General features: G+C 48.4%; 2 protein-coding genes across 6 annotated transcripts; both read left to right on the forward strand.

Moving 5' to 3' along the window:
* Positions 1 to 2,668: 2,668 nt before the first annotated feature.
* KIAA1671 (KIAA1671 ortholog) lies at positions 2,669 to 182,521 on the forward strand. Of its 5 annotated transcripts, none has more exons than XM_054695194.1 (13): positions 2,669 to 2,708; positions 55,483 to 55,632; positions 57,681 to 59,288; positions 61,158 to 61,233; positions 64,706 to 67,489; positions 74,898 to 75,032; positions 167,273 to 167,391; positions 170,522 to 170,777; positions 173,351 to 173,519; positions 174,499 to 174,623; positions 175,804 to 175,946; positions 176,255 to 176,337; positions 177,510 to 182,521. In XM_054695194.1, the coding sequence occupies exons 3-12, from the start codon at positions 57,736 to 57,738 to the stop codon at positions 176,331 to 176,333; spliced, it is 5,439 nt and encodes a 1,812-aa protein (XP_054551169.1). In that variant the 5' UTR covers positions 2,669 to 2,708; positions 55,483 to 55,632; positions 57,681 to 57,735; the 3' UTR covers positions 176,334 to 176,337; positions 177,510 to 182,521. The 5 variants fall into 5 exon arrangements, with proteins under 5 accessions (XP_054551169.1, XP_054551171.1, XP_054551170.1 ...); XM_054695195.1 differs by lacking the exon at positions 2,669 to 2,708 and adding an exon at positions 35,180 to 35,310; XM_054695196.1 differs by lacking the exon at positions 55,483 to 55,632 and having other exon boundaries at positions 2,682 to 2,708.
* Positions 182,522 to 191,034: 8,513 nt separating this feature from the next.
* LOC119245290 (beta-crystallin B2) lies at positions 191,035 to 197,690 on the forward strand. Its single transcript, XM_037511506.2, has 5 exons — positions 191,035 to 191,088; positions 192,533 to 192,651; positions 194,671 to 194,803; positions 195,819 to 195,961; positions 197,522 to 197,690. Exons 1-5 carry the CDS (start codon positions 191,035 to 191,037, stop codon positions 197,688 to 197,690), a joined length of 618 nt encoding a protein of 205 aa, XP_037367403.1.
* Positions 197,691 to 248,550: the final 50,860 nt, after the last annotated feature.

Raw genomic sequence — 248,550 nt, forward strand, 5'->3', positions numbered from 1 at the left:
GCACAGCCTGGCCAAAGGCCTGGCATTGAGGAAAACAGTTCAAAGAACATAATGACTTTCACCCTCAAGAAGCAGCTAAATGACAGAAGAAACAAAATGGATAAATATGCATTAATGAAGAATGCATTAATGAAGAACGTGGTTTTTGCCAAGGAAGGTGTGGGTTCTAGAGCTACACTTTTCAATAAGGTAGCAGTACTCCATGTGTGGCTATTTAGATTTAAATTAATTAAAATGAATAAGGTTTGGAATTCAATTCCTTGGTCATGCTGGCTATGTTTCAATTGCTCAGAAGTCATCTGTGGCTAATTCTGGACAATGCAGATATAGAACATCTCCTGAAGAAAGTTCGACTGGACAGAACTACCAGGAGTCTAACAGACAGCTAAATCAGGACATTTCCTGGGGGAGGAGGCAGAAGATGGCAGAGGAGGGGTTCCGGGAAAATCCCTGGTTGGCACTGTCCTCTATCCTCAGGAAGAAAAACGAGGGCTGGCCATGGGAGTGGGGATGTTGGCTCTGGAAACTGTGTATAACCTGACACCCCTTTGGTCAGGGTATAATCTGTGGGTGTGTGCTGGCTGGCAGCCTCTCACCTGCAGGGAGGCCACAGGAATGCAGGAGGAAACCAGCTAAGGTGGCGCTGAAACAGGAAGTCCCGCCCCTTCTGGTTCAGGAGGACTCTGGAAGTTGTAGTTTGTGGTTTGAGGGTCACCTCAAAGCTTGACAGGGGTGGAAGAGCTGGGACTGGGCTGCACGCATTTTGGGGTGAAGAGTTGGGGGAGGTAATGGTCAAGGCTGGAGATACATCTGGATTTGAGGCTTTTGGTGGGGGGAGTGGGCAGGGCCACTGTCTTCTCCCCTCCTATGCTTAAGTTCTGGCATAGAGAGGTGCCAAGATGGAAGACTAAGTTGGCTGGGGAGCTGAGAGATGTGGACCATACAGTGAAAAAGAGCCTTCAGCCCCTCGCGTTCTGGTTAACAGAGATTTGCCCAGGAGAGACACGGCGTTCCGGGAAGGTTCGGGCGGAGAGGGAGCAGATGGTATGCTATCAGTTGTTGGGTTTTCATCCATTTAGCCCAATATTTACGAGCTTCAGATTGACTGAGTGCTGACTATGTGCCAAGCCCTGCTCTTGGAAGTGAGGAGTGAAGAAAAGAGACAGAAGCCGGTGCCTTGGGGAAGTCCAAAAGGAGAGCTGATAACAAGCAATGATTTGCCTTTGGTCATATAACACACGTGTCCTGTAAAAGCCCTGATTAAAGGGGGCTTCCAAGGGATTTCACTGGCAAGCCAGCCATTCTCTGTCTCCTATCTCTCAGACTTCCCCACTGGGGAGTGCTAGTTATATTTAAAAGCTGCTGAGTTGGGTCCTATTGATGGCTGGATTCAAGACTTCCAGATGAGAAAGGAGACTATGCCGGCGTGAGACTTGATCTGGTCTCTACCTCACTATCTGGGCTCCATCGCTGTGGGCAATTTTATGAGGGAGACTTAGGTAGCTCCCTGGTGAAGTGGGGGGTGGTGGTGACCCTAAGTTCAAAAGGATTGCTGTGCAGATGAAATGAAATAAAGGATATGGTGTGTCAGTCCTGTACAGGAGGGTGCTTTCTTCTCTCACACACATAGCAACATATAAAGATGAGTAAGAGCTCCTGGCAGTTCTGGACATAGAGCGATATTCTTCTCCTCTCCCTGCCTTACAGTAAGTGCACCTGGTTTGAGATCCTCCAGTTATTCTTGCTCTTTGCATTTCCTTAGAGGCACATGTCACAAATGCAATTCAGTTTACCTGTGCAATTATTTCTCTTGAGTCTTCAAGGTTGTCTTTCTTTTTATACAATAGCTGGGGTACAGGCCAGAGGCGCGGGAGGGCTCTTGAGTCTTTAAGCTCTACCAGAGCTTGCATCCTGCTAGCTACTTTACCGCTGTGTCCTGAATACCCAGCATACAGATGGTGTTAAGGATAGCGAAATGCATTTTCTTGTCCATGCATTCTCTTGTCTAGAGTGTCTCAATTTGTACAAAAGCCTTTATATTCGTGCTTCCCCCGCCCGGCCCCCCACCCAAGCAATAGCAACAGGCCCAAATAGAAGGTCCCTTACAGCAGGCGCCCCAGAGGGGCCAACACCCTCCTGCCAGGCCCACCGATCCCACGTGCATCCCCCAGACCGCCGCGAGGGGGCGCCAGCACTTTGTGCAGACCCCGCAAGCCTCCCGGTCTGCACACACCCCCTAGCAATTCAACAGACAAGCCTCTGCGGGCCGCCTCCGGAATTCCTGGGGGTGCGCTAGGCTCTCGGGGTGCAGACCCGGCGGCGGGTCGCTGTGGGTTGGGAGGATTCCGGCAGGAGCCTGGGGATGGCCGCGTGAACTGGGGTGACCGGGACCATGAATTGGGCGCTGCCGGATTGGGGCTCGGTGGCCCGGTACACTTCCGGGAGGAGTGTCGGGGCGCAACGGCGACCTCTGACCCGCCGGATCGTCCCCGGCCCTGCAGCCAGCCAGCGGGGCTCCCGTCCTGCCCGCCGCGCTCCGCCCCGGGCTGCTCGGCGCAAGCGCCGCCGGCCGAGGTTCCCATGGCGACGGGGGCGCGTCCGCGCCCGAGGCCCCGCCCCCAGCAGGCTAGGCTGCGCGAAGCCGGGCGCGGGCAGGTGCGGCGCGCTGCGGGCAGGTGGCGGCCCGGAGGGCAGGCGGCGGCTCCAGGGTAGGTTGCGCGGCGGTCGGGGGGGTGGGGGCCCGCCGTCAGCCCCCCAGGTCCCCGCGGGCCACCGGGGTGCGCAGGCGGCGGCGGGCGAGGGCCGGCAAGTTTCTGATCGAATGAGGCCCCTGGAGAAAAGTTGGCAAAGTTGACCCGGGAAGAGGCGGGGACCTGATGGATCTCCCCGGGCTCTGGGTCCGTGAGCAGGGGGTATCCCGATTGGGGAGCCCGGAGAGGTGTATCTTGAGAGTTAGAAGTGGATCACGCGGGATCAGCCCGCACTGGGCAGCCGGGGGATCCCGCGCCACCCCACTGAAGTCGATCCCGGGGAGTCGATCCCGGGGAGGGATCGGGCGCTGCAGGCCTGGGGTCCCACAGGATTTCCAGCCCGGGGGGACGGTGGCCTGTGATTGGAGACGGGAGCTCGTTGGTCCGTCACTCCCAAGCTGCATTGAGTCTTGGGGAGAGGACACCGAGAGGAGAACTGGTGACCAGGAGGTGGGGTAGCCGGAGATCCGGGTAGCCTAGATCCTAGATGTCTAGGATCTAGACATCCCTGCGTATGGAAACTTGGGGTGGGGGCGCCGAGGGAGGCTGAGAGATCCGGTGGGTAGCAGAGGCTGTAGAGAGCGGTTGTGCGGCAGATCCCAGCCACCGGACTACCATGTGCCCTACGGGCCCGGCCTGCTTTTCTTCCCACGCGCCTTCTCATTGAAGAGGCGCCCTGAGGGGATTAGGATCAACGCTGCCCCATCCCCCGCCAGTTCCAGGATGTCCCGTCGGGTACCCCCACCCCTCGAGCAGCCCCGCCCGGGGCTACAGGCGGGGCCCTCCGAGAGGGAAGCAGCTCATTGACCTCCCACCCGAGCTTGACCTTTACGCACCCTCCTGACACACTCGCTTCCAGCTGGGTGCGGCGCCCTGAAACCCGGCCCTGGGTTCCGTAGCGGGGCTGGGGACCTCCGCGTGCCGCTAAGCGCCTAGGCGGCCCGGGCTTCCTGCCTGGCGGGACAGAACTTTGTTTAGCCAGGAGTAGCCATTACCTTTGGAAGGAAAAGGGCTGTACCTGTTGCACAAAGAACTTTTTCTTTACAGTTTCTTTGTGACCTTGTGCCAAACACTTAACCTCTCTGAGCCTGGATCTCTCCTATGGACAAAAATGGGATTGCATGGGGGGAGGGGTGTCACACTCCTGGGTGACTGGCAGGAGTACTAGGTATTAAAGGTATGAAACAGGCAGGGCTCTGTAAATATTGGAGGGCCCTCATTCTGTGGTGCCTCCCTTCCTGTGTTCCATCCCCTGTGCTTCCCTCCTGTATTCCAGGGAAGGCTCCAGAAATCCAACTTGTCTTATCTAACTGCAGGACTAAAGAGATGTTTAACTTGAGCTTTCTTTTAAGGAGGGTGTGTGAGAAGGCTGAGAGGTGAGTGAGGAGGGGTAATTGCCCCTCTATCCCCTCTTGCTGGGAGAAGCTCTGGACTTGGGCTAATCAGTAACCAGGGCATTTGGACAAGGCTTTTCTTTTGGCCCAGCTTTCTCTTTGTTAATCTACTGAGGCTCCTGGACAAACATGTGTCCACCCGCAGACACTGTGTCTTATCCCTGGGACAGTTCCCCAGGGAATCCTGCAGACACTAGCCCTGGCCTTGGTGGCTTTAGGAGAAATCCTTGGGTGCAACTATTGGGGAGAAGTGAAGGTTTCAGTACAGTGTCTGGGCACACGTTTCATCTAAGGACAAGTCGGCTCATTCGGCGAACCAGTGTGTGTATTGAGCACCTACTATGCGGCAGATACTACAGCAATGTAGTTGTGGTCCAGCGCAACCAAGGATCTGCTCTCTTGGCATCAGTTTCTAGCAAGGGAACATCCAGCTGGTTCTGCAGTCCAGCGTGGCCGCTGTGCTCATTCTTGATGTTGGGAGTACTGCCTTCACCCCAAGTTTCTGAGATGGGAGGGACCCCACCTTGGAGGTCCTAGGGCTGACTTTTATTCAAGGCTGGTGAATGGAGCAGCCCCCTGTATGACCCTGAGTATTTCTCCCCTTAGCATTCCCAGAATACATCTCTGACCAACACCGAAAGGAGGGCCTCGAAATATATGAAATGTGTGCGCTTTCATTCACCCAGCACTTATTTCAAGACACTGTGTCAGAGAGCTAGCGGTCATAGCCTTAAGGATAAACTTATGAAAATGGGAAGTTACCTGGAAAGGGAGAACTGGGCTAAGGGGAGCAGGGGCTGATCCCTCTGGCATGGGGAGGGGCAGGGGCAGGGAGTTTGATTTCTGGGAGAGCTGCTGGTCAGGACCAGATCAACCATTCTCAGGGGGATGGACTTTATTCCAGGGTAGAGGGGCATGGTGGGAAGCTTCTGCAGAGAGTGATGGGTCTGTTGTGTGTGTTGAAGTTTGCCCTGTCCTTCCTGTGCGGAAGTGTACGGAGGTTGGATGGGAGAGGGGTGTGTGAGGTTGCAGACAGGAGAGTGAGGAGGCTGCTACAAAAATCTAGGTGAGAGATGATGGAGGAGTAGACTTAGATGGAGACATAGGCCAGTGTTATAGAGCGCCTCTCAGATGAACGTCCCTCCCTCAAGGCATAAGTGTGGTCTGGGATGGAAGCTTTCCCCAGGAGAGGGTCTTAAATACTGCGTGAGTATTTAATTCAATTCAGCAAACCTTTCTGAGCACCCACTGACTGCCGGCTGCCCCAGGAATGGCCCCTAAAACATCCCAGTCTTCAGGGACATCACACTTCTAACCCTTAAAGGGGCTGGGACTCATTATTCCCATTTCACAGACTCAGGATTCAGTGGTGTGGTGAGGACTTTTCGAACCACCAGTGGCAGAGAAGTGATTTGAACTTGCTTCCAACTTGCAACTTGTGGACGTTTCAGTCCACCAGGTTTTGTTGAGAGTCCCAAAGGGTGGTAAAATTGAGTTAAGGTACAGCAGGGGTAAACCTCGTGAAGCTTCTAGAAGGTGACAGGGATAGCAAGGAGGGAGCTAGTCAGGAAGTCTTGGGGGCAGACCCTTCTGTGGCATGTCTTGGCTGTGGCCTTGGGCATGGTACTTGATTTGAGACTCAGCTTCATTATCTGAAAGTGGGCTCATGATAGGACATTTCACTTCCTTAAAGGGTTGCTTTCGGGGTTGAGTGAAGCAGCGCAGAGAAAGTGCCAGGCATTCTGTGCTCACTAAGTGGTGGGTGTGATTGTTGTCATTATAGCCTGTCATCAGGATGTGTTTCAGGCAAGTGGTGCCTCTCCCAACCTGGGGTGTGCATGTGTGTTGTGCGTGCGATGTTCAGGGGGCCAGGACCACAAGTGACACTTGGGTGAATTTTAAAGGATGAGTAGGAGGCAAAAAGGAGGGGGACATTTCAGATAGAAGGGGCAGCACAGGGAGAAGGCATTGCCCCTTGGGAGAATTATGTGCTACTTAGTCTGCCCAGGAACGAAAGGTGTGTTGAATGACAGGCCAGGAAAATTCTCTTTATGCCCCCTGCCACTCCTTAAATGCCCAAGGCTGCAAGGAGGTTTGAGATGGAGAGGAGGGCTGGAGGATCCCTTTCCAGGAGTTCATATTGCTTCCCCCACCCACCCATCCAGTCATAGGAGTGTGAACCCAGATAAATGCCTCCCTCTCTTAGAGCCTTGGTTTCTTTGTAAAATGGGGTGATTGGAAAGAAGGGAGGTAAAGCACTGGGTACATCAACACAGTGCTGTTCATTGAACCCTTCTTTGACCAGGCTGGGTTAAACTCTGTGTCCCTGTCTTATCTTTTACAAGCCCAGGCGATGCCTACCTTGTGGGCCTTGGGCAGTTCATGAAATGCAGTTGGACAGATTCTGCCACCACCACTACTCAAACTCCTCCTTTCAAAGGAAGTTGCCGAACTGTTTAAATCAAGGGTCCATGTAGGCATTTTCCCCCTTCAATGTGATGAATATCATGAACAGCTCAAAGTATAATTCAAAAGAACTGCCCTCAGGAATTCACTCTTCAGGAATCTGGTCAGCTGGATAGGAGGGAGTGGGGCCGTGAGTGTGGAGATAATTGTGGACTTGACTTCTGGAAAGAGTTATCTCTGCTGCATTAGTTAATTGCTCAGTTAAGTAGCCTTTGAAATGTCCTGTAGCCTGGTCTCCATTATATAAGACCTGTCCCCATCGAGTGACCTTTGGGTGTTTACATCATTGAGTCAGAAGTGACACATACACACAGTGAGCATGCCTGTATATGTGTTTGCATATTGTATGTGTGCGTGTATATGTATATTGTGTTCTGGAAATAATGTGAAAAGCACCACACATCAAAGATGGCAAGATGATATTGTATCAAGTGAGAATGAGTCTCCCACCCCAGCCCTTATCATACTCTGCTGATTATCCAAGTTATTTTTAGGTCCACTCTGGAAACAGATGGAGGGCATTGATCTTTGGGCTACCACTTACTGTGTGACCATGGGCTGGTGACTTAACCTCTCTGATCTCCAGTTTCTACGTCAATAAGTGGGAATAATAATGGGTCCGACCTGAGTGCTGCTGGAAGGAGTAAATAGAAGGGTCCCATTACTTGTGGTGGCCTGAACTTTATTAAGCTCCATGAAGGCAGACATCCCAACTTGTCCTCACTGCTGTTTATGAAGCTATATGTAGACATACCCTTTTAAAATCAACAATCATAAAGAATTTCACACATAAAATTAAAGATAGATTTGGGCACATTCCAATTTCAGAACGTGTTGACTCACCCACTCTTTTAAAACGATGAGTAATGCTCCAGCACATGAAGGTACAGGAGTCATGGACCAGATGCCCCCATTGGTGGCCATTGAGTTGTTTCTGTTTTTTTTTGCTGTGACACATGACACTGTGGTAAACACATCTTCGCGGGCAAGTTGCCGTCGGACAGATTCTGAGATGAGGAGCTGCTGGTGGATTTGGCCTGCTCCTTTTCCTTCCAGAGCAGCAGCACCATTCACTCTCCTACCTGCCACCCCTTTGTATCTTTCAGAATGAGGGAACAGTGGATGACTGTCTTATCAGTGGCTATGGGACACAGCCTCTGGCGTGACAGTAGGGACGGTGCTACTTCCTTTAAGGGTACCCTGTTTTGTGGCCCTTGGATTTTAAGCCAGCCTGCTGGGGACTGTGGCTTGCAAGTGTACTTGTTTCTTTCTGGAAATACATGGTTCTTATATTAGTTTTTTCTTTATGATAATACGGTATAACAAACATCTAAACTGTAGTGATCCCTAGCAGCAAACATCTGTTTCCAGCAAGGGTCAGCAGGTGGCTGGCCTGATCTGAGCTGGGCTGGGCAGGCAGACTGGACGCCAGATTTTGGGCTGGGTTCGTGTCTCCCTGCATATTCTTCACCTTGATACCCAGGCTGATGGTCAGCAGCCAGACAGGGCATGCTGCAATGTGGTGGACAGTAGACCTCAAGAGCTCCACGGGAACCCCCACCATCTCAGTGAGTCTCCACTGGGAACCCCTGGTCCTCACATCTGCCCACATTCTGTTGGCCAGAGCCAGTCACATGACCAACCCCAAATCAAAGAGTCGGAGGAGCCCTGTACTCCTCTTCTGGAGGCTGGGAAGGAGGGAATGAGCATGTATTTTCTGAGCAATAATACAACTGCTCACATCAGGTTTCTGATGGGGCAGCATGGATGGTTGCAGGGGTGGGGGCCCTGCCAGGAGCAGGGCGTTGAGAATCTAGCAACAGGGCTCTGGGTAAGGAGGTCTGATTTGAGTTTATAACCCAGAACAGCACTTCAACTCCCTGAGCAAAGGTTTCTTTGTCTGGAAAATAGAAATGATGTGCCCTCTCGGGCAGAGCGGCTGTGAAGCTTGAGCATGGTCGGATAAGTAGCCGCTTGGCTGGGCAATGTGAAGTCTGAGGGCGAGGGGCGATTGTCTTCAGATGATGTTTCTCTGGACTTGGTTTATAACTCCCGCAGCTGTGGTTCCGTAGCCATTGGGGAGGGAGAGCACAGTGAAGCCAAGGGATGTTGTGGAGGGATTGATCTAGGTGTATCTCCCAGCTATATGCCCTATAGCGTGACCTTCAACCAACCTCTTCACCTTCTGAACCTCTGTCTTTCCAGATGCAGGGTGCTTGTGCCCTCAACAAGAAGGACTGGGTGTAATAGATGATAAACAAATGGTCATTGTGAGTGTGGAACTGAGGGTGTCCTGAGGCGGGTGGAAGGAGCAATTCTGAAGAATTGGATATTTCCAGTTTCCTTTGGAAATATTGCTGGGGATCTGGATTTGTTACAGATTAAGAAGGCCTGGGTTCAAATCCCTGTTCCATCACTTTCAAGCGTGTGACCTTGGGCAAAGCAGTTACCCTCTCCCTGCTTTAGTTTCTTCATTTGTAAAATGGCAATAATAACAGGAGGTGGATGAGCATTGACTGAGTTAATACACTGTGTCTGCTGATGAATGTACAGGTGCTAACGAGTATTGTCATCATTACCAGTAGTATTATGAGTCTATGAAGGCCCAGTGTGGTTGCTGCTGGTTCTGGGAGCCACCAGGGCCTTGGGAGAAGGCATGAAGAGAGTGGTTTTAGGATTCCTGCTTCTGAGCTAGGGTTTCCCCCTCTTCTGTAGGGTAGATTGTTAATGGGTTACTGTTCACCTGACTTTCTCTCCCCAGGACAAGCCTTTTTAGCCAGAGAGGGACAAAGGGCCTTTACTCGCTGATCAGCACTTTGGAACCTGAGGCAGGGTTCCACTTTGGAACCCTGGTCTTGAAGGGAAGTCATGGAAGCTCTGCATTTAAGGGGTGATCACACAGCCCCTGGTGTAGAAGCATGCAGCTGACTTCAGGGAGAACTTGGTTTTGGGCATCTGCCAGAGGTCAGCTGAACTAGGTGTAGAATTAGAAGTCACTCACTTGTCCCTTCATTCACTTGATAACATTAATCTTGTATCAATCACATGCCAGGTCTGTGCTGGTGACTTCGGGGAAATGGGGTTCTGCTGGATGTTAGGGGTGGGATTCTGAAGGAAGCTGAGGGATAGGTGGGGTTTGAGGGCTCAGGGGTGGGATTCCTGTGTGATCCTGGGCAGGCTGGTTCACCTCTCTGAGCACTTCCTCTTCTGTGGAGTGAGTCTCAGATGGGCCAAGGTGTGCTTGGAGGTCACCCATGCATTTGTCTGTACCTGGTGGTTTCTGCCCTGGACCCTTTGTGTTCAGAGGTTTGGGAGAACTGTTTGAGGGAGGCCACCTCTCCTCCATCTGCTAAGGACTGGCTTTTGGAAACACTAGTATCATTTATAGTAAAATAAAAATAATATGTAGGAAGTATTCATTCAGTCCTGGGCATTGTGCTTATTTTCTATACATGATTTTATTAGATTCTCATACTCCCATTTTACAGATGCGCAAACTGAGCCTCAGGAAGGGAGTCACTATCCTGGTCACTAGTAGGCAGGGGAGATGTGGCTCTGTGAACCCTGACTACAGCCCCAGTGCCCTGACTCTGTCCCTTTGCTGTCTTTCTGATGGTAAATACCAGATTTTCTAGAACTGGAAATTCCCCTTGTTTGGTCCTATTTCCAAGGTATCACTGATGTGTGACTCTGGGAAAATAACTGCCTTTCTGAGCCTCAGTTCCTCTTCTGCAGAAAGATGCTAAGACTTACCCTGTGAGGCTGTTGTGGGATCAGATAAGACCCTGCACATAGTAGGCACTTTAAAAATGGGAGCTTTTCCCCATTAAAAAAAAAAAAACAAAAAACAATTTAGGGTTTTAAAAGAATACGTGTAAGTTACCCCAAAGAATTCCTGTATGAATTTTCCTTGTTTGCAGTAGTAGCAGAAATAGAAACAATAAGTCATAAAAACTGATAAGGAGCATTGATGGACTGGCCCTCATATTCCAGTTCCTTTCACACATGGGTTTGTGCATTATTCCACCGAGTCCTTTCTTCATCTATAAAGAAAGGGGCTAGTGTCCCCATTTTACAGGTGAGGAAACTGAGTCTCTGAGTTGGCAGTGCCTTGCTGGGAGTTCCAGCTGGTGGCAGGCCGGCACCAGCCCTTATGCGTGTGAATCTCACCAGTGGGTCCTGCCTGCTTGAGGCACAGCTGTGTCTTCAAAGGCTCCAGGTCAGGGCTGTGGCTTCCAGCCAACTCAGTGTTGATATTTCTTTTCTTTTTGTTTTGCTTCCTCAGTGACAAAAGCCCTTTTTGGGGACCGTCCTGTTTACCCATGGCACGTGGTGAGACACTGGCGGGTGAAGGAAACTCAGGGCGTCCAGGGCCTCCCGGAGGAAGGGGAGGTCAGGAGGGTGTGATGGGTAGCCGAGGTCACTCTGTGAGCTCATGCTCCGCCTGCCAGGACATGAAGTCTGGGCCACGGTGATCCCTGCGCCCGATGAGCCCTACCCAGTGCCCCGGGCAGGGCAGGGAGTGACTTGGTCGGGGACCTCCCAGGGCCCTTTGGCCTGGGCAGCTGCCCAAGTCTGTCTCTCCCTTTAGTGTTAGGCCACAGCACTGGAAAACTCCTGTCTTTGTTTCTGAAACTGATTGCCTTTGTGCCAGGGACTGTGCTTGGCACATGAAGGGGGCCTCCTTCAGGGGAGAGAACAGAGAGTACATGGGAGTAGGTTCAGGGCGAGTGTCAGGAATCCTGAGGGCCAGCACTGGCTTCTTGCTGTGTGTCCTTGGATAAGCTCCTCCCCCATTCTGGGCTTTTTTTCAGTACAGGGGAATTGAATGAGTAGATAGAAGAGCCTCTTACTCCTGCTCCACCTTTTGAGGAGAATCAAAATCAGTCCTTTAGAAGGTGGGACCTGGAAAAACCGCTGTTTGCTGATCCTGTGCCAAGTGCATCGTAAGGGGAAATAGGAGTAAGCAATTCTCTCTCTGGGGGAGGTATTAGCCACACATCCTCTCTTCAATCCTCAGAATTACTCCCATTGTTGGTATTACTAACCCTCTTCACAGGTGAGGAAACTGAGGCTCCAAGAGGGAAAGCTGTCCCCAGTGCTGTTCAGCTTGAAGCAAGAGGTGGCAGATTTAGGGTTTAAACCCCTGGTCTGCTTCCTGCAAAGCCCCGGCCTCCTATAGAAACAGTGCAGCCACCTCCTTCTTCCCAGCTCCCTCTCTGCCCAAGGGTCTCCTGTCATCCTGTCCTTTCCTCTTTTGGAGAGTTGATCATTTCTGCCCACCCCCCTTTTTTTTTTAAAACTGTGCATTTACTGTATAACAGGGTCTGGGCTAATGGAGGAGAGATGGGGAGGCTGAGAGCAGGTGCTGGGGACAAGGATGTTGGCGGGAGTGTCGGGGGGGGGGGGGAAACATAGGCCCCAGGGGGTGCTGGGATGGACCTACCTTCCCCTCAGCCTTGAAGCTAAACCTTGAGGATGAGGGGAAGCCAGGGACATGTGCCTGGTTACTGTCAGCTTAAACTCTGGAGGGGAGGCCAGCACTTCCCAGTCTTGCCTTCCTCACAGCCCCTCTGCTTTCCTCCTCTTTGTTCTTTAGGAAGAGGGTTTGGGGGTGGGGGAGGCAGCAAAAAGCTTTGGAGGAATTTTTGGAATGTCCAGAATGCCAGCTGATCCAGCCCAGTGAGCCATCTTCCCTGGCTTTAGTTGGGATCAGCTGGGCTTTTGTGGGGGCTCCAGGTGTCACTTAGTACCTGTTCAGGGACCTGAGTCGTCCCCTGGAAGGTGACTCTTTGGTGGCCACCCGCAGGGAAGACCCTGCCTGGTTTGGAGCCATGTAGCCCAGGGGTCACCTCCCGCCTCTGTTTCTCACCTGCCTTGGGAGTGGCTTCCTCCCCCCTGCCTAGGTGTCCTCACCTGTGGAATGCGGGTGCTGAGGCCTGCCTTCCAGCCTGGGGGAGATCTCAGTGAGGTCACTGGGGCAACTGGAATTTGATGTCAGGTGGGTGTCTGTTAGGTTGGGTGGTGATGTGAGATAAAGTTCCCACTACGTGCATGCATGTCTCTGGAGGACTGTGGGATCCCCCTGCTTTTCCTGATTACCCTCGGTGTCCCCTCTACCTTACGAGGCGGTTACGTCCACACCTGACATGTGGTTGCAAGAGAAAACTGTTTAAGCGAATGACAAACTTTCTGTCCATTTATTGACGTAACATTGCATCATAACCTCACGTCAGTTTCCAGTGTGCTTCGTTGAGAATTGACGCCAGAAGTCACTCCTAGCTGCCCTCTTATCATTTTCCCCTTTTTCCTGACTTACCACCCTCCTTGCCTCTGATAACCGCTAATGGGTCTTATAGTTCAGAAGTTTGTTTTTGTTTTACCTAGTGCATCTGTTTGTTTTCTCCGAATAGCACACATGAGTGAAATCATCCGGTGTTTTGTCTTTACCTGCCGGGTAAAGACATACCTGTCGGTGATGCTACTTCACTAGCATAACCCCTCTAGGTCCATCCATGTTATTGCAAATGGCAGGAGTTCCTCTTTTTATTAACTGATTAGTCTTCCATTGTGTATATATCACACATCTTTATCCATTGCCCAGCCAGTGGGCACCGAGGTGATAATAGTCTTTGAACCCCACATTCTAAAGATGGCCAGAGCCGCTATTTTGGGTGTGATTCTTAGAGTGGCGATCACCCGGCACACTTTCATATCGATGGAGAGGTGTCGCAGCTTCCATACTGATGGGCAGATGTCAGCACTGCGTCTTGGGGTCCTGACTCTGTCATCTCCCAGCTCGGTGACCTTGAACACATCACTTCTCTCTGAACCCAGGTGTCCTCTGCAGACTGTGCGGATTCAGTGAGTTTATGTCTGTGAAGTGGGGAGACAAGCCTGGCACACAGCAAATCCTTCTCGCTGGCTCTGTTTTGGATGTACACATAGCGTTTCTTCTCTTGGGATACCAGCTCCTTTCTAGGAAGGCTCTAATCTACAATGGGGGGATTAGGCTGCAGAGGGGGCTGGCCCAGCAGTGCTCATATTCATTTCTGAAGTGAGGGCTGCTCAGAATGGGGGTTTGGGCCTGGTGCTTTGGCCCACACAAAGCCCTCTGGGCACATTCACAAGCCAGTTCTGATCTCTATCACTCAGAGATGCTTCCTATTCCTGCTGAGGCCTGGTCCTGGTCCAAGCTGAAGCTGCTGGACAGTCCTGGCAGGCTGGATGGCCCCAAAAGATGAACTCACCGGGGACCCTTCCTTCTCCAGCAGCAGTGGCTTCAGGGGGATGGGATCAGCCCCACCTGGGAAGGGGGTAGGGTCGGCCAGCCTTCTTTCAGAAGGTCTGAAACTAGGAGGTCACCTGGACCCCAGCAGGGACCCAGGGGGCTGGAGAGAGGAAGGGGTTACTGGAGTTGACGTTCAGAGGTGAGTTTGGGGTGGGGGACATCCCGGGCGAGTGTGCTGTCCATTACTATTTCTGTTCATCCTCTTCAGCTGCTCTGTAGGATGGCTGCTGAGCCTTGGGGGTACTCCTGAGGCCCTCCGGATTGACTGCTGTACCTCCAACATGGTAGCCTCTCCCAAAACTGGAGATGACCAGTATGGCTGGTGTTACGGAATGGGCATTAAGTTTGCACACAGAAACAGTATTTTGGGGGCGTGGGTTGTGAAGGAAGGATTTTGGCTTGTAGGCAGAGTTGGGAAGGTAACTGGCCTGTGTCCTGTAGGCTTGGACTGTGGCCTGGGTGTATCCTTTACGTGTTTCCAGAGGAACTTTTTTCGACAGTGCTTCCAAAGTGAAAGTGAACCTGGGGGAGAGATGGCTTCCAGAGCTTGTCCAGAGTGAGGTGGGGGGGTAAGGAAGGCAGCTGGAACAATTCGGGGTCTCAGTTGGGCTTTCCTTCCATCAGAGATCCAAACTCATGCTAGAGAGGGATGCTCAACTTTAAATATAACTCTTTAGGTGGCTCTTATTACAAAAATTAAAAAAAAATACAGAAGCATGCATTGTAGATTATAAATAAGAGAAAAAACAAAATAAAAATAAAATCATCCAAAATGTTACTACCCAGACAGGTATCATAGTGGATAACACTAAAATCACAAGCTTAGTGTTCACTGAGCACTCATTAAAGGCTTTACATGCTTTATCTCATTTCACCCATGCAGAAAGTAGTTCCCATGAGAGATTTGAATTCAGGGCTCTATACTCATGAATACATGGTCAGAACCACCCCAAAGATCTGGTCACCTATCAGTTTTCCTGTTTACCATCTATCTGCTTTTTCTATTCATTCTTCTATTTACCCCTCCACCCATTCATCCAACCATCCACCCATCCACCCACCCATCCATCCATCCGCCTATCCATCCACCCTTCCTTCCATCTACTCACCCACCCACCCACCCACCCACCCACCCATCTGCCCTTCCTTTCATCTATCATCCATCCATCCATCCATCCATCCATCCATCCATCCATCCATCCATCCATCCATCCTTCCACCCATTTATCTGTTCATTTAGTCCAACTATTTATTGAGCACCTACTCTGTGTCAGGCACTATTCTAGGTTTCGAGGAGACAGCAGGATTCAGTGCTTTCGTGGATCTAACATCTAGCATGGAGAGGCAGTCACACAAACCTAGTAGTAAAACAGCATTTTAGATAGTAATTAAAAGTGGTGATGAAAATAAAAGCATTGTGAAAGATGGGTGTCTGTTTTAGGTTGGGTGGTAAGAGGGATCTTTGAGGAACTGAACAATGCTGAGTCCTGAAGGAGCCAACTGCAGCAGGGACAGAGTTTTGGGCAGAGGGTCTGGCAAGTGCAAAGACGCTGAGGCAGGAGTAAGCTGGGAGTTCAGGAAGAACCAGAGGAACAGAGGGATGGAGGTGGAGGCATTCAGGAGGATTATTTCAGGCCTCTGGGGCCAGGCAGGGCAATGTTAATGGTAAGAGTGGTAGCCCTTGTGGTAGGATCTGATGTGGATATTAAAAAAGATCCTCTGGCTGCTGAGTAGAGAATGGACTTGGGGTCAGGGGCAGGAGTGGAATCCTGGAGGGCAGTGAGGAGGCTGCATTCTTGCTGGTAGGAGAGGATAGTGGAACAGGGTGGAGGACAGGCCTCCCTTTTCCCTACTCCAGGTTATCAGTGTCTGCCCCAGTTTGCAGTCATATGACTGTATATTCATTCCTCTAATGTCTGCCTCCCCTATAAAACTGTAAACTCCAGGAGAGCAGGGACTTTGTCCTGCTCACCACTGTGTCCCAAGTAAAGTGCCTGGCATATTGTAGGCGTGCTCAATAAATATTTGTTGGATGAATAACTAGTGAGTCTCCAAGAAATATTGGGTGAAAATAATGAAAGTGAATAATAGTAATGACCAAATAATAGTAGCAGCCCAGCCTGTGTTGAATGGACCATGCTAGACTCCTCTCCCTCCGGTGCCCCCTGGTCCACCTGCTAGCCACCTGCCCCTCCTTGGCTGGCCTGGACTGCAGGAGTTTGGGTAGCTCTGGGAGGCCCTGTCACCTGGCAGGTCCCCAGCAAATCCCTGTCTGATTTTCAGGTTGTGCTCACTTTCAGGAAAGGACTTATCACCCGGACTTGGGTGTGGGTGGGGCAGGCTTAGGTGAGGCCTGTAGGAGGGAAAGCTGGGCAGTGGAAGACTGAGGATCAGCTTTCAAGCCCGACTTTTCCCAGCTAGAAAAAGGCAGGCTCCAGCCCCTCCTTGTGCCACCATGTGTCTGCATGGAGATGATGGTGACAGGTGACTTGCTACTGTCTAACGAACCCCTGGGGTGTGCTAGGCACACTTGGATTAGCTCAGCAATTTCTCAATGCAACTTCACCAGGTCTGAATGCTTCTTGTTTCCATTTTCCACATGAGGACACTGAGGTGAAGTCACTAGCTCAATGTCACTGAGATGGTGGGATTTGAACCCACCTGGAGCCTGCTCTTTGAGGATCGAACACATGAATTCCATGTTTCCCAGACTCCAATCACCCTTGTAGCACCTTGAAAACTTTTCATATTGTGTGCCATCTGGATTCTCATTCAGTTAACCTTTTCATGAACTTGATTCACTTCTTTAAAAAAAAAATCAGCTTTGTGGAGATATAATCCACATACCATACAACCCATCCATTTAAAGTATACATTTCAGTGTTTCTAGGATCATTTTAGAGTATTTTTTATGATCACAAAAAGAAATTCTGTATCCATCAGCTGTCTTTCCTCCTTTGCCTCTAGTGAGCCCAGCCCAGGAAACCCCCTCAAGGACTCTCTGACTCTATACATTTGCCTGTATTGGACATTTCATAAAAATGGAGCCGCACACGATGAAGTGTTTTGTGACTGGCTTCTTTCACTAAGCGTGTTTCCAGCGTTCACCCATGTTGTAGTATCTGTCAGTGTTTCACTCCTTTTGATGACTGAATAATATTCTTTTCTATGATAGACCACATTTTGACTCATTTTCTAAAACGGAACATAAATACCACTTTAAAAGATGTTTGATGGGTTAGTTGATCTAACATGCATGGAAATACATCACTTATAATAATAAAACATCTTTATCAACCTGTTAACCATCATAGACATCCCACATGCTGGTATATTTGGGGCCTTACCTTGTAAACTTTAAACCATCCACAGGGGAGCTGTTGGGTTGTATGATTATTATATTTTGGGTGATGTTTCACATTTTGCCCCATGAATGAAGAAAACATTCTGCTGGAACAGAGGAGACATTTCAGTTTCTCCTGTTTCTGTTGCTTCTTCAAGCAGTGATCTTGCTGTTACATTCAGTTTTGACCTGTGCTGTGGCTGTCACACCGTGTGCTGCCCCATCTGCAGATCAAGTGGAAGGAGAAAAGTGGCATTTCGGTGGGTCAGCTCAGTTGGGATGTGGCAATTTCATACAGCTCAACCTCAGGGGGACCCCACCAGATGGGCAATATCGATCCCTTTTTTGAGTTGAGAAACTGAACCTCAGAGAGGGAGGTGGCCCTGGAAACAGCCACGGCAGGAGGATCTGGGATCCAAAGGCCCTGCTCATTTCATACGGCCTCCCAGCCTCTGTTGGCGATGACACAGCTGACTCACCTGTAGAGGGTGGGAGCTTTGGCTTACTAATTTATTCAGCCGTGAGGATGGGTTTCCCTGTGCCATCCGCCTGATTTAGAAGGGCTCTACCGTGTGCCTCGTGGGAAGTGGCAGGCATTGGCGAGGCAGCTGGCTGGGGGCTGAGCAAGTTTATTGAACTTTGGTCTCCAGGGCCTTAGACAGCCTGGTCCCCCCTGGCCCTGTTCTGAGCCAGCCACTGGAGCTTGGCCCTGCTGAGCCAGGACTGAGCCTGGCGACTCCCCTAAGGAGGGTCGTCATTCCCTGTTTATGGAGCAGGACAGGACGGCAGGATCCCCAGGGGCAGGCATTGGCTACAGGCCCTCCCAAGGCTGTCTGGATTTTTGTGCTTTTCTTTTGGAGGCTTTCCTTTCTAGCAGAGGGACCAAAAGAGTTGGAGAGGGTGAATGTTTCTCTTGAGGTCACTTAGCTGGGCAGGGACAAGATATCAGAATTCCTGCTTTCTAATTCCTGCTTCTTTTTACCTGACACCCCAACCCTCTCATCCCTTGCAGGGACTGTTTGTGCTGCCCCATCTAGCAGGAGTGAGCTAAAGCTGACTCCAGTGCTAAAGCTCAGGAACTGTCTGGGTGGAGCTCGAAAACCCACTGGCTGCCCGCCAGTCTTGGGCGCTCCCAAGTGATGCCTGCCCACCCACCAGACAGGTCAGGGCACGAAGTTGCTCTCAGCACCCAGGGAGGAACGGGTTTGGGCCCTTCTCTCGCAAGCTGGGGTGCACCTGCAGCTCAGCCCAAGGGCTGCTGTGTCTAGCTGGGCCTGAGTCTGCTGGACTTTGCAGGAGAAATGCCACCAGGAGGGACCTGGGCTGAGAAAAGCCAAGAGTGAAGACCTTGGGCTTCCCTTCCCCAAGGAACAGAGGCTTCCAGGGGCCCTTTCAGTCAGAAGGGGGCTAGGCTGCTGGATCCTTGGGATCCCCAATCTAGTGAGGATGACCACAGCTCCATAAAGAGGATGCCAAGTCACAACACCCCCATTTCCATTTCCTTAGCTGCTGAATGGGTGTGACAGGGGTGCCTGATTCAAGGACTGTTCAAGGACGGCATATAGTAGGTGCTCAGTAAAGGGCCATGTCATCAGAGGAGAGAAGCAGCAGAGCAGGCGGGTTCTGGCATCCAGTAAGCCTGGGTTCAAGACTTTGGCTTCACCACTTGCTACTTGTGTGACTCAAGTGCACCCCTCACTCTGTTTTTCCCTGTCTGTGTAACAGAAGTGACAGTAGACATCTACCCCCCTCCCAGGACGCTGTTGTGAGGGTTGATTGAGAGACTGCCCATGACATTCTTACCCCTTGTCAGTGGCAGCTGTGACTATGTTACTAGCAGTAATTAGGACTAGCACTACCAATGTTTCCAGAGCGTGAGCATCCATGTGTATTTGCTGGAGGACCTGGAAACCAGGGCAGGTGTACTTTGAGAAAGAGGTGGGTGATGGGTGGTGGGTGGTGGACTGGGTGGGTGATGTGACCCCTTAGAGGCTCTTGTTACCCAGGACTTATAATAGGATTTGGTCTAGTCCGGGGACTCTGTTTTCTGCTCCTGCCAAGACTGGGTGGCCTGGTGAGACCAATGGATAGATGGTAGCTGGGTCTTACCCCCAATGTCTGCCTGATGGGGGCAGGGGGCATTTCTCAGGGAAACTGTGAGTCTGGAGCAGAAAGGCCTGAGTATATTTGACACCCTTTAACCCTGTGGTTACCTGGCTTCCTTCATCCCACCCTTGGGACCCTGGGGTCTGATGTGCTGATAGTTGGGGCCATGGACTGGCTTCCCCTTAGATCATAGGTTGGTGGTGTGGGAGGGAGGAGGGGGTGCTGAAGCCCAGAGAAGGCGAGTTCTTGGCCTGTGTCACCCAGCAAGCAGAGAACTCTTGGCCCTGGGCTCCGGGCAGGGACATACCATTTACTGCCAACTTGGCCTCCATCCTCACTGGTTTTAATTTTTCCTCTTCTTCACATGCAGTGTGTAGTTTTTATTCCTTACTCATACAAGACACCTGCTACTAATCACACCCCAGGGCCAAGAATCCACCCCCCTGGACACATATTTTTTCATGTAGGTGTCCTCCAAAGCTCAGCGCTCCAGCAGGCAGTGGAGGAGGGCTGGTAATAACAACTGGCACTGTAATAATAACAGTAAACATACATAACACATCTGGTGAGCTGTGTACTCTGCGAAGCACTCTAGTTCCTTCCTTTTACCCTCCTGTGGCCCCATGAGGCAGGTGATTGATTATTTTTTTACTCATTTTACAGAGGAGGAAACTGAGGTGTGCTTAGGCAAAGCAACTTGCCCAAGGCCACCTAGGCTAGTACAGGGTAGAGCTGGGATTTGAACTCAAGTAGCTGGATCCCAAGCCTGTGCCCTGGAACCAGATTTTAAAAATCTCTGTATTTGTTGTGATGACATGCACACATACCTTTGCCATCTTAACCATTTTGAAGTGCAGAATTCAGTGGCAATAAGCCCTGCACGCTGTTAGGCAACCATCACCACCATCCATCTCCAAAATGAAAGTGCCCCTGTTACGTTCTCACTCTCCACTGCCCACTGTCTTTGGCCCCGGTAACTACTCTTCTATACCTTCTGTCTCTGTGCATCGACCCCACTCTCTTCTTCACCTTCAGGGGGCTCCTACAGTATTTGTCCCATGTACCTGGCTACGTGCACCTAACATAGAGACCCTCAGATTCATACAGACTATCACGTGGGTCAGATCGCCTTCCTTTTTAAGGTTGATAGATATCCCACTGTGCATGCACACCACCTTTCGTCTATCCATGCGTCCACCAGAGGCCTCCTGGGCTCCTCCTGTGCTTTCATTATTCTGCACAACGTAGCTGTGATCATGGGGACACGTGTCTCTTCAAGACCCTCCTTTTTTTTTTTTTTTAAAGATTTATTTATTTATACATACAAGAACTGGGCTACAGGCCAGAGTTTGGGGAAGTGAGAGGATTCACCAGAAACAGAGTGGGGAACAGAATAGGCAGATCGACTGAAATATACTGCTGAGGGGAGCAGCAGGTGAGTCAGGAGAGGTCTGCTGTGCCATGTGGGTCACCTCTCTGGCTGGGGATTGAACTCGTGCTGCAGTGGCAATGAGCTTCATAGGTTGCATCTTAACCCCTTGCACCACCAGGGAGGCCCCACAAGACCCTGCTTTAAATTCTTGGGGAGTAGGTATGCAGATCTAGAACTGTTGGATCATATGGGAACTCTGTCTTTATTTGGGGGAGGCACCATACTATTTCCCATAGCGACCGCACTATTTTATGTTCCCACCAACAGTGTCCAGGGCCCCAGTTTCTCCACATCCCACTGACACTTGTTATGTTCTGGGCTTTTGATACCAGCTGCCCTCATGGGTGTGGCTGGGTGCCTGATATTTGTGGGAGAGTTTTAGGATACATACTTGTTGGGTCCTGCTTCTGTTAGAATGACTTTTGCATCATGGTAAGTTTTCTGGATATATTTTGACCACTCCCCCTGGGATGAACTTTCTCAAGATGTACCCCAGTGACCCATGGGGACTGACCTAGGTTGGAGGCTGAAGAAATGTTAAGGAACCACTTCTCACTGACCCAGGGCATGTGTCTTTTTAGGAAGGAATGTTTAAGGCCCAATTCTTCTGTAGTGTGTTCAGGGCACCAGCACCCCTGATCCTCACTCATTGGGAGAAAAGAGGCAACAGAGTCCCTTGGACTTGACTGTCCAGTTCCCCTGGGGAACTTTTTAAAAAGTGCAGGTGCTGGATGCACCATCTAGAAGCTCAGACTCAGTGGGTCTGGGGTGGCAGCTGAGTCTCTGTATTAAAAGAAAAAGAAAATACTCCAGGGAATTCTTAGGGGCGCCTGGCCAGAGAGGTATAACCATGCAACAGGTCACTCAACTTTGGCTAAAGATGAGGAATTTATCACCGAATTACCATCGGGACCCTTGTGAGTGCACATCTTCATCTTTGCTAGAGTGACTGGGTGAATAAATGATTGAGTGCAGGTCCCCAAGCTCCATCGTTCACACCTTGTTAGTGATTTCTACCATGTAAATACACCTCCTATGTTATTGCTCACCTACTGGTTCTTTACTGTAGTTATTTAGTTTTTGAGTTTTATTGCTTTGCCTGTTTACATAGCTGCCTAACTTTGGGAGGACTTCACCCCGCCATATGTGATCAGGCCTCCCCCTCCACAAAGCTCCAGTGCCACTACCCTGCCCTCACCTCTCCCCCACCCTCCTCTCTCCCTCACCTCTCTAGTAACCACTATATTATTCAAAGACACGAAGAATTTGTTCTTCTTGTATCGCCTCACCTAATGTCTAGTCACTTGACCTAGTTACTTCACTGTCAGTATGTATTACTGACTTACTGTTGATTGAAAAAACTTGCATCTTTGAGCATAAATAGAAGCTGACCTTAAAATTACAAACAAAAAAATAAACCAACAGTGTCATTGGATTTCAGTTAAATAAGTGCTGCTGTGGGATTTGAACCTGAGGCTTGGCACATTTTGTTCAAAAGGGTGATGAGCAGGTATTGCCCAAGTGTTGGGGACGGGCAGGCACCCAACAGACACCTTCTCCTGGCTGGCCCTACTTTCCTCCCATGAGTCAGAGCTGTGTAACGTCCAGCGCTTGGCGTGTGTGCCTCCCACACTGGAAATGCAGTTACTCCAGGGCATGGGTGGGGGTCCCAGTGGGCTAGGCCTGTTTCCTCGCATGGCTGTCGCTGGAACTGCCTAGTGGGTTTTGGGGTAACCTGAGTCCACACCCCTTGCCCTGTGATGACCCTATAACCTCAGAGGAATGCAGAGGTTTTTATCTACAGGTTCGCTGAACTGAGACAGTCCCTGCCAAGGTCAGGCTCTTGGTTGGGCGTAGAGCCCAGTGGACACGGGCCTAGCAGCGGGGAGTCAGCAGGGAGAAAGAGTCTCTCCTGAAGGGCCCCAGGATGCAGTGGGACCTGCATCCTGGTTTCTTGGATGACTGGTGGGGAGTCCCGTGGTCTGGGTGTTGGCTTCTGCTTCCTGGTGTGTGACCTTGGGTGAGTCCCTTGACTCTTTGAGCTCCCCTTGGTGTACCTAAGAGGTTAGTTCATTTGTAAAGTACCATTCCTTGCTTGTGGACCAATCAGCTCTGAGCTGGTTGCTGCAGGAAACCCTCAGCAGAGATCCCTTCCTGGAGGGTGCTGGCCAGCAGGGAGGCTGACATTGCAAATGAATGGGAGAGGAGCAGGACAGAAGCCTCTGAAGAAAGTCTGGGGATATACTTTAGCAGAGGGTCACCTCTAGCTTTTATGAGTAAAGTATAATAACCACAATCATTATACTGAGGAAGATTCATTAAAGTTGAAACCTAGGAGCCTCCCTGGTGGCGCAGGGGTTAAAGTCTCAGTGCTATCAAGCTATTGCCATCCATTGTGGCCTGAATTCCACCTCCAGTCAGGGAGCTGACCCACGAGGCACAGCAGACTCCTCCTGTCTTTCCCGCTGCTCCCCTCAGCAGTGTATTTCAGTGGATCCAGCTGTTCTGCTCCCCGTTCTGTCTCTGGTGAATCCACTAACCCCCCCACCTCTGGCCTACACCCCAGTTCTTATATGAACAAATAAATAAAAATGAATCTTAAAAAAAATTGAAGTTGAGATCTGAAGGATGTGTGTGGCAGGGGGTGATGGGGTGGAGGGTGTTATTCCTGGTAGAGGGAACAGCATGTGAGAAGGCTTTCCAGTGGGAGCACAGCAGAGGTCAGTGTTACTGGAGCAGAGTATGCAGAGGGGCAGTGGAGGCTGAGGATAGAATCTGTGGGACTGGGGCACAGAGCCATGGAAAGCAGTGCATTTAATTCTAGGCATCTTTGGGGGATTCAGCAGGGGCATGATATGATTGGATTCCCTTTTGGAAAAAGGTTATTCTGACTGTAGGCTGGGGAGGAGCGTGGCAGTGACTGACAGGTGTATCTGCTTAAAAGTTAACCCACAAGCACATTTACTTCCCTTGAGTGTGGTTTTTATCTTCCCACCCCTGGCGAGTAGGTAGGACAGCACTAATATTCCCTGAGGAAATGGAAGCCCAGAGACGCTGAGCAGTTTTCCTGGGATCACACAGCTAGAGTGAAGAGGTTCGGGTCCCTTGCCAGTGACTTCAGTTTGTGAATGGTAGACACACCTCGAGGTGACTGTCCTCGCACCCAAAGGACACCTCAAGGACAGCTGGGGTTCTGGGGCCAGGGAACTGGCCCAGAAAACGAGCATCAATTTTATACCTGTTCCTGCCTATGCTGGGTCATTTCCTCAGCCACGAGGAGGTTTAGCTATGAGACAGGAATAAGAGGACTTCAGCAGCCTCATAAGGATGGAGTTAATTCCCCGCATATCTGTAAGCTGTTGTGATTCTCCCCGTTCAGAACAGAGCTCCAGAGGAGAAAAGGCAAAAAGCAGAAAACACTGATCTGCGCAGCGAAGGGCATCCTGGAGGTTTGGGATAAATCTTGGGCTAAGACCCAAGGGAAATGACAAGATAATTCCAGCCGTTCCAGAACCTCTGAGCTGATGTTTCTCTGACTTTTGGGACATATATCCTCATGGAAAATAACTTTTGTCTTCATGGGAAATAGCAACACATACCTATTCAGACACAAAACATTCCCAAATGTCAACATATCAATTTTCCCTCTGCTGGGATTTAAAATATAAATTAGGTGAAGTCTCCCAGCTACTGAGGACACTAATAGTCTCCTAAGAGACAGGCTAATTAGCTGGATCTGAATTGCCCTTCTTGCCTGCTCAGTCTCTTGTTTCTTTAGTTCCCCCTTTGTCTCAGTTCAGGGGGCCAGTGGGTGGGGATGGCTCGGGAGGGGGGATTATTCTGCAATACTCTTTCTGTTCAGTGACTTGAGAAAGCTGTGAGATGTTCCCTTGGGAGAAAGCTGGACCCATAGCTGCTCATGACTCTCCCACCTGGCTGCTGGAGTGGACTCCTTAAACAAAGTGGAGCGATGCTGTGTGTGTGTACATGCCCGAGTGTGCGTGCGCCCGAGTGTGCGTGCGCCCGTGTGCATGTGCGTGTATGTGCTGTTGGAGGGAGCAGGGTTGCTGTGCTTGGGGAGAGGAGTTAAATTTGGTTCCGGATCTGAGGCCTGGTTTCCTTCCTCTCCTGGTGAGAGGCCCTGTTGAGTGAATCATATCCTCTTCTTAGAGCTCACGGAATGTCAAGGATGGGCTGGTGATTCTGGAGGCACTCTGGCCCAGGGGAAGTCTGAAATCTACTCTCTTGTAGCTCTGAATGTCGGAAGTCTGAAATGAGTTTCACTGAACAGAAACCTGTGTCCACTCCTTCCAGAGGCTTTAGGGGAGGAAGCATTTCCTCACCTTTTCCAGCTTCCACAGGCTTCTGCATCCGAGACCCCTTCCATCTCCAAACCCAACCCCTCAGCATCTTCAAGTGCCTTTGTTGAGGTTGTGATGTGGCCTTTTTCTTTTTTGCCTTCTCCTGCAAGGATGGCTGTGATGGCACTTGGAACCCACCCTGATCATTCAGGACCATCCTCTCCTTTTCAGAGCTTTAACTTAAACTTATCAGCAAAGACCTTCTCCCCATGTATGGCATAGAGATCCTGCTTCCGGACACTAGGACCCAGATATTTTTGGAGCTGTCATTCAGTTTGTGCTCTTGGTCCTGAGCCCATAGTCTATGGAGCTTGCTAGCTCTTCTTAGAGACTTCTGCATGGTTAGACTTATTAATTCTGCTTTGCAAGTGGGGAAACTGAGGCACAGGGAAGGAAAGGGATTTTCTGAAGCCATGCTGGATTTGAGACTGACCTCCCAGTCTCTGAACCCCAACTCATGTTTGCCTTTGCTCCACTGCTCTCCTAGAGGAGAGAGAGGCTCTCTGTCCTGTAGCTCTCCATCTGTAGGTTACAGGACCCTCAAGACTCCAGCCGTGGCCCCAAGCCTGAACTTGAAGCTCCTTGTTATTTTTAGGGTGTCTCTTTTTTGGACCCCCCTCAGTGGGAAGAATTCCCATTTCTGCTTCATATGATCCTTTGCAAGGAAAGTCACTCTATGTTAGTTGTTCAAAAATGGGCTTTGGGGCAACTGAACTCATTTGAGGGTTGTGGACGGGCATGAGACTTGCAGGGGAAGTGTCGGGGCTGGTTGTACTAGGGTTTGTGCTGGGGCTTCTGGCTTGTCCAAAGTCATGCAACTAGTAACTGGCGGAGCTGGGATCTGAACTGGGTCTCTCACTCCTTCCGGATTGTGCTGGTGTTGAATTAGCAGGCTCAGTGAGCTTGTGGCTTCTGAGTGGTGGGAGGTTTGAATTGATCCTTTTTTGGAGTCCCAGGGGTTTTGATTTCTTCTCACTTCGTACTCAGTTCTTCAGCTAGTCCTCCCTGGGTCTAAATCATGCTGTCTCTTCTGTCCACCTCTACTGTCACTGAACCTGTCCTGGCCACCCCATCTCCCACCTGGGAGCCGGTAGGGGTATCCTTACCAGCATGGTCCCCACTCAGCCTCTGCAGTTTATTCTCCACTGGACGTCGGGAATGAACTTCCAGAGGATTTCAGCCCTGCTCAAGTGCTCCAGGGACTTCCCCTGGCTTGTAGGAGCCCATTACACTCCTTTCTGCAAGAGTCTCTGCCTGATGCAGCTCACACCTGCTCTTCCAAGGACCTCATCCCTTCCCCCTTTGCTCTCCCATCCTGGTTCTCCAGGCCTTTGTTCTGGAATGCTCCTCCCCTAGTTGTTTGTATGGCTGGCTCCTCCTTTTCATGTAGGTCTTAGCCCAGATGTCATCTCCTCAGAGTCCTCCTCATCCCCCTAGGCTAGAAATGCTCCCCCAACCCCTGAATCTTATCACATAACCCTGCTGTATTGCTCTCATAACCTGGTTGACTCAAAAAAAAAGCAGAGACTTGGACAGTTTGCTTTGTGGCTGTATCCCCATAGTGCCTGCACAGTAGGTGCTTAATTAAATGCTAATTTGTTGAGTGACTGGTTCTGGTAAGGTTCAGGCCCTGGTTTCCTGGATGTCCCTGGGCAGCTCCTGGGTTCATCACAGGGCTCATTCTCCTTGTTGGTGTAACTACAGAGCTTGGACTATGTGGTCTTTAAGATGGAAGATTCTGGGCTTCTAGGCCCCAGGAATTCAGGGATGGTCAGGGTTCTGGGGGGGACATGCTCGCCCAAGGCGCGTGGGAGGCAGGCTGACCGCAGGCCACAGGAAAGGGAGTGTCCCTGGGTGGGGTAGAAACTATTTGGGATGAGTTCCCGAGGCTTAGAGGCTTAGCAAGAGCTCGGAACCCCCCTTCTCGTGGCTCCCCAAGAAAACATTCACTGTTGTCTTAGCTGCAGTGTTGGTGCTGGGAGGGTGCTCAGGGTGAACGGCTACCCACAGGATACCTCTGCCAAAAGGGCTCTTGTTTATGTGAGATTTGAATAAAAAAGGGTGGTCCTCTTAAAAACACAGTTCCAGAAAACTTGCTGGGGTTTTGGGATCTGGGCAGAAGATGGCAGGGAGCTTTTCTCACCCTTTGTTAAACCTTAGAAAAAATATTTTGATAGAACATTATAAGTGCCAAAGAGCAGGAAGAAGAGATGTCATCCAGAAGCTCACCCCGTGGACAAGCCGTGAAGTTTCGCAGGAGGGCCTTTGTATTTGCAGGGGCACATTTATTTTTTTGTTGATGGATTATGCAGATTATAATTATTTTCCTCCAAACCCCAGATTTAAACAACTTTGCAGCTTCTGTTTTTTTATTTTCAGTTAACACTATGGCATGAACTGGTGTCTCCATCACCAGTGTTTGTAAGCTTCATTTGGGACAACTGCATAAAATTGCCAAAGAGAATACTGCAGTATGTTTAATCCATCTGCAGTCACTGGACTTTAGAGTATTTCGCACTTCTTGACCCATTTTTCCTGCCTCACGAGCTTCTCATACTGGGTGCCCTGTGCCCTGGCCTGCTGCCCTTTGGGTTCTTTCAAACTCTCCTGCCTCAGGGCCTTTGCACACTCCTGCTGCCCCTTTCTCTGTTGTACCTTCTTGATGTGCCTTTACTATCATGACAGTTTGAAACCTTTCCTTGGTTTCTGTTTGGGTTCTGCCTGTCTCCCAACTCCACATTGTGAGCCGCCCGAGGGTAGGGGTGTGACCGGCCTGCCATTTGTTTCTCTAACCCATGGTCCAGCACAAGATGTCTAGGAGGGTCAGTAACAAGGAGGACTGTTAGTTTCATGCCTGGTGTGTGTTTTCTTGAGTTGTGAAAATGGGACACTGGTTTCCTGTGTGTTTTAACTGTTTGAGTCGGGTGGGGGGGGTGAACACATTTTATGATTGGGGTGGGGAATAACATTTTTTTTCAGTGCCCAAAGCATGAAGCAAAGACAAAAATGACCCCATAGACACCCCATCTAGTTTCTCCATTGATATAGTGCACACACGTGGACCCACGTAATGATGGCTGTCACCATGGAGAAGCACAGACGTTGTCACTGTGAAGACAGTGAGCGCTGCTCTTTCATAAGCACATGCACCAGGCACTGTGCTAGTGCTCTTCGAAAATGGGCCACTTCCATCCTCACAGCCTCCCCCTGAGAGGTGCTGTTTTTATTCCCTTATCAGAGATGAGGAAACTAAGGTTCAGAGAGGTGTGTTAGCTTGCCCAGGGTCACACAGGCTGCAAGTGGCTGAGGTGGGATAAAAACCCCAGGATGTTTCCTGAGTTGTGCAGTAAAACTCTGCCCTACCACACACACTCACATATGCACACACTTAAACTCTCACGCCTCTCTGTATATATAACCACTCAGACCCACGGCTGCACACCCTGCTGGTGAGCCACAACACCTCCCAGGCTCCCCCCACTTCCTGGACCTCACTGTACCTGGCTGCCTCCCTCCCTTCTCCCTTCATTGCTCCCAGACACTCCGTTCCACAGCTCTCTTGCACCCTGCTCCCCACCTTCATGGGCAGAGCTGACCAGCAAATGTTTATATCTTTTTTTTTTTTAAAGATTTATTTTATCTGTGCATATAAGAACTGGGATGTAGGCCAGAGGTATGGGGGGGGGGAGGTGAGAGGATTCATCAGAGACAGAGTGGGGAGCAGAACAGGCAGATTGACTGAAATACACTGCTGAGGGGAGCAGCAGGCGAGACAGGAGAGGTCTCCTGTGCCATGTGGGTTAGCTCTCCAGCCGGGGATTGAACGCATGCTGCAGTGGCTGGCAATAGCTTGGTAATGCTGAGACTTTAACCCCTACACCACCAGGGAGGCCCTATTTATACCTTTTGTCATCCTACATGTGCTTGTCCCCAGACATTCCACAAAAGAGTGGGCGTACCCAAATACACCCACACTCATCTTGCACCCACGCAATCACCTGGAAAGATGTTCTCTGGACCCGAGCATACAGCACGACACCTGTCTGCACATACATGTGCACACATGTGCATGCTGAATTCGTGTGCCCAGCAGCAACAGCAGCAGCCTGGGGTCGTGTCCTGGGGCTGCCTCTGTCCAGGCCTCAGCGTGATCAGGCCACCGTGATGACAAGCCTGACCCAACAGACACCATCTCACTCTGGCTTTGCCCTTCCTTGTGAGGTGGCAGCAGGGTGACCCTGCATTGCAGTGGACAGCTTCAAGCCCCACACAGTGGTCACCTGAGTGCCTGGCTCCTCTGTGGGAAGGGCACACAGCTGAAGTGACAAGGCCAGGCCACCGGCCTCTTTGAACACTCCGCCACGCCCCCTTGTGGCAGGGCTGGCCTGGGCCACTCTAGACACTCAGGGCGGCTGTGGACACCAGCCCTCCGTAATTTTAGGATTGTCCCCTCTTGGTTGAGGCTTTTGGTCTCTGGAATTTGACAAGATGCGTGACTGGGAAGGAGGCAGTTAATCCCCTCAAGCCTCAGTTTCCTCTTTTCAAGAGAGAAAAATAATAACACCTGTACACACAGGGCCATCATGAGGTGTTTAGGCGATGACCCCTGTCCGGAGACTTGTTTCGCTAAGCTGGGAGTGAGAGCTGGTTTTGCTGTTGGGCTTTCTATTTCTGCTGATTTGGGGGTGGTTGAAGCCCAGGTGTGCACCCTCTACTCGTGTATGTTCTCTTCTCCTCCCATCCTTCCCCATTGTCCCATCAATGAGGGTTGTTTTTTTTTTTTTTTTTTTTGTGGGACCCTCGCCGACGTCCGGGGAATGAATCAGCACTGCAGAGGCTGTGGCAGCCTTGCAGCCCAGCGCTCAACCACTGCGCCACCAGGGGAGGCCCTCATCAGCTTTTTCTTACGTCATCGTCCTTGTCGTCGTCGTCCTCCTTGTCGTCTTCGTCGTTCTGGTGGCCCCCTCCCCTCTAGGGAGCTTCAGGATGTGATTCATGCCTGCGATGGCAGGCACCGCCCTGGGCATGGCTGGCCACACCCAAAGCTGATCTCCTGAGATCAGCTAGCAGCGGCCTGGGGGCTGGGGCTTGGACCCTGCTAGAGCCAAGAGTGGGTTCTGAGGAACTGGATTCTTTAACAATGCACGTGCTCTGGCAGGGTTTGCTGTGTGGCTTTAGGCTCTGGGCTTACAAAAGGGGGGCGCTGGGTCTCCAGTGGAGGGCCCATGCCTCCTGTGTGCTGGAAAGTCTTGACTTTGTAATCGCTGACTTGTGTCAGCATCATATGTCTCTCACTATTCTCAGTATTCCTCTTGTTCACAGCTGCATCCAGGTTCTCCGGCCATGCCTGGCACATAGTAGGTGACCCATAAAAGTGGAATAAATAGACAGGGCTAAGTGTTCTTCTATGGACCATTTTAGTAAATATCTTGGCAGCTTTTGGAAGGTAGGCAGGATTAACCCATTTGGCACATGAGGAAACTAAGGTGAAGAAAGTTAAGAAACTTGTGCAGATACATAAAGGCAGGACTCGAATTCAAGTCTGTGTTCTGTGAACTGTTCACTGCAGGCCTCTTTCCACTGCGAGGCCCACTCACTGGGTGCTGATCTCAAAGTGACTCTCTCTGCCTTCCCAGCCTTCATGCCAACAGTTCTCACCTGGATGCGCAGGATGAATGATGCTGACATGCTAGAGGCGCTCCCCCGGGAGTGGGGGACTCAGCAGTCTGCTGGCAGGTGGGTGGTAACTCCACCCTCTCCCACTCAGGAAAGCAGATCAGAATGCAAGAAGTCAGGGAGAGGGAGGTGATTCTGGCAGTGGCCCAAATGTTTTCTCTTGGGGGTGTCAGAGTACTACAAGATCTGCCCACTGGTCCCTCTCTCAGCCCATGCCACTTTCCTCCACTCCTGCCACGACTGCAGAAATATCTGTTCCTTCAATGTTTGCCTTTGCTCCACCGCTCCCTGGAATAGAAGGAGGCACCCTGTCCTGTGGCTCTCTGCCTGTAGGTCACAGGACCCCCAAGACTCTAGCCCTGACCCCAACCTTGGAACTGGGAGCACACTTGCTACTTTTAGGGTGTCTCTTTTTGAATCCCCCCTCAGTGGGAAGAATTCCCATTTCTGCTTCATATGATTCTTTGCAAGGAAATTCACTCTATCTATGTTAGTTGCTCAAAAATGGGTTTCAGGGCAACTGAATTCATTTGAGGTTTGTGGACAGGAATGAGACCTGCAGGGTAAGGGGACTGCTTTCTGACTCTAGACTTCATAGTTTTCCCTTGGCTGGTTCCCTCTGATCTTTTAGGCTGTGCACTGAAATGTCACCTCCTCCAGGTGACATTTCTGATCTTGTAGGCTGTGCACTGAAATGTCACCTCCTCCTTAATCACCTAATCCATGGGGACCAATCATGATTCACATCACAGAGCCCTTCCCTCTCACCTCCCCTATCACATACTGCCATATTTGTCCTGGCATGCTAGCTTATCCATTCCCTGCCTTTTCTACTCCCCAACTCTATAAACTGTGCAAACAGGGACCCCAGCTTCTGAATTTATCAGTATCTCACCATCACTAAACATAGGGTCTGGTGCATAGTGAATCAATAAATCTTTGGAATAAATTGGCAAAAGAGCAACTTTGAAAAATTCAGCAAGTAAGTGGTGACATTGGGAACTCACAGGTTTTGGCTGCTGATAGTCTGTGACCCACTTCATGAGGCAGTGTTCATCACCACTGTATCACGACAGGTGTTGTGAGCAGGTCCATCCCTGGTGAGTCAGTGGTTCTAGGAAAGAGGGGTGTCTTAGGTGGGGCTCCCCCAAAAGCAGAGCGAGGGTAAGTGGTTTACTTGGATGGTGGTGCACCAGTAGGGTTCTCTAAGGAGCATGTTACCTCTGGGGGCAACTGGCGTTTAACGTTGCTGGAAACTCAGGGAGACTGTGGAACGTGTCTCTCAATTGTCCCCTGAAAGTGGGGAGCTTGGGTACTTATTCACCTGCAGAAGAAAGTTGTCCACTGACCGGGAGAATTGGGGCACGGCTCCCACAGCATCTACTGTGACCATCAGGCTCCTTCCCTATGCACAGTGTGGTGAGCTCTGTTGAGGGCCTGGCGGGCTCCGGGGACAGAGGGTGACTGTGGCTCAGGCGAACTAGAGCATGAGCTCAGAGGCTGTGACTAGGGAGATGTTGCCTGTTTCTGCCTCTGCCGGAAGTCTGGGGCTGTTTGCACAGAGTTGCTTTTTTGGCATAAAAGGATCTCTGATCTCAGGGAAGTTATTTTTGGGGGTTTACCTTCTGAGAGAACTTTTATAGCAAGCTCCTGTCTCCCAAGCACCTGCTGTATCTGCTTTCCAGGCCGCTTGACTTTCCTGTCTTTTTTTCTTTTTTTTAAAGATTTATTTATTTATTTATACAAGCACTGGGTACATTCAGAAGCGTGGGAGGGTGAGAGAATTCACCAGAGCCAGAGCGGGGAACAGAACAGGCAGACTGACAAAGTACACTGCTGAGGGGAGCAGTGGGCGGCAAGAGCGGTCTGTGCACCATGTGGGACCCTAGCCTGGTGGCCGGGGATCAAACCAGCGCTGCAGAGGCTGTGGGCAGCTTCGCAGCTTCGCAACCCAGCACTCAACTGCTGCGCCACCGGGGAGGCCCTCTTTTTTTTTTTTTTTAAAGTTTTTTTTTTTTTTTTTAAATTTATACAAGAGCAGGGGTACAGGCCAGATGCACGGGAGGGACTCACCAGAGATAGAGTGGGGAACAGAACGGGCAGACGGATGAAGTACACAGCTGAGGGGAGCAGTGGGCGAGACAAGAGAGGTCTGCTCACCATGTGGGTTGCTCCGAGGCTAGCGGGGATCGAACCGGCACTGCAGAGGTTGCGGACAGCTTCACAGTGCTGCGCTCAACCGCCTACACCACCAGGGAGGCCCTTAATTTTCCTGTCTTGTTTGGGATGCTGCATGAAGACTGTCCCCCTCCTTTCTGCCTCTTTCCTGCACACGTGGATGAGCAAATGTTCTGACCCTGCAGGCTGCCGCCTAGTCCCAGTCACTCATCTCTGAATGATGACTATTAATACTGTTGTTGAGGACAGTAGTTGATGCCTGTGGTAACCAGGGATGTGCTAAGCACTTCGCTCATGTGGTCTCCTTTAATCGTCAAATAAAAGCATTCCAAAAAGCATGTAAAGCACGTATCCTTGGTTCATTTATAGATGAGGAAGCCGAGGCCCAGAGTGGTGGTGTGACTTGCCCAAGGTCGCACAGCTGGTAGAGGTTGATATGGGGTTGACAGCCTCTGGCTGACTCTGGAAGTCACCCTCTGCATGGTCACACAGAGGGACACAGACAGGGCAAGGAGATGGGTTGCGGGTGGGGGGACTCTTGGGCGCCAATCCTGTGTGCTGTCCCCCAAACACGGTGTCCTTTGAGCTCTTAACTGGTGATTACGCTGGGCAAAATTAGGGCCTGGGAGAATAGAGAGCAGGTGGTGTTTATCCAAATTTAGGAGATTGCATGGTGTTTTCTGTAACAGGTCGTGCTCTATGCCTGGGTTGGGGGTAGGGGGATTGCAGTGACTTATTGGGGAGCGGACCCCTTTCTGTCCAGGTGGCAGTTCTGAGAGCTGATGAGGGGCAGGTTGTCTCAGCGGAGGGCCCTCTGTGGACTCAGAGGGACATTTAGTGCTTCATTGCTGGTGGCTGAAAAGCAAGGATGTTAAGGGTGTTTGGGTGGATGTTTCTGTGTATCTTTTACAAGAAAAGTAGGGGGTGGGGGCCTCCCTGGTTGCGCAAGGAGTTAAGATGCAACCTATGAAGCTATCCGCAGCCACTGCAGCACGAGTTCTATCCCCGGCTGGCCAGGGAGCAATCCACATGGCGAGGCAGACCTCTCCTGTCTCACCCGCTGCTCCCCTCAGCAGTATATTTCAGTCAATATGCCTGTCCACCACTCTCTCTCTGGTGGATCCTCCCACCCCCCACGCCACTGGCCTGTACCCCAGTTCTTGTATGCATAAATAAATAAATCTTAAAAAAAAGTAGGGGGTGCTGGGAACCAAAGGGTAGACTCTCCCCCAACAGGTACACACCCGCTCTGCCTACGTCTCCCCTGGCAGCTGGGCCCCCTGAGTTCATAACTGGCATTGTTCATTTTTTTTTTTTCGATTACTGCTTTCTTTATTTATTAAGTTTATTTTCTTACATAATTATGAATTTTTAGACAGTATTTGATTTCCCCCCTCAGGTATAGTCCCCATAGTTTCCAACCACCACAGCACCCACGATTCATTTTGAGTCCCTGGTGCTCTTTCCTCCCCTGTGTGACTCCTCTCCCTGCTCCTCTGCTGTATGCCTCAGATCTATGTTCATCTTGCAAGTTCTGTCTTTCACCTGACCCTGTGTTTGGTTCCTCTATATTCCACATATGAGTGAAACCGTCCACTATTTTGGACTTCTAACTTAATTTCACTGAGCATGATCCCTTCCAGCTCCATCCATGTTGCCGCAAGTGGCATGTGTTTATCTTTTTGTATCGCTGAGCAGTATTCCATTGTGCATATGGACCACATATTCTTGATCCATTTGTCTATTTGGGGGCATTTATGTTGTTTCCCTATCTTGGCTGTTGTAAATAGTGCTGCAGTAAATATAGGAGTGCAAGATTCCTTTTGAATCAGTGATTTTGTGTCCACTGAGTACATTCCCAGGAGTGGAATTGCTGGATCATATAGTAGATCCATCTCCAAGGTTCTGAGCATCCCCCCACAGCTTTCTGTGGTGGCTGGACCAGCTTATAGTCCCGCCAGCGGTGTGAGAATGTTCCTTTATCTTCACATCCGGCATTTGTTGTTTCGAGTTTTTTTTAAAAAGGGCCCTTCTCACAGCTGTGAGGTGGTATCTCGTTTTGGTTTTGAATTGCATTTCCCTAATGATAAGTTATGTAGAACAATTTTTCATATGTCTGTTGGCCATTTGCATTTCTTCTTTGGAGAAGTGTCTTTTTATCTCTTTCTGTCCTTCATTTTAGACTCCCATTCCAGAGGCTGTGCCTCCACCAGGAGCCAGGCAAATTGTCCTGGCGTGGGTAGAGCCCAGAGAAGCCGAGCTTGCGACGCGCGTTCTGTAAGAGTGACTGGTGCAGGCTCGTTGGAGTGGCAGGTGAGGGTAGCAAGAGGGGCAGGGGAAGGGATGTGGTCTCAGCAGAATTTAGCTCCAGTCTCATACTGTGGGGGGGTGGGGCGGTGAGGATTGGTGATGGGGGAGGGGGTCATTCGGGGTGGAGGAAAGGCCTATGGAGCCACAGAGCTCATGTCCTCATCCAGCCCAGCTTAAGTCATGGGTAAGCAGATTTTTGTGTCCCACATAGGTCAGTCATTGGTTATGGATGACCTGGTTGGGGTGCAGCTACCAGGACAGCCTTGAGCCAGCGTGTTAGAGGACAGCCATGCTGGAGAAGGGTCTACCTGTGAGAGTTAGAAGGTGACCCTCAAAGCAAGTGGGATGAAGGATGCAGCACCAGAAAAGGGGGCCTGCTGGGGGGAGGGGGTGATGGTGGTACAGCAGCATTTGCCCCTAATTGACTGTGACTTGAGGCAAGCCACTCATCCTCTCTGGGCCCCATTTTCACCTTCTGTCCACTGAAGGAATTGCATAGAATACCTATTGGCCTCATCCCATTCTTATCCTCCATTAAATGATTCATTTTCTGCATTCAACCATTCATATTCAAACATTCATTTGTCCTGGCAGATGTTTGTGTGTTCCTATTTATGTGTCTTTTTAGGTTCTAGTGATAAAACAGGGAACAAGACAGAGGGGATCTCAGCCCTCAGGGAGCAAAGCAGGAGAGTAAACAGGCTTACAGTAGGGTTCATGTGACAAAGAAGCAGAGAGTTGTGGGACCCAAAACCTGCCTGGAATGGGGCAGGGGTCTGGGAAGGTGTCCTGGAGGAAGAGGCATATAATCTGGGACCTGTTGCTGCATTGGTGCACACAGATCCTGACATTAATCAGGAAAAAGAGAAGCCAACTAGTAATTCCCTGCTGGTTTCTCTACCCATCCATGGGTGGGATTCTTCTAGACCCTGACTCTCTTCTTGTCAAAGCAAGCTGAGCTCTCTAGAACGAGCAAGTTAGGAACTAGTGGGGTGGGGCAAGAGATGAGGTCCTGGGGGTGGGAAGGCAGATCATGCAGGGCCATTCTGAGAGGTGTGGCTTTATTTCATGAGCACCTGGAGGCCACTGGAAGTTTTGGGTTTTAGGCATAAAACTTACATATTGTAAATTATACAAATTTCAAATGTAAACTGGATGGATAGTTTTGTATGACCATGTGATCACCATTCCATATCAAGATACAGAGTTTTTCTAGGCCCCCAAAGGGCTTCCTTGGACCTCCCCTAGTTAAAAACCCCAAAGGTTATTGCTGTATCACCTCGAGGTGATAGGTGGTTTTGCCTGCTTCCTGAACTTTGGATAAGTACAATTTTATCGCTTTGGGTCCTGCTTATTTTGTTCCCCACACATCTGTGATTATTCCCATGCTTTTTTGCATGCCATGATAACTTGGTTTTGCCCACTGCTGTATTCTATTCCAGCATATGTTATGCTCCAAGTTATTAATTTCATCAACTATTGATGCACAGTTTATTGATTTCCAGGTTTGGGCTATTATGAATGGAGCTGCCAGGAACACTCCTGAGTGTGTTTTTCATGGACCCCAGCACTCATATATTGGGTAATTTGACAGGTCGTGGATTGGGTGTTGGTCCACTTTAGTAGGTTTTGTCGAGGATTTTCCCAAGGTGTATATGCTGATTTAAAACCAGTTCTGTAACAGGGTGGTCCCCAGGAAAGGGGGAGGTTCCCTGCCCCACCCAAGGGAGGGTGGAGCTGAGCAGGAAGAGGAGAAGCTGCAGAAGAGACTGAGGAAGGAAGCAGGATGGAGCCAGGAGACCTGGAGGAGGCGCATGGAGCCTAGAGACACGTGAAAAAACTGCGCTTGTCTTTTGGTCATGGACTAGGTGACACAGATGTGGGTGAGACCCGTGGGGAGGTGACAATGGCAGCTTTTATCTTGATGTTGATTTTGCTCTTTTCCTTTCGGGCTTGTCCAGTTGTTTGTGACCCTTTTCTGTGGGTCCCCACTGGAAGATGCTTTAGACTTGTAGCAGGCTTTGGGGCCTTGTTTTGGGCCAATCCCATTTGGATGGACTTTTACCCACGAGGGGACGGGTAACTCTGGATGCTTCATTTAGAAACTAGACTCTTTGCCTTACCTGTATTGTTTCCTAGTTTTATTAAAGTTCCTTCCCATTAAAGTCTCCGATGTTTTGTGTTGATGCGGCGGATGGCAGAACCCATTTAGAATAGGCAGGTGTGCAGGGTTTGGGCTGCCCCTCTCCCTGTCCTATCACAGATTTGCTCCCTGTCCTATAACAGTTCCACTTCCACCTCCGTAGGGGCACTTGCTAGTGTCAGTCTCTGTAATTTTGGCCATTATGACTGCAGTATCTCGTTGTGATTTTAATTTGTGCTTTGTCAGTGACCAATGATCTTTTCTTTTGCTTATTGATCATTGAAGACTTTTCCCCCTCTCTCAGTGTGAAGTGTCCATTCAAATCCTTTGCCCTTAACAAACCAGGTTGTCTTTTCCTTATTAATTTAGAGTCCTTTGTGAAGTCTTTGTGTGTGTGTACATATGTGCATACATATATGTGTATATTTTATATAACATTACAAATTACAACTTATAATATAGATAAAATATTATGTATTATATAATTTATATAATATTTTATCCCAATTTATGTCTTGTTTTTTAATTCTCTTCATAGTGTCTTCTGATGAACAGAAGTTTTACTTACCCCATGTTTTCTTCTAGAAGTTTCATTGTTTAAATCTGACTGAAAGGTTTCTGTGTAGCAGATGGAATGTTTAATTAGGCCCTTTGGAAAGATCTTATCTGTTTTAGTGTGGAGGCTGGTGGGGTCCTGACCGCAGAGAGAGTGGTGGTCTGGCCTGGGGTGGAGGCTTGCTAAGGATCGGGTGGAGAGAAGTGGGAGGTGGAGAGTGATGTAAAACACAGAACACAGATTGAATAGGATTAGATGCAGAGTGTGATCTCTTAAAGTCCTTTAGGACACCTTCTGTTTAAAAAAGTGCTAACTCATGAGTCTCTAAAGAGGCTTCCCTGCCTCTCCAACCTTTCTCCTAAGCTGGGCAGGGCCAGTGGCTTATAATTTTCAGATGATGCCTGCTGTGTGGTCCTGTGGGCAGTTAACACAGGATTCCTATATCTGGAAGAACCTGAATTTATAGAACCCTTATTGATTTTTTTTTAAAGATTTATTTATTTATTTATCTATCTATCTATCTATTTATTTATTTATTTATACATACAAGCACTGGGAACAGTCAGAAGCGCAGGAGGGTGAGAGAATTCACCAGAGCCAGAGTGGGGAACACAGCAGGCAGAAGGACCGAAGTACACTGTTGAGGGGAGCAGCAGGTGGCAGGAGAGGTCTGTGCGCCATGTGGGACCCTCCTCCAGTGGCCGGGGAGCAGCCGGGGATCGAACCAGCGCTGCAGAGATTGTGGACAGCTTCGCAACCCAGCGCTCAACCGCTGCGCCACCGGGGGTGGGGGGGGCAATTACAGAACCCTTATACTAAAGCAACCTCTGTATCATATAAATAAGTATTTATGTGTATATGTTATATAAAAATATACTATATATAAATATGTAACATATACTATGTGATAATGTAATATCTATATAATATGATTGATATAGAGTAGTACATACATATATATATTTCTATATATATTTATATGTATATGTATATATACACACACAAATCTCAATTGCATCATTACAGGACCCCCAAGATTGCTTGTGCCCCACTTCTGGGTTGGTGAAATCACTCTGCTCTCTGGTACAGACACATCCAGGACATCCTTTTACTGTAATGTCCTAAAAAGCAAGCAGGGCGTCTCATTTCTGGACTCAGCATTTGTCATGGGGGTGCTGTGGTTTAATGATGCAGGAAGGAAATCGGTTTGGAGTTTTCCCCTAACACCGAGGGAGTGCCTGGCAATTTGGTTGTCACCATTTGGTTGTCTCTGTGACCTGAGGCATGGTAACCATTGGCTACCATGGCAGGGACAGAGAAGCTGAGCACCTCAGGGGCTTTTGGCTGGGCTCTCCCAGCAGGGGCCTGAGGCACGGATGTGAACTGTGCCTTGGGGAGGTGACCTCCGGAAGCACTACTGTCCTGTGCAGGTCAGATGGGACAGGCAAGGAGGCAATAGTGTGCTATCAAGTCAGTGAGATGGAGCACCAGAGTTTGCCCCCAGAGAGGGAGGGAGCTGGGCACTGATACTCCAGGTCCTCTCCAGTTTTGGTGAGGGCTGTGCCTGTGCTTTTGCTTATGCAGTGTTCTGGAATCTGGGGCTTCTGCTGCCGGGACCCAGGCCTTCAGCCAGAGACTTTCAGGCCTCTCCTGCATGGAGGGGTGAGTGCTGAGGGCAGAGCACCCAAGGGGTCAGCTGTACACACCTTGAGAAACGCTAGGAGGTGTGAGGCCCATCTCTTAAGTTCGTGCTGTCATTTAATTAGTATTTCATAAACTTTACCTTTTTTTCTATTACAAGCACATTAAACTTTATCAGAAAGCAGCACAGCAAAGGAATCAAGAGGATGGGTTTTGTGATCTTAGCCTCTCTGAGCCTGCTCCCTTATCTGTAAGATGGGAGAATGGTACCTGCTTTAGCGGTGGCTGGGAAACATGAACTTTTGTCCGTCAAGTGTCTCCCACAGAAACTGTTACTCATGCTGTTAATAGAAACTGCCTTTGTTGTAATTATTGCATGAAAATTATAAATAATTGCTCAGGAATGAGAAGACTGGAATCACCTGTAGTCTCACCTGCCTGCATTTAAGAGTTAACCTCTGTGAACCTGTCATATATTCTTCTGGCACTTTCTCTAAGCTTCGCTTTATTCATATTCATATTTATGTACCCATCCCTGTGATCTGTAGAAAGCAATCAGTGGAAACTTAATGGTCCATGTGGTACCAAAAGGCTTTACATTCCAATTTTTAGTTATGTGTTTAGCTAAGTAATACTGTCTTAATATTCAAAAGGAACATTAGCAAAGTGTGGAGGCCTCTGTCCCATCTTTGTCCTCCATATCCACCCATTTCCCTGCCCTCCTTCCCCCTAAAGGATGAATTTAAAACTTATTTTTAGGGCCTCCCCAGTGGTACAGTGGTTGAGCGCTGGGTTGCGAAGCTGCCCGCAGCCTCTGAGGCGCCAGTTTCATCCCCGGCTGCTCCCCGGCCACCGGAGGAGGGTCCCACATAGCGCGCAGACCTCCATGGCGCGCAGACCTCTCCTGCTGCCCGCTGCTCCCCTCAGCAGTGTGCTTCGGTCCCTCTGCCTGCTCTGCTCCCCGCTCTGGCTCTGGTGAATTCTCTCACCCTCCCGCGCTTCTGACTGTACCCAGTGCTTGTATAAATAAATAAATAAATCTTTTTAAAAAACCAACTTATTTTTAGTTGTATTTCCCCCCTGAAACTCTTTGTACCTGCCTCTATCTAAAAGTGTCAAAGGTTTGCTCGTGCTCAGTATAACTCATCCTGCAGGGAATCCTAGGGGAATTCCGCATAGGTGGCCAGCGTGGCCTCAACACTGACCCATGTTACTGTGATAAGGTTCGGTGTAGTTCTGACTCTGCAGGTAGAGATTCACTCTGTCCTGGATGCCAGTTAGTAAAGGCGATGGGCTTGGTAACTGGGCTGGGGTCAGTGGCTGATCACCAGAACACGTGGCACTCCTCAGCCTCTACCACAGATACTCTGTGCCCTCGTGAGTCCCTTCATCCCCTGGAGCCTCCATGAAGCAAAACCTTTCATTAACAAGGCCTCTCTTCTACCCACTTCATTTCACTACCTGGCATCCTGCCTTAAAGACAGAGAGACAAAGAGGTCAAAACAAACTGTTCTCAGTGATGATGCTACAGGTCATGACCCCTTACAACCAGGGAGTAATTTGTGCAGATACCTAAAGCTGTGCCTGGGGTGGGGGCGGTCAGCCCTGTGGTCTAGGCCCTCTCCACCCCCTCCCCAGGCTGCGCTGAGAAGGCTGAGGACAAAGTTATAAGATCCTGGGGTGGATCCTGGGAAGTACCACTTTGCCTCTTCCCGCCCTCGTGACTTCCTCTCCCCAAGCCTCAGTTTCCACATCTGTGTATTGGGATTGTGCAGATAGAACTTTCTGGACTGTCCAGTAAGTTACTGCTCCTCAGGAGCCTGTTGAACACTTAAAACAGGACTAGAGCAGTTGAAGCACTGAATTGAAATTTTTTTTTTAAAGATTTATTTTATTTATTTGTGCATACAAGAACTGGGGTGTTGACCAGAGGTGCAGGGGGTAAGAGGATTCATCAGAGAGAGCGGGGAACAGAAGAGGCAGGTGTACTGAAATACACTGCTGAGGGGAGCAGCAGGCGAGACAGGAGAGGTCTGTTGTACCATGTGGTTCAGCTCCCTGGCTGTGGATCAAACTCATGCCGCAGTGGCTAGTGATAGCTTGATAACACTGAGACTTTAACCGGTGCCACAAGGGAGGCCCTGAATTGAAATTTTTGCTTAGCTTTTATTGACATTTACATTCTAGTAACCACAATGGAAAATGCAATACCAGGATCTGCCTTGCAGGATTTGATGCTGTTAAAGACCCCAATGAGCAGGAATGGAGGGTGTGGGGGTGCAATGCGAGAGGAAGGCCTTTGGTGGCACCAGGGATCAACTCAAAGAACCTCATAGAGGCCTGAGCATTGGGATTATTGAGATAATCATTCAGTTCCATGCCCCCCTCCTCCAAACAATCTCTCTTCCTTTCTTCTCAGCCAGGTTCAGCTCTGTATGAGTTTCCTTATTGCTGTTTTAAGAAGTTCACAATTCAGAGGCTTCAATAATACAAATGTGTTGCCCTTACAGTTTTGGTCAGCACAGGTGCATTCCTTCTGGAGGGCGAGGGGAGACTCCTTTTCCTTCCTTTTCCTGCTCACAGAGGCCGCTCCATCCCTTGGCTTGTGGCCCTTCTTCACTGTTTCTTTCCCATTTCTTTCCCAAAATGTTTCACATTTCCTCTTGGACTCAGTTTTATAAGCACCCTTGTGATGACATTGGGCCCGTCTGGACAATTCAGGCTACTCTCTCCATCTGAAGAGCCTTCATTTTATTTCATCTGCAAAGTCTCTTTTGCCAGTGAGCTAATGGATTCACAGATTTTGGGGGTTAGGACCTGGACATCTTTGGGGTACATTATTCCATCCACTAGACTCTCTCTCGCTGATGGACCTCAGTTTCATCACACCGTCTGCATCCCCCACTAAGCTGTGCTTCAAGAATAAGTGTGTTCTGCCCTCAAACCTGCTTTGATGACCCTAGGTCAGGCCATAGGGGTGAATAACAAAATGTAAAGAGCTTATACTCCAGAGTCAAGACACCTTGATTGAATTTACTAAGTGATAACTTTAGCAAATCACTTCGCATTTGAGAACGTGGCTTACCTGCCTTTTAATTGAGGATAATAATAGTATCAGCCCCAGGACCTCTTTGGAGGGATTAACAGAAATTACACACACAGAGGCCTGGGCACAGTACTCAGCACATGGGTAGCACCCAATAACACAGCAATACAAGGATTAACAGGGTGGGGTGTGAAGTTCAAATCTTGATTTCACCCCTTGACAAATTGCTGAATCTCCCAAGTTTTGTAGTCTTCATTCAGCAAGTGGACCTCATCATGTGACCTGCCTCAGGGTGGATTAAATGAAGAAATTCATCTATTATGCAGTCTGGCACAGAAATCAGCACTCAGTTAGTGTCAATGATTTGAGGATGGTGCTTATTAACCCAGCACTTAGTGGGTCGAAGGGTGAAGCCATTGAACAGACTTAGAGAGTCCATTGGCTTCTCCTTCGGGCAGTTGGACCAGGTATATTTTCTCAGCTACACAGAAGCCCAAGTTTAATGCCAGGAGCAGGGCTTACCTATTGTGCCCTGAGGCTGGTAGTGCCAGGCCCTGACAGATTTATGGGGGTGTTGGGAAGCTGGGCTAGGAGGAGGAGTCAGCTCTTTGCCTGAAGGGTGTGGGAGGCACAGTTATCCTGGGAAAACCGAGAGAGGACATGTCCATCACTGCTGGCTTCTTGCCATGGAAGGCATGTGAAGTGGACTGGCTGGTGGGAGGTGGTGTGGGATGGGCCTGTCCCAACCCTTGGGGCACAGGTTGAATGTGGACCATTCTTTCAGGCTTTTCTGTCGCCCTGGTTTCCTGGTTTGGGGGGATGTTTGGTGTATACATTCTTTGGTATTTCCACTTGTCAGTCAAGGCTTACAGAGCTGACAGGCTGGTACTGGATCTTAGCCCAGGCTTGCAAACAGTGTTCACCTAGCCACTTGGTCTTCTTTCCACACTACCCAGCTGTGAAACTGGGGTACAACTTGAAAATGGGTAAGGGTAGACTTGTGAATCACTTTCCCAAATTCCTTCTACAGAGAACTATTCTTTTTGGTCTTAAAGAATTCAGAGATCTTCTCTCCACTCTTGCTTCTCCCCCCCCCACATCCTACCGACCCACACACCATTCCATTAGGCTTCATGTTCTGTTTATTTGCTCACTCATTTATCATGCATTTGCAGAAACCTACTATGTGCTAAGATCAGTGTTTTACATGCACTATTTTTAATCCTCAGAATCCTTTGAGGAAGGTGTCATTGAATTTAATTTACCCATGAATTCAGAGATCTTCTCACTCTTATTCCTCCCTCCCATATCTCACCAGCTTTCAGAGGTGAGGTGACTTGTCAAAAGCACTGTGTTTGCTACATTTACTTAAAAGCCTAATCCACTTAATCATTTTGTACCAAATTCCCTGTGTCTGTTAGGGATGCTTTTACCTGCATGTCATAGAAACCTTCCCTAACAATGGCTTAATCAGTACATTATAGTTATTATATCACAAAACCAAAAAATCCAGAAGAGAGTGATTCAGAGTTAATACAGTGGATTAGCTATATCATGAAGTTCTCCTCTGGTCTCCTCAACAACTATTCTTACAGTATCTTAATTATTCTTAAAGTATCACTTTTGATCTCATGGTCCCAAGAGGGCTGCTTGGCTCCAGGCATCACATCTTTGTTCCAAGCAGGGAGAGGGGAGAGGAATGCCATGAGCTGCGTATGTTTGCTTTATCAACAAGCCAAAGTCTCCCTTGCTCTTCCAGCCTTGACCCCTTGTGTCTCTTTGGTCAGGGCTGGATCACCTGGCTGCTCCTGCAAGCTAAGGAGGCCGGGAAAGCTAATCTCTGGTTTGTTAACCTTGAGAAGGGAAACAGCCTCTTCCATTGCCAGGAGGGATCCAGACTCACCTCTCTCCGAGCTGTTCTAATTGCCCTTGCAACCCTCATAGTCAAGTCTGTGATGATCCTGCTGTGAAAATGAGTCAGTAAAGTTCCCAATAAGGGTAAGGCCTGCCAGGTGCCTTGGTTTATTGCTCATTAGACTTTTTTATCGGATCTGCCTCAGAGGAGGGGTCGAGAACCCTGACCTCCGAAGCTTTGAATGAAGTCAGCGTGGGACGAGTTTCCCTTCATTGTGAAGGTCTATTCTGCCTATAGCAAACACTTTAAAAAAGGGTGCACACCCTTTGAACCAGCCACTTTATGGCAAAATTTACCTTCAGGAAATAACTGCTTGTGGTGTTGTTCATTGCAGTGTTTGAATGGTCCATGGTTGGAAATGATCAAAAGATCCAGTGTTGGGGGCTGGGCCATGTAATTATAAGATAGACTATGGACTGTGGACCTGCTAAGGATGTGGCATTTTCCTCTTTTAAAAACCCAAGAGCTCTCACTGAGCCTGACACTTAGCCCTTTGCTTCAGGGGCTCCATGTGATAACTACAGAAAATTTAAAAAAATACAATTGATTAGCAGTTATTTCTAATCATCCTAAATGCCACCATCCAGAGCCAACAGCCAGAGGAACCTTCTGATGGGCACCAACCTGGGATGCCCAAAGGGAATTTTTGTCAAAATAAAATGGAATCAGACTTGTGCATGTCATTTAGGAACTTTTTTGTCTGTAGTTTCATTCCAAAATAGGTCATGGTCATTCACCGCAACCACTGCTCAACTTCCCAAGGGCTAAGTCTCAGCCTCAGTGAGAGCTCTTGGGTTTTTAAAAGAGGAAATGTCACATCCTTAGGACTGAGTTGTCTACAGATTAGAGCAGGTGTCTGTCAACTCTCTCTGTAACAGGCCAGATAGCTAAACAGAGGACTTTAAAGCTGAGCGACTTCTCAGCTCTGTCTTCCTGCCTTGAAAGAAGCCACAGATAATCTGTAAACAAGTGGGCATGACTGTGCCCCAGTAAAACTTTATTTACAAAGCCAGGCAGTGGGCAGGATGTGGCCTGCAGACAGTAGTTTGCCCATCCCCTATCCAGAGAAGAACAAAACAAGCATCTTGATTAATGGTTACAGTGAGTGGTTTAGCCAGTCCAGAAATAGCACAAATAGCAGGAAGGAACCGGCTAATGAAAATTGAAAAGGCGGATGTTTAAGCAGAGGGGTAAAGATAAGTGGTACATTCTTTCTCCAGATCAGCGGTGGCACCTAGAAGGGATGTTGGGGTGAAGCAGTGTGGATGGTGCTTTGGAATGTCTGTAGCATGCAAATCAGCACACTCAAGTTTCTGTAGAGTCTTCAAGGAAGGAAGCCAGTTCATCATTATTGAACCCAGCACCCCCCAACCTCATAATAAACCAGAGCCTTTCAGTGAGTGTGAACGTGCCCTAATCACCTCTGTTGGAACAGGAACTTTTGAGGAAAAAAACCCCTCCAACTGTTCTTCTGGATTCTAGACTCTGAATGTCACATGGGCTGAACTCAAAATTGACACAGAAGGCAAGACTCTACTCAGTAAGGCAATTCTTACAGAAATAGGGCAACTTGGTAGGAAACTTAGCTCTCACTACTTCTACCAACAGGGGAGTAAGACTTTTATATAGTCCCACAGCAATCCTTTACAGAGGGCCAGGTATTTGTAAGGAATCGTGGGGACGAGGACGTGTGTCTCAGCATCAGGAACCCACGGGGATGGGCCAAGCACAGAGAAAAGGGGTAACGCAGACCTGATGAGACTTGGAATTGAATCAAACTGGGAATTGCGGACACATTAAAATCACAGGAAGTTTAGTGACTGCTTGTTCAATCTCTTATTTCATTGGTGGGGAAACTGAGGCCCAGAGTGTGGCAGGAACTTGCCTGACTTCTCATTGCAAGTAAGTGGAGGGACTGGGACCAAAACTAGGGTGAGGGATGTACTGTGTGATTCTGGTTTTAAGAACTATCCAGAAATGGCAGCTCTGTGGACACAGGAAGCAGAGTGGTGGTGGCCAGAGGCTGGGGGAGGGGAGGGTGAGAAATATGACTTGATGGGTGTGGCATTTCTTTTGGGTTAATGTAAATGTTTTGGAACTAGGTAGCAGTGATCTTTGCACAAGATTGTGAATTTACTAAATGCCACTGTGTTGTACGCTTTGAAATGGCTGAGATGGTGAGTTTTATGTTATGTGATGTCTACTACTTTTTTTTTTTAAGATTTATTTATTTATGTATACAAGAGCTGGGGCACAGGCCAGAGGCAGGGGTGGAGGTGGGGGGTGAGAGGACCCACCAGAGACAGAGCAGGGAACAGAACAGGCAGACTGACTGAAATACACTGCTGAGGGGAGCAGCGGGCAAGCCAGGAGAGGTCTGCTGCGCCATGAGGGCTGCTCCCTGGCTGGGGATCGAACCCTTGTGCTGCAGTGGCTGTGGACAGCTTCGTAGTCCGCGCCTTAACTCCTTGAGCTGCCAGGGAGGCCCTCTACTACGTTTAAAACAAAAATTAGGGTGATGAAATGATGTGCCCCCCAGACCTGGACACTTTTGAGTGAAAAGGGTCTGTCCCAGGTAAACAGAGATGCATGGTTGCCTTGACCAGAACTACCAGTTCTGATTCCCAGACCAGTGTTTTGTGCTCTCCAATGGGACTCTGACTTAAGTGTACACAAGTTTTGTTTTCAGGGTTTTCACCAGGACCGCCTCACTTTGCCCCAAGAAAGGAAAACAATAGGTTTACACTGGAGGACCTTTGCCCCTTGGCGCGTGTTGTTTCCTCTGCTGGCACTGTATTCTTCCTCTGCTTGCTGACTCCTACCAGTCTAACCTCTTCCAGGAGGCATCCCTGTCTACTCCACCTATGGGCTGTACAGTTGCCCTTTCTGCTCCCAACAGATTGCCCCGGATTTCATCCTCCCCACTAGATTGTCACTCCTTGCGCTCAGGAATGGGGTCTTCTTTGATTGCCACTATATTCCGTGTGTGTGTGTGTGTGTGTGTGTGTGTGTTACGTAACATAAAATTTACTCTCAGCTATTTTTCAGCATATAGTTCAGTGTGAAGTGCATTTACATTGTTATCCAGCTGTAAGGGCAGGAATGGGCACGGAGCAGGTTTTCTGATCCAGCAGACCGGGTGAAGGAGGAGGAGTCCTGGAGCCCTCAGTGGCTTTTGCAGGCTTATTATTGGGATTTACCAGGTACGCGGCAGGCAGGAGTCCTGGGGGGCCGAGAGACTGGAAGGCCTCCCTGCTCCCAGCAAGTCTTCACTCTTTCTGGGCTCCCTGACGTTCTCTGGTGGTCTCCCTTCTCTGCTTCTGCTGGCGTCCCCGTGATGCCGCCCTTAAAAGCCCAGTCTTAGCCCAGGTGAATCCCGTCTACATTTGCGCACACCCCACTCCAGGTGCCCGCCATCAGGCATGCATTCAGGACCACAGGGTTCCCTCATCCATCCAAATGGCGGGAGGGCAGAAAAGCCTGATACTTTTTACCTCACTCTACACCAGCCGTCACCACCATTCATCTGCGGAACTTTTCATCATCTCAGACTGAAACTCTATCCTCATTAAACAACGACCCCCACCCCCCCCCACTCTGGCAATACCCATTTCTACTGCTGTCTCAACCAGTAGGACCATTCTAGGACCTCACATAACTGGGGTCATGCAGTGCTTGTCTTTTTGTCACAGGCTTCCTGCACTTAGCGTAACGTCCTCGTGGTAAATGTATGCACGTTGTGGCAATTGTCAGGACCTCTTGTCTTTTTCAGGCTTAATAATACTCTGTTGCATTTACAGATAGACCAAGCTTTGTTTATCTACTCCTCCGCAGACAGTCACTTGACTTGTTTCACTTCTTGGCTATTGTGGATAATGTTGCTTTGAACATGGGCATGCAAGGACATGCTGGACTCCCTGCTTTCAGTTCATTTGTGTCTATACCCAAAAGTGGGTTGCTGGGTCGTGTGCTGAAGCTTTGTTTAACTTCTGAGGAGCCGCCATGCTTGCCTGCTGCAGCTGCACCATTTCACATTCCCACCAGTGTGCACAAGGGTTCCAGTTTCTCCACATCCTCACCAACACTTTTTGGTTTTTACTTATGTGGTAATAGCCACCCTGGTGAGGGCGAAGGCCATAAACCACAGTTGTAGTTAAGTCCATGTGGGCTTTCAAAGAAATGTGACAGGAAGGAAGGTGGTGTCAGCATTATCCAGCCTCCACCGCCAGGGCCTCGACACTCCCAGCTTCGCTTTCTTCATCCATAAGATAGGGGTCCTAATAGGACCTGCTTGTTGGGATGGTCAGGAGGGCAAATGGATAATCCTTCGCACAAGGCCTGGCACATGATGTGCTTAACAAATAAGTTATTTTTACTCTTAGAGCTTTTGGAAGCTCTGAAAATAGGCAGAAGTGAGCCTTAACACCTCTGTGTTCTCAATTGATGGGGAGAACACTGCTCCGAGGGAAACCTCTGCTACTGAAGCTTAAAAAGAAGTCTATTTGCACAAACAACATTAGTTGAAAGAAAAAAGGAATTTTAAAATAAAAAGAAATTGAAAATGTTGCCAACAATTCTTCCCCAAGTCCCAAAGAATTTTTTTCTTTCTCCTTTGTCCCTTTTTTCTCCCAGACCTTGGCCACTAGTGTAAACAATCTCTGCTATTGTCAGAACCTTGAATTCAAAAAGGTTTCCTGTCGGTCTCCTCCCCCCCAACAGGGTTATCATAAGTTCTTTCCATCTCACTGCATGGACCCCCTCGAGCCCGCCTCTCAAGAGCTGCAGAAGATCTCCTTGCCTGCAGCTGACATTCTTGCACCATTCATGGCGAGTGGGGATTACTTCTAGGTTTTGCTCTTGCAGCCACGCCAACCATCTTTTCTGACCACCAATTTGTGGATGTGGATTTTCGTACTGTTTGCGGGCTTCAGGCAGGCTGGGAATTGGCATCTGCCCTGCCTACCTCGTGACTCTTGTGATATTTCAAATGGCTTATAAATTCTGGGTTTTTTTTCAAATAAATGCTGTCACCCTAAATCCAGGTATATGATGGCTATGCTTGGATATGCAGATGACACTGCAGGGACATCTTTGTGGATGTGGCTTCTTTTTAAAAATTCCTTCCATAAGTTGGAAGTGAGATGATTAAGTCAAAAATAAACGGATGTTTTGGGGGTGAGATGTATTGGGGGGAAATGCTTGATTTGTAGTCAGAACATTTCAACCCTCGTTCTACCCTTAACTGGAGTGCGACCTGAGCTGAGTCATCCTCCTCTGGAGAATGGGAAGTCCATGGCCGTAGAGAATGCTGAGAGAAGGCAGAAGGAGACAGAGTATGTGTCTGACTCTTCACAGAGTCTCAAAAAATGTTAATTGAATGAATACTGCCAAATTGCTTTCTAAATTACATTGTCCTGGGAACGGATGAGCATATCAATTTTCCCGCTCCCACACCTGCATTGCATGTTAATATTTTCTTTTCTCAGGGATGCTTTCCCATCAAGTATTTTCTGCACACTGTCAAAGTTGTGAGACACTGGGGATATAGCTGTGAACTGGACCCAGGATCTTCCTGGCCAGGAGTTCATAGTCTAATAGAGAAAACAGAGGCAGGTGCCACATGTACCATCAGTGTTGGACTGATGGTACCGGAGAGCACATAGGATGTTCCTGAACCTTGGAGCATCAGGGAAGGCTTCCTGGAAGAGGTGATGGCATTAGAGCTAAGAATTGAGGGGTGAGTAGAGATCAGCCAGACAGTGAGGAAATGACAATGTGGAGATAATGAATATTAGGAACAGCGTAGTGTTTCTTGTGTTGAAGCATGTATGTTAATGTGTGTGAGAGAGACAGACAGATGGGAGCTGCCAGACAGTAGACTGAAACTAGAGAGATGAAGCTGGGCCTCAGCTGAGTTTGATCTTCATCCAGAGGGCAGTGGGGAGGCATAGATGAACAGAGGGGTACATGATGACACATATCAGAGACTCACTCTGGCTGCAGCTAGGAGGAGGCTTCAAACGAGGCAGGAATGTCATCAAGGGGGTGGATTTTATTTGTTTCATTTAGCTATATTGCCCTTTATTTTTTAAAAATTTATTTATTAATATATATTTTACATTACTGTTTATTTTTGTATGAAATTTACTTTCTCCTCTCAGTTTTAGTCTCCGTATAATTCCTGGCACCAGTTCATTCCTGCGCCATTGCCATAGTCCCTTGTGCTCTTCCCTTCCCTGTTCTTTTTTTTTTTAAAGAGTTATGTATTTATGCATACAAGAGCTGGGGTACAGGCCAGAGGTGTGGGGGGTGGGGGTGAGAGGACTCAACAGAGACAGAGTGGGGAACAGAACAGGCAGACTGACCGAAGTACACTGCTGAGGGGAGCAGCGGGCGAGACAGGAGAGGTCTGCTGCACCATGTGGGTAGCTCCCTGGCCAGGGATCGAACTCATGCTGCAGAGGCTGCGGATATCTTCATAGGTTGTGTCTTAACCCCTTGCGCCACCAGGGAGGCCCTCTTCTCTGTTTTGATCCCTCTCCTCCCACTCCCCTGCAGAATGTCTGATTTATAGTTGCCTGTTAGTTTTGGTTTTTTATTTATTATATTTTCCTGATCCCTCATTTGTTTCAAGGGGGTGGATTTTAAATGTCCTTTCTCAGCAAAATCTTCCCTGACCACCCCATTTCAAGCCCTTTCCTTTATTATAGTCATTTAGCTAGACTTCTAAGGATTTTACTTGTATATGTTGTTTATTGTCTCACTCCCTCTTCTTGCTCATCAGCTCCATGGGAACAGGGCTTTCTAGATGTTTTGTTCATTGTGCTGTCCCCAGTGTCTGTCCCAGAGCCTGGTACATTGGTACAGAGCCTGGTCAGTTGCGTATTAGAATGAATGAATGAACAAATGAATGAACGAGTGAATGAACGAGGAAGGGTGTAGGGTAAGGTAAAATAGTATCAGGCTTTTCTGCCCTCCTGCCATTAGGATTGATGATGGATCTGAGGACCTGAATGCATGCCTGATGGCGGACACCTGGAGTAGGGTGTGGGCATATGTAAGAGGGTACACCTGGGCTGAGAGATTTGGCTTATAAGGGTGGCGTCACGGGGATGCCACCGGAGTAGAGAAAGAACAGCAGAGAGAATGGAACAGACAAGAGTGAAAGGAGTAAAGAGGCAGAGGCCATGAGAGAACGCCAGAGAGCCCAAAAGAGTGAAGATTTGCTGGGGGCTGGGAGACTTGCCAGCCTCCCGGACACCCCTCCTCCCCCGCTCCCGGAACCCCTGCCTGCCATGTACCTGGTAAATCCCAATAAAAGCCTGCAAAGCCACCAAGGACTCCAGGACTCTCCTTCACCCATCTGCTGGATCATAGAAAACCTGCCCTGTTCCCTTCCTGCCTCTACAGAGGGCCACAGCCTTGGGGCAGAGGAAAGAGGAGGCAGCGCTCCATTGCCATTAGACACTGGGCTCTTTCCATCTGGGGACTGTGGGTGGATGTACTGCAGCGTTACTTACCCCTCCTCTTCTGCGAGGACACCGGCGTGCACTTGGCCTTGGCACGAGGCACCACACAGGATGAATTTGCAGATTTGGGAGCCCAGGTCACATTCCCTGGTAGCTGAAAGGTGTTGGGACTGGCTCACCCTCCTCACCAGATGGTGGCGTTCCAGGGAAGCAGCACCCAGAGACTGCCTAGTAAATGACTGGTGAGCTCCCAGATAGGGTTTAAGGGTGTAATTATGAAAGATCAGCAACAGCTGTTAGAATGAATCAACGCCTCTGAATCCGAGAGAAGAGCTGCCAAACTGTTGGGTTTTGAATGGAAGTGCTTCTCTTCTGTCGGGGTCTCTGGGATTCCCCTGGAGACGGTGGACGGCTGTGCCTACCCTGAGCACCGAGCACCGAGCCTGGCTTGTGGAAAGAAGTTTCTCAGGATGGACAAATGTATGCTCTAGAATGACTCCTGTCTAATTTCAGCTACTGTTGCTCTGGAAAGTGACTCCATTCTCAGGAAAATGGTTTCCTCTGCGTAAAATTGCAGGATATGGGAATTCAGACTTTGCAAATCAATTCCGGGAGATAAAGCTTGCAGTCTTGGCATGTTCAGCAGCAGCAGCAGAGACTTGTCCAAGCCTACCCCCACGGTGAGGTCAGACTGAAAGCCTGTGTTTCTTGGCCCAATGTAGGGGTCTACTCTGACCTCCAGGAGAGCCTTACTCTGTGGCTGTCCTCCCTGGCCCCTCATGACGATTAACATATGTAAAACCAGAGGTGGCTCACTCTCTTGTTGCTTTCTTTTTCTTTACCTGGGCTTGTACCATTGTGCCACTACATTAAAGAGGGACTGAATGAAATGTTGCCATTTACAGCAAAATGGAAGGAGTTGGAGGGAATGATGCGTAGGAAAGCAAGTCAGAATGACAAAGACAAATACTGGACGTTTACATAGCAGACATTTGACAGAGCAAAATACTTACAAAACCCAGGGGAAGCTAATAAATATCGTGAGGCTCTGAGATTCAGAGGGAAGCGAGAGGAGAAAGGGTCAAATGGGTGTAAGGGATGGTGGGAGAGAAATAAGACACAGGTGGAGTAATAAATGAGGGCTATTGACAAATTCAACTTGAAGCATTATACCTGGGCAGGGACAAATAATGTTCTTAATCAAATAATAGCAATTATAATAAACATGTATGAGTTACAAAAAAGAGTGAGCGAGGCCACCTCAAGAATAAATAACAGCTGGCCTCTGTGAGTGGGCTTCCGAAATCTTTTGGAAGAGACTAGCATCTCTTAAATTAAGCATAACATATGTGATGCATTTAAAGTAGGTTTTAATGCATATATTTCAATCAGTTTTTTTTTTTTGTATTTTACAACAGGTTAAATGAAAACCTGAGACTCGTGGGTTTCTAGGTTTGGAAAGACTTAAAAAAATGTATTTCGATGTCCACCACAGTAATTTACAAACAACCTCCCACCTCCCCACCCCCGTCCACTTTGTTCCTTGATTTATTAATTAATTCATTGATTCGTTTGTGCAACCATATTTACATACCAGGCATGCGCCAGGCATTTCCAATGAAAACTTGAGAAGAAGCCCAAAATAGGAGATTGCTGAGAACAGAGACACTACTCTGGTTTCAAGGGGTTGGACGAGGAATCTTCTTTCTCATCTTTCCCCTTTTCCTTACCTGCAGTATGACCAAAGTGGGCAGCCATTTGGGTACCTTTGATCCTAATTCAGCAACGTGTGCTCTTGGTGACTCTCTTACCAGGAAAAGCTGGATAGAGAAGCATTCATTCCATGTTTGGGAATGTTTAACCGGATAGGTCCGGTTAAATGGTCACAACAGGTATCCAACGGTGGCCTGTCTTAGGAAGAGAAGCTCCTGGATGGGGCAGGGAGGAGGCGCCCCCCCCCCCTCCACCAACCCCTCCGGCCCCATGGCAAAACCAGTGGGCCTCTTGATGGGACAGGTAGCCTGAGCAGCCAGCTGAGTGCTTCACAGCTCATTGGTTCTGGCATCTGGGGGAGGTGACTTATTATGACTGCTCCAAAACTTGCCAGAGCCAGAGTAACTCATCTTATGCCCTGGTGCTTGGTGTCATGAAAACCCATGACGCCTGTGCTGACTCAGAATCTTAGAAGAGTGGGGAGCAAGACCGGGAGAATATTTCTTCATTCATTAATTTTTTCAATCAATAATCATTTATTTATACATTCAACAGTTATGTTCTGGGTGTTATTAGATGTCAGGGCTCTGTGCTAGCGATTGGGGATTCAGGATGTCCTTGGGGGGCTTGTCATTCAATGGGAAATACTGGTGTGAAATGAAGGCTCAGGGCCTCCCCAATGGTGCAGTGGGTTGAGCACAGTGCTGTGAAGCTGTCCACGGCCTTTGCGGTGTGGGATCAATTCCCGGCCAGCCAGGGAGATTCCCACATGGTGCAGCAGACCTCTCCTGTCTCACCCACTGCTCCCCTCAGCAGTGTGTTTTGGTCCTTCTGCCTGTTCTGCTCTCTGCTGTCTCTGGTGAATTCTCTCACCTTCCCGCACCTCTGGCCTGTACCCTGGTGCTTGTATGAATAAATAAATCTTAAAAAAAAAAAAAAGAAATGAAGGTTCAGACACTATTAAATGTACTGTGTAACAGTGACTGGGTCCTGCCAAGTAGCCATGGTGATCCACGAACTTATAAGAAGATTGCATTGGGTTGGGAGGTTGGGGGCAGAGGTGTCTGAGCCATGGTCTGAGTACAGGCCTATGTCTTTGGGGGCAAGAAGTGTATCCCAGAGAGAAGGTACAACATGTGCAAAGGTCCTGAGGTGGCCTGTGAGAGTCTCCAGGAGATGCAATGTCTAAATACTGCTGAACAGGACAACCAGAAGCAGCCTCCAAAGTAGCCAGCACCTTGAGTGCTCAGGAATCACCTCTAAATTCAGGGATTTATTCAGAACCATCACTCCCAATTTTAGCCTATTAATTCTATTCCTGTGCTTCCACATCTCCCTTTATATACTGTGACATTTATACCCAGTGTTTGTGTGTGCGTGTGTTTCTTACAGAAGACTGAGTTCCCTGAATAACGGGGATATTTTTTGTTCATCTTGGTGCATCTAGTAGGTGCTCAATAAACATGTCCCAGAGGGATGGGGGACATTTTCATTGAGCACTTGCTGTGGACTCAGCACTCTTTGTACACATGTGTCTATAGAGAAAGCTACAATATTGAAAATCCAAAGGGAGCATGAGTTTTACAAGCTGGAGATGCCAGCGGATGCAGTTGGCGCTCCAAAGCTTTTGCGCCGTCTGTGCACATATTGCCGGAACTCCAGAACTGAGGCTGTCGTCCTGTGTCTCCCCAGACCTGCCGAAACTCAGCCTGCTGGGAGAGCCTCTCCTCCTCCGCCTGCTTCTGCCATGTAGTGTTCAGACAGCCCCGTTCTCCATGAGCTGTGACCCCACTGGCTTTCTCCAGCCGACACACACTCCCTGAGCCGGGTCTGCCACCTTGGGTGAGTAGGGCGGGTGCTGGACCCAAGCACAGGGGGGCTGGAGTGTCCGGGGTGGAGGGTGCCTGTGCATTCTACCAGTGAATTTCCTCTCTGCCACTTGAATCCTGTTGTTGTCCTGTGTCTCCCTCTGGGGTCTGTATGGCTCTCAGAGGGTTTCAAGAGGTAATGGGGGCTGACCCTAAAGGTGAACAGTCCTGATTTGGGGGAGGACCCCAGGGAACCTTAGAACTCAGCTCAGGGTCTCTGCAGGTGAAATTCTCCCTCCTGTTCTCCGAATCCTTCGTTTCTCCAAATCTGTCTCTCCCTTATGCCTCGAACTGTGTCTAGACAGGGTTCTCCGCCTTGGAGAGAAGGAATCTGTTAACACCATTGGGCTTGTAAGGAAGAGAAAATATCAAAATCTGCCGTTCTTTCCTGGAGGCTGCAGAGTGAGTCACAGCCGGGGGCAGCAATGTGAGGCCCCAGGAAGGGAAGCGGAGACTAGCGTTGAACTAAAATACCTTCTGCTTTTAGTCCACCTAGATGGGGGCAGGCAGGGGGCAGTTTTGCAGTTCTCAGAAAGAGAACACTGGTGGGGAAGCAGGGTGAGCAAGGGGGGACCGAATCAAGAATAGTGACTTGTCTGGTACTTTTTACGACCAGAAAGGAGTAAGACATAATTCTTTAAAGGGCAGCGCTGAAGGGAGCAAGAACTTGTCAAATTTCTGCTGTGTGATTATAGGCAAGTTGGGTGACCTCTCTGAGCCCTTCAGCTCCATGAAGGATATAAGGATAATCCTCATCTCTCAGGGTTTTTGGAGGGTTAGTAAGAGAGGAAGTTCTAGCCTTGAGAGAGTAGAGCTTGTAACTAAATAAACAAGAGGACTCATGCCTGAATCTCTGTAAAGTGGGGTTTGATAATCGTTGTGCCCAACTCCTAGGCTTGTAAGGAGGGTGTGATTTATAAAACATGCCAAGCACTTGTCATACCTTGCTGCCATACTCATGGTAAACCTGTACTGTTAATTGCTACTCTTCTTTTTTTTTTTTTTCTTTTAAGATTTATTTATTTATTTATACGAGCACTGGGTACAGTCAGAAGCGTGGGAGGGTGAGAAAATTCACCGGAGCCAGAGCGGGGAGCAGGACAGGCAGACTGATGAAGTACACTGCTGAGGGGAGCAGCAGGCGGCAGGAGAGGTCTGCGTGCCATGTGGGACCCTCAATGGCGGCTGGGGATCGAACCAGCACTGCAGAGGCTATGGGCAGCTTCGCAGCCCAGCGCTCAACCGCTGTGCCACCAGGGAGGCCCATAATTGCTACTCTTCTTATTGAGACTCTGAAGGCAGCCAACATGTAATAGGTGTCCAAGAGTAAAGGAACTAAAGGCAAAAAGTGTATGCAGGTGGAGTGAAAAATGAGGGTAGCGTTCGTTTTTTAAGGCATATGGAAATGTGAGGGAGGGGAAATGTAAGGGACAGTCTGATGGAGTTGGGGGCTGAAGTTTGGGTTCCAGGGCCACTAATCAAATCTGGGACCTCAGGGACTCTGGCTTTATGTGTCTGTGTGATCTGGGACTGGCCATTTGCCCTCTCAGTGCTTGGCACTCAGCCGAGGGCTGTGACCAGAATTCAATGGGCTGCTGATGTGTGCAGGCTGTAAAATGGGGAAATACTTAGGATTACAGGGCTTATGCTGGGGGGTGTGTGGTAAGACCTGGGTTCGAATCCCAACTTGAGTCCTTTATTCTCAGAGTGCCTTTTACTTGGCCTCTCTGAGCTGGCTTCCTGATATGTACAGCAGAGATAATCATTTTGAACTCTAAGTGCTGGCCTGGAGATTTGCTGAGTTGGCCTAGTCCTAGGGAATGTTGGCTCCCTTTCCCGACCCCATTGAGCTGGAACGAACTTCAGAGCTGGTGATTTAGTCCACTCCCCTGGCCCGGAGCTCAGAAGAGACTGGCCCAGGCTTGCCCGGTGAAGTCAGCAGAGAGCTGCTGTCCAGAACCCAGGCCTCCAGCCTGCTTTAACAGAGACACTGACCAAATTTTATGTTTACTCTTTTTTCAGTGGTTGCTTGTCCATTTCGGGTGTTCTTCATCTCCATGGAGCCACCACCGTAACCATGGTGACGCGGGTCGAGGTCGGCTCCCTAACTTCTCTGACAGGAGTGCCAGGCCTCGGTGAGATCACCAAGGAGGAGACCCTAAAACGTACCTATTTCCTCCAAACCAGCGACACCTCTGGGGCTTCCTCAGGGCCACTCTTGGAAGGAAAAAGCCTCTTCAGGAGCCCAGCCTGCTTACTCCCTCTGCCAAGACTCGCCCCAAAACCCTTCTCCAGGGAGAAGGACTTGGGCCTGAAATCCCCTGTTGCATCCTCGGGGCCTGGCCAGCTCAGGCCATCTTCTTCCTGTGGGTTCTCTGAGGATAAGGTGACCAAGTCTCTGGGTGAGAAGATGCCCATCTTGGTGGAACAGGAGTCAGGGAGTGGGGAGGGCCTGAGAAGAAGCTCATCACTCTTCAACAAGGCTGAGTTTCAGAGGCCCAGTCCAAACACCATGATTGTTTTTGAAACCACCAAGGTTGGCCTCACTTTGGGGAAGGGGACTCGGGAGGCCAGTGTAGGCAAGTCTAAGGAGCCCCCCTCAGGCTCCCGGCCTGAGGTGGCTGCCAAGCCCGCCCTGCCTGCCCGAAAGCCGGGAGGGATCCTCCCCCGACCAGCTTCTCTATCTCAGGACATAAGGCCAGCTGCTACCCAGGAGGAGATAGGCTCAAAAGAGGCTCTCTCAAAGTCCAGCAGTATGGAGGACACAGGGGGCCCTGCTCTGGAACCCAAGCCTCACCTGAAGATAAGGCCCAGGTCGGCCATTTTCACCGAATCCATTCAGCCTCAGAAGTCAGGCTCAGGAGGAACAGCCACAGTAGGGAAAATACCCCCTACTCCTCCTGAGAAGACCTGGGTGAGGAAGCCCAGGCCTCTGTCTATGGATATTACGGCCCGGTTTGAGAACAGAGGGGAGGCCTTGCTGAAAAAGGGAGCTCATGAAGCCACAGTGATTTCCACTGCCCACCATCGGAGGTTGGAGAGGTCTGACCCGGAGCTCAAAGTGGACAGGGAGTGTTTTGTCAAAGCAGAGGCTACCCTTCAGGACCTGGATTCAGGCCTCCTGGAGGTGGCCAAGAAGAACCGAGAACCAAACGAGAAGATGCTTTTTAAGCAGGCAGAGATGGGCAGCCTCAGAACTGCCGGGGACTCAGCTTGGGTCACCCCCACAGAGGACCAGAATCTTGGGAAAGAGAAAGCCAAACTGGACAAGGACCTGGAGAAGGTACCCAAGTTCCCCTCATCCAGGCCAGAAAAGGGGCAAGAATTCACTGAAGTCAAGAGCAGAGCGACCGACAGGGAGATCCTGGCTGGGAGAGAGCAGACCTCCCAGAGCAGCATTAGGAAGCACATCAGCCAGCATGAGGAGGAGCGTGGGGTGGTCTTGGCAGTGGTGTCTGAACCTCCACCGGCCACTCCTGAGTCCCCATGGGCCAAGCCAGAGGCAGAGAAAGCAGGTATGAGTGTCCAGGAGCGGATCAAGGGCTGGACTGCTGAGAGCTCCGAGGCAAGGCCAGTGACCAGGAGGAAGACATTCCGGGAACGCCCACAGTCGGCAGACGTGACCAAACTGTAAGTGGGGATGTCCCATGGGCTTTTCCCAGCCTCCAAGGGGCTTTAAACTACCCACCAGAAACCCTGGGGGTGCCAGACTCCATGTTGGTCACCTCACTACCCACTGTAACATTTCCCCATGGTCCAGAGAGCAAGCGGCCTTATCTTCCATTTCCCTGATGAGGCAGCAGAAGTGTGGAGAGAGGATGCAACTCCCCTCCAGGTACAGTGGGGCCGGCAGCTTGATATCTTTGTCCCCTGTCATCAGTGCACTTGGCGGGGAGGCATTGTGCCCACTTCACAGATGTGCCAGGAAAGGTGATGGGCGTGAGGAAGTCAGGAGCCCCGTGTAAATCCAGCACGGCCTGCCTCTAGAGCTAAGCTTTCCTTTCCTATAGCCTGAGGCTGCTTAGGTTGCACCCTCTGTGAGTGACCCTCAAATTAAAATGAGATGTGTCAAGTGGCATGTCACCTCCCCTCTTGTCTCCGTCTCTCCTCAAAATGGAAATGATTCTAAGGTCTTCCTTAAAGGATTACAGCAGAGACTCAGAGAGCGTATTGTGGGAAATCCTCAGCTCGTAACTCCAAATGAAGTTGTTAGTCCTCTTGGTTAATTGTGATCTTCTAAGCTAGCCAGGCCTCTCACATCTCTTGCTGCTATTATGGGAAGATACCCCTGGGTGTGTCTGCTACCTGCTTGATGGCATGCATGCCACTAACATACTTTGTCAGGGTGGGGGCTTCTAGGGGGCGGGACCACTGGGCATGCACTCCCCCAGCCCTGGGAACCAGGGCAGCTATTCCGGGCCAGAGTTAGCCCATGGGCTCAGCATTTAGAATCACCTGGGAAAAATACCGATGCCACCCCCACCCTCTCCCTCTGCATCTAATTCGTGTCTGGGGTGGGGCTCATATCTCGGTTTTTAAAAGCTTCTCCATGATTCTCATGTGCAGCCAGGCCTGAGAATTCCTGAACTCAGATAACAGAGAAAGCGACGCCCCACACTTCCTCTCCCTCTACCCCTGCAGCGCCTCTGAAGGGTCATTAGACCATTTCCAGCCAATAGACAGGGAAACTGAGGTCCAGATTTAGAAACAACTGGTCCACAGTATCAGTTCTCCCCTGGAATGCTGGGTGGGGGGTCAAGTATAAGTGATTTGCTGTCTCCTCCCTGTTCCCTGTAGCTTGTATCCCTGAACTAATCTTTTGGCATCTACAGAAAATTCTTCAGAGATGGGAAAACTACCCTATTCCTCTCTTCCCCTTTACAAGTGGGGAAACTGAGGCTTAGGGATGATGACCTGCCCACTGAGGAGGCGGAGGCAGACTCACGCCCTCACGCATTCCCTGACGGCCCACTGCCCCCTGAGTCCCGCAGCTCATCTGTGGCACGGCTTCTGTTGTGCCCACAGTTGGTAACAACAACCATTAATTATCCCTCCCGGGGCATCTTCACTCTTCCTTAAACGCCCTCATATAGTTATTAGGACCTATGGGTCGCCTCTTATCTGCCCTACAAAAGACAAGGGGGAGGTGTTAATTATCCCCATTTTATAGATGAAGAAACAGAAGCAGAGGTGAGGTCAGAAGCCAGACCCAAGCTCCCGCAGTGGGAGGCAGTAGTGCTGGGACTAACACCCAGGCCTCTTCTCCCGAGCCGGGGCTCCTGCTACCCCGCTGATGCTGTGTCTCAGGTAGGCTGTCCCCCCTGGGCCCTGCTAGCTTTGGCCACTGGAAAGGAAATATTCTTTCTCAAAGGAATCAGGCAGTGAGTGTCACTTTGATTATCTCAGTGCTGACTTCACCCTGGGCTCCTGAGCTCATTTCAGAGTGTGGGCTGGAGGGAGTCCCGGCTTCTGTACTAGTAACTTGGGTCTCTGTACCAGGTTTTCAAGTTCAGCATCCAGCCATGAAGTCAAATATGAGAAGTGTCCTGAGCTCAGTGGTGAACCCAGAGAAAAGGTAAGGAGCAGCTGGCATATCTTGCATCCCAATGGCTGGGTATTTATACTGCAGAGAGAGATTTCAGAAACCCCAGGAAAAATCAAAAACCCCTTGTGAACAATGAGACATTTTCCCACTGCGTTTTGGGACTTTTAAAGTCCTTCCTGGCAGGTAGGTTGTCATTTTCCCCTTCCTCCTTGTTAAATCTTGTTTAAAAAATGGAATCATCAGGTATTTATTTTTTTCCATTTAAATAGGAGAGAGGATGTGGCTTTTCTATTTAAGAATGGCTGCTTTATTAAGAGCGTAAAATCTAGGTTAAAATTTTTTTTTTAAATTTTTGTGTAGAAGAGTTGGGGTGTAGGCCAGAGGTACAGGGGGTGAGAGGATTCACCAGAGACAGAGTGAGAGCAGAACAGGCAGATTGACTGAAATATACTGCTGAGGGGAGCAGCGGGCAAGACAGGAGCTCAGGATTCCTGGCTGGGAATTGAATTTAGGCTGTAGCCATGATAGCCACCAGGGAGGCCCTAGGTTAAAAATTGTCAATAGAAGTCCATCAATTTCCCTCATTTTGGCCCCTGCTCCCGTCCCCACCCTGACTTGTTACCTAGCCCAGAAGAAGGAGAGGAATTACCAGCAATTAAATTGCTTAAAAAGCATTTTTATTTAGTCTGCTTAATAAGAAAAAGCTCATAAAATAATTGGTAGGGGTAACTGGCTTGTGGTTGATGCTTCCCACAGAGTTTTAATTTACTTTTAAACAGCTGTCTTGAGGTATAACTTATATACAGTTAGCCACACATATTTCAAGTGTACCAGCAGGTGAGTTTTGAGATATGTGCACACCTGGGAAATGGTCAACACAGTCAGGATACTGAAATCTTCAGCACACACATGACTCTGTGTAATCCCCCAGGAAACCCCTCATCTGCTGGCTGTTCCATTTCTAAAAAAGTGTTCTTTTTGGAGGCTGGCTTCTTTCACTCAGAATAATTATTTTGGGATTCATCATGTTGTAGTATCATTTTTTTTTTTTTTTTTTTTTTTTTTTTGCTGAGTAGTACCCCATGGTAGAGGTAGACCAGCTTGTTCACCCCTTCACCCTTTGATGGACATTTGGTTGTTTCCAGTTTCAGGGTCATTGCAAATGAAGCTGTCCAGAATAGTTGTGGGTGAGGCTCCGTAGGACATCTGTTTTCTTTTCTCTTGGGTAAATGTTTAGGAGTGGAATGACTCCATTGTGTGGTAGGTGTACATTTTGCTTTTAAAGAAATTTGCACAGAGTTTTAAACACCAGAACTCGGTTCCTGGCCCATTTGTAGACGTCCTGTTGAGGGATTTGTACATCCCAACAAGGGGAGGCGATTTGGAATGATTTTCCACCGGTCTTGGGATTGACAGCTTGCTTTGTATTTTTATCCTTGGATCTTCTGAGTCATTTATTTCAAAATGATCGAGACAGTCCATTTTAAGTAAAGCCCTTTATAGTCATATTAAAATGTCATAGTGACAAGAACAAAAAGACAAAAGGACAGTGTGAAGCAAGTGGGGTAAAATGTTTATTCTCATTGACTCTAGGAGATTGGTTGAAGCAAATTTATTATTATCTCTGTGAGTCTATAGATGTTTGAAAACTTTCAAATTGTGAAGAATTAGTAAAAAAATTCTGGCTTTAAATACAAGATTTCCTCTCTATAAATACATCTTTTGTGGTAAGTTTGAGAAAGTTGTGGTGAAATACATATAAAACATACCATTGTCACTATTTTTTTACAGTGAAAAATTTAAATCTACATTTTAAATTTAGAATAAAAATTGTGTATTTCTACTGTTATACACACGTGTATGTATATATACATACAAGCAATAATGCAAGGACAAAGGATAATGTAATAAGTCAAGGAGAAAGTTCTAGAAAGTTCTTTAAGGATACACATCTCATTTTGACAGTAGTTGTTATTCCAGAAGGGGACTGGTATTTGAATGTAGAAAGAAAAAAAAACGAGTTTTGTCTGCATTGTTTAGATTCCTTTACAATGAGAATGGATTCATATCATGATTCATGTCATAAAATATAAACAAAACTTGAAAATCTGATTTTAAAATTCTTCAATAATGTTCTATTTTCTAGAGTAGGGGTTAGCAAACTATGGCCCTGCCTGCATTATAACATTTCAAGGTGTACAATTAGTGACATTAAAGTGTATTCTCAATGTTATACAACTGTTATCGCTATTCAGTTCCAGAACTTTTCATACTCCCAAATGGAAACCCCTTAATCAGTCCTCTCTGCCACCTCTGGTCTCTGGCAAACCATGAATGTGCATTCTGTCTCCATCACCTTGTCAGTTCTGGACATTCAATCTAAATGGTATTCTAAAGTACATATTCTTTTGTGTCTGGCTCCTTTTACTTTGCATAGTATGTTCAGGGTTCACCCATGTTGTAGCATGCATCACATCATTCTTTTTTATGCCTGAGTAATATTCCATTATGTATATAGGCTACATTCCATTATGTATATAGGTTTATCCATTCATCTGTTGATGGGCATTTGAGTGGTTTCCACCTTTTGACTTTTGTGAATAATGTTGCTTCAGACATGGGTATACAGTGTTTGTTTGAACACCTGTTTTCAATTCTTTGGGGTATATCCCAGGAATGGAATTGGTAGATTATGGTAATCCTATGCTTAACCTGTTGAAAGTAGACTTATTCCAACAGGAAAAAAAAAAGAAAAGAAATGTAAAGGTTACTAAGTAATACATGCATGTTATAAAATGGAAAAGAACGTCCTACTTCTTTTATTCACTGCTGTTCCACAGTCTACTTTTCCCCACATTGGACACAGCATTTGTACATTTTCATATGTGAGGACATCAGGACCCCTGATGTAACAGAACCTCCTAGAACATAGCCCCACCTGCATCTCCTCATTCTTTGACATCTCCCTTGGTGTCTCTTAACTCTGAAGAGCCACTAGAGATCAGGGGCAATAATAACTGGGCTAAGGACAGACAGCATGAAAATGTAAGCTTCTCAAAAACTCAAAAGCCAAAACACCATCGATTGTCTCTAGGGGACAAGATTCAGGACCCCTGCCCCCTTCTGTGGATCCAAAGGCTCCTGTAGTTTCCATCCTTTGCATGTATCAGCATTTACTTAGCCCGTTTTTGTGTTCTTTTACTTCCACAAACAGTGCTGTTCAAACATTCTTGTTCCACTTGTGTACATGGGCCATAAAAGAACCCTGAGAGGAAACTGACTGGATTAAAAGGAAATGACATGCATAAGCAGTGCCCAAACATCACACCCACTGATGCTTTCTCACCGCAGAATTCTGGAGTGCTCGTTTCCCCACCCTGCTCAGTCTTTACAGTTTTAGGGTATTTTGCTGCAGTGATTTTAAAAGCGGCCCTTTCAATCATCTCGCTTCCTTTCCATTTCATGTCCTTTGACTTTCTTTGTTGTTGTTTTTGTTTCCCAGCAAAAGGAAGGGCATGGATTAGATGGAGCCCCCTCCCCAGCACGACCCTGGAAGCCTGTGCCGCTCCGGGAGAAGCCCAGGCAGACGGAGTGGAAAGACAGTTGTACCCGTGTCAGGGGTAACAGTGGGGATGACAGCGCCATGGGTGCCCCAAATCCTTATGACATCACTGCAGGGGACAATGGAGGCTTCAAGACCGTGCGGGCCACCATGTTTGAGCATCTCGTGGAGAGACACACTGTGACCACCCCTCCAGGCAACGTGGCTGCTGCCCGCCTGTCCGAGGCCAGACCCAGGCCCGAGTGGGGCTCCTGGCTGGGGAAGGATGCACCAGAAAAGACAGACTTCAAGAGAGAAAGCTCCAGGGGATTTGAAAATCCTGACCCTGAAAAATGGGCACGGACGATGCTGTCGAATGGTGAGCCCAAACAGTATCACACGCCCCTCGGGGAGAAGTACCCTTCGGGTGAAAGATACAGTCACAGCCAGTTCCTCAAGCGCTCGGAGAACCCAGCACCCTCCCAGAGGGTCGAGCCCAAGTTTGACACCCTGCAGGCGGTGGGTGAGGGCACGCTCAGCAGCGAGGCCACTTCGGCGCTGGATGCAAAGGCCCCGGCAGCCGGGAGCTGCAGGTCCCGGCCCTCGCTGAAGGGGAAGCAGCTGTCCCTGGACAGCATTGCCATTGACCCAGAGTGCAGGCTGGAGGGGCCCGTGCAGAGGGCCAGTTCCTTGTGGGAAGCTCAAGGGACACATGAAGTCAGCCCAAAGCCTGACTTCCGAGAGCCGAAGGACACGTTTGGGAGCAGCTGTCAGTCCTCCAAATGGACAGGTGGGCTGACTGTGAACTGGCATAAAGCCCCCATGGTGATCAGTGAAGAGAAAGGCAGGGGGCAGAGCCCCGAGGTGGCCAGGGAGCCCTCAGGGAAGCCCTGCAGCAGGGAGGCCATCTTGGCGAAGGCTGTCCAGGCTACCACCAGGGAGGCTCCACAAGAAGCTCACCAAGGGGTCGTTGGAGCAGGCGAAAGGGGTGGCCCCCCAGGATACCCTCTGGATCCTCCTTCCAGGCCTAAGGATGTGGCCTCTGACTTCCGAGCACGGCCACATCCAGACATGCGGGGGCAGACATCGGCCCTGGCTGTGGCTGCCTGCAAGGGTGAAGACAGGCCGGCCCCAGTACCCCTGCCAGAGACCAGGATGCGCAAGGCCAACTCCTCAGACCAGAGAATGGATAGGTGGCGGCGGCGGACTTTACCCCACGATGTGAAGTTTGATGAGTTTAACATCCTGGAGGCACAACACTCTCCGAAGGTGGAGAAGAGAGGAATAGATTATTTGATGCATTCCGACACTGGCGCCTTAAGAAAACCTCAACTGTCCCACAATGGGGTTCCGACCCAGGAGGGGAGCCCAGGTGTTTTACAAGACCCGACTCTTCCGACTGTGAAGCCAGGGTCTTCTGTGGAACCCAAGGCAACATTTTTTGCTGTGACATATCAGATTCCAGATACTCAAAAATCAAAGAGCATTGTTAAGCCAGGGCCCCAAAACGTAACAGAACCTCCTAGAAACATAGCCCCACCTCCATCTCCTCATTCTTTGACATCTCCCTTGGTGTCTCTTAACCATGAAGAGCCACTAGAGATCAGGGGCAGTAAAAACTGGGCTAAGGACAGACAGCATGAAAACGGAAGCTTCTCAAAAACTCAAAAGCCAAAACACCATCGATTGTCTCTAGGGGACAAGATTCTGGATCCTTCTAGTGAAAAAATCAGTGCTGATGCCTTATGGCGTCCCCGGGGACAGGAAGATGGTGCTGGTTTTCAGAACTATTGGAAGGACAGTGGGAGCAAGATGTCCCCCAACAATACTCCCCAAATGACTCCAGCTTTCAAAAGTCGTCAGAGATCCAGCGATCTTGTCAGGAGGAGGACTGAGGTGGTGAGTGAGACATTCCCAAGCAAAAACAAACATGGCTTCAGGTCCAGTGTCCTGGACCTGGATGCCCTGATGGAGGAGTACAGGAAGCAGCCCACGAGAGACCCCGAGGAGGCTCAGGAGGGGCCAGCCACAGACCCTCGCCATTCTTGTCCAGACAGGCAGGGCCAGCAAGGCGGAATGGAGCAGCCAAGGAGGAACCTGAGGGAGGTCTCGGAGGCTGAGGGTCACAGGAAACAAGACAGTTTTGCTGAAACAAACCAAGGTTCTTCTCCAACTCAGACATGCTCCCTGCGGACCACCATGAACACCAAATGCAACGCTCCCCTGTGGTCTCTGCCACCCTCAGCTTCTTCTGAAAAATATCCAGTGGCCTCTTCTGGCTCCGAGGGGCCCAGGAAAAAAGTCTTAGGAGTTGCTGAGGATGAACAAGAGGCCTTTGCTAGTAAACACGGTGGTGGGAAGTGTCTGAATTACCCAGCTGAGTCACAGCCCCCTGCCCGGGAAGATCCAGGCAGTGGGACCAGTATTTCACTCATGTCCTCCCCCACTGACCAGAAGAAAGGCACCCCAAGGAAACGCATCGGGAAGGAAGAGGAAGGAAGTGTAGCTCATTGGAGTGACCACCCACATGGCCATGGAAGGTCCCTGCTGGATGTCAAGAGGACTTACTCAGACAAGGGAGCCCCTTCCAAAATCCGAGAACAACTGTCCATCCTACAGGAAGCCAGAGAGAGGAGGCGAGAGCAACCCAAAGGGAGGCACAGCCTCTCCATGGAGAGTTCAAGGGATAAAGAGATCAAAATTGAACACTGTCCGAGAGCGTCTGGGATTCAAGATAGTCAAAAGGTGAGTTTGAAGGCAGTTTTGCCAAACATTAGTTAAGTCTGTAGGCCAAGGTCTCTAACTCAGAACCTATGCAGGTCAGATGGTATATAAATGGATCGAGTCCAGCTTAGTGTGTGACTCTACGGAGTGGTGGGGATTGTGGCAGAGAGTTCATGCCTTATCCCAAAGAGCAATTGCTGCTCAATCTCAGCTGATTCTTGGCAAGTGAGATTGGTGGTCCTGAGATGGCAGATCTGACTGATGAAGAGATGCTGAAAAATCCAGATTTTTGCCTGTAATTCCATTGTAATATGAGGACAATTTATAAAATAATGATGTTAAGCCCAAAGAAAACATATTTGTGGGAAACCTTTGTGAGACCTCTGGCCTAGAGTGATGATAGGTATCATTTGTTGAGCACCCACTGTGTTCCATTAGATCATATCAAGTTCATTATTGTATCCCCAGTATGCAGCAGCAGGAATGACATCCTCTGAACATTCAGGAAATATTTATTGCATGAGTGAATGAGCAAGCTAGGTCATCTTCATGAATTTCCATGGAAGGAGGCCCATGCAAGTGGTAGATTTTAGGAAGTGATCCCCAGAACTGGTAAGGGACTGGAGCAATGAGGCTGGAAGGGAAGCAGCAGTGATCCAGGTGGGTTGCTGAAACTTAGACTCACTGGACATTGCTGGGAAGCAGCATAGCTCACCTCTGAGCTGTTCTGTCCAAGGAACAAGAAACTAGGAGTATTTATTTTCCAGTTTCCCTCTGTCTTTGCCCGAGTCTGTTTCTGGGGTTAGCTACATTCAGACTCTTTTGTCCTGGCTGGCATCATGCTCAGCTGTGAGGGGAAACCCTCATGCTGCAGGACGCCACTGCCATACGTATGTAATTGAGTATTGGGCAGGGATACCACATCTGGGCTGGTGTGATCATCTCTTACAGGTGGAAAAAATTGAGCTCCAGAAAGGTTAAGTAACTTGTCCCAGTCACACAGCACCAAGTGACAAAACTTGTGTTTGAACCCAGGTCTGGCCTCATACTCAGGCTTCCAAATGAGGAACCATAAAGGTGAGGAAGAAATCTGAAAACTGGAGCTTGCCCTAGGGGAGATTTTGATCTTTGTGGGGACAGAGGAAACAAGCATCTACTAGGAAATGACAGGATACAGAGTGAGGTGCTGGGGGAGAAGCCCACTGGGGTATCCTAGAGGAGGTGCTGGCTTGAACCCACCCTTGAGGAGTGGATATGCGTTTGGATGCCTGATGAAGGGTGATGAGGGTGTTCTTGGCGGGAGCACCACATGTGCAACATTTTGGAGATGGAGAAAAAACATGATGTGCTCTGGGGGCATCGTGGAGACTGACTCACCATGGGATGTTGCAGCAATTAAGCAGCAGGATAATAACAATAGATTAGGAAGTGAAGGCTCACCTACATTTAAGGGTGAGTAATGGTGGAGTTGGGCCTTGAACCTACATCTCTTCTAAGAGTCCCAAGATCTCTGACTACCAGGTTCAGATTTGCGTTTGGGGTTACCAGTTACCATCTGTGTATAAAGCGGTGGCATCTCCCTGTGCCTCAGTTTCCTCGGAGTTAATAAACACCACTATAGGCTGAGTGGAGGTGAAGGGCTCAGCTTGGGCTGGCACCCAGTGCAGGGCCAGCAGCGGGTCCTACAGAGCTATTCCCAGAGGGATTTCACCATCCCCCTCCCCCAGGCTGTTATTGTGGGAAGGGAGGAGGGAGGGAGAGGGAAGAGGCCACAGAAAGGTGACACTTCATCCGCCTGCCAGAGCCTTGTTCAGGGGCCCCCTAGCAGCAGGACTTTGGGGCCTTGTAGAGCGGCCCCTGCTCAGCCTTGGACGCCTGCCCAGGGCAGGGGCCCCAGGAGTGCTGGTTGTCAGGGGATCTGTTTTCTCACCAAGGGATTGGGAAGCCTTGGATCAGCTCTCTGTTTCTCTTCTTTCCTGAACCAAAGATCTTCAGTTCTTAATAAGAGAGATGAATAAATGAAAGCAGTATAGAAGTACAAAATGTTGGTTGTTGAAAACCTTACAGGAGTGCATAAAAAAGTGTCCCTCTAGACCCCCCTTTTCCTTTCCTGTCCCCCAGATGCAGCCCTGGTTACAGTTTTTGATGTCTTTTGGAATTTTCCTCCACTACCCAGTTGCTCAATAATCATATATGCATGTGTATGTAAAAGGAAATATGACAATTATAAATGCATAATATAGTGATATAATATAGATGAGTATATCCTTTATTATTATTATATATTATATTAAATCTACACTGTAAGGAAAATATGACAATTTTAAATACACACATAATGGATGTCATTGAATATATTTATTATAATATATGCTAAATATCATGTATTGTTATATTAATATAAATATATTTATAATTGTCTATGTTCCTTATCACAAAAATAGTGAATGTCTGTTTAACATATTATAGAAACATGTGGTTTAGAAAGAAAATTTCCCCAAAATGATGAGTTTGGGGCACAGATTCCAGGCTGATGTATGGCCCTCAAGCCTGGGCAGTTTTGCGCCAAGGAGACGTTTCTGGTGGTGACACCTGCTTTTTTTTTTTTTAACTTGATGGCAAAATTCTGTGCATGCATCATCACCTTGTTTTTAGTGACTGCAAAGTATTTTCTTTTATCACTGAGCCCAGGCCTTTTAAAAAAAATTATTATATTTTTTTAAACCATCAGACACTTTATTGCTATTATTTATTTGTTTATTTTTTTGAGTAGAAGACCTGGGGTGTAGGCCAGAGGTGCAGGGGGTGAGAGGATTCACCAGAGACAGAGTGGGGAGTAGAACAGGTAGGTTTACAGAAATACACTGTTGAGGGGAGCAGCAGGCGTGACAGGAGAGGTCTGCTGTGTCCTGTGTGGGTCAATTCCCTGGCTGGGGGATGCAACTCAGGCCATAGTGGTGATAGCACTGAGAATTAATTCCCTGGGAGGCTCCCTGAGCCCAGGCTTTTTAAATCCAGACTCTTGCTCGTGGACAACTGGGTGGTTGGTTTTTGCCTTGGAAACGGGGTGTCCATAAGCATCTTGGTGTACCTCTTTGCTCCCTTGGGTGAGGAATTCTCCACTCAGCCAGTCTGAGTGGCCCCCCCTACCCTGCCTCTCCTCAGTCCCACACCCTCCTCCCCTCCATGTCTCTCCCCCTCTCATTTTCACTTCACAAACATTTATCAAAACTTCATCCCAGACTCAATTATAGTATTTCACTTAATTATTTGTTTTAGTTTCAAAAATAAAAGTATAGAGTCAAACTTGCCGCATGCGTCCTCCTATTCCTCCCCAGGCAGTCATCACCTATTTTCTTATCTGTCCACATTCTTTCAGAATTTGCTTCTGAAAATACAAGCAAGTATGAATCCACACTCTTATTTTTGCCTCCCTTTTCCACAAGAGAGCGCTCTCTACAGAGGGGTGAAACTTGGGTCCCCTAAGGGAGCGACCTGGAGAATTCTAAAAGGTAGCAGGGCAGGGGGCTTCTGCCCCAGACCAATTTGGGTGGAATCTGTTAGTTTTAAAAGCTCCCCAGGGGGTTCTCTGCCAAGGTCTTAGCTGACCCCACTTATCTGCTGCCCACCCTCTTTATACAATGAACCCTCAAGGGTTTTGGGATTTAGCCCACAAAGAGCACCTCATTCTTTTGATGGTTGCCTAACAGAAGTGGGTGATATTTCTGATCTTTGCTATTTTTAAGGTATGGATGCCTGCCATTTTGCACCTGTGCAGGCATGTCTGTGGTTCAGCCTGGCCATTGCCTAAGGGTGAGTGCGGTTGTCACCTGCAGGACCATGCCAGCGTGCCCCTCAGCTGGGCTGCGCCTGTTTAGATCCTCCCTGGCAACACAGGGCTCTCACCCCTCAGCCTGTGTCCAGGGTGTCCTCTGCTGCTGGAGCTCCTGCCCCTCACCAAAACCTCACTCATCTCGTGCTGGCCATTTGTAGTTCCTTCCTCTGACCTGCTTCCTTATGTCCCGCCCTCCCTTTGGAATGTCAGTCCTTTTCTCAGTGAGTCCTTGGAGTCCTTTATTAGGAAGATGAACACTTTGTACCCTTACAGTTTGACTTTTCCCTGGAAACAACACTGGACTGCAAATTGGACAGGTCTGGGACCGGCCTGTTTGTGACTCTCTAGCTGTGCGACTCCAGGCACCTTGCCAGGCCTGTCTGAGCCTCTTTTCCTCTTCTGGAAGGAGAACCTGCCAGCTTCATGGACTTGTTGGAGAATTTTCACGAGATACCATATGGTCCAGTTCCTGGCCCAGAGCCTATATAGGAGGTTGGGGGAAACCAGAAGTTCCTCGAGATAACCTCCCTCCCTCCACTCACTCACTACAGTGGCTTGAGGTACTAACCTCAGGACAGGGCCGGTTCTAGGCTTAAGGTTCCAGTCCAGCCTCCTGTGTCAGGCTGTGCCATCCAACATGGCAGCCACCAGCCCTGAGTAGTCATTAAAATTTAACTCAGTTAAAATGAAACAAGATTGAAAGCCAATTCCTTAGTCTCACAGCCCAGATACAGAGCAGCCCCATGAGGGTGTGGCAGTGGACGGCACTGGTGTCGGGGACAGCAGACCTCAAGTGCGTGAGTGGGATCCTTCCGGGTGGACCAAGTCCAGGGAGATAGAAAAGGGGGTGACAGAGTTTGCTCTAAGGGGGTGGTCAGGGAAGGTCTCATGGGAAGGGATGGAAGGGATCTGGCCAGGATGATGAGATCTGTGGGGAGGAGGAAGAAGGGGCAGCTGAAGATGCCCAAGCATGGGGATGAGCTGGTCCTAGGGGTGCTGGAGGGACCCCAGTGAGCTCAGGGGGCTGACCAGAGCTGAGCTGGAGAGGTGAGCAGAGGTGACCACAAGGGAGCTACTTCTAGTCTTTGGGACCCCTGCCCTGCTGGACTGATGGGGTGAGACTGGAGGCGGGGAGCCCAGCAATGGTCCCCAGACAGGAGGTGACAGGGCTTACCGAAGGTGGTAACAGTGGAGGAGTTCAGAGCACTTTCCACAGTTTTTTTTTAACAGCTCTATTGAGATATAATCCCATACATATAATATCCCATACACTGGATCCATTTAAAGTGCACAGTTTAAGGGCTTTTAGTTTTTTTAAGGGCTTTTAGTTCTTTTTTAGTTCTTTTTCAACCACCATCACACTCCTCTTAGAATACCACTCTCCCCTAACAACCCTGTACTTGTTATCAGTCACTTTCCATATCCCAGTACCCTCCAGTCCTGGGCAACCATTAATCTACTTTTTTTGCTATAGATTTACTTATGGGGGACATTTTATATAAATGAAATCACACTTTGTGTGGTCCTTTGTGGCTGGCTTCTCCTACTTAGCCTAATGTTTTAAAGGTTCATTTGTTTTGTAATATACACCAGTACACTGCATTCCTCTCTATGGCTGAATAGTATTCCATTATCTGAATAGACCACACTTTATTTACCTATTTGTTGATGGGCATTTGGCTTGCTTCCATTTTTTGGCTTTTTTGAAGAATGCTACTCTGTGTACAAAGTTTTGTGAGGTTCTATACTCACATTTCTTTGCTCTCTACCTAGGAGTGGCCTTGCTGGGTCATATTGTTACACTAGTTTTCACCTTTGAGATTGTCAGACTAGTTTTCAAAGCAACTGTACTATTTTATAGTTCCACTCGTGGAGTATGAGGATTTAATCTCTGCGCATTCTAGCCAACACTTGTTATCATCTGTCTTTGATTATAGCCGTCCAAGTGGGTGTGTAGTGCTCGCTCATTGTGGTTTTGACTTGCATTTCCTGTTCAGCATCTTTTCATGTACTTATTGGCCATCTGTATACCCTCTTCAGAGGAATCCCTGCTTAGATCCTTTGTCCATTGTTTAATTGGGTTATTTGCCTTTTTATTATTGAGTTGTAATTATTCTTTGCATATTCTGCACTGAAATGCTTATCAGCTATATGATTGCCTGGGTTGTAGAAATTTTACTCCAGTCTGTGGTTTTCCTTTTCACCTTGTTAGTGGTGCCATTTGAAACACAAAACAGTCTTCCTTTTAATCAAATCCAATTTATTTTTCTTCTATGGCTGTTGTTTTTGGTACCATATTTATGAAACCCTTGCCTAATCCAAGGTCATGAAGAGAGATACATATGTTTTCTTCTAAGAGTTTGCGAGTTTTAGCTCTCACCTTTAGGTCCTTGATCTAGTTTGAGTTAATTTTGGCATGCAATGTGACTTTTGCAGCAGGTTTTGAAGGGAGGGCCTTAGCTTTGTTGATGGGATGGAGAGAAGCAGAATGAAGGCTGCCCAAGGGTATTGGCCTGCAGCGGTGGGTGACAGGCAAGACTGCCCGGTGGGGGAGAGCAATTTTGGAGGGCAGGAATTGAGAGGCTTGTTATGGGCATGCGGAATCTGAGATGAGCATGAGCTGTGAGTAGAGATGTTGAGCAGGCTGTGGGATTCTCAGGTCTGGAGTTCTGGTGTGATGAGACAGAATGGGAATCATCTGTGTGCAGATGGGGTTTATGTACACCCTGGGGTGTTTGAGAGACCCTTGAGGAAATGATGTAGCAGGAGAAGAGAAGGTTCTGTGACTGGCCTAGGACACACCGGCCTTCAGACATCACTCTGACATGTGGGGAGACTGAGAAGGAACAGTCAGCAAGGTAGGAGGAGAACCAGAGGGTCTCATACGTCATAAAAAAAAGAGGCTCCAAGGCAAGGGGTTAGGAATCCAGTTTTGCTCTTCACTGACGCTGTGTGTTTTTAAGCAGATGCCTTCCCTCTCTGAGCCTTCCTTTCTTTGTCTGTGTCAGGAGAATTTAAGGCATCTAAAATCCTAATTCTGGAGTTCTGAATTTACTGGATTGTAAAAGTACCCCCTCTATATAACTGCAAGGGGGAAAAAGACGGGATTCAGACTAGTGTATTGTACGGTCCATCATGGGCCATTTCTCTGTGTACCTGTGCATATGTGCATGTGGGTTGGAATGTCTGTGAGGTTACCAAAACTTACTGGTGGCAGTAACGAGGTTGGCTAATATTTATGGAGGGTTCCCCACTTGCCAGGCATGGGCTACTAGGGTAAGCAAGCCAGAAACCAGGGTCTCTTGCACAGTGCTCCCCTCTGCCCCCTGGTGGCGGCACTGATCCACACACTTTCTGTGTGCTCTTGCTGGGTTCTCTAGAAGCTGAGTAATGTTATAGTGATCTTTTCAAACCTGGCGCGGTTCACGCACTCACCTGACGTCCCGCAGTAATTAAGTTGCTGAGTTTGGTCTGAGTGCAGACATGCTACCCCCACACATCACCAGGATTTCTGTCTCTGTCGGTGGTGTGACAGAGTCTTCCCAGCAATGAGAACACCCCAGTAACGTCTCTTTCTTGTATCCTGTGCCTCAGGTGCTGCCACAGGGCCTGGAGAAGGAGGACACCCTCCAGCACAGCGAGCAGCCACTCAAGCAGGTGTCCACTGGGACCTTGGCCCCTCAGAGAAGCCACAGCTTCTCCAAGGACAAGAGGAACGGACTCTTGGTGGTGAGTGAGATGGGCATGGCTGGAGTGGAAATCGCTGGGCACCGCTGGGAATTTGGCCGTGGAAGAGTCAGGTGGACTGAGAGGCCTGAGGGGTCACAGATGGGCATCTGAGTTGCGCGATTGGACCAGCTGTGGTTCTCAGCGTGAAGGGTGTCTGGTTTGGTGGCTCTGCAGGGAAAGCCTTTCTTCCAGCGGTTTCCAGCCAAGTGCAGGTCACTGCCAGGCGTGGAGCAGTGAAGTGAGTGTCCCACCTTTGAATCCCTGCAGCCTCTTTGAGCAGCTCACTTAATTTTTCTGCATTTTTGTTTCTTCACCTGGAAATCAGGATCACGATTCCTGTTTCTTTTGCACTTTTGTGGGGGATGAAGTCAGACTGTGTGTGGGGTCCTCCCTGTGTCGGGACACTAGGTGGCCTTGGTGAGGAGCTGGTTCCCCAGTGCCGTCGCTTGTGTTCAGGCCCTGGCTCTGCATGCAGATAGGTATCTGACCTCAGTTTCCTCATCTGTAAAATAAGGATAATAACAGTATCCACTTCCCAGGGCTGATGTAGGCCTCGGATAAGAAAATGCGGGAAGTGTTTAGCATGGTCCCAACAAACACTCTAATAAGTGCTATCGTTGTCCTCATCATCATTATCTTGTTTGTGAGTCTCCATTTGACTGCACTCAGTGCATCTTCCTTGGGGTGGTGCTTCCTCTCTCTCAGCCTGAAAGGAAGTGGGGGTGATACGGTAGGACCCTGGGGGAGCTGCCTCCTCCCTAGTCTTGGTGTCACCGGGCCATTCTGGGGCTTTACCATGTTCAATTTTCTATGATAATTTTTTTGGGGGATTTAAGTTCCATGATACATGGAGATCTGCTAAGTTTTGTACTTGCTCGTAAAGTCCTTTCTGGACACCAGAAGGGGCATTTAAGAGGTTTTTCTTTCATGAGGCAACACCAGTTCTACCCACAAGGTCCTTTTTGGTTGCTTCTTTGTGCTTTCCGTGATATCTCTGCCTGGGGTCACATCTTGGAGAAATGGAATCTTCCAGCAATTACATCCTAAGTTCGTTCCTAATTACACCCTACAGCTTTATGGCCTGGGCAAGACCCTTCAGTTCCCTTAACTGTAGTTTCCTCTTATGTGAAATGGGGTGAAAATGCCCCTGGCAGGCTTGGGCCTGATTGTAGGTTGGTGGGGGTGGGGGAAGGTGAGAGAGCCAGGGGAGAACTCAGACCTCAGGGAGATGTCTCTGAGCAGACCTGGAAAGTTTTCCCAAGTGTTCAGATGTCAGCCACAGACCTGCACACATTTGAAACCTGCCTGATCTTCCTGTTAAATGTTCCCTTCCACCTATTTCTTTCTTTCCCTTTTCTCTGTTCCCTCTCAGGTGGCGCTGACTCAGCTTATCTGATTGTACTTGAACTTTTGTGTATGTGTGTGAAGGCAAAGGTTATGGAGAGAAGAGCATTTAAAACTCCCCTTTTTATAGGCTCTGCTTGCCAGCATCCTCCCTGCTCATCCGGCTCCTCCATTCCATTTTCTGTCATTGAGGATCCTTTCTCCCTGGAGCCTTTGGTGACTTGCCCAGGCTCCCTCTTTCTGCTCCAGTGCTGCCTCCTTGATTTCCTCTCCTCCAGAGGCAGATAGAGGCTTGGCACTTATGCTGACCTTGAACCCAAGAGGCTGGAGCCTTTGACCTCATTTCCTGGCTTTCACGACTCATACCTGCAATTCTAGGGAGTGACCACCAGGGAGTGGTGGTGCTCAGCTCACTTCCTGATGGTGCCAAAACCTGCTGGTGGGGAGACCTTAGGGCTGGACTCTGGAGGCTGGATTCAGATTCAAGAAGTGGATTCAGATTCAAGCTCTGCCACTGTGTGGCCTTAGGCAGGTGACTTCATGGGCCTCATTGAAACTCAGTTTGTAGTTCCTAAAACGAGGATGATGCTATCTGAGCTCAGGAGTGTATTTGTGAGCAGTACAGGAGATAACTCAGCACTCAGAAGAGGAACTTCCCAATGAATGCCTTGGCTGTGGTGGTAGTTTTCATTCCCTCTCCCTTCCCTTCCTTCTTTATCCCTCCTTCTGTTCTGCCTGTCTTTGCCTCCTCCTCCTCTTATTCCCTCTTCTGCTCCTCTCCCTTATTTCTCACCTAGCTCAGCTTTCTTATAAATGGGGAAACAGACCCAGAGAGAAGGATCCTGATTTAGCAAGGGTGATCCTACAGGTGAGGACTGACTTCTGGGCTCTGACATAATATCAAGGCCCTTATATGGACCCTCAAGGTCTGCTCATCCTGGGATCATCCTGCCTCATCACCAATATTCCGCTGGCAACCCCCTCATAGCTTCTGGAGGTCCCTGAACCTGCTAGCTATGCCTCCTACTTCTGGAAGTTGGTTGTATCTGCATTTTGTACTTGATTGAGGTTTTGAGGGGACTCATTCATCTGTGTTGCCTGCCATTATTTTTTTTTAAGATTTATTTATTATTTATACAAGCACTGGGGTACAGGCCAGAGGTGCGGGAGGGTGAGAGAATTCACCTGAGACCGAGCAGGGAGCAGAACAGACAGAAGGACTGAAAGCACTGCTGAGGGGAGCAGTGGGCAAGACAGGAGAGGTCTGCTGTGCCATGTGGAATCTCCCTGGCCGGCTGGGAATCAAACTGGCACTGCAGAGGCTGTGGACAGCTTCACAGCGCTGCGCTCAACCCGCTGCGCCACCAGGGAGGCCGCCTGCCATTATTTCTGTCACTGTTTTGATGAACAAGTTTGGTTTCCTACTTAGGTTCAGGTTCATTTCCATTTTATGAGCCTGTGTCTCAGGCCTTGTCAATCTCCACTCCACCCCTATTTTAGGGGGTGAAATATCATTCTTGGCAGAGGAGAAAACAGGCTCAGAGAAGTCAAGTCACCTGCCCAAGGCCACAGTTAGTAAGTGTTGGAGCGACAATGTGTACCACTTCCAGCTTTGAACCTGGGCCCTTTCTACCACAGAATGTGCTTTTGCCTTGTTATCAGCCCCTTCCAGCCCCTTGGGCCTGCGGTGCTTGGAGCACTAGCTTATGAGGCAACAACACACTAGATTCCTGGGGCTGCAAATGTGATATATTTGTCCAGCCCTGGTTTGGTCGCCAGCTGTTCTGCCCCTACAGCCTTCAGAAGGGTACCTGGGACCTACCAGGACTGATGCCCCACTGATGCACACAGCCTATCTGGGCTGAACCAGGCTGGTCAGATCCTGGGCTCAGCCCAGTCTGGCCCGGCCTGACCACTTGATAGAGGCCATGAACAAATGAGTTTACCACTTGGGGCCTCTCACATTCTCCTCTTAGTAAATCTTAGTAATAATGGTGCCTAACATTAGTAGTGCTGACTGTGTGATGTAGGTACTAAGTTACCACCATTTTATAGATGGGGAAACTGAGGCTCTCCAGGGTCGGATCCTGGATCTAAACCCCATACCATCTGCTGAACTTCCAGGTCACCCAACTTTGTTACGGTGGGAGGAGGGGGCTGAAAAGAGATGATGTTATAAAGTACTTAGCTCCGTATCTGGAGCTAAGAGCAACTGCCTGAAAGTTTCCGCGCAGGTGAGGGAACTGAGGCAGAGCTGGGACAGAATCCTCCCTTTCTGATTCTTCTCTAGTGCTCACTGCTCCTGCCTTCCTTCCTGTTTTTTTCAGAGGTAATCTTAGGCTTGGGTCCTTATGGCAAATCGAGCCCTAGTCTGGCCTCCTCTCTCCCCGTCCATGGGTGGACGCACCCTCTTTTCCTCATAGTGAGCCTTTGGTCTGCACTGGTGCAGGCACCATAAACACTGTGACTCATGTGGACCATGACTCGGGTCGCAGTGTGCCCAGAGGCCCCTGCCGTGGCTGTGCAGGTACAGGCTCACCAGCTGTGCCCTGTGGTGGACAGGCGGGGCCTTCTGAGAATGTTCTCTCAAATCCCCAAGCCCCTTGGCCAGGATTTGCTGGCTCATTTGGTTGACTCCCTTGTGGACCTACAGTGTGCCAGACCCCCAACTCAGGGGCCCCTGAAGATTCTCACTCAGCCCTGCTTCTCCTGGGGTTCACCATGCAGGGGGGCCTGAAGATGGCCTGGGAGGGGCAGTAAGGAAGAAGGAGCAGAGGGAGGGTACGGAGACTATTTGGGTGACCATTAGTGAATAGCTCATGTTAGCTGAGGAATGTTTGGGGGATCAGTCTTTCTTTTGCAAGTATTTAGCTGCACGACCTCGGTGCTGTGTCAGGACTGGCTGTGGTTATGAAGGAGATGTGGGTAAATAGCAGGTAGGTAGACAATGGCTGCTGTTCACTGAGCACATTGCTACGAGCCTGCCCGGTGTCCTGTGCTTTCCCTGCTGCCCCTCTTCTGCCCAGAGCAAGGGGGACATGTCTTTCTTTGGGGAGATCTCACAGAGAAAGCCCTTGTTTTGCATCTTGATGGATGAAGAGGTGTTTGCTAGATGGGTATGTCTGGCAAGTAATCGTTGGCCCCAGCTGGAGGGAACAGCTTGGGCAAAGGTTCAGGGCGTGAAAACTGTTCTGTTAAGGAGTCCAGAGTCCAGGGGATGACCTGGGGTCTCTTTAAACTTTACCTTGACGCATCCTTCCTGGACACCTCCCTGCGTGGTTTTATGCTGCCGTCAGACTTTCCCTATGACCCTCGCTAAGGAAACAGTGGTCCTTGCGTCTGAGGAATGGCGCCACCTCCTGGCTGCTGCTTTTGTGGGAGTCTCTACCAGACCAGGGCAATCACTGAGCAATAGAAAGCATTGGAACCCATGAGTTTTTTGTAATGACTGGAGAATGGGAGATCAAAACATTTGGACCAAACCAATGACAAATCCTGGAAATCTGTGAATTATAATACGGGGAGGTGGGGGAGGGAAGCGAAGTAGAGAGGAAGCACAGTGGATGATGTTGGGGCCTGAGGGTGCCTTCATGGGGAGGGGTCGTTGTGGGGACAGGCATCTGAGAAGGTGCCAGCCTACGCCTCTGAATCCCATAGAGCGCTGCCAATATTTTAAAAAATTGGGAATTCTACTGACAAACTGGTACTTCTGAAATAAGAGGGACCTCGTGAAGTGTCCCTGCCATGGACACATTTTGGATCCTAGCTAGAGATTCTCTTCAAATTTCAGTCGGCTGACTGGGAATTCAAGTGAGAAGGGAAAATTCGAAATGAAAGATCCTATGTGAACTGCTAGAAATAACTTGTCAAGGGTGGTGCTTCAAAAACAATGACTAGAGACGTTATACTTTCGATTTCCTGGGCTGTGACTCTCCTGTCCATAATGTGTTGCCTGAATTCCCATGTGTGACGTGGGGCCTCTGCTCATATCGCGTTGGGTTGAACGTGTATCAGGAATGTGGCTCACTGACTTATTTGCCTCACACAGCAAGATGGAATTTGCCAAGTGGAAGGGAATCAGATGAGGGGGAATGGTGTGTGCACAGAGGCATGAGAGAATGTGGGGTTTTCCAGAAACACAAAGTAATCCCTGAAGTTCAGACCTGAGTTATACCTCATCACAGGGGCAGCTTGGAGTGCCCTCTAGTGGACACAGAGGAGAGGGTCTCTGGAAGCAAGGAGACTGGGTAGGCAGGAGGTTGTTCAGCCATAGTCTAGGCAAAACCGAAGGAACAAATTATTGTGATTAAATATACATAACATAAAAGATAGTGTATTAAGCATATTATCCATAGTAATTGAGTACATTCCCAATATTGTGCAATCACAGCCACTGTTCATCTCCTGAACTTTTTCATCTCCCAAACAAAATCTGTTCCATTAACCACTAACTCCCCAGTGTGCCCTCCCACCAGCCCTGGTAACAACTCCAGTCTACTTTCTATCTCTGTGAATTTGCCTTTTCTGTATAGTTCATATGAATGGAATCATACAGTAAGGGGCCTTTTGTGTCTGGCTTATTCACTTAACACATCATAGTTTGTGTCAGTATTTCAGTCCTTTTTAGGGCTGAGTAATATTCCATTGTATGTATATACCACACTTTGTTTATCCGTTCATCTGTTGGTGGGTCCTTAGGTTGTTCTACCATTTGATTACGTATGGCAGCTCATGCTGCTAGGAGCCATGGTATTGATGTCCCTGAGATGAGTTATTTGGGGTATATACTGAGGAGAAGAATTGCTAAAAAACATATGGTAATTCTATATTGAACTTTCTGAAGACCCATCAAACTTTTTACCACAATGGTTTCACCATTTTACATCCTCCCCAGCAATACACAAAGGTTGTGACCTCTCAATACCCTCATTTGAATGAGGTTTTATTTTTTATTTTATTTTTCAGTGATAGTCGCCCTAATAGGTGTGAAATGGTGTCTCACTGTGCTTCCAGCTGGCTTTTCTCTAATGACTCATAATCTTCAGTATCTTTTTCATGTGCTTGTTGGCCAGTTGCATGTCTTTGCCCAGTTTTGAATCAGGTTGGTTGTTATCTTGTTATGGAGTTGTGAGAGACCTCTTTGTCTGTGTACCTGCCTATCTATCTATCTATCTATCTATCTATCTATCTATCTATCTACTTTTTAGATATTCACCTCATATTTGCCCATTCTATATGTTTTCTTTTCATTATCTTGATTGTGTTCTTTGATGCCCAAAGTTTTTCAGTTTTGGTGAAATCTAGTTCATCTCTCAGTTCTTTCTTTTGTTGCCTGCAAAACAAATTTTTGAAATGAGGTGTAATAGTCATAAAGAATAAATATATATATATATTTTTTGCATAGAAGAACTGGGATGTAGGCCAGAGGTGCAGTAGGTGAGAGGATTCACCAGAGACAAGAGTGGAGAGCAGAAGAGGCAGATCTACTGAAATACACTGCTGAGGGGAGCAGCAGGTGAGACAGGAGAGGTCTGTTGTACCATGGGGGTTAGCTCTCTGGCCAGGAATCAGTCTCAGGCCTTAGCTGTGATAGTGCTGAAACTTAACTCCTAGGCCTTCAGGGAGGCCCCCATAAAGAAAATATTTTTAATTGAAGTATAATATGCATCTTCAGCCAGAAGCCCTGGGTTTGAATCTCAAATCTGCTACTCCATCTGTGAGTGGATTAATATTTCTTTGCCTCAGTTTTCCCATCTGTAAATGAGAACAAAAAGAGAACTTGCTCATTAGGAATGTGGTGAGGTTAGAAGGACTGATGTATATAAGGCTCTGTGAACACCTGTCGTTTTTTGTTTGCTGTTATTACCAAGACTATATATTGTATATTGTGTCTATGGACACTATGCTAAGCACGGTGCAAACATTATCTTTGAATCTTCCCAAAGCCCAGGAGATGGGTATTTATTGTCCCCACTTGTAAATAAGGCCTGGGCACTAATCAGGCTTGTCCAGTGTATTTCCTGGGACTTTGCCCTAAGTGACCTCATGCCATCCTGATATGCCAGAAGATGCCCATTTTAGAGATGTTGAACTTGAGGCTCGGAGACAGGTAATCACTGGCCCCAGGACACAGAGAAAAGAAACTGTACTACCTGGATTGAATCCTAGCCTGTGGACTCATCCTTTGTGCTGGGGAGGCGTAGTAGTGTCCTTTGGGTCAGGATCTCCCCATTTTAAAGAACGTCTGCACCCTGATGGGCTGGATTCTGTTTCTTTGGGGTTCTCGGGATCTGTGGATCCCAGGACCAAGGCTGTGTAGGGTCCCCAGCTGGGTGCTGACCTGCCCGTAGGAAGTGGGTGAATGTTGGGAACACCTGCTTCCCTGGAAAAGCCTCCCTACTGGACTGGCGACCCGTGCCCCTTTGTGGAGATCTTCAGGATGGTGGGTGCTGGGGTCCTTCCCAACTGGGAGGAGGAGATCCGGGAGCAAGTTAACCTTTTCCCGGTGATGGATTGCCCATCCAGTCCCAGTGCATTCCCACCATTTCACAGGTGAGGAAATGGAGGCTCCAAGGAGTGACGTCACATGCCCAGCACGGGCTGCCAGGCATCCTTCCTGGAGAAGGAATGAAGGTTGCTGACCTGCGCCCCCACATACAGATGCCATGAGGCCTCTCAATACCTTCCTTGAGTTCACACACCTGGGAAACTCCCAGGACAGGTTCCAGGCAAGAGGGGGAGCAGAGGTGGCTGTAGTGGTGCCTGCTCTTGTCAGATAGTCAGAGAAGCCCTGTCTGCTCTTTCATTCTTGAGAGGCACAGTGCTCCTTGCTCCTGGGTATTCGAACAAGTACTGCTCTCACAGGGCAGTAGAGAAAATACGTTCACCTGGGTTAACCCAGTGCTTCTCAGGTTGGCGCCGCTTCTACTCTCCCTTCTTTTTGAGGTATATTTATACTCAGTCAAATGCGCCAGCCCTGCCTGCCCCGCTCCATGCATTTCTCTCTGTGTACACACCTGTACCTGTGCACACCTGTACCTGTATGCACCTGTATCTATGCACACCTGTACTAGTCACTTCACAACAAAATGCATAGCATCTCCAGCCCTCAGAATGAGCCCCTGAGTCCCTTCCAGTCACCCCCTGCTCACCCCCTGGGATGGTTTTGCTTGTTTGTGACCACCATAAAGTGGAATCAGAACACTCTTTTACGTCTGGCTCCCGCTGAATGAAATGCCTTGAAATGCCATGTAACACTAGTGTGTGTCTCTCCCCTGCAGTGGATATTCTGTGACATGAATATATTGCATTGTGACCGGAACTTTGTTACCGCTTGCAATGGGAATGCGATGAGGGACACGGCAGTGGTGGAGCAGGTTTGCAAGGCAAGGCTCTGCTACTTGAGCAGAAGTTCTTGTGACATTTATTGAAAGCATGCAGGCTGGTGACAGCTGATCATGCGACAATGGTTGGTATGAGGAGTAAGGTCCGGGGGGCAAGGAGCCCAGAGTTTTACGAGGAACAGAGAAAGGGACGTTGTGACCACATGCCAAGAAACGTTTGTGTCAGCACAGTGTATGTGTTGATGTTATCACAGGCAGGGTTATCCCGAGACCACCATGGAGATAGTCAGGCAATCAGGGCAACGGTGGCCTAGGCGTCCCCGGGCCTGCCTTGGGATGCGGGCTCTACTCCGTAGGTAGTCAAGGAATGCGCTGCTGTGATTTGCAGATAGCAAATAGGTCACAGTTGCCCATGAAAGGTCAGCTCATAGGAACCCACAACGTCGCACTGCCTCGGCCTGTTCAGTGGCGCTAGACATTGGGGTTGTGGCCTGTCTGGGCTGTCACAACTCCTGGCCCTGTTCCTATGCTTGGATGTTATTCCTCAGACGTTGGCACTGTCGAGTCAGGGATGGAGTTGCTGGGTAAAAGGCCTCACGTATTTAATGTAAGAGGATTGTGTGACATGAGAGAAAGACTAGAGAAATCTGAATGGCACCTTTTTGTTATAATTGATGAACTAATGGTTACACGTTCTCATTAGCTGAAGTTCACAGTGTATTCAGATTTCCTTGATCTCTCTGTCACGTCACACAGTATGTAAGCTTCAGATTGACTTCTTTCCTTGTCAGTATGGAGAGACGCTTCCTCCCTGTCTTTGCACGCCTCACAGCTCATTCTTCTTAGCCCTGAATCACATTCCGTGTCTGAGTGGACCACAGTCTGCTTATCCTTACACCTACTGAAGGACGTCTCGGTGGCTTCCAAGTTTTGGCAGTTTTGAAGGTACGCATCCCTGCACAGGTTTTTATGTGGACCTAAGTTTTTAGCTCCTTTGGGTAAATACCAAGAAGTGCGATTGCTGAATCTTAGGTTAACAGCATGTTTAGTTTTACACACTTAAAAACATCTTATCATTGGTGTTTAGTATATTCGCAAAGTTAGGTGTCCATCAAGCATTCATATTTAGAATCATATTTTATCATCCCTCAAAGGCACCAAGCACCCTCAGCTCTCAAACCCCACTCCCTACCTTGGTACCATTTCTCGACCCCCAGGCTGTGCCTGGACTTGAGCTCTGTTCATTTCTCACTGTGATTCTACGCAGTAGGAACGATTCTTGCTCCCCATTTTCCAAATAATAAAGCTGAGACTACTAGGGGCAAAGTGCTTGACCATATCACTCAGCTCTGAGGTGGTGGAGCAGGGATTTGAACCCACGCCAAGCTGTGCTTTCATCCTGGAACTCCACTCTTTCGCCTTGAGAATTTTTCATAATCATGAACTATGGACTAATATTTAGTGAACTGTTTTTTTTTAAATTTGCCTCACTTGTGCACAGCACAGCTGTGTTGAGTATAATAGTCAGTGGGCTGGCTTCCGAGCCCCACAGCCCCAGGCTGATGCTGTCCTGTTTTTTGTCTCTCTGAGTTTGCCTATTCCAGGTATCTCCTAAAAATGGAATCCTGCAGCATCTGTCCTTTTGCACCTGGTTCCTTCACCTTGCTTAGCAAAACGTCCTCAGTGTTCACCCCTGCTGTAGCAAGTGTCACTACTTCATTCCTTTTCATGGCTGAGTAGTTTTCCCTCTGCACGCCTCAGTCCATCAATGGACATCTGGTTGTGTCTTCTTTTTTTTTTTTAAGATTTATTTTATTTATACAAGAACTGGGGTACAGGCCAGATGTGCGGGAGGGTGAAAGGATTCACCAGAGACAGAGCAGGGAACAGAACAGGCAGACTGATAAAATGCACTGCTGAGGGGAGCAGCAGGTGAGACAGGAGAGGTCTGCCGCGCCATGTGGGTTGCTTCGAGGCCGGCGGGTATCGAACCGGCACTGCAGAGGCTGTGGACAGCTTCACAGCGTTGTGCTCAACCGCCAGAGCCACCAGGGAGGCTCTGTGTCTTCTTTTTGACTCTCACGAACATGCTCATCATATAATCCCATTTATAATCCCATTGCACTGGCTTAATTTCTTTCTAGTTCTAACTTCTCTCTGTATCTACTGTTTCCTGGCTTCTCCTCTCCAAACAAGAATTACAGGCTTGCGGGGCTCTGGGCTCCTTGCTGTCTATGCAGAGTTGAGACTCAATCAGGGTTTGTGGAATGAATGAGGGGTGAGTCAACAGCTGAGTAGGGGAGACAGACATGTGCACAACTAACCCGATGAAGGGGTGAGTGATTGGTTTCCCTTATGTGGTTGTGGGGAGCCAGAATGGCTCAAGGTACCACTGAAACCATATCTCAGTGGGTGAGTAGAGCAGACCAGGTAAGGAAGGGCAGCCCTGGCAGACAGCCCAGGCCAAGCAGCGGCCCAGAGGCTTGCCAGCTTGTGTCGCAGAGGTGGTTTATTGTCCTTGCCACATGGAAGGGAACCAAGCCCTAAGCTCTCGGGGTAGCTCCTCATCACTGAGCAGAGAGGAGAGGAGGGATTGGAGAGAAAATGGGGAATTTAGTTGGGGGGCGGGCAGGCAGAGTCCGAGGACCAAGCCCCCCTCCATCCACCTGGACTGTCCCCTGACTGGTGACTCCTCACTTCCTGGCCTCAGGAAGATGCGCTGGGTTCTCCCAGATTTTCAGGCCCTTTCCCTCCAGATTCTGCATCAGGATCTGCAGCTGGAACAAGGCCCAAAAGCCAAGGAGGTTTAGTAACAAATGGGGAAGAAGCAGAGGGACTGCTGCTTCCTAACCCTCTCCTGCCCAAGAGCGGCTGCACCATCCAGTGTTTCAAGCAGAACTGAGGATCTTCATCTTAGGTGAAATCTCACCATTCTGACTTGTTATATGCAAAAAAAGAAAAAAATTACATTTAGTGGTTCAGGCCACAGACAGTACACAGGCTTTGGCAGTCTCATCTCTGCACATGGTCTCCCTGAATCCCCGCCACTACTCACGGCGGAGCAGGCTTGGGGCAGTCAGTGGCTTGCCTAGGCTCTTACAGTGAGCAGGTACCACAGGTGGGCCTCAGTCCACGGCTGTCGGAATCTTTTGGTAACTTCCACATTCTGGTGGCATCAGAGATGACCCAAGTGTCTCCTGCATTTCTAACTGCAGTCTTTGTTTCCATCCTCTGTCCTCAGCCCTTCTATCCTTCCAAATTAAAGAAGGCACCCGTCATGCAGTGTCCAGCAGTAGCCACCAGAGGGCAGGATGGAGGGACCTATTTTCAACATTTTCTCTTAGTTTTTAACTCCTGGATCAGGGCCTTCACTTTATTTATTTATTTATTTATTTATTTATTTATTTATTTATTTATTTATTTATTTATTTTTATTTATTTTTTGTGTAGAAGAGCTAGGGTACAGGCCAGAGGTGCAAGGGGTGAGAGGATTCACCAGAGACAGAGTGGGGAGCAGAACAGGCAGACTGACGAAATACACTGCTGAGGGGAGCAGCAGGCGAGACAGGAGAGGTCTGCCGTGCCATGTGGGTAGCTCCCTGGCCGGGGGTGGAACTCAGGCCGTAGTAGTGATTGTGCTGAGACTTAGCCCGTAGGCCACCAAGGAGGGCCCTGGGGCCTTCAGTCTAAACCTGAAAACGTCATGTTTTCCATGGCCATTTGGATTTCCTTCCAACTCTTGCCCCAGACTGTGGTTCATGTGTCACTCAGCTCTGCTCCCCACCTACCCACACGTTCCTCTCCTTTCTCTAAGCCTGACTCCAGAGCTGTGGTGGGACATTCTTCTGTAACCTGCCCCACTGTCTCACCGATGGTGTTTCTCTTCTGAACAAATGACCTTTTGGGGCAAAAAATTCTGGTTTTATTTCTAAAGCATACCGTGGGGTATGTGTGTGCCTGGCGGATGGGTGGTCCCTAATGAAAGCCCTATGGATATAGAAGTGGCATTTCTGACTTAAGCAGATGCGTTTCCAGAGATAGGACTCTTCTTCTTGAATGCAGGGTCTCTTAGTAGAGGAACTTTTGCCATATTTTAAGCCTTAATTCCAATGTCACCTCCTCCAGGAAGCCATCCAGGTTGTACTGTTTCCCATGAACTCCAGGCCCAGTAGCCTGCACAGGCCCTGGGCTCCCCGTGGGCAAGAGTCGTACCTCCCTCAGCTCACACCACCTGTCTGCCCCTCTTCCTCCAGGCTCTCTAGGTTAGTGGGGAGAGCTCTCCAGCCGGGGCCCAGGGCTGCTGACCATGGGGGTACCCACCTCAGGCCTTTTTCCTCTTTGCTCAGCCCTTTGTAAAGCTGACACCACCTCCTCCTCCCGGCCTCTCTTCCCTCCCCCTGCACTCCTCTCACTTCTCTTTCCTTCTCTATTCCTCTGCCTTCTTTCCTCCCTCGTCTCTCTCCTTCTCTTCCAGTGATTGCGGGAGACTTTGCACACTATAAAATCAATTCCGTCTAAGCATACAATTTAATAATTTTAAGCATACAATTTTAATAATTATTAAAAATAATTTAATAATTTTACTGATGTAAAATTTACCTTAGTAAATTTTCCAGCCATCACCACTCTCTAATTCTAGACACTTTCATCACCCCACAGAGAAACCCCTTAGCACCCATTCCCCGTTCCCTCCCCAGCCCCTGGCAGCCCTGCTCTCTGTGCCTATAGTTTTGCCCTTTTCTGGATGGTTCCTCTCCACAGAATCCTACAGCACATGGTGTTCAGAGTCAGGTTCTTCCCCTGAACGCGCCTTGTGGTGCTGCCATGTGGTGGTGCCTCGGGCGCCGATCCTTTGTGTGGGCTGGCTTCTTCTTGTCCTTGGGCCTCTTCCCTGCTCGCCTACCCTGCCTGTCCCCCCCCCTCCCCTCCTCAATGGTGGGGAGAAGCCACTGGGGCCTGAGGGCCGTGCCAGGCCAGGCCCACACCAGGAATGGAAGGCTTTCTGCTTGTTTGCTCAGTTGTGTGCTTAGGTGACTTCAGTGTACTGATAACAGCGCTGAGGGGTGCCTCTGCCCTGGGATGGGCTCAGAGGCACTTGTTCAGGGGAGCTCTCCCCCGCCTCTGCCATGGCTGACCCTAGCTTGGCCTCCTCCCAGCTGCTGCCGGCCAGGGCGCCAGGGTGTGCAGCCAAACTGGGGGTGTCACCGGCACTCATGGCCTAGGTGTTCTGAGCACTCACCAAGCTGTGGACTCTGCATGCTCTGCCCCTATTATCTCATCTCCTCCCCCTCAGTGGCCCTGTCTACAGTCAGGCGCTGTCACTGTCCCTATTTTACCCGAGGGAGCTAGGGCAAGGGAGGTCAAATACCAGTCCATTTTCGCACAGGTAGCTGGTGCTGGAATGAGGATCTGCACGGGCTGTCAGCCTCCAGGGCGATGTCCAAAACTGCAAAGCTCCTTGATATCCCCAAAGAGGGAGCCCTGGGGGTTTCCTGGAGATGTACTGTGGCATTGGGCCTGTTGGTGGGATTTCCCCAGGGAAAGGGCATGCTTGGCGGGGGGCCCTGCTTGAGCAAAGGCGGGAGGCCGGGGGTCCTCGCATGGTTGAGGAGCGGGTTTCCCAGGACAGTTCAGGGAGGCCCCTGTGGTGAAAGGCACCAGAGTGGGGTGCTTAGCACAGGCGCCTCCTGATGAGTGATGGCGCATGGGGTGGAGCAGGACCCGCGTGTCCTTGGGTAGGTCACTGCTGCCCCTGCTGGCCCAGCTCCTGGTGCAGGGAACGTGCGACCACCAGGTGGGCCGCCTGAGTTCCTAGGGGGTCGTAGATTCAGATGCTTCCCGGGGCTGGGGCTGTCCAGCCTGGGCTGCGGGTCATGGGAGGAACGTGGAGCAGCCCGTCCCCGGCAGCACCATGCAGTTCCTGCCGTGTCCCCATGCAGAGATGCAGGCCCGAGGGCCAGGCATGCAGCTCTGTGCCAGAGCCCCCAAGTCTGCATTGCTCCATGTGCTTCTGATGACACTTCCATGTTGACAGCTAATTCAAATAAAACAAAATAGTGCACCTACCTTCCGCATCCCCCAGATAAAACTGCAGAGCCCACACAAAATCACATGGTGGGGGTGGGGGAGGCTGCTCGGTTTTGATCTGTTTTCCTTGGAGAACGCGGATGTCAACTGTCACAGCCTGATGTCTCGTCACAGACAGGAGGTTTCTGCTGAGAGCTAAGCGCTGGAGTCAGGTGACAGGGCTGGAGGCCTGTTCTGTCCTCGGGGGGAATGAGCGCCATAAGGGGGCAGGGCCCGAGGACCTGCTGGGCCACATTGGGAGCCAGGCTGGGGGTGGGGGGACCTGGCCTGTGAGAGGGATTGGATGAGGAATCACGGAGGTGCTAGGGGCCGGGGTGATGGGGGGCTGTCTTTAGTGGGGGCTGGAGGGTGCAAGTTAGAGGCTTCAGCGTGAATGGGAGTGAAGCAGGGGAAGAGGAAGGGTGAGTGGAAGAGTCCAGGAACGCTGTAGGCCCTGCCACACTCTGTGCGGCGTAAGACAAAGCAGAGGAACCAAATAAGGGATTGGGAAAAAATAATTATAATAAATTAAGAGTCAGAATCAACAGGCAACGATAAATCAGAGACATTCTGCAGAAGAGGAGGAGGGAGAAGGATCAAACCAGGGAAGGGAGGAACACAAGGGACTATGGGGATGGTGCACGGGTGAACTGGTGGTGGGAATTTCACGGGGACAACACCTGAGAGGAGAAAGCATACATTGTACAAAAATGAAGAATGACGTAAAATATATATATATATATATATATAAAAATATATATATATATACATACATACACATATATAAAAAGACAATAGGTACTTGTTTTCTGACAGTCGGAAAGCTGGTGGTCTGAGATCAGGGTGTCAGCAGGACATGATCCCTCCAGAGGCTGTAGGGAGGGGATTCCTTACCTCTTCCAGCTCCTGGTGGCTCCTGGCTCCTTGGGATGTGGCCATATCACTTCATTCTCTGCCTCAAGGGGCCTTCTCTGTGCTTGGTCTTCACTCACTGAGTTTACAGCCCACCCCAGTAATCCCGGGTGATCTCATCCCAAGGTCACCAGCCTAATGACATCTGCAAAGACCTTTTTTAAATAAGGTCACATTTATAGGTTCTAGGTAGACATACTGCTGGAGACCAGCTCCAGCTAGAAGTCGTGTCAGGGGTCTCAGAGAGGAGAGGACGGCGTCGGCCAAGTTTTCTCTCGGAGGGCTGAGGGGAAGTGGAGCGAGGTAAAAGTGAGGTAGACACAGACATCCTCTCTGGTGCAAGTATTTCCTACTGAGGGTCTCAGCAGGTCTTTATTTATACCTTGAGGTGAGCAGTGAGATTATATCAGCATAAGCATCAAAGCAGAACAGAGACAATCATTACATATTTTCTCGTGAATATACAAAGACCCTTTTGATCTCATACTACGAAAGGACACTTCTTTAATCTGATTAAGAAAAACAGCAGGGACAATGACTCTCCTAGGTGCAACTCTTTTTCTAGCAATACTCAATTGTCTAAGGCAGTACAATGTTCAGTAACAATCAATCATCCTGTCAAGCCTTCCTAAATTTGGGGTGGACATGAAAGCCCATTGTGATGCTCTACTACTAAAATCAACCCATTCTCTAGCACTCAATTAACTTGGTTAATATATATTAATTACTTTAAAGTGGTCTAAAACAACTCATCAAATCTATGTAAGTTCTACTGAAGTCTAACTCTTAACTAGAAATTCCTAACCTCCACACACCCTGCGAACTGCTGGCCTTTCGCATGTACCAGGAGATGTATTGTTGCCGCAAACAGGTACCCCCCAGGTTAGGCCATGGTTTCCAAGCATAGCTGGTTCAGGGCAGCTTGTTCTCCATAGTTCTCAGGGCCGAAACATATCTTTCCTAACTATACCTTTAACAATTTTTACTTCTTTTGTGATAGTTCATGCATAAGAACAATAAGCCAATTGTCACCTGGATCCGAATTAGGTTTTCACAAGCCAATTAATAATTAACTTACTTCAGCATTAACCAAGAACAAAGAGGAGAGCTAGCAGGCCTTGCCATGGAGATTCCCTAGTTCAGATCTTCTTTGGGAAGTGCAAGAACTCCCCTCTTCTGGGAAGTACAACTTTCCCTCTTTCGGGGAGCACAGGAACTCCCCTCTTCTCAGGAGTCTCCCCCAATGCCCGGACCATGTCAAGAGACAGCATGGGAGGCGCAGCCTGCTGCAACATACCTTTTGGGGGACCACCATTCAGCCTCCTGTGGTGAGGAGGAATGCTTCCCTCCCAGGAATGGCATGAGCAAATGTCCCGTGGGCACCTGACTCACTGAGTGGGGGTGGGGCTGGTATGGGGTCAAGTGGTGGAAGGTGGGCAGGGTCTTGGGGGGAGGGGGCAGCTTGGATTTTCTCCCATGAGCAATGGGGGCGGGCAGTGAAGACCTCAGGATGCATGGGGGAGTACCTTTGTCACATTTGTGCTGCAGGTGATCCCCCCGGCCAGGTGGGGGGGGGCCCCTTGGGGTAGGTCAGGATCACTTCTGGCCTGGAATGGGACTGACGTGAGCGCAGCTGCTCCTGGGGACAGTGGCTATCTCTGGGCGGGGAGAGCTGGGTTTGGGGGGGCTCTGGCTTGGTGCCTGCCCACCCCACCCATCTGGTTTTGGGTTGACTTTGTCTCCATCTTGGACTTGCTCGGTCTCATTTATTTTTCATTTTTCTTTTATTCTTACCACCCTACCCTGTCTCCATCTGTCTGTCTCCCTCTACCCCTTCCCTGCGCTCCGCTCTGTCCCCAGTGGCGCTCTCTTCTCTCCGGCCCTCACTGCCTCTCGGGTCTCCAAGATGTCGCCGGTCTCCCTTGGGATGACCTTGGCTCTCTATCAGCAGTTAGGTTTGCCACCTCTGTGCTCTCAATGACCATACTCCCCTCTCCTCCCTTCGCCCCTCCTCCTCTTCTTTTCCTCCCCTTCTCTCCTGTCTCTTTCTTCCTTTCTCCCTCCCTTGTTTCCTCTCCCTCAGTATTTCTTGTCAGGACCTGACCCTCCCCACCTGGCACTTTGCTTTGCTTTTCCTTCCTGCCCCCACTCCACCTGTCGTCTGTCTGCTGAACCCCCTCCTCTGGTCTCTGTTGTCTACTCACCCCCTCCTGGTATCTTTCTCTCCTAGCTCTTGTCAGGCCCGTGGGAGGTGACCCTCCGCCCCCATTGTGGCAGCAGATGGTTACCAAGTATGCCAGTCAACAGGGACCACCTTTCCTGCTGCTCTGTTAGCCCCTCTCTGGCTCTGTTAGCCCCTCACTCCCAGATGTTACTGTCATTCTGCTAGTCTGCACACCCCCCACCACTCCCCCTCACAACACATCTATAGAGCCAGTCGGCAGGCTTCATTCAGTCCTTCAGTCATGCCGTCAGTCAGGAGCAGGCCCCAGCCCTGAGGTGGCCCTTTGTCAGTCACAACCCAGCCCTCTGGCTGAACCACCAGCTGGGACCACCATCACTGCGCTGTCAGCCTGTCCGCCGCCAGCAGGACCCGGTGTTCAGCTGTACTGTCAGTCAGTCACACAGCAGGACAGGTGTGCTAGTTGAAGGTAGCAAGTTAATCAAGGAGCATGACTCCACCTTCCGGCTGCATCAGTCAGTGAGCTGGACCTGGCCTTCCAGATACACTGTTGGCCAGTCAGTGTCACTCTCCCTGGCTGCACCTTTGGCTGTTCCAGCAACTGTGCCCTCAGAAGGGGACCAGCCCTCTGTTGACCATCAGTCGGGCAGTGGCGGCGGCTGGAACCCATTGCCGGATGTGAGGCACTGAGATCAAGGAAGCCACAGGCCTTCATTTGAAGAGCTTTGAAGTTTACTGTGGTTTCTTCAAGCTGACGAGCCAGCTCTCCCCTGTTGATGGAGTGGGTTTCCTGTCTGCTGCCCTGTGGGTTCTGGGTTGTGACTGGATGGTGTCTGTCTCTCTGTCTACTCATCAGGAACATTCACTGTTTACCTGTGTCTGGTTCTACCTGGACTGATGGGGAGGTGGTTTGAGCATGGTCTTGAGCAAGGAACTCTGGGGTTGCCCCACTGCTTAACCACTCACTGCAGGCAGCCCCCTTTGCCTCTCTGAGCCTCAGTTTCCTTATTTGCCCCGTGAGATGACTCCCTTCCCTTGGAAGCCCATTGGGAACTAAACTAGATGTTTTGGTGTCATTTTACTGAGTGATATTATCATTTTGGTATCATCACTGAATCCACGAAACTCTGAATGCACCATTCCATTTTACAGAAAAGGTAACTGAGGATGGAATGACTTGCGAAGGTCATGCTCTTGTGAAGCAAGGTCACCTTTGGGTCAGCCTCACATAAGTTAGGATTTCCACTTAATCGCTGAAAATTCATGTCCCCCACGCTGGCAGATGGTGACTCTGGGAGCCATCTCTCCCTTCCTCATTACTCCTCTCGCAACGGGCCCTCCCCTACCCCCTGAAACCTGGACTTGTGGGCTCCAGCTTTGACTTGGTTTCCGACTTGCTGTGTGACCCTGACCATGTCCCTCAATGTCTCTGGGCTTGTTTTCCTTTCTGTGAGATGGACAACCAGGCCCTCTTCTAGGGCTACTCAGAAACATAGGTGAGTCAGAAGGCACTTGGCTGAAATCAGAGAGGCTGTGTGCAGCAGTGGGACCCCAAGTAGATTTATTTCATTTCCAAGTAAGGAGACAGGGGCTTGCTTCTCCATGTGTGGTTTGGAAAGATGAAACATACCCTCTTGTGCTCACGTATTCACACTCACACACACACATTTTTTCAACATTTGCACACCCTCATATACAAGCACAAGCACAACTTTGGGTAAAACACACACACACACACACACACACACACACTCGCCCCTTCCTGTTCTGCCCTGCTGTTGAGAACCCCATGCCCAGAGCACGCCGGGAGGGAGGACCCCAACAACTCATCTGGGTTTGGGAGGAGCCACCCCTGGCCCCACCCAGCTGGACCAGCCTCCAGAGATGCTGCAAGCAGGGCTGGCGGTGGGACCAGAGCAGTGGCTTCCCCGCCCCAGAGGCGGCCCAGGCCGTGAGCTGGGCTGTCTGGCCTCCTGGCTGCGAGCCACTCTCTGAATGATTCATGCTGTCTTGAAGTCGACTCCGGGTGACAAGCTGAGCGGGAAGAGCTGCCCCCTCCAGAGGAAAACTGGAAGTGTGGACTGTGCTTGCAGCATAACCCGGGGCACCAGAAATGGAATATTACTATTGCCCCAGCCTGGTGAAGCTCTTACAGTACCTCTGGGTGAGTGCAGCCGCCGACCTGTCTTCCCCCCCTTGTCTGCTTCACGCCCAGTTTGCTCGTTGGCTCTGTCTGGCTAGCGGCATCTGTTTTCTTTAAGTAATGCTGGCTGTTTCAACAAGGGGGTGTGTTGGGGAAAGAGACCGGGTTTGGTTTGGGACACAAGCAGCTGGAGGAGAAGCAGGAAGCCCTGAGCCACGGTGGAGACTGGGGGTTCCCCAGAGCCCTCAAAAACCGCCTCTGTTCCTCTCCTCGGAGAAACGAGAAAAACAAGGGCAGACTAGTGAATTTTCAGAAAGCGACATTTCTTTGATTGAAACGACTATTCTTTCTTCTGAAACTAGATCCCTCTTGCCTTTGTGTCTGTGGGGAAATATCTTGTCTTTCATGAGATGAAAAGAGTAGATTTTGGTTTTCTTCACAGTGCACTTATAAAGCAAAAGTAGAAAGTTGAAATCCTCACATTGCATTCATTCCTCTATGTAAGAGGAAAAACCAAAGTTTTTCCTGGTGAAATGCCAACGTCTGGAAAACCATGCCTAGAGATGTATACAGTGCTTTTCAAGTCTTGTTTTGATGCTGAGACACACCTGCTGTGTGTGTCTGGGTAACTTGATTCCCTGTCCTGAGCCTCAGTTTCCTTGTCTGTGACTGTGGGTGTAGATGATGGTGGGTTTTGTGCCATCCATCAGGGCTCTGTGAATGGAAGGACTTAGAGGGGAACCACCACAGGTGAACCTTGAGTTTTCTAGAAAATTCCTTGTTGAGTTGAGAATGCCCTGAAGGGAAAGACTTGGGAATTGTTTTTCCCCCTGCTGAATGTTTGCAAATACTTTAGATGCCTTCTAACCCCAGGGAATTTTCCTGTGCTCCTAAAAATATGTTAGGAAATGTTCTCCTGCAGCTGGCTTTTCCCGCCGCCTGCCCTCCCTCTGAGCCCCTGAGCAGTTCAAAGTCTAAGACCACCTGGTCCACACCTTTTCAACTTGGGCCTTTGGACACCATCATATTATACACACAAGGCTGCTTGTACTGATTGCTTTTATCTTCACATTTGTTTTTTAGTTCTAAAAATAATACGCGAACATGGTAGAAAGCTTAGAGAGTCCTGAAGATGACGTGGAAGAAGATAAGTAACTCATGGTCATTGGTGCTTACGAGCTCTGCCATCTAAAGGGCCTGATGATCTTGGCACATCAGACTCTGGGTTTGGAGACAGGGATGCTGCGAGCCTGTGACTTAGAGTAAGAAACATCTACTTGGTCTTTGCCCCTCTGTTCCTGCCACAGAGCTCCTAAAATGCTTGGAATTTCCTAAATGATAATAGTGTCTTGACATTGATAACAGAGAACCCCTCTCAGCCATACCCTGGTTCAAGTGAATGAGGTGATTTTTTTCAAAGGCCCCAAGGAGGGGTGCTGCTTGCCAGGGGGACCCGGCCTGGAACTAAGGGTTGGAAGTTGAACTGATTGTTGGTGACCAGGGATATGATCAATTGTGCATATGTAGTGAGGCCTCCATGAAAACTTTAAAAGATGGGAGTTCAGGGAGCTTGTGCTGGTGAAGACGTGGAGGTACTAGGGGAATGGTGGTTGGGAGACTGGGGAAGTTCCCCGCCTTTCCCAGGTGCCTTAATCTCTGCGTCACTTCCCTCCCTGTTCTCTCCTTTTATAATAAGCAAGATGTTTCTCTCAGTCCCATCAGCTGTGAGGCTTTCTAGCAAATTAGTTTCTCCTAAGGAGGGAGTTGTGGGAACTTCTGGTTTATATCATCAGTCAGGATCACAGGTGGCAAACGGGGCCCATGATTGGCATCTGAAGTGTGTGTGGTTGTGGGTGGGAGGCAGTCCTGTGGGTCTGAGCCCTCAGCCTGTGGAATCTGGGGCTTCCCCAGGTAAAGAGTGTCCGAATTCAGCTGGTGTAGGAGAATTATGTTGCAGAAAAGCACACACATTGGCGTGGGTGTCAGAATTGAGATTCACAGGTGACTAAGCTACAGTCCACCATCCCCAGGAACTTGAGGCTCAGCGTGGGCACCGGGCACATCAACACAGTTACCATCATATGTTCATTCAACACATATTTACCAGCAGCAGTTTCGAGCTGAGCTCAGACACTCGGATTGCAGGGGCAAGAAGACAGACACAGCCTCCTGACCTCATGGACCTTGCAGCCTGGTGGTGACATGGCCTCTGCCCAAGGAATTGGAGCAAGGTCCATGTGTGTGTGAGGACAGGGTGATATACAGACCATGGGGCACATGGCCTCATCTGGGATGGGGCATCCAGGAGAGCCTCCCGAGGACGCTGAGCCCTGTGTAGAAGCTAGCAGGTGATGCCCAGGTAGGGCTGGGGAAAAGTGCATCAGGCAGAGGAACAGCACTCGGAAAGGTCGGCGGCAGGTGTGAGAAAGGCCAGTGAACAGGCCCATGGCAGGTTCTGGGAAACGGCATGAGCTCAGCCTGACCGATGGCTGGTGGGAGGATGGGGGAGGCTCTCAGCCTCACAGGAGCAGTCTTGGGGCTACACAGAAAAACACGTCCTCATCTCACTTTGCCCTAACTCTTAATAAGACCTTGGACAAATGTCTGCTCTTGGTGCCTCAGTTTCCCCATCTGGATCATGAAGAGGTGGGGTTGAGGTGATTTAGGAGGTATGCTGTGATGCTGAGAGAGATTCTACTCTGTCACCTGCCCCCTGTGGGTGACCAGGCCCTAGAGAATCGAGGAGCTATGGGGTCTCGCTGCTGGCTTTTCAATTTACCCATAATTTCTAGGGCCTTCTGAGCCACTGCAGACATGGTGGTAGGATTAGCTCTGTCTGGAATGGTTAGCTAAAAAATCTTGAGCTCCCAAGAATGCCTGAGATGTGGAAAATCCATAGCCTTTGGGCCTAGCTGCTGCTGGGTGCACACGTCTTTCCTCTGTCCACTGACAACATGAACATTTCCTCATCTCATTTAAAAACACTTGGTAAAACTCTGTTTAACGGCAACTGAGTATCATCTACCTGTCATCGACCTTGATTTATTAGCTCTTCTCCTGCCATTGGACACTTGGGCTCTCACTGTAGGTGCAACGTAGTGATCCCTGTTCTCAGCCTTAAATCTTACTTGCCTTTCAGGTTATTTCCTAAATCAGCTTCTTAGAAGGGGGCCACGCGTGGGCTGCAGCCGGTGTCTACAAAGTTGTCATTAGTTATAATGGGATATTGGTGGCTTCCTGTTGTTGGCTGAGTCTGGGGGGAGAAACTTCCCCTCACATCTCCCCCCACTCACTGCCATCAGGTGTCGCTGGCCCAGCATCAGCTGGGAAGTGGGGGAGGGAGATCAAGTTTCTGTTTCAAATCATTAGTAATTGTAGCTGGTGGCTATGCCTGCCATAGCTGTTTTGAGTCACTTAATCTCTTTTGTTGCTGGGGTAACCTGACTAGACAGTGGCCTTGCTGGGGCATTGGCATCAAGCTGGTCTCTTTCACTTGTCAGTTACAGCATGTGATGGCCTCCCTCACCACCACCATTTCCACCAAGCACTTGCAGCATCCAGGCCTGTGTGAAATGCCTCTCATGGGTGTCTCATTATATCATCATAAGAATCCTCTGACTAGATCTCATTATTATCCTAACTCACAACTAGGGAAACTGAGGCCCAGAGAGGTTAAGCTGCCATTCGAGGTCTCCCTGCTAGGAAGTGTCAGAGCCTAGATTTGACCCTGGTCTTCCTCTATGTCATTTTATGTACTCTGTGGAGTCTGATCTTCTGGTTTCTCACTTGGGGAAACTGAGGCCCAGAGGCTGGAGGTGACCTGCCAGCTTATGGAAAGCTTTTTATTCATCTCAAGCTTTGCTCCAGCTGGCTGGTGAGCCTGGAGGCTGACTCCTACCTGGGCTCCTTCCTCCCTTCATGTCACCACAGCGAGGGCGTCGCTGGGTGTAACTTCTGCCTTCTCCAGGAAGGTGCTCTCTGACATGGAGACTGAGACCAAGGAGGTCGCTTGTGCTGGTGGCTGGGGTCCCACGACCTCCTTCTCGGATGCCTCCTCACCAGGATCTATGGGTCTGCGGGTTCCATGGCTCAGTCTCCGTGGAATGATGGGAAAGCCAATTTGTTTTTCCTTGTGGTTGAGTTTCATCTCATGTTTGACTTTATGCCCCCCCCATTTTATCTGTGGAAAAATGTCTAAATGTGGTTGGTTTGGCTGTTCTTCCCTCAGAAAGAGAGCTACTTGTTTATTTCGCTTTATCCCACACTCAGCCTGTCGTCACCTCCAGGAATAATACTAACAGCCGCGAGACAACAGCACGCATTGTTCTCTCTCCCTCCAGCACTTCCACACGTGGCATCAAGAGCAGTTCTCACAATAACCCCAAGAGGGGGGGATTATTACTTTACAGAAGAGAAAACAGAATCTCAGAGTTTGAGTCCCCACCTGATATGACCCCCTGTGTGGAGTGGCTGTGGGCTTTCGTGTGGTGCCTGGGCCCAGCCGCACCAGCCAGTGATTACTGTTGCCAGTTTGAGGTTGACTAGCTCTTGATTCAAGTCTTGTGGCTTCAGTTTATGCTAATGGTCTGGTTTAGCCTTTGACTGGTCTGTGGCTGAACTAGAAGAACTGGATGTTTCTGTACTGCTTGAGTTGGGCCTGAGGTTTGGGGATAGGACAACTTGTATCTGGAGAGGTTTGCGTCTGATGAGGGACGTGGGCATCTAGAGCAGAGAGCAGGGCCTGGGGTCAGGCTGTCCCGGTTTCTGATTCCCACCTAGCTGCTTACCAGTGGAGTGTGGGGTCTCAGGCAGTACTCTTCACCACCCTGAAAGTCAGTTTTGCCATCTGTAGAATGGAAATAATGAGAGCACCTCCCTCATGGAAGGTCCCGAGTTTCAATGAAACAAAGCAGAGTTGGCCGATAGTAGGTACTGAAAAAGTGTCAGCAGCTGATCCCATGGCTGGACACTGAGTGTGTCCTCAATTCAGTCCAGTTAGCCACATGTGCCAGGCCCTCTTTGAGAACTTGGGATACACCAGAAGGTATAGATATCTGCCTCGGGGACTAGTATTCCAGCGAGGGGGTTCAGGCAGCAGACAATGGGCGTGTTACCTAAGATCACGATGTGGAGTGTCAGAAGGTGGGGCTGTGGGGAGAAGGGAGTAAGTAGATAAGAAGGCTAAGAGGATTTGGAAGGGCTGGACTACATGGCCTTCCTGAGAAGACAGCATTTGAACAGACTTTGAAAGAGGAGAGGGAATAGGGAAGAGGGAGTCACCAGTGCAAAGGCCCTGAGGCCTGAGTGTGCACAGGGCACTTTATAGAACAGGAAGAAGGCCAGGGTGGCTGGAGCAGTGAGTGAGGGGAGATGACTGGGCCTGGGTTTGCAGGGCCTCATGCACAGGGCCACTCAAAAAGCTTTGCCTCGTACTAGAAGGTGACAGCTATAAATGACTGTCACACTCTGACTTGGTTGGTTGCATGGAGCTGCCTCCCACTCCCATCGGGAAAACTGCTGGAGGATTAAGTCCTGTGGGACACATGGGGATTCGGCTTTGGAATTGTTGGGTTTGACATATCTATCAATGCCAGTGTCATTGCACATGCCCCATCCTTTCCCAAGCCTCTTCCCTGATCACCTGCCCTCCCAGGTCTCAAGGTTTTGTTGGATGCTTGGGAGGGGATCTTAAAGGCCCTCTCACGAAGGTTAAATCACCAAGCTCATGTTGTGAGATTCTCTAGCTCCTTAGACATTTCCCAGCATTTCTGAACTGCAGAAAGAGGCATTTATAGCCTTTTAAGCTCAGACAGCTCTGCTGTGTTCCACTGTAGGGTTTATGAATATTCAGTTGGACCAAGGCCAGCACCCTTGGCACCTGGCTCGTTGTGACAACTCCCCACACTTTCCCATCTGTTATGATCCCCCTACCCCAGCAGGACCATCTCCCCCCCTGTTAGTTTGCCTGATCCTTGATGTAAAATGAAAAGAGAGACATGTGATGCTGGTGGCTCCCAGGCCTGGACCCACTGGCTGATCCTCGGTGGGCCTCAGCCACTGGCTGTGCCATCAGAACTTTGTGCCGAGGGGTGACATGACCCTGCTCTTGGAGGAGGTCTTCTAGGCTAGCAGCCCTGGCTTGTCCCAAAGGAGCCACTGCTGGATTTCAGACATTCCAGGGCTCAGAGCAGCTAGAATGCCATTCCTGTGACTACCTAAAGGAATGGTAAATGCAGAGTAGACGCTCTGGAGGGGTGGGCATTTGGGCAAAACTGCCGGGAGCCAGGAGTCCAGGGTGTAATTGCTGTGTGATCCTGTGACAACTGCTTGCCCTCTCTGGGTCTCACTTTCTTTATTGATATAATAAAGGACTGGACTGGATTCTCCCTAAGGTTTTTTCCTTGTGCACTATCTCCCAGTTCTAGGAAATCAGTAACAAACAGAACTTTGGAGTAAGACAGACCTGGATTCAAATCTACCATTCCCTGCCTTGGGACCTTGAAAGAGTGACTTCCTGTCTTAGCCACTTTTCTCATCTGGGTTTGAGAAATCCCCCTTTCTCAAATGGGGACTTATGTCAGCCTCTTGTTGTGGGACTAGTAGGTAGAGCCCCTGGCACATAGCTTACCCTCCTTCCAAGGGTATTGTTTGAACCACCCAGTAGATGTTGCCCCCTTCCCAGGCAGAATGAGTTCCAAATCTGGTCACTAGAGGGCGCTCCTGCCCTGACAAATCAGCGCTAGGGCTGCCTTTTTTAATAAGAGCGCTGGGCACATTTAGGCCCCTGAGGCTGGGTAACTCCATCCAGGCAGGTGCGCTCACCCCCAATTTACAGATCAGGACACATGGGAGAGACTTGACTTGACTAAGGTCGTACAGCGGGGAGGCGTCAGAACTGGGTTTCCGGGGACAGGGCTTTTTATACACTGGAGCTCAGGTGTCTACCCCTTATGTCTCTGTAGCCTGAGTTCTAAGGTCCACAAAGGCTGAGGAGTCATGGAAAAGCCCTCAACATTAGCCTTGGTGGGATCGCCTGGCCTCAGGTCGTTTCCGCTCCAGCATCAGGATAGTTTGTGGTGTGTCAGTGATGGATGGGAAGAGTTTTCTCAATCCTAAATCCTAGCATGTTGGTGCTTGGAGAGCAGCTCCACCTGTCTTTTGGTGTGGTTTTTTTTTTTTTTTTTTTTTTTGTTTTAGTAGCAAATCTGGCTTCAGACCATTGGGAATGAAGGGATCAAGGGCTTGATGCCGGCCATTGCCTGTTCGTTCTGCCACCGCTTTTGTCACTGGGGGGTAAAGGGATTTTTCAGAGCTGGAAAGGGATCTGGATTTGCGAGTTTTCAGATGTGATGGACACATGGTTTTGTGTTGGAGGAACTGATGAATAGGAGGCAGCCTGGACTACTAACTGAGAATCACTGACTTGGGAGCCAGGATGCTGGGATCTGATCCTGGCTGTGTGACCTTGTGCCATGCTCTGGCCCTCTCTGGACCTGCCACTTCCTTTCTGACATGCAGGCCTTCGCTGTTCTCAGAGCTGGCTTGTGCTCACCCCTGTTGAGGGCCTGCTCTGGGCTGGGCCCTGGGCTGCCTCTCAGAGCCTGAGTAGGACAAGAGGGAAGGGCATTCAGGGGGTACATGTGGGGAGACCTGGTAGTTCCTGAGGAGGGGGAGATTTGAGGACCCCAAAGGGCACAATGCAGCTCTTGCCTCAAGGGTGAAGTAATGCATGCATGAGAGAGTTGTCAGGGAATTTGGTCTAAATTATTAGTTTAAAAAAACTTTGCCTTTTTTTTTTTTTTTTTTTAAGGAAACCTGATGTGTATAAAAATTGAGGTGGGGAGGGCAGCTGCTTGCAGATGTGATCTATGTAATGGTATATTACTATTTTGTATTAAACATACTTATGTAAAAAGTAAAAGCATATTCACATTACATAATGTTTCATAGTTACATTGGATTGCGGGAGGGGGAGTCATGATGTTTCCGACAACCTAATACTATCAATGTAATATAGCATAATTGTATGTAATATAGTAATATACTATAATATAAATATAATTTAGTAATAGGAGACCCTTGCTTGCCATTCCAGTGAGCCAGTGCAGATATAAGCCACCACAGACTAGGGTGGGGGGAAGGCCTTAAACAACAGAAATGTATTTTCTCACAGTCTTGGGGCTGGAAACCCAAGATCAAGGTCTCTGCCAGGTTGGTTCTCCTTGCTCTGTGGCTTGCCTTCTTCTCACGTGACCTTGTCTCTGTGCACAGAATCTGTGTATGTCTAAATCTCCTCTTCCTGTAATTGAAGGACAGCAGTCAGGATGGATCAGCACCCATTCTAACAGTCTCATTTTAACTTTATCACCTCTTTTAAGACTGTATATCTAAGCACAGTCACATTCTGAGGCCCAGTGGAAGTACAGTTCAGCCAAGCAAAGCCCTTTCCGTTACTTCATTTTATCCTCACAACAGCCCTGGGAGGAAGATGCTGCCACCCCTATGTTACAGGGGAAGAAACCGATGCTCAGAGAGGTTAGGCCACTTGCAGAAGATCACGCAGCGGGTCAGTGGTGGAGCTGAGCCTTCATCCCACCTGTCTTGTCTTGGAGCTCTGGCTATGTTAGTTTATGTTTATGATTTGACTTTAATCCCAGGGATACCTTTTTTCACCTTTCACATTCTTTTGAATTTTCTATTTCCTCATTGCTTCTCTGTACTCTGCCCTGCCCTTGTTTTTGGTGTGATTGAAAAAGACCCAGAGGGGGAAGGAAGGACCTTGCCAGACCCCAGTGCTGCCCCAGCATGCCTGGGCTCGACCCAGCCTGTTGGCCAGTTTCCCAAGGGTGTGTTGTGGGGGGCACCTGCTCCCAGCTCTGCCCCTGACCTCCCATGTTTGCCGAGAGCAGCCTGGGCCCAGTGAAAGCCTCCTTTGTCCTCTGGTTCATCCCTCCCGGAGGCATGACCTAAGTCCCATCTTGGGAACAAAGTGATGACCTGCCACCTGAGTCCAGGTCAGCCCTTTAGCCCACGGTCTCCCAGGCTAATGAGGAAGGGGGGTGGCTTGGTTACGGGGACCAAGTGTCCTATTACTGAGGGAAGATTCTGGGGCTCCTGTGTACATAGAACTTTGCAGTTGATCATGTTGTTCCATGGTTTCCAAATCAGTGGATCCTCCCAGGTCCTAGAGGGGGTACAGGGTGGGACGTAGAGAGGACATAGCCTGTGGGCTAGGTATCTGTTGTCACAGTGAACCAGCCTCTGTTTATCATGCTTGTTTTATTAGGTGGGTCAGGAAATGAGGCAGGGCTCGGTGGGGACAACTGTGGTGCAGTATTTGGGATCTCAGCTGGGAGCCCTGAACAGCTGGGGCTGGACTCATCCCATCGCTTCTTCACCTGCCTGTCTGGAGCCTAACGTGTTTATGAGTTGACTTCAGGGGCAGCTTCCCTGGGACTGTTGACCAGGCTCCTAATTGTGGCCACTGCCAGAGCCTGGGCTTCCTCCTGACATGGCGGCTCAGGGCGAGTGTCAAGGCCAACAAGGCAGATGCTTTATTATTCATGACGGCAGCAGCCTTGAAGTCACGCCGTGCTCTCTCTGCTATTCTCTGCCAGTTGACGCCATCACAAGCCCCCCAGCTTCAAGGGTTGGGGTGTGTTTGTGAACGAATTTGTAACCACTTTTCAAAATAGTACTAGGACTAAAGTAAACATCCCAGGTAATGTTTTTGGAGCACTGACTATGTGCCGCAGGCCAAGTGCTTCATGTGAATGAGCCTGTGTAACCCACCCCCCGACACCAGAGGTGGTGGATGCCAAGCTGTTGTTTCCTTGTCAGCCTTCGGCCCGAGAGGGTAGCAGGATGGAGGGAAGTGCACAGGGCTGCCAGCAGTGTGGTGTTGATCATGCCACTGTCGGAAGCTGTGGGATGTTATTTTTTTTCTTCCTCCACTAAACTTAGAATATTCCTTGAGTTCTTGAAAATTCTCACTTAGACGTCTGATTCATCTCCTCCTCACTCACCGGTTCTTCCCTTTGGTGTTTATTTCGAGCAGCTTCTCTCTCCCTGTGTGCTGTGTCCCCTCCACCACAGCCTTTTCTACAATGCAGCTGTACGGGAAGGGCGTGTTGCAAACTTCCAACTGCCTTGTCTACCTTGGAACTTTTAAGAAACCATCTGTGGGGACTTGTGGTCTGATGGGGCAACCAGGTCACCATGTACTCCTGCAGGTGCTGGTTCTTCGAGTCATCTGCCTCCCCAGGTCTGACACACGATAGCTGCCCAATCTGCTTTTGGTGAGCTGAACCATAAATGACGATGAATGCCAGCTCTTCACAAATATATCCTCCCTTATGCACACCTGTAGGCACACAGTAGACACCCAGTAAGTGTTGACTTCACTGAATGCATGAATACTGAATGGATGGGCGAGACTGAGCTCAGCAACCATGCTTTATGTCTGTGTCTCTGTCAAATGATAAAGTGCTTGTCACCCATTTATTCCATCAGTGAATGTTACACTGAATGAATGAATGAGCCACTAAAGTGAACTCTTCACCAGATGTATCTTATTTCACGTTTCTATCCATAGTGCTTAACCGAGGGCCATGCACACAGCAAGTGCTCAATAATTGTTTATAGAACTGAATGAAAGAAAGAATGAATAGAAAGAATGACCTCTTCATCAGGTACCTTATCTTGTTCATCTATGTCTCTAGCTTTTAGCACAGTCTTACACACAGTAGGGGCTCATTAAATGTTAAATGAATTGGGTGACTAAGTGAACAAAAGTGACACTTCTTGAGGGTAGAGACATGTCTTATTTGTTTCCCTAGAACAGGGCTTGGCATGCAGTAGGTGCTCAATAAATGCATGTTGAGCTGAATATGTGAATGAGTGACTCCAAAAGAAACTTTTGGAGGGTAGGACCCATATGTTGTTCATTTCTTTGCTCAGGGCCGGGGATACAGCAGGTGTTTAGCGAGTGCTTCCTGTGCTGACCTTTGTAGGAGTGTCCATCCCTGAGAAGGGGTTGGGGTGGGAAGGTGGACTGGCTGGACCTCACCCGTCTCGGTCTCCCGCCTGCCTGGCCCCGCTGCAGACTTTTCCTGTTGTTCCTGTCTGCACAGGTGGACAGGAAATCCCCAAGGGCCCGCCTGAGAGCCGCTTCCCATATTTGCTTCATACTGGACCTGCCTTGAGTGGGACCAAGGCGCCACGCTGAGCCCCAGCGCCATCTGGCCATGGAACAGTACCCCCCAGGGACCCTTCTTCCTGACCATATTAGCGGTTCTATTTTAGAATCGACTGCACAGCTTGTGCCAGGCAAGTGAGGCCTGGGAGAATTTTCTTCTCTGAGCCGCCCCTAAAGTCACCTCGTTCTGATGCTGGCCAGGCCTGTTAACCCTTTGACAGCTGAGTAGCAGGCCCAGAGCAGAGCCAAGACTTTGGGGTCTGAGGGAGGAGGAGGGTTCAAATCTACCTGTGATTCACATCCACAAAAAAACAACAAAACTGCTTACTTCTGCCTTAGAGTCTCTCATTTACAAAATGGCTGTAGTAATAAGCCTTTGTTTTGGGGGCTCCTGTTGTTTCAAACTCTTTACACTAAGGCTGTCTACCCCCAGAGATATGATTTCAGGAAATTCCCAGACTGTTTAAAGCACTGTATGTTCCCATCAGTTTTGGAAGGCAAGGTTTGGGTCCACATTCCCCAGAAGCAGAACCCGAGGCTGGGATTCCCATGCACACGATTTCAGGATGGACAGGCCGCCTGAGGCCTGGAACACCTCTGGATGGCGACTAGCATCATGGAAGGAGCCTGCCTTGGAGCCGCAGGGTGGCCCTCCCACCACTGGCCAGCGCCTGTGTAGAGAAGAGGCTGTGAGCTGTGGCAGGCAGCACCCCAGCACCCGCGAACCTGAGCAGGGCCAGCAGTAACAACTGCATCCAGCCAGGCTCGTGGACTCGATTCAGTGAGATGCTGGGTGTACCTAGCATGTAGTTAATGCTCAATAATTCCTAATTTGGTAAAAATGGAAAGCTCTTAAGACAAATGGGCTGTCTCATGTGAATATATATGCCGGTTCCTTTAGGGGCCAGTGTATGAGCCCCCGAGGCCTTGAGGCTCTGTGGGGGGGAGGGTGCAGACGTGTGCCCCATGTTCCCTGCCCCCACTGGCAGACATTAATGTGTGGTCCTTAGTCTCCACGTACCAGAAGGAAGATGGGTCAGTTTAGGGGGAGAAATTTAGCACGAATGATGTCCAAACATTTAACATAAGCAGTTTATGTTTTTAATCGCAAAAGTGATCCAGAGACGTGGTAAATATTTCCAACCACGCACAGCAGTAGTCTAAGGAAAAATAGTCTCCCTGGCCCCTCCAGCTCACAGCCTCGTCCCCAGAACTAGTGACTGTGTCACGCATGACCTTTCAGGAATATTCTCTGCACATGTGGCGGTGCATATATTTGTACCCTCCTAGATAGATACACATTTTTAAAAACACATGCCAGGCCTTGCTATACGTAGTGTTCTTATGCCCGGATTATTCTTTCCCCATGAGCACATCAGGTCTGTGTCATCCTTTCTGATGGGGTTTACTGAGCCCGTCCCCATTAAAGGGACGTGTAGGTCACCCAGGTTCTTCTGTGCCTGCAAAACAAGCTGCAGAGACATCTCCGGCAGGCCTCTTGGTGCCCTCCTATATTGCTTCTGTGGGAGAAATGCCTAGCTGTGGCCTTGCTGCATCCTGTGAAGGTTGACTAGGGTTTTTCCCGGTGGGCTGGGGTGGGGGGCAAGAGGGTGAGGGAGCAGTGTTTTGGACACCTGAGCCTGGCCCACAACCTGAAACATCCCCAGCACTCCAACCCCAGTTGGGTTTCCAGGTAACTGGGAGGGTAAGTTAGCTCAGGGCTTGGCTAAATCTAGTTCCCTCATCTTCCAGTCTTTCCCCCACATTTGTTTTGAAAGTTGAAATCTCAGATGCCTCCCAGACTCCTTTAGCCTTTTAGGATGTGGCCTCCCTTTGGGAAAATCTCACAGAGAGGTTTCCAGAGGTCTATTTAGGAGAGTCAGCTGGGGGCTGGTTCCTACTTTCTCTGTAAGGCAAAAAGAATTCTGAATGCTTGCTGTATGCCAGACATGGTGCCAGGCAATTCCCTGTCATCTCTTTGGATTTCTATAGTTCCTTCATCAGATAGTATTGTCATCACTATTTTATCACAAGCTCAAAGGGGTGTGGTCATGTTACAGGGCAACCCTGCTCTAAAATGAGTTGCCTGACTCTGGGTCCTCACCCGTGTGCTTAAAAGGGACTTACACTGCAGGCACACACAAAAAGGTAACAAAAGGTTTATTTACAAGGGAAAGGGAAATGAGGAAATGTATAACTCAGGGAGAAAAGAGGAAGATAAATTCTTAAATGTGCCCTACCCATTCTGCCGACCTAGAATCCCAAAAGACCTGCCAAGACCAAACTTGCCTGGCCAAGAGCAGGAGCCAAGGGAGCCCCAACCCCCCTAACATGTATGGTTTTTATTTACAAACAGAGAAAATGGCTGCTTAACTCCACCCTTAGGTCCTCGCAACTTCCCTTTGGGGATCATAGGATTTGTAGTTCCCGGTGTCTTGATGGAGTCAGGGTGTCATCCACAAAGCCTGTATGGAATTAGCTCAGGACATTCTTTCCCCCTAATAGTCACATAGCCAGTGAATGGGGGGTCTACATGATCCCACCTTTTCTCTTCTCCCTGATCCTCCTTGCTGGAAATGTTCTTCCAATGGATGTCTATCCTTTGGGCCGCAGACTCCAGAAGGACGGGATCGGCCTCCGTCTCCTTCACTGCAATATCCCCGGAGTCCAGCACAGGGCCTGATTAACAGGTAGGTAGTCAATGAATGTTTGTGGAATGACTAAGTGAACTAGTGAAGGTTAGACAAGTATTAGTCTGTTCCATTATAAATAAAGATGCTATTTGCTTGTAATGGTATTCATTATGATGATTATTGGTTTTAGCTTTTAGAATTGGACTTGCATTTTTAAAAATAAGACCTCTTTTTTCTTTGCAAATAAGTTTATCTCATAGGAATCTGATATTTTGCATTTTATATAAGCCCAGTGAAAATGTCTATTCTGTAGACTGTCACCAGAGAAAAGAATTTCAATATTTCCTTTAGAAATCTTTGCATGAAAAGTTAAAGTGAGATGGAACCTTACTGGAAGATTTCAGTTGCCATGGCTACTGGGTAATCCAGTAACTCCTGTTCTTACATATGGTCTCTGCTAGACCTTCAACCATCGGATCTTACAGAATTCTGGCTTCTGAGTGTGTTTTATGAGTCCCTGCTGGCTTTACCCAGAAAGGCTTTGGGGGCTGTCTCCTGGGCCAGTGGCCTTAGGGTTTGCCTTCATCAGCATCCTGAGTGTTGGGGTTGCCACCTCCATTCTGGATATGAGCAAGCTGAGCCCTGTGGAGTCTGAATTATGTAGTTATTTCCTCCTTCATCTGTTTGTTCACTCAACAAGCATTTGTGGAGCCCTTCTCTATCAGGCACTGGTCTGGGCACCGAGCATCAGTGTGGAATGACTGGTAGCTCCTGCCCTGGTGGAGCACAAGTCCTGGGGGGAGGAGACCATCTATGAATAATTAATACACATACATGCGTGAAGACAGCAGATTGAATGGTGTGACCAAAAGGCCTCTAAGAGGAGGTGGCATTTGAGCAGCGGCCTGGAAATAGCCCTCCATGCAGGGATCGTGGGGAAGGTGTTTCAGGCAGCGGCAACCATGGGCGCTGAGGTCCCGAGGTGGGAATGATTTAGAGGGGGTGATACCGCTGACAAGGTCAGCATGACCAACCTAGTAGTGAGCCAGGGAGGGGAGCAGGTGGGGCCTCAGGGGCCAGGCAGAGCCTTTTGAGTTTATCCTGGTACCTGGGGGGAGACAAGGGAGGTGCTTTTGGTGGAGGCTAATGTAATGGGGTGGAGGGCTGTAAGGCTCATCCTGGCAGGTGTGTGTGGAGGGTTGGACTGGAAGAGAAGGGGAAAGACCAGAGGCAATGGGGGCTTGGATCCAGTGCTGAGGCAGGATGGGAGTGGTGAAGGGATCTAATTTGGGCAATAGTTTCGAGTTCCATCGAATGGGAATGAGGTGGCGGGTGGAGGAGCAGAGGAACTAAGGAAGATCGCAGTCTCCTGGCCAGGAGAAGGGAGTGGGTCATGGTGCTTCTGCAGCAGCGAGGGATGGCACTCTTGAGATGCTACCAGGTTTCCAAGAGGGGAGGGAGGTGGGATGGAAAGAAGTTCCCCTTTGACTTGAGGGCTATGTTGAAGCTGTTTTTCCTGATGGAACTGGCCCAGCAGAGGGGGAGACATGGGCGCCACAGGGGACAGAGGGACAATCAGATGCAGGGATGATATCTCGAGTGAGGGAGAGACATTCATTGGGACCCAAGAGAGGTGCTGGCAGGTGGAGAGTCAGGGTGGGCTTCCAGATGGCGGGGGCAAGGATGCACGATCATTCTCTGATTGCCTTGATTTCTCTGAGTGAAGCAAGAGGTGTGGTCACCAGCTGAGTGTGACGAGGGAAGGAGAGGGGTCTTGCATGAGTGGGGGGAGGGAATTAACTAAGTTTTGGGAGCAAACAGTTTGCAGGTTTATGTCCAGTCATTCACAGAGCACTTATTACGTGCTAAGTGATCCCCGGACGCTTAAAAGCCAGAATTCTGTCTCACTTAATCCTCACAAAAGTCCTCCAAAGAGGTCAGGAGACAGAGCTAAGAGAGGTGAAGCAAATTGCCTGAAGTCCCAGTGCTCACTGGCAGGCAGGTCAGACTTGGAGACAGGAAGTAGGGCTGTGCTTTACAGCCTGAGAACCAAATTTGAGGCCTAGAACTCGTGGTGCCGTTGGTAGGACCTCAGTGCTAGGAGAGACGGGGTGACACCCTTCATGTGCTCAGCCCACAGGAGGGCATCGTGATGGCCACCCGCTCCCCGACCAGTCTCCACTTACTTGGTTTCTCTTCGCGACACTCACAGCCAGCATGTCAGTACTGCATGCCCTTCTCAGTTGAAGAATCCCTCCTCAAAGGGGCTTCTTTAAGTCCATTTAGAAATAAGAACACTTGTGCAGGGAGGGTGGGGAACTCTAGTTGTTACAGTTATTATTATACTCAGAAAATAAAATACTCCCTGCCACTCTGCCCCTCCCCTTCCCCCACTGTCCACACGCCCTGTAAGTCACAAGTCCCGGGGACACTGGTTTCCAGGCACCTCACTGACCCTCAGCAGTTATTGAGGTGGGTCAGCCTGAGGACCCTGTGTGGGCTTTTGCATCTGAGCATGAGAGGTGAGTGCAGCCCCCTTGTTTCCACCTGGATCCTGTGAAGGAACAAGCTGTCAACTCAGGCCTCTTGGAGAAAGGAGTTGTTGTGCCAAAAGAATAGGATATTTCCGGTTGTCCCAGGGAGACCAGGGATGGAGTAGGCTAAAAGGGAGCAGGAACGTCCCCTGTTCAAGCATGCACACAGCGAGGATTTTCTCCAGAATTCTGAATTTTCACTGGGACCGGTGCTCGCCCCTGCAGACCCTCAGGGTGGTTTTGTGGAGTCAATGAGTGGCTCAGACCAGAAGGGCTCTCGCAGGTCTCCAGAGGCACCGCCTTGCTGTGGGCAGGGGAGAGAGGCCCAGCAGTGCCTGGGTCTGGTCACACAGCAGGTTAGAAGTGGAACTGGGCCAGCCAGGGCTCCCGACCCCGCCCAGAGGTGGGAGGTGGCCAGAACATACCTCAGTGGCAGTTCATGGCAGCAAAGGTTGATGCAACTTAATCCCCTTGAGCCTCCCCCAGTGACCTCTCCAGGCCACCTCTCCTTTTGCAGAAGAAGGGAAAATTGAGGCTCAGGGCAGTGTAGTTAGCAAACACGTCATGTTTCTTGAGAAAGGCCATTGTGCAAAGGACACTTGAGAAGATCCTTGACTGGTGACGTGTCCTGCATTCTACGGATGACTGTGTTGTGATGACATGGTCTATGTAGGGCACGTCTGGAACGACTTGTGATCCAGCCCTTCCTTCAGATCCTCGCTAGCACTGAGTCTGCACCTGGCCCAGTCGACCCCCTCCTTCATTCAGCAGCTTTTTATGGAGGGCTTTCAGGGCTGGAAGTTGTGTGGTGGTGAGACGGGGTGGATTTGCCTGGTCCTGTGTGCAGTTTCTGGAGCCTCTGACAAAGACTCACTGCAGAACAAGTGTGTGAAAGGACATCAGCTGCAAACTAGGCAGACCCAGGCTCCAGACTTAGCTCTGCTACCTCCTAGCTGCGTGGCCACGGGCATAACACTGGTCACCTCTGACACTCAGTCCCCCCTGTAAAATGACAGAGATACTGCCCACCTCATAGAAGTTGTCTTAGCGATTCTGTGAGAAAGGATGTGTGGTTCTTACAAAAGATGGAGCTCCAGTGGTCCAGTCTCTACAGTGAATCACGTGCCAGCACCCATGAGCAAACAATAAAAACATAAACTTACTCTAATGTTTCTTCGTGTTTTAAGAGAACCTTAAGCAACATTCTAAGTGATAAGCCACAGTCACACAGATGACCTGTAAGTCTCCTGAAACTCACCCCTGCACGGCCAGTCTGTTTTCTCTCCTTTTGTCTGCACCCTGGCCCTTCGTGATTTAGTTCAATCTGTGCTTTGGTTAGTCTTTAGCTTCTCCCCCTTGTCACTGGGCCTGTTGTTTTCTGGCCAGAATAGAAGTTTCCTTTGAAGGTGCAGTGTCTGAGGAAGGAAGGCTTTGCCAGGCCTGCTGGCAATGAAGCTCTCCCTGGGATCAGATGGAGACGGAGCATTTGAAACCGTGGAGACAGACTTGTTCCCTGCCTGTTGCAGATGGTAGTAGGGAGTTCTTCCTGTTCTTTCTGGGATGAGCAAGAAAGTTGTCTAGAGCTTCTGGGGGAATTCCCGTATGTCCCCTGGGTCTCATCAGACGAGAAGAGACCATCTGTGGTAGGGTGTTTGGTGAAGCGGGCGCCCCACACAACTCTGGTAACTTGGAATTCCAAAGAGTACTTATGCGTGCTCGGCACAGCCCACACGGGTCCTTAAGGCTGCGGTGGCCGGCAAGGGCACTTGTCTGTGAGCCAGCTCTGAGGCTGCCTCTGGGTACCCTGGTGACCAAGTGAGAAATGTTTCAGGGGCTAAGTTTCCCTTGACCTCAGCTACACTGTGGAGCTGGCAGAGCTGGTCTTAGCCCTCACTCAAGACACACAAGTCTGGTGGGGCCTCTGGCTTCACAGACAGGCCTTTTTTCCCTGCTTTCCTGCTGGTCCCATGTGGCAAGACTTACCCAGCCTAGGTCCCTTACTCCCAGACTACTGCTTATTATAAAAGCCATCACCTTTATTTTTTGATAGCTTTATTGAGCCTACAATAAGTTGTACATATTAAAACAATTCCATTTGATGAGTTTTGACATATATATTCCCATGGACCCATCACCACAATTAAAATAATATATCCAGCACCCCCAAAAGTTTCCTCGTATTCCGCCACAATCCAGCCCTGTCCTCAAGCAACCTCCCTCTGATTTGCTCTCTGTCACCATATATTAGTTTGCATTTTCTATGTTTTTATAAAAATGGAATCTCCCATGCTGCATAGTTATTGTGCCATTTTCCCCCTCTACCCCCTGCCGGGGTTGTGTGTATTGGCAGCTCACTCCCTTTATTGCTGAGTGCTGTTCCACTGCAGGGTGGGTCAGTTTGTGTGTCACTCACCTGTTAGTAGACATTTGGGCTGATTCCATTCTTGGCGCTTATAAACAGCAGCTATGAATGGTCATGCACGAGCCTCTGTAGGGCCATACACTTTCATTTCTTCCGGGTTAAAAACGCCAAGAAATAAAATGGCTGGGTCATATGGCAGGCATGTGGAAAACTCTTTTTTTTTTTTAAAGATTTGTTTATTTACGCATAGAAGAACTGGGGTATAGGACAGAGGTGCAGGGGGCGGGGGTGGTGGTGAGAGGATTCTCTGTGTTAAACTTTTTAAGAAACTGCCAAACTTTTCTAAAGTGGTCATACTACTATTTTGCAGTTCATCCCCTAAGTTTTAGTTGCTTCAGATTCTTACCAACAGTTGCTATACCGCTGTCATTTCATCAGGAAGAGCTTTTCAAAATGCTGAAAGTAACAGAAGATCCCTTAAAGATGGATCAAACAATAAGGACTTGTATTATTTCATGCAATTAACTTGGTGGAGGGACAGGGGAGCATGTAATGCAGGGTCTGGATGGCCTGTGAGCTAAGAACGAGTTTTACATTTTTAAAAGGTTGTGCAAAAATCCAAAAAAAGCAAAAAAGAAAAATGTGATGGGGGCCACATATATCCCATAAAACATTACGAAAAGTGGGCCTCCCCAGTGGCGTAGTGGTTGAGCGCTGGGTTGCGAAGCTGCCCGAAGCCTCTGTGGCGCCGGTTCGATCCCTAGCTGCTCCCCGGCCACCGGAGGAGGGTCCCGCATGGCTCGCAGACCTCTCCTGCCGCCTGCTGCTCCCCTCAGCAGTGTAGTTCGGTCCTTCTGCCTGCTCTGCTCCCCGCTCTGGCTCTGGTGAATTCTCTCACCCTCCTGCGCTTCTGACTGTACCCAGTGCTTATATAAATAAATAAATAAATAAATCTTTAAAAAAAATTACTAAAAGTTTGTCAAGTTCTAGATGAGTAGGTCAACCCAGGTTCTTTGCTTCTTCCTATTCGCTCCTCATGGTCCCAAGATGGCTGCCACAGTTCCAGCCATCAGGGAGATTGGTTATCATCCAGCCAAGGAAGAGGAGGTGCATTGATGAGAGATGTCTCTGTGTGGTCTACCTAGAAGACTTCCCCCATGTCCCACTGGCTGGAATCTTTACCCACTGTTACTGTAAGACAGTGTGGGAAATGAGCAGCCAGCATTTTCATGGCTTAGCTAGGAAGGAAGAATGCTGTTCATAGTAATTTTCCTGTGCTAGTCCTTTGTTAGTTCCCTGGTCTCCAGTTGTGTTGAGTTTGAGTTGGGTAAAGAATAACCTGTGAGTCTCAGCCTCAGTTTCTCTATCTGAAATTTAGGGAGAGTGATAGCCCTTTAAAGGGATAATGGGTTCCACAGTTTGAATGAATATGCATGGAAAGTGCCTAATGTGCCTAAGCACATAGTAGTTGCTTAATACATTTCCTCTCCCTGCCTCCTCAACTGTAATGTTGAGCCACCTGTGTGCTAGGCCTAGGGATGGGCTCAGGAAACACAGGATGGAGTTGACAGCCCCTCCCTTCACCGCATCTGCAGTTGGTGAGTGGAGGGAAGCTGGCCCTTATAGTACTGCACAGAGAATATGTGATGGAGGAAGCCTAGAAGCTGGAGCCTGGAAGAGGCACTGAACTAAGTGGGGAAGGCTTCCTGGAGGTGGGGACGTCATCACGAATTCTTAGTAGATTGGTAGGCATTGGCCAGGCAAAGGGGACAGGTGGATATGGGGTATAACACAAATAGAACAGTGCATCTCTCCCCTCCCTTCCTCTCCCTCTTTTCCTTTCTTCACTTCACGTGTGTGTCCTTCACTCAACACTACTGAGTGCCTCCAGTGTGGTAGGCACAGAGGCAGGAGCAGAGAGTAAGGCACCCAGGGGTTCTGCTTTCATGAGCCTTCCTTAGGGAGAGGAATAGATAAGGGATCAGGAAAATACCAAGTCATGGTAAGTGCTGAGAGTGCCGTGATGGGGAGGGACTGGCAGCTCCTTTGTATCAGGTGGTCTCCTTAGCTTCTAGGAGTTGAGACTAGAAGCAGGAAGCATGACGGTATTGGGGGGAGTTGCAGGCAGTTCGGGGTTGCTGCACAATCATGCAGTAGGAACAGCTGGGAGGAGGCAGCCTGGGGTCTTCCCTTGATAGCCTTGGCGAGGAGGGCTCTTGGCAGGCTTGGGTCCAGGCTAGCCCAAGGGCCAGGGCTCCGAGGCTGCTACAACGTGCCTTGTGCCCACGAGGTAGGATGTTGTGAGGGCCTACAGGGCAGCACACCTTTGTCAGAGTGCTAAGGCTGCCTGGCTGCCCTGTCCCTGCCCTCCCCGCCTGGCACAGCGTGGCTCCTGGAACAGAGTGGGCGGCACAGAGGAGGAGCTCTCCGTGTGTAGAGAAGCAAGGCACAGGAGGATGGACCTCCAGCTGGGTCGGGAGAAAGCCACTCCTGTGCGGAGGTGGGGGAAGCAGGATGTTACTCATAGAGGCTTTGAGATGAGAGGAGGGTGGCCGAGTGCTGAGGGCTGGTGAGTTGAGTGACTGAGTGATGGGGGCGGGCATGGGAGGTCAGTCATAGCCTTTCAGATGCCCACTGTCCTCTTGACCACTGAGCCACAGCTGCCAAAAGGATGGTTTGGCTTATAAACCTCTGAGCTAGACTTTGTACCAAGTTGCTTCAGCCTTTGCCCTCTGCCTTAGCTTCTTCAATGGGGGATTGTGCTGTTCTCATGCATTGTCAGAACACATCATGTAACCACTTGGTAAGGAGGGGACCATTTTTATTCCATTTTGAAAGTCCAGGAAGGGGGTGCTCGCACAGGGAGGGTGACTAACAGCACAGACTGTGGGCTCAGCCAGACCTGGGTGTGAGCTGGGGCTGTGCACACCACAGCCATGTGACTTCATCACTTATCCCTGTCCCTGGTCTGTACCATGGTGGTCATAACTTTCCAGGGTGATACAGGTCAAGGAGTTGATGGTGCACATAGTAGGCTCTCAGCAGATGAGAACTACTCTGATTCTTACATTTATGCATAAAATCCAAATAAAACCACACTGGGACCAGGAATTGGTTCCCCAGCACTGGCACAATAATGGCACATAGTAGGTACTCAACCAAATGCTGCTTGAAGTCAGAAGGGAGGGAATGATCAAGGGGAGAACTGCTCATTCTTCCAGTCTTTTCCAATCTTTATAAGGATCCTTAAAATGTTGGGGTGCTGGTTAGGCAGCTATTCTGGCAAGTACAGCAAAATCACTGCTCAGAATATACTTTTTAGGGGACATCATGTATCCCTCATCCCAGTTCTAATTTGTTGTTCCCCAAGAACATCTTGCTCATTTTTTGCAAATCGATCCAAAAATGAGAAAATTCAGCTGCTGTGATGGGAAGAAATGTGTTGACCAATCCCAGGCCTTGCAACCAGATAGAGACCCCAGTGGGCTGCTTCTCTTCCTGGGAGAGACTGGGAGCATCCTGGGCCCTGACTGCCCAGAGCCAGTGGGCAGCTCAGTGGGAGGAATGAGAGAGGCCCTTGGCCTGTCCTACTTCCAGGCTAGAGGAGCCGGAGCACCCAACTTACTCAGCTCGTTGAAGAGGGGCTGTAATTACAGATTGGCCTGGCCATGGCCCCCAGTGGAAAGTGCAGCTTCCCGGAGCTCCAGGTGGGGCCTGCCAAAGAAGGGTGATGCACTGTGGTCTGTTTCTAGAAAGATTTCCTTTCCAGATGGTATATTTTCCTCGCCTCCTAACATTAATTAAGGGCATCTTGGGTCATTAAAAATGACTATTTCAATAAGAATGTGATAAATGAACATAAGGAAATAGTCTTGGGCTTGGGTTTATAAATAATCTGTATTGACTTGTAAGATCAGTCATTTCTATTTTCTATTTTGTATTGTTGTTTTTTTTTTTTTTCTTCCACATCAGAATTCCTTTCCCTGTTGCCTTGGAAACTAGCCTAGTGAGAGGGATGTTGGGAGCTGGGTGACTCAGGTTCAAGACTCAGTGATTCTTTTATTTCACCAGGCAGGCACATCGAATGTCTGCTGAGCTCCGTGTGCTGAGAATCAAGGGTGAACTGGACATATTCCTGCTACCCCCATGGGCTCAGAGTCTAGTGGGGAGACTGATGGGTAAATCAAGTTACAGCCCAGCACACTATCATACAGTGAGGACGGCATGGCAGGGTAGGGCCCAGAGGGGCCACCCAGGCACATGAAGAATCAGGGGAGACATTTTGGAGGAGGGAGTACCTAGAGGTTTATAGGGTAATAGATGCCAATCACGTGAGGAAGGGGTGGAATGGTGTCCCAGACAGAGGGAACAGCATGTGCTAAGAGCTGAGCAAGGGGCAGCACGGCACATGCCAGAACAGTAATGTGTTCAGTTAGGCTGGGGAAATAGGTTAGAAATGAGATCAGAGACTCTGCCAAAATCTAGAACTCCTATAGGAACGCAGAGGGCACCTGCCACAGACTTTCTGTTAAGCTTGGTACACAATTCACTGGGCTGGGTTCTTCAGAGAAATTAGAAGGTTGGTCTAGGGCTGTCTCGGCTGCTGGTTCTGGTTCTGACCATCTAAGATGCTGTGATTTGTCTGAACAATGAGATGATATTAGTTATAATGATTGTCATCCCTCATGGCAGTCATTTATTGAGTGTTTACTGTGTGCCAAGTGAGAACTATCTGTCATTTCTTTGCCATGACCTTTTAAAGTGGGAGGACTCTATGATCTCCTTTTTACAGTGAGAAAACTGTGACTCAGGATGAAGGATGGAGACCTTGGAGGGAGACCCTGAGCTATTGGCCAGCTCTCCGCAATTATTGTTTACCAAATAGAGGGAGAGAAAACGAGTTTTAGCTGGATCTGGGAGTCGGCTCTTCCCACACGTGGTCCCAGAAACCAGATGGCAACAAAGGAATTATTGATTTACAACTAGGAAAGTCCTTCTGCAGGTGCTACCTGACCCTGGAAGGTGTGGGGACCATCCAGAGTGTGTAGAATAATCACTGTCCTCATGCATAAGGCTTGAGGCAGAGTGTGCCATTTTAAGGAGTCTTACAGGTGTGGGTAGACTGGGCCTTCTGGAAGGGGTAGGACTTTGGAATGAGACAGGTCAGGGTTGACATCCTAGAGCCCTACTTGTCAGCTCAGTGACCTTGAATGAGTTCTTCAGCTCCTTAAACAGTACTGGTGCCCGCAAAATGGAGACAATTAATACAAAGATCCACCTCTCTAGGGTTGTTGGAGGGCTATTTGAGATGAGATGTGTACCAGTTTTTGGCACAAAGTAAAGCCTCAATTAATGGTTGTTCTTTCCACTTTAACACCTTTCTCATTCACAGAATATTTGTATATTCTACCCAGAATGCACACTAGTGGAATGTGTGATCTTTTGGTAAGCAGTCTTTTGGTGAAGACTGAAGTTGCTGAATGTGGTCTTGGGATGGGGTGAGGTTCATTAGAGATGGGAGCATAAGAGATGTCAGCCTTTGGTAGAGATACATAGCACATGCAGAAACCCAGAGGCAAGACTGAATATGGTATGCCCTCTGGTCTTTGCATATGCTGCTTCCATTTTCAACTTTCTTAGGTTACTCCTATTCGTCCTTCAAAGCCCTACACAGGTATCCCTCTCCTAATTGTATATCCTCAATAAACATCATCTTCCCTTTGTTCTCCTTTACTCAGCTTCCTACTTTCTTGGTTGGGTTTTCCTTTCCCCTTCTTGTGTTCCCATAGCATCGTGTTCACTTGTGCATCATAACCTTTGACACTTGTATCGCAATTCTTTTTTTTTTTCTCTGACTTTTCCTTCCACTGGGTCAGGGATTCTTTAGAATGTGCCTGTCTGTATCAGAGTTTCAGGAGAAAGTAGAATAGCCTCAGGTTTGAGGTGGTGGTCTGTTGGGGCACCTTTCCCTTTAATTGCTGAGAATCAGAGAACTACTCTGAGCAGTTCAGGAACTACAGGTTCCCTCAGGGCCAGCACAGAGCTCACACAAAATTTGGTGAATGAATGAATAATGATTGACGTTCTGATTTTTTCTGTACCTGCCCACACTTGGTCTTGGACCCTGCCTCGCATAGTGGATAAAATTCACATTTCCTGACTCTCAGTGGCTTTGCCAGCACTTTCTGGATTAATTATGTAAGGATATGGCTTCCTTTCCTTTTTGATGCCCAGCAACATCCCAAGAGTTTCCTGGAGAGAACAGAAGAGTTTGCAGAAAAAGTCCTCTGGGGGCAATGTGCTTGCATTGCCCCAGTTTTCAGGGAGCGACTCTTTTTATAGTTGCACGTTCAGACCACAGTGTACTAACGGGAGCCAGGCGGAGCCAGCAAGCATTCTGGCTTCTCAATTCACTTCTGCACCCCTTTTCCTTTTTGTAGAAGGAGGCAGAAAAGGGTGCTCCTGCTGGAACTTGTTTTTCCTCTACTTTACTGATTTAACCTGGGCCACGATACCCTCTACCCTTTTCAAAGGTGCAGGGCAGGGGGTAGCACACTTAATAACTGTGTGCTCTTGGGCTGGCCACCCTCTTGTGTTCTTGGACTGTCCATTCTCAGTTTCCCATCTGTTAAATGAGGGTAATGATCGTAGACCAAACCTCATTACATTATTGGGAGAAGCAGAGGATGTAATATAATACCTGGCACGTAACAGGTGGTACCAATAGCATCCATGAAAATGATAAGTTTGATGAGACTCAGAGAGGTTTAGTAACTTACTCAGGACCACACAGCTGAGAAGAGATAGAGCCAGGTCTCCAAACCCTTAACCATCATATTGTATTGATTTAGCAAATCAATGACTGAGATCAAGATGAGGTGACTGAGGCATGCTCCTAAGGGTACAAAGTTAATGGGGCATCAATAAAAGTGACCAAGTAAATAATACTTTTATGTAATATTTCTTAAAAATATAACTTAATGCAAAAATCCATGATGAAGAAACCATCAACATTATAAACAAAGATATATAAGTATTACTGATATTTTCTTTTGCCTCTGATATCACTATCGATCAGTATAGCACCAGTCAAGTTCTTATTTTTTGTTGGACAATCAAGTTCTTACTAATTGTTGACATATATGTGATACATATATGATGTAAAATATGGCTGTGATGAACCTCCTGTTTGTATAGCTCATTCTCATTTTCAAAGACAGATTGCTGCATGTGGCTTATCATAAACTGCAGGGTCCAAAGGCAGGTGCACCCTCCACCCCCAACCTTTACAAACATTCACAAAAATTGTACAGGGAGCACACATATACCCACCAGCCAGATTCTGTAATAGCTAACATTTTGTTATATTTGTTTGATAAAAAATACCCTTCCATTCCTTAGTTCATCTTTTTTTGCCCCCTGCATTTCATGGTTACAGGTTCCAGTACACTTTAATATGCATGTCATTACTGGTAGGTCATTATTTTTAAGACTTTTGATCTCTGGCATTAAATTCTTTTCAGGAAGTATACATGATTCCCATTTGCCTGGAGAGACATGTCTCTTTTGCCACAACTTAGGCATCATTGGGTATTATCATTTTAGAAGTGTTTTACTTACTACTTTCTCTTTTTTCATCTAAGATTCACAGATTTCCCGTCCATGTCCAGATGGTCTTTTAAAAAACTGCATTTCTTTCCAAATCTTCAGGTATTTCTGTTGTGGCTTGCCTGGGCCCAGGTGGGGAGGACTCAGTGCTTTCTCAAGTCTGCCCCTACCCTTGGATGCCAGAAGCCCTGGGACCCTGAGGGGTGAATGGGGTAATAGGTGGGGCCAGACACACGGATGGAGGTGACTTCTGGGGCCCCCATGCAGGTTTCCTCATCTGCATGATGGGGTAATGCTTCCTAATGCATGGAACCTACAGTTGTGACCCCTCCCCAAAGGGGTTCAGTCACTTGTCAAGCTCAGGTATCAAGACCATTTGGTTTTAGGAAGCAGATTTATTTGAGTCAAGTAAGGTGAGCCCTGGGGAATATTCCAGAAAGCAGTGCCCCACCCAGTGGGAGAGGGGCGAGAGCTGGAGAAAGCTGGTCCTTAGTGGTGTGGTGGCATGATCTGGAGGATCCAGGGTGGTCTTTACCCACTAGCTCCATCATGCTTGGTCATATGTCACGTGATCAAAGAATGGCAGCCAGTCTCCTCCCAGTGGCAATTTTAGTGTAATAATGAAGGTCTGGGCCATAGGGAATTTGTCTTGGATCTGGAACTGGTTGGCTTTGGTTCCAGGTGGGGTGCATTTGTAGCAAATTCCTGGAACACAAACATTTGTAGAGAATCTTTACTAGTCTTGGGATCTTTGACTTTTAATCTGCTTGTTTCCTGCTTACACTATAAAAGCCCTTTGTCACCATTTTCATTTGGCTTCAGTCCTTGGTTTCCTCATGGGCCAGGCACTGCCCTGTCTCTGGGCATTTGCATCTCTTGTGACCTCTGTGAGAGGGAAATTTGGGAGCAGCTTTTCTGGGTGTCCCTGGCCTAGGATCTCGCTGAGGCTGCAGTCAAAGATGACCAGGGCTGCAGTCATCTGAGGGTTTAACAGGGGATCCAGGAGCCCCTTCTAAAGTGGCTCCCTCACATGCCTGCCAGGTTAGTGTTGATGGGCCTCAGATTATCTCCACAGGGCTGCTTGAGCATCCTCCAGATACGGCTCCCCAACAGTGACCTACAAAATAAAGGTGCAAGATAGAGGCTCTGATGCCTTTTCTGACCTAGCTTTGCAAGTTCTTCACTGTCCTACCACTTCTGCCTTATTCCCTTGGCCACATAACATCAACCCCTACTCTTTATGGAGGAACCTCATCAGGGTGTGAACATCAAGGGCAAGGCTCACTGGTGGTCGTCTTAGAGGCTGCCTTATCATATTGGATGACCTTGGTAAACAACTTCACCTCCGGGCCTCAATCTCCTCCTCTGTCAAATGGGTTCATCCCGTGATTCATGAGTTAATCCCTGTGAAAGCTTAGAATAGTGCTGGGCATTCAATTATAGCTGCCAATAAATTGCTGCCACCGTTGTAGTGTCCTGCTGACTTGTGAGCCCTCAAAGCTAGATCCCGTCCTCCGTTTCTGTCCCCAGTGCCTGGCCTGGTGGGCACTCTGCGAATGCTTAAGTGAACGAGCACAAGAATGAATGAGTGACCAGCACAGGACTGAGAATCCAGAACAGAAAGAGATCTGTGTCAGCTGTGATGTCAGAGACCTTCGTGAAACTCGTTCTCAAGTGAAGCCCTTTGATCAGTGTCTAGGGAGCAAATATTTGTTCCAGACTGAGGTGACGTGTGTGGTGGAAAGCACAAGGGACACAGTCAGACCAATCTGGGTTTCAGTCGTGGACTTGGCGTTCGAACAATAAATATTTACTGAGTTCCAAGCAATGGTGTTAGATCCTGAACAATCTTGGTCCATGCCCTGCTCGCACTGGGGCTGTGTGACCCTGGGCAAGTGAATCTGTCTCGGAGCCTGCAGTTCCTCATCTGTAAAATGGGAGCATGGATTCCCTGGGGAGGAGAGCTCTCTGTCAACCATTGTGCCCCCCCCTCCAGTATCCAGTTGCTGCTAACCCTTCCCAACAGCAGGGGAGAGCACCCCCTCCCAGCTGATACTCCTGTGTTCTGCCTTCTCACCTCCCTCCTCCAGCAACAACTCCAGCTCCACACAAGGGTTAAAACCCAGGAGCTCATGTGACCCAGTGTAAACCGTGAATCATTCCCATTGCTCCCTCTGCCGAGCCTGCCTGCCCAGGCTGGGGCAGATGCTGTGCCCTGGGGTTGCCATGGCAACCTTGCCTGTGACTGAAATACAGCCCAGCCCAGTTCCTTCCTTGGGAGACCTGGGGGTTGTTTCACCTGGCTCCATGTCGCCTTCCAAGGACAGGAGAGGGAGAGAGGGGACTGCTAGAAAGACCAGACGAGACAGAAGCTAGTGGAAGTCGAGACACGGCCAGGGAGAAGAAGTGAGTGGAAATTGAGACCGCGGGAGGAGAGAGGCCGAGAACCTGATTGAGAAACAGACCACCAGAGGGAGACAGACTGACAGCCGGCCAGAGGTCCCTAGACGCTGCCTGTCACCCCAGAGGCAGCAGCAGTTTCCCCGAACTGTCCTAACCGCTCCGGGCCACCAGCCCCGGGCCCCCCACCCCCACCCCCCATCCGTGCACACACACGCGCCCACGCGCACGTGCCCGTGTGCACCGCGGGCGGCCAGGGCACTGGGCGGGGAGGCTGCAGGCACGTGAAGTCACGCCAGCCCCGCGGGACGGTGAGCGAGTTGGGACTTGGGGGAAAAAATGGGGGCAGACGTCAGCTCCCTGGGCGCCCGCCTCCCCGAGGCCCCTCCTGCATTCCTGGGCAGCGAAGCCCCTCGCTAAGCCCGGGGCTGATGTCATCCTGGGCTGCGCAGCAGCCGGGGGACGGGGCCCTGCCGGCTGCCTCCGGAAATGAGCTAGCAGCCTGCCGGCGGCCAGGTCTGGACGCTCGGGGCGCGGGCTGCCAACCTGCATGGGTCAGGTGAGCGGCGCCCGGCTGTGGGCAGCGGAGCCGGGGGCCGCGCCGGGGGGCCGCCTGCCCACCGGGGCCTTGCAGCGTGCGCCCTGGCGGCGCGCGCCCGGGTGGGGCCGCTCACCTGAGGGAAAGTGAGGACGAGGGTGCGGGCCGCCGCCTCTCGGGCCACCACCTCTTCCTCCCCCAGCTCTCGGGACCGGCACGCCCAGGAGCAAGTGCAGCCGGGGCGGCCGCCCTGATTCCCAAAGCTCCTGGGCGCAGCCAGCGGCCTGTGCACGCCGGGCATGTTTACAACTCCGGTGGGGGGACACCCGGCCTGACCCTGGACTGGCTCCTCTGCGGAGCGGGACCCGCCGAGGCAGAGGCTGCTGGCTCAGCGATGCTCATTTACTCCTGATTTGGCTGAAGAAGGCTGCTGGGTTTTCTCTTCAAGCCAGCCCGGGGCTGCCATGAGCAGAAAGTGCTAGAGGGCAGGGCAGAGGACCCTGGCTTGCCCCTGCTCGGCTCCCTCTGCTGCCCCCTCTCCTGCCGGCCCCATGGATTACCTGGGAGACAAACTTACAGTGGCCCAAACCCACATGACCCAGTGGATGGGCACCGTGAGGAGGTCCTTCCAGGACGCCCTCCATTTGGTGACCACCACGGTGGGCCACGAGCGGACCAGCGGGGAGCCCGCCGGCCGGACCCCCTTCAAGCGCACCTCGTCTTTCCGGCACCTGGCTTCCCGCAGCCGGGAATCTTTCCGCCGCTTCTCTGTTCGCAGCCAACAGAGATTTTCTTCCCTGAGGAAAAGGCAGACGGATTCGGAACCACCAGATATCGTAAGCTGAATTTGTTTTTTTTTTTTTATTAAATATTAAAACAGTTAAAAGCTCCTCCCCTCCAGTGCTCCAGGGGCGGGGAGGTGGGGGGACCCTTAGATGCAGCCAGGGAAGTTGCCTCTTCTAGAATAATTATCCATCGGCTCAATGGCTTCCTGTTCCCCGTGCCTGGGGAAGAGGCCTGTGGCAGGAATCCCCGGACAGTGGAGTTGCTCTCTCTCCCCAAGTGGTCAGGAAATGTGTGCTGGATTCACTGTGTGCGTGGACGAGGCTTCGCGTGCTGCGGGCTGGCCCTGCCCGTGGATTTATCTGTACGTGCTGAGGCTCCAGCCCTTGACACAAACGCTCTCCTCCACTATTTTTAGGGAGGATCAGTTGGCACCTGCTTCATCTCCTCTCACCCTCCGGGGCCGAACGGGTGTCCATGTCATGTCTGTGTTGAGTTGTGGCTTTTGTCTTGGGCGCTGAGCAGAATCCCCGGGTTTCATCTGATTACCCAAGGAGACCCCAGATAGTGGGTGGCTTTGTGGGCTGCCCTGTGAACCTGGGGCGTGGTGTGAGTTGGTCAGGATGGGAGGCCCTGGGGTGGGTCCTGGTGTTCCCCCATTTATTACTCTGCTAGCGTGATGGGGCTTGGGGCACCAGGATGGAATGACATTAAAACCCCAGCCTGCATCCCACTAGAGAATGGTGAAGAATCCATAGCCAGGACTTTAGCTGTGATTTGGAGAGGTGGGGCTGGGCGCAGGGAGGGGGAGACTGCAGTCTGAGGGAGCACGGCAAGTGAGTGGCAAACCCCGGGCTCTAACCCGTACTCTGAGTTCTCTCTAGTCAAGCTCCAGGCAAAGGAACTTCTGACTTTCCTGATAACTTCACGGGAGCCCTCGTCACTTACCAGGGCTGATGTCAAAAAGAGGGTCTGGCATTTTCACATGTGAGACTCCTGCCACCTGCTGCTGCTGGCCCGGTTAATAGGAAACTGAAGATGGACGATGGGTCTGGAGCCTTTTGAGTCCCAATGGTCAATATAGGACCCAGCATTTTGGGATGGATTGTGGGATGCGTCAGTCTCTGAGCCCGGCCCTCTACACACTCAGGGTTACTGAAAGCTCACAGCTGCCCTGCCGTACAGAGGGACTCGGCATCCCCTCTGCTGGCCCAGAGAGGTACAGTGACTCTTGTGAGATCACACAGCAACCAGAACAGATTGGTGCAAACACATGTCTCTTATGGGTCTAGGCTGCTTTGTGACCCTGGTCTAGTCAGTGGGGCCTGAATTTACAAGACTGATCTTCCAACCCAACCTCTGGAAGGGTTGACTTGGCCCAGGGAGAGAAGGCCTCTCATTTCTTTCTTTCTTTCTCTCTGTCTCCCTTTCTCTGTCTCTCTGTGTGTGTATCTCTCTCTCTCTATCTCTCTTTCACTCTTGTTCTCTCTTTAGCAATGCAGTTAAGGTCAGGGGTTTGGTAACATTCAGGACTGCCACCCTGGGAGTCCTCTGACCCTGGGTGTTGGCCATAGTCTGGGCCTCTCTGTCCTGTGTAATGCGTTGGTGCTGCTGCATGACCTGCCTCTCCAGCTTGACGGATGAATGAATGAATGAATAGTGTTAGACTGTGCAGTACAGCTGCCTCCTTTGTTCACTGTTGTATCCCAGCGCCTGCTACAATATATAAATATATGAGAAATAAATCTGGGCTTCAGGTTTCTTCCCATTTAGCTTTTGGCATCCACTGAGCTACAGGCAACAGCTGCCATTGGAGTTGAGAGCTTGAATCAGATCCTGTGAGTCCTGGCTGTTCTCAAGTCTCCGTTTCCTCCTCTGTCAAGTTGGGGAGACCCACAGGGTGGCATGGGAGCACATGGGCTGTTGCAGAGGACCTGGGTTCAATCCTGGCCTTGTCACTTCCCAGCTCTGAGATGTTAGCCGGGCTTCTCCCATCTCTGTGCCTCAGTTTCCTCATCAGTGAAATGGGGGTCATCATTTCCCATTACAATCATTTACAGGCACTGATGTGACCATAATGGTCGGTACATGCCACCCTGCCTGGCTTGGTGTACGTGTGCCTTGCTTAGAGCTAGCTGCTGCAACAACCGCCATTCTTTCAAAGATTCCCAGTGAGCTGGAAAATCCACACACGCCCCTTTTAGTAGGGACTTCACTTAAATATTTGTTTTATGGGAGGAAACTCTTTAAAGCCACAGGCAATTACTTAGGAGTTCAGAGACAACAACAGTATGTGGCTTGGGTTGGGAGGGGGCACAGGATTTTAGCTTTACTACTTGGACTCAAACATGATTTATCTAAATAACCCGTCCCATTCCAAATCCTGCCCCGGGCTGGTATTTACTTAGAGCAATGTACAAGAATCGATAGCAGGCATAAAGTAACCGTCAAAGGCGTGCCCTGAAATGTTTTCAAAGCCAGCCTTGAAATAAGTTACTAATGGCCTGCTTCTGCGTCTGAGGAAAAAAAGGGGAAGAAGGAAAACAAGTGCATTGTCTCTGGGTGACAAAGGCAGGAAGAGGCATGTTTGTGCTGCAGCCCCGGGTGAGCCCGAGAATGAAGACCAGCACTCTAGGTGGACTCCAAATAGAGGCCAGATAAAGAACCCCAGAATCCAGGGACAGAGGCAATGCCACTGGGACAGAAGCCGGAGTAAAGGTGGGCAGAGGGGTGTCCAGGGGCTGCAGGGTGCTCTGCAAAGAAATCAGTGATCTTGGGAAAGTTCAACTATCTCAGCCTCAGATGCTTTACCTATAGGAGAGATTCACCTAGGGCTGCTCTGGTGGGTGACCCACATACACATCACAGTGCCTGTGAAGCACCTGAAGACAGGAAGTGCTTAACAGATGTGCATTTCACATCACTTTCGGGGGTGAGGGGTGTGGGCTTCAGACCGTGAGTCCCATCTACCAGACTGGTGCCGTGGCAAAGCAGAGCATGAGCACTGACCTGCTGTGGGCATTTAGTATCTGTGTGTCGTCACCCATTCACTCTCCTCTTTATCATACCAGTATCTACTAGCACCCACCAGGCTGCTGGCAATGGGAGATGATTGTGAGCAAAGCAGATAGAACTCCCTGGTCTAGGGGTGCATGTATCTGTAAAACCTGTGCTGCAAATGAGGGGCCTGTCTTGAAATATCACGGGCCTGTCTGCAACATCAGCCTTTGCTGTAGATCAGCTTCTCAACTCCACCATTATTGCTATCTTGGCCCAGGTCATTCTTTGGAGTCATCCCTGGCCTGCCTTCCTAGATGCTGATAGCACCCAAATGTTTCCAGACATTGCCACGTGTCTCCTGGAGGCAAGATCTGCCCCTCCATGGCTGAGAACCACTGCTGGGAATCATTTGGTTTGGGGCACTGTAGCACAGTGTCACCAGCACCGGCACATCTAGGATCTTGTGTCTCATCTGCCTTCCTGAAGTTCCACTCTCCTGAATTCCTCTGTCCACCTTGTGGCACCACTTCCATATCACAGTTAGGTAAACTGAAGCCTTAAGAAACTCAGGTGACTTGGTCCTGCTACTCACCTTCCAAAAGCTGACACCAACATTCCAGCCCAGGGTAGTCTGGGCTTCTTTCCTTATACAGATCAAGATGGAAAATCTGAGCTGTGATGATCATAAAGACCATTCATCCATTATGCTTTTTTTGTCTAGTACAAGCTTGCAAGGTGGAGGGTGAGACAGACCTGAAATGGAGGAAGAAAGGCAGGGGCCCCACATATACTGAGACCTCCTACGTGCCAGGACCTGGTCTCCTTAAATCCATACTCTGCCCTGAGGGATATAGGGTTTAGTCCTATATTTTTGTGGATGAGAAATTTGAAGCACAGAGAGGTGAAGTAACTGGTCTGGAGTCACACAGAGGGGACAGGTGAGGCCTGGACTCCAGCACTCCAGCATATTTGCCACACTGGGCCCACAGCCATGCCCTGCACTAGGGCTCACTGTTTAAGCATCTTCAGCCCTCCGGCCAAAGGCTGGGAGTATCTGGTTCCATGTCAATTACAGATTGAAAGGGATTCTTAAAATATTCAGCAAGGCTCAGCTTCAGCATCTTAACACACACACACACGCACACGCACATACATGCACACGCACATGCATGCATGTACGCACATAACACTCCCTTTATTTAGCAATTGGGAGAGAATCTGAAAGGAAAGGATATGTGTGACTCTCATCCTCCAAAGTCCAATATCAGTCTCTCTCTGTTTCTTAAGGCTGCCATGATAAGTTACCACAATCTTGGTGGCTAAAAGTAACAGAAGTTTATCTCCCAGAGCCCTAGAAGTAAGAAATCCATAATCAAGGTGCTCTCAGGCCATGCTGCCTCCGCAGGCTCCAGGGGAGCATCCTTCCCTGACTTTCCCAGCTCCAGAGACTTTATTCTGATGTCTGCCTATATTGCAGTTGGGTAAATTGAGGCCCTGAGTGGCTCAGGTGACTCCAGCTGCTGCTGGTCTGTGGCCACGTGGCTACCTCTGCCACTGTCTTCCCCTGGCCTCCTGTGTGTGTTACAGGATAGTTGTTGGATTTAGGGCCCAGATGATCCAACATGACCTCATCCTGGGTCTTTAATTACATCTGCAAAGACTTTTGCTTCAAATCAAGTCACATTCACAGACACCTGGAGTTAGGATATGGACATGCCTTTTGGGGACCACCATTCAACACACCACACACCACACCCTTCTCACTGCTTCCCCTTGATGCCTTCCCTCTGGTCCTTTCTCTACCCCACAGCCCAGGGGGTTAAGTCACTTCCCTGACTCGCCTTGGACTGAGAAACCCCCAGCCTTTCCCTGCAAGGGGCCTGCAAGGCTCTGTGGGATGTGGCCCTGCCTCTCAGTTCTTCCTGCTTTCCTGCATGCTCATTCTATGCCTGCTGCTCTGACCTCCTGCTCTTCATCAGTCATGGCTCCTTCCAGACATGGGCCCTTTTCCCTCATGATTTCTCCTCCTGGAATGCCCTTCCTCTCTCTTTGTCTCCACAGAGAGGCTTCTGAGCCCCCACTGCTCCATCTGGTTTCCCCATTCCCATGGCCTCCTGTAAATGTCTTCCAGGCACTTATCTCAGTCCATACTTATTTCATTTCACTTTCTATTCTGTCTCCTTTAGAAAGGCCGCTGTGAGGTCTGGGGTTTGGGTGAGCCCTGGCCACTAGGTATCACCAGTACCTAGAGTAGTGTCCAGCACATCTAGGAGCGCGTGTCTTGTCTGCCTTCCTGAAATCCACTCTCCTTTATTCTTGTTTCCAGCTTGTGGTGCCACCCCCCTATCACATGAGGTAAAGTGAGGCCTTGAGAGATGTGGGTACTTGGCCCTGGTCCAGGAGCTGACACCAACATTCCAGCCCACAAGGGTCTGGGCTTCTTTCCTTATAGAGGCCAGGATGGAAACTGAGACCTCACGATAATAAAGACCATAAATTCATTCCTCTATTATGAATTTTTTCCTCAGTGTGTGAGATAGGAGCATGAGACAGAGTCTCTGCCCTCACCGGGCTCACAGGAATGGGCAGAGACTGTAAAAAAATAAGTCAACTAATGAATGAGTAGGATATTCTAAGATAGTTGTTAGGGTTCTGGCGAAAAATGTCATAGAACACAGGAGACCTGAATGAAGTGAGGGAATGAGTCTTGAGAAAGTTTGGAGAAAGAATATCCTGGCAGCAGGAAAAACAAGTGCAAAGGCCCTGAGGCAGGGTTGTGCCTGGCCTGTTTGAGGCACAGCAGGGAAACCAGGCCGGCCGGCGATAGCATAGTAAGTGGGAGAGGGTAGAAGATGAGATGAGGGAGGTAGGTCTCTGTCAGGGATGTTAGATTTTAGTTCTGCAAGGTTTTGAGCAAGGCACTGATAACGAGAATGGAATAACAAGGGCACCACTACTTACTGAGTATCTCCTGTGTGCCAGGCACAGGTTGCCACATTTCTCCTGGTGATCTGGGCTTTGGGGGAATAGGGTCCAGCTCTCATCACCCCCTTCTCCATCTTCTGCCCGCTGTGTGGAGTGTTTCCTGCCACTGTGTGTTGAGAGCCCTGAAGGGTGCCCTGACCTTTAGGACATGAACTGGGGTGTTGAAAAGCAACCAGCTGTGGCCTCTGCTATGGCGTGGACCAGGCAGGCAGGATGGACGTTTTCTTTTAGGTTGGCCGCACCCCACTTCAGGTCTCCTTTTCATCCTCCAGGCTGCAGAATGATGTCACCCAGAGAACAATGGTCCCTTCATAGATCCAGCCCAGGCCCAAAGGCTGGGCCTGGAGTCTGTGCCTCTGGGAGAGACCTGGAGAGAAGCAGGGCAGGACAAAGGGCTTGGCTGCTCCACAGGCTCCTCTTATGTGAAATAATGTTGCTCTCCTTGCTCCTCCCTCCAACTAAGAAACTGGGGTGTGCTCAATTCATACTTGGAATGTATAGAAAAACTTTACAAAAACCAAATCCACCTATTGTTCCAAAGTGGATGAAAACCACTCTCTTGGCAGCTGAATGCTTTTCCTGCCTGTCTTTTTTCCCTCCTGCTCCCAAACAAAATCATCAGCCTTCTGTCCCTTCTGTTCTGTGTGTTTTAAAAACGTGACAGTTTCATATGTCTTCATTTACACCCATGAACAAACTGCTGTTTGCTGCGCCATCATTTGTGAATCCCTGTGCAGGGTGGGGCCTGGGGGTGCTTTCCGTCATCTGGATTCTTGATGGTTCCCAAGGTTTAAACAGGTTCCTCTGTTACTCTTACTTTCTCTCCCTCCTTTGTCCTTTTCAGACCTCAGATGTTTTGTTCAGACAAATGCCTCGTGCTTCCTTATCCAGAGGTCAGAAATTTCAGGAAGAAAACCTGGGTTGATACATATCACAGGGAATGTTACTTTTTTGGATTTCAGCAAGAATGGGGCCTGTAGCAAGGAGTTATCAAGACATTTCCTCAAAAGAGGAAATAAGAGATTGGATGGATTACAGGGGTATGTTGGGAGATAGTAAACAGTCGGGCCTTTGGGGGGAAAAGTCCTGATTTGCCAGTTTCTGTGGTGTAAATATTCCCACGATGGCTAAGTATAGACATCTGATTAGCTACCACTGCACAGAACTGAGACATCAGTGTTATGTATTATGTTCGCCATACACCTTCAATTTACATAAATGACCTCAAGAGCATAGACTACAGTACCATGTAGTAATTAGGAAGTGATAAAGTTGGGGGATTTCTGACCTTTGCTTTTTAATATGACTTATTTAATTATAGGCTTGCGTAATTTTATTTTTGGTAATGGCTGTGTTTAACAACTGACTCACAACGGGCTCCTGAAAATGTCACAGTTGTTTCTGAGGAGTCAGGCCAGGTCAACTCCTGCATGCCACTGTTGGCTATGAGAGAGAGTTGGGGACTGAGTCCTTGAGCTGTGGGTTCGAATCCTGGTTTTGCCTCTCACTGGCTGTGTGATTTTGGGTAGGCTATTTAGTCTCTTTATACTTCCATTTCCTTCTCTGTAAGATGGGGCTGGTGATACTACTTTACTCTACAGTTATGGTGGAGATGAGTGGCAGTAATGCATGGAGAACATTTAGCATGTAAAGCACGTAGTAGGACCTCAGTGATTGTTGTCATTAGTGTGATCATCATCATCATTGGTATTTGCTCAGTGCTTAGTTGGCAAGACATGTTCAGATACTGGTAGGCAGCCCCAGGATGGCTCCCACTGATTGTTGCTCTTTGACATTCACACTGTTGTGAGGGGCCTCCCCACACCTGACCAGGTTGGCCTGTGCGACCAATAGATGGCAGAAGTGATGGTGCAGCTTGTAGGATCAGGTGACAGAAGACACGGTGGCTTCCCTCTTGATCACTCCTTTTTTTAAAGCCTTGTCTATGGGGAGTGCAGCTGCCATGTCTAGGGTTTACTTGAGCAGCCTACAGAGAAGCCACATAGCCAGGGACTGAAGCCCAGTCAGTGGCCAGTGAGGAGTTGAGACCATCAACAGCCTTGAGAGTGAGCTGCAAATGGATCTTCCAACCTGTGGACGAGACTGCAGCTCTACCCAACTGCTCGCTTCCAACCTCACCAGCCACCCAGAACCAGAACCACTCAGTGATGGGCCTCTCCAAGGTCTATGATGCCCAGAAACTGTGAGAGAGAATAAGTGTTTGTTGTAATGGGCCACTAAATTTGAGGGCTATTTGTTACCCAGCAATAGCCAGCCAATACAAGTTTCTTCTCATTTGAACCTATCACAACAAACACCCTAAGGATGCCTGGGGAGCATTACTTAATCCCTCACCTCACAGATGAGGGATTGAGGAGGGAGGGGCCAAGTCCCACCCAGGCACTGTAATGTGGCAGCTCTTGGTGTCCCCAGGGGATACTTTCCTGTGCTCAGGGATTCTTGCTCATAAAGGAGGCTGCTTGGTCAGTCTGTGTTTAGAGTCTCCGGAACTTTTGAGCAACTCAATCTTTGAGCAGTTGGCATGAATCTTCTGGCATGGGATAGAATCCATTTCTTGGCTCCAAAGTGCTAATCTCCTCCTCTCCTTCCCCCCACCCTCACCTTTAACTCATTAAAACATTCATCCTAAGGGCTGGGGCATAAACAGCATTCTTCATGGGGTTGAAAGCATGGTATACAAGAGTGGCTTTCTCCCACCTGATGGGAGTGGAGGATGGGAGAAATGATCAGCTGATCCTTTCTAGGCCAAAGGAATCCTTGCAAATTGCCCAGCTCCATTGACAGGGCTATCCTTTAAAAAAAAAAAAAAAAAAAGATTTATTTATACAAGCACTGGGTACAGTCAGAAGCGCGGGAGGGTGAGAGAATTCACCAGAGCCAGAGCAGGGAGCAGAACAGGCAGACTGACGAAGTACACTGCTGAGGGGAGCAGCGGGCGCGGCAGGAGAGGTCTGCGCGCCATGTGGGACCCTCGCCAGTGGCCGGGGATTAAACTGGTGCTGCAGAGGCTGCGGGCAGCTTTGCAGCCCAGCGCTCAACCGCTGTGCCACTGGGGAGGCCCGACAGGGCTATCCTTACACATAAGTTATAGCAAGAGTTAAAATTTGCAAAGTTTGTGAACAGTATTTTTACTTTTGTCTTTGAAATAGATCTGGGACCCTTTCTCGGTTGAGAAAACAGGGCACAGGTCAATTAAGAGCTTGGTTCTCCCCGACAGAGGGACCCGGGTTTGAATCCTAGCTTTGCCACTAACTACTCATGGGATCTCAGACAGGAAATTTCCCTTCTGTGAGCCTCAGTTTCCTTGCTCAGCACAGTGCCTGCCTGGGTCTCAAAAGTATAGGATAAATGTTAGCTGCTCTTATTATTTTATAACCTTGATATTAGTCAATGAGGGTATGTTTTGCTGAAGCAACAAACTGCCAACACTCAACTTTTAACACAAATCTTTCTTTTTTTCAATTTCCAATCTGGAATTTTGGGAATCCAGATTGTTTTATTCCAATTTCATTGAGATGTAACTGACATATAATATTGTATTCTTTTGAGGTGTACGACATAATGATTTGACAGAGGTATAAAGTGCAAAATGATTGGCACAAGTTTAACATCTATTCTTCATATAGGTGCGGTTTTTCCACTTGTGACGAAAACTTCTAAATTCTGCTTTTTTAAACAACTTTCCAATGTACAACACTTTTCTGTTAACTGTAGTCCCTGGGATCTACGCTATTTCTTCAGAACCTAGTTTTCTTATAACTAAAAGTTTGTACCTTTTGATCAGCTGATCATTTCTCCCATCCTCCACTCCCTAAAATGTTTATTTCCTTGCTTATGCCCAGTCCACTGCTGGTTCAGTGGCTCCCTCCAGCCACTGCCTCCTCTGGCTGTTTGCATCTTGTAGTGAGGCCTTCTGAGAAAACTCCACCTCTGTGTAGGTGTCAGAGGAAAAAGTTTGAGGATCACATCAAGGCAGAGGCCACTATCTTTGAATGTGGGGACATTCAGGCTTAGAGCACAGTGTGTCTAGAGCACTGCACATGTGTAAGCACTGAGTCCACCTTGTTATCTTATTGCAACCTTTCAGCAACCCCGGGGGGTCATGTTTATTCTGTTACCTGTACTTCACAAGTGATAAAACTGAGGCTCAGGGAAAAGAGCTGACTTGCTCAGAGTCACTACATTCACATCCTGGACTCCAGCCCAGGACTGCTGATGCCTCATTTCTTGTCCCTTCCAATCAGGATGGAGGGATCTGGTGGGCCTTTCCCCAGAGATTCCATGCCAGGCACCATGGACATTTGGGTGGATCATTCTTTGCAGTGGAAAGCTGTCCCTTGCATAATAGGGTATCGGGCAGCTTCTCTGGCCTTCCCCCCAGTGTTTTCAGACTTTGCCAAATGTCCATTGGAGGCAACATCACCCACAGTTGGGAAGCACTGATGTGTGTGGTAAGAGTCTGACATGGGAGGTAAGAGATGTGACCTGAGGTCCCTGCCAGGTCGTGGGAAACCATGTAGCCTGAACCATGAGCCTGAGTGAGGCCAAAGCATGAGTACAGGGCTTTGGAATGTCCTAACTTGTAGGTAAAATGACCTTTGATTTCTGGTGTCATTTCGGGTAAGTCTTTCCACTCTGATGAAGCATTTTTCTTCAGCTACAAAATGGTGCAAATAGTGTCGACCGAGTTGTTGGGTGAAGGACAGGAGATGCTGGTCAGCTGTCCCCACCACTGTGGGCACATTGCCAGCGCTTACTCTTGGTCTAGTGATGACCCGTCCAAGCGGCGGATGGGTGGGGGCCTATTCTCTGGCATTTGAAGGGAAAAAGGGCGGGTTGACTTTGCAGGCCTGTGTGGCTGCACACTGCATCTAAATGTTTGCTTTCTGTCAAAGTCAGAAGTGATCTCGCAGCCCACATTCCTCTCACTCACCAGCTTGATTTCTAGAAACAACTCTTCCCTGGGCATGCCTATAATTTAACATCCGTAATTCCTCAATTAGTAGCTAGGAGTCTGTTCTTTTCTTCTTGGTAATTGCCTTCTGCTCCCGGGAGGGGGAGGGATGGATGTGGGGGCCGTGTTGAGGCAGCTGCCTCCCCCACCCACCCTCTGCAGACATCTTGGCAGGAAGAGCCCAGAAGGTGCTGGGTTTGAAGTGTGATGGGTAAACAGCTTGATTATTTATAAAAGTTTTTATGTGAGCCCTGCGAGCAAGTGTGAACAGGTCTTTAGGAGGCAGGGCATTGGAGTGGATGGAGTTCTTTTTCCCAAAGATGTCCTGAGTCTGGTTGTCAGAGTGTTTAGAGCATTCCATTCCCATTCTTTCCCAATACAACTGGGGGAGTCAAGGCCCAGAGAGGCAGACAGCCCTACTTAGGGTCACACAGCAAGTTGGTGACAGACCCCAGAGTGAAGTTTGGGTTTCTAAATTCAGAGTTGGGGCATCCATAGGCCATGCATTTCTCAACCTTGATATCCTTCAGAGTTAAACAGCAGACATTTATTGGGCTCCTACTGTTTGCAAAACTCTGCAGTCGGCTATGGGAGAACTTAACCATTAAGAGACTTCACCTTTGGGAAGTTTTAAGTGATTAAGATGCACATCCCAGCTCGGCAGCCTTGACCCGTCCTCTTCTCCACTGCCTGTGGGCCTCGGTTTCCCGGTGTGTAGAGAGAGGCCTTAATGTGATCTTTCAGGCCCATCACATCACTGGAGAATTGTCTGGCTTCAAATCCCTGCTTCCCTGCCTCTTGGTGCATGACTTTCAGCATGACTGAGTAAGCCTGTGTCCCCATATGTGATAGGGAATTTAGAATACCGATCTCTTGGTGGTGAGGCTCAGGAAGTAATGAGCATGGTAGTTTCAGCAGAGGACCTGGCACGTGGAGAGTGCTCAGTAGCTGGTAGTTAGTAGTGGTAATTGCTTCACTCCCTTTCCAGCCGACTGGGGGTTGCTCATAGCTCTGGGATAACATTCCATCCCTGCTGCCTTTGCGCAAACTGCTCCCACTGCCTGCAACGACAGAGCAGTGCCATCGGGCCCCAGTTGGAGTTTCAAGGTTAAGCCTTTCCTTAAAATGGTGCCATTTTCTTGCCAGAATCACCCTCTACCCTGAGGTGTTGCAGTTGTCAGGTGGGGGAAGACAGGTGGGTCTTCTCTCTAATACCAGAGCTGGCAGCTCCCTGTCGCCCTCTTTTTCAGGCTCCTCCATGACCCCCCAGCTTCCTCAGCTGCTTCCTGCCACACCCCACTCTGAGCCCACCCCCCCACCTGCTCAGTTGCTGCTTGATGAACAAAGCATATTGGGGGTCATTAGTAGTCACAGCTAATTAGGAAGGAAGCAACAGTGCAAAGTTAAATAAAAGGGATTCTGATAAATGATTGAGAGCAGACCAGCTGGAGATTTTTTATAGCTTACCTTGGATACTTTTTCTTTTCTCCTGCAGGAATACAAGCCCCTTTCGGGGGAGGGATGAGAAAGAGGGGAGGCTGGAGAACTCTGCTAATGTGTTTCCTAATCTTTTCATATAATGTGGAGCCCCGTGGATTTTCAGCAGCTCAGTACCATTGGTTAAAAATCGCAGTCCTCCAGGTTTCTGAGCTGAATTGTAGGAAGTCTGTGCTGCTTCTCTGGCATCTGTTGCCAGGCCAGGGTGGAGGAGACCGCAGCACTGGATAGCCAGGTGGGCTGGGGTTCGAATTCTGAGGCTGCCACTTCCTGTCTGGGACTTTGGCCAACAGCTTTGCCCTCTCTGAGCTGTGTTGTCTTTGGGTACAAAAGGGGCTAAAACTGGGGGAACTGAATTCAAACTTTGGTAGGAACTTTGGATACTGAGTCAGTGAGAAAGCCTCAGGTGGGGTCTTATGGGTCTGAGGTGAGCCCCAGAATCTGCCTGTCTAGCAAGAGCTCCAAGTATGAACCCCAGGTGCAGACAGTCACCTGAGCATCACCCTTTGAGAAACAAGTCCCTAAAGCACTTCCCTTAGTCAGCAACTATTTATTGAGCACCTACTGTGTGCCAGCACCATAGGAGGCCCTTGAGATCCATTAGGGAGCAAGACCCAGATGGTCGCAGCCCCCGCGGGCAACGCGTATCCTTACTCAGGGCGTGCTGTGTATTTGTTCTAATCAACTTCTTGTGGCTGAATGAACAAATGAATGAATGAACAAATGAAGACTGCGTGGATTGTTAACACTTATGTTTTGATCAGAGATGTGTCTCTGCACCTTCTTCCAAGTTCTCTCTAGTAATTCTTGCTAGACCACAAAGTAAAACTGAGTCATGTCTGCCCTTCCATGTCCTCTGCCCAGCACTTTGCCTGGCCCATCTGTCACAGTAAACAGAATGGCTGGATGTCTGGGTGTATGACTGACTGGAGGGATGGGTGAATGGTGGCTGGCTGGCTGGATAACTGGCTGGCGGCTGGCTTGATGGCTGACCGGCTGGATAACTGACTGGATAACTGACTGGCTGTAAGGCTGGGTGGGTGGGTAGCTGGCTGGCCGGGTGGCTGGCTGGCTGGCTGAATGCATAGATGAATGCATGAGTGGACTCCAAGGTCCAAGGGGTGACCAGTCAGACTTGTTGGGTGGATGACTACGGCTCGGCGGAGCTATGCTTTGTGTCTAGAACCACGGCTTAGAGAGGGTCAAGATCACAAATCTAGAGCTCCCTGTTCAACCTTCCCTGCAGGGTCATGGACCTCTCTGAGGCCTGTCATAGAAAACAAGGGGCCTATTGTAGTCTAATCTCAAGAACTTGACAGTATTCCTTGTTTTGACTTCCAGGACACTTGGACTTTCTGTGGGTACCCCAGGCCCTCCATAAGCCATCTCTCTGGACCCCAAGATTCTCACAGTTATGCTGGGCTCACAGATCTTTGTTTCTGTGACTGTGTGGAGCTGGGGTCAGGCTACCTTCCTGAGAGCTAATCTGAAATCCTTTCTGAACCAGTCGGGGTGTTGCCAAAGGGAGTTTCCTCAAACCTTCTCATTAGCTGATTTGGATTCCAGCCTCTGCTCATGTGTTCAGCAAACCTCCATAAGGCCCCTCTTGTGCAGCAGCCCCGGCCATCATGCGCCTGATGTCACTGCACCTTCAGGATCCCACTGAAGGCCGAGAGGCAGGGAGGTGGCCATGCTGAGTGTCTGCGGCCCTTCCATGCGAGGCGGGGTTTCCTCTGCTCCTTTATACTCTCCCACTAGCTGAGTTGCTGAGGTGTTTTCCTGTGTCTTTCCCCCAAGAGTGTAAGTGCAGTGAGGACAAAGGCCTGTCTCCGTTTTGTTGAGAGTCAGAAAAAGCTAACTAGTGATGCAAAGCAGAGTCTCTGGAGCCAGATGGCATCTGTTGGAATCCCAGCATTGCAACCCAGTAGCTCTGTGTCATAGGCAAGTTACTAGGGATTTTGTGCCTCAGTTTCCTAACCTCTACATGGGGATAGTAGTGGCTCTTCATGGCGTGGTATATACGTTGGTCAATGTATATAAAGCACCTAGGACAGTGCCTGACAGAGCTGGTTCTAAAACATGCTTATTGTTGATACTCATATTATTATGTTTACTGTTGTATTATAAATACAATCATAAAATATAATAAGTATGTATTTTGGAGGTATAATTTACATACAGCAAAATGCATGTATCTTACATATATAGCTTGATAAGTTTTGACAAATGCATACACCCATGTAATCCACACTCTTGTCAAGATCTAGAACATTCTTTCACGTCGCTCCTGATCAATCTCCCTTACCTGGCATTTAATAAACATTTTGTGAGTGAATGAATTCTGAGAACCATGTATTTGATCCCAAGCCTCTTTGTGCCAATGGTGCTTGCGCTCATCTTTGATTACGTAATTGATTCACTGTTCTGTACATGTATGATCTAGGAGAGCAGAAAGGAGAGTCATCCTGCTATGAAAACGTAAACACAATGAAGATTCTGTGAAGGCAGATTGCTAAAAAGAGAATTACTTAGGGGCGGAGGAGACTGTCGGAGCTTGGGGTGAGAAATTGCAAACATCTGTATGGTTCTCCACCCGATTCCGATTCCTTGTGCGTCCAGGCCTCCTGCACTGGGAGCTGGGGCACAGTGTTGCTTTCCCTGGCATCCACTGCCCTGGGGATCCAACCTCCTGGCCAGCCCTTCTCCCCTCTGCCCTCCAAAGCTCGTCTCTGGTGAAGCATCTTAGTGTCCAGGCCTGCAGGGTAGGGCAGGTGGGGAAGTTTTCAGAGCATGGTCTTCTAGTGGTTTGCTTGGGGGAAGAGGATCAGGAGGGGTGAGGTGGTTGTAGGGCTCTAGCCCACTCCTTTTCCACCACACCCCAAACCAGGGCCATTTTTATCAGATGCTGGACCTTGGTGGTTACGCTTACAGAAATTTTTCTAGGGCTAAAAAGGAAAAGGAGGTGGAAAATGGGCACTCTGGTGCCACCCACTATCCCTCTGGACATGTATAGACAGGGCTGGTGCTCTGCCAGTGACACAGAGCAGGCGAAGAAGTGGCGGGGGCTGTTCCAAGTCTGGGCTATTCTATGTTCAGGTTCTGAGCCTTCCAGTGGGCCTGGCCAGTTGTTGTCCAGTCCATGGGCTGCAGCCCTGTCCATTTCAGGGTCTGAAATGCATGCGACACTTAATACAATGCTACCTTGTCCCACTCAGAGGTGCCCACTGGCCAGGGCCTGGCAGACAGCACAGGGCTACTCATTCCCTCCAGAGAGGTGGCATTGAAGTCACCTCTGGGCTCCTGGTCAGGTGTGGCTGATCAGGTGAAGGGGCAACTGGCATGGGCTCAGGCTGATGTCATCCTTGGAAACCATTCAGTGCTGGGAGCCGCCTTCAGCCCTGGCCACCTGCCCTTCATCGCTTGTGTCCTGTTTTGTTTGGTTGGTTATATGGGGCGGGCTCAGGGAGGGCCCCCTAGTTCATGGGGTTGTGGTCTTTCTCTGCCATCTGAGAACAGGGTGACCCATCCCTTTTCTATGAGGCCCCGCGGGTTGTGCAGCGAGCTGGTTCTAGATTCAAATCCTGACTCTGCTACTTCCCAGCCAGTGTCCATGGGCAGATTGTTTGCCTCTCGGTGCCTCAGATTCTTCCTTTCTGAAAGGGACAATTGTGGCTTCAGCTTATAGGGTTGTTCTCACGCTGAAGGGGATGATATGGGTACAACTGCCTAGCACAGAGTCTGCCCTATGGTGGGGTGCCTGTAGCCACTGTGGAGATTGGGGGGGTATGTGTGTGGGGGATGCTGATGGCTGGTGATGTTGAATCAGAGGACTGAATGCAGAATTGAATGCTGTTTGTGTTATTTCAAGAATTGACTAAGTTGAGCTTTTTTTTTAAAAAAAAATACACCCTTGCTCTCTCTTGTATCTCCACTTGCTTTAAATCAATGCAATTTTACAATGTCTACAGTCTGTAATCATGTTTTGGGTAGCTTCCAAAGCCTCCTCTGGTAAAGCTCTCAGCCTTCCATTTTGCCCATTCACCACTAGAGAACCGAGGTTCTCAGAAAATACAGGGGGCAGGACCTCAGCTCTCAAGAGTCTGACATAATTGGTCCAAGATTCTATTTAGGAAGCTGGAGTTTTCAAAGCTCCCCGGGTGATTCCAAGGTGCACCCAAGCTGAGATACTGTGGGTCAGGGAGCATACAGAACAGGCTTGGGGTGAGACAGACTCAGGATCAGTTCCCAGATCTGCCACTAGTACCTCCCTGGCAACCGTGGGCAAGTTTCAACACCCCTCAGAGCTTAGTCTTCTTTATCTATAAGATATTTCAAGATTGCCAAGAGTCACAGGAGGCAAATGGTACCTCTTAAGAGTTTGATGAGTCAGAGTAGACCTTTCACAGGTGTGCTCCCCCGATATCAGTACCAGGCAGGCACCCCAGACTATTGTCCAACCAGCCTTTCCCACCTTGTCTCCAGTGAGAGCCCCTATTACTGGTCTCCCCTATCCCCTGCCCCTCATCTTTCTGGTCTGGGAGTTTCCCAGAATTCTTTGCTACACTTGACACGTTGGTAGGTATTCCATGAATCAAGAATAACAGAGACGATGCATTTAAGTCACCGGATGAAACCATGTTTTGAATATAGGACTTTTCAGAGCCTTTTATTATGCTAATACACGTTAGGGGTCTCCACAGACTCCTTGGCATCCTGAGTGTGTGAGGTCTTGCCAATCAGGAGCGGTGCTATAGACCCTCTCGCTCACCAGCTTGATTTGGGGGGAACTCACACCCCAATCATAAGATGTCAGCTCTGAGAAATGCTAACATTGAGGGGAAATGTGCCTCCCAATGGAGGAATTCAGTAGCATGTGTCAACTACAGAGCTCACAGAGCACCTTGCTTCCTCTGGCATCTTGCATAACACACTTTGGGAAATGAGCCCAGTCATCTTTCTCCCCTCTGGAATGATATACGTTGGCTTCCATTAAAAGACTCTGTTCTCCAAACTGCCTTTATCAAGTCAACACTAGTTCATCCCCTTTCTATTTTTATTGGGCAGAGAGGAAGGTACGAGTGTAGATGTATAAATCACTCCCATCCAGGCATCCATGGGACAAGACTAAGCACCCCAAGATTCCAAAAGAGGAATTCTCCATGTGACTTGGCGAAAGTCACACAGTCCATTTGCAGCAGGCCTGGAATCCTGAAATTCACCCCAGACCTAGGTTTTGCCGCTGTTCTCCATGGTGTTTGAGAACTTCGCTTGCTGTTTTTACAGCCTGAGCCTGGTTGGCCTGCAGTTATTATTGAAATGAGTGGAGGTTTCCGGGAACAGAGCAAATCCATAGAGTTTAATTAATGAATGTGCCAGAGGGCTTGGCAGCTGTGTTCCTCTGTTTACAGCAGGCTTGGCTGGCACACAGTTCAGGAAGATCTGCAGGGCGGCTGGGGGCCATCTCCCCACCCACCCCTTCCCTCCTGCACGCGCGTGCGCGTGTGTGTGTTTGTGTGTGTGTGTGTGAGAGAGAGAGAGAGAGACAGAGAAAGAGAGAGAGAACCTGAATTTGAATTCTGATCCCCCAGCCCCTTTACAGCCCTGTGACTACATAGGTTTTCTTTATTCTTTTTAATAGCACTGCTGACATTTGCTTTTTAGCATTCTTTATCAATTTGTCAAAACAAAATGGTCCCTCAGAGACCCTGGAAATACAAATGTCTGACAAAGACCGAAGTAGCAGTTTTGTCCTTTTTGTCACCAACCCAGCCCATTAAAACAGGTTGGGGTTCTGTGGGGAGCAATACAATAGAGATAATCTTGAGGGATAACTCAGAGAGGGGAGGCAGCTCAGGATTGCCCGAGCCGCACCGCCACGCGAGCTTTGCAGTGTTTGCAAGGCAGGGTGCCATAGTTCTCTTAGGGCTCAGAGTCTGGGAGACCAGGTTGAAATAAATCCCAGACCTGCTAATTACTAGAGCTGAAGTGGGGCCAACCCCTTCACGTCTCCGAGTCTCATTTTCTTCTTGGGTAAGATGGGGTAATAATAATAACTCATATATAGGTTACACTAAATGTAAAGACTAAATGAGATAATGCAGAAGAAGCACTCAGCAGCATGTCTCATAGCAAGCGCTCTATAAATGTTAGCAATTATCATATCATCATTCTATACATTCCATTTATAGGAGTGACAGCCTAGTCCTGGGAAGATTCATTGACTTGCCCAAAGGTTAGCGTAACATTACAATTAGGCATTTGTTTGTGACAGTCCTCAGCCCACGCCATTTCCTTTATCCTTGCAAAGACTTGAGAGATCCTGGGCACTTGGGGCGGTTCATTCGCATGCTTTTCATCGTGTGGATTTTGTGTGTTGCTTCTAGTAGCAGTAGCTGCTTGTTTTCCCCTCTGCATTCACACTTTTGAAATTTCCTTCCCACTCTTGAAGTCTAAAGAATCGAAGCTAGACGTGTGACTAATTAACGCCTCTTAACTAGGGAAATATGACCTTTTAGATGTCATTAAAATGGCAGCCACACAGAGGGAGAGTCTGTCCCACACGTGGCTGTCTGGGGGGGTGGGTGTCAGCTCCAGAAGTGGAGACGATGACAGCCTTTCCTTCTCGGCTGTCCTCTTAGCCCAGCCCCGGGACAGCCACACAACAGCCGCGGAGATGGTGCTACGGGAGTGGGCCCTCACGGAGTGCTTACTCTGTGCCCCCACTGTGTTTGCCTCCTTTAGTCCTGACAACTTTCTTGTGTGTCGGTCGGGTATCACCATCCCACTTGAAATCTGTGGGACGTGAGGCTCACAGGAAGTAAAGTGACCTGTTTAAGGTAACAAATCTAGGAGGTCAGAGTTGGCATTTGGCCTAGGACTTTGGACTTAGCCACTGAGCTATTCCAGAGCTGAACGCTCTGCATGCAGCTAATTTGAGTTCTGAACTGAAACTGCCCTGTCCCTATTTAGAGGGGGTAGAGTGGAGAGGGAGCTGATGTTCCTCTGTAGCTGTGCTGGGCTTAAATGTACCAGCTGGTATTACATGCATCTCCCAATTTATCCTGTTTCTAAATCTCTCTCTCTCTCTCTCAATTTATTCTGTTTCTAAATCTCTCTCTCTCTCTCTCTCTCAATTTATTCTGTTTCTAAATCTCTCTCTCTCTGAAACACACACACACACACACACACACACACACACACACACACACTAGCATTATGACCCCTGCTCTTTGGATGAAGAAGACAGGCCTCAGAGACATCAAAGGACTTACTCGGATCTCACAGCCAGTAAGCATCAGAATACAGACCCAGATTTGGTTGATTTTGTGCCCAGGCCTTTTCCACACTGAGCCAGATTGTGACATTTCTGATCCTGTCCCCACAGAGGAGAAGGGATAATGCGAATCTGAAACTAATCATCATGAAACAACCTTAGACCAGGAGTCACAGAGCCAGGGACGTAGTCCCGATTCTGGCAGGACCCCACGCTGGGGCCAGACACAATTCTGCCACTGCATTTGTCTCCATTGTCCCACTTGTACCACATGGGGTTGGTCTCCCTGTTTTCTGGTCCTCTTTGCTGACATTTCATGTGTTTTGAGTATACAAAGTTGCCCATATATATGTCCTGGAGAAGGCGAAGTTCAGGGCAGACTTGCAGACCTTTCAAAGAATGTCCCTGGTGGGGGAATGACTCACCTCTGTCCTGGATGTCTACCAAGACAGGACTTAGACCAGCATGGGTTTTTTACTTAACAAGAAAAGAAACTGTTTCTCTACCAGTGGACCAGACAGGTCCCATCACTGGGTACATTTTCAGATGGTAGGCATTCAGCATTGTATGGCCTCTACAGTGATGAGGGAATGTGACCCTGCCAGAACCAGGGTCCTATCTGTAGAGATAGGAGAGCCTGGTGCTCCAGATGCAAGGCAGCTTTAGAATGACCCCCCAAATTCTTTCCAGCTTTTTCCATTCTTTCTGATCAAAGAGAACCAGCTTGTGAGTCTATAGCAGGATATTAAATAGGTTTCTGCCCACCTGCTATCTCTGAATGACCAGCAGGGGCTTCTTGGTGTCTGTTGTTGTGTCACTTCTGTAATCGATTATTGATGTCTGCCATGTGCAAGCAAGAGTGTAGTTATTGACTTTCTACTTTTATCTTTGCTTTTTTCTAAAGAGTAATGCTTTGTGTTTCCAACATGAAATTATCACTGTACTTTTTTTTTTATATCAGGGATGGGAAGTATGGATTTTAGCAGCCACCAGCTGCTATGCCCAGAGTTTTCTGTCCTACATTATCAGGCCTGTGGGGCCTCTCTGTAAAGGTCAGAGGCTTTAGGAAAGTGTCATGTAACTGTGGTTATTATTTACTTTGGTTCCCTCAGTCTGGGAGAACTTGGCCATAGCCAATAAGTCAGGTTAACAGAAGGAGGTAATAAAAACATTTGAGATTCATCTTTTCTGTTTCTTAAGGGGCTCCATTATATACCTGCCCAGTCTTTAAAGCTTGCTACTGATTAATAGTTGAATTGGACATATGCTGGGGAATCAAGAGAGTTTACCAACGTATGCATGTCTGTTTTTCTCTTTCTGCTCAATTCCTGTTATTAGTCTTTGCATTGCCATCAACTGAGTTCCTTTCAAAGCAAGATAAAAGTTGCTCAACTGTTCCTGGGAGAGTTTGTTCTCCTGCCAGACCTGTACATAGCTGGGAAAATTTCCAGCAAGTAAACAATCTATAGTCAGGGAGACTGAGACCCAGAGAGATTAACCCACACTTGCCTAGCTAAGAAGCAGCAGAACTGGGCCATTTTGGCTCAAAAGTATATCAGGTAAGTGACTCTCCTGCAGTACTTATTTGTACAGGGTGGCTCATTTATCTTGTACTTGTCTCAAAAATTGTTTGCCTTTGTATCAGTCAGGATAAGCTAGGTTATGCTGCAGTAACAAATAATGCTCTCCTACCCAACTTCAGTGGGTTGAAACAGAAAAATGGGTTTCTTTTTTGACTGTTCTACATGTCCATTAATGTTGGCTTTATCTGGGTTTCATGTCATAGTCTGGGGTCCGAGATTGATGGAACAGCTTGCCTGGGATTTGGCTCACCACATGGGTGGTTGAAGGAAAGAGAACACAACCAGTCATAGATTGACTCTTCATGTTTCTGTCTGGAAATAAATTACATCACTTCTGTTCTCATTTCATTGGCTGGGGCAAGTCAAGTGACCATACCTAAGCCCTAGAGGCATGTGTAATCCTTTTGCAGAGGGAGGTAGTAAACATAATTTGCCTCCTCAGTCTCAGCATGATCTGTGTGGATTCATTTGTAAAACTGAATTTTCACAGGTTCATTTTTTTTCCTTCCCTGTAGCATGAGCCACCCTTTTGGATGAACTCTGTCTTTGTTTTTTGGGTTTGTTAAGGAGCCCCAAGTAGAACATATAACATCCTCATGCATGACATATTGTGATTCCCACTTCTTTATTCATATATTCATCTGTTGGTTCATGCTACAGGTAGACTGCAAACATGCAATGGTAGGGAAAAAACCTTCGAATTCCAGAGTTCTTCAAAGAATTTCAGAATTCTTTAAAGAAATTTAGGCCTGTACCTCACCAGTCCACTGAGTTGTTGCTCAGCAGCCCTGGAGTCTGATGTTACTCCAGGTGGACAGCATTTATTGAGTGTTGCTGTGTACCAGAGGATAGTCAGAGTGGTCTGTGGCTACAGGCTGCTCCAGGAGGGTTCTAGAGAACTCAGGAAGATGTTTTTGTTCTATCTTTGGAAATTCCAGCCTCTGCCTACTCTTACCTCTGAGGGAAAGGGAAAGCCAGCTTTGGTACACAAGCCACCCCCACCCCAGTCCCTGATTGAGAAGCAGTGGAGGAACAATTAGTATGGGAACTAGACATACTCTTAAGGGGTCTCCTGAGCATTTGTGTTCATCTCTCCTCTATTGGGAATTTGGGAGACGCTACTTGGAAATATCTATAAAAGGAATGTTCATTTCCAGGGGTATTCAGAGAGGTGATTACACAGTAAGAAGGTGGAACCGAGGCTCCCTTACTGTGGCTCACCTGGGAGGGCTGTGGGAAGATGGGTTTCTCCTGTGCTCCCCACAGGGAGAGCCCAGTTGGAAGCAGGACTTCTTAGTTACAGGCAGCTGCAAGAGATGGGAGGGGAGGCTTCTGGTGTGGAGAAGGGTATCCAGTGGACTTGGACTTGGACTCATACTCTCCCATCTACTTGCTGTGTGGGAGCCTCTCTGAGCTACAGTTTTCTCTTCTTGGAAAGAAATGGCAGTAACATTATCCAGTTGTCAAAGTTGTTGTAAGGATTTAATGACATCAGTCACCCATTCAACAAGTGCTTTTTGTGGGCCTACTATGTGCTGGAGATACATCAGAGAACAAGATAGAACCCCTGCCCCTATGCAAGTTACTGTCTGGTTGGGTTGGGGAAGAGAGACGATAAACTATAGCAAAAAATAGCCAATATCAGGTGCTTGTAAGTGCTTTGAAGAAGATTTAAGCAAAGTAAGAAGAATAGAGAGGTATTGGTGTGGGGGGTATACAGCTATATGGAGGGAGAACATTGTTCTAGAACCAAGAATAGCAAGTGTGAAGGCCCTAAGGTATGCTATGGTTGGCTTGCTTCAGAGACCCCAGGGAGGTCTATGGCTGAGGGGCTATGTGTGAAGGAGAAGATTTGGGGACTGAAAAGTAGAGTAAAGTGTATGTTAGTTATTATTGCCATGTAAGAAATTATCACAAACTTAGTCATTTCAAGCAATACAAATCTGTTATCTCACCATTTTTAGGGACTGGGAATCCACAGCTTAGCCGGGTTCTTGACTTAGGGACAGACAAAGCTGCTATCAAGTTGGCGACTGGGCTGTGTTCTTATCTGGAGGCTGGATTGGGGAAGGTCATCACCCTGGTTATTGGCAGAATTCACTTCCTGGTGGGTGAAGGACTAAGTCCATGGACTGTCAGTTAGATAGCCTCCCACACAGGCCACACAGGCTTTCTCAAAGTGTCCACTTACTTTATCAAGCCAGTAAGAAGAATCTCTAGAACAAGTTTGCTGGCAAGACAGAGTCTTATCAAATGTAACATAATCATGAGAGCAACATCTTGTTGCTATCAGTCAGAGGCAAGTAACAGTTCCTGCCTCACTTGAGGAGAAGAGGTCACATAAGGTGGAGGTCATGGTGAGCACTTTAGGTCTGTCCACACAGGCAGTGAGCAAGGGGATTTCACTGCTAGAGAAATGGGGGGCATGGGTCAGTGAGGGCCTGGTAGAATGCCAAGGGCCTTGGAGTTTATTCCTCCTGCTGAAAAAAAATGGAACTCTCTCTCAGGCTTTTCCTGGGACTTGCTGTGGGACTGTCTACAATGTGCTCATCTCTCTGAGCCTCTGCCCCTTGTGATACTATAAGATACAAGAAAACACGGAGCAAGCTCAGCACATAGTTCAGCTTCCTGTGGGAATGAGATATTCAACAGATAATCCCACTGGCAAATCCCCCTTCAGGTCTTATCCAGCTTTGTAACACAGTGATGAGAAAACTGAAAGAGAGTAAATTTACGCACATTTTAACAGTGATTCTCTGTGGTGGTAGGGGGTTGCAAGCAGTTTTTATTTTCTTCTTTATAACTTTGTATTGTTAATGCAGTTTTTGAATCTGGAGTTACGTTTATATTTTACAGTGAAAATGTTTACTTCTATCATCAGAAAAACACCCTTACTACAGCATTTTGGGGATGACATACCCTTTTCTCACTGCCCTACCCACAGTACTTGATACAAATAATTGGGGCTCCACACCTCATGTCTCAGCATTAATTTTACTGAAAGAGATGGTCCATAAAGTGGCTTTGCATTGCCAACTTCCTGAAGCCGAGTTCTGGGTGATTCTATTTAGACCACAAGTTCATTGGTCTGTGGCATTTTCCGAGGTCTGGAGTTAAGTAGACATGAAATTGAACCCTGGCTCCACAATGAACCAACGCTGGGACCTTGGGCAAGCCTCTTTCTCAGTGCATCTCCCTCCCCCTTTAAATGGAGGTAAAGATAGTTCTTGTCTCATGGGGATGGAGAAGGGGGGAAACGTGTTGGGCTGAATCACACAGAGGAGCCGCATAACCTAGCAAACATTATTTGTTCGAAATTAAGAATTAATGAGCTGCAAATTTCTCTAGCAAACATTTCTGCAGCCGACCTTTAACATCTGCAGCACCTCATAACTCCACTCTCAAGTCCTGGGCGGGGGTGGGATGGCGCTGTAGCAGCAGCCTCTGTTGCCTAGCAACAGGAACCCATTGTGGTGGATATTCTAATTTGTCAGAATGTCTTAGCTGCTGAGAGGGCCCCCATCTCCCTTACAGGAGAGAGGAGAGATCAGCTGTGGGCACACACTCCCCACCAGCGCAGGATCCCCTCCCATCCTCCTCAGAGTCTTCTCTAGCGAGGAAAAGCCCCAAACTGGTTCTTTTCCTGTAGAGAGTGTGATCCCCAGGGACTCTCAGTGCTACCCCACAGAACCTACACCTGGTGCCTTCTTGGCTGTTAGTCTGACTTAGAAATGGTGTTTAGGGTCCTTGGTGCATCTGTGTTCCCTTTAAACCTGGCAGATGTGTTCCCTTTAAACCTGGCAGGTGCATGAGTCCCTGCCTTACCTGAAAAATGGACAGGGCCAGCACTTCAAAGGCAGAGCTCGCCTTCTCCAGCTCAGAAGACTCCAGTGCAAGGAAGCCTCCTGGACAGCTGCTTTCCAAACACTGGCCCTCAGGCTGGGGTCCTTCAACTGGCCTCCCCTCCTCTCGTGTCCATTTTTGTCATATAATACTGTTCAAGCTCCTCCCCTGTCCCAGGGGTGGGGAGGTGTGAGGCAGGTAGTGGTGACTGCCAAGAGCCCTCCCTCTTGGGGTTTCCATTTCCAGTCGGCCGCAGTCCAGCCACCTGCAGCTAACATGCTTTTATTTGGAAATGGTGTTTGTCATTATTCGAGGTTGAAAAAATATTTTTAAAATCCATTTTGAAATGAATTGGCATAAAATTAAAAGTCCTGTTATGGGTGGGGGCTGTTCACTTAGCAAATGAAAATCCTGGCGGCCCAGTGTAGCCCACTCCTATCCATCTTTCCCTCTTCTTTCCCTCCCTGTCTTCTTTCCTTTCTATAAATTATCACAGGCTGTGCAACATGAAACACTGGTCTCTGCTCATCCGGTTCTAATTTTTCATCTGACAGATGTGCTGAGGCAGATATGTGCCTCTTTGTTAAGATCCCCCCCAGCACAGGACAGCCTAATGGTCTAGAAAATTGCACTTAGGACTAGACTGGTTCCCCCATGTATGTGCTGTGTAACCTTATGTAAGTGAATTAACCTCTCTGAAACTTGATTTCCTTGTCTATAAAATGAAAATGCTAATGATACTATATACATCATAGAGAATTTGTGGTGAAAGTGTCTGCCAGGCACATATGTCTAGTACCTGCACATTCTTGCTTTTACCTTTTCCTCCCTTTTTTTTTTTCAATTTGGAATACTAACTAGTTTTTCCAATACTATGAGTTTTTCCATCTTTACCATTTTACCAAGTACTCCTTCCTGAAATGCCCTTGTTCTGTTCCCTCATCTTTACCTCTTGCCAGTGTCCCCATCCTCTTAGGCCCAGTTCACATGCCTCCTCCTCCAGGTAACCCTCCCTGCTCTGTCTCCCACCCACCAAACTAATTCACACTCTCGACATGCAAGTTAGACTCTAGTAACTCGTACACACATCTGGCTACCTCTGTGCTCCTTTGAAGGGATATGTGTCCTCCTTAGCAAGTGTTATCCACTACTGGCCTTCGGCTCTCTGTTGGGTCCGGTTCCCTCCTCCAGGACACTGGATAAACTCATCTAGGATTTGGCAAAACAGAATGTGGACTTTGGGCTGGGACACTTTTCAGTCACATGGTCTCCTATGTTGGTCCAAACTGGACCAACCTAAAACAAAAATGTATACATTTATTATAACAGTTGAAGTGAGTATGATTATTGTCCCCATTGTACAGATGAGGAACTGAGGCCTAGTGAAGAAAAGGGACTTGCTCGGGGCAGAGCAGGGCTTAGAGCCAGGTTGTGTGCATCCAGGGGTTCCCACACTGAGCCTCCTTCTTCCCCTGGAGGCCCGTGTAAGCCTCACCCTCATTTAGTTAGTCCCGGGCCCCCAAGTGGCTGATATTAGTGTCTGAAGATGTTCCCGTGCAGAAATCAAGAGGGACCAAGAGCTGAGGCCCCCATGGGAGACCTGTGACTTCCAAATTCACTGGAACTTCCCTTTTGTTCTCACAGTGGTTAAGTAAACCTGCTTCCAGTCCCTTTCTGGCAGGTGTGTCTGGAAATCCCATTCCTGTAGGGACAGTGGGTGGACCCCAGGGGTACCAGGGCCACCTGACAGCCACGGGGCCCACCTGAGGCCTGGAGCCCAGTGTGGTTCCCTAATTTTTGCTGGAACCATCCTTCATATGTCAACATGCTAAAAATAGGAAGCTGGAAGAAAAACTTTAAAATGCCACTGGCTCTTTTCCCCAGAGAGGGTGGGTTGAGTTTAAAAAAAAAAAAAAAAATCAGACTAGCAATATCCTTATTGGAAACCCCAGGATGTGGAAGGCGCTGTAGTGGCTGTACCTTGAATCGGCCACATGATCTTGGGCACACAGGCTGCAGCACTGGTTCTGGAGATGAGAGTCCCCAAAGGACCTGCCCCTTGGGCACTGACAGTGACTAATTTCCCCAAGGCATTTCCCATGTGGTCCCAGCCTGACAGTATCCCTGCTCGCATGTTCCTGGGACAAAATGTAGGAACTTTTAGGATTGAAAGGGACTGGCCCTGGTACCCCTGGCCTGTGCTTCCTCACTTGACACCTGCCCAGCCACTTACCCTCTGCAGGACTCAGACTCCTTGTCCCTAAAATGAGGTCCCCTGGCCTCCCTGGTAGTGTAGGAGTCTCAGCGCTATCACCACCATGGCCTGAGTTCGATCCCCCCTACCTGCCACCAGGGAGCTGCCCCACATTGTGCAGACCTCTCCTGTCTCCCCCGCTGCTCCCCTCAGCAGTGCATTTCAGTGGATCTGCCTGTTCTGTTCCTCACTCTTGTCTCTAGTGAGTCCTTTCACCCCCCACAACTCTGGCCTGTACCCCAGTTCTTTTACACATAAATAAAATAAGTCTTTAAAAAAAAATAAAATGAGGTCCCAGTCAGCTCCTATACACTCAGCAGAAAACTCAGGAGCCATCTTTTTTCCAGCCAGTGGTGTGAGAGCCTGCATGTGTGCATGTGTGTGTGCACAAGTTTCACTGTAAATTATATATTTACAAAAACCCATTGACATGCTCAGAAGGTTACCTGTGCAGAGTGTCAATTTCACACTGGTTTGGAAGGTCCTCTGAGGTAAGACCATCTCAGCAGTGTTTCCAAATTATTATGAGAAGCTAGCAATAATATAAACAATAAAAAAGTTCTAGTAGTCAAAACCAAGTATGGCTCAGAGAGGTGAAGCAAGTTACCCAAGGTCACACAGCTGGTGCTTTGCAAAGTCAGGACTCAACGGGTCTGTCTGACCACAGATCCACCGTGACACTTGGCCTTTCCAAGATGTTGCTCAAGCAAATTCTTTGCCTTCAGTTCTTTGTTTGAAAAAAAGAAGAATCTCTGCCTTTCCCAGCCTTGTCCCCAGGGCTCACCAACAGATCACCAGAGTGATATTCATAATGAAAACATCTGAGGACAATAGCAGTTCCCAGGGCCAAGTCTGCCACTGTTGTAATGTTGTTTTCTGGATGGAAAGACTCAGAAGTAGCTTAGGAAGCAAGGGTGACTTTGGGCTGCATGGATGGGATGCTGAATGTCCCTGAATAAGATGCTTCCATTTGAACCTCAGTTTCCTCAGCTGGAAAATGGGATACTGACTTGGCTCTCTCCATCATGGAAACAAAATATTTGAAGATCTTCATTTTAGTTTTCCCATTTGGAGCTAACATTTATGCATGCACTCAGCAAAGGGTCTTGCCTGTAGATAGTCATCTGTGCCCAATCGGTGTTTAAAAATGAAAGAGAATAGATGCAGCTGGCACTGTTTGGGAACCACAGAACTGGATGAGCTGGGCTGCACCCCATTTTCTCACCTGGAGCCCTAGACATCTAGACTGGCAGTGGATGATCTCCCACGCTGCTGCGGGAATGAATGAGCACCTGACCCTGTGTGTGTGTATGTGTGTGTGTGTGTGTGTGTGTGTGTGTGTGTGGAAAGCTCAAGGTTTAAGAGTGGCTGGAGGGAATGCTAGACTTAGGATGTGATTTGGGGAAAGCAGAGCAGGGGGGCGGAGGGTAAAGGAGCAGAGAGGGGTGTACTTCAGCTGAGACTAGACTCCTAAATCTGCAAGCCCAACATCAGAAAAGCTGTCTGTAGCGAAGGTACTGTTCTTAACCCTAGCCCACCTCCAGGCCTTTGCACTGATCCACCCTGCCCCCTGGGGCCTCCTCCCCCACCAGTAACTCCAGTGTCCTTGGGATCTTTGCACAAGTGACTCCAAAGAGAGACTTGCCCTGATGGCCTGTTTAAAAATGCAACCCCGTCCCCAGTACCCCTCAGTCTGCCCTGCGTTATTTCTCTCCAGGGCACAGATTGCCTTGCAGTTTCCCCATTAGAATGTCACCTTCCCTTGGACAAGAATTTACCTGCCTCGTATAGGGTCTGCACACAGTAGGCGCTCAAATGAATGAATGGAAGGACTTCCTGTGCACCAGGGCCTTTGCACTCATTATGTGATCTTCAGCAACCCGGAGAGGTGGCTCTCTTGTCCCTGTTTTAATAGAAAAGGATATTGGACTTGCTGCCTTAGAGATTTAATGCCTTTATATGGTTCACAGCTTGCTAGGCCTTCTGGGATCCTTTTTTCCCTTGCTCCCTTTCTTTTTTCCTCTCTCTGTTCCTTCTCCCCCCTCTCCTACCCTTCCTCCTTCCTCAAACATTTGCTGAGCACCTAATTGGGCTGACCCTAGATTAAGCCTGGGGAAGAGGAAAGTGAGCCTGGCATGGCTCCATCCCTCAGCACTCGATCTTGGGGTTGGTGTGGTGAGAACTGGCACAAGCCCCTGCCATCCAGGGTTCTAAGTGCTCTAAGAGAGCTATGAGTAGGGACTGCGTGCTCTGAGCTCTGGAGAGCTGGATAGTAATGGTAGAGTAGGAGTTCGCCTGCATTGCAGGTAGAAGTTCACAGCAGCAGGCAGACCCACACGCCGTACAGTCTTGCTGAAGCAGGATTTGTGTGACGAGGGGCAGCCAGAGACAGGCCTCAGAGGTGGCCTGGTCTTGCTAGTGCTCGGCCAAGGAACATGGGCTTTATCTAGCTGGCTCTGGTTCCAGGAGGGATATCAACCCATGAGCTTCCATCCTACCACCCCACCTGGGGTCTGTGCCCCTCAGACCCTTGCAAAGGTTTGCAGTGGTGGGTGGGTTCAGCTGAGGTTTCTGCCCTGCCCAAGATTCTCTGTCAGTCCTTAGTCTTGATTACACCTCACTCCACCCTCCGGAGAACAGTGTTTATAGCTAAGGCCTTATTTTCCAGAAACTAAGGTAGTTGTTGCTGCAGAAATTCTGACAATTCCTCTAAATACTGCCAGCTCCTCTAGAAGAGTCAACTGGGGCAGCTGCCCTGCGGTGACCCATACCAAGAATTCCAAAGTCACCTAATTCCTAAAAGCTTTGCTTGTCTAGCCTCTTTGGCTCTGTCTCCTGCTGACCTCAGAGCCAGGAAGGTGACTCTGACTTACAAGCACCATACGATGGCGTCATTTCCTGACACACCAGGCGTATGCTCAGCTCTTCATAGCTCCTCAGCCCATGCCATGTGGCATCGGTATTGGTCTTTGGAGTGGTTTCTTACTATCGTGAGGCTCAGAGGGGCAAAGTGACTCACCCAAGACCACGCAGCTTCTCAGTGCAAGGAAGCCAGGATTGGAGCTTGGGTCTCTCTGTCTGGCCCCAGGGAGCCCGCCAACCTGGGGCCTGAATCCCTGTGACCTGTGTGGCCTACATCTCCCCTCGAGGGCAGCCTCCAGCCCTTCCCTTCTCTCCTGCAGGGATTCACTGGAGGGGCAGAGAGCAGGAGGGAACAGGGAAGCTGCATATTGATTTCCGGGATGCTGGTCACCACCTCTGCGAGGATTCCTATCTTTCCTCTCTAGATCTCCGCCTCCTGCAGACCCTCCCCACGTTCTCCAGCCGAGCTGGTGGTGGTGTGACTGTGCGGAGGAATGTGCCACTGGCACTGTGGGCAGACTGAAGTTCGCACAGTGCACGCTTAGCAGCCTACGCCTGCAGTTGTGCCATGGTTGGGAAACCCTTCCCTACATGCCACTGAGGGTGTCACACAACATACAATATTCCCACTCATTGCCTTTGTAAAATCTAGAAAATCTGGTCGGTGGCAGGACGCCTTGGGGACACACAGTGAAAGCCTTGCTCAGCACCTGGCCTAGTGCCTGCGCTCACCCACGGTGAACCAAAGTGCCCTGGTGCCCATGGCACCTGAATGTTGCCCCCACTTTGAGAAGCGAACCCCTGAGCAGCCAGACACCCTGATCTCAGCAGCCTCGGAACTCTTTACAGTCACTAGGTTAGCCTTCTAAGTTCTTCCAAGTGAATTCTGGCTCCAAGGATGTCCAGGGCTTCACCGAGTGCCTGCATGGGCTCCAGATCCTTCCACAAGGTCTTGTGCTCAGTTGACAGGCTTGGACCAAGAGGCAGCATCTGTCTGAACAGGCCTCTGGGCCCTACTGATGCACCAGCTGATAAGCGCCCCCTGCTTCCAGTGGTGCTGGGGCCTGGAGCTCATGGCTAGGGCTTCCCTGTTGCTGGTGCCAACCTGTACCCCAGTGAGCCCTGTGATGAGCACACAGGAGCACTGCAGGAGGCAGTTCTGCCCCCAACTTGGGCACTGGTAACTGTTCGCCAAAAAGATACCATCCACTTGGGCATTTTTCAGAGCTTCCGACTTCCTGAGGGTGGGATTGGGAGCAGGGGCTGGGTCTAGCTTTGAACTAGCACAGGCAGGCGGTGTCCTGGGCTCTGGGCAGGGTCTTTGAACAAAGCACAGGCTGGGCTAGGCACCAGGAGGAAATGCAACCCTTGGCTCTGTCCCTGCGATGGAATGTCAGCCCAAATGGTTTTCCCCCTTCATCAGCTGGCTGTTCCTCCACAAAGGAGTCACCATGGAGGGCGGTGAGTTCCAGCCACAGCCCGCTCCGGTGCAGGGCCCCCTTCCCAGGCAAGAGTAGAGGCGCTCCATTCGTGCTGTGTGCTCTGCCCTTTTCCCTCCTCGTGCCCCTGCCAGGGATACCCAGAGGCCCCATCTCTGCACACCAGTACCTTATCTGCAAGTTGGGGCTCCACATCTTCCCTGTGGGGCTGCTCTACAGGGTGCATGGGACACGGTCCCCTGGGTCTAGCATGGCTGGCTTCTGCTTCATCCCTCCTCACCTTCCCCCAGGCTGTGCCTGCACCTGCCTGGCCTTCTCTGCCTCCTCCCACCCCCACCTGACCTACTTTTCAAGGCCTGGGTCAGGTCACATGCCCTCCATGAAGCTCTGTCACTTCTTCTCTGGATGCTCTGTGCCCACCACCTTGCCCCTTGGCCTGAGGTCCAGGAGTGGCTTGGCTACCGAATAGGCATCTCTATTAATCAGTGGGGCCCAGGATGGCTGAGGGGTGATTTAAGGGAGTTTTCTACCCATTGCTTGTTAAAACTGATCTATATTGACTTTGACATCTTTCTACATCAGCACTTAACGATCTACTTCACAGCCTTTGATGGCGGTGTGGGACCCCGCCCTTGCAGGGAGACACCATCGCTTACCTGTCAGATGCCCTTGTAGAAAGGATACTGTGCAGTGTTGCTACTACCTAGAATGGTGCTCTTGTGAACATCCCTGGGTGTGTGTGTGTGTGTGTGTATATTTGTGTTTTTGCATGCATGTATTTGTGTGTTTTCGTGTGTGTGCATCATGTGTATTTTGTGTTTATGTGTATTTGTATGCTTTTTGTGCATAAATATTTGCGTGTCTGTATATTTGTAATTTGTGTATTTGTGTTAGTGTATGAATGTATGTGGTTTTGTGTATATGTGTATATAAAAACTGAAAAGTGTACACACAAAGACACACGCAAAACCATACACACACAAATGCATCATGTATGTATATGTAATGTGTGTGTATGTTGTATATTTGTGGGTGTGTTTCATGTATACGTATATATATATGCATGTGTGTGTACTTGTGTGTGTATGCCACTGCGTGTGTGTGTGTGTTGAGTGGATTACTAGGTGCAGGGGTGGTGGAGCGATGCTGTGACACTGGAATGTGCTTGCTGCCGCCGTCGTGGTAGAGACTGGTTTCTGACCTGCCAGGGAGAGATACTGGAGGATTTGGGGTCCTAGGGCAGCAGAGATACACCCCCAGCTCCCTGCCTCTCACCGGGTTCACACTTACGTCTCACGGTTGCAATTCTGTTGCCTGACAAGTTGAGCCCTTGCCTGAAATAAACATGAGTGAGATGTTTTGACTTGTGATGTTTCAAAAAAAGAAATCCAATTTGGCTTAGACTGTTTTAAGAATCCCTCCAGGAGGAGGCAAGTCAGGGTGGGTAGGAGCAGATTCCATGAAGGGGAGATGCTGGGAAACATAAAAGAATGATATATTTATATAGAATTGTACGTATTTAACACTTATTATTTTTAAATTACTAATCACAAATGTTAGAAAATACAGAAAGCAGTAGGAAAAAAAATGTCTCCTGCTCTCCTCTTCCCTGTCACTCAGTTTCCCGCCCAGAGAAAAATGTCACCGTAGATTTCCTACGTGCTCCTATATCCTGTGCATTTTCAAATACTTACGTGTATGTTTTCCTCTCAATGGGCAGCACAAACCCCCCATTTCATATCTTGCCTTTTGCACTTGACTGTGTGTCTTAGAGATCACCCCCTGATCAGTTCATGTACATTGGCCTCATCCCTTTTAACAATTAAATTGTTTTCCATGTTGGGTTTGTTCTATAATTTAGACTAAATAGAATAAAAAAACAACAACAACAAATTTCCTTTTCCATGGCCTCATCTTAACCTTAGACCTATAGACCTTTTATTAACAGAACTTTAGACTTGACAGGACAATTGAATTTGTCTGTTTCTATGTAAGATTGTATACCAGTACTTCCAGAATGTTCTATGTCCCTGCCCTCCCCCTGTTTGAAGGTTTCTGATTATTTGGGGGGGTGGTGTCCTCCTTCTCCTGAGTCAGTCTGTCTTATTCTGCATCTTATAAAGACAATCACATTGGCCCCTCTGCTTTCACTGTCAGCACGCTGAACACGGTCTTTTAGAAAAACTTTAAAAAGCAGCAAAAATGAAATTTCAGGGGTGTATATAAAAATCAGATGGTCTTGCAAAATGTCAAGAGAAGCTGAGTAAACAGCAATATCATTCCTAGACATCAGAGAGGGGGCAGTGGATCATTTATGATGGTTCATCCATCCATCCATCCATCCATCCACCTGTCACCTGGTGCTCCCTCACCACTCTATTTCTTAATTTGGCACTGGGGTTCTAGGGTGAACAGCCCCCGTGCCTGCCCTCAGAAAGTTTACAGTTGCACAGCCCAGCTCAGTAAGTTCTGTGGTGGGCTGAGCACAGGGACTCTATGGGGTCCCAAGGAGGGATATGGCCTGGCTGGGAATGGAGGTAGTCACAAGAGGCTTCCTGGAGGAGCTGTGTTGTGAGGACACATTTCCAGCAGAGCTGGGGCCAGCATTAGGCAGCAGCTTCCAGACTGTACCAAAGGACACTTCCTGGTGAGATTGCAACAGGAGTTGACAGTTGGGGTAACAGGCCTCAGACTTGGGACTTGACAGCCTGGATTTAACCAGGTTCCTTCACCCACTGCGGAGAAAGTGGGCAAGCTGATCATCTCTCTGTGTGCTTCCTCCTCATCTGGAGAGAGGGGTAACACCTGCTTCAGGGTTGTGGGAGAACTACATGTGGCAGCTTGGCACACAGGGCATGTGAGGATCTGTTGTTACCTTTTAACTTTTTGGAGCATTAGCTTCCCCCGTCTGTGTAATGGGATGTTAATAGTATCTACAAACTCTGGGAATGAAGCTAGATGGCACACATAGGGGTTTGACCTGGTGCCAGGCACACAGCCCTCGTGTTCAAGGTTATCACTAATCTAATAGCTCCCTTCCCCATCTCTGATGCCCAGAGCGCAGGCCCCAGAGTGCCACTGAGCTCCTGAACTCTGGGGGAACTCCACCACTGAGGCTCATGGAAGCCTGGACCCCCCAGCTCAGCTGCCATTTCTATTAATAGCACTGGAGGCTGTCGGCAGAGTGTGGAAGCCCTTATTCTGGGGTCTTGTTGGACACTCCCAGCCGAAACCAGACACGGCTCCGAGGGCCAGCCGCGGATGTGTGCTCCAGAGTCTGTTGCTCGTGCCCTTGCACCAGAGAGACAGCCGTCAGCCTGCAGCTGCCTCTGTTTCCCTCTGCTTCTATCTCTCCTCTGCCTTTCCCCTGTCCTTCCTCCACCCTGAGCTTGCCAACAACCTCAGAGATGGCCTCACGACCTTTGCCACTGAGCAATAAGTAAACCCAGCCCGGTGACTAGCCCACACCCTGGGCCAGGTCCCGTCCATGACACCTGACTATACCTGGCCACTCCTGGCCTGACCTTCATTGCTGTTCTTAGAGCCCATCGAGAAGGGTCAGCGATTATGCTGCAGCCTAAGGTGGCATTGTAGGCTGCCCAGAAGCCCATCAGCTGCCTCCTCCTAGCTGGGACCCAGGTCCACAGGAAGGGGATACCATGTGAGTTTCACTGGCAGCTTCAGCAGAGGGCCTAAGGCTCTGCACAGCTCCTCTCCATTTCTGTGCGGACTGACCGTGTTCTTGCCTTTCCTCCTCTCCCCTGTGCTCTCCTTTTCCTTTCATTCTTACCCTCCTGCCTCCCTCCTCCCGCCTCTTCCTTCCTGCTTCCTACTGTGTGCCAAGTATTGTAGCTAAGTCCTGAGAATCCAGTGGTCACAACATACAGCTCTCCCTTCTTGGAGATGATTTGTGCTGGGAGAGACAGGGTCCAAGGAGTTAATCAAGTGATTTAGCGCCCCCCCACCCAACCCCCAGCTCAAGTCTCTGGGGAGAGGACCTTGAACCCCAATCAGGTCCAGAAGCCTCTGGGAGGGGCTCGCGCTCCCTGTGTGCTCTGAAGACAGGATGTGGCGTTTAGCTGGTGGAGGGGCATCCAGGAAGAGGAGACTGCCCGGGCACAGGCCTGTGCTGCAAAGGTGCATGGTGTGTTTGGGGGCCAGTGTGGCTGCAGCAGAGGGTGAGAGAGCAAGGATGAGGTGTCAGGAGAGGGGGCCTTCAGGCTGCTGTAGGGTCATGCCCATTGAAAACTCTCCCAGGTTCCAGAATGGACATTAGAAGGCCCAGTATGACCTCCTCATATCACCGGCGCTTCAGTCTCTTCCTTCTCCTTTCTGACCCTTGATTTTTCACATCTGTAAAATGTTCATTGAACACCCAGCCAAACTTTCATGTCAAAACAGAGCCATGTCAAACTTCCATGTCAAACTTCCATGTCAAAACAGAGCCAGGAGATGTAGCAGCTTGGGGGAACACTGACTTGGGCACCAGGCAAGCCCAGGTTCAAATCCCAGCTCCACTGCTTTCTAACTACGTGGCTATGGACATGTCAGGTCACCACTCTGGGCTTCAGTCTCCTTCCTCATGACAGTCCCTACTGCATATAGTTGTTTGGAGTATTAAATGACATAGCGACATATTGGGTTTCATATCATACAACTGCCCCATCTCCAGTGTGTCCTCGATATCATTGCTGCTATTAGATCGTCATGGTTGTCCAGGGCTAACCCCGCCAGCACAGGCCCTTGGGGCCCTGAGACAGGTGAGTCACCCACGCCTGCCTCAGCTCCATGATCGCTGAGCACCCTGCATAGTGGGGAGTGTAGAGTTGCAGAGGGGGATGGGATGCATGTCTTGAATTGCTGGGAATCTATCTGTCAGCTGTGGGTCACTGAGCACTGCCTGACTCAGGGTTCTTTCTTGGGCAGATGTATCAAACGCCCCAAAATACACTCAGGCATAATGTTTTATCTTTTCCCACCACCCTTCTCACCAAATGCCTTTTTTCGGTTAAGAAGCTCATACCTGCTTGCTGCAAAAAAGTTATTTTCAGAAACATATTCTTCCAACTAATATTTATTGAACAACTGCTATAGGGCAGGCATTGTTCTAAGTGGATGAAACAGTACCCCCATCTTTGGGGTTGCTTACAGTTGACACTCTAAAGGTGTCAATAGTGTATACATCAGTGATCAGCAAAGAATTGCCTATAAGTAAGGTCCAGCCAACCACCTGTTTGTAAATAAAGTTTTATTGGAATACAAACACATGTACTGACATTGAATCTGGGCTGCTTTCTTGGTAACATGGGTAGATCTGACTAATTGAGACAGAGCCTATGTGGCCCACAAAGTCCCAAATATTGACCATGTGGCTCTTGGCAGAAAAAGTTTGCAGGATTTGGATATAGATGTACAAATAATTAGCTCCCTCCTGATTTGTTCTTAATTCATGATATGTTCAGAATGATAGTGTTTGGATTGGAGGTATGATTTAATTCATTGTATTTGAGTGTGTCAGTGAAAGTATGGACAGGAAATAAAATCATTAAGATTTTACTCACCATCAGTAAGACAGTCTGTTACTTCATTATCGAAAGCACCAGTGCTAACAGTGCTGTGGAACCTTCCAGAGGTTTTCCTTTGCTTATACTCACATACTGTTATGCGTTTATTTTTACTGGTATCATAACACACATGCTGTTTTGTTACTTTTTTTTTTTAAACATTTGCTAGTGTAAGGCAGACATCTCCCTGTGATGTAACTGTTCTTTCTGAATGTCATTTTCTTGCCTGTGTTTACTGTGAATTCACCATATTGCATTTCACGGCTCCCCACCAATTCCCATCTTACTGTATGGTTAGGTCATTTCCAATATTGTGCAATGATATTCCCAATACATGCTGTCCTTTAGGAACCATCCATGTTGGTAGATCTTGGCTAAGGCGTCTAATGATTTTCTTAAGAACTTTGGAGCCAAAATTGCTGAGTAGAGGATATGCACATTTTACATTTGGGGACAAGTGCTGCGTGTTTCCATACAGCCTTTACGGCTTGTTACCCTGGGTCTTCCCACATGGGTGTCACGAAGTTGTCCCTGGGGGTCCTGGGCTGAGCCTGTCCCCTTTGCCTGTACACAAGAGCTGTGAACTCACCTTGTACCCTCTGATTGGGGGTTTGGTGAGCTAGTCGCCAGCAGGTGGCTTTTAAACCTGCCAAGTTCTTGAGGTTTTTTAGAAAATCTCCATATACATTTTCTCACCAAAGCCTCTTGAAGCAGCCTGAAAAAAGGTGGGGGCAGGTTGGAGTTTGGGGGTTGAAAGGAGTGCTGGGATTGGAGCTCAAAGACCCAGGTTCTGGTCCCACCTCTCTGCCTCTCATGCACTATGAGAACTGAGAGTCAGAACGCTCCTATCTCAGCGACTTGGTTTCTGACTTGAAAGGCAAGGGCCCTCTGAATGCACTCAGGGGTCCTCATAGCTCTGTATTATCAGGTTTGTTGATCCTCATTTGGCGAAGGATTACTAAAATGCGATTGGGAACAGTTGGTATATCAAAAAGGCCAGCACCAGTTCATCTTGCCTTTTCAGACTATCTTGTAGGTCCAGTTTACCTACCGACAGTGAGGCAAAACTGAGTTGGAACAACATCCTGTCTTAAAACTATTTTAACAAAATCTGATTTTTAGACAATTTTAAAGAGGGGGCCTGTTTGTGGTTGATTTGGAGGCCTCATAGCCCTGGAAGTGAAGCTCAGGTCTTGCTGATTTGAAGTAGTGTGGGATCTGTTGGAGTGAGGAGGCATGAATAATTTGCAGTGCACACAAGGTTACCAGGATACTAGCTGGAGACAGTGCTGATCAACAGCTTGCTTTCTTAAGCCTTATTTACAAGATGAATTCCCTTAGATAATCCTAATTGAATTTCTCCATATATGGAGGTATGTGTTAAAGAGCAGTGATTGAGATGGCATCCAGCCAAACACTTAACATTTTGCTTTGTCTAGACATTGAGGCACAGAGAGGTTAAGTACTTTGCCTAGGGTCACACAGCTACCATGTGATAAAATCTGGATTTGAATGCAGACATTCTGGTTCCAGATATAGTACTCATTCAGGAGAGATGGAACAGGTCAATTATAACTATTGTAACTTTCTGCAGTGATGGAAGTGTCCTGTATCTGTGCTGACCAATATGGTAGCCAGTCACCTGTGGCTATGGAGGACTTGAAATGTGGCTAGTGCCCACTGAGGAATTCTTCATATTATAGATTTGTAATTAACTTAAGTAGCCACACGTGGCTAACAGCCACCATGTTAGACTGCACAGAGACAGAAAGTTGAGGGCTTAGGGGATAGTGGGAGGTAGAGGGGGACTGTCTGTGTGCTCCTGAGCCAACCTTGGTTCAGGGAGCATGCAGGGAAGGCTTCCTGGAGGAAAAGCCACCAAAGTTGAAAGCTGAAATGCAGCCAGAGCTAGGGCTGCCCCACCTCTGGAGGTGAGGGATTTTTCAGTGAACTGGCATGTGAGGGGAGGAAAGGCTGGGGCACCCAGTGGGCGGTCTGGGCGGAACTGGGCATGGGGAGGGCAGTGTCACTGAAGACACTGGGCATTAGAAAGGGGAGAGGAGTGTCATTAATGAAGGTCCCACAAGCCATCTTTAAGGTTTTTAAACCTTACCCTGAAGGATGTGACTATCCAAGGGTTTTGAGCAGGGACCCTAAAGGCTGAGGCTTTGGTTTTGGAAAGTGTAATGGGAAGAGATATATGGGAGAGACCAGAGGTGAGGGAAACAGGGAGAGGCTGTAGCTCAGGCAAGTAGAAATTGGCTGAAGCTGGATAGAATGTTCTAGAAGGAGGCACTGAAAGACTTGAGGATTGATGTGATGTGGGGTAAGAGTGACAGTGGGTCAGAGATGCTGCCCTTGGGAACCCAAGTCTGGCATTGGTTGGTAGAGGGAGGAAGCATCTGTCCCTACCTGTGGGGAGTCCAGATCCCTGAGCATGAACCATCAACCTTTCTGGGAGGACCCATAGACAATGGACAGAAGCCAGCTTATCTTTGCTGGCCATCACTTACCCACTGCCCCCCAGGCCATTGCAAAGAGGTCAGGAAGAAACATCCCCCCTCCTGCCTGATTCCACCATTGGCATCTTGATTGCCAGAGGCCTCCATAGGCACACCCCTTTCTCCAGTCACTCAGCACTGAGAGTGCCCCAAACTCTCAAGAGTTTTGAGGACCCAAGAAGAATCATGCTCTGCCAAGGGTATGTCAGGTTCTGCCTGACTCTGGGAGGTCTGGTCACCTCAGCTCCCACCTCCCAAGCACCTGATATGGGCCAGGCGCTGAGCTTATGAATTTCCAGAGATTATCTCCCTTGGCCTCAAAATAACCCTTGATTTTCCAAGAGGAAGCTGAAGCTTTGGGGTACAGTCACTTGGCCAGACCACACAGTTGGGCTGGAGCAGCGATGGCACCATCCCCCACTCCCACACCAAGTGGTGTCCCTGAGCAGCTCCGTTCTCTCTTCTGCTGAGGAAACAGGCCCAGCACCCAGCTTGCCACCCTCTGCAAACTGCTTGGACAGTGTGGAATCCGCCAGAAACAAACCCTAAGGTCCCAACCTCTGACGCCTTTGGGGGATTGTCAGGCTGATCGAGTGGCATCTTTGAAAACCTTAAGCAGCTGAGCACACACTCATGTGGTGGCCCCCACTCCTGGGGTCCCAGAGAGAATTCTGTTCCTGCTGCCTGTAGCTGAGGATGTCAGGTGACCTTTCAAGGCAAACCCATCCAAGTTTCCCCAAGTGGGGACTGACTGCATTCCCAAAGCATGCTAACAGCCACGCCCACGCGCTGCCCCTGGACATGGAGACTGGGCAGACTGCCCCTGGAAGGCTTGTTCATCAGGACCAAAGCTTTACCACGTGCCCTCTTGATGCGCCCATTCTTCAGCTAGGGATTTCTCCTGCGGGGACAATCACAGAGAGGAGCTGCCTCCCCCAAAGGATATTTGTCACATCAATGAAAAAGTAATCAGCACCCACATGCCCCGACACTTGGGGACTGGTGAAATGAGCAATGCTGTGTCTGTGCGTGGAATGTTCTTGCGCCATTAAAGATGATGACCAAGCTGAATTCACCCAGGGGAGATTCTGGGCGGGACTACATGTCCCAGAAAGTAGGAGAAAGAGAAGGGGAAGGAGATGGGCCTTTATTGGGTGTCTCCTACATGCCAGGTCCTGTATGAGAACCTGTCCCATAGGTGAGCTCCATGGCAACCATGTCCTTGGGGTGAGGAAGGGGCCCACCCTTGTAAGTTCTTCTAGAGGGAGGGAAAGCCCTAAGGTCACACAGCAAAACTCTTCCACGGTTTCTCGCCTGCCAGATCATGCAGGCTTGCTCTATAAGGTTGGCTCCATGGGAGCTGCAGAGAGGAGCTCCCCATGCCTGGGAGGGAGATAAACTGTTATCAAAGCTATCTGAGTCGCTGCAACGCCAGTGGCCACCCAAGGGACTGGAGTTTGGTTTTGCCTGGAGCACTCCGGCTTCTCCCTGCTCAGTAACATGAGGACCTAAGGGGCCGCTGTTTCCATAGTCAGCCACAGGGAATGGGCTTTTAATTTGCCCAGTGAACAGTTACGGAAGCCAGCAGCTCAGTCCCTTATTGGAGATCAATGGGCTGCCCGCCGTGTGCCAGGCACTGGAACCGATTAACTCTGTGGCAAGTTCTGTGTTCACCAACATCCTCTCTGAGTGCCCAGGCCGTGGGCAGGACCAGTAACTGAGCAGGTGATGGTAGAGCCCGTGAATCCAGGCTGTGTGCGGGGCAGGGGTTACCAGTTTGGACATAGGGTCCAAGATGCCCTGCCTGGGTTTGAGTTCCGGAAGCCCTGCCACTTACTGCCTGTTTCCTTTGGGACATGTCACTTTACTCTCCTGAATCTCAATGTTCTCTGTAAAATGGGGATTATGACAAGCTCCGCCACACGGGACTGCTGTGGCGCTGCAGCATGGGGGAGACGTAGGCAGCGTGGATGACACCTGGCAAAGTCAAACGCCCCTCTGATGCTGTGCTGGATGACACTGGCAGGGAATGGTGGTGGTGGGAGCCCAGCGTGGGGTGTGCATGGGAGTGGGGCGAGCTAGGCTGGTGAGTCTGGGAGCATGGAGGGTGGGGAGCCCATCAGCCTGGCTACGGTGTGAGATGGAGAGAGATGGGCCCAGAGGAGGGGCAGGGCTGGCGCCCGACAGGACCAGCACATCAGGAAAGGTGACCCCTGCAAGCTCATGACAGTCCTGCATCTGCTGATGTCTTGGGCAGGCCCAGACACTTGGTCACGCTAGTGTCCAGTCAAGACATTTGGGCCCACCTCTGAGAGGAGAAAGGCACGGGCGGGTTTGAGCTGAGGGTGGTGTGTCTGTGGCACGAGGTTCTGAGTGTTGCCCCTGATGGAAACCTCTCTTGTCTGCCTTGTCCTTGTAGGACCAGCTGAAGCAGTGTTTCTCCAGGCGGTCCCCCGAAGCCAAGGACACTGACACCCTCGTGCAGGAAGCCAACAGCCAGTATGGGACGTGGACGGACCAGCACCCGAGCGGGGAGAGGTAGGGCCCCCACTGCGGGCGGGCTGCAGGTGGGCTGCGGGCAGGCTGTGGGCTGGGAGTCAGTATGAATCACCTGCCTGTAGTTTGCTGGTTTCTCTACAAGTCCTCACTCAACGTCGTAGTATCTTGGAAACAACAACTTTACATGAATAAACGTCAAGTTTTAATTAATAACTTTTAATCACTTCATTTCATCATTTCATTCAATGGGAGGGATTTTGTTTTTCTCATCAAAGTTATAATGAAGCTATGTTGTGTGTCACTGTTGGGGAAGCCACTCTTGCTGTAAAGGTTTAGGAAGTGCCAAAAATGACTAAGAAAAGAATATATGAAATATCCAGGACAGGCAAATCCACAGAGGCAGAAGGTGGATGAGTAGCTGTCATATCGGGGGGGCGAGGGACAGAGAGTGTCGGCTAATGGGGAGCAGGTTTCCTTGTGGGGCCTGCAGCTGCTCTGGAGTGATGTCACAGTGGTGGATGTGCACCATTGCCAATATGCTTAAGTGTCCCTAATGTAAGTTTAATGTTACGCATATTTTACTAGCTTAAAAAAGATTATAAAGAAAATGAAAACCACCTGTCATCCCAGCACACAGTCATAACTTTCATTATTTTTTGTTATTGTTGTTGTGTGTCTTTCTAGGCTTTGAAAATACATCTGTGCGTGCATTTAGGGACATACTTATAAAGACTCCGCTTTATAAGATGTGTCTATATTTAATATTAATGGCCTGTAGGGCCCTCATTTGTCAGCCTGGCTGGGAGGGAATTTATGAGGAAGGCACATGCCTGAAGTTAAGAGTGTGGCCTGGATTCTGGAGGCAGGCAGGTCTGAGTCCTGCTCCACCCATGCTGGCTGTAGGGCCTGGGGTGTGTCAATTAGACTCCCCAGATTTTATGTTGCACCTCAGAGGAAGGGAGTGCCACTTACAAAAACAGCCTGGGTGTATCAATCACATGTGCTAAGCACTTAAATAGGTTAACATTTAGGCCTGTTACCCCTGCGCCTCCCCATATCAGGTAAAAACTGAAGGACCCCCCCCATAGCTAGGGGTTGTCGGGAGGTAACCTGTGCAGAAGTTAACGTAACTACGTTAAACTACTACATTAAACTACGTAGTAGTTTCTGGCCTGTAGTAGGAACGTTATGTATCGTTTTTGCTCATCACTTCTCTTGGGTGGGATGGAGCCCACTGGGGACTCTCTGGCCCCCCAGGTGGAACCCACCAGGCTCTCAGCTCACAGGGCCACGGGAGCACGTGGTCATGGCACATGTGACTTGGGTTCCATTTCCACATGGCTGCTCACCATCTATGTCTTTCCCGTGTAACTCAGTTTCCTCGTCCGTGGGTATCATGCCCAGGGATACTATGTGTATGTAACTGAAGTGAGCTCAAACCCAGGTCTCCCCTCTCCATCCCCCGTACACCTAATGGAATATGTCCTGTAGCAGTCACTGTTGGATGGTAAAGTTGGATGGAGATTGGTAGAATTGAAAATGAGTAAAAGAAAAAGCTGAGCAAACTGTACAATATCTAAAGCTTGTTTTCTTCCTAAACTGTGATATGTGTTTAGTAAATGAACCCAAATTCCCCCACAAGAGCATTGGGTCTCGACTTTACTTATCACTGTGTGTGACCCTGGGAGGCCTGTCCTCTCTCTGGGAATTCCCCCAGCTCTTACAGAGAGCCTGGTGAGACCTGCCTCCAGGACCTGGGCCCTCACCTGTCAGGGGGTGCCCCCTTGTGTCTCCGACAGGCACTGCAGCGCCCCTCAGGGCCATCCGCAAATCTCCCGTCCTGGGCAGTGGTGCCATCTGCTGCCAGCTGAGTGGTATATCCCTCATTTCTTGTAGACGTGGCCTCATCCCACTCCACACTCCAACATTGTGTCTTTTCCAAGTGATACATTCATTCCAGAGCAGACAGAAAGCATGGTTGTGCTCCTGGAGTGAAACGTCAGTGCACCTGGGCTGAAGGTTCTGCTCAGGGGTGCAGTGTGGGGGTATCAGGGCAGATCCTCCTATGGGGGTGGTGTCTGGTGTGCCCCACCACCTTCCTCAGGGTAGGGGGTCCCTGTGCCCTGGAGGCTTTGCTGTGCTGTTGATTTTGTAATCTGTTTTATTTATTTTTTTTTGCAGGGGAGACTCTTAATTTAATGACCTGTTTTACTTATAAATTTTCTATCTGGTGTGGTTCCAATATTCAAATTGATGCTTGAATCCATTGTAGTGAGAAGAAATTCTAGAAATCAAAAAGGCTCCAGGGCATGGATTTTGGAGTCAGTTCTGACCTTTGGGCAAGGCACTTCACATCGCTGTGCCTCAGTTTCCTCTTTTTTTCCCAAGGTCAATATTTAACTTCATGATGTTAATCAGTCCTACCTTGCAGAGTTGCGAGGGTTATAGAATCACAGGATAATCATCATAGGAGTGTGGAGAGGATAAAGTGACAGTTTTTCTCAGGGCACCTGGCACATAGTAAGTGCCTGGTAAATTTTTATGGAGTGAATGCATGGATGGATGGGATTACCCTTGCCCCCTGCTGGTAATTATTTGATCTACCTCAGCACTGCCCCACAGAAATATAATGCTAGTTGCAAATTTGAGGCATGTGAATTAAAATGTTCTGGTAGCCACATCAAAAGAGTAAACAGAAACAGATGAAATTAATTTTAACAATTTAAATAGAAATGTTATTGAATCCGATAGAGCCAAAATAGATCACTTCAACATGTAATTGATACAAAAAATTAACAAGATATTTTACATTCTTCTTCCACTCAAAGTACTGGCAATCAGTGTGTACTTCATACTCACACACATCTCAGCTCTTACTCGCTACCATGTAAGGGCTCAAGAGCCACAAGTGACCAGCGACTCCTGTTCTGAACAGCTCAGGCTTAGAGGGTCTGGCATGGCTCAGGACTGGCTCCTCCCAGTCCACACTTGTCCAGGTATGCAAGAGGCACCAAGGCTGGCACATCTTGTGCTCCAAGGGCTTCTCCTACTGGGTGTTTCGTCTCTTGTTTCCTGGCTTATAAAGCAAACCCCACACCCTGCTAACTGCCGCCTCCTTTAGTGAAGTTCACTTCCCTAAAAGCACTTGCATGATCTTCCTTTCTCACAGCTTGGCCCCTGAGTCCCCTTCCCCAGACAGCAGTGCTGCTTCAGTGCGAAAACAGCCCCCCAGCAGCCGCCTGTCTTCGCTGTCCTCCCAAACGGAGCCCACCTCGGTGGGGGACCCACACGACTGCTTGAGGGACCAGCGGAGCACCAGTGTGGACCGCTCCAGCACTGACCTGGAGTCCACTGATGGGACAGACGGTCTGCCCCCGCCGGATGCCGGCTCTGCAGCGAGGGTAGACGACTTCTCCTTCATCGACGTAAGTTGGTAACCGGGAGCATGTGTAAAACAGCCATTTCAAGAGTCATGCTAGTATGTTCTGGTGAATTGCCCCTTTTTGGGGTAGAATCTGTGTCTGGGGCTGTTGTGGTGGGCACAGAGGGCACAGTCTTCGATATAGGGCTGATGTCTGCAGGTAGCTTGGCAGACATCAAGCTATCATGCCAGCTGCGTGTCTTAGAGCACATGTTTTCACCTCTCTGAGCCTCGGCTTTTTCATCACTGGTAGCCAGCACTGCGGGTTTCACAGCGTCAGATACAATCACGTGTTCAAATGAAAGCTAATCTGAGCCCATCTGTCAGGTAAGTGAAAGTCTGCTCTTAGCCCTGGAGGGTCTGCCTGTGACTTGTGATTCCAGGCGTGCAGATGCTGGAGTTTGCTCAGACTGATTCTGCTGGGTGCCATGGGTCTTGATTAGAGTCCATGATGCCAGCGCATCCAAGTCTCTCTGTAAATGGATTATGATGGTTCCAGGAAGGGGAGCCCCTCAGGCATGGGCAGTCAGCCCTTCTAGTTCCCAAATGTCTCCTGCTTCAGCCCCTTCCAGACTAGCACCTATCCTGCCCCATGCACCAGGGCTCAGGCGGATTTTCCTTTTAATCCCTTGAAACATGGGAATGTCATTATTTTCCTTCCTTGACAATAAAGTTTTCTCCTGAGGATGCAACATCTAAATGATGCAAAATCTAATCAGACCTTCTCTCTCAGTGGTGACATCTTGTGTCCACACTCTTAGGGATGGCTAACCAGATCCCACCCCCCCACCTCAGACTGCCACTGTTTGGGGAGGCAGCTCCCTCTAGGACCTCAAAGGAGATTTCATCACCAAGTATGGTCAAGATCACTTGCTTGCACCTCTGGAGAAGCACAGAGATGGGGAAAGAGTCAAGTTCAAAGTCCATTGGGGAACCCCACTACATAAATATGACCCAGCATGCCCACTTCTCCAAGTGGACTACAAGGTGATATATTCAGTTATTCATTCAACAAACATTTATATTGCTCTGGCTTCCATGCTCATGATGTCACTGTATCAGAGCACAATTTACTGGATGCCCCTTCCTGATGCTAGGCAGCTCCTTCTCAGTGACCACTGTAAACAACAGCAGCAGTATCAATAGCCACTGGTCACTGAGTGTTGGCCCTGCCCCATGTGCATGCTAATAAACCAAGAGGCAAAAATTCCTGCCCCACTTGCAGCTTAGGGAACTGAAGTGGTCCTTGAGTGACTCAAATGTGAGTGTCCCTAATTACAGGCCCAGCTGCTTATTTAGCACTTGCTGAGGTTTATGTGTGATGCCTTCCATGATTTAGATCTCCCCAGGGGGCTGATTGGAGGCTGAAAGAGGAGATAAGGCACTAAGGAATTATGACCTTGCTAGCCTGAGGCTTCTAGGGGCTGGAAACGGGACAAACCCCCCATCAAGCCTGCCCCTTGGTGTAACTCCCTCCAACATTCTCTGCATCTGAGAATCTGACCAGAGAAGTGGGCCTTCTCTTGGAGCAGTAGATCTTTTGTGATCTCTGTGTCTCCCGCACTGGACACCATCATGACCCATTTGGGAAGCAGCTATGCAAATATTAGCTTCCTCCCTCCTATCCCGATAGGGTGTCTACCGCTTACCAACTCTGGAAAACAATATGCTGAGAGTCCCCTGTCATGGCTAACTTAAAAAGCCTTGGGCAACAGAAATTCTCCAGAGTGGACCTGAGAGCAGGAAACCAGTATCTCATGCAACATGAGCTGGCCAGCCAGGAGCTCCTGTGGGCCCAGCTCTCTGTTGTGAGCCTTGGTCAGACACCACGTGAAACCAGGGTTCTCCGTGGCTGGCTTCTGAGTCTCTCAACCACCCTCAAATGGGGATGCTTTATTACCCCTTTTTACAAACAGGGAAACCCAAGCCCTAAGAGCTGAAGTTCAACACTCCATGTTACGCATCTGGGATTTGAACCTGGAACTCCAAGCTCTTCATCTCCATCTCCTAGGAGATCACTGAGCCAGTGGCTACCCTTTCTCCTTGCTGGGTCCACCTGAGGGCTCTGCACCACACACCCCTTTCATTTTAGAAGACAGTGATCTTGGAAACCATCACTGACCCTCCAGCCACCTGTGCTCAGAGTGTGTGGTGCTTAGTGCATTGATGCACCCCCTCTCACCTGCACCCTGACTTGTAGAGGAACCACCCTGAGACCTCTCAGTTCACGGACTCTGTATAAATAAGGTTATTGTGAGGATTGAGTTAGATGATGTTTTCAGTTATTCATTCAACAAACATCTATTGAATTCCTTATGCACCTGGCATCGCTCTAGCTTACATGCTCAGGTGAGCATTTCCACGGAGTGTCCACCATGTGCCAGGATTTTTGTCATCAGTCTAAGTGGTATATTTCATGGAGAAATTTAGGCTTAGGGTGTCTAGGTCACTATTAAAATGCAGGAACAATGTCCTTGTTAGCACTTCAATAGTATCTCCTACATACCCCTCTCTTGGGTGGGGCCTCAATTAATGGTTCCTTGTTTTTTCCCCCCTTCCTCCCTTTTGCTCCCAAAGCAAACCTCAGTGCTCGACTCAAGTGTCCTGAAAACCCGGGTGCAGCTCAGCAAGAGAAACCGCCGTCGGGCTCCCATTGCCCTTCGGCGCAGTCGAGTCATCGAGTCGGACAGCAGGTCTCCCTTGGAGGAGGAGGCGGACAGCATGTGGATGTTCAAGGACTCGACTGGTACACCTCTCCATGGGTCCCTATGGCGGGGAGGGTGTGGTTACACGCTGGGAAGAACTTTCTAACTTTGAAAACTATAGGACATTCAAATACAATTACATGGGAAACTGATTTCTTATTCTGCACAGTTTGTTACAAACTAGGTAAAATTTTTTTGGTAGATATATTAATTGGGGCTCTACATGTTAGAAGTAGAGAGACACAACTTAATAGGATTTCACATTTCTCTTTTTGTCATTATTATATCCAACCTATACTCCCTTTAGGCTTGTTTGCTGTTCTTTTCTATTTTTTGGAAGATTTATTTTTATTTATTTATGCATGGAAGAACTGGGGAATAGGCCAGAGGTGCAGGGGGGAGGGAATGAGAGGATTCACCAGAGACAGAGTGGGGAGCAGAACAGGCGAATCTACTGAAATACACTGCTGAGGGGAGCAGCGGGCGAGACTGGAGAAGAGGCCTGCTGCACCATGTGGGTCAGCTCCCTGGCTGGGAATCGAACTCAGGCCACAGTGGCTGGTGATCACTTCATAGCGCTGTGTCTTTAACCCCTGTGCCACCAGGGAGGCCCTGCTGGTCTTTTCTAGATCCTTGAGTTGAAAGATCAGTTCATTTATTTCCAGTCTTGGTTATACTGAATTTAAGACTGTGTTTTTCTCTGAAGACTTCTTTGACTTCTTTATCAAAACCTGAACAAGGCCCCCAGGTGGTCTAGTGACTTGGATTCAGTGCTTTCAAAACCTGGGCCAAATGGGACTCTCTCCCAGGAGAGAAAGACTATCCTGGCTCATTGTCACTTCTTCCAGCAACAGGCAGAGTAGTGAAGAGCGTGAGGCAGGTACCTGAGTTTACCTGCCTGAGACAAGGGCCTTCCGTGCAGGGTGTGTGAGGCCCGCACAGGGGCTGAGTGCCCACGCCTGGCACATGCACTCGGCCATGGTGCTGCTGACGACTTCAGTGCCCTTTTCTTTGACACAGAAGAGAAATCCCCCAGGAGGGACGAGTCCGATGAGGACGAGAAGCCACCCAGAGCCGAGAGGACACCTGGCAGCCACCCGCAGAGATTGCCCATGTTTCCAGGCGTGGACCCGGCCGTGCTAAAGGTACCACACAGCCCAGAGCTACCCTTAACCCAGCGGGTCTCAGGGCTATTTCCCTCCTTATGTCCCTCCCTCTGCTTCCTGCCCTCCCTCCCTCCCACCTTCCCTTCCGCTCTTTTTCTGAAATAGTTTGAGTCACAAGAAGTTTCAGAAATAGCACAGGGCATTTCCACGTGCTAGTCCCCCAGCTTGCCCCACCGGCGGTGCCTCCATGACCATCATCCATAATCAGAACCAGGAACAGGCACAGTGCTGAGAGCCACGCCACCAACTTACTTGGATTTCCCCAGTGCCCTGTGTTTCTCAATCTCTTTTTGTCTTTCTTGGACCCCTCAAACCTGTGCTCATTTTGGAGCACAGGTAGCTAAGCCTCCAGGTGCTCATCTATAAAGGCCTGAGAGTCCACTGTCAACCTCAGGTCTGCAGAGCCCCGGAGTGGGTCTTGGGCTGCCCTGGGTGATCCCACAGTCAAAGACAGTGTGACTTTGGGCAAGCTGACCTTTGACCCATGGACCTTTGCTGTGTGAAGTGGGGACAGACTGTTTCTACTTTGGAAACATGTCATGGACCTTGATCCTGCAGGGTCTGAATGCCGGGTGCTCGGGCGCAGAGCTGCCAAGCAGACCCAGTGCTGGTGTTGCCGTTTCTGGAGGCTGTTCCAGCTTTGCCAGGGAGACAAATACCCCCTACTGCCCCCCTAATCCAGAATTCCTAATGGGAATTCTGGGCACACAGTGGAATTCTTAGTCATTCCATTCCCTGCATACCAAATCCACCGTGCATTTTTCCTGTGGGAATCTGATAGTCAAATTCCCTGTAATCTATTGTATGGGCACCGGAGAAAGGCGCTTAAGAGCTGCACCTCAGTCTGTAAGACAGGGCTGTGACCTCCACCCAAGGCTGCTCAGGGAGCCGAGAAGACCATGTGCTGCTGAGGACGCCGCAGATAGGGACTTTGAGGCAGAGATCATGTGGATTCTTGGTAATGGCTACTTGGCTTACAAGCTCCCCTGAAATTTTTTTCGCCCCCAAGGCCAGGTAGCATCTCCGGCTGTCCCGGTGTTTCCTGCCTGGGTCCATTTAGATGCTGGCACCCCTGGTCACCATGTAGCAACACTGATATTTGACGGGACCTGTCCCCAGACAAGGGCAGTTGACAGACGCGGCTCTCTCCTCTCCACAGGCTCAGCTGCACAAGAGGCCAGAGGTGGAAAATCCCGGCGAAACCCCCGGCTGGGCCCCCCAACCCAAAACCCCCAAGTCCCCCTTCCAGCCTGGGGTGCTGGGCAGTCGGGTACTGCCCTCCAGCATGGAGAAGGATGAGAGGTGAGGTTGTCTTGGGGATGAGGGCTCATCCCCTGCCACACCCAGGGTTCACGGCTTGGGAGGTGCTTCCCTAGACTTGAATAGAAGGAAAGTTTCAACATTATTTTTTTCCTCTAGCAGGAGGTTTCATTGATGTGAGCTCTGGGCTCTCTGTTATCTAAAATACACAAAGAGAGGGCCAGGCAGCCAGGAGTCAAGGCGGTTCCCTCCTCCCTGCCTGGGCATGGAGAGTTGGTACTGCACAGCCCTGCCCACGAGGAGGGCTCCATCTGGCTCACCCTTGACTCACTCTGGCTTTGTGGTTTCAGATCAGAAGAGCCCTCCCCGCAGTGGCTAAAGGAGCTGAAATCCAAGAAGAGGCAAAGCCTGTATGAGAATCAAGCTTGAGCAGGTATGAAGGGGCTTCGGTTGGGGCACCTGGACAGAGCCCCCCAGGAGCAGGCAGCTTGGACAGGGAGGCAAAGCTTCAGCCCCTCAAAGGGAGCTCGGTTGGCACATTCTCGCTCACTGTAGGGCAGCCGGGGTGGTAGGATGGACATGGGTCCAGAGTCAGAGAAGTGGGCTCTGTTCTGTTTGGTGAACCCCCTCACTGTCTCTTCATGCCCGCTTTGTAAAAAGGAGAGCTTCATTGGAGCGCCCAATTTCTGCTTTCATACAGAACCTGGACAATTGAGTTAATTTGAAAAGAATGATAAAAAATCGTGCAATTAGATATGTCCCATTGTAGGTCCCAAATGATGGAACATGTTCAACTTTAGTTTTCCTGCCTGACCAATGGGGTAACATGCCCATGGTGCTGAGGGTCCTCAGGGCTCACCTAAAGTGCTGTCCATGGGTCCTGGGCACAGGCCCCTGAGGTCCACACTCCAGGGAGGAGGGAATCGAGGCAGCTGCCCTGACTCCTGAGGCCCACAGGAGACCCCATCCGTTATCCACAAACTTGCCAGCCAGAAAGTTCTAAAAGCAAAGCGTTTCCATCATTCATTAGTCACAAGACCTGATGTGCATGGATGTCATTCTGTGGGGACTGTAGTTTTCCCCACTTCATATGAATATCCATGCATTACATTGCAGGTATGGGGTGGGCTTAATTATGGGGGTGTTGTGTAATTCATATGAACATAACACATGCTACATAATATTTCATATATGTGTGCATGCTGTGCGGGTGTGTATTTAAATACATACATCTGCGTATACATCTATGTATATATAAATACATATAATGCTCCCCCCAATTCTGGATTCCCAAATCTATACTCAGGGGTATTTTGAAGGGATCACTTAAAGCCTGTGTTTATTTTGTTTAGTGTAGGATAGGAGTATGTCAGTTAAGCCTCCAGAAATCCATTTGAGGAAAAGGAGTCTCAGAACCAAGACTGACCTGAGCCTGAACCTACATTCCACTATAGCCAGCTGCCCACCATCTCCTCACCCCATCTTGCAAGGAAAAAAAAAAATAACAGTTTGTGGCTGTCTTGGGGACTCACAGAAAAAGTTCTCAGACCCCATGTCTCCACTCCCAGCCCTCTACTGACACGAGGACTGTCCCTTCCTCTCCAGATGGGGACACTGCCACGTCTACTTAACAGAAGCCTTAACTGTCAGAATCCGAAGACAAGGCCACGCTGCTGCGCTGCCTCCCCCGCCCCTGGTTACCTGGCTGGGCCCTCCGGTCGATCCCTGAGAACGCCTGCTGGCGCTCTTGCCCTTCTTCTGGCTGTCCCTGATCCGGGCAGCTGCACCATCCCCTGCAAACACTGGCTCATCTCCCCAGAAGCTCTTCAGGCGGAGAAAGATGTCAAGTTGCCCAGCACTGTCCATGGGGGTGGTTTATTTTTAATGTAAAAATGTGCGATTCCATCCGCCTTGGACATTGGCAGTGGCTCCAGAAGCACCAGGGGAGGCTGGACCGTCTCCCTGGGTTCTGTAAGACATCTGAATTGTGGGAGCGCCTCTCCCCTCACCTCAGGCTGGGGTCTTTTTTGAAAGGACATTTCGAAGAAAGAAGAAGCTATTTGTTTCCTGCTGTCATTTTGGTCCCAGTCAGTAGCACCAGGTGCGGGGGGGCTTGATTACTTCTCAGCATGTTTTTTGTCCCTCTTGAACAATCAGCAGTTGTGATTTTCAAACATACCACCCTCCTTCCAAGTGTGTCTGTCCTTCCAGTGCGGCCGTGTGTATAGATGACCTATGTTGCTGTATGTCAATTTTGTTTGCTTGAGAAGGCGATATAGCAATAATCCAGCCAATTTTCTTTGAGATTTGGTATGTATATATGTTTTTACGTTGAAGAGTAGGAGGAGAGATGTGTGAATAGTTTGAAGAATCCAATCATCTCAGGTTATCTTGTCCCTACCCAAGCCTTTTAAAAATTTGGATTACCTGCCTTGTATATATTTTCCTGGTTTCTTTTCATTTGAGCGCTGATTTCTCGGGGGGGGGGTGACCTTTGTCCCTTGGTCTCAAGGGTTCATAAACTGCAGCCCAAATGGCAGTGCCTTTCCCACCCAAACAGCAGACTGGCCCTCAGATCCTTTCTCCAGAGTCTTTTTTTTTTGATCATGACTTGAGTTGCTGGCATGGAGGAACTAGTCCGGATTAGCTTCAGAATCAACACATGGATGAGAGTTCTTTTCGTTCTCACCTCTTCATTGTACCCAACCCCAACTCCACCTGATCAGGTGCTTTCTTTATGTCTAAATGCAGGAAGCAAGGAGCTTGCTGAGCGCTCTTCTAAGGACAGGAGCCACCTGGGCTGGGGACTCTAGACAGAGGTGTTGGATGTGAGGCCACCAAGTGTCTAGACCTGCCTTATCTCTTTTTCTTGCTGACTCTAAGCTCATGCCTAGGAATCCCCAAGACCCTTGCAAACTGTAGACATTCTCCTCTGTCCTTTGATTTGGAAGCCCTCAGTACCAGCCTCCTCTACCCCTGAAGTCCAAGGCGCCAGGAAGGCACCACCACCCACCCCTCCTGGAGTTACTGTAAACTTTGTGCCAACCGTCCTGGGAGACGCCCATCAGTGAGGAAGATACCTGGGTAGTTTGTATGGCAGCCGTGATTGTAGGGGGTTCTGGGGCTGAGTATCCTCGTGGTTCAGTGCAAGGATATCACTGGCATGTACCTCTGCACCCCACCCCTGACTTCCCAAGAGGTGAAAATCTTGATAAGTCCATTCTGTAAATGGTGTCAAAAAATACCTCTCTTCTCCTTGGCTGTCTCTCAGAGTCTCCATTTGTTGCTCTATCTCTTCTTCCTCCCTTATCCTGTACTGCTTCCTTCTCTAGGTTGGAGTGGGAATGGAGAGCGATCTTGTTTCTCCAGGTTAAGACAACTGAGAGCTCTGTGGTTCAGATCACGGATAGACCCAGAAAGACCCTCCCTGACTCTCTACCGGCCCTGCTGGCCAAGCTTTGGCTACCGTGAGCAGTAGAGTTGTTTGACCCTGTCACCTACCCATATTTTTTAATCTGGAAGCCACATGCATCTGTATCTAGAGGTTTGGTCCTATTGATAATAGTTTGATTCTCTTTATTTTGCATTTCAATCAGTTCTCTGTGGCCATTTGGGTAGGATTTAATTCCTCCAGAAACTGTTGCTTCAGTTGATTTTTCCTTTTTTTTAAAATCCACGCCACAATTTATAACACTACTTTGGACTTTCCAGGCCTTTGAAGGACCCTTATAGTGTTTGCACCCTGACCTCTCATGGCTGCTGTCTTTTTTCCCTTCGAGTGGGGCGGGCTCTTTGGCAGCAGGAATTGATCTGCTCTGTTCAGTGTGATTATCCGCACCCATTACACAGCATTCTCCATTCTGAGCGAGTCATGCTTTAGCCCAAGAATACCTGACAGAGAAATATCTTAAAAATGCGGTTGATCTGGAGATCTTTAGCCTAACCTCCCACACCTTGATTAGACAAAATAAAAATCCCTTAATTCCTTTGGTGATTAGGTCACAGAAAATCCACCTCTTCCCCCTCCCTTGAAACTGACTAGAGCAAGACCTGAAGAGCCTCAACTCCATTTATTTTTTTTATAGCTTCATCTTTCCACCATGGGGTAGACAGTCACAAGGGTCAAGAGCAACCCACTTAATGAAGGCTCCCCACGACCCTGGATCTCGCTATGATCAGTGTAGTGTAGTGAGCAGTGGCTGATGCTTGGAGACTCTGCAGAAAGTGGGCAAATAAGCTCTTTATTTCTGTTTTTGTAAGCTGGGTGAGCTCTTTGGGGATAAGCAAGGGGCTGTGTATTAGTTTCTCAAGTTTGCCTGGAACTGCTTTTGGAAATCTGTCTCCTTTCAACTTACTCAGGATGCCTTAATCATCTGTATGTGGCCCAGTCACCTGCTGTCATCCAGCCCTCCTCCTCTAGGCTCTGGGCTCCCCTTAAATGAGGCTTAGAATGCAAGCTCCTGTGCAAAGCCTCTCTCTCCATCTCTCTCTCCCGCCAGCCCCTCCTCTGGCACTTCACCATCTTGCCTGCTGGTCTCTTGATAAGTCTGCATCTTTTTCCCCTTGAGTAGAGACCCTTCTTCATGGGCCCTTGCCTAATGACACAGAGGCCTTTGGCTTGTGGAATTCCATGACAAGACCTCAAAAATCAGTGTTTTGGAGAACTATCCAGTGCCATCAGAGAAATTCTGGTAAGAGAGACCTCGCGTGTTTGGGAGGTTGGGGGCTCTGGCCTGACAGCCTCAGGTGTCTAGGACTAGTGAAAGGACAGTCAGAGGGGGTGTCTTCCAGGGAACAAGCCATGTCGGATGCATTTGGACTAGTGTCTTTTCCTGTGTGCCTCCTGGCAAGTGAGTGAGAATAGAAAAAGGCCTAAATCCAAGGTCCTAACCCCTAAGGGATGTGCAGGGTGTCTGGAGAGCCCTAGGCATACTTTACCTGAAGGAGACCTCAGCTGTTCTCCCGTGCTGATACCTGCCATGTCCATTTACCCTTTTGATTTGTCATCACTCCGCCCCCGGACTACCCTAGGTGTAACTCCAAAGCTGCAAGTCCGCAGTTTTGCAGCGGATCATCTGCAGCACTAGACACTTTCTTAGAGGCGACACTAGCCTACAGGGGAGACAGCATCCTCCCCAGGGAAAGGATTCTCAGACCAACCTCCCACTGGCCAGCTTCCACCTCTCCCTTCATCGCTTGCCATCCCTCCCACACAGCCTTGTCCCTTAACACAGGATGCTCGGCTACTGTTGCCTTTGTGTAAACTAGCATTTCAGTGAGTCTGAGGAGAGATAGGAAGGCTGGAGAAGCGCTACCTACTGGGAAGTACACTAGCCCCCCATTTAAGCCATGGGGTCACTTGTGATAGAAAAATCTTACACAGCTCAACTGTGCCTTTCGTCTTCTCCATGCGCTCAAACAGGAAAACAAGTGTCCATGGTCTCATGATTCCGCGGGTAGGGGGAGGGAGGTGATGTGGAGGGAGTCACGTGAAGCAGGTGGGACTCGGGCCATATCTGGCAGGAGATCCACCTTGGGCTCCAATCCCTTAAGGAGCAGTGGGTCCCAGGTCTGTGCTACAAACTGCTAGGAATCGCCCCACTGGAATTCTGGGGCAGCTGAGGGTCCAGAGACGTGGAGCTTGCTGAAAGCCAGGAGGCGTGTATGTGCTGGGTATTGGTCAGTCTGTGTCCTTTTGCCTCCACTGTCCTCTTGACCATTCTGTTGTCTGACCATTCCTGCAGGGTGGGGTGAAAAAGCCAAGATCTGGAGTTCAGCCTGAGGTTTCTAGTAAGTGGACCTCTCAGTTTCTCCCCCTTGCACTCCCAGACTCCCCTTGAATACTTACCCTCGCGCCTGGTGCCACTTTATCATCCAGGAATGGGTCGGGCACTTTATTTGACAATCTCTGGTGACTTCACACCTGATTAAAAAAAAAATTATGCCATTATCAAAAGGAGAATCTGAGCTTTTTAATGATCTCGTTCCACATAGCCTTATAAATCCTGTAAATAAGGGGCTCACAAAAGTAATATATTGTGTTATGGAAGATATTTTGTACCTTGCTCTTTCCTAAATCATATAATATTCTAGAAGTTACGCACTTCCCAAATGATTACGATCCTCAACTAGCTTTGTAAGATGGGGGGAGTGGAATATATATAAATATACTATATATTTTCCTAACCTTTCTTCTGGATCCCTTCCTCAAATGTCTGAATCATGATAGAGAAGGAACTGTGTAGGAAAGCTAAGCCTCCTGCCTGCTGGTGTTCTTGCAGTTGCCTTATAAATTCGCAAGCTCTAGGAGTCCTGAACAGAAGGCGGACTAGAGGCACTTTAGCCAATCCCAGAAAGAATCTCTAATCCTCACTGAGAATTCATCTAGAAAAACCTATATTTTTAATGTTAAAATAAGTGGGGTTTCCTGGACCTCTCAGAGTATTTGGATGTCTACAAGTGCTTTTATATTTTGTAACTGTAAAGAGGTTTCATACACACAGAACAGCAGTGGGCGCCTGGTCCACTGCCATCAAACAAGATGACCTTTGCATGTACAAAGATGTTGCATTCAGACTATGAAAATAGTAAATAAAGCTTTGATGCAAGTTGCATTGCAGAAGCTGGAGTGTCCGTGTGTGAATGAATGGGTGCTCCCAGGCAGGCGGACCACCGCCCGTCGAGTTCATTCCTTGTCTGCTGAGCTGGGACCCAGGCTGTGGGAGCAGGAGGCTGGGTTCCCAGACAGGAAGGCTGTGAAGACAAGGCAGGAATTCCATTCAATGTGGAGGGGGATCCTCATTCTGCCCCCTCCTGGCTGCGGGACTTCTTAGCATTGGTTCTCCGAATGGGGCGTGGTGGAAAAGATATTAACAGGCCTAAGATTGAGACTGTGACTCTCAGCTGGGTGGGTTGTGCTCCCTGAGGACTTCTGGCATGAATGGGGGAGGAGGGACAGGCTACTCTCATCTTGGGGGTAGAGACTGGGGCTGACCCTCAACAATGCTCAGGCCTGTCCTACCACAAGGTGTTATCAGGCTCCAAGTGACTTCAGTGCTGACGTTGACAACTCTGGGGAAATGTGTCACAAGGCCACCTATTTCCAGAGTCCAGGTGTCACCCAGGTGTCCTCCCACCATCTCTTGGGATGCAGGGTTATTAGGTTTTGTGCTGATTTGAGGATTTTAGCCAAAACCACAAATGCTATTGCTCAACAATTTACTCTTTGCTTCTTGATCCTTTTCATTCAATAATCATTAAATGCCTGCCATGGGTGAGATGAGTCTAATTTCTTAGAATCAAAAAAATACACACATCTACTCTTTTTTGGTGGTAAACAAGTTGGCTATCATGAAAGCTTTTACTTCTATTGAGGTTAAGAGGAGGTAGGCCAGGTGCTTCTCCTCCTACCTGAAAGGTGAATTTATCTTTCTGAGCTGTTTCCCTAGCTATAAAAGAGGGAACATAATTCCTCACCTTAAGAGGGCTGGATAAGGATTAAACATAGTGCTCATGAAACTGGCACAGTACCTTGCACATAGTAGGTCTCCAATATATGGTAGCTGCTGCTCAAATATACCTACTATAGGAAGGAAATAAATTGTTGCATCTGTCACAGCATCGCGTGGAAATGGCGGATGGGTTTACACACAATTTAGAGGGTATCTAACTTAAAATTTAGGCCACATGACACATGAAAAGAAATTGAGGGATTCTGGGGTTCTTCATTTTAGGAACTGGAGCTGTTGCAAGTTAATGGCACCAAGAAGCCATAGAAAGGGAGTTGGATGTGGTGCCAGGGGTTACTGAGGAGCTTTACACCCAATGCCTCCTGCCTAGTACAGTTAGGCTTCCCACAATACTGATAAGACCCATCTACCCCCGGGAAGCCATCAGAAGCCATGGCTGAGGATAAAGAGGCTCCCTGGGCCCCGCTGTTGGAGAGAAATGGCTTGAACTGAATTGGGAGGACAGGGCGCTGCCTCAGCAGACCGGAGGATGCTGGGCTGTCAGAACGTGCCCATAAATAGGACACTACTTGCAAAAGCAGCCTGAGCCTACAGACTGGCACCAAGGTTTTTCCCAAGGTGGCAGCAACAGGTTCAGTCTGGAGTGGGTGAGGGTGGGGAGGCAAGCAACCTGGCACCCCACACCTTTGTTGCTCCCCATGAGAAATGAACGCTGACCCCCTGCACAAACTAAGGGCTCAGCTGAGGAGCTCAGCTAAGCCCATCTGGTGTCAGAAGGTGGTGATCTGGCTTGAGTCCCTGCCAAGGGGAGCAGGCAAATACGGGGACTCCCGAGTGTCCTGAGAGTCCTCTGGGTGCCAGAACAGCTTGAGTCTAGGCGCAGGCAGCCTACTAGCCACAGGATCTGCATCACTGGGCCTTCATCTGGGTATGTGGGGCTTGCAACCCAGCTTGCCAGGAGCGGGAATTCAGGAGCCATGGGTGGTAGCAGCTGAGTTGGGGTGTAGGTGTGGGTGCCTCAATGACCGCTGTGGATGTGTGACATGGGCACATGTATGTGAAACAGAGTGTCCTTGTACACTGGGTGGGGTGTGGCTTTCCAGTGACCAAGGGGGCTTGTGTGTGTGTGTGCTTGTGTGTGTATAAGGGAAAGAGAGAGAGAGAGAGAGAGAGAGAGAGAGAGAGAGAGAGAGAGATGAGAACCCTGACAGGAGACTCTGAGTGGCTGGTATATGTCATGGTCCCTGAAGTTGGGAACTGTCTGTGTCTCTTTAAGTGGCTGGTACACAGCAGGTGCTCCATAAATGTGTATGAACTGAATAACAGAAAACATGGAAACTGACTGAGCACTTGGGCCGACATCGTGCTCTTGGCTGTCACCTGTTTATGCTCCAGTCTTCTGTTTATCCTCACCACCCAGGGCAATGCCAGGTGCTGGGTGGGTGCTCACGGAATGCTAGTGAATGAAGTAATGAGTGAATAGACCGTGACAACCTCGAGTGTGGGGGGACTGCAGAGGAAGTCCCTGTGCCCACCAAGCTAGCCCTCTGACCAGGGTGCGGAGATGGCATGTTTGCACAGTTCTGAGAGCCCTGCTGGGGGGAGCAATTGAATGTGGGGGAGAAACATGGACTTTAGAACCTGATCCTGGCTGCTTCCTTATGCCTTGGGAGGTGGCTTCATCTCTCTGGGCCTTAGGACTCTCTGCTGTGAGATGGGGATCCTGATCTCAGACTGTACCAATACATGAGGCCTTGGTAAGTGTTCAGCAGATGTTTGTTGAATGACTAAATGTAGGTGGTGAGTGATGGCCACATTCCCTAGGCAGCAAGGTTATGTAGCTTGATCTCCAGTCACATTAGTTTCTCCTGGGTGAACCTGGCAACTCCATTTCCTTTTGCTGAAACCAGAGGTGTTCCTGGGGAGATGGCAGAACAGCATGGAGCACCAGAGCAGGCTGCAGCTGGCAAGAGCCATGGAGTACAAGGTACTGGGCAAGGATGGTTCCCAGGGGTTCTGGGCCCAGGGCTGCTCTAGGGCCTCATGGTCAGCTTTTCCATCCAGCAACCTTCCCAACCTGGGGGCCAGGAGGACACCGCACCGCCATGCCATAAATTCACTTTGTAACCTCGCTGCTTTGTCCCTCCCTGTGCCTTCTTCTGCAAAATGACACCCTGACTATCTCAACTGTGCACCGAGGCCTACAGTTTCAGGAGACATGGCATTGACTCTCCTGCCTAAACTCTTTCCAGGTTCCCAACATTCCCAGGCCTCGACAGCACCATCTTGAAAATGGGAACCATGAGAATTGCTTGCCAAAGACCCTTCTGGGGCTGGGGAAATATGAGAACTGGAAGTGGTTGGCTTTGCTCTCTCTAAACTCTCCCTGGGGGTCTCAAATTGAGTATGGGTTGGGGATGGGTTGGCTAAGGAGATAACAGGGGGCAGGGCACTTTCGAGTGGTGGTTCAGGGCTGGGTGGCTTTGACAAGAGGAGTGGCACCATGAGGGGAAGGGCAGCTAGGAGGTCCACCTGGCTCTGGACCTCACTGGTGGATGATTCCTTCCCTTGCAAGGCCTCAGCTTTCTCCAGCCTTGACCTAATGACTTTGAAGGTGCTGGAGAAGTCTCCAGAAATGAATGCCTACCTTTCCTGGTTCCTTTTGTCATCTGTGGGGGAGAAGAGAGCCAGTTGACTTAATAAATCCTGGAGTTTCCACTTCACTTGCTGTGTGTCCCATGACAAATCATTTACCCTTCTGAGCCACCTGTAAAATGACCAGAGCAGCTGTTCCCAGAGACCTTCCACAAAGGCAGTTTGTGCTTCTAAGTTAGTGAAAAAGGAAAACCCTCCCTCTACCTTTGCAACCCCTTCCTCACTGAGCGTAAGACAAGCAAAGATCAATCCAGCAGTTGCAAGCTGCGGCTTCATCTGTCCCGGACACGGTTTTTTAAAGGGAAAAACGTCACATTAAAGAAAATACAGACTCCTGACCTCTGGAAACAGTTAGAATGGAGCCCACTTTCCCTCCTGACCATAACTGGCTTCGTTTTCCTATAGTCCTCCCTGAATGCTTCCTCTATTGGGTCCCAGTCTGCTTCCTGCCAGGTACCTGCCTTGCAATCCTTGGTTAATGAGGTTCCTGGAGGGGTTCTCGTCCATGGCCAGCAGGGGGCACTACAAGCCCGCAGAGACAGAGCTGATGGAGCAGAATGATGGCGCCTCCCTGCAAAGCTCCAAGGAGGAGCTTGCAGGACAGAGGCTGGGGGCTCAGGACCCTGCCCTTCCAGGTGACCGCGTATGAAATGGAGACCTTCCAGGGCAAGCGGCGTGAGCGCTTGGCCGAGGGCCCCAACCTGATGGGCTGCCTGCTCGAGAAGGTGGCTCCATCCAGGTAGAGTCAGGCCTGCCCTGGGCTTCCTGCCGTCAGGAGGTCTGGACTGGAGCTCTAGACCTGCCGTGGCCTTAGTGACTCCCTGGCCGTCTCTGCCCTCAGACTTGCACCTATAAAATGAGCTATTGGACTGGGGTTCTCTTAGACTACGCCTAGCTCTCGAGCTCTGTGGCAAGGCAGGATGCAGGGAAAGAGAACAGAGGAAGACTCAGCCCTAGCTCATTACCTGGCCCATGGGATGAAGTCACTCTTGTTTTAATAGTAACATCTAAAATTTAACACATTTTACATTACTGAATCCTCACAACCGCCCTGGGTGGGGAGGGGCCGTCCTTCCCACCTGACAGATGAGGAAACAGGTCAAAGCTGCAGAGTGCCCCATCCATGTCCACCCAGCAAGAAGGTTTCCAGGTGGGCTCTGAATTCTCACCTTCCAGTCGAAAATCCCATCTCCTGCTCCAGCCTCCTGGGGATCCTGGTCAAGGAGGCAAGGAGCTTCACCTCTGGGCCTCTCTTTTTCTTACCCATCCAATGAGAATCACAATGCCTGTATGTCAGAGAGCTTTGTGGACATGAATGTAAGTGATAACATGTAATAATAACATGAATGTAAATAATAGCATGTAAATAATAACAATGTAATAAGAAGGAGGAAGATGAAGAGAATAAGAATTGTCTATGAATACCAACACTCCAGGCATTGCATTCAAAGACTTTTTGAGCACCCTATATGGAGGCCACACATAGATGCTCAGTAATATTCCCCCGGGTGGGCTGTTAGCCCAGCATCTCAGGCCTCTCCAGTAAGACCTCCAGTCACAGGAGCAAGGTCAGTGTTAGGGCTGGAGGGAGGTGTGAGGTCAAAGGTCATCAGGTCTTGGGCCTTCCCTCACTAACTTGGGGACCCCTCAGCAGCAGTGGAATTGACCCAGGCCACTTCATTCCTGCAGGTGGCTGGCCTTTGAACGCAGGGCCTCTGTGGGGAGCAATTTGTTCTGGAGAAGAGGGATTACCTCTCTGGGATACCTAGTCCAAAAACCACTGCAGTGACAGCCTCCTGTCCTTCGGACCTCTATACATTGTAAGTGTAAGTGCTGCCCTCAGGGGCTTTCTAGAAGCAGGATATGCAAGGACCTGGTCTGGCAAGCTCATTTCACAAGGTCAGTTGAGGGCTGGCCAGTATCGACCTGACCTTGGAAGGATTTCTTGTCAGTTGCTTGCCCTTTTGTTCCACTGGATTACCAGGAAGGCTTGACACACCAAGTCACAGGGAGAGCAGCTGGGAAACCACTGCAGAATCCAGGGGAGTCATGATGGTGTGACCCTGTCCCTCCCTCTTCCATGCAGCAGTAATTCTGTCCCCGTACGCTGAGAGGTCTTCTACAGCAGCCCCCATCCCCTTCCCATCGCTGACCATCACTGCTCTGGGCCTCAGTGGCCTCATCTGGCTACAGGGCAACCCCATGGCAGCGCCAGGCATACATGGAAGAGGAAAGGCATGTCCTGTCTGACAGGCTGGCGGCAGCTGGCTTCCTGCAAGCAGGCCAAGAACCAGTTGTTACCCTTTCCTCACCACCACACGATCCTGCATCCTTTCCCTGACTCTGTTCTCTTGTGCCCAGAACTTGTCCCAACCTCTATCCCTCCCCATGACTGGCACAGCTGGCTTGTGGGAGGCCTGTGGGGGCCGCAGGAAGGCATTGAAAAGAACACAGCAATTTTCAGCTACTTTAGACGGCATATTGCAGACAGACCTGCATGGCGGAGAAATCACCTTGAATTATCTTTGTCTTGGTGCATATGGGAGAGTTGGGGCAGGGACAGATGAAAGGCAAGGGTTGACCTCCCCAAGTGGAGATAGCAGCACCCCCAATTCTCCACCCTTTCCTCCCTGCATGATCGCTCCTCCTCCCTCTCCCAGTCAGTGCTCTCGAGCATGTTTCAGAAATCAGCGTTCACTGAATGCCACACCCAGAGCTAAGGCCTTTTCATGCATCACCTTGCTGAACCCTGGGAATGACCTCGGTGGGTAGACATGATCATTAGTCCTATTGAACAGATGGGGAAGCTGAGCCTGGGGTAGGTGGCATCACCTTCCCAGGGCTGCGCCAATTTGAAGCCATAGAGTTGGGGTTTGCACCCTGCATGTTCACAGCAGGACAGCTGACACTGCCCTTCAGGGCCAGGAAACATCGCAGAGAAGAAAATAGCAGCAGCGGCCCCTATTATAAGGATCACACAAACAGCCACCACTCTACAGCCCCTACTGTGCATCCAGCACACACTGGGTGCTTTATAGAATTGTGTCTCATCCATCAGGTGATGAGGATCCTCCTTTGCAGAGACAGAAGGCCAGAATGAGGCCCAGAATGTTGAAGTAAATTGCTCCAAGTACCACAGCTTTAGGGTGGGGCCAGGACTTCCCAAACCTCACTTTTTCCCTTGCACCCCTCATGGGGCGTGGTGGGGGGATCAAACATCCTCTCTCCAACCTGGATTCCAAGGCCCAGCACTGCTTCCTTTCCCGTACATGATCCTGGACTCAGTCAAGACACAGACTCTCTGCAGGGAAGATGTACCCCCTGGAGGAATTCAAGTAAAGACCAGTGTTTGTAGGCAGTAGGGCAGGGAGTAGGAAAGCAAAAGGTTTCCCTGAACCGAGGGGCTTAGGGCCCTCAGAACATCCCGAAAGAACAGAAGGTGCTGGAACAACCTGGCACCTTCATGATGAAGTCCACTCTCCCTGGGGCTGCCCCATCAGGCCCCTGCCCACCTAGCTCGGACCCTGCCTGTTGGGGCCACACGAGCTCCCTTAAGCTGCTCATTGCACATGGACACTTTCTGCTTGGCACGCTCTTCCCAGCCCACTTCCCAGGTTCATTTCTTCCCACCCCCCAGGACTCTGGCTTTTCCTGGGAGCTTTCCTGGATGATCCAGGCTGGGCCATGTCCTCTGCCTAATGCCTAATAAATAATCATTGAATGGCTGTCTGTCTGGATGTCGGCCCTGCCACATCACCCTCTGGGGCCGCTGAGATTTGCCTCAGTGTGCCTGCCCTCAGGGCTTGACTGTCCCCACCAGTGAACCTGACATGCCCCCGGTCTTGGCTGCTGGACAACTGATGCATGCAAAGTGGGCATCTCTTTGCCCAGCTGCTCCCACAACCCCCCCACCCCCAGTGTGGCTGAATCTGAAAGCTAATGGCATTACCGTGTGGAGACAGGATGTCTGTGGACATTTGCTGACCAGGACTTTAGGGCAGGCTTAACCCAGCATTGTTACTCTGCTTTCCCAGGGAGGCGTGGTCCCGCATCTGGCACCGGCACCCCCCGGGAAGGTATAAATGCTTCCCCCATGGGTCAGGCTTCACAGGCACACTTGGGACCACTGTCTCTGGTAAGAATGCCTCTTGCTTGCTTTGCCTTTTTGTTCATCCTCTTCTCTGACGAAGTGTGGGCGACCTGGGTTCAAATCCAGGTGCTACCGCTTTCTCACAAGGTGACCTTGGGCAAAGACTTCAACCCTCTAAGCCTCAGTTTTCTTTTCTGTGAAGTAGGGAGGCAGGTCCTAAGACCTCCTGTGTTGTGGGAGGTGACTTGAAGGTAAGATAGGTGAATGAGGCAGCCTGGTTCCTGGCACTCGGGCAATGTTCTTTATTAATATTAAACAGTATCAGTTTTCTCATTTTGCAGGCAACTGAGGAGGATAATCTAACTTTGAGGGTTTTGCAAGTGGAAGGACTCAAACCAGGGAAGGTACAGCATTATTTCTAGGGTACTCCATATAGGGGCTCTCTCTGCATGGACAAATATGCCCGAAGGGGCACCATGCGCCCAGGTTGGGGAGCACTGGGGTGCCTGGGAAGTAGCCCTGACTTTCTGAGAGCTTCCAGCAACAGCGGCTGGAGCTTGGTGGAGACGAGCCGCACGACGCCATCCCCCTGCGTCCACCGAGCACTGAGTGTTCTGGGACCACTGCCAAGGCACGGTCTCCGCTTTGTGTGATTGAAGCGTCACCGCTGCTCATAGATGTTGCTCTGCACCATTACTGTCTCCATTTTTCAGAATGGGAAGTTGAGGCCGAGAAAGCATGGCCTGCCCTGACCTCAGCGCTGGTGAGCGGCGCGGCCAGCATCTGGGCTGAAGCGAGGGCACTTCCTCTCTTTCAGCGGGAGAAGGCCCGTGACCAGGACCACAAGGGCCCCGCGAGGTCCTCACGGCTGCTCCCCCCTTGTATTCCAGGTCGTTCCTGCACGGGACAGTCCACCATGGCCTCAGACCACCAAACCCCAGCAGGCAAACAATACCCCCTCAACCCCAAGGTGGGTACCATGAAGGTAGGGGGGCAAGTAGAGCCCCTCCTCGAGACTCCGTCTCCCTTCTGAAGCGTGGACTTGGTATCTTCCTTCCCAGGCTCCCACCTCTGTCCCTGAAAGTTCAGGCCGGGGCATTAATAAGCTAGCCCTTAATCTCCATATTCTTGATTCTTCTCAGTAAGTAACACTGGAAAACAAACATGAGCCCCCGTTTTATAGAAGGGGGGGCCGATGCTGCATGAGCTGGATGCCAGAGAGGCAGCATCAGGGCCCATTCTGCTGACACATCTGTGGTCCCATCAGTGAGCACAAAGGCTGAGCTGAGCCCCTGGAATGTGTCTCTGAGGCCAGCGGGCTCCCTTCTCGGCCTTTGTCTGAGCTAATCCCTGGCCCAGGAGACAGGAGCATGTTCACCCACCAGCTCTCACCACGCAGATGCGGACTGCCCTCCAGTGGGGGACTGCCCTGAGGGGGGCTGCCCTCTAGGGGCCACTGTCCTGAGCCCACTCTTCATCCAGTGGCAGCTCCCTGCACAAATGTAACTGGAAGATCTCTGTCCCCCAATTTTCCCTGGAAGCATGAAAGGGGGGAATAGCCTCCCCAATAGCACTTGGGGGCCCCTTTCCATCACAAGCCTCAGTTTTTAATGACAGGGATCCTGCCAGTCCCTTTCCTGGGGCTGATGAGAGGGCCAGGTGGGGCGAGGGGAGTTAAGTCCCCTTAAGAAGTTTCCCAGGGGGGGTCAGAAGGAGACCTGCAGAGCCCGTGGGGCCTAAAGAAAGGGCAGAGGCATGTGCCCTTAGGGTTGAAAGGGAGTGGGGGAGGGGATGTACTGGGCAGCTCTGTGGAGCAGAGGAGGCCCCAGCAGCATGGTCTGGCCTCTTGTACCACGGGCCACAGCCCAGGGGCACCAGCTCACCTGGGAGCTCACTCTAATGAGTGCTAATGCAGACCCGGGTCTCTGTCTCACACCTGCTGCCACAGGAACTGTGTTTTCCCAAGCTCCTGGGTGCTTTGTGTACTTGTTAGAGTTTGCAAATTACTGCTTTGGTGGAAACAGCATCACACAAGCTTGGGCCCTGATTTCAGCTCCAATACTTACCCACTTGGGATCTGTACTTAGGCCTTGATTAATAGAATCAATGCCTCCCCCCACAGGAATACTGTGTGCTAACTGCTATGCTTTCCTGAATGCTTCTAACAACCCCATGAGGTAGGTCTCTATTTCCCATTTTAAAGATGAGGAAACTGAGGCAGAAGGAAATGAATCCTGGTTCTAGGTCTCACAACTGGTAACTGGCAGAGCCAGGACTCTCTGGCTGAATGTTTGGTTTATGCCTCCAGAGGATGGAGCCCTTCACTAGCCTGCAAAATCCTCTGAGTCCCTGTACCCTGCTCCCTGCTCCCCCTCCTCCCGATCGCCACATGGTTGACTCTCCTCCTGCTGCAGATCATCATCTTTGAGCAGGAGAACTTCCAAGGCCACTCACAGGAGCTCAGCGGGCCCTGCCCCAACCTGAAGGAGAGCGGCATGGAAAAGGCAGGCTCCGTCCTGGTGCAGGCTGGCCCGTACGTACCTGGGGGCCTTGGCTGGTCTGGGGTTGTGGAGCTGGAGGGACCTGCCCTCACTTGCTCCTTGACGATGTGATCAAGGAAAAGGATTTGGTGTCTGGCAGCCTATGGCGAGAATTTGTGTTTTGGAGTCGGGGAGAACTGGGTTCAAATCCCACTTCTGGGCTATATGATGGAGGATCAGGAACTTTCCCCTCTGAGTCTGTTTGCTCCTCTGTAGGATGAGGATAGCCACATCCTCCTGGGGAGGGCTGCTGGGGGAGACTGATGTCGACACCCTGACACTGAGGGCAGCCACTTCCACCAGGGAGGAGGTGGACACGCCACTTTCAAGGGCTTCTTAGAACTGCTGTCCCTGCCTCTAGGAGATTGTCCCTGTCCCGGGATGTCGAAAGCTGGCTGTCCCAGCTCTGCATCTGCTCATCCCTCCCCAAATCCAGATCTTACTGGGTCTTAGAATATTGGCTGGCACATTTGGGGGCTTGGGCCTCTGAGCAAAGGGGCCGCTCCTGTGGTTCCCTGACCACTCGGTCTCTGTAAGAGCCTCAGGGATCAGGGGTGACCACTGGTGATCCCACCCACAGGTGAGTGAGTCAACAGGTCAGCAAATCTGGTGTAGCTGGGGCTCCTGGGTGACCCGCACCACCCTTCCAGATTCTTGGGGGTCATGACAGAGTCCAGTGACTTTCTGGGGTCCGTCTGCTGATGTGGAAGGCACAGCCGGGGAGCCCGCCTGTCTCCCGTATCCCCCCATGCTCAGGGTACCTTCTCTTCCAACACCACACCTGATTCTCAGCTGACTTAAAATTTTTGGACAGAAGAAATCTCAAAAATGTATTCACGTGACTCTGTTGCCTTTTAAAATTGTAACTTTTGATTTTTTTATTAATTGTTATTTATTGTTAAAAATAAGATGGCTGAAGGCAAAATATCCTATGACTAATCTTACTACTGGGAAGCCGGTTCTGGGAAGACTTTGCTATAAATCTAGACGTGGCTTTGTATGTATGTATTTATGATCTGATTTGGATTAAATCTATTTGATCCAAATAGATCATGTCATATGTGCTGTTTTATAATTCATTCTGAAAACTTTACAAGATATTGGGAATTCTCCCCATGTTATTAACTCGTATTTTATGTAAATGCTATTCAAAGAATTTTTTTGAGGTAAATCTGTGTGAGGATCATAGAAGTATGGGGGCTGTTTTGAAATGCAGCTTCCTGGTCCTCATCCCAACTCCATGAAAGCACATTGTGGAGTTGGAGCCCAGGAAGCTGCATTTCACAAATTCACCTGATGATATTTCTGCCCCTGTCTAAGTTTCAGAACCCATGTTTTACCTCATTATTTTTCCTGGCTTTGTAACATTTCCTTATGAGATATACCACAATTTCCTCAACCAGGCCCATTAGCTCTTGACACCTGCTTGAAGCAAAGTTGCTGGATCAAGAGCAAAACCCTCTCCAAAAGCAACAAAAAACATAGTTCCCTTCCAGCAGAATCTAGATTACCATCCTGATAACTGCATGGCCCCAGGATGACATACTTGTCCCTGCAGTGAAAAACCCCAGGAGGGGCTTTTTGAAGTTTGTGCCCATTTATCCCCCATCCCCTCTTTCCCCTTTTGTCTGTTAGCTGTGCCCAGTGGATGGTAACCTTTGACATCTGCCACTGTGGGCAATCAGGGCTGTTTGTCTTTCGTCAGCTGGCTGTTCATGTACCAGCATCGCTGGCCCTGCCCAAGAGCTGTATATATCTGGATTTGTTGCTAGGCAGTATTTTGGGCTTCCTGATTTCTTGATAGAGTTCCAGATGTCTGAAGTCAGCATAGCACTGGGTTCTGGATAATACAGGTGATTATGTTCTTGAGTTTGCTGTGCTTGGATTTAATGGGGTTACTTATTATTCCTTGATGAGCTGGACAAGTATAGTTTTGGGGTCTGAGAAGTAGTGAGGATCTCCCCAAAGGGAGTTTGGAGTGGGTCTGACCTGCCTCTCTGTCTCCATTGCAGCTGGGTGGGCTATGAACAAGCCAACTGCAAGGGTGAGCAGTTTGTGTTTGAGAAGGGTGAGTACCCCTGCTGGGACTCATGGGCCAGCAGTTGGAGGATGGACTCCCTGAGCTCCCTGAAGCCTATCAAAGTGGTGAGCTACTGAGACCTCCAAACTTCTCACTCTCTTTGCCACCTTACAGTCAGAGGTCTAGGGACCAGGAGGGGGACTTCATTTCTGCCTCTGTGCACCTTCTGATTGGTGGGAGGCTTCCTTGTGTGACGGCTCTGAGCTTCAGTTTCCTTCGCTGTCAAAGGGGGATATTAGTAGCTACTGTGCTGAGATTCCAACAAAATGTAATCTGAGAGTTGCCACCATGATAGCCTAGGGGATCCAGTCACAAGATTTCCAAATGCCCCAGGGCCCTGTTCTCTGTGGATTGAGCTTTCCAGGGTAGTACAACTCCCTTCACAGAGCAATTGCTTAAAAACCACTTTCGTTATATTAAAAGAAATTCTGAACTTGAGTCTGGAGGAGAAGGCAGTTTGGTTCTTGTTCTCAACTCATGCTGCTCTGATCCTAGTTCTTACTAGCATTGAACTCTCCAGGAGAACAAAGAGCCCAGCAAAGCTCAGTTGCAATAACAATTGGCTGGGCATTCCATCAACCTGAGTTCCTGTGTTGGCTCTGGCACGTCCAGTTGTGTGACCATGGTCAACTCACTCTCCCTCACCAAATCTTCTCACCAGCCAAATGGCATGAGAGTAGTTTGAAGGAGTAAAGGAACTAAGAGAAAATGCTGTAGGAATAAAGGTTGGGAAGAGAAGTGGAGATGAAGCCAAAACATCTCAAGTGCCACTAGAAGCACCACAAATCTCTGTGTGTGTGTGTGTGTGTGTGCATGCGTGTGTGTGTGCATGCATGTATGTTGCCACTTAAAAAAGAATGAGGCTTTGGAAGGCAAAATGACATCGCAGAATTGAATATCCCCAACAGTGTAGAGCCTGTTACATGAAATAGCCCAGCAGGAGGTCAACAGATGACTGCTGCTGGAGGCCCCTTGCCCTGGTGAGAGGGTCGGGCAGGGGAAGATGGGGCATGTGATCCCAACTCCGCTCGCCCTCAGTCCTCTCACTCACACCTACTTTCTTCCACTTCCTGTCAACAGGACAGCCAAGAGCACAAGATCACCCTCTATGAAAACCCCAACTTCACGGGGAAGAAGATGGAGATCATAGATGATGACGTGCCCAGCTTCCATGCCCGTGGCTTCCAGGAGAAGGTGTCCTCCTTGCGGGTGCAGAGCGGCACGTGAGTCAGGCCCAATCCTGGCTCTCCTGCCTCCAGCCCCTGGGTGCCAAGCCCCACTGGCTCTGCGCCCTGGCGATGTGTGCTCTCCGCCTCCATGTTCCCCTGGGGAAGTAGGCCCAGGATCACCAGCCCATCGGTGCCTTTCGGGCTCTAACGCTCCACCCAGCCCCTTGGGCAATCCCCTCCCATTGGCAGAGCAAGAACATGGCCTTAACCTCATCCCCAAAGGTCAGGATGGAAAATGTTAGTGGGACTAAGGGGAGGCAGAACGGGGGTGGCAGAGGGCCAGTGTGAGCTAGGCCATCTTAACAGAGCTGGGACAGTGCCCCCACACTGCCCTTCTACTGCACGAGTTCCTGAGTTCGGAATCAGGTGGTGTCCGTTCCCACCGGATTAGCTTCTCTGGCCAGAAACCCTGGCCATCAGCTGTGGGGACTTTCTCATTGTATGAGATTGGGGGTCCACAGACATGCTTTGGCAGTGGGATGCTGGAGCCAACACTCAAACTTTCAAATTTTGTTGAGTTGGCTGTTTAATTTGGTATCTTGAAGTCAATCATAGTGGGAGTATTTACACCACAGAAATTAAAAAATGCTACAAATTGGTACCATTTTCCCCATACATACATGTATATCTATGTATGTATGTATATATGGCTTTGGGGCAGGGGTGTGGGGTGTCAAGCTTTTAAAATAATTTGCAAAGCGTTCATGTGTTCGCTTCTTCCTTCATTCACTCTTGTATTCATTCACCAATTCAATTTGGCAAGTGCCAAGCCCTGTGTTAGGTGCTGTCTGCCTTGTGTAGTGAACAGTCTAGATGGGTCTAGTCAAATGTCAACAGTCTGAGTCCACATAAATCTAGACTGTACTTCCCTGAGGAAGGGCTTCTTGAGCTGAGACCCAAGACAGAGTAGCACCTGCAGGAGTGTTGAGGGAAGGAGCCGCCCCTCCAACACAGAAAATAGCACATGCAAAGGCCCTGCAATCTCAAGAGCCTGGTGAGTCTGAGAAAATCACAGAGGCCAGAGGGGCCAGAGCACAGAAATGTGGGGTGTGAGACTGAGAATTGGGGCTGGAGGTCCTTGTAGAGCAGGACTGTGTGGCACTTTGGGGTGAGAGGACTCTGTTAAGATGGCCTAGCTTTCATCATACATGCAGAAGACCTAGTGACACCCTAAATGTTGATGGCTTCAAACGGTGAAGGAATTACAGAGGATCCTGGTGCTTTTTTGCTCATTCTATTTGGCCTTGCAGTCAGACTTGGAGTTGGGGTTCCAGTGGACAGAGGTGGAGGAGACCTGTCTCTTACTCTAAGCTTAAGCGAGCCTGACATCACCTCTTCGTTTTCCCCCAGTATCTGGCCTTCAGTCAAAAGCTTCAGGAGGTAGTGAGCTCCCCATCAAGATGAGGAATAAAGTAGCTGCTGGGTGACTGCTCAACACCCAGAAAATGTGAACTGATTGGGAAGCTTTGCCCTAAAATAATGGATTAAAGGTTCTCTCTCTGTGTTTCACCTGGTCTCTCCGCGTACCCCGCCGTCCTACCTCTGACTCCTCAGGTGGGTCGGCTACCAGTATCCTGGCTACCATGGGCTGCAGTACCTGCTGGAGAAGGGAGACTACAAGGACAGCACTGACTTTGGGGCCCCCACCCCCCAGGTGCAGTCCGTGCGACGCATCCGGGACATGCAGCGGCACCAACGAGGCACCTTCCACCCCTGCAACTAGACCCCCAGGACCACCCACTCCCCACGCCCCAGAAAGTGAATAAAGTGTGACTTGCAGCTTGTCTGCTGGTGGTGTCTTTTACCCCTGGTGGGAGCTGGGTGCTGCTTGCAGGAGAGAGCCAGGCACCGCTGAGGGTGGGGCGCGGAGCCTGCACTTGTCTTAAAGCCCCGCGGGTATTTAGCTGTGTGCCTTGGGCAGGTCATTCAGTCTGTCTGAGCCAGTGTTTCTTGGCCTGTCTGAGCCCCTCGGGCCCGTGAGTGGCTGGCTTGGTGGACCTCCTGGCTCCTCTTACCTGCTGGCATGGGAGTCACTCCCAAATGCACCGTGCAGTTATGCCTGGGGCTCGGAAGTCTTTACTTCTGTGTATCTCTGCCTATTGGCCTATGTCTCTGTCTCTCACTCTGCCTCTCCCCTTTTCTGTTTTTTTGTTTGTTTGTTTGTTTCTCTCCTTTCCCTCTATCTCTCCTCTTGATCTTCCCTCCTCCCTCCTCTGTGTGTGTGGGGGGGCTCCCCTACTCTCCTCTCTGGGTGAACAGCTCTATCTTTTTAAAAAAATTTATTTATTTATGCATACAAGAACTGGGGTACAGGCCAGAGGTGCGGGGGGCCGGGGGTTAGAGGATTCACCAGAGACAGAGTGGGGAGCAGAACAGGCAGACTGACTGAAATACACTGCTGAGGGGAGCAGCGGGCGAGACAGGAGAGGTCTGCAGTGCCATGTGGGTTGCTCCCTGGCCGGCCGGGGATCGAACTCTTGCTGCAGAGGCTGCGCATATGGTGCGGTGCTTACCCCCTTGCGCCACCAGGGAGGCCCAATAGCTCCTTCTCTGCTCCTCCGGGGCTGCGCTCCCCGCTCCTTCCCGCCCTCGGGGGCCACCTCCCACTCCAGCCACCAGGGGTCAGCAAAGCGCCACCCTGAGGACCTCCAGCGCTGATTGGAGCCGAGCTCTGTCAGTCAAAGCGGAACCAGGGTTGGGCGGGGCCTCGGCGCCTGCACCCCGCAGCGGGGAACCCCAAGCTCCGGGAGTGGGCGCGGAGCGCAGACCTAGGGAGCTGGGGTTGCTGTGTTTCTGCAGCTCCTCTGCCCACAGCTTGCTAGGAGTGGGAACGACCAGTAAGCCCAGCAGCGATTCTTGGCGTGAGGAAGGTGCTCCAAGGCGCCACTTCGCTGTCTCCCTGTCCCTGGAAGTAACTAGCAAAGCCTCCTCCTGCCCCTCAGCCCGTGGAGGACACTCTGTGCCTTGGTTTCCCCTGAAATGGAGAAAGTGCTGATGCTGGCTCACGGGCTTGCAGTGAGGAATCCATAGATGCCAGGTCTTAGGTCTATTGTCCTGTGCAGGTGCACAGGGGCGCTCAGTCTGTGCACAGAGGTGATACGTGCTAAGGGGAGGCTCTTGGAAGGCGGTTTTAAGTTGGGCTTTGTAGGAGGATAGGAGTTTGCCAGGGGGCAGGAGGACTCCCCCCATCTTCTTCCACCCCCACCCCACAGTTCACTTTGCCCGCACCCTCGCCCTCTGCTTGCTCTGCCCTTTCTGCTCTTCCTCCTGGTTCTCTGACCTCTCCTCTGTCCCAAGCTTCCTCCACTCCACTCCCCACCTCCTCCCTGCCTGCCTCTTTCCTTCCACGCCCCTCCTCACTGTCATGTCTGGGGCTGTGGGAGCGTGTATCACTGGGGGTTCCGAGGGCTGTGATCCCAGGCGCCTTGGTCCCCTGACAGCAGACCCACAAGTGATGATTCCTGGGTGGAGGCGGCACAGATGCAGGACTTTCTGCATCTGTAGTTCTTTCGTAGCTTTCCCCCTGCTTTCTGCTCCAGCTGGAAATGCCCACTGAGCATTTATCATGATGGACGTTCAATGTTTTGATGGATACTTACTTCTTTAATGTTGCTTTCCCCATGGGAACGAAAGCTCACTGAGGCATGGCTCCCCTGCCTTGTTCCATCACCCCCACCTCCTACTGTGTGGTTAGAGTAGGCATGTGGAAGTGATTTCCTGCTGATTTACTCATTCCCTGCCATTTTAAAGATGAGCAAATGAGGCTTAGAGAGGCGGAATTGACTGGCTCAAGGCCACAGATAACAAAGTAGAAATGCTGGAATTTTGGACCCTGGGCCCTACCTGATCCACAGTCATTGGCCTCTCCAGCTGCCCTTGCACCCCATACTCCAGACTTACCTCCAGCCACTCTGGGAACCCTTTCCTGACTGCCCCTGGTCACTGTGCAGCCCCACGCTCCTTCTGGCCTCTTCCTGGTCCTGAGCTGAAGGTCAGGGGATGCCCTTTGAAGCTTCCAGTACTGGCGATGCTTATGGGCAAGGCGTCCTGACCCCGGCTTTAAAAATAGGGAGACTGAAATAGCTGTTTCCATGCCTCCTCCTCACTGGGGCTTTGATGCTGGCTGTTGGGCTAGGCTGCTGGATCCCAGTGTCCCAGAGTCCCGAGCTGCTCCCAACAGGCCCTGTGGGAAATCTGGGCTGGAAGCCAGGCTGGGTCAGAGGCACAGGCCATCAGGGTAGCATCCTGCTAATACCAAACATTTGCTCCCCAGTTCAGAAAGGGACTTGACTGGTGAGAGACTGGAGCCCGAAGGACATCCTGAGTGGGGAAGGGTGTGTGATTTTCCTGGGGTGGTGTCCTGAGTTTCTATCACCTTTCTGACCTCCTGAATTTCTGCTAAATCCACTCACTTCTCACCAGTCCCTCAATCCTGGCCTGTACCTTCTCTTCTTGATGGGGGTCTGTAGGGTAAGTGAAAAGGTATCAGGCTTTTCTCCCCTCCTGCCATCAGGATAGATGATGGGTCCTTGCAGTCCTGAATGCATGCCTGATGGCGGGCACCTGGAATAGGGTGTGGGCAGAGGTAGGTGGGATTCACCTGGGCTAAGACTGGGCTTATAAGGGAAGCATCATGGAGACACCAGCAGAACAGAACTACCAGAAGGAGGAGAACCCGAGAGAAGGCCAGAGAGAACCCGAGAGAAGGCCAGAGAGCTCAGATAGAGTGAAGACTTGCTGGGGGCTGGGAAGCCTGCCAGCTCCCCAGCCCCCAAGCACCCCTGCCTGCCGTGTGCCTGGTAAATCCCAATAAAAGCCTGCAAAAGTCCACTCTTCTCCTTTACCCGGTCTGCTGAATCAGAAAACCTGCTCAGTGGCCTTCCTGCCCTTATAGGGTCCCAAAAGCCTCCTCACAGTTCCTGGCCTGCCCTCTGTCTCCCTAGTGTCCATTCACCATGTGGGCACCTCCTTGAATTGATGACCACCAGCCCCATCCAGGGCATAGCCTTGGGGATCAGGCACAGGAGCAGCGGGGTGCTTCCTTCCCCTTCATAACAGGGTGCCTCAACCAACTGAGCCTCAACAGTCTCATCTGAAAACAGTGTGCAGCAGGAGATGAGGCCTGTGAAGACAAAAGCCCAGGACCAGTGTTCGCTTGCGGTGAACTCCTCACTATTGTCTTTATTTTTTGGTGAGACATCTGATTAAGATGTATTAGGGTAAGTTGTGAGGGAACTTAATGTCTTAAAAAATGTCGGTTGTCATATTTCATGTGTTTTTGAGCTTATAGTCTCTTGAACATTCAGTGCCCCCTGCCTCATCTTGGTGTCCCCTGCATGGTCTAGCCACCTCGGTCCAGAGCATGGAAAGAAACGTTCAACACGTGCTCTAGGATGGGGCCTCTGAATCTTGCTGTCTGGGGGTAGTGCTAGTATTTAGCAGCATCCCTGACATCCACTAGGTGTCAGTAGCACCCCCAAGTTGAGACACAAAAAGTCTTCAAACAGCCAATTATCTCCTGGGGGTAAAGTCTCCCCAAATTGAGAACCACTGCTCTGGGGTGTTGGGGATCCACAAGGGGAGGGGTGGTGTTGGTATGTTCTTAAAGAACATCATAATGGGGTCACACTGGGACTTCAGGCAGGGGTGCAGCAGGAGGAGGACAATTAGGACAAATACCAAGTAGGTGCTTGTCTACACCCCTCCCTGTGACAGTCTCATAAATGGCCAGTGCTGGAGGGGGTCACATCTCTCCTCCCAGACAGAGAAAATGGGGTCTGGAGGGAAGGGCTTTGTTATCAGGCCAGCAAGACTGATATGCAAATGTATATGCATTTAATATGTGCATATGTATTAGCTATAGTGACATATATAAGTACTCTGTTAAAATGGATGTGGAATCACAAATAGGAAAGAAATTTCAGATTTTTTTCTGTGCAGCTCTCTTGGGTACTCATGTGTGCACACGTGCGCACACACGCACAGACGCTCATCCATGTGCAGTTCAGTCTTGCGTCCCTTTTTTAATTGGGGAGAGGAAGTGGAAGGAATTTGAGGTGCACACTGCTGCCTGCAGTCCTTTGGTCTTGAAGCCTGGGTCCGAGAAGAAGAGGTGCACAAAGCAAGAAATGCAGATGGAACAGGCTCCCTTTTACTTAGCCAGATGGACATCTGTGCACTAAATGAGGGGGCAGTGCCACTTTATTCTTTCATTTTATTAAACTGTTTTTTTTTTGGGGGGGGTGTTAATTTGGTTTTGAATGAAAAATGCTGAATTTTATCCTCGGTTTTTACTTGCAAGTTATGAACACAAACAGCCAGGACAGGAGATTATGAAGGGAAATGGCTCCTCTTCCAACCCTTGGTATACTTCTTCATTCTTTTCCCCAGAGCTTGGTGTACCTGGTGATGGGCATGGCTTCAGGCACAAGATGGAGGAGGCTCATGGAGGAGGGAGGGCTTTCCAGAGCATGAGGGCCACCTGTGCACAGTTCTCAAGGTGAAGAACAACTTGAAGGGACATAATGTGTTTCTGCATGTGTGAGCTGTGGCTACGGCAGAAGAGTGGTGAGGTGAAGCTGTCCAGGCAGCGGGGCCCAGGGTGTAGAGGTGAACGCTGACCACAGAAAGGAGTTGGGGCTTGATCCGAGGGCCCTGGGCAGCCAGGGAAGCTTTGGAAGAAGAAAGGCACTGGAGGAAACTCCTGGCTGGTGTGTGGAGTAGGGTGGAGGGGAGCCAAGAAGCTGTTTTCTTCAACTGAGTCCAACAGCCTGAACTAGTGGGGTGGGGTGTGCTAAGGGGTGGGGTGCGTCTACTCCTTGTCAGAGGCCCCTTGGCTCCTCGCAGTCCACTCACAGCGCGGCTCATACTTTTCAAGACACATTTGCTCACTTTTTTTCCCCTTTTTTTTTTTAAACTTAAAATAGCACAAATTTATCTTTTAAAATTTAATTTATTCATTTTAAACTAGTATTTTTTTTACCGAGGTCATGTTGGTTTTCAACATTGTATGTGATTTCAGGGGTACAGACTCGCATCTCTTTAGGTGCATGTTCCCACACCAACCCCACCACCAAAGCACCCATAATCCTCCACCACAGCCCGTTGGTCCCTCACCCCGCTCTGCTCGCTCCCTTTCCCCCCACCCCAGCAAACTTAGTACCACGATCAGATTTCTAGGGAAAGCTTTGGTCTAGTTTTGTCATTTCCTTTTTTTTCTTTATGTTTCACATGTGAGTGAAATCATGTGGAATTTGTCTTTGTCCTCTTGACTTATTTCATTTAGCATAATCCCTTCCAGCTCCATCCATGTTGCAGCAAATGGCATGAGTTTATCTTTTTTGATAACTGTTTTTGCTAAGTAATATTCCACTGTACAAATATACCACAACTTTTTTATCTATTTGTCTACTTTGGGGCCCTTGGGTTGTTTCCATAGCTTAGCTATTGTGAATAGTGCTGCAATAAACATAAGAATGCAAGTTTCCTTTCGAATTAATGTTTTTGTGTCTTTGGGTAGATTTCTAGGAGTGGAATCTGGATCATATGGTAGATGCATTTTTTTGTATTCTGAGGGTCCTCTGCACAGCTTTCCATAGTGGCTGGACCAATGTACATTTCCACCAGCCGTGCAAGAGGGCTCCTTTTTCTCCACATCCTCTCCAGCATTTGTTGTTTCTGGCTTTTTAAATGAATACCGTGTCTTCTTAATCTCCTCATCTGTCACTGGACACCTCAGTTGTCCCCATAACTTGGCTACTGTAAAGAGTGCTGCATGAACATAGGAGGGTATATCCCTTTGAATTAGTGTTTTTACATTGTTTGGGTAGATTCCTAGGAGTGGGATTATTGGTTTATTTTTTATATTTTGAGAAATCTCCATGCTGTTTTCCATAGGGGCTAGAGCAGCCTGCATTCCCACCGACAGCGTGAGGTTCCTTGTTCTCTACACCCTTGCCAACACTTGTGGTTTCTGGTATTTTTGATATGGGACATTTTCACACAGTGATATCTCATTATGGGTTTGATTTTCATTTCCCTCATGAGTGAGGAATATGATATTTTCATGTGCCTATTTGCCATCTGTATATCTTCTTTGGAGAAATGACTATTTAACTCTTCTGTTCAATTTTTGATTGGGTTACTAGTTTTCTTTTTGTTGAGTTCGTTGTAGACCTTGTATGTTAGTTCCTTGTCAGATGTATGATCTGCAAATATCTTGTTTCCCTTTCTGTTAGAGTTGAGTGTCCAAAAACATCTCTGAAGCCAGTGTTATGGTATGTTTATCCTACATTTTTTTCTATATATTTAATCATTTTGGGTCTTGCATACAAGTCTTTAATCCATTTTGAGATAATTTTTATGCATGGCATGAGATAGTAGACTAGTTTTTTTTCTTTTCTTTTCTTTTTTTTTTTTGTCTATGACAGTGCAAATTTCCCAACACAATTTGTTGAAGAGACTTTCTTTTTTCCAAGGATACCCTTGGCTCCTTTGTCATAGATTAACTCTCCATAACAGTATGGGTTTATTTCTGGGATCTGAATTCTATTCCATTCACCCATGTGTCTATTTTTATTACAATAACATTTTTTTTTTGTTTTTTTTTTAAAGATTTATTTTATTTTATTTATTTATTTATTATTTATTTATTTATTTATTCATACATGCACTGGGTACAGTCAGAAGCGCGGGAGGGTGAGAGAATTCACCAGAGCCAGAGCGGGGAGCAGAGCAGGCAGAAGGACCGAAGTGCACTGCTGAGGGGAGCAGCGGGCGGCAGGAGAGGTCTGCGCGCCATGTGGGACCCTTCTCTGGTGGCCGGGAGCAGCCGGGGATCGAACTGGCGCTGCAGAGGCCGCGGGCAGCTTCGCAACCCAGCGCTCAACTGCTGCACCACCGGGGAGGCCCAATAACATTTTGTTTTAATTTCTATAGCATTGTAGTATAGTTTGAAGTCTGGGAGTATGGTACCACCATTCTTTTTTGTCAGTATTGCTTTGGCTATTTGTGGTCTTTTGTGATTCTGTATAAATTTCAGTAATGTTTGCTCTGTTTCTCTGAAGGATGCCACTGAAACTTTGATAAGGATTGCATTAAATCTGTATATTGTGTTGGTAAGATGTTACAGATATGGTGTATCCCCCCTGAAACTATTGCCTTTCTTTCCACTGCTTTAAGGTACCACTTGTGTGTTTGTTTATTATTTGTACTAATATGTGACTATCCATAATTAATATATAATATTGCCTCTAGACTTTCCATAAACATTATACTCTATGCATCATTTAGAAACGTACTGTTTCCTCTCAACATTATGTTTTTTATACTCCTTTGTATTATAGCATATAGTAGATTTAAATCATGCATCTTAATAAGTGCGAAGTGTTTCACTGTATAATGCAAGTGATGAATCCGGTCTGTTATTAATGGACATTTATGCTGCTTCCGGTTGTGAGTTACTATAAACCAGGCTGCCTTGAACACCCCAGGCATTATGGTACCTTTATATAAACTCACTTGAGTCATCCTATAACTGTGCTGAGAGCAAGAACTCTGCAACTGGGCTGACTGGCCTCAAAACCCAGCTCTATGATTCTGGGCTGGGTAACTGAACAAATTGTCTTAAGGCACCCCAGTTTTCTCTGTCATAAAAATAGAGATAATAGCAACCCTACCTTGTAGGGTTGTTGTGAGGATTAATAAGTGAATGCGGGTGAAGAACTTAGAACAGTGTCACACTATGCAAGCATTTGATGTAATTATGCTGTTATAAGTTGAGTCTAGGAGAAAGTATAAATAGATTTATGTAAAGGCCTTCACTCCCAGTCTGTGTGACTTTGGATAAGTCACTGAACTTCTCTGAGTCTCACCTTCCTCATTTGCACAACAGGGCAATGGAATGATTACAGGGGATGATCAGCAAAGATTTCATTTTTCTTTTTTTCATTTCCTCATCCTTGTGAGGTTGTTCAGGCAGGCCCATTGTTATCTCGTCTTCTTTTGGATGGATAAGGGGACTGAGGCTCAGAGAAATAAAGAGACTTTCTGCAAATCACACAGCATGTCAGAGTAAATGGACTCTCCGAGCAATTCCTGGGTGGGTTTCCCAGAGCCATTGTTGCAGATCTCCAGAGCCAGCCCACACAACCCCCTCCTCTTGAGACCACCCACCCTCTCCCCAATCTAAGGCTTGGCCACCTGCTGTGTTCTTGCCATGAGGTGCAATTGAGACAAACAATCATCCACGTGGCCTCTCAGAAACAGCCACCAAATGCTCCTGTAGCGTGGCAACCACAGAATCAAAACAAGCTCTTAATAAAAGATCAAAAAGGAGGGGGAGAGAGAAAGCCCATCCCCCCGCTCGCCCCACCGCCATACCAGCTGCCCCTCTAGAAAGCCTACTGCTAGGTTCTCTGTTTGGGAGTTGATTTGGTTTATACTGTATCTTCAAATTTAAAGGAATTCTGCAGCACCCCCCAAGTTGTTTTTTTCTAGCCAACTGCAGCTGGGAGCCAAGAAGCGGGGTTTAAAATATACAAAAGGAAACAGAGCATGGTGAGGCCTGGAGAAGGATCATTAGCGAGTGGGTGTTCTGAGGGGTAGCAGACTGGAGCGGGCGCAGAGCCACGTCTGGAGCCAGGAAGGGAGTGGCCTCACCTTGGCCCTTGAGTTCACTGGGCAGCTGAACAGCTGCCCCCAGCCCCTCGTGCCCACTGCTCAGACTTCTGTCACTTCCTGGCAGGGACCTCAGTCACTTCCTTGCAATGAAATCCTGAAAACGTGAAGTCAGGAAGGCCCTTGCAGACCATCTGATCCACTGATTTCCAATTTTCTTTTTTAATTATTTATAGTTTACATATATTGTAAAACATTGTTCATTTTGGTACAGTGTTTGCTTTCTCCTCTCAGTTGCAGTCCCCGTAAAATTCCCACCACCATTCACCCGTGCACCATCGCCCTAGTCCCTTGTGCCCTTCCCTCCCCTGTTTTGATCCCTCTCCCTCCTCTTCCCCTGCAGAATTTCTGATTTATAATTGCCTATTAATTTTGGTTCTCTATTTATTGTTATTATTTTTTTTCTGATCCCTTATTTGGTTCCCCTATATTCCTCCTGTAAGTAAAACCACCTGATATTTTTCTTTTTCATTCTGACTTATTTCATTGAGCGTAATCTCTTCTAGCGCCATCCATGTTGCTGTGAATGTCATGAGTTTATTTTTTTTTAGTTGTTGAATTTTTAAAGGAAAGAAATGGCTCTCTAGCCAATTCAGCATAAGGCACTCCAATATACAAAGCAGACAAGAGTGTTGGAATGCAGGTGGGTGACCTAGAATTTTGCCCATGGGGGAGTGTGTGTGAGGATGTTTCCATCTTATCGCCTGTGCCTATGGGAGGTCTTTAGCATCATGGGTTTCCAATGGCAGTGCCCTAAGGGGTGACAGGACAAATCTAGCCCTTTCATTTACAGATGAAGGAATGAAGGAACTATTATTATGGATAGTAAGAGTAGCTAGCTACTGTTATTCATACTTTAAACATGTCAGGGGTGGGGAACTGGCTTGCAGAAAGGATCAAGAACCCACAACCATGTGACAAAATAAGTGTTGCTGTGACCCCCCTATGGAATGAGGGAGCACACGGGAGTGTAGTCATTTCCCAAAGTTACCCAGCTGGTAAGTGGTGAAGCCAAAATTCAGAGTTCAGTGTGGAACTAGGGGACTACAGCAGATGCTTGAGCTATAGAGTCAAATCTTACCCTTGTCCGTACAGGAGTGTTAGGACAATAGGCACAGAGTGTTTTATTAATAATCACACTGGTGCTAGACCCCGCTTTTAGCACTTTATAGCATTATCTTCATTGTCATAAAACCTCCATTAGAGGGATGATGGTATCATCCAGTTTTGTAGGTGACATCACTGAGGTTCATGAGGTAAAGTGATTTCCCAAGGGCCACACACCTGGGGAATTGAATAGATGTGTGGACTCAGGACCGGCTGATTCCCAAGCCTAAAGACCTCTGTCAGTCAAGTGTGGCCCCTGTAGGCCTGTACAGCAAATGACTGCTAACTCTGTGCATGGAACAGTATGGGTGTATGTAGCTCACATGGCTAATGTGTGCTGGCTGGGCCAGGCTGGATTCTGCTCTGAAGGCCTCTTAGCCTCTCCTGAGGTCAGTGGACTGGCTTGGATAAGGTCCTCTCTAGTGTTGGCAAGAGTATAAAAAGGCAAATGGAGACAAAGCTCTTGGGTGTGAGACTCAGAACCCCACTGTCTCACTCCTGCCTCATTCTGTTGACCCAAGCAAGTCACAGGACCAAGTTCAATGTCCCTTTTATAGGAGAAACTGCAAGGTCACTTGATAAGGATGTGAATACAGGAGGCGGAAAGAATTGTGGGCAATGGTGTGCTCTACAATAGTGCCTCCTCTGGGGAAAAATATGTGCACCTTTGATGTTCCTTTCAAAAGGTGGCACCTAATTCTTCTCCTTGGGAGCATGGGCTGGGCTTATTGACCCCCTTCTGCAAAACAGAATCACATGGAAGTGAGGGTGTATTTACCCAAGGCTAGGAGGGGGCACACTGGAGGATCTTGAGAAGTCAGCAACCATGCTGTGAGGACACTCAGGCAGCATATGGAGGGACCCACAGGATGAGGAAGCCTTAGAAGCAGCTCCTCCTGCCCCAGCCAGATGATTGTAGCCTGGTGGCAACTTCACGAGAGACTCTGAGTTAGAGCCACCCTGAGTTAGAGACTCGGAGTTAGAGCACCAAGTAAGGTGCTCTTGCATTCCTGACCTGCAGAAACTTTGAGACAAAGGACATATTATTTTAAGCTGCCAAGTTCTAGGGCAATTTGATAAGCAGCCATAGAAAGTCACAGCAGTGCCTGACATTATGCCAAACCATCACTCTCTTTTTAAGTGAGGCTTTGATGGAAACTGTTTTGTCTTCTCCCTGGAGAATCAATAAAATCCCAACAATTCACCAAGATTAGGGGGCCAAAAATATTCATGGCAAACTTGGTTGTTAAGAAACATCTGTTCTTGAGCAGCCTAATTTGGGCAGTTCTCAAAGGGAATGAAAATGTGGCAGGGGATGAGGACACTTGTATGGGGACTGATGCCAACTCCCAGAAGACTCAGCATGTCACTTGGGTTCCTCCTTGTAGCTGAGCAAGGAGGGAAATTCAAATCAAAGTCTGATGAGGCACATTAAAAAGAGTTTGTCCATAGTGAGGCATTGGGGGTTCCATCTATCTGCAAGGGAGGTGCCCACATGTACTCTACCCCTACTACGAGTCAGGTACAAGACACGTACTCAGAATTCTGTAGGTGAGGATCAAGAGTTGGAGGTGTTGGAAGGCTTTCGCTTCAGGAGGTCTATCAGTTAAAAGGTAATATGGAATAGTGATTAAAAGCTATCGACAGACCTGGGTTTGAATCCTGGCAAGGATGCTTGCTAGCTCTGAGGCTCGTCAGTGGCCAACCATTTAAATACTCTGAGCCAGTTTCCTCATTTGCAAAATGGACATAACAACAGTGACTACTTGATCTGCAGCTGTGATCTTCCCATCTTGGAATTATAGGAATCCTCTCCACTCCCTATGTCTGTCAGTCATGGTAGGGCTGCCTTGTGCACGTGGCCTTGGTTATAGTAATTAATTTCAGGAATAGACACAAGACCCAAGTGAGGACAATCAGATGGAGGGAAGGACGTGTTCTTTCCTTCTTCAAAGTGCTAAGTTTAGGAGGATATGAACCAGGGTTGCCAGTGCAACTATTTTGTGTACCACATGAAGACCTGGCACAATATGACAGAGCTTCATAACAGTGTTTAAGCTCCTAGATTCAGCCATATACCTGAAGCCTATGCAGAATTTGTCTTGGGTTCAGTAGAGAAGATTAGTAGATTAGATAGATAGATAGATAGATAGATAGATAGATAGATAGTAGATTAGATAGATAGATAGTTACATATTTATTATAAGAAATTTGCTGAGTGATTACAGAGGCTGAGAAGTAGCAAGATCTGGAATTAGTAAGTTAGAAACCTAGAAGAGCCAATGGTGTAGGCCCAGCCTGAATTTGAAGGCCTGAGTTTCAAGAAAGAAATGGTATGAATTCCTGCCCCAGAGCTAGCAGGTTCAAGAACTAGAAAAGCTGCTGCTTCAGTTTGAGTCAAAGGCATGAGAAAACAGATGTCCAAGGTCAAGGCAGTAGGGAGGAGGGGTTCTCTGTCATTCACTGGAGGGCCAGCCTTCAACTGATTGAATGGGGCCCACTCACATTAGGGAGTACAATCTGTTTTACTCAGTCCACTGATTTAAATGTTAATTTCATCTAGAAATTCTCTCCCATACTTAAAATAATGTTTGACCAAATCAAACATTAGCCATGGGTACCCTGTGGCTCAGTAAAACTGACACAAAATTAACCATCAGGATGTCCAAGTCGTGTCATCTGATACCTTTCTCTATGTGTTTAAATGCATGTCAGTTGATAGAACTTGCTTGCAATCAAAAGTCATAGTTGGTAGCAATAGCAATGCTTCCTTCATAGGAATATTGAAAAATTGAACAAATTCTTGCAAAGTGCAGTACCCAAAAAAGAATGTTATTATTTTGCGTGGATTATTGATGCATGGACTTCCTAGTTTGCTCCCAATTCTCCCTGCAAACCTGATGTCAGAATATGACATAGAGTCTTAAACTCTCTCTGCATAGAGTTGGTCCAGGGATCCTGAGCATATGGAACACACAGCCTCGAGCCCATAGGAGACCTCCAAGTTCTAATTCATCAGGCACAGTTAATGACCAGCTAAAAGGTGAGCAACTTGGAGCATCAAGTTGCTCAAGGCTATGGTCTGGTGCCTTATCTAAGTTTGATCAAAAGCTGAACATCACCTCTTTCTCTTTTCATTTTCTGAAATAAATTCTAATCTCTTCTAAACTAATGGATGCCTAGGGCTGTATTGATCAAAAGCTATGCTCAGGGAAGCAAAGTGAAAGCACATGAAAAACGTTCAAACTAGTTATTCCTGTAACATGTCTTTCTAAGAATGGTGGATGTATATTTTGATCACCAGGGTCCCTTCCTTGATGAAACCATGCTCCCCACCTCAACCCCGTGCCCTGCTCACACTCCACATGGGGCCAACCACAGTCCTCCAGCTCCCTCTCACCTTGGCAGGTGCCTATGACCAGGATGAGCTGATCCTGACACCCTGTCCTCTGGGACCCAGTGATTGGTCCTGAAGGGACAGAGCCAGTGTTAACATGGCTAACAGAGCCAGTCCGAATTGTTCTTTGGGTTCCAGTATGGATGCCGAGAGAGAGAGAGAGACAGAGAGAGACAGAGAATTAGGAGAAACAGAGACAGAAATAGAAGGGCGAGTAGAAGAAAGAGGAGGGGAGCGAAGGGAGGGGAGATTTTCTTTTGAATTAAGACATAGGGTTGGGTCTTGGGGTGACTGTGGACATTCTTCCTGCCTTACAGAGAAAGCAACACACAGAGGGAAGAAGAGAGTGGGAGAGGGGATGACTCGCCTCACACAGAGGAGTCACGTGAACCCTGCAGAAGTCACGTGAACCCTGCATCTCCAGACACCCAAAGCAAATGAAAATTCCCCCCTTTACTTAAACCCGTTGAAGTTGAAGCAGTGGTTTGTGACTTTTTCTCAATCCTTAAACCCACTTTAGAAATGGTGAAGGAAACTGCAGACAAGCATGTGCCAGGGAGCGCCGCCTGAGCCAGGCTGAACTTCTAGGTGCCAGATGGCCCAGACTCCAGCCCCCTTCTTGTAGCTTGGAAGTCTGCCCTGTGCCCCCAAATGCGGACTTTGGAGTGAGAAGGCTGGGATGTGAGCCCCAAATCCTGACTCTAGGAGCCCCGATTTCCTCTCTGTGAACTGTGGGTAATATTACTGACCTCCTATGGCAATTTGAGAATTAAATAAGATCATGGTGGTGGAGCGTGGCGCTCGGGGCCTGCCACAGAGAGGGCCCCAGCGCTCAAGGTCCCAGCCTACTGCTCCCTCCTCAGCCTGACCCAGTTTTTCATCCAAATTTGGCCACAGGCCCAGGCCCTGGCCTATTTTAGGTACACCTCTTTTCGTTGCAGGAAAATAGACACACGCAAGTTACCTTTGAACAGGGGACTCATTGTGGGGACAAACTGGGATAGAAATGTGAAGGGGGTGGAGGCAGGGAAGCCCTTGGGACTGGAACTGCTTTCATGTGGAATCTCTTTTCTTTGCTCCTTTAAAGGGAATCGATCTACCTGTGCTTGCTGGAGGGAGCCCTCCCAGCCCGGCAGTTGGGAAGGTATGGAGGCCTCGGATGTGGAAGCTGCCACTCCTTCGTGCTCCTGTGGAGGTTATGGGGTTTTTTTTTGCTAATCATTTGCATTCAGATTTTAGCAGCTCCCAGGGCCCTCCTGCCTATTGTGAGAAAGAAAGTAGGCAGAGATTTTGGAATGAAGGGAGGTACAGATGACCAGACTTTGTCTCTGGACTAGGACACTTTGAGAATGGAAGGGGCATCATGAATATTCACACGGGGGCAGCAGATGTGGCACACACCACGGCTGTGTATGGCCGGGCTAGGAGGTCCTGGAGTGTGGCTGCTGCCAGGAAGGCAGGTTCCTGAGTCAAGGGCTGGGCAGCTGGGGAGGCCGCACTGGAGTCCCCAGGGACTGTGTTGTCCCGCCAGCACTGTAGACAGTGGTCAATGTTCACGCTCATGGAACTTTGTTTATGGGAAAGGTCCTGGCAGCCCATGGCCCACCCAGAGTGAGACCTGGACCTTCTGCTGATCTTCTCAGACCTCCGGCCTAGGGTGCTTGAAAGCCCGCGGAGACCCTTGTCTCCTGGCAGGTGGTGGTGAGTTACATAGAGCGGGGCCGGTGGAGAAGCATACGCCCCCACCCCAAGGGTCCCCCTGTCCGCAGCCTGTGTCAGTGGAAACAGCTCCCCCAGTGCCACATGGGTTGTCAGTGTCATATCTGCTCAGAACTCGTACATGCAAGGAAGCTCCCTGCTCTCCCTGCTCCACACACCTCTTCTGCTGCTCTGATTCCTATTCTCGGTGCCTCTCCCTGACTCTTACTTTTGTCTTCCTGACTGACTCCTAAACCTGGTTCTTAGTAGTCCTTTCTTAAATCTTAGCAAGCCACTTTTCCACTTCCCAGAAGGCCCCAGAAGGCTACCAGTTCTGGGGCATTGCTGGTCCCTCCATGTGGTGAACGTGTGAGGCTCTTCCAATCAAGTTCATAACCCCCACCTTTTATGGGGTAACATGGCCCAGTTTGCGAGAGTGGGGACTCACATGTCTCACACTCATTTTCTCCTCCTCTGGGTTTCCAAGGACTCTGCCTCTACTGGCTGGAGGCCAGTGGAGGATGTGACCCAAGCTAAACCAGCTAGCCCATTCTGTCTCCCTGGATTGGTCTAAATATGGTCCAGTCAGAGTTTGTTGCATGGCTTGATGTCCCAAGTAGAGCCTGAGGTGGGGCCTCTTTTCTGATGTACTTGAAGGGGTGAAGAATGGAATGCTGAGCAGCCAGTGCTGCTTTTGATAAAAGATCTGCACCTGGAGCCAACCCCAGGAAAGTATAGTTGAGAAGAGGCGAGAGAGTGAGAAACTGGGGCTTGGAGGCATCATTCTGGCCCCCAAATCAAGCCTCACCTGAAGGCCTGCCCCTGGACTATTCAAACCCAGGAGCCCCAAATTCCCTTTTCTGAGGTCTAGTTCTCCGTTACTTGCCATTGACAGAGCTCTAGTTGCAAGTTAGGTCCCAGGGCCAAGAGCATGTTCAAACCAAGGGTAAAGGAGTAAGTGAATTATGCAGTTGTTCACACAAAGCACTAACTGCTATCCTCCCTCAATGTGAAACTTCTAGGCTGCAGTTCAAGTTACTAGTCTGTGTCTTCCTATCTATTAACCCAAGTTGTCTCGCAGAATTCACTCCTGATACCATCATAAAGTAGGTCAAGTTTGTTTCTGAAGTCCCTGTGTCTCACCTCACCTTCCCCTGTACTACCCTCAGTGTACCAAGTGGCTCCACAAGTACATTTCAAGAATATCTGGGCCTATGGGGCTCAGTGGCTCCACATCTTCCTCTGTCCAAGGTCACCAGTCCCAGCTGTCTCCAAGATTCTGCACAAATGACAAGGCCCTTTGCCCTCACGGTGCTGCTCCTGCACCACACACCCCTGCCTCCATGATCTGGCCACTGTGGTAGCTTCCCAGGTCCCTGATTTGTGCCCACATTAGGAACTTTGCAGATGCTAGTTCCTCTGCCTGAAGTTCCTTTTGGTATTTTTACCTAGTTATCGTCAATTCATCCAAGTCTCAGTTGAAATGCCAATTTTCCAGGCAGTCCTTCTAGGCCTGTAATCCTGGCCAAATCAGCCTGTTTTATATTCCCACAGCATCTGTGCATTTTCTTGTAACTATAATTCCATGTGGTTACTCCCCAGGGCCTGTCACAAAACTTAGTGCATGGTAGGTTCTCAAAAACAACTGGATGGATGAATTCAATAAGCACCAAGTCCCATCAGCAGTGCAGGTGGGAGCAGAGGTCCAAATTCTCCAAGGTCACACCACCGGTCTAGGATAGCATGGGCACTTAAAGCAAGACTGTTGTCAGACACTCTCAAGGGGCCCTGGTGGTAGCCATCTCTCCCCTTCTGCTAGTGCCATCTCTGTTTATGTCACCGAGGACCCTCTCCAAGATGCTGTGGCTGCCAGCATGTGCTGATGGCCATGAAGGCCAGAGCTGGTGGTTGCTGACTCCCTGGGAGGCAGGGACAGGAGCCCAGAAAGAGCTTGGGCTGGATGGAGACAAATTGGGTTAATGTTTACCCCATTCCCAGAGACTTGAGTCATCAGAGCAAGAGCAGGTGCAAGGAAAATGGCTGTGGGGGTGAGTCCCTGGGTACCATGCCCTATTGTGGTGATGAATCTGAGTAAAATGGAAGCAGGAGGCCCTGGATGTGGTGATTTCTTTTCCCCATTCCCCTCTTTATTCTCCCAATGCCACCACCAGCAGGCACACTTAGGATCCAATCACAGCTCTATCACTTGCCAGTTGAGTGGCCTTGGGCAAGTCCCCTCCCTGCCCTGAGTCTCCACTTGCCATTCTGTGAAACAGGAATATTAATAGTAACAACCTCATGAAGTAGTAATGAAAATTAAATTAAAATATAATCATGTGCTTATAGCAATTGCCTTATCCAGAGGAAGAGTTTAAGTTGCATCTCCTGGGCAACTGCTTAATAGGCCTACCCCAAAAGCAATTCTAACATTTATTGTTTCATTTGCTTTGTTATTATATGAATCCTTCTCTGGACTATAAACTCAGTAAGGGTAGATTTCAAATGCTTCTTGTTCTCTAGTGAATTCCTGGCATAGTGCTGGGCATATAGAAGGCATTCAGTAAATTCTGGATAGATGAATGGATGTTGAATGGATGGGCAGTTGGATAGGTGTGTGGATAGATGGATGGGTGGATGAATGGATGGGTGGATGGATGGATGGATGGATGGATAGATGGGTAGGTGGGTGGGTGGATGGATGGATGGGTGGATGGATGGGTGGGTGGGTAAATGATTGATAGAAGTGTGATGGGTAGGAGGTGGGTAGAAGGATGGGTGGATGGAATGGTACAGATGGATGGATTCATAGAAGGAATATAAGCTTTGGTTATTTTTTTGAAGTCCTATATCTCAAGTTTAACCCTACTACTCATGTCTTGAGTTTGCTTCCCTCTCTCATCTCAGTGTCCTTAATGGCATAGATTGCCGTGACTGTAAAGAACAATAGCATAAGCATATAGTACTCTCCTTATGAGTATTATTTTTAGTCTGCATGCTGCAGAGGTCAAAATGTCAAACAACAATGACAAGTCTTTTCTCTCTCAAGGAAAAAATTGGTCACATCTGTGTGGGCGGTGGTGGAGGTGGGTGTTAGTTTGTTTGGTTTAACAGCTATTTGACTCAGACCTCCTGCCAGCGGGAGCTGATGACCTTTCCTCTGAGCTCTGGGCCCCAAGCCAAGCCCTGGAGGGCAGTTCCCTTTGCTCTTGAGCTCTGTCAATGCAACTATGTATGCCCTGCTGACTGCTGACTTCCCTGTGAACCTCAAGTCTGTGCCTGTGAGAGCACTGGGGCTGGGGCTAGAACACGAGCAGGAGTAGGATGGTGAAGAAGTACCAGTCATACACACCATGTTTCATTAACTCCTTGGGGCGAGCCAGCTTAATAACCCTGAGTCCTCACCTCTGGGCCCACAGTCCTTCGCTGCTCTGGCAGTCCTCAAGATGTGAAGTCTATTTCTTGATCCTCCAGAATCTGTGACTTGCTTTGACCTACAGGATGTGGCACAAATGATGCTGTGTGCCTTCTGAGACTCAGTGTTATGGGGCGCTGTGTTTTCTCTTATCCTCTTGGAACTTTGGAACCACCGGACCCTGTGGAAGCCTAGTCTTGCCGACTAGAAATAAAAGGCCACGTGGAGAAATCCAGAGGTGGCCCAGGAGAGAGCCAGCACCAACTGCTAGATGTTGTAGGGGGCCATTTCATACCCTCTGGCACAGCCAGCCATTCCCACCATCAAAGCACCAGGTAAAGGAACCAGACAGAGCTGGAAGAAGAAGGACAAAAGCACCCCAGAGACTTCTGAGATATAAGAATACTTTAAGGTGCAAGGGGGTGGTTTGTGATGCAGCAAAGGCTGATGCTGCTGTAACAAACAATTCCAAATTTCAGTAGCTCAGATGGTGAAGATTCGTTTCTCACCCACAGCCCGGTCTGTGTAGGTGAGAGCTTCTGCTCCTTGAGGTCATTAGGAAACCCAGTCTCTGCTACACTATAGCTCCACCAGAGCCCAGGGTGCCTACACTGAGTCATTCACCAATAAGGGGAGAGCATGGTGGTAGCCCAGGGGGTTTAGGGGCCACTGACTCCTAGTGGCTTGTGTCACTTCTGTCCCTATTCTATTGGCCAGAAGTCCAAATGGCCACCCCAAGGGTGGGATTAGGAAAATGTTGTAGCAAACAGCTACAGCCTGAGTCTTTCTGTTCCAAGTTCTGGATTCAGTGCCTTGTACTGAGCCTCTCCCTAAAGGCTCATTGGTGCTCTTTGGGGGTGAAATCCATTTAACACTCATGTGCCCATCTGCATGATTGTTTACTTTGATGACTCTGACAGGTGCCATTTCTATTCTTATGGAGCTTATACACTAGTGAGGGGAGACATTTATTTAATAAATAAATATACATATAAATAATTTCAAAGAATGATATGTTCTCTGAAACATGTATGTGTCATAGAGAAAGTTTAGAGAGGGGGTGATATTTTGGATTGGGTTGAAGGGAACCCTCTCTAAGGAAGTGACTAAGTTTGCTGGGGTTGGGGGGTAGCTGTTGGTTGCTTATTATCTACTCTCCCCTGCTACCTGAGTAACAATTACACTCTGCTATGGGTTCAGTAATATCCCTAGCTATAGAGGCATGTTTTCTGGCCTTCCTCAAAGATAGGCATGTTCAGTGAATTGTAGGAAAAAGTTATTGAATGGAATTTTCAAGAAAGTTCCCTAAAAGAAGCAAACTCTACTAGGAAATGAAAATAATTTCTTCCTTTCTTCCTTTTTCCTGCCTATGAAGCAGATGTGATATCTGGTGCTACAGCAGCCATTTTGGGCTAAGATGAAATAAAAGCCTGGATCTTGTGTGAAGAAGATCCAGCAATGAAAAGTTGTGTACTGATGGCCCGAGAGGTTGCTGCAAAGAATTCAAGAAATTACCCTTTCAAGAAATTGCTTTTCCTGCTTTTGCTTTATTTTCTAGATCTGGGCTCTGTGATCCTAAGCACTTACAGTTCCATCTTCTTTCACTGCTAAGTGGGCAGATGTAGCTCCTATTGCTATCTTAACACACTCCTGTAAGATATTACTCAGCAATCAAAAAAGATAAACACATGCAGTTTGCCGCAACATGGATGGAGCTGGAAGGGATCATGCTCAGCAAAATAAGTCAGAAAGAAAAAGAAAAATACCGGATGGTCTCACTCATAGCAGAAATTTAGAAAATCTAAATAAGGGACCAGGAAAAAGACTAATTAATACAAAGTAAAAATCAACAAGCAACTATAAACCAGAGACACACTACGGGGATGGGGGGCAGGGAGAGGAAGGATTAGGGTCAAAATAAGGGGGGGTGCAATTGTATGGGGAATATAACCAAAATGAAAATGCACACACAGTGCAAAAATGAAAAATGATGTAAGAATTATATAAAATATAATATTTAAAAAAAAAGATCTTCCTTGTAGCAGCACTTGGTGAACCCTCCTCCCTGGATCCTTGCAGGAGACAACTAAGCTAGTGTGAGTTTAGCTGCTTTGCAACTAGATCTGGGTGAAACCAGGATAAAAATAAATGCCAAGTTATAGTTAACAATTTGTATTAAATACTTGAAAGTTGCTAAGAGAGTAGATCCTTAATATCCCAACCACAAAAAAGAACTGGTAAATATATGACTTGATGGAGGCGTTAGCTAATATTATGTGGTCATCATTTTGCCATATATAAGTGTATTAAATCAATACATTATGCACTTTAAACTTAATACTATATATCAATTATATGTTAATATAGCCAGGGACCAAGGAAACAACAAATGCAGGGACTCTAAGGGGAAAAGATCTCACTGGTGGCCATAGAGATAGAGAAGCCGATAGTGGAGGATGTTTGCTGCCAGGCAACCAGGCTGTTTTGCAGGAGTTGGGGGTAGCTATGAATATGCGGGCCAGCACCAGGATCTGTCCTGCCAAGCTCTCTGCCTCTACATTGTGCTGCTACCCTGAACCTCTCCATCCAGCCACCACCTGTGCATGATCCCTACACTTCCTCCAATTTGTGGGGCCCCAGTTTGCCCAATCCAAGGAATTTTCCTTTGAGCTGCCAAGGAACCCTTAGTCTGAGTAAATATATATCACACAACTCAGAAAGAGACCAGATTCAGGTCAGCAGAGAGATTTGTGCAACTCACCTAAGATGCTCTTTTAACTCTTTTATAGTCTGCAAGACACAAAAGGACCCAGGAATCCATCATCTCCAGTCTTTTGCCTGTATTGTTTCCTCAGCCAAGAATAATCTTCCCCCAGTATTTGCGTAACTGGTGCTTTCTTACCCTTCAGATCTCAGGTGACTGTCAAACCTTTCAAGAAAGAAAAATATGTCTGCATAAAAGCTTATACAAGAATGCTTTAGCAGCATTACTCACAATAGTCAAGAAGTAGAAACAATCCAAACATCCATCAGCTGATGAATGAATAAACTAAATGTGCTGTATCATATAATGGAATATTATTTAGTGATAAAAAGGAACCAAGCACAGATAATGTGTCACAATGTGAACAAACCTTAAAAGTCATTCACAAAAGAGCATGTAATGGATGATTCCATTCATACATTTCCAGATAGAGAAATCCACAGAGACAGAAAATAGATGCTTGAGTGTCAGTGGGTAGAGGGGCTGGGAGAATGGGAGAGACTACTAATATGTACAAGGAATTCTTGGGGGGAGGTGTGATGAAATGATCCCAGATCAAGATGTGATGATGATTGTATGGCCTTGCAAATATTTTAAAAACCACTGAATTGCACACTTTTAAAGATTGAATATTATGGCATGTGATTTATGTCAGTATATCTGTTTAACAAAAAATCTCCTCAAAAAGGTCATCTGTGAGTCTTTTCTCTGACAATAGTGTCCCTGCTAATCCCATTAGCCACCCCCCACCCTGAGATAATTGGTTCATTTACATATATATTGTAAGGTTCTCCCCTCTAGGAGCAAGCTCCTTGAGAACAAATGCCTCATCAAAACCATGTCCCCAACACAAGGATGGTTTAACATCCGAAAATCAATCAACGTTATCCAACACATCAACAAAAAGAAATATAAAAACCATATGATAATATCAATAGATGCTGAGAAAGCTTTCGACAAAGTGCAACACCCATTCATGATAAAAACCCTTGAAATTCTTGGGATACAAGGAACGTACCTCAACATCATAAAGGCCGTATATGACAAGCCAACAGCCAGTATCATTCTCAATGGTGAAAAGCTGAAAGCAATTCCATTAAGATCTGGAACAAGACAAGGATGTCCACTTTCACCACTGCTTTTCAATATAATACTGGAAGTCCTAGCCAGAGCAATAAGACAAGAGAAAGACATCCAAGGAATCCAAATAGGAAAAGAAGAAGTCAAACTATCACTCTTTGCAGATGATATGATAATATACATAGAGAACCCCAAAAACTCCACAGAAAAACTAATTCAACTCATCAATCAGTTCAATAAAGTGGCAGGATACAAAATCAACACGCAAAAGTCAGTAGCCTTCCTATATACAAACAATAAATCTGAAGAAGAAGAAATCAAAAAAACCATCCCTTTTATTATTGAAACAAAAAAAATCAAATATTTGGGAATAAATCTAACAAAAGAGGTAAAGGACCTATACAAAGAAAACTATAAAACACTGTTAAAAGAAATAGAAGAAGACACAAAGAAATGGAAAGACATCCCCTGCTCATGGATTGGGAGAATAAACATTATTAAAATGGCCATCCTACCAAAAGCAATATACAGATTCAATGCTATTCCAATCAAAATTTCAATGTCATTCTTCAAAGAAATAGAACAATTATTGATGATATTCATATGGAATCACAAAAAACCCCGAATAGCCAAAGCTCTCCTGAAAAAAAAAGAAGGGAATGGAGGCATCACACTCCCAGACTTCAAACTCTACTACAAAGCCATAATCATCAAAACTGCATGGTATTGGAACAAGAACAGACATACAGACCAATGGAATCGAATAGAAAATCCAGAAATAAACCCACAGATTTATGGTCAACTAATCTTTGACAAAGGAGCAAAGACTATGCATTGGAGCAAAGAAAGTTTGTTCAATAAATGGTGCTGGGAAAACTGGGTCGCTACATGCAAAAGAATGAAGCTTGACCACTACCTCACACCATATACAAAAATCAACTCAAAATGGATTAAAGAACTAGACATAAGACCTGAAACCATAAAATACATAGAAGGAAATATAGGCGAAACACTACGTGATTTGCATATCAAAGACATCTTTGCAGACGCATCACCCAAAGCAGTGATAGTGAAGGCAAAGATAAACAGCTGGGACTACATCAAATTAAAGAGCTTCTGCACAGCAAAAGAGACAATAACAAAAACAAAGAGAAACCCCACCAACTGGGAGAAAATTTTTGCACCCAACACTAATGATAAAGGACTGATCACAAAAATCTGCAAAGAGCTGATGAGACTCAACAACAACAAAGAAAAGAATCCAGTCAAAAAATGGACAGAGGAACTAAAAAGAAACTTCTCTGAAGAGGAAATGCGAATGGCCAACAGGCATATGAAAAAATGTTCAACATCACTTGCAATCAGGGAAATGCAAATCAAAACTACCATGAGATACCATCTTACACCAGTGAGAATGGCACATATTAAAAAAACTAGCAACAACAAATGGTGGCGAGGTTGTGGAGAAAAAGGAACTCTTCTGCACTGTTGGTGGGAGTGCAAACTGGTCCAACCACTATGGAGAGCTGTGTGGAGATTTCTGGACCTACTAAACATAGAGCTTCCACAGGATCCAGCAATTCCACTCCTAGGTATTTACCCAAAGAACACAGAAACATCCATTCCAAAGAACACCTGCACCCCTATGTTTATAGCAGCACTGCTTACAATAGCTAAGCTTTGGAAACAGCCCAAATGCCCAAAAATAGATGACTGGATCAAGAAGATGTGGTACATACACACCATGGAATATTACTCAGCATTCAAAAAAGATAAACACATGCAATTTGCAGCAACATGGATGGCACTGGAAGGGATCATGCTCAGCGAAATAAGCCAAAAAGAAAAAGAAAAATACCGGATGGTCTCACTCATAGCAGGGATCTAGAAAACTTAAATAAGGGACCAGGAAAATGAATAACTATAAGAAAGTGAAAATCAAAATCAACAAAAACTATGAACCAGAGACACTTTTTGGGGGTGGGGGGCGGGAGGGGAGGGATTGGGGTCAGAATGGGGGGATTGCAATTGTATGGGGAATATAAAAATAAAATTTATTAATTAAAAAAAAAAAAAAAAAAAAAAAAAAAACCATGTCCCCAGAGCTTCGCATACGGCTGGTAGTTGAATGAATACTTGTTGGTAAATTAAGGGTGTTCAGGTACACTCAAGCTGAATGAAAACTGAATGTTCATCCAATCCTCCCTTTTTACAGATGTGGAGGCTTAACACTGAGGGGAAGCGGCTGACTCAGCATCCTAGTTTTCTACAACTCTTTTTACCCCTTTGAATTTCCTCTCCTCAGCTGCCTTCCACAGATTTGGAAGTTCAACAAATCAGGCTGTTCTCAACTTAATGGGTAAGTGACAAAGATAAATGATGCCGGGGTCCTGGTCGAGTTAGTGGACACACACTCCCTTCAATGGCAATAGATGGTGTGTGGCTTTATTGTCTACAAATGCCATCCGTGTCACCATGAGGGCCCTGCCACTGCCAAGCCACCATTACATGCTGTCACTGGGGCTGGGGGCTCTGGCTAACTCAGGGCCTGTTGGGGGGCTGGGTGACAGGGGACAGTAGCCAGGCCATGCCCATCAGGGCAAATTTCTCCTTGGTGAGCCAGCTGGCTCTCAGCCGTGCAGCAGTGGGGTCCTTTGTGCCTTGAAGTAATTAATTATGCCATATGGCAAGGAAACGCAACAAGATTTATAGCAGAGTCAGCGACAGATGGCCCTGAGAGAAAAACACAGATCTACGCAGAGATGTCGAAACACAGGCGTCCCAGACTGTGAGAGATTGTGTGTGTGTGTGTGTGTGTGTGTGTGTGTGTGTGTGTGTAGGAAAAGGACACTTAGCTGGCATCTGAGGCCTGCCACTTTTTAGAGACCCTCCATCAGAAAGCAGATACTTTTTTCCCCCTATGGATTTTTTTTTTTATTCTCCCAGCCCTCCAAGCATCAGGGAAGATTTTGCTCCAACTTCCAGGGCGTCTGTGTGGGAACAGAGGGAAATGCCAGTTGAGGGATCCAGAAAAGAGTGAGAAAATCCTGGAGAGGATGGGGTGATTTTTCCACGGGCCCCCTTCCAGCTTCAGCTCTCCGTGTCTCCTTGTGCGTTTTAATCTGAGGAGATATCCACCCCCAGCCTATGCCCCGTCAGCATCTCAAATTCAACATGTTCCAAACAGATCGCACTCCCTCCCCCTCCACCAGCCTCTCCTCCACTCAGCCCGACATCCCGAGTCCTCCTTCTAAAATGCAGGTCTGACCAGCAACCCCTCCTCCCAGCCTCTTCACAGGGCCCTGAAGATGAAGTGGAACTTTTCTGCAGACACCAAAAGTCCTCTGAATCCCTTGCTCTAAGGTTCATCTCAAACTGTCCTTCCCTGCAGGGCTCTGAAATGAACATCCTGTTTGAGGGCTCCCTGCCTTTGTAGGAGCCGGTTCCTTTCCTGGAATGCCTTTTCTCACCTTGTTCATTCATCCCAGTTCACACGCCTCTGCTTCTGTGGGCTCTTCTCTGATGGACTTGAACACAGTTATGTTTTCCCTGTGCTCCTCATTCTCTGTGTTTCTCACTCTATGTGTGGCACCCCAGCCAGACCCAGGGCAGGGTCCCTTCTTATTGGCTCCTTGTCACTGAGCATATCATACAATGCTTGGAGCATAGCAGGCCCCCTCTGGCTTCTCCTGTGTAATGCATGATTGCACTGCCAAGGGAAAAGGGTAGATAACGTTCTAACTCTGGGGCCAGGGATGGAAATCAAAGGTAGAGCTTAATGGAATTTCTCTCTCATGCTGGCTATGGATCGATTCCATTAGAGCCCCAATTCATAACCTCTCTGTCCCCGCTTCCTTTGTAATGAGATGTTGAAGCAGCTCCCCTCAAGAGGTGGAATCTATTTGGCAACTCCCTAAATCTGGGCTGCCGTGGTCTACTGCCTTTGATCATAGACTGCCCCTAAAATGATGAGCACAAGCCCAAGCTCAAGATGCTTTGCAGGCTTCCTCCCCTTGGCACCCTGACCTGCTGCAGAATTACCCTGTTAAATAGGTGAGCGAGCCAGCCTGCTGATCACTTGAGATGCGTGGAATGGAGACTGCAGTCTTGACAGAGCCTCCCAGACAGGCCAAATCAAGCCGATCTGCTACCCAAGCTTGGTGAGTCACTACCCAGAGAAACAGAAGCACAGCCCACCCATAGGCTTGTGACCTGAAGATCCTCCTTGCTCTGAGAGGCTGATTTGTGGGGGGCTGGTTTGTTATGCAGCATAGCTAACATATTTTCCAACAAGAACTGAGATACACAATATTGTTACTTATTAGTCAACTGTGAACCTTGCTTGCAAAGACATTCCAAATGGGGCAGGAGTTCTAGAACTTTGCATGTTCTTACTGGTAATGTGTTTTCTGGTAACTGTTGAGAAGCTATGGTTTTTTTGTTGTTGCTGTTTGTTTTTTAAAGATTTATCTATTTATTTTTTACAAGAACGGGGTATAGGCCAGATGCGTGGGAGGACGAGAGGATTCACCAGAGACAAAGCGGGGAACAGAACAGGCAGACTGACGAAATACACTGCTGAGGGGAGCAGTGGGCTCGACAGGAGAGGTCCGCCGTGACATGTGGGACCCTTGCCGGCCAGCTGGGATTGAACCAGCACTGCAGAGGCTGAGGACAGCCTCACAGCACTGCGCTCAACTACCTGTGCCACCAGGGGAGGCCCAAGAAGCTATGGCTTTTATGGCTGAGCTAGAATTCTGACACCAAGTCGCCCAGTGTTTCTCAAACTGTTTCATGGGCATTCATTTTAGGGGATGTTAGTAGAGGTTAACTAGGGGCAGAAAGGCAGATTTTGGTGGAATAAGTTGGGCAACCACTAACCAATGAAAACTACACAGACTCCTTAATGGAAAGTCTTGTTGGTATCAACTTCAATATGCTCGTTGTGCTGTAAGTCTGAGGAGATCTGACCTTTTTTCACTAGAGTTCTATGGGACATGTTTTTGGAAAAACTGGTATAAGCACACTTCTGTTGTGTACAAACGAACTATGACATTCCTGAAAAGTGATCAGTCAGCCTTGATTCAGAGTAAATGTCCATTTAGATAATAGGTAGGACCTTCATCCTTGTAACATCTGGGAACAGGGTTCCCTAAGGTTACATCCTTTGTCCTACAGACATATTCAGTCTTTTCTTGCAATTGACCATCATTCTGAGATCTGCACATGATCCTTGCCCCTACCTCTCTGACCCAAGTTCCTCTCCTTTAAGCAAAGCTTTCCAAGTTTTTTTCTCACAAAGCTGGTTTCAAGTTGCCATCATCTACCTGAATATTCTTCCCCCCACCATTGCTATACTTTATAATACTAGAAGAACCAAGCATGGTGCCATCACCTGTTCATCTACACCTCCCTCATCTATACTTCTATTAACATGTCCAAAATTTTTGAGTTTTTGTATCCATGACACTGCACTCTTGACTTGCATTCAGTTTAATGTGACCAAAACCCACATATTTCACTCACAGGCATTTTTGCAAACTCCATTTGTACTTGCACAGTTTTTAAGACCTAAGTATAAAGCTTTATGTTTACCCCTTATAAATGTCATCTTCTGAGATTTGTCTCCTAACTTCTGTTTGCCTCCTGATGCTGAAATCCTTCATATTTCCCGTCTCTGCCTACATCACACAATTTAGCATATGACCTTTGTAGTGGATATGTGATATTCTTGTTTCCCAGCAACTCTTCTAGTAACAGCACCACAATTTTTCTCTTGGAAATCCCCTTTCTTGCCTGTCACATATGAACTTCAGGGGAGTTGATGCTACCTCCATTCCAAGATAAGCATGTGACCAAGGACTGACCAAGACTGTGTATTCCCTCCCTTCACTGAGCAGGGACACAGGATAAACATCAATAATCAGCAACATAATCCCTCAATTCAGGTTGGAGGGACTGGGAAGGGGGAAGAAAATGCTTCATTTTCTACCAGGCCTGGGGCAGTAGGATGAAACCTGGAGCTACTGACAGTTGTCTGGCCAGCAACAGGCAACCTGGGGCCTCCCTGATGGCGCAGGGGGTTAAGCACAGCACTGTGAAGCTGTCCGCAGCCTCTGCAGCATGATTTTGATCCCTGGCTGGCCTGAGAGCGACTCACATGGTGCAGCAGATCTCTTCTGGCTTGCCCACTGCTCCCCACAGCAGAGTATTTCAGTTAGTCTGCCTGTTCTGTTCCCCACTCCTGTCTCTGGTGAATCCTCTCACCCCCACCCCCGCACCTCTGGCCTGTACCCCAGTTCTTGAATGCATAAATAAATCTTTAAAAAAAAAAACAAAAAAAAAAACAGGCAACCTGTCTGAAGAAGGAGACTTGGAAGAGAGACAAAATTAGGGAGGGAGTCATGACGCACTGTGACCATGAGTGCTTAGTGAAGGCAGGAAGCCCTCTAGGGAAAAGTTGTCCTGTGTTTTGGTTTTCTTGAAGATGTGGACCAACTGGAGCTCTTTGGAAATCAGTTCAGCACTTTTATTAATGCTGAACACCTACACTGTGATCAGCAATTGCACTTCTAGTATATACACAACTGAAACACCTACATATGTTCACTGTGTAAGTATGTTCACAGCAGCTTCACTCTGATAGCCACACAACAGAAACAAGTCATACATCCCTCAGCAGCAGAATGGATTTTATTTTTTTTAATTTTATTTTTATATTCCCCATACAATTACAACCCCCTTATTTTGACCCCAATCCCTCCTTTCCCCGCCCCCCAACCCCCATAGAATGTCTCTGGTTCATGGTTATTTGTTGATTTTGATTTTTTCTTTCTTATAGTTATTCTTTTTCCTGGTCCCTTATTTAGGTTTTCTAGATTCCTGCTATGAGTAAGACCATCTGGTATTTTTCTTTTTCTTTCTGGCTTATTTCACTGAGCATGATCCCTTCCAGCGCCATCCATGTTGCTGCAAATTGCATGTGTTTATCTTTTTTGAATGCTGAGTAATATTCCATGGTGTATATGTACCATAAGCAGAATGGATTTTAAAAGATGGGGTTTTCCCTTTACAAAAAGAGAACAAATAATCCAATTGAAAAGTGGGCAGAAGAACCAAATAAGCATGTCTCCAAAGAAGACATACAAAGGGCCAACAGTCTAATGAAAGAAATGTTCATCATCACTTATCAGAGTAATTCAAATCAAAACCACAGTGAGCTACCAGCTCATATCTGTGAAAATGGCCCAAATCAAAAAGTTCAGAAATAATAAATATCAGCAAGAAAGAAGAGAAAAAGGGACCCTTCTACACTGCTGGTGGGAAAGTAGACTGGATAAACCCTCATGGAAAGATTACAAATGGAGGTTTCTCAAAAGATTACAAATGGAACTGCCATATGACCAAACAATTCCACTCTTAGATAGCTACTGGAAGAACACAAAACACTAATTTGAAAGGAAACCTGCACTTCTATGTTTATAGCAACACTATTTACAATAACCAAGATGTGGAAACAATCGAAGTACCCCAAAACAGATGAACGGATCAAGAAGATGTAGTTTATACACAAACACACATATGCAATGGAATACTACTCAGTTATTAAAAAAGATGCACTGCTGCCTTTTACGGAAACATCAATGGAACTGGACAAAAGCGAAATTGGTCAGAAGGAGAAAGACAAATACTGGATGGTGTCATTTTTATGTGGAATATAGAAAGACAAAACAGAAGATCAGATAAAGCCAAAGCAAAAACTAACCCTTGAAGCTGATTCTGGAATGGGGGCAACTAGATTGGAGGGGAGGGAGGAAAAGGAGTTGGAATAGGCGGGTCAGGGAGGAAGCACACCGGTCTGTGGTGGTAAGTGCCCTATGGCAGCAACACCTGAAGGGGGAGAGCCTCCAGTCCCGTATTGCAAACAATAATGCAAACCAACATTAACTCAATGAAAATATTGTTAAAACATCATGGTGTTTTCATACAATGGAATACTGTACAAAAGAAATATGTGGGGCCTCCCTGGTGGTGCAGCGGTTGAGCGCTGGGTTGCGAAGCTGCCCACGGCTTCTGCGGCGCCAGTTCGATCCCTGGCTGCTCCCCGGCCACCGGAGGAGGGTCCCACATGGCGCGCAGACCTCTCCTGCCGCCCGCTGCTCCCCTCAGCAGTGTACTTCGGTCCTTCTGCCTGCTCTGCTCCCCGCTCTGGCTCTGGTGAATTCTCTCACCCTCCCGCGCTTCTGACTGTACCCAGTGCTTGTATAATTAAATAAATAAAACATGCCTCTATTAAAAAAAATTATATAAAGAAATATGTGAAGCCACGGCTTCTCAGACAATATACATGATGTCACAAATATTCATCCTGGCTGCTTTAAAAATTTTTTCTTTGTCTTAAATTTTCAGCAATTTAATTTCCATGCAGTTTTGGTTTGCTCAGCTTCTTGTGAATTTTTATACATTTTGGAAGTTTTCAGCCATTATGTCTTTGAGTATGATTTTATCCTTCCTCCCCTCCTCCAGGGCTCTGATGAGACAAACATGAGATATTTTGTTAGAGTCCCCGAGGAGCGTCTGTTTACTTTTGTTTCAGTGTATTTTCTCTCTGTTGATGCTCAGATTGGGTCATTTCTGTTGTGCTATATTCCAGTTCACTGATTCTCTCCTCTGTTCCCTCCATTCTGTTCTTAGCTGATCCACTGTGCTTTTCATTTGTCATATATTTTTTAGTTCTAAAATTTCCATCTGTTTCCTCTTGCTATCTTCAATTTCTTTGCTGAGGCTGCCTATGTTTTCACTTGTTTCCAGCGTGTTTATAATTGGTTATCAAAGCATCTTTATCGTGGTTTCTTTCCAATCACAGTGAGATCGTTCTAAGATCTGTCTTCCCGGTGTTGACTTCATTGTCTTGTTTCATACACCTTGAGATCTGTGGATCTTGTATCAGTGATTTTTGATTGAACCCTGATTTTTGATTGACCCCTGGATCTTGTTATCAGTGATTTTTTAATTATGTTATGAGACTCTGAATCTGATTTAAGTCTTCAGTCTGAGCTGGCTTTTTTGGACACTGCTCTGGAAGGGCAGGTGCTGGCAATGCCAGCCAGTTATTGCCAGAAGGAGGCAGAAGTTCCAGATTTCCCACCATGGATACCCGAGGGAGGTGGGATCTTTCTGCAGCTGGCTGGGGAGTTTCTATTCCCCTGTGGTTTCTACTGGCAGAGCTAGGGGTGGGGGTGTCCTCCTTCCCAGTAGGCAGTGGTGTGAGTCCTACTGTCTCTCAGCCTTCTCTCATCTGACTCCAGTGGGGAGTGGAAGGGACTCCTTACTTCCACCAACTGGAAAGGGTTATTCAGGGAGAGGCACAGTACTGGGCGTGGAAATCCTGACTCTTAATGTGGACCTCCCTGACACCATCCCAACAGGGGTGTTGGGCACCGCATTAGTTTCAGGAAAGAAGTCTGGGCTTCCTCCTTAGTCTTTGCTGAGGGCAGTGGGCAGAGCTACTGTTTTTTCTGTGTTTGAATGCAATGGAGCAGCTATTGTCAAACAGGCTTCTGTTCTGTGAGACTGCCCTGGTTCTTTGCCCAGAAAGAGCAGGCTTTTCTTGGGACTTTTTTGGTCACCACCTGTTGGGTTTTCTGGGTTGCCAGCTTCATTAGCTCCAGCCCTGGCATATATGAGGCCAAGAGAGGTCTCTGTCCACTCATGATTGTGTTCTCCACCAAATGCTCAGGTCCCTAGATAGTCTCCTCTCTATCATTCAAAGTCTCCTTATGTTTGTGTTTATGTGGCACCCAAAGCTTTCCATTTACTGGATTGGAAGAATAAGGAAAAGTATTGATACAGGGCAGCAAGGGGCACTAAAACTGGCCTAAGACACTGCCCAAATAGTTTACTGGTCACCGTCTGCATCCTTCACCCGTATGCACAATTGCAAGACTACTCAGGCTCAGGGAACAATAATAATTGGATTTATTTATAAATCAGGGAAAAATAGAGTTACTGAGGCTAAAAATGGCTGTTTACCTCACCCAAAGCAGTGTCCCGTGTTTTAAAATCCTAAACACAAAGCTTCCCAAGGTGCTGTTTTCCTGCCACTCAGGGCCTGGAGCACACAATAGTCAGGCTATAGGCTAGGATCCAACTCACGAAGACAGCAGGAGACATAATAGGAGATGCTCACAGTAGCTGCCGAGATGCCCCGGCACAGCACCAGACAAGTGACAGTCAAAACAGTAGCTGCAGCAGCCGAAAAAATGACAAACAGGCCACACTCAAATGCAGCTCAGTGAGGCGCCCGCTCTGGGTCTTTGCCTTCCCTGCCAGGCTGTAATGGCAGCAAAATCGGGAACAGTTTTAGTTTGGCTCCTTGCAAAGTCTCCAAAATTTTCCCCACTGAGGTTGGCTGCTGGAAGCCTCTCCTCGTTCCTCAGAGGCCTACAACCGCTTTCTGGAAGATCTGCACTGTGGGGCAGAAATCGCTGACCCTGTAATCACTGAAAATCTCAAACACTGAATCCCGAATACTGTATGTCAAACACTGAATACTGGCGGCTGCTTCTCCAATCCCTTATATTTCTCTTCAGTCTCCACACCCTCTGAGAGTTTGTTTGCGGTTTCCCTGGAGCTATCCATCCTTATCAGCACCCCACTCCAGGGGGCACCACCTATAACAGTCTTAGGCTTCAGCCACTGGTGACAGAATATCTTACCTTCCTAGAAGCAGAACTCCCAGTTTCCATTGTTTTAAAATAGGGATATTATAATACATTACACACCAACCCCAAATCTTCAGCCAGTTTCCTAAAATGGAACTGAAATGCAGTAAAATTGCTATATGTAAGTGACAAACTCATTTAGAATATAAAATGGTGACAACATCACCACATAATCAATGTTGTTGTCATAAAACAGTTGCTTCGGCTCAGTGGTTGCTGCCTGGGCAGGAGTGGAGGCAGTGGAAGGCAAAGGAGCAGGAGGAAATCTGGGGAGTGATGGATGCATTCTTTATTTTGATTATGGCAGTAGTTTCCCTGGTGAATACATCTGTCAAAAGTCACTGAATTGCTTATTTTGAATGAATGTGGGTATTTATATGAAAGTTACATTTCAATCAAAATGCTAGATAGGAAAACACAAGTTTCGCCTGTTGTGACATGGCTTCTCTTAGCAGCTGTGACACAGGAGATGCTTTTATACCTTTTCCTGATGTTGGGTGTGCTTTTCAAATGCTTACCTACTCAAGCTGGGATGGCGATGTGCCAGCAATTGAATTTGTGGTAGCACCAGAGGTGTTTTGTACAGCATTGTGTTTAAAATGTTGCATTGTAATTTGGAGACATGAATGTCTTTATATATATATAATATATATAATTTTAATATATGATATGATATATTATATATATAATGTATATATAATATCAAGGCACATAGACAGATAAATATATTCCATGGTGTCCGGGTATTAAAAAACCAAAAGGCATTCTACTGGGAAATGATTAGGAACTTTCTATGGGATAAGCCTGGGTATATGATACCTATGTAGTTGTTATTCTAAAATATAGCGTGTCTGGGCTGGTGAACATGTGAATATTCAGGGAGAGTGGTGCACCTGGAGCGGGCATGGAATTTCCACACCTTTCTCCAGAGATACAAACCTTGCCTATCTGACAGCACGGCCATCAAAAGATGCAGCAAAACCACAAAGGAGAGCGATATGGCCATCCCTGGGGTGCAAGGAGCAGGGAGAAGCCTCTCTAATCCCTCCCACACTTCCCAAGAAACCCCGCCTCCAATCCCAGTGTAGCCCGGGGTCACTGAGTGCAAATTCATCTGTCCTTTCTCAATCTCCTCCCGGGAATTCTACTCTCCTTGAAAGCAGCAGGTCATCTCGGCAATCAACCTTGCCAGCTGAACTCAGTTCAAGTTCAGCTGTGTCTCTAACCGGGCAGAAACCATTCATCCATGTTGAAATACTTGGTGATAACAGCCGGGGGGGAGGAGGCCAGCACAGAAAAATGGACTAACAGATTGGCTGGCTTGGCCTCCGACTTGGAATAATATATGAGCAGTGACATAAAACGAATGGAGCCTGGGCTGGGTCATTTCATGTCCTCCTCAGGGGCCTGGCAGCTGCTACCAGGGGTCTTGGAAGCTGTAACCTCACAACCTGCAGAACCCCTACCCCCAAACATGGTGCATTCATAAATTCCTAAAAATATTACCCAATGGTCTTGAAAAAAATTATGCCCTGCGACATGTTAACATGATTTGCATGATTGAGGTATTGAATATAGTATATTTAATATAGATTCTATATTTATTTAGAGTCTATACCACAAATATTTATTTATACAGAAGTCAACAGAGCCTGGGATATACTATTTTTAATTTTTCATGTCTCTGGCTGAGTTGTTTATATTTCTTTCACAGAGGTAGGGAGAAGTTTCATTCCATTAAAGAGACAAATGGGTAGATTATAAGGTACAAGAGTAGGAAAAGTCATAGAAAATGAATGTCTGTTATAATAAAACTCCTCTTCCCATTTCTTTTTGTATCTTGTGATAATTTTAAAATAGTTCAAGGATTTGGGAATGGGTCCAAAACCATCACCCTTCTCAGAATTCCTATAGAATATTCAGTCTGGACCTGCTAAAGTTTGAGGCTTAAATGAACATTTGCATTCTAAGGGGCAGGGAGGGACAATGAAGACTCATTTAGTTCATATCCTGGAACCTGGGTTCCAATAAGGATGGAGAGGTTTTTATTTTTATTTTTTTAGATTTATTTTTAAATATTTATTTATTTATTTATTTATTTATTTATTTATACAAGCACTGGGTACAGTCAGAAGCGCAGGAGGGTGAGAGAATTCACCAGAGCCAGAGCGGGGAGCAGAGCAGGCAGAAGGACCGAAGTACACTGCTGAGGGGAGCAGCGGGCGGCAGGAGAGGTCTGCGCGCCATGTGGGACCCTCCTCCGGTGGCCAGGGAGCGGCCAGGGAGCAGCAGAGGATCGAACCAGCGCTGCAGAGGCTGTGGGCAGCTTCGCACCCAGCGCTCAACCGCTGAGCCACCGGGAAGGCCCGTGGAGAGGTTTTAAAAGTAGACCCGTGGCTCTTAACACTTTTGGGGTCCCTGGTCTATTGAGAATTTGCTGTAGGATGATGTACCTTCTCTTCATAAAAATACACCCCAGTAGAAGAATGGAACACAACATAGGGTGTACAGTTTCAGGCATATTAGTCAACTATTGCCACCATTATGCTACATAACAAATAATCCCTATCAACCACAAGCACCTATTTTTCCTGGAGTCTATGGATGGGTTGGCTCAATTTCAATTTCAGATTATGGGTTATTTTTCTTGGCTGTAGGATTTAGGGCCATTGGACTCTGTCCTATGTGTCTCATTCTGGAGCCTGGACTGAAGCGACAACTGCTACATGGGACATGTAGAAACTCGAGAGGCAAACCACACAACACAAACATGGTTCAAGTTTCTCTCATAGCCCATCTGCTCACATTCCTATAGTCCCGCTCAAAGTCAGTGGGGCAAAAAAGCTTATACTTCTCCCAAAGGGTAGAGGAAATGGAGTGAACACATGTTGAGCAATACTTTTGTTTATTATCATTAGGTCATTACTCTTGCAAGCTGTCCGTAGATCATAGTTTAAGAACTGGATTGGAACCTAGTCTTGTATGGTGATTCTTAAGCCTCAGTGCATGTAGAAATCATCTCGGAAATCTGGTTCAAAATGCAGACAGATGTAAGACAATTCACCCGCTGGAGGAAAGATGATTCAGAGGCTCTGGGTGGGGCCTAGGAATTTGCATTTTTAAATACCCCTTCCCTGGGGTGATTCTGATGCTGATGAGTCCAAACTTAGAGAGTCACTGACTTACTGGCTCAGTGTATGGGCTCAGGGCTCAGAGAGGAGGGTTCAAATCCAAGTCCTAGCTTTGAGTTTGGGTGAGTGGCTTTGCGTTTCACACCTTGTTTTCTCCTATGAAAAATGTAGATAACAATAATATGTTTCAGGGCCTCCCCGGTGGCGCAGCGATTGAGCGCTGGGTTGCGAAGCTGCCCGCAGCCTCTGCAGCACTGGTTCGATCCCCGGCTGCTCCCCGGCCTCCGGAGGAGGGTCCCACAGGGCGCGCAGACCTCTCCTGCCGCCCGCTGCTCCCCTCAGCAGTGTACTTCGGTCCCTCTGCCTGCTCTGCTCCCCGCTCTGGCTCTGGTGAATTCTCTCCCCCTCCCGCGCTTCTGACTGTACCCAGTGCATGTATTAACAAAACAAACAAACAAACAAATAAATAAATAAAACATGCCTGTAAGGGGCAGGACTGGATACAGTGCAGGTTTTCTGATCCCATGCAGACCGGGTAAAGGAGGAGTCAGAGTCCTCAGTAGTTTTGCAGGTTTTTTATTTGGGGTTCACCAGGCATATGGCAGGCAGGGGTGCTGGCTGGGGGGCTGGGAGGCTGGCAGGCCTCCCAGCCCCCAGCAAGTCCTCACTCTATCTGGGCTCTCTAGCGTTCGTTCTGCTGCTTCTCGGCTTCGGCTTCGGCTTCGGCTTCGGCTTCTGCTGCGGCGGCTGCTGCTGCTGGTGCTGGTGCTGCTGGCGTCCCCCCGTGATGCCGCCCTTAAAAGCACAGTCTTAGCTCAGCTGAATCCCATCTACCTATGCCCACACCCTATTCCAGGTGCCCGCCATCAGGCATGCATTCAGGACAAGGATCCATCATCTATCCTGATGGCGGAAGGGCAGAAAAGCCTGATATTTTCTTTACCCTACAATGCCTCTATAAAACAAAGAAACAAACAAAAACCAATAATAAGTTTCATAGGGTTGTTGGGAGGATTCAGAGATGAAGCTGGTAAGACAATGAGCATAGTTTCTGGAACTCAGCTGTCAGTAAATGCTAGTTTGTTGCTGACTCACCGTCAAACTATGCTGTTGATTTGCCGTCCACCCATATCATCATTATCATCACCATCATCACCGTCACCATTATCATGGTCATCATCATCATCATTTAGTTTCCTCCAGTTCTGGAAGTCTGTGATTCCTCATCACCTTATACCATTCTTTAATCTTATCTCCTTGGATAACAAAATTCCTTCCATTCTTTCCCTAAACACCAATGATGGGAAACTCTCTGCTCATGGGCTTATTGTATGTCCAAGTTTAATTTTACACAACACAGCAGAAAGGTATTTTGGACTCCCAAGGACAAGTCAGAGATGAAGTTCCCTCATTTAGAACCAGGTGGACCACAGCTTCTGAATGCTTTAGGATTTGGAATGGTTTAAGATCATTGTAGGGTAAGTGATTATCAGGCTTTTCTGCCCTCCTGCCATTAGTTTTGATGATGGACTCCCTGTGGTCCTACCTGCATGCCTAATGGCGGACACCCAGAGTGGGGCGTGGGCATGCATAGGTGGGCACACCTGGGCTGAGACAGGGCTGCTAAGGGCGGCATCATAAGGCCGCCAGCAGAACGGAACGAGCAGAAGAGAGAGAATGAGACCACGAGAGAATACTGGAGAGCCCAGAAAGAGTGAAGATTCACTGGGGGCTAGGAGGCCTGCCAGCCTCCTGGCCCCCCGGCACCCCTGCCTGCCGTGTACCTGGTGAAAGTTCAATAAAAGCCTGAAAAGCCACGGAGGGCGCCAGCACTCTCCTTTACCCGTCTGCTGGGATCATAGAGATCCTGCTCTGTGCCTTCCTGCTGCTACAATCATGAACAGTGGTTGACCAATGTCACAAAGGAAAACAACGAAAGGTAATTATTGACTCTTCCAACTTCCATATGATCTGTTGCTTTTCTGCCCTTCTCGCATCCTCTTTCCTCTCTCCTCTCTATTTCTAAATCTCCGTATGTCTCTCTGGCTGCGGTTTGACCTTTCTTTCTACTTGTGTTTCTCATTTCCTTTCCTCCCTTCCCTATGCATTTTCTGTATGTCCTGCTCCCCTGAGCACTCTGTTCCACCAGCTCGCCATTCAGTAGTTGGTCTGGTGTCTGATACATAGTAGATGTTTGATAAATGTATGAGGGGAGGAACAAAGGAGTGAATGAGAGAAAAGAATAGCTTCCCATCATTTGAAATCCAGTCTGCCTTCCTGATTTCATTGCTGGGCTCCTTCTCCTGGTGAATAAAGCATTGATTAACTGAGTGCACAGCAGCAACATCGCCTTCAGAATCAGTCCCGGATCTGATCCAATCTTTTGACTTTTAGAAATACCATCTACTGCCCAGAATAACTGCACTTCAGCTTGCTTTGCCTCCACATCTGACGTTTTCTTGCTTGTGCTGAGGATTTCTCCAAATTTTGAACCCCCTCTCCTTTCATCTACCCTCCCGTTAACTGTTAACTCAGTTCTATTAACCTATTAACTCACTGCTAACCTCCCCACCCCTGTGTGAGCCTTGCAATCTTGGTTACTCTCCATGGGTTCTTCCCTGCTTGCCCGCCCCTTTGTGATTCTGCTCCAGGACCTGCAAACTTTTTCTTCAAAAGGCCAGATAGTAAATAATTCAGACAATGTGGGTCATTTGGTCTCTGTTCTAAGCACTCAATTCTGCCCACATGACAAGAAGCAGCCACAGACAATATGTAAATGAAAGAGCTTCAAGAAAACCTTATTTACAATATCAGGGGAAGGACTCAATTGATCTATGGGCAGTAGCTTACAGAACCCTGCTTGAGTCTATGGTGTATTTAAGCTCAGTGTTAAGCCCTTGCTCTACTGCTTCCTAGCTCTATGATCTTGATTCTGAACCTCAGGTTAACCTGTAAAATGGGGTTGGGCAGAGTCATGGATGAGTATCTGGCAGTAGTAGCTTAATCAGTGCTGTTTGTTAGCTAAAATTTGACTCCTGGATATTTATTTGACCAGCCTTTCTGAGCAACTACTATGGATGGCTCTGCTTTTCATAGAGCTTTAAATTGTCAGGACTGCAAGAATGTTAGACAGATCACCTAGTCCACAGATTGGAAATGGACATGGGGATTCTTCACTTACCAGTTGTGGGACTGTAGGTAAGCTACTGTACATTTCTGTGCTCACTTCCTCATTTGTAAAATGGGGTTAGAAACTACCTATACATGTGTTATGAGAAACACACGTTAACACTTACAAATTATTTAGGAGCGTGCCTACACTGGTGAGTATCAACTGTTATTACTGTTACTTACATTATCGTTGATGCTGCAACAAGTTGTCTCCTAGAGGGGTTATACACTCTTGGGTTTCCCTCAAGGGCCATTTGATTTTTCTAGCCCCAGTTGAACCCATCTCCTGTATTTCAAGGATAGGAAATCTGAGTTCTAGATCAGGATGGGAGTGACTTGGCTTAATGCCTGCAGCAAATCAAAGTCAAAACTCATTTCAATTCCTGGTATTGACTTCTTAATTTTAGGCACACTCAGCTCTTCTTAGGCATGAGCACACTCCTTTCAAGTAAAATCCTCCTCCTTGGATATTTCTACACTGGTTACCAAGGAGCCCAAGATTGCTTCTCTTTAAAGCACTCACCCAAAGGCTCAGAGCTACCAATGAGGCTCCAGCCATGCTGGCTGGGAGAGAACCTAGGTGATGTGGATTTCTCCCCACATGTACTTAATTGGGGCTCATGGAGCTTAATGGAATAGGCTTTAAGGAGTGGGGAGTCAGGCCTCAGGGAAAATTCATGTGGCTAAATTGCATCCCCATTAATGGTCCAGAGAGAAACTTACTGAGAGAGCCTGACTTATTTCTGAAATACTTCCACCAGGAAGACATTGAATATCTGCCATAGATTAAAAGTCAATCATGTGTGGTGTGAGAAGGGAGTCCTTGTGGTCACCGGAAAACCAATAAACTCAGCTTGATTCAATCTTGAATAAGTGGCAGAGGCATGAGTTGCCCTAAGATTACATGAGCCATTAAAAAAAAAAAATCACCCTTCCACTGCACTCAGTTTATCTCAATGAAGGCCAGGTTGCTCCTATGGAAACATCTTCGATAATGAACCTTATCATTTGTTTCTGCTGGATTGCTGTCTAACTTCAGTTGAGAAATATTCCCTCTTGGTGAAAGAGAATAAAGGAAGATTTAGAGAGGTAAACCATTAATAGAGGAGGGGCTGTGCTTGCAGGAAATTGCATGTATGCTCCCTGAATTAACTTATATGGAAACTTCCATCAGTAGCAATATTGTCCATGATGGGAACGCAGGGTTTACCCATGGTCAAACAGTACAGAAATGCTCTCCAACTGGCTCCTGATGTGGGCATCCAGGAGCTTATCACAGCAGTAAATTGATGATGTTATTGACTTTCAACCCCCAAAGTAGGCCTCTTAAATTGATATTTGGCAAAGACTCCAAGTAATTTGTCCCCAAGTTCATGTAATGTAGAACCACCAGGAGAGTGGAATGGAAAAGTGGAGTTCAGGCCACTTTGTATTGACTGTGTGAGCTTGAAAATATGAAGGGAAATTGAAAATTTTGTAGGAATTTTGTTGGGCAATGAAACAAGAACTAGCACTTCTACTACTCAGGATCGCCACATCCCTAGGGTAACCTTCAGGGCTATCACCCAGCTACCTTGGTCACTTTCCACATTTGACTTTCCAAATTCAGAGGCAAATGTGGTGGTAGGAAAAGACTGTAGAGTTTTGATCCTGTCAGACCTTTATTTGAATATCAGCCTCATCTCCTAACAGCTTGGAGACACCAGCCAAGTTCTCACGTGGTTTTCCACATGGTTGTGAGGATTAGAAGAGATCGAAAGATAGTCTATATAAAGTGCCTGGTGTACACAAGGTACTCAATAAATTTTGGTCCCTTTCCAGTAGTGTGCTGATAAATGTTTAGCAAGACAAACAAAAAGAAGGAGATCTGATTTAGCTTTTGCCAATTTCTGTGGTGTGAATATTCCCGTCGTGGCCTATTTTGAGCTATTGACAAGATGTCATAGAATTGGAGTTGGGAAGAGAGTGAAAGTGGTCTCCATGAGCTGGTGCAAGAGGCTCCCTACATACCGTTGTTTGTTCTTTCTACTCCACCCATGTTTCTTCTCCCTTCCAAATCCTAAATTCAAAGTCAGCAAGAGACTCATTTGTATTCAACTATCTTGTTAAATAGATGGGGAACCTGATTCCTAGGCTCAAGGCCAATTAGCACAAAGCTGGGACTAAGGTGTGAGCTTCCTTTCGGGCCACTCCACCCGAAGGGACCAAATTTACCATGGGGATTCCTTCTGAGTAATATGGCTTCATAACGAGATTTTTGGATGATTGTTAAAATCAAATCCTTATAACCAAGATCCAGTAGGTCTACTTTGGTGTTGATTGTATGTTGAATAGGGTCACATCAAAGAATTCCTTGGACAATGCTGGCACTGAGAGTATAGCCTGGACACACACCTTCCTGGCTACTAAGATGACTTGTCATCATGAAATGAAGCTTGTAAATTCTCATGTCCTCCAGACTCTAGTCCCTGTGATGTGGAATAGAAACTGAGGAAGGTGGAGTAAGCTGTGTCCAGTGTTTTCAGCAAGGAAACCATAGGAATCTCATTTGGATGTTGACTCTGCATGGCCTTTCTACTCCAGGGACATTCAGATATTATTTAGAGATGCACTATGATCAGATGCAAAATGTTAGCAGCAAGACTACCATTAAAGATGCTTTTGTTTTCACATCGAATGTTTACCCAAATCCACTAGTGTGTGTGTAGAACATTTACTGTGATAGATTTTTGAATCTCAGAAGGTATAGGACTATAAGATATGGTTTGTGATCTCTAATTTTTACCAACACAATCCATTTATATCTAAATCTGTCTATCTATCTTTCTACCTAACTTGCTAGCTCACTATTATACTTTTGTATTTCTTCATTTAATCTAGCAAACATTTATATGATATATTGCTTGTGCTGGGAGGGATTATGTCACAGGTTGTAGATTCAAAGATAGATAGTACCTGTTTGAGAACATGTTTGAGAAAGAAAAATTTTCCTAATAGTCAGAGATGCAGGTTCAAATGCCAGCCCTGCTACCTCATTGATGAGTGACCTTGAGCAAATTGCTAGACCTCTCCAGGACTCTTTCCTTACGTAGGAAGAAAGTGAGTGTCTACCTTATAAGCTTGATGTGATGATCCAGTGACAAAACAAATAGTAAGTTCTTGATGCAAAGCCTGCTACAGAGATTGATCAATTGGTTGGTTTTGTCTACCCGGCACTAAGCTTGTGTTGGGATTAAAAAAAAATGCAAACACAATTAATGCATGTATTACCCCTGTTCCCAGAGTACATTGTCTCCTGGGAAAAATAGGTGTGTTGGCTCATCAGAAGTGTCCTAGGGGGGTATTTATAAGCACTATGGGGGACCAGTGCAGATCCTTAAATAATATTTCGTTTAACATTATTTCATTATGCAGTTGACAAGGAAAAAAATCGATCCTAGCAAAAGATGAATAAAATTAGCTGAAGTCCCTGCCCTTGTAGAGTTTATGCAGCCATACACATTAGCTTGGGTTAAATAGGAAGTCAAACCCAAGGCAAAAGCCTAGGGGCTGCAACTTTTCAAGGGGATGCAATCCCAGGGAAGCAAGCCTGAGGGAAAAGAGAAGGACAGAGCCAGAGAAGAAAGGAGAGCTGATACAATGGTGAGATATCAAGCTGGATACCTCTTGATGTCAAGTTCCTTGGGATGCTCCATCTCACTGATCATCTTGGTTGTTTGAGGACCATCCAACTGGTAGGAGGAAGAGGCAGGACTGCTCATCAACTTCTGGCTGATACTTGTCAAAGCTTCCTTACAAAAGGCGATCATTGAAAATTAAAGTTGTTTGTGAACAGCCCCTCAAGGGCTGATCTCAAACCTCAGCACCAGAAGGAGGTGACCAGGCCCGTGGGGTCAACCAGGGCAGTGGTGGTCAGAGGTAGCACGCAGCTCCTCAGTCCATGGCAGCTGGAAGGGAACCCACAATCAAGGGTCCAAAAGACAACAGAGGCCAGAGATGGGTGGTGGTGCCTACGCGGTGCCAGACGCAATTTATGTAACGTGTGTGACTTTATTAGAACACGTCTGGATACATGTTATAATTAGAAAGCAGATGTCTTCGACATTATAGCTGAGAAGTCTTTCAGATAAATAGGGTTCTGTTGATATTTCTACCCTACAAGGAAGATCAATTTATTTGTGTCAGAGCCTAAATATATTGATTGAAGGAAAAGCTTTCTTCTAGAAATGCAAAGTATAGAAGCAATTCACATTAACATATTCATGTACTTCTTAATTTGTGAGTTTTAGACATGAGAAAACATGTTACAGAAAACCAGCAAATGATGATCTCTGACAATCCCAGGAGTCCTGAGCCTTGATCTTTGGTTGATTTTGTTGTTTTGGCTGCTTTGGATACTTTTTGTGGCACACAACCACACTCACACACCCATAAGCTACCTTAGTCAGCTTGGACTCCCATTATAAAGTAGCTGTTAAACAACAGGAGTTTATTTCTCTTAGGGCTACAGACTGGGAAGTCCAAGGTCAAGGTGCTGGCTGATTCAGGTCCCTGGGGAGGGCCCTCTTCCTGGCTAACTGATGACCATCTCCTTTTTGTGTCATCACAAGGTGAAAGGACAGAGTTCTGGTCTCTTACTCTTATAGAAGGACTAATCCCAGTATGGGGGCTCTTCCCTTGAGACACACCCCCCCAAACCTAATTTCATCCCAAAAACTCCAACTCCAAAAATCATCACGTTGGGGATTAGGGTTCAGCATATAAACTGGGAGGAGGGGCGACACAAACGTCCAGTCTGCAACACACACTCAATACTATATTCCCATAAAATGTACTCTTGTGCAGGTTTTCAAGTGTCAGAAGTTAAAGGTGCCCAGTCCTCTGGGAGTCCAGACCAGGTCCTTGAATGATGTAAGTTGGACCAGCTCAGAGGCATCCAAGCAGTCTGTGCAAGAGGCATGGATGGAGAGCCCACTCCAGACATTCCTAGTTAGGGTCTCTGGGGTTGGACTGAGAATCTGCACCAGTAACCAGTTCTCCGTTTCACCTGTCTGCCCTGCCCAGAGGATTCTAATAGCTTCCCAGACTTGAGGATCACAGCCTAAGCGTCTGCATTCTCTGGAGATTTGCAGAAACTGATTTATCTCCCTCAAGGAGACATTTCCACCGTGACTGTGAGAACTAAAGCTGTGTGATGTAACCAACGCACAGGGAATGGAAGGTGCCTTCCAGCAATAGCAGCATTTGGAGCCCGTATTTAATGAGCTGCTACATCAGGGAAGGGAGGAAGAGAGAGGAAAGAGGAATATAATCCAGCTGAACCAGGACTTTTTGAAATGGAATTTCTGTGAGAAATGGGAAGGAAAGAGACTTTGCTTAATTGAAGACTAGAAGTCGTTTTAAATCAGATACTTTTTGATGCTTTCATGCTTGGCAGTTGCTTTCTGTCCCCCACTGAGGATGCTGCTATCTATTGGTGAAATAGTTGACACAGCTCTTCTGGAAGGAACTCTTTAATATTTAAATATCAGCATTATTAACAATGGTTATTAATAATGCAGGATTAATATTTTAAGGCTTACAACTACTTGCTCAACTATTTGTCTCCAGCACCCCTTTTTTAAAATTTATTTTTATAATAACAGTGTTATGTAAATGCCAACTTTAGCTCTTAGTGCCCCTTAGACTTGGATGTTTGTGATTGTATTAAATTCTGGCTAAAGAGTAGATATGTAAGACATGTAACCCCTCAGTTATTTGTTACTTGAATTATGGAAATTTGCATTTTGTGGCTTCAGACTCCTTTTAGCCAGGAAGGACAAAGGAAGACTCACTGCTCATCACCATTATTGTCACATTTAAGGAGCATTTACAGAGTGCCACCCACTGAACCCAGCATTGCTCCTCATGTGTTTGGTCCTCAGAGTTTGTAATGGCTGTGCTCATTAACCCCGTTTTACAAATAAGGAAACAAATGCACAGAACGGTGAAGCAAGTTACCCAAGGCGCACAGCTAGTGTTTTGCAGAGTGAGGGAACCAGATTGAAAAGTCCCTCTCCAAAGTCCAAATTCCTAACCATTGTGTCACCCTGCCTGACAAAAGGAAGAGTAGTCACGGGATGGATAGATGCTATTGTTGAGCATATACATGGTACCAAGGCTATTGGTTACTAAGTAATGTTCAAATCCACCAACAGCCTTTGATAGTGTTTGGAGTCCTTGATAATACCTATTAAACAAAGAAAAGTTGTGGACACACCCATGCTCAGGGAGAAGTGGCTGAGTAGTTTAACACTCTGAAAGGCACTTTCTAGATCCCAAAGAAAAGTCCCTGCTCAGGGAGACATTGTTGAATCTCTTAGCAGCACCCAAGCATCTGCACTCCACAGGGTGATGTGATTTTGAGGGTATTGACTCTCACCCTAGCATGTGGTAGTCATGTAATTTAGGCGGTAGTGACTCCATTCTCAGTCCCAGAAGTAAACCCAGCACTCCCAAGATGGTCTATGTCAGTGAAAATATTCTACTCTCTAGAATGGTGGTTGCCAGGGGCTGCTGGGAAGGGGGAATGGGGAGATGTTGGTCAAGGGGACAAATTTTCAGTAATAAGATGAATAAGTTGTGGGAATCTCAGATACAGTGTGGTGATTATAATTAACAATACTATATTAAATATTTGAAAATAGCTGTGAGAGTAGTTTTAATGTTTTTACCATAACAACACAAAATAGTAACTATGTGTAAAGTTACAGATGTAACTGTCTTGTGATAAACACGTCACAATATATACTTGTACTGCATCATTCATCATGCTGTACACTTTATTTTTTTTTAAAGATTTTTTTATTTATACAAGTACTGGGTACAGTCAGAAGCGCGGGAGGGTGAGAGAATTCACCAGAGCCAGAGCGGGGAACAGAACGGGCAGACAGACAAAATACACTGCTGAGGGGAGCAGCAGGAGTGGCAGGAGAGGTCTGTGCGCCATGTGGGACTCTCACTGGTGGCCGGGGATTGAACCGGCACTGCAGAGGCTGTGGGCAGCTTTGCAGCCCAGCGCTCAACCGCTGCGCCCCATGCTGTACACTTTAAACATACATGAATTTGACAATTATATCCCAATAAGATTGGGAAAAATGGAGATAAAAAAGAAAATCCTGCTCTCAAACATAATTGTTTCAGGGGTGGGGACACAACCCTCACTTCAGCCAGTAAGAACATGGCACTTCCTGTGGCCATGACAACTGAGCATGTGACCAGTTGGTTCAATTAGAGTGAAGCTCAGAATTGTGTTTGGTGCTTGATATAAAGAAGCCCTCACTTTTCTTCAATATGATGTGATATATGGAACTTCACTGGTCGTTTTGTCATGGTGGTAGTGAATCCAAAAGCCAAACCATCATGTGGAAGAAGGCAGAATCAAGACAATTAGAGAAATGGAGTCAGCACCCTGATCAAGCTGTTCCTGAATCCAGACACTGAGCAGTTCTTATTTATATGAATCAACAAATACTTTTTGTTCTCCATATCCATATCATTTTATGCTGGCATTCTGTTACTTGCAACTAAAAGCACTCCAACTGATACTTTCAGCATTAAGCCTGCAATCTAAACACAAGTAGGTTCTAACGGGCTCTTCATTGGGTGCTCAAATTATGGTCAACTCAGCAGTTAGATTCAGTCTTTAGAAACCACACAAACCAGGTCCAACTATACATATATTAATCAAAAATGAGTATTTTATTCAAATTGTTATAAGCCTGAGAGGGAATTTATGAGACATAAGAAAAACAAAAACTCAAGATTCTTCATCACTCATCCCTGCAGGATCTTTGTGCTGACACTTGTCTCACCTTTCTTCTTCATTTCCCTACACCTTCTAACATCTCTTTTGTGTTTCCATTCTCATCCTCCACTAATGTTCTGTAGTCTGTAAAAAAAAAAAACAAAATAAATAAAACTGCAATGAAAATGGTTATCATCTGTTCCTCCATTCTGTTCTAGTTCCAGCTCAAGTAACTCACTGAAATATCTGACAAAAACCAAGGCACTTTCTTAATGGTAATTCAGCTGTTGAGAAACTGTACTTCATGTTGTTATTTACTGATTTTTTTTTAGAAAAACACAAGGAACACTCTGGTGGTAGCCTCTCATCTTTGCAGCCACTCCTGCAAGAAAGGGGACAAGTCATTATCTACTTAAGTGAAACTTGAGCTGATCCAAGATCCAACTCCTCTTGCAGGGGGTTTGGAGGAAAGAAACCATAACAATGTCTGAATGTGAAAGATCAAGCAAATTAATGCTCAATTCTCATTTATATGAATCAATAAATTCCTTTTGTTTTTATGCTGGGATTCTGGGTGATGCTTTTCAAACCTATTTTTATAAAACCTCAGTAGGTGAAAAATGACTCTTTTGCATCCCAGAAGCTGATAACTAGTATTCCAAAACTGTCATTTGTATATAAATCTGTGAACATGAGCATTGCTGTGTTTCTAATGAAATCTTGGTACAATTATAATCAGCTTGTCAAGTAACAGGGGGAGTAACAGCTAGAGAGATGAAAACATTCTTGACAAAATTGGAATCACAATATGCATCAGAAATAAACTTTACTGGGTGAGAACTAGCACCATGTTGGTGTACACCCAAGCCCCATCCTAACTTTCTGGAAAAAGAATCATAAAAAACCAATCTTCTTGTTTGGAAAATGATAGCATGTGTAATTTGGTTAGATTGTAATGATAAGGCTAAGTGGGAGTTCTGGGTAATTAATACAGAAGTTTTATGACCACAATGATGAGCTAGGAAGCAATCCTCTTCTTCCCTCCCAACTTCTCACTGCCCCTCTCTCAAAAAGATAATCTCTGATGGATTTTTATAACCATTTAAAACCATATTAGGATTCAAACTCTATCAAGTTTGACAACCTCTTCTAGTTCAACCATGACCATGTGTATCCTTTAAATGGTCTTGAAGCCTTGTTATTTCTCACTGTGTACCAGATGATAAGATATAAATGTGGGCCAGACACAAGCTCATGTTCTATTTATTATAAGAAGCGAGTATATGGTTTTCTTGTGATTGGCTGGCTTTGGTATCAGGATAATGCTGACTTCATAGAATGAGTTAGGAAGTATTCCCTCCTCTTATATTTATTAGAAGAATTTGAAAAGAATTGATGAATTTTTTAAAACTTCTGGTAGAATTTATCTGACCCTGGGGTTTTCTTTGTTAATAGGTTTTTGACTAATAATTCAATCTCTTACTTTGTTGTAGGTCTATTCAGATATTCTATTTCTTCTAGAGTCAGTTTTGGTAGTTTATGTATTTCTAGGAATTTGAATATGGGTTCTCTAATTTGTTGATTTACATTTGTTCATAGCAAGGGTTAAGCATATGAACTCTTCTTTATTGCCGAAGATAAACACTAAAAGCCTAACAATAGTGTAACAGAAACAAAGAGGAGAGAAGGATTTATTAGGTTTGGAGGTAGGGAGATGAGAAAGAATTGTGAGACAGGCAACTCTTAAACTAATTAGGTGCTTTTGGATGAATTTGGAGTTGGTTAGATGGGAAAAGCACATTCCAGGTAGGGAAATAATATGAGCAATGGCAGAGAGGAACACTCTAAGAACACAAGGTAGGAAGACTACAGAGGGGGTTCTGCAAAACAGCAGAAATTGAGACTGGACAAGATTATGAAACGTGTTTCTATCATGCTAAGGATTTTGGATTTTATTCCTTTACTGATGGGAAGCCATCATTAATTGTTAAACAGGCATTGAAGGCTATGGGATTTGTGATTTTGTTGGATTATTTTGGTGGCTGTACTGAGACTAGTGGCAGGGGACTTTGATTGTTGTTATCATCCATCATAAAAGATGCTGGGGCAAAAAGAGGAATGGGGCAAGAGAAAGGAGAGGGAGGCTGGACCCCTGAGATCTTGAGTCATGGACTCAATAGGACAAAGAGACAACTAGCAGTGAGAGAGGAGAGAGAACACTCAACGATGAGGTCAAAGCTTCTAGCAGGGATTGTGCCAATTCTCCAGGACAATGTACAAGTTCACTCTTAGAATGCTTAGTACTTTCTATTTGTGTATCTGTGGAAGGAAGTCACAGATATGGCTGGGTTTGTGTTGTCACATTAATTATAAAAGCTTTATGGGGAAAAAGAATCCCAAGGGGATTAAAGATTTTCTGAAAAGCATTCTTGTCTAAAGGAAGCAGCATGCAAAATGGAAAAACCTTGACATTTAGTTGATTTCAATAATCGTAATGACATTGTGTTTTCATTCAGGCTGTGCAGTGGGCTTTGAAACTGGAAAACTGACAGACAAGCCCTTGTTAGGGGAAACAAAAATGGTTCCAAGTTGCAGGGCTGAATATTTTTCTTTTTTCTTTTCATAGGAAAAAAAATCCCATCATTTCTAACAGCCTGAATGACACATAGCGTGATTTCTCTCCTTTAGTAAAGATAATTAAGATTTTCCAGATAACAAAAAGCAATCTGAGAAGCGTGGATGACACATTTAAAACCATTAATATATGAAAATTTCTTTTGACTTGGAAACCATGTACATTTCTTTAGAATTTCTTTAGAATTACAAAACTCAAAATGGAAAGTATTTCTTTAAAATGAAAAGCAAAAGAAACGCGTGTAACTGTGCATTGACTTGGTGACTTAATCATACACATGACTTTAAAGCTCAGTAATTCAGACTGTACATTGTTAGAGGCAAACACCCCAAAGACAAAAGAGAATTAAAAAAATAAAAAGCTGAAACCATTCTTCTTCATTTCACTACTAGGGCTATCATTGGTTTTGTTATTTCAAAATTATGTTAGGTACATACTGGATAAAGTAAATACAGATTTATATCAGTGTTAAGAACCAAGATTACCAGCTAAGAGGAAATATATAAAAATACAAAATCTAGGAAGGAAACAAAGCCTTGTAATGCTAAATTTGAACTGAAAGTAGTGATTGCATGATGTATTCTCTCTTTAAAAATATTTGTACCTTGTAGTTTTGGTCATTGTGAATACCTATCAATTTAAAGCATGGCCAAGAATAACCACTGAAATGCATTGAAGCACACCAATTTTATTAAGGTCTATAAGTTCATGATGACATTAAAAACAATACAAAACAAATATATAGCAACATACCCCAAAACTCATTGGTTTGCTTTGGAAAGTGTTAAAGAACTAAATCATTACTTAGAAAATTGGTAAATTAAAGAATCAAGCAGTTATCTGTCCTTCCTATAGGAATGGTATTTTTTTTATGGCCAAATAGTTGATGAAGAAAAGTTTGCTTCACAGAAGCAGTCCAATGAAGGAATAAGAGAATTCAAATAGCACCATTTTGCAAATGCTCCAGGAAATAACAGATGAAAGCAGAGGTCAACATTGGT

This window comes from Talpa occidentalis, unplaced genomic scaffold, assembly GCF_014898055.3.
Source record: "Talpa occidentalis isolate TD23 unplaced genomic scaffold, MPIMG_talOcc4v2.1 talOcc4.14, whole genome shotgun sequence".
Lineage (NCBI taxonomy): Eukaryota > Metazoa > Chordata > Mammalia > Eulipotyphla > Talpidae > Talpa > Talpa occidentalis.

Bases quoted from the DNA above. Each gene is read 5' to 3' on its own strand.
- KIAA1671 (XM_054695194.1), top strand. From the start codon at position 57,736: ATGGTGACGCGGGTCGAGGTCGGCTCCCTAACTTCTCTGACAGGAGTG. The intron at 59,289-61,157 runs GTAAGTGGGGAT...TCTCTGTACCAG, and splicing joins TCGGCAGACGTGACCAAACT to GTTTTCAAGTTCAGCATCCA. The intron at 67,490-74,897 runs GTGAGTTTGAAG...CCTGTGCCTCAG, and splicing joins GGATTCAAGATAGTCAAAAG to GTGCTGCCACAGGGCCTGGA.
- LOC119245290 (XM_037511506.2), top strand. From the start codon at position 191,035: ATGGCCTCAGACCACCAAACCCCAGCAGGCAAACAATACCCCCTCAAC. The intron at 191,089-192,532 runs GTGGGTACCATG...CTCCTGCTGCAG, and splicing joins AATACCCCCTCAACCCCAAG to ATCATCATCTTTGAGCAGGA. The intron at 194,804-195,818 runs GTGAGCTACTGA...TCCTGTCAACAG, and splicing joins CCCTGAAGCCTATCAAAGTG to GACAGCCAAGAGCACAAGAT.